At 39.8% G+C, this 288358-nt stretch overlaps 1 protein-coding gene and 2 long non-coding RNA genes across 8 annotated transcripts; 1 reads left to right on the top strand and 2 right to left on the bottom strand.

Moving 5' to 3' along the window:
• Nucleotides 1-16814: 16814 nt before the first annotated feature.
• Nucleotides 16815-39991, bottom strand: LOC138737173 (uncharacterized). Of its 5 annotated transcripts, none has more exons than XR_011340853.1 (3): nt 39820-39991; nt 34250-34487; nt 16815-17014 (listed from the first exon to the last, which is right to left on the bottom strand). It is a non-coding gene; the product is annotated as an uncharacterized lncRNA (long non-coding RNA). The 5 variants fall into 5 exon arrangements; XR_011340840.1 differs by lacking the exon at nt 39820-39991 and adding an exon at nt 39731-39776; XR_011340822.1 differs by lacking the exon at nt 39820-39991 and adding an exon at nt 39561-39720.
• Nucleotides 39992-99661: 59670 nt separating this feature from the next.
• auh (AU RNA binding protein/enoyl-CoA hydratase) lies at nt 99662-254942 on the bottom strand. 2 transcript variants are annotated; one of them, XM_069928342.1, is made up of 10 exons: nt 254698-254942; nt 249569-249636; nt 247373-247460; nt 212502-212588; nt 173063-173155; nt 165210-165266; nt 131945-132132; nt 124172-124222; nt 110556-110603; nt 99662-101602 (listed from the first exon to the last, which is right to left on the bottom strand). In XM_069928342.1, the coding sequence occupies exons 1-10, from the start codon at nt 254918-254920 to the stop codon at nt 101525-101527; spliced, it is 981 nt and encodes a 326-aa protein (XP_069784443.1). In that variant the 5' UTR covers nt 254921-254942; the 3' UTR covers nt 99662-101524. The 2 variants fall into 2 exon arrangements, with proteins under 2 accessions (XP_069784443.1, XP_069784450.1); XM_069928349.1 differs by lacking the exons at nt 165210-165266; nt 173063-173155.
• On the top strand, nt 155655-215034 carry LOC138758861 (uncharacterized). Its single transcript, XR_011354514.1, has 3 exons — nt 155655-155926; nt 204833-204956; nt 214256-215034. It is a non-coding gene; the product is annotated as an uncharacterized lncRNA (long non-coding RNA).
• Nucleotides 254943-288358: the final 33416 nt, after the last annotated feature.

Here is a 288358-nt window from a genome sequence, read left to right as displayed (position 1 = left end):
TACAGAAAATTCCAGAAAGACTGTAAAAATCAAAGGCTTTGTTTCTCACATGCAAAAAGCCTGCTTATTCTATAATGGATGCCATTAATTTACTGAGCTTTCCCTACCAAAGATGATGTGAAATTAATGCTGAAAGCCAAGTGGATTCTTACTGTTTTGAGCCATTAATTGCAACAAATTCTGAGGTGCAGTGCTGGAGAAGAGAAGACAAAGTACTGGGAATGCTTATTGTGAGTTTTAAAAAAAAAACACCACCTAGTTAAAGTCAAAATGGAAAGCAAGCCGGTGCTAGACCAAATACACTGGAAATATTGGTGGCTACAACATTGAAAATCCTCTGTCGTACATTGAAGCGGTCAAAAAGGAAAAATAAAACTCAGAATGATGCCATATGTAGATGCAGAGAAGTGATCCCTTTCATAGCAACCGATACTTCTCCAGTATTGGTAAACCATTGCATCCATGTAAGATTCTAAACATGGCAGCCTCTGAACATAAGAACATGAAAAATAGGAGCAGGAGTCGACCATCTAGCCCATCAATAGCCATGGCATTCAATGCTGCCCATGGAGCTGAGTCATCTGTTACTCCTCTGTTTCCCATAACCCTTGATTCCCTTATTGATCAAAATATTAATAATCTGTGTCTCAAATATATTGAATATAGGTAGCCACAACTGCTGCTTGGACTGAGAATGCCATAGATTAACTACTCTCTGGAAAAAAAGGTTCCTCCTTATCTCTGTCTTAAATCTACGACCCTGAATTTTGAGGCAAGGTAACCTAGTGAACTTATTTCCCTGCTTCTATCTTATCTATTCCTTTAATAATTTTATATGGCTCTAGAAGATTCACCCCCCCCCCACCCCTTCATTCCTTCTAAACTACAATACGTGTAGTCCCAGGCTACTCAATCTCTCCTTTCAGCTAATCACTTCATTTCTGGAAGAAATCTTCTCTGCATCACCTGCAAAAGCAATACATTTTTTTTCTCAAGTACGGAGACCAGAACTGCATGTGATTCTCCAAGTGTGGCTTCATCAATACCCTGCATAATTTTAGCAGATCCTACCTGCTCCTAAATTCAATGCCTTTCTCAATGAAGGCTAGCTTCCCTTTTTCTGCTTTGTTTACCTGCTGCATCTGAAAGCTAACTTTGTTATTTATACAGAAGCATTTCCAGGTGTCTCTGCACAACAGCATACCACAATTTTTACCATTTAAATAATGGTCCAATCTATTATTTTACTTTCCAAAGTGGATGACCATGCAATCAACAATGGTGTATTCCATCTGCAAGAACCTTGCAATTAACCTATTTTTATCTCTCTGCAGACTGTGTACTATTGCACAATTTGCTTACCCTCTCAATTTAATGTCATCATCAACTTATATACACTACACTTGGCTCCCTCTTCCGAATCATTTTATGTATATTGTGAACAGTTGCAAGTCCAGCACTGATCCCTGAAGCACCCTACTAAACATTGCCAATCAGGGAAATACCCATTCATCCCAGCTATCTGCCTTTCATTGGTTAACCAATCTTCTATCTATACCAATATATGATACTGCAACTTCATCCACCTGTAGTGGATCACCAGAAACTTAATCGAACTGGCACGGGAGGTTCTGAGTGTCATCATGACATCACAATCCGATTATGTCATTTGGAACGTGCGGGGTTTTAAAAAGCTGCGAGTGACTGATTAAATGACTTTTACTGAACTTCAACTTGACTACGTCTGATCATTTTCTCGTTCTTCATTTCGCACTGTGACACACTTGCTACATTGGTGATCCCAACGGGCCCAAACGGATTTTCAACCCAACATGGACCACACAGCAGTTTTGTTCAAATTGCCCGTCTTTTGGACCACTCAACCTGAAGTTTGGTTCTAGCAGGCTGAGGCGCAGTTCCACATTCACAAGATAGAAGTGGACACTACTAAGTACTGTCATGTGGTAAGCGCCCTCGACCAGGACACGGCTGGTCAAGTAATGGATTCTTTCAGGACCCACCAACTCTCAGCAAATATGAAGCCCTAAACCCCTCTTTCTCCAAATTTATGGTCTCTCACGAGGTGAGCGAGCTGCATGGCTCTTCTATATAGATGGCTTTGGGGACCGCAACCCTTTGGAGTTAATGAATGATATGTTGGCACTGGCAGATGGCCATAAGCCTTGCTTGCTCTTTGAGCAGTTGTTTTTAGAGCATATGCCAGAAGACATCCATCTCATTTTGGCTGACAAAGATTTTGATAACCCTTGAACAGTGGCCACCCGTCCAGACATTCTGTGGTACGTGAAACAGCAAGGCACAAGGCCCAGACTCCATGAATACTGGCAATGATGGCACACAATCCCCCAGACAAGCATGACTCCGTGACAATGTCTACAGTGGCTGGCCATCTTAACAGCCTACTCTACATCTAGGATGAACTCTCCCAGAGCAAATTTCTAGTCAATACAGATGCGGAGGTGAGTGACCTTCTTCCTTTGTGCTTTGACACCCATACCAAGAACATGGATCTGGCACTCATTGCGGTGAATAACAGTTCGGTTCATACGTACAGCACACGGTCTATACCCCTGAAATTTGGTGACAATAATTTCACATGGCAGCTGTGTCCCGGCTGTGGCTGGATGCTGACTTCCTCGGAGCCCATTCACTGATGGTGGACTTAAATGTTCCAGACTTTCTGCCTTGGAAAAGCCAAACTACCCACCCTGCACCTAGACATTATGGAGTACTCAAACAATGAATTAATCAAACTTCTTGTGGAATTTCTGGACATTGTCACTCCCCAGTTCTCCACTGCCACACTCAATTATGGTGTCGCACACCACATCCACACCCAAGGACCTACGCTACATGCCCGAGCTCGATGCTTGCTGCCTGACAAGTTGCAGCTTGCAAAACAAGGGTTCCACAAAATGGAGGAACTTGGAACCATACACAGGTCTGATAGCCCAGGGGCTTCCCCACTACATATGGTGCCCAAAGTCATGGGAGGGTGGAGACCTTGTGGGGATTGCAGGGATCTCAACAATGCTATCACTGCAGACTGTTACCCTGTGCCCCATATACAGGACTTTACAACTAATTTTCATGGGGCCAGGATATTTTCTAAAATTGACTTGGTGGTGGGTACGCCAAATACCTGTAAACCCAGAGGATATGCCCAAGACTGCCATCATAACACCATTCAGCCTCTTCAAATTTTTGAGAATGCCTTTTGGGCTCAAAAATGCACAAACATACCAGTGACTGATGGGCACAGTGTGGCATGGCATGGATTTCTTTTCCATATACTTGGATGACATACTCATTGCCAGCCACTCCCACAAAGAGCACCTGCAGTATCTGCATTTACTCTGCTGCCGCCTCCAGGAGTTCAGACTAACTGTGAACCCAGCCAAGTGCAAATTCAAACAGTTCTCTATCGAGTTCTTGGGACATCAGATGAGAAACCGGGGTGTTGTTCCATTGCCTAGCAGGGTGGAAGCTACCTTCAAATTTGTGAGGTCCAATACCATCAAAGGAGTCCAGGAATTTGCGGGGATGGTCAATTTCCATCATTGCTTTCTACCCTCTGCAACTCGTATTATGAAACCCCTCTTCAAACTCATGACCACCGATGCCAAAGAATTCGAATGGACAAAGGAGATGATGGTAGCATTCCAGCAGACCAAAGACATGCTGGTGAAGGCAACACTGCTGGTCCGTCCACAAAAGGATGCATCAACCGCCTTGATGATAGAAGTGTTTGAAACAGCAGTAGGCAGGGTCTTGGAACAGTACACCAATGGACAATGGAAGCCTCTAGCATTTTTTAGTAGGCACCTCTGCCCTCTGGAAATGAAATACAGCACATTTGATGGAGAACTGTTGGCGCTGTACCTAGTGTTCAGACACTTCTGCTATTTTTTGGAAGCAAGGGAATTCACGGTTTTTACTGACCACAAACCGTTAACATTCACCTTCATGAAGGCATCAGATCCCTAGTCAGCCAACCAGCAATGCCACCTATCTTACATATCCGAATTTTCAACCAGGATTAAATATATCTCCAGTAAGAGTAATGTAGTGGTTGATGCCCTGTCCCGCTCCTTCATTCAAGCAGTGCATCCCCTCTCTCTGGGTGTAGATTACATGGTGCTCACCAAAGCTCAGTGCCAGGATGACGAACTGCTATCACGAGCCTGCAACTCGAGGATGCAGTCTTTGGGCTGCAAGGTACCACTCTCCAGTGCGACATTTCCACAGGTGAGCCTTGCTCTATCACCCCTGCTGCATGGAGATGTTGCATTTTTGATGACATTCACAGACTGTCGCACCCATCAATTCGAGTGACGATCTGCATTATAGCTGACAGGTTTGCATGGCATGGACTCAAAAAGCAGATCATATCCTGGGAAAAGATGTGCACGGACTGCTAATCTGCAAAAGTGCATATGCACGTGAAGGTGCTCCTTCAGCCTTTTCAGCCATCATAGCGCAGATTCAACAATGTGCATGCCGACATTGTCGGCCCGCTTCCAGTGTCACAAGGGTCTAGGCACTTGTTAACAGTCATCGACAGATTCATAGGTAGCTGGAGGTGGTTCCTATGATGGACTCATTGATCAATTTTATTTTTGCCTGAGTATTTAATTTTGGCATACCCACACACATCACCTCCAATAGGGGTCCACAGTTTACCTCCGCACTCTGGGATGTTTTGTCGTGACTACTAGGAATGCAACTCCACCACACGACAGCCTACCACCCGCAGTCTAATGGCCTAGTGGAGCGGTTCCATAGGCACATGAAGGCTGCTCTGATGGCCTGCCTCCAGGGACCTGATTGGGTGAACGAGCTGCCCTGGATCCTCCTGGGAATAAGAATGGCACCCAAGGAGGATATCAACTCTTATTCGGCCGAGTTGGTTTATGGAGTCCCACTTATTGTACCAGGGGAGTACGTGCCTGCAGCACGCAGACAGGAGGTGCCACCAACTGAAGTCTGAGGCAGACTGCAAGAGCGGGTTGGAAAATTAGCCCCAGTTCCCACATTAAGTTATGGAACAATAACACCCTTCATCCCAAAAGAACTCCAGGTCTGTGAGTTTGTGTTTGGTGCCTGGTGCACATGGGTTACCCTTTCAGAAGCCATATGAGGGTCCCTTCAGAGTGCTACCAAACTATCGTACAACTTGTTCACTGGGTATTGGGGGAATCCAGAGACATTTATGATTGACCAACTAAAGCCCGCTCATCTCAACCTTTATTGGTCCTTGCCACGACCCCCCCCCCCCACCACCACAAGAGCGGTAGACAGTAATGGCACCAGAGGTTTAGCCTCCTATTGCTAGTTCTGGGGGGTGGGAAGGAAGGGCATGTAGCAGATCACCGTAGGCTTAATTGAACCGGCTTGGGAGGTTCCAAGTGATGTCATGATGTCACAATGTGATGATGTCATTTGGAACTTGCAGGGTTTTAAAAAGCTGCGCGTGACTGTTCGAGTAAATGACTTTTACTGAACTTTGACTCAACTACGTCTGATCATTTTCTCGTTCTCATTTCACACTGCGACACATTTGCTACACATCCTTATTTTATGGAGGTGCCTTTTGTGTGGCACCTTATTCAAACCTATCTGGAAGTCTAAGTACAGTTAAATCCCTGTTATCCAGAATTCAAGCAAGTGAGCAACCAGCAAAAAAAAGTCAGAAAATAGATAAGTAAAAAATGCAAACATTTAAAATTGGTGCACCTCACTGATAGTTCACCAATCCATGCAACACACAATCTCAAGCAACTGAAAAAATCACTTATATGACATCTACCAATCCCCATAGGTGTCAGATACCAGAGGTATCTACTCGTGTCTATCTACAGTACTCATTATATCATCAGAGAATTCCATTCAGTTAGTTAATAGTTACCTCCCCTTCCAGAATCCACGCTGCCTGATCCAGATCTTTTACTATTTCTTCCTTGTCAAAGGACCAGATATAAGATAAGATACCTCCTGGTAGGTGTTGTAACATGCTGTTCATCTCAGAAGCAGTCTCTGAACTCTTCCTCTAGGCTCACTTGAGTGCCATGATTTGTCCAACCAAAACATAGGTTAAAATCCTCCATGACAAATGCTGTTCCATTCTTACATGCGGCAGTTATTTCTTTATTTATTGCCTGTACCACCAAAATATTATTTGGTGGCCTGTGGCACTACTTCCACCAATGTCTTCTTCCCCTTCCTCTTCCTAATCTCTACCCAGACTGATTCAACATTTTGCTCCTTGAAGCTGATAAATATCTTTCGCTATTGCCTTGATTTCATCTTTAATTGAGCACTTTCCCACCTCCCTTATCTTCCTACCTATCACTTTAAATTACATGCTTTACCCACCTTTTTATTCAGGTGCCTGCCTGTTTTTAGCTCATACATTGACAAAGGGTTCAGGCCCAAAAGGTTGGTTACCCTTTACTTCCAATAGATGCTGTGTGCCCTGCTGATCTTCTCCAGCACTTTCGTGCATTGAATTACCTGATTTCCCTAGATATTTAATTTCTAGTCATCTCCAACCTGTAACAACTTACAAGTTTATCCTGCATGAAAAAAAATTGAAGCTGAGGGCAAACTCAATTATCCTAATTCCTGGCATTGCATACTGCTAATCTTCACCATATTTATAATCCTTGTCAGAAATAAAACTTCTCACACATGAGTCTCTTTAAAACTGATGACACGACAAGCTTTATTTACAAGTCTGCAGAGTTGGACTCAACTGGCTTCTCACCAGTTAAGCCCCGATACATATAGTGCATTGATTTTTATACCCTTATTGTTTGCCCTTCCCCTTCTTATTAATACTGTTTTAATTGGTTAGTATTACAAAAGCATTCTAAGTATAACTGCATTTTTAATTATCACGTTCGTTACGTACGCTGTGAACTCTACATACACTAAATTCTGTTTCTCACCCTTCTTATCAATCTTTTGTCTCCTGCATGTCTCTCACTATGACCATGAAAAGATAGGTTTAAAAAAACATATCCAGCTGAACCTTTTGTCCTTGGCTGCTAGTAAGTTCCCTGTCCGTTCTGGCTTCCCTTTTTATGATTAATCATCACATTTTAACTTAAGTCATTTTAACCTAAATTCTCTATATATAACAATCCACCCCTTTCTCTCTTTAAAATGTGTGTATTATATATATATGAATGGGGATTTTAACTCGGGGAAGAGAAACGTTTCATGATAAATTAATCTCGTGCTGAAGTAAAATTCTAACGGGGTCTCCCAGTCCCCCTGGATGCATAGCCTGTTGGACCATGGAAATCACCAGGCTGCGTAGACAGGGAATAATACAGGGCAAAACAAGTAGGAGGAATAAAATACCTCCGATGACCCACAATTGGTTACATTAAAAGTTCCTGCAATTCTAGTTGCAAGATCAACAAAAAGGTTATCTCCCCCAACTGCGTGACCGAAACTTTCATGGTTATTTGGATGGACTCGAACTAAGTCCGGCTGTCTTAAAGGGGCAGGCACTTTCGAGTGTGGAGTGGAATTTCTTATTGGAACAGTACGCTGGTGTATGCAAAACCAGAGTCCATCAGGGCATGGTGGGCCTGAGTCACCCTTCCAACCGTTAAGAAGGAAAGGAGTGGTATTAGGAATCTGTATATAATGACCCATATTATTTCCTTCTTTTTCCACACAAGGGGTATATGGATGTTGGGTGGTATTTTCTGCCCAGCATTTCTCAGGAACTGAGGTATGGGAAATGAAATTACCTTCCTTTCTTCCCCAAATGTGGTCCTGAAACAGGACCACTGTGTCTCTGCATTTCTTACATTTCACACCTGATAAAGACATAGGCAAACTAAGAAAAATCAAAGAACATAACAATAACATTGTGAATCAAGTCTTTCTGTGAAATCGTAAGGTAAGAGGTTTTTCTCCAGGAACACAAGTCCAATCTGAGTTCGTATCAGGGTCCTGAGGCGCCTCTACAGGTCCCTTAAATCTGGATGCGTGCGTCCACCCCTTCTCTCTTGTTCGTGCTGCAGCCTCTGTAGTTAAGAGAACTTGGTATGGACCTTCCCACTGGGGCTGGAGTTTTTCAGTTTTCCAGGTCTTGATGAGAATCCAGTCTCCTGGTTCCACTTTGTGTAAAGAAAAGTCTAAAGGCGGTGTTTGTGCCAATAGTCCTATCTTTCGTAAATCTGCAAGAGAGCGTGACAGTGCCTGTAAATAGTTCCTAACAAATATATCCCCTTCCCCCAAGGTGGGACACCCCTCAACTGTACTCCAGAAGGGAAGCCCAAACATCATTTCATAAGGGGACAACCCTACATCTTTTCGTGGGGCAGTACAAATTCTCAATAAAGCCAGGGGCAGACACTTTATCCAAGGCATTTTAGTTTCCACCATTAATTTTGTCAATTGTATTTTTAGGGTTCCATTCATACGTTCAACCCTCCCTGAGCTTTGTGGATACCAAGGGGTATGTAATTTCCAAGAAACCTGTAATGCATTACAAATCAATTGCTGGATTTTTGAAGAAAAATGTGGACCCCTGTCTGAGTCTATAGAATCCATTATACCATATCTGGGGATTATCTGCTCTAGGAGGAGGCGAGCTACTGTAGAGGCTGTAGTATTTACTGTTGGGAAGGCTTCCACCCATCTGGTAAAGTGATCTATTATCACCAACAGATATTTCCATCTTTGGACTTTAGGTAACTCTGTGAAGTCGATCTGGATACGTTGAAAAGGGCGTATGGCTAATGGTTGACCTCCCATGGTCCCTGTCCTCATTACCTTCTTATTAATTTTTGTGCATAGGTGACAATTCTGCACCTCCTGTTGGGCCAAGGTGTAGATTCCCTTACACACATATTCTCGAAGCACTGTGTCACATAAGGCTTGGGTGCCCCAGTGGCTCTGATGATGCAGGTGTTTTAAAATATTGCGAGTTATTTCTTTATTTAGAACCATTCTTCCATCTGGTGTCTTCCATGTTCCATCAGGCAGCTGGCTTGCGCCCAGCTGAGCCATGTCCTTTTCTTCCTTAGCAGTGAAAATGGGAGCCTTCTTTATGCCTTGCCTTATTGGGATTAAGGTCAGCAAACGGACTTCTTGTTGCATGGCTGCCCTTTTGGCTTCTTCATCAGCCAGTCTGTTTCCAATTGCTGTCGGGGTATCTCCCCTCTGATGGCTTGGTATGTAGACCACTGCTATTTCCTGGGGTAATGTCAAGGCTTCTAAAGTCAGAGTAATCATCTGTTCGTGTGCCAATTCCTTTCCTCTTGATGTAATTAGACCACGCTCCTTCCAGATCTTACCAAAGGTATGCACTACCCCGTATGCGTATTTGGAATCAGTGTAAATCGTTCCAATTTTCTTTGACAGTATTCTGAGGGCTCTTTGCAAGGCATATAGTTCACAGGATTGTGCTGACCAGCTTCCGGGTAGTCTCGTGGATTCTACTACTTTCCAAGTATTTCCTTCTATTATAGCATATCCACTTCTTCTCATTCCGTCAACACATCTGGCGGAGCCGTCAATGTAGAATTCATATCCTTCTCCCAGTGGAGTATCGCAAAGGTCTTCTCGGGTCTTGGTCTGAAGATCTGTCAACTCGACACAGTCGTGCTCTACCTCTCTCTCTGTTTCACTGCCGTATAAAAACTGAGCTGGGTTGCAGCTATTAATCTTTGCAAACTGTAGATCTTCTCCGACCATTAAAATGGTTTCATACTTTAATATGCGAGAATCAGTCAGCCATCGATGGGCAGTTTGTGTTAATAAAACACTCACAGAATGGGAGGTGTACACAGTCATCTTTCCTCCAAAAGTAAGTTTACGTGCTTCCTCTACCAACAGAGCAGCAGCCGCTACTCCCTGGATACACGTCAGCCATCCGCGAGACACTGGGTCCATCATTTTGGAAAGGAAAGCCACTGGGTGTCGCTGACCGCCTTTTTCCTGTGTTAAAACTCCCACAGCTGTTCCTTGGTTATGAGTGACAAATAGCTGGAAGGGCTGTTTTAAAGAGGGCAGAGTGAGTACTGGGGCTCGTGTCAGGCGATGCTTCAAGTCCTCAAACCATCCCTCCTCCTCCTGGGTCCATTTCAATGGATATTCATTTTCATTTGTCAGCTTTTCATACATAAACTTCACCAAAGCTGAGTAGTCCTCTATCCATAACCTACAGAGTCCCAGGAATTGTCTTATTTCCTTCTTATTACAGGGTAACGGCATTCTAGTGATTCCCGCAATCCGTTCAGGGGTAATCCGTTTCTGTCCTTTACTTATCTGGTGTCCCAGATATACCACAGTTCTCTCAACGAACTGTAACTTGTTCCTGGACACCCGTAGACCCTTTTTCCCCAGATAATTCAAGAGTCTAATTGTATCTCCACTCATTTCTTGTTCCTTGGGTCCTGATAATAGTAAATCATCCACATACTGCATTAGTTGGGAATCATCAGATTGTGGATAGTCCACCAGGATTTGTTCTAGCATTTGTCCAAACAGGTTCGGAGATTCAGTGAACCCTTGGGGCAATACAGTCCACCGAAGCTGTCTCCGTCTACCTGTCCATGGATTTTCCCATTCAAACGCAAACATATCTCTACTTTCCTCTTCTAATGGACACGTCCAGAAGGCATCCTTCAAGTCGATAACACTAAACCACTCATGGTCTGGGGGAATCCGACTCATAATAGTATAGGGATTAGGCACCACTGGGTGGCGGGTCTGAACAATAGCATTCAAACTTCTTAGATCCTGAACTAGGCGATAGGATCCATCTGACTTTTTCACTGGGAGTATAGGGGTGTTATAAGGTGACATACATTCTTCTAATAGTCCGTCTCATATTAGAGTCTCAATTACCGGCTGTAGCCCTTTTCTCCCTTCCAAAGAAATAGGATACTGACGTTTCCTTACCGGCTGATGACCTGGTATTAATGTGACATGTAAAGGTGGGATGTCCAGACCTCCTCGATTTCCCTCCTTATACCAGACTCTCTCGTCAATCTGCCGTTCATCCTCTTCCTTTAAAGCACAGAGGTGGACTCGCACTTCTCCGTCCACAGGGAGAGCACCCAAACCTAGGAGAGCCTGTAAGTCCCTTCCTAGGAGGTTAAATCCAGCCGACGGTAACAACAAGAGGTCTTGTACCCCTTCTCTTTCTTCCAGTTTCACTGTTACTTGGGGAATTATTGATACCATTCTGGGAGCCCCTTCTATCCCAGAAATTGTCAAATTACTTTTTACAGGTTCAGTTCCGATTGGCACAGTTATTACACTACTTCGTTCCGCTCCTCTGTCCACCATAAACACCACCTCTTCTCCCTTGGGACCAATTTTTAGTTTTACCAGGGGTTCCTTCTTATACTTGGTCCCTAACATTTGGAACCCCTGACGCCCCTAATCTTCTTCCATAAGTTCGAGGGCACGCAATTCCCTTTTGTATCGGGGGCATTCCCTTTTAAAGTGTCCTTCCTCATTGCAGTAATAGCACTTAACGAACCTCCAGGGTCTTCCCTCTCTTGGATATCTTGGATTGTTTAGAGGAAGGTTTTGTTTTCTTTCCCCTCTGGATTCAGCATTCATCTGTCGGATAGTCTGTACCATAACCTTTGTCGCCCTCTTTTGATCTTCTTCTTCTCTCTGCACATATACTTTTTGCGCCTTTTTTAACAGGTCACTTAGGGGTTTTTCACTCCAGTCCTCCTCCTTTTTCTAGTTTCTTTCTAATGTCCTGCCATGATTTGGAAACAAATTCAATTCGAATAAGCTGTTCACCCATTGGTGTACTAGGGTAGATGCCCGCATACTGTTGGACATTCTTTCTCACCCTCTCCAAAAAATCAGTAGGGGACTCGTCTTTCCCCTGGTGGTTCCCAAATGCCTTGGTGAAATTGTGACCCTTTGGCACAGCCTCCCGTATCCCTTTAATTGTCCACTCTCTATATTGTCTCATACTTGCCAATCCCTCGGGTGTTCATTTGTCCCACCTGGGTTCATTTAAGGGATATTTTTGTTCATGTGGTCTGGGGTCCCCAGGTTGTTCATATTCCCACATGAGGAGGGCAGCCCGTCGAATCATCTGCCTCTCCTGGGGTGAGAATAATGTTCCCATTATTGCCTGCATCTCTTCCCACGTATATGTGTTTGGTCCCAGGAATTGGTCGAGCTGTTCGGCCAGTCCTATAGGATCTTCCAATAACTTTTTCATTTCTTTCTTAAATCCCCGCACCTCTGTACTAGTTAGGGGAACATTCACATATCCCGTTCCCCCTCCCGGTCCTCCCATAGGAACTTCCCTCAGGGGATTTAGGCTTATTGAAAATTTTGATGGTCCTGGACCAGTCTGGGATCTTGTCCAGGGTCGGTTTACCGGTGGAAGTTTAGGGTCCGACTCCCTTAATTCATCCTTTTTTTCCCGGCCCCTTTCGGGGCAATCAGATTCATCACCTTTCCCCTCCGGTAATGAGCTTTCCTCGGGCGCAGTAGGCACCGGGGGAATATAAGGAGGGGGAAGGTTGTCCAGAGGTTCCCATTTCTTTTCTCCCGCTACCCTCAATTTAAAACACTTTGTTAAGGATCCTGGCCAGGGAACCCAACAAAATGCATTTGCTGACTCTTCTTGATTCACCTTTGGTCTCGAATTTACATATATGTTTAATGCTTGTCTAACCCAATCCTCATCAGATCCAAATTTCGGCCACCAGACCGAGGAACCTTTAATAGGTTGTTTCGACCAAAGAAGACAATATTGGACCATCTTTTTCTTGTTTTTGTCTCGATATCTTTTACTATCCCAATTTCCAAACATTCTCCCCAAAGGGCTGTCAAGGGGAACTCCCAGGAATTGTCCTGAATTTTCAGACGAGCCCTTAGATTTTGATCCTCCCATTTTCCCACCTAGATCTGTTTATCGTTGCTGAGGACCCTCTCGTTCTGGACCCTACTCCCTTCTTCTCAGACGCCTCGTCGGAGGTACTGTTCCTCCTTCGGTTACCGCTGAGGTTTCCCTGGGGTTGACCCCTCTCTTCTCGGCACTTCGTCGGAGGTGCTGTCCCTCCTTCGGTTACCGCCGAGGTTTCCCTGGGGTCTATCCTAGAGTCCCACGACAGGGTCCTCACGCCACGACAAAAGCTCTATACCTGATCTATTACGTTAGGTTTTTTATCCAAACAGGTGTATCCCGTTACACCTGTTACCCAATCCCCACACCACAATCGTAAGTCGTCACTTACCGGTGTCTTCCCGGGGATTGAACCGTCACCCTTCTCCTCTCCGTCTTGTCGTGTCACCTTGTCCGGATACCACTCGCTCAAGCCGCCCGAAGCGACGAGCAAGGGACTAGGAGCCGCTGAACTCAGCGGGGTGCACCGCCTCCGATGTCCCTCTTCTCGCCTCCCCTCACGGCCGGAGTGTAGATCCCGGACGAGCCCCCATTTGTCAGAAATAAAACTTCTCACACATGAGTCTCTTTAAAACTGATGACACGACAAGCTTTATTTACAAGTCTGCAGAGTTGGACTCAACTGGCTTCTCACCAGTTAAGCCCCGATACATACAGTGCATTGATTTTTATACCCTTATTGTTTGCCCTTCCCCTTCTTATTAATACTGTTTTAATTGGTTAGTATTACAAAAGCATTCTAAGTATAACTGCATTTTTAATTATCACGTTCGTTACGTACGCTGTGAACTCTACATACACTAAATTCTGTTTCTCACCCTTCTTATCAATCTTTTGTCTCCTGCATGTCTCTCACTATGACCATGAAAAGATAGGTTTAAAAAAACATATCCAGCTGAACCTTTTGTCCTTGGCTGCTAGTAAGTTCCCTGTCCGTTCTGGCTTCCCTTTTTATGATTAATCATCACATTTTAACTTAAGTCATTTTAACCTAAATTCTCTATATATAACAATCCTGACTTGAAATCTTTTCTCATATTTAATTCTCTGTTCTTTCAAAATATGTTATTTTTGTTTCTGCCTTTATTTGTCTGTTATGACTCTCTTTTGACTTTTACACAATCACTATTTTGTTCTCATTTTTTTTTAATTCCTCTCTTGTTACTGTTTTTAATGGTCTTCTAAATCTATGCAAAGGAAAATGTGAAAACATTGCTTTGGGAGATAAATGTTTCCTTAATAATATACCTCCTTTCCTAATCTAGATGAAGAAGTGGAATATACATTTTTTTTGAGGATCGGTTCCCATAATCACAAACCTAGCAGTGTTGCTTTGACTTGTGTGTGTGATCATGGCATCTGGTATATGTGGAATGGCTAAAAATAAATAAGCTGATAATAAAAATAAGATATCTTAACTTTTTGCACCACTGAGATTAGTTTGTTTGAGAGTCTCCTAGCATTTGCAGCAGGCAGCTCTAAATAGTAAATTCTTCTTCAAATTGATGGTCTCAACTTTAGAACTATTTAATTTCCACCCACCACAACAAGACAGTGTAGGCTAGCCCAGACATGGTATTCATTACACATCTTTCTCAAATCTATCTCTTTGCATACTGGGGAGTAATTCTCTTTATGATGTAGCCAAAATAAAATGATCTATTATCCTCCATTATGTATTTTCAAGTTTGTAACATCTAAGCTCTGACGAACCAGCTGAATAATACCTCTGCACAATGGCAGTTCATGAAAACGCTGCACTAAATTTAGATGGACAGGAATGTTCCCATAATTTCTTCAAGGCCTCAGACCAGGTGTGGATATTTCAAAGAAATTCAAACCGCTTTTCCTCCTCCATTCCATAGAATGTTAGATTGTGGTATCAAGAATTAAATTACCTAATCATTGTTAATCTTGGCCCTGATCCACTTGCATTTAGCATATGTAACTCCCAAAATCCTCTGCAAGGGGCTGAATTAATGTGTGCTGCAAGATTGTATGTATTATATCTTATTGATGTTACCAGACTTCAGAGCTTTGCCAAATTAATGAGCAGACAGGTCTAAAAACCTAAAGATGATTATTATTCTGTTTTTAATGGCTAAGTCTATCTTTAGAATTCAAGACATTATCAGTCAGTTGATTAGTCTGTGAGGGTGTTGAGATTTCCTTACACTTGATGAAAGACAGTTTAATAGCACAGTGAACAAGGCACCATATATTTGGTTATATTTTTAGTTTTGTTTGCGGCATAAAAATAGATTGTACAGGAGAGAAAAAAAATCTCCAGCTGTGTCCTAGCTGTTAGGACTCCTCTTAGGAATTTAAAGTTGGCAAATATTAAATATTTTCTTTAACTCATTTTCCCACAAGAAATTTTGAAATATTTAGATGGTCTGATTTTTCTTCCAGAAACGAGTTTGTAAAAACAGGGGGATGCAAATAGTCAAATCTTTTCTGTTTGTTTTGTTTATTTATTACATGTATATAACTCACTTTATAGAAAATTCTGTTGCACAATATGGTGGATCTTTTTTAAAACAGTTTTGACTCAGTTATATGAGTATTCCAAATGTTGTTATAATTTCTTCCCTTTCCAGATTTATTACTGCTGAAATTAATAAGTGTTCCAGAGTGTGCAGTTGGCAAATGAACACTTCTTCCGAGTACACTGCATTTTAAGCAATGTCTGTTCAGCATTCTGTCAACTCCCACCGAGTTCATCTGAAATCCCAGAATGTCAAATGGCCTCTTCAATCTGTATTCTATTCCAGAAAGAAATGTACGGCATTTCGTCATCACAGCTGAGCGTTCAATTGACATGGCACGTAGGCGCAGGATTCAAGTTCCATAAACTCCCAAGCAGAGCTTCCAAATGTAGCTGCATCAATGGGGAAGGATTCTTTTTTGACCCCCCTCCTTTTCCCACATTTACTGTTATTTTGTATGCTAGAAATAAAACAATAACTCTGGGAGTAGTTCCAATTTACCATGCTTCAAGGTCATAAAATCACAGATTAGTTAATATGCCTGTACAATTTCTCAGGCCTACCACTCTACAAATTATCTTTTTGGCAGTACGGTGGGTGTAATTATCACTATATTTTTTTGTCTACAAACACTGAAATAGTTGTTTGTTCAGTCAAGTCACTAATGTTTCTTTTGATTAATATTTCCATGAATTTATAAATAATCTATTTTTCTTTCTTTTTGACTCGCAGGAGTAAAATTAACGACTTGTACTTCCAGCAGAGAATCTGAATGAGTACTGCTCCAATGCTAGAGTGTAGTGACATAGCAGTGTGTTTTAATTAGCACCATTTGGTGCTGTTATATGATGAATGCTGTGTTTTCTCCACCATGTCTTGGTGAACATTCCTTGTTTTGAGTTAACATTACAAAGCAAAAGACCCAACCACTTGTACTTGCATTCTAAAAAATGGAGAGAAATTGATTGATTATCAATCATTAAAAGGGAACAGATTGGGGAAATATGGAAAATCACTTTAAGAGGAAAACAAAATATTATATTAAAAGCTTTGTTTTCCAAGAGATCAGGGTTTGATACACAGATTACAAAGAGTTGGTTGGAGCTGAGTTTTCAAACATTTTGATTGAGTTGCTGGCATGTGGCTCTTTTTAAAGATGCTACAAATGTTAGACTTCAATTGATCTCAATGAAACAGTGGATTCAGAGGGCTGAATCTGGCATTTTGCTGGGAAATCTCATCTGATGATTTTGAACATCTTCTTATGTGGTATGGAATCTTTGACCTCGCTATCACATTCCTGCACTTATCCCTTATTTGCATGTTCATGCTACAAGGATAAAACATACAAGGCTGTAGTGTGAATAAAAGATCTCATGGTGGGACAGAGAACAAGCACTTTTATTAGCTTATAACTAAAGTTTGGGTATTACAGTAGTCTTCAGAAGGATTCTGGGTTTAGGCGGGAAGCCAAAGTAATGTATGGGCAGATGGGGGTGGAGCAGGGACGCAGGGCCAGCCATCAGCACAACACTCTACCAGTAAATCCTAGTTCACCGCATTCACCCCTTCCTGTAGAATTTAGGGTCTGTGAATTAAGACAGAGAACATAGGTTCAGAAACAAATGGTTCAAAAAAAAGTTATTTACAAATTTAAGCCGTCTCGGGGGGTCTAGAGATCCTGGTGGAGCGCCTTAGCGCCAGGGGGCCTTGGACTCCTTGGATTCCCCGGTCCTCTTGTGAGGGAGGTTGGTCTCTGGCTCAACGGTGGTGGTGGATATACTTTCCTCCTGAACTGGATCCCCTGAGGGCCTGACTGGGAGTGGCATGAATGAGCTCCATAGCTCGCAGAGCACTTGAGGCAACAGACCCTCTGTTCCAGTGGGTGCCAGGTCCCTGTTGGAGATGGTGTCCTCCCTTCCATCTGGGTTCAGCATATGTGGGATTGGCATGCAGCAGTTTCACCCTTTCCAGCATGGGGTCAGTCTTGCTTCTCCTCATATGCTTGCTTTTTGTCAAACTTTATTTAAAGATAGAAAAAACATAACATACAATCCAATAATCATCAAAAATTAATTTTACAAATATATATAAAAAGCAAATTTTTTTAAAAACTCAAAAAAAACCCCTGAAAAAAAATAAAATTTTAAATAAATAAATAAACCCAAACCCACCCTCCCGCCCCTTTAGCCAGCTCCCTTAAGGGGAGCCAAAAATATAAATTATATACAAAAAAAATTATAAATTTTAAGAACAATTCAAAGTATATCTAAATGCATATATTCCAAATACGGAGACCATTTACTAACAAAAAAAGAATAATTATCATGTAAATTATAAGTAATTTTTTCCATAACAATACAAGCTTTCAATTCATTTTGCCAATGTAGTATATTAATCTCTGTATTATCTTTCCAAGTACTCGCAACACATTTACGCGCTATTGATAACACCAAATGTACAAACGCAATTTGAATTTTATCCAAACCTAATCCCCTCAACAAAATCAAATTACCCAGCAAGAAAATTTTGGTTCTAATGGTAATGTAAAGTTGTACAATTTTTCCAAAACTACTTTAATTCCTTACCAAAATGGTTGAACTTTAACTTTAACACAAGTCCAAACAGCATGTAAAAAGTTCCAATACATGAATTACATCTAAAACATAAGTCTGAATTACTAAATCGATATTTTTTAGTAACTCCAGAGTCAAATATAACTGATGTAAAAAAATTATAATTAACCATTCCATATATTACATTAGTCAATTTGATTACATTGTCCTGACACATATCCACCCAATCATCTTCAGGAAAAATAAACACTAAATCACCCTCCCATTTAAATTTAGATTTATCCCTGTCTGGTTTATCCATATTATCTTGTAACAAATTGTACATAACCAAAATATAACCCTTCTTTGGTACAGAGGAAATCAAAGACTCAAATCTCGACAAAGTAGGTAAATTCATCTCTCTACCATAATTATCCTTTACCAAGTTTCTAAGTTGGTAATACTCAAACAAAGAATTTACAGATATATCAAATCTCTCTCTCAATTTATTAAAAGAAAGAAATTGTCCCTCTTCAAAACAATCCTGTATTGTCTTTATACCCTTAAAATCCCAACTCTTTAAATAATTATTAAACATTGAAAAAGAAATAAGTTGGTTTTATACAATGGAGTTAAAATTGATAATTTATCTTTTAATCCCAAAACCCTATTTTTTTAAAATCCAGATCTTTAACAAATGTTTCAATACTGGCATATTATATTCCTGTAACAAATTCAAGTTCCAAAGAAATATAAATTCACGTACCTCGACCTCATTTCCACCTTAGCCCAGCTAGGAGGTTGATCTAGATCCATCAACCTGCTAATAAACTTCAACTGTGCCGCTTCATAATAATTTTGAAAATGTGGTAACTGAAGTTCACCTAACGCATATTTCCATGTAGGTTTATACAATGCCACTCAAGTTAGTTTACATTTCCATAAAAACTCCCGCACTACCTTATTTAAATCCTGAAAAAAATTTTTTGAAAGTAAACAAGGTATTCGAGGAAAAATATTCATTTTAGTACAATTGACCCTACCAATCAAAGTCAATGGAAGATCTTTCCACTTAATCAAATCTGCTTAAATCCATTTTAATATAGGCACATAATCTAACTGATACCATGACTGGTAATTAACATCTACAAGCACACCTAAATATTTAATTTTATTTGTCCTCCTTAATTTTGTAATAATTTTAAATACTGAATAATCTCCTATTCCAACTGGTAAATTTTCACTTTTATCCCAATTAACTTTATATCCTGACAGTTCTCCAAATTTTGACAAACACTCTTGTAACTGCTTCAATGACCATTCCGGTTCCGTCAAATATATCATTACATCATCTACAAATAAATTAATTTTATATTCTTCATTCATAGCCTTCATCCCTCTAATTTCATCATTTTGCCCAATAGTCTGAGCAAAAGGTTCAATAGCCAATGCAAGTAAGGCTGGTGACAATGGACAACCCTGCCAAGTTGAATGAGTCAACCTAAATGGTAAAGAGATCTGACCATTTGTGACCACCCTAGCAATCGGGTTTGTATATAAAGCTTTAATCCAACCAATAAAAAAAGTGCCAAATTTAAACTTTTCTAACACCTTAAATAAAAAATCCCACTCAACCCAATCACAAGCCTTTTCTGCATCTAGTGCTGCCACCATAGGATGGTTAAGCTGCTTTCAGTATGCATTGACCAAAGTAATTAATCAAAGAATATTATCTGATGCATTTCTGTTCTTAATAAAACCTGTTTCATTAGTATGTATCAACTTAGGTAAGTACGTAGCAAGTCTATTAGCTAATACCTTGACTATAATTTTATAATCTACATTTAATAAAGAAATAGGTCTATATGAAGACACTTTTAATGGATCTCTATCTTTTTTTGGAATAACAGCTATTAAAGCACTTGAACAAGATTCTGACAACTTTTGTTCTTCAGTAACTTGTTTTAGCACATCTCCAAATACATTAGATAAATCATCATAAAAAAATTATAAAATTCCACAGGAAATCCATCATCCCCTGGGGACTTACCATTTGGCATTTCCTGTACAGCTTCCTTAAATGGAGATTACAATTCCTGAATATCTTTCTCATCTAGTACCAGTAACCTTAATTTAGATTTAAAAAGATCCAATAGAACCATTATCCTGCTTCCCCTCAGAAATATATAATTTTTCATAGAATTAATAAAACTGATCATTAATTTCCTGAGGCTTATAAGAAATTATTGAATTCTTTTTAATGGCATTAATAATCTGACATGCCTTTTCAGCTTTCAATTGCCAAGAAAGTACCTTATGAGCTCTTTCCCCCAACTCATAATAACGTTGTTTAGTTCGATTAATTAAACACTCTAACTGATAAGTTTGTAAAGTATTATAGCGTAATTTCAATTTTGCTAATGCAGGTTTTTTGTCTTCGGTCACATCCTTCTGAAAATCTTTCTCTAACTCAGCAATCTGATTTTCCAACTTTAAACTTTCTGCCATATTTTGTTTCTTAACTTTAGTAGAATAACTAATAACCTGTCCGCTCAAATAAGCTTTTAATGTGTCCCATACTACAAAATGACTATCCACAGAATTAATATTCTCAGTCAAAAATAAAGAGATATGCTCTTTAACAAAAGTAATAAACCCTGTTTTTTTCAATAACATTGCATTAAACCTCAGTCTATACAATGAACGTACCACTTCTGAACTTTCACAGGAAAAAGTAATAATGAATGGTCTGATAGAACTCTTTTTATATTCAACTTGCAGTACTCTACCCTGTAGGTGTGCTGATACCAAAAAAAAATCAATCCTAGAAAATGAATCATATCGTGGTGAATAAAAAGAAAAATCTTTCTCTGTAGGATTAACCTTCCTCCAAACAGCTACCAAATTTAAATCTTTCATCGGCCCTTTGATTTGTATTGCCGCCTTTGATTTCCTTATACTCTTCAGATTTCTATCCAATAAAGTTTCCAAAATACAATTAAAATCTCCCCCAATTAAAATATTTTCATTAACTTGTGTTAACAATAAAAAAGCTTCTGAAATAAACCACTCATCTTCTATATTAACCATATAACCGTTTACAGCACGGAAACAGGCCATGTCGGCCCTTCAGGTCCGTACCGGTTCACTTGAACAACTCCACTAGCTCCTCCGCAAACTCCTGAGGAAGTAGAGGCTTTCTTCATGATGCCATTGGTCCAAGATATATTGCCAATATTTCAGGCCTGAACCAGTCTTCAAGGAAAATATCAGAAAAGGCAGAAGCAGGATATATCAGAAAGTCTCAGAATTCAAGCAATAATTTTTTTTTTAAGATTGCAATGTTAGGTGCATAAAGATTAAGCAAAGTCCAAGATTCAGCAAAAATTTTACAATTCATCCATAAAACTCTACCTATATTTCCCTCTGAAGATTCCAATTCAAATGATAATTTTTTATGAATCAAAATCGCCACCCCTCTTGCCTTAGAATTAAAAGAAAAAAACACATGTCCAACCCAATCTCTTTTCAATTTCAAATATTCCTTTTCAGTCGAATGTAAAAAGGCAATATCAATTTTCATTTTTTTAATATAAGCCAATACCTTCTTTCGCTAAATTGGATTATTTAATCCCTGAACATTAAAAGATGCAAAATTCAAAGTAGACATTTTTACTAACTACTAATATATTTACACTCTATAAAATAATGCTCCCCTTTATAATCCTTCAAAAACACAAAAAAACCACCTCTCAATAAAATTTTTTTTTAAAAACCCAAAAATTATAAAACCACCCAAAGGTAGTAACGCCCTAAAAATCTGGGTGTGATAATGGCAGATGACAGTCAAAGCTTTCAGTGTCATCCACCCCCCCCCCCCCCCACCCCAGCCAGATACATATTCATTATGTAATTAAAAACAATCAAATACAGTAAATATATTCAGCCCAATGATTCCAAGCCTAATGATTGTTCCGGATCTTCAATGTCAAGAGACTTCGTGTCAGCTCTTCTTTCTTTCCATTCTTTCCATTCTTACCATTTTTTCCATACCCTTTCCCATTCCCATTTCCATTTCTGTTTATCATCCTCTTAGGAGATGATGGTGAAGACCACCCATTTCTTCGCAATTCTGGCAATGAATTAGCAAAAACCAAGGCATCATGATCTCAAAAAATTGAGATTGAAAGTTTTTGTAAAAATCCCTCAAAATTGCAGGATAATGAAAAGCAAATTTATAGCCCTTTTGCCATAAGATATCTTTAGCCGAATTAAATTCCCGTCGTCTTCTAATAACCCCTTGACTCAAATCGGCATTAAAAAAACACTATTATTTTGAATCATCAATGGGGATTGACTCTGCCGTGCTTTCTGTACCACCATTCATAGAATCATTTCTCTATCTTGATATTTCAAATAACGAATCAAGAACGCTCTTGGTTTTTTCCTCAATGCTCTATGGGCCCGATCCAGTTCCAAACCTTTAGAAAAAAGCTCTGTACCTCTGGAATCCAATGCTTAAAAAAATTTATTGGATCAGAACCTTCAAAGTCCTCTGAAAGACCAACTATTTTCTCATTATTTCTCCAGATTTGATTTTCCAATGAATCAATTTTCATCAATAAATCCCTCCTTTGAATACCCCAATCTACAAAAGAATCTTCTACATTTTCCATTTTTCCTTTATTGCGTTCGACTTGATTTTGACATTCAGAAAAGGCTGTTTCAATTTTTTTTAAATTATCTTGTACAATATCAACAGATTTTATATATCTATTAATATCATTCTTAACTACAGTCATTTCTTGTTTCATAGTTGAGATTGCTTCACACAAAGTATTCATTTTTGTTTTCACCTCCATAAATCCTTTGGTCATTTGAGTTAACATTTGTTTTGACATATTATCCATTTGGGAAGCAATCCCTTCCAAAACAATGAATACTGAGTCCAATCCAGATTCCATAGCCACTTTTTTAGGTCTACCTTCTTTAACTGCAGGTTCCTCCTCCTGAGCAAATTCCAAGAAAGTAAGTTCCTCTTCTCCTTCAGTCACCATAGGTCCTTTGACTGTGCGGCTGCGGGATTGGACACCCGACGCTGGCACTTGGGCTCCCCCACAGCCCACACTTTTTCCAAAAGGTCACGGATCCAAGATGCTCCGCGCATGCCCAGCAGAACTGCCGGATGCGCAGGAGCGTCCTCTGATGCTACACTGCGCGTCCCCGGGCCACTCAGCAAAGTCACGGGTTCACAGGCCTATTTTCCGGTCGGGCCACCCGTGCACATGGCTTCATGTGCACGCGGGCTGGCTACGACCGAACTCACCAAAGTGCCGGTGCCATCTTGCGACTGCAGGAATGGCGCCGAAGTCAAGCTTGAATGGGCAGGGGTCTTCTGAGGCTTGGAGACTCCCAACAACGACTCCATGGATTCAGCTGTGCAGGTAGGCCTCAGATCATCTACATTTTTCTATGGTAATTTCTTCTGAAGTTGAGTTTTGGATTTCTTCACATTGGTAGCCATGATGAATCACTGTTATTCAAAAAACTGTAAATATTATTTTTAACCACTTTTATACTTTTTAAAATCGGGTATTTAATAATCCAGCTGGAGAAAGGTGGAACACACGTCTTTCTTCTATGCCATCTTGCCACGCCCCTCTCCTCCCGTGCTTCCTGAGAAGGACTAGATCAGGAGTGGTGAGCCAGACTGGGGTATGTAGTTCCCAATGCCAACCTTCTTTCAAAAAGTAATAGGAGCTCATGAGGAGTAGCATTGTTCACAGTACATAGTAGCGACCAGATGGAATGGAGCACCATGGGGAGGGCATCCTGCCAGCATGAGTCTGGAAGGCCTTTTGACTTCAGGGCCAGTTTGACACCCTTCCAAACCATGGTGTTTTCCTTTTTAACCTGCCCGTTCCCCGGGGGTTGTAGCTAGTAGTCCTGCTGGATGAGATGCCCTTCACCAGCAGGTAGAGATGCAGCTTGTCACTTATAAACAATGAGCCCCAGTTGCTATGAATATAGCTGGAATACCCAAACAGATTGAAAATGGAGTCTAGGGCCTTCATAACTGATGAGGTGGACGTGTCTGGGCATGGAATGGAAAACGGGAGGCTGGAATATTCGTCAATGACAGAGAGGGAAAAAGTGTTCCTGTTCGTGAAGGAGAGACGTCCTTTAAAATTGACACTGAGCCGTTTGAAGGTCCTTGATGACATGATCAGGTGCACCTTTGCAGGATGTTAGAAGTGTGGCTTGCACTGCACGCAGACCTGGCAAGACCTGGTCATTTCCCTGACGTCTTCCATGGAGTAGGGCTGATTGCGCACTTGATAAAATGAGCCATGCAGGTAGCCCCTGGATGGCAGAGCTCATTATACATAGACTGCAGTTGGCTGATGTGTGCAGAGGCACAGTTTCCTCTAGATAAGGCATCTGGAAGGTCATTAAGGGCTCATGGCCGATAGGCAATGTCATAATTGTAGGTGGAAGGTTCGATCCTCCACCTCGCAATTTTGTCATTTTTGATTTTGCCCCCTTTGACATTATTGAACATGAATGTGACCGAGCGCTGGTCAGTGAGGAGCATAAATTTCCTAGCAGCCACGTAATGCCTCCAGTGCCTTATGGCTTCTACAATGGCTTGAGCCTCCTTTACCACAGATGGGTTCTGGAGCTTGTGGCCTTGTAATGTCTGAGATAAAAGTGCAACTGGCCTGCCTGCCTGGTTGAGGGTAATGTCCAAAACATCACTTTCCACTTGAAAAGGTACATTCTCGCCAACCACGTGCATAGCGGCTTTTACAATGTGGTTCCAGAGGTAGTTAAAAGCTGTTTGGGATTCAGCCGAGAGGGGGAAATAAGTGGCTTTTAAGAGAGGGTGAACCTTATTAGCGTATTGAGGGATCCACTGGGTGTAATATGAGAAGAACCCCAGGCATCTCCTCAAAGACTTTATGGTCCTGAGGATGGGGAGATCTAACAAGGGGGGCATCCTATTGGGATCAGGGCCGGTGATGCCATCTTCCACCACTTAGCCAAGGATAGCCAGATGTTTAGTCCTGAATACGCACTTGTCAGATTTATAAATGAGGTTCAAGGATTTTGTGATAACAAAAGTGACCCTCTGGAATTGATAGAGACGACCGTTAGCCTCAAATGGTCGGCCCTCAGAACGGATTGGCAGCTGGTGATAGGCAGCTTTCAGGTCGATGTTAGAATAGACCCGATACTGCGTGATATCATTCACCATGTCCGAAATACGAGGGAGGTGGTATGTGTCCAGGAGCGTGTACCAATTAATAGTTTGGCTATAGTCAATTACTAGTCTGGACTTCTTTTCCCCCTTTTCTTTCCCACCAAATAACAATAGTTTAGTGGCACAGGAAATAAATAGAGAGATAAGTGAGGCATGTAATAATGATACGGCAATAGTCATGGGGGACTTTAACTTCCACATAGATTGGGAAAGTCAAGTTGGTTGTGGGAGTCTGGAAGAGGACTTCATAGAATTCATCTGCGATAGCTTGCTTGAGCAGCATGTTAAAGAACCAACAAGAGAAAATGCTCTCCTGGATCTAGTGTTGTGCAATGAGACAGGTCGAGTAAATGATGTAATAGACAGAGACCATCTGGGAAATAGCGATCATAGTATGATTGAATTTCTCATTCAAATGGAAGGGTAAATAGGTAGATCTAAAACTAATATATTATGCTTAAACAAGGGTGACTACCATAGGATGAGGGAGAAATTGGGAAGAGTGGACTGGGAGCACAGGCTAATTGATGAAACAGCTGAGGAACAGTGGAAGATTTTCAAAGAAATATTTTGTAATGCTCAACAAAAATATATTCCAGTCAGGAAAAAGGGCAGCAAGGGAGGGAAAAATCAATCGTGGTTAACAAAGAAAATAAAGGAGTGTATAAAATTGAAGGCGCAGGTGTACAAAGCTGCAAAGAGCAGTGGGAAACTGGAAGATTGGGATAACTTTAAGAGACAACAAGGGGTTACAAAGCGGGTAATAAGAAATGGAAAAAAGGATTATGAAAGTAAATTGGCACAAAATATAAAAACAGAAAGCAAAAAAAATTTTAAATATATAAAACGAAAGAGGGTGACCAGAGTTAACATAGGACCCTTGGAGGATGAGAAAGGAAAACTGGTAACAAAAAATGAGGAAATGGCCGAGGCATTGAACAAATATTTTGTGTCAGTCTTCACGGTGGAAGACACGTCCAGCATGCCCAAGTGCAGAGTTAAGGATGCGAATGTTGGGGAGGGCCTTGATAAAATAGTTGTTACAAAGGAAGTAGTGATGGAGCAACTAATGGGACTAAAGCCAGACAAATCACCTGGGTCCCGATGATATGCATCCAAGGGTTCTGAAGGAAATGGCAGAAGTTATAGTTGATGCATTGGTGGTCATATACCAAAATTCCTTGGATTCTGGGCAGGTCCCGGCAGACTGGAAGACAGCAAATGTCACATCACTTTTTAAGAAGGGATGTAGGCAGAAGAATGGAAATTATCGGCCAATTAGCTTGATGTCTGTAGTTGGAAAATTGCTTCAAGCCATCATTAAAGATGAAATAGTGAAACTTTTGGAACGTAAGGGTTCAATCAGGCAGACACAGCATGGTTTTAGAAAAGGAAGATCTTGTTTGACAAACTTGTTAGGATTCTTTGAAGATATAATGGGTGCGGTGGATAGTTGATGTTGTATATTTGGATTTCCAGAAAGCGTTTGATAAGGTGCTGCACAAGAGACTTATCAGTAAGTTACAGGAAAATGGAGTCCAGGGAAGTATATTGGCATGAATCGAAAATTGGTTGTCTGACAGGAGGCGGAGAGTTAGGATAAGTGGGAGCTTTTCAGGTTGGCAGAGAGTGGTAAGTGGGGTGCCGCAGGGGTGCCGCAGGGGTCGGTGCTAGGCCCACAACTGTTCATCATTTACATTGATGACTTGGAGGAGAGGACAAAATGTGGTGTAGCCAAATTTGCGGATGACACCAAATTGAGTGGAAGAGCAAATTGTAATGAGGATGTGGAGAGTCTGCAGAGGGATATAGTTAAGCTGGATGAATGGGCAAAGGTCTAGCAGATGGAGTACAATGTTAATAAGTGTGAGGTTATCCACTTTGGCAAGAAGAATAAAAGAGCTGAATATTATTTAAATGGTGAAAAACTACAACATGGTGTTGTGCAGAGGGACTTGGGAGTGCTTGAGCATGAATCCCACAAGGTTAGGTTGGAGGTGCGGCAGGTTATTAAGAAGGCAAATGGAATGTTGGCCTTCATCGCTAGAGGAATTGAATTCAGGAGTAGGGAGGTAATGTTGCAACTGTATAAGGTACTGGTAAGACCGCACCTGGAGTACTGTGTCCAGTTCTGGTCTCCATATTTGAGGAAGGATATACTGGCTTTGGAGACGGTCCAGAGGAGGTTTACTAGGTTGATCCCTGGGATGAAGAGGATGAGTTATGATCAAAGATTAAATTGTCTAGGATTGTATTCGCTCGAGTTCAGAAGAATGAGAGGAGATCTTATAGAAACATATAGGATTATGAAGGGTATGGATAGGATAGATGTAGGAAGTTTTTTGAGCTGGCCGGGCAAACTAAAACCAGAGGACACAGTCTCAAGATTCGGGAGAGTAGATTTAGGACAGAGATGAGGAAAAATAGTTTTTCCCAGAGAGTAGTGATGTTTGGAATTCTCTATCCAGGGAAGTGGTTGAGGCTGCTTCATTAAACATAATTAAAATTTGGTTAGATAAATTTTTACATGATAGAGGAATTAGGGGATATGGGGAGAAGGCAGGTAGGTGGAGTTAGGTCATAAATTAGATCAGCCATGATCTTATTGAATGGTGGAGCAGGCTCGATGGGCCATTTTTGGCCTACTTCTGTTCCTACTTCCTATGTTCCTATGTTCCTATGTTTACCACTACCACTTGCGCTTTCCACAGGCTGGTGCTAGGTTCAATGATCCTTCATCTAGCAGATGTTGAGTCTCTTACTTTATAAACTCTCAATCTTCTACACTGTACTGCAATGGGCTTGCAGACTGGGGACAGATTCGGGGAGAGAAGAGGAGGGCCGGTATTCAGTGTGGAGAGGCTGCATGTGGCTTCTGAATTTAGGAGCCCTCCATTCCAAACTATTACAGGGGGAAGGGGACCAGAATTCTCCAAGGTCACGCATTTAAGGTAACACAGGAAGTCCAGACCCAACAATACCGGTGCACAAGTTCATCAAGAATATACAAGTGAAATTTACAGAATTTACAAAATAAGTTTGCTGGACATTACTTTACAAGATTGAAGACAAGCAACTAAGCAATTTCCCAACAGTTATTTCATTTGTATCATTAAAATAAAGTTATGAATATAGCAGTTGGAAGAGATTGAGTTGAGGTTTATGCTAAAGGATGGGCGAAAGGATGCAAAGATTATGTTTCTGCATTAAGACAGCAGTATGACAAATCTGGAAGTGGTCCATCCTTATGTCAAAGAGAATACTGTATGGATCCAAAAGCTATTCCATTTCAGATAGGTATTCAGGGGACAAAGAAGTTGAAATCACAGGAAACAGAGCAGAAGAGGATGGCAAATTTGCTTCTGAATAACATATATAAACATGGATTTTTAAGACTATCCCACAACTTTATTTTCACTATTTTTGAAATGAGCTTATTCTAATATCCAAGATTTGAAAAATACTGTATATTAAAATTCTCTGTTTCAGTGCACTCCAGTGATTTCCACACATCCTGCAGAGTGCAAAATATGGGGTTGTGGGCAGATGAGTGATCATTATGTGCATGATACCTTTTCAATGAAGTTGCTGCAGAACATTATTTCCTTATCAAAATTTGCATGACTATATTGTGACCCCCTAACAGGTCAATTGGCCATTGCTTTCCTGAATACTACTTGACCAAGTAGTCACCATGACTGTCATCACGAGCTTATCTCACTTGGAACCTGTCATGATAATGAATATGTATGAGATGTACCGGAAGTCACGTGGTATGAGAGAGATAAGAGCACAAGCAAGAGAACAAAGGGAAACTGGAAAATAAAGACAACGGAGAAGTTTACCTGATAAAACTTGTGTTTAATGTTTTATTAACTTCACATTTCGGGCCACAAATGTGACATTGGTGACGAGGATGAAAGAAGCTTGAAGAAAATTAAAGACTAAACAAGATTACAGAGGATTACAGACAACTTCAAGGTGATAAGAATTTTCTCTTTGCTTTGTACTTTTGGGGCTGGAATATTTCCTCATGGCTGGGGCAGACGGTGACTTTCTAACACATAGTGGAATTGCTCATTTTGACCCGACTGGTGATGCAAGCACTGTAAGTGTGAAGTGGAAGGCATGGCTGGAAGAATTTGAATCCTACGCCGACAGTTGTGGCCTATTTCTAGCTACCGGTACGGTTGAACAAAAAGCGCAGAGAAGGGCGTTACTTCTTTTCACTGCGGGACCCTCAGTTCGGGCAACATTTAAGACACTTTTGAATACTGGAAGAAAGGATGAGTACCAGAAAGCGGTAGATGCATTAAATGCACACTATGTAGTGACACCGAATGCTACATTTCAACGCCATTTGTTTCGGAGAACGAGACAAGAAGATGGCCAGACAATTGCTCAATACGTGACGAGACTACGCCAGCTAGCTGTTGGATGCAATTACATGCCAGCTGATTTGGACAACCAATTATTGGATCAAGTCGTACAGCACTGCAGATCAGATAAACTCAGAAGACGTCTACTGGAAAGAGGGAGTGAGTTGGAACTCACCGATACTTTAACCATTGCTGCTGCATTAGAGGCTGTTGAAGGGCAACTTCATACCATGACCCTGAAAGACAACTCAAGCCAGCAAATTAAGAGGCTCTCACATCGCCATAATCAGCCAAGATATACGTTAACACGGGACGTGGAGTGTTGTCGATGTGGAAACCGAGGTCACTTTGGAAAAGACCCATATTGCCCAGCCAAAGGCAAAGTTTGCAGAAAGTGTGGAGGTAAGGACCACTTTGCAAAGAAGTGCAAAAGCAAGTCCAATGCAGACCAGAAGAGGAGTACAACTTCCAAAGGCAAAGCCTGGGGGAAAGGAAAGCATCCTCGAAAGAAAGATACCATTTGCCAGATAGACGGTGACGATGATGATACCCAGGAGGAACAGAGTTGTTACCAATTTACGTTGAGTGAAGTACATCATGAGAAGGTCCCAGTGATCATTGGTGGAGTGACAGTGCAGGTCATTGTAGACTCAGGCAGTGACAGTAATGTGATTGATCGACATTTATGGGAGGATTTGAAAAGGAAAAAGATCATCTGTACCTCAAAGAAGTGTTCCAAGAAACTGTATCCATACACAGCAACCAAGCCATTGCAGACCATTGGATGTTTTACTGCAACTGTTGAAGCTGGAGATAAGTACACCGAAGCAGAGTTTATGGTCATAGAAGAGAGGGGAGAACCATTGCTGAGTAGAAGCACAGCGCAAGACCTGGCAATACTTCATATTGGAGCTTGTGTCAATTCAATTCAGTCATACGAGGATATGAAGCAAGAATTCCCCGCACTCTTCCAAGGAGTAGGAAAGCTGAAAGGTCGACAATTGAAACGGTCAAACCCAAGGCACAACCAATGCGCCGAACTCCGTTTGGACTTTGTGGGAAAGTCGAAGCCAAAATTAAAGAATTGATCGAACAAGACATTATTGAACCAGTGGAACATTCGACACAATGGGTCAATCCCGTAGTGATTGTGCCCAAACCAAAGGGTGACATAAGACTATGTGTTGACATGAGAATGGCCAATGAAGCTATAATTAGAGAACGACACCCTATACCAACAGTGGAGGAAATACTTCAAGAACTAACTACCAGCAAGGTATTCTCAAAAATTGATCTGAAATGGGGCTATCATCAAGTAGAGCTGGATCCAGGTTCCCGAGATGTAACTACATTTGTGACTCACTGTGGATTGTATCGTTACAAGAGACTATCATTTGGAATTAATGCAGCTTCGGAGATCTACCAGTATGAAATCCATCGAGTGATTCAAGGCATTCCTGGAGTTGCCAACATTTCTGACGACATCATAGTCCATGCACCAACGAAGGAAGAGCATGACAAACGGTTGAGGCGTGTACTATCTAGACTACAGGAAGCAGGCCTTACCTTGAATGGAAACAAGTGCCAGTTCGATGTGTCAGAAATGGACTTCATGGGACACAGACTTACAAGGGAAGGACTAAACCCTGCAGAAGCCAAGGTGAAAGCTATTGCAGAGGCACATGCACCTCAGAACGCAACAGAGGTGAGGAGTTTCCTAGGATTGGTCAATTTTTGTGCAAAGTTCATTCCTAATTTCGCTACAGTGGCAGAACCACTAAGGAAACTAACCAGGAAAGGTGTACCATTTCATTTTGGATCTGAGCAGAAGAAAGCGTTCACAGTGCTGAAGCAAAGCCTGAAGATGCAAAAACTCTTGGATATTACGATCCGGCGGCATCAACCAAAGTCATAGCGGATGCCAGCCCGGTTGGTTTAGGAGCCGTGTTGGTCCAGATGCATGATAGAGGACCAAGAATCATTGCCTATGCCAGCAGATCGTTATCAGATGTGGAAAGAAGATATTCTCAGACAGAGAAAGAAGCACTCGGACTTGTATGGGCCTGTGAGAGGTTCCATGCATATTTATACGGCATTGAATTTCAACTCATCACAGATCATAAGCCATTAGAGGTGATCTATGCACCTAGATCCAAACCATGTGCCAGAATAGAAAGATGGGTACTCAGACTACAACCCTACAAATATAAAGTAATCCACATAGCAGGGAAAGCAAACATTGCTGATCCGCTGTCCAGATTGGTGAAGGATGGAGGTCCATAATCCAAGTCAGAATTGGGAACAGAAACAGAGAGTTTTGTACGCTTCGTAGCTATTCAGGCGACACCGAAAGCTGTGACTACAAAGGAAGTCGAGAGAAAATCTGAACGTGATCCAGAACTCATGGAAGTAAGAGAATGCATACAGAGTGGACAATGGGACAAGTGTACTCACAAGGCTTACATTCCCATTAGAGACGAAGTTTGTTGCATCGGACAGTGTGTATTAAGAGGTTGCAGATTGGTGATACCACAAAGATTGAGACCGAAGATCGTATCCTTAGCGCATGAAGGACACCTAGGCATTGTTGGTACAAAGCAAAACCTCAGGACCAAGGTATGGTGGCCAGGTTGTGATAAAGACGCCGAGAAATTTGTTAAAACTTGTCACGGATGTCAAATCACAAGTAGGAGTAATCCGCCAGAACCGATCCGGAGTATGCAACTTCCGACAGGACCATGGATCGATGTAGCTGTTGATTTTCTTGGACCTTTACCGACGGGTGAATCAATTATGGTAGTGATAGATTACTACATCAGATACTATGAGTACGTGGTGTTGAAGTCCACAACCACTGAAAAAACAATACAAGCATTAGCAGAGATATTCGCAAGATATGGATTACCTGTTACATTATACTCTGACAATGGTCCACAATTCATTTCAGAGACATTTACGGAATACATGAGGACCACAGGTATCCACCATCATAAAGTAACTCCGAAATGGCCGCAAGCCAATGGAGAAGTAGAAAGACAAAATTAATCCATTGAAAAACGATTGAGGATTGCACACGCAGAAGGACAAAATTGGCGAGAAGCATTGCTATCTTTTGTGGCTGTCTATCGAGCAACGCCTCATGCAACCACTGGAAAAAGTCCTGCAGAAGCATTTTTTGGGAGAAAAATCCGCACAAAAATGCCAGAAATAAAGGAAATCCGAGACAACCAGGAGATGAGGGACCACGATACTGAAAAGAAAGGTGCAGCAAAGCTGTACACAGATTCGAAACGTGGAGCCAAGTACTCAGACATCATGCCAGGAGATAATGTTCTAGTGAGGCATGAAACTGGTGGTAAGCTAGACACACCTTATTACCATCAACCCTATACTGTCGTATCCAGAAGTGGCAGTATGGTGACAGTCAAGTCTCCGACTGGAGTACTGTATAAGAGAAATGTATCAGGTGTAAAAAGGTACCAGTCCAGAGATACATCGAGTGAAGAGGTTGAAAGGCCAATACGAGATGCTGAAACTGAGAGACCTGATGATGTTCCAGAGGCAGTTACCAGCACTCCTGATGAAGTGACTAGAGCGCCAGAAACACCCGAAGCCGTGGCGAGCAGTATGTCCGACGCCAAGAGTGAACAACCGAGAAGCGACGACAATATCGCAGGCAGGCCGAAACGAAACCGGAAAGTGCCCAAACGATACGAAGACTTTTTGCCATAGTTTTGATAAGTACTTTGGGACAGTATTTTAATCTTATATCATAAAGTGCATGTATGAATGTTGTAGGAAGTAAATTTTATGTAGTTGAGTTATAGTATTACCATTAGTTACGATGTTTGTATGTTTCCGAGGGATATTGGTAAGTGAAGGTAAAGTTTATTTCTGATTAAAGGAGGGATGTCATGATAATGAATATGTATGAGATGTACCGGAAGTCACGTGGTATGAGAGAGATAAGAGCACAAGCAAGAGAACAAAGGGAAACTGGAAAATAAAGACAACAGAGAAGTTTACCTGATTAAACTTGTGTTTAATGTTTTATTAACTTCACATTTCGGGCCACAAATGTGACAGAACCCAGTGGAAGTAAGATTTCATGAGGATATACATTCCAGGAACTTGGCCTGATGGGCTTTTTTTGTGTATAAAAATGAGAAAGGCATGGGGAAGCCTGTAGTGAAGGGTGGGAGTAAATAAGGGAACTACTTCAAAGCTAATGGGATTTATAAGAGTTAGGGTGATGAACACTACTGTACAATTATTATCCATCTTTGAATTTACATTACCCACGATCATCACTACTCTTCCTTCCAAATGACAAAGAGGTATTAATGGGCCGATTTACATTTTAAAGGTTAAATTTTAGAATGGTAATAGGCATTTCCATCCCATAAGCCCTTGCCATCCATTTATACCCAATTGACTTACAACCCCCGTTTTTCAGGATGGGAGGAAATCGGAGCACCTGCAGGAAATCATACAGACACAGGGAAAACCTACAAACCCCTTACGGACAGTGCCAGATTCGAACCCCGGTCACTGCCGCTGTAACAGCATTGCAGCAACTGCGACACTAACTGTGCTGCCCTTGCAACATAGGGATATAATTATACCTCTTTGACTGAATACTTGAGGCCACAACATTTTTTTCTGGTATTGGAATCAGTTCCTTAGGCTATCATTTAAATCTCTGAACACCTCCTCTCATTGTTTCTCCCTTGGTCGTAGAACCTTCCAAGAGCTTCCTCTAAATGTCTTCCATTTTTTCCACAAGATCCTCAGTTTTTAAGATGGTTTCCCCAAACTGCACAGTTACTTTTAACAGTCGCTGAATTCTGATCTTGATCTCCTCTGAGTGGAGAAAAAAAATGAAATTAATTGATATAGGTTGTTCCTGTGCTAGGGCCTTCAGAATGACTACTAATCGGGAAGGGGAGAAGATTGAGTAGTAGCATCGATGTGTTTACATCCTTGAGTGAAATATATAGACTAGAGTAACAAAGTTGTATATCATTGTAACAGACTCTTTAGCTCAAGTTGTCTGAAGAGTGGCACAGTTAACATAGCATTTAATGTGGTGGTTCTCAACCATTATCTTTCCACTCATATGCCATCGATGCTCTGTGATTAGTAAGCGATTGCTTAAGGTGGTATGTGAGTGGGAAGGGAAGGTTGAGAATCACTGCTCTAGACTGAATTATTTTGCTTGAGATAAATGGACACTGGCCCATTTCCTTTGGAGTTATGAAACCATGCACATAACGAGTCAATTAGGTATGATGTGGTTTTCAGACTTTTTCTTTCCACCTGCAAACCAACTTAAGCCATCCCTTACTCATCACAGAGCACCAATAGCGTAGGGAATACTTAAAGGGGTATGTGAGTGGAAAGAAAAAGGTTGAGAGCCACTGATTTAGTGCAATGCTGATACAATGCAGAAACCTGGGTTTGAATTCAGCACCATTTGTAAGGAGATTGTACATTCTCCTTGTGGGTTTCTTCCGGGTGCTCCAATTTCTTCCCACCCTTCAAAGCGTATGGGGTTGTAGTTTAATTGGGTGTAATTGGACCAGAAGGGCCTGTTACCATGCTGTATGTCTACATTTTAAATTTACAATTTAAAATTTAAAATTTGTCCATGTCAACCAAAATGCCAACCTGAACAAGTCCCATTACCTGTGTTTGGTCCATATCCCTTTCAACCTTTCCTATCCATATACTTTAGCTGTCTAAATGGATGTTTTAATTTTCCTGCCTTCTCTATACCCCCCACTCTGAGTGTGAAATTTGACCCTCAGGTCCCCTACAAATATTCTCCCTTGCATAAAGCATACGTCTTTTAAATGTGGATTCCCCAACACTCGGAAAAAGATTGTGATCTTCCACTTTTACGCCACATGGATTTTATATGCCTCGCATGAGGTCACTTCACAGCCTCCTTCTCCATAGGGAAAATCGTCCAAGCTTTTTCAGTCTTGTGAACCTTTCTGATTCTTTTCCAGTTTAATCACAGCCTTCCCATACCACGGCAAACCAGAACTGCACAAACTCACTAATGTGACATCTCAACTCGTGGACTCCATCCCTCATCTGATAAAAGCAGGCATGGAGTCTTTGCATCCTGTGTTGCCACATTCAGAGAACCATGTACTTGTATTCTTGTCCCTGTTCAACGACACACCCCTGAACCCTACGCTCTGCTACATATATCCTACCTTCATTTAATTTCCCAAAATGTATCACATTGCACTTGTCAGAGTTAAAACTTTCTGTCATTCCTTTGCCCACTTTCCTAGTTAATTCCTGTTGCAATCTCAGGCAAACTTTACACTGCTCTTCTCATCTTCAGTTTTGGTGTCATCCTCAACCAAATCATTAATCGATATGAAAAACAATTGTGGACCTAACGCTGGGCAACGATGTGAAAATGACAAATATTTCCAGTTCCTGGTACTGCATATTAACGTAAGGTAGCTGTCCAAAAGAAATTATCTTCAACGTTTTGTTGCCCTCTGGGACACAATTGTTTCCTTTCCTTCTCTTAACGAGAAAGAAAAGTTAAGAAAAGTTCATTGATGCAAAGATAGCTATCTGCCAGATAGCTTTTTGACAACTTAATTTATAGAACAATACATGACAGGGTAAACATAATAACCTCATTGATATTAAGGAAGCCATTGTTTCCTTTCTTAAAAAGTTTGAAGTCTATTGGAGCAATATCTGATGTTGGGAATTTTTAAAATTTCCAAATTTGAACAAAAATACAGAGGGCATTGAAGGACATAACATTGCTCTTTATGTCAAACACCTAAAGCAAATACACCCAGATCTGCAGGAAAGATTCAAGGACCTTTTAAATCTCATTATCCCATATAGGATATTTGAGGAACAACCCAGTGATGTTGATGCCAAATTTCAAGAGGCTGATTGATCTTCAGAGATATAATTGCACGCTGTAAGTTCAATTAATTTTAAAAAGATATTTGGGTGAAGAGTGATCTGCCAAATAGATTTACAAAAACGATGGGAAAAGGCTGAAATGTTTTTAATTGCCTTTCCCTCAACATAGTTGAATGTGGATTGAGAAAGGTAGTTTATTTGGCAAAATCCAGGAACAAATTTGATATCACAAGAAGTGACCTTCATCTATCACAATCCAATTTGGAGCTTGACGTCAAAAGATTTGCACAGGAACATCATGCACAAGGATCTCAGTAAAATATTCATTTTGTAAGAATTATTTTTAAAGTTCTTTTTATAAAGTTTTCATATCCTCAATTTTATGCTTAAGGCTCCCTCATGACTCATTGTGTACAAAACATTGTGCTCTTAGAATATTTTAAAATTATTTAAAATTTAATTAATAATTTAAAATTATTTTTCTAATATTTTTTCTTCCTTCCTACGTTCAATAAGAGTGATTTCCTATTTGTCTATTTACACTCAGAGTAAAAGCCTTGTTTTCTTTTCACTTCATGTAACATAAATAATTTTTATGGTTCTTATTTAGTCAGTAGGAGAAAAGCACAGAAGAGACTCACTTACGTGACTGCTTTATAGGGAATGGGGCCCATAAACCTTGAGCAGAGCCCTAAGGGGGCCATTGCCAAAAAATTGTTGTGAATGGCTGGTCTACTCTTGCAATATCTCTCAAAATTTTAATAACCTATCAGATCTCCTCTCAACCTCTGTTCCAAAGAAAGCAACTGAAGCTTGTACAATCCCTCCTTATAGCTCATAACTTCTAATCCAGGCAACTTTTGTACCTGTTCCAAAGCCCTCATTGGGCTTCCTCCATTGGGGTGATGAGAATTGCACACAGTGCTTCAAGTGCCGCCAACTTAAGCTTTATAGAGCTGCAAGTTGACTTCCTGACTTTTATTGTTAATGCCCCTCCCAATGAAAGCAAACATACCATATGCATTCTTTACTACCCTCTCAACTTGCATGGAGCTACGGACCTGAACCGGCCCCCACACACCCCCCACCAAGAACCCTCTGCACATCAATGCTTTAGAGTCCTGCCTTTGGCTGTATATTTTACCCTACTGCAGATCAAGAGGGAAGAACACCCTCACCTCTTGAAGACAATTAGTGATGGATAAAATATTGGTTTTGCCTGTGATGCACACATCCATGAATGACTAAAACAAAAATTCCAACGCATCTCTATCATTGAAATAGTTCAAAAAAGACAAAATTTTCCAGATTCATGGAAGCTTGGCTATTTAAATTTCTCAAATGCTACTTCCAAAAGAAATGAGCATCTAGTGTATAACTTGACAGAAGATTAATTTAAAATATTTTTTAATATCTACAGAAGAAATACACATGAAGTATTGTAGCTGAATGTGTTGAATGTGTAGGTACATATACTTGATTCAACATATCTGGTGCATACATTGTAACCAACTATTGGAAAAAGTCAACAGCCTCACAGCATTATTGAACCAATATGGAATAGCAATGTACATGAAAAAATAAAAGGCTTAGACAGCAAACATAAAACATTCTCCTCAAATGAAAGTTAATCTTGGTTTCAGGTTCAAGTGAACAAGGAAACATTATGAAGAATTAAATCTTTGGGTATGATGTTGCATCTTACCAATTCAAAGAATGTTTCCCAAAGTGGCAGTGGGTAGATCAGCAAGGTTTCTAAATGAGGCATTGATAGAGAAATGACCTGCTAAGGGAATTTTGAAAATGGTCAATTCTACAAGGAATAGGGAAAGAACAAATAGCAGAAGTTCACAGACTGAAGCCAACTGACATGTGAAATAATATATATCTCAGGAACTCTGCATAAGGAACGTAAGCGAGCAAACTGAGGTCAAGAAGATCAAGGATAGGTTCACTACAAGACATAAGACACATAAAAACTAAAATCAGCCAAAATGCAATCTTGTTTATCTATGCCAGTTCCTTTGCAAATGTTCTGTTTGTTTATTCTGGAAGCAATCATGACCTCAGTGGCATCACCAGAACTCCTAAAATATCATCACACAAAACCAATAAAGAACAGCAATGTTCTCTTCATCTTTTCAGCAACAATATTGATATTTGAAGGACACTCGTGTTAAAAATATGTCCAGCCATTCCCCAAGCATTTTATTGATTGGGAATAATATCTTCAGCAGATTTATGGGAATTCACATTTTTACTAATATTTTCTTTCAAATAGCAGTAAACTGGGAAATTGCTAACCACATGATCAGCATTCAACTATTTAAATTATGGAGACGTTTTGAAATTTTGGCTTTAATCGTTCATGGGATTGGGCATCACTTGCAAAACCAGCATTATTACCATCTCTGATTGCCTTTGAGAAGGTGAGGGCTGCTGGTCTCTAATCTCCAGCACTCATGAGAATGACCTCTCATTCACTTCATAACACAGACTGCTGCTAGAGAGGTGTGACTGCACATTTGAAAAGCCAATGGTGTTTCCATGACCATAATATCAATCGCCTGGGTGGGAAGGCTCATAATTTGAGAAGTGCTGTTGAAAACCTCTTGGCAATGTGTATGACATGCACATTGCAAAGAAAGTGTACCAGCAAAGAGGAAGAGAAAAGAACATTTTTACCGTATTAGATAACGCACCATTGATACTTCTTTGAAACAGAGGGAGACGGAAAACAGAAGCCAACAGGCCAATTATCCAGAAAAAATGTCTGACCAATTTAGTGGAGTTCTTCGAAGAAGTAACATAGATAAAGAGGGGGCTGGTGATTCAGATCAGATCAGATAATCAGAAACTATTTATAGTCATGTAATAAAACAGACATGCAATATTACATGAAATTGCCTTTCATCTCCTTAAGGCAGACAAAGATTTACAATTAGCACTGTCTGGTGCTCCTTGCAATCAGAGAAGGAGAAGCAAAAGAGAGTTCCCTCTGAGGTACTGAGTGACTGGATTCACCTCCAGCACCTGCAGCCACACAAGACTCCAGTTCAGTTCATCAGCAACCTGAGCCCAGGTCCAAACCTCTGATACGATGAGGAAACCTTCAGTGCCCAGTGCCCTTCAGGAGCCCCTCTTGCACTCAGCATCCTCTCAAATCCCAGTTCCAACAGCTGGTTCTCACATACCAGTCTCTAGCAGCCTGCAGCTCAGTGCAAGTCCTTTGACCTCAAGTTGCCAGCTACCCACAGCCTTTGTGACATCAACAGCTCAGCACCTGTGTATGCCCTTCATTGGTCATCTTCCCTGTAGAGTGGTCTCCTCTGATTCTCCTTCTAAATGGGGAGATGTCCCCCTTATTTCTGGTGCCCTGTGCCAATGCGCTGCTCCTCCGGAGTCTGCAATCCCTCAAGGCCGCTACCACAGATAGGAACCACAATCCTTTGCCCATACCCTGCGGTTGCAGGATTTTAAATTAAAACAACTGGCTCCTTTAACAGGCCGTTTAAAGCCTCTACAGAGCAGCAGGCAGTAGGACTGGGCAACAAGACCTGCTACAGCAGCTCGGGCAGCGCCACCAATTTGGTGAATGAACTAAACTATGATTTTCATAAGGCAAATGGCACATTGCTGCATCAAAGGTTATTGCAGAAAATGAAAGTTCAGTATAGGAGATAAGATTTTGGAATAGATAGAATACTGGCAAGTTTACAGGAAACAAAAGAGGCAGGTGAGGAGATAGGTGAGTCCTTGACAGTGACAGGTGAGGTTTAGATTGGATGGACGGGGTTAACTAAGGACATTATAGGCTGGTGAGTTTCACATCAGTGGAAGGGAACCTACTGGAGAGGATAATTAAGGATAGGATTTACACATAGAAAGGAATGGACAGATGACGGGGGCAGTCAGCGTGGTGTTTTGCAAGGCAGGTCATGTCCTACAAATTTGCTAGAAGTTTTTGAGGAGGTGGCTTATAAGGGTAGGTCAATGGATGTTGTCTATGAATTGATTCAGTGGCCAAGACATGCAATTTCCCAAAAGCCTTATTTTATTTAACAACCTTTGTATATCTTTTTTTGTGATACCATATTGAATGATTTTTACAATATCCAAATAAACTACATTCAATGCCCCCTTATTTATCTGCTTGTTAAAAAGTCACAAATTCCATTAGATTTTTGCCTCATTGACTTAGCCACAATGATAGTACAATTTCCTAAATTTCTTTTTAGAATCACAGAATCATGTTATATGCTTAATTTTGGACTTCAGTCCTTTGCTGACTGTAAATTTCAGGGTAACTGTTTTAAGATTCTCTACATTTTTCTTCAATTTCCTTAAATAAGCATATCACTTTTTTTCACTTCTTAAACCAGAATTATTATATTTTGGAAGATCACCTCAAATGCATGTTTGCCCTGCAACAACCACTCCTGGGATGCTTGGGTATGGGCTATCGTTTCCAGGGGGTTTATCCAATCTTACTTCCCTTAATTGCTTCTGTAGTCTCTTTTTAATTTATTAATTACCCATATGTTCCTAAATAGTATAAGATGGTAGTTTCCCTTCACTTTTAATACATTAATGATCGTTTCTACAATAAAGATAATCAGAAGATAAAGCCTCATCTATTTCGGAAGCCGCTCTTATAATTTCTATAAACATAAAGAAGCCACCATTTTTGCTCCTCAAGCCTGCTCTGCCATTCAACAGAGATTCTTGCTCATCATTTATGTCATCTCCCTTTTCCTGTCCTATCCCAGAATATCTTTATTCCATTCCCAGTCATTGTATCAATGGATCCTTTTGTCATAATTGTGAACAATCTGAACATTAATGTTTTTTTAACCAATTAATTCCCATTATTTAACTCCCTCTAATGAATTTTCACTGGCGTGTGGCACGGGCAGCAACCCAAACATTACTACCCTTGAGGTCCTGCTTTTTAGATTCCTTCTTAACTCCCTATATTCACTCTCCAGTACCACATTCTTTTTCCAATCTCATTCCATTGTTACCAATGAGTACCACAACTTCTGGCTGCTCACCCTCCTTCTTAAGAATGTCATGGACTTGATCCAAGATGTCGCAAATCCTTGCACCTAAGAGGTCACATGCCATTCATAATAGAAAATAAATTAAATGAATTTTGGTCGACAGTCATCCACAAATTCCTAATTTCAATTCTGAACTAACATTGAACCTTGCATACTTTATTCCTTCCTTCTTTGATGTTTTACTTCTGCTCTGCAAGTAACCTCACACTTCCTAAGGAAAGTCATAGTTTTTCCTCATCTCTCAAAATAAGATGCAGAGATAGCCTATTAACTTTCTTCACTATGACCAGGATGGGACTTAACCGGTTGCAGGCTCCAATTCCATACTCTCCATGGAGAAAATCAGTAATCGATCTCTCTTGTGGGACACAGTAGTGGTGGGCCACTTTATTAGGGATGCTTACTCTATGTAAATGAAATTCTCTCATCTCAGTGGAATAATAATTCACAACCATAAAAAAACAAAAATAGCAGGCTAATAAGACATAACAACCATTCTTCAGTTGAAAAGCAGCACAGAATAATTCCCAATTGCTGCAGTAAGTATTGAGCTATCACTTCATCTCATGTAATTATCAAATCAGTTTGCAGACAATGAATTTGTTGTAAATGTGATCTGTCTATAACTTACAAGTTAAGTGATTACCATTTCTTTTTAAAAACAATGGCTGATTATTAATGAAACCTGATCTCTTTATGTTTATTTTTTCAAGATACAGTAATAATCTAACACATCTGCAACTCCATTACTATCTCCCTCCTCCCCTGAAACATAACCTTATTGAAAATGAAAGCAAGAGAGCACTAAATGGATAGTTTGTCAGTACAAAGGTAGTGAACTGAAGGCTTTCAATGGTAATGCAGCACTAACTAAAGAACACAATGATTTGAAGAAGCTATTATTTGCCTTTGAGTCACTGGCCCATCCAGCAAGATATTGGCTGATACTGAAATTCATGTACAATCCAGCTGAAACACCAATTCTACAATACGCTCAGGTAAGGAATTCCAAAGATTCTCATTCTTATGCATAAAGAAGCATCTCCTAATCTCACTGGTCATTCTCATTGTCATTGTCATTCTCTCATTCTGCAACTGGGGCCTTACGTTCTGGCCTCAGAAGTAACATCTCACTATCTAGCCCAATGATTCCAAACCAGTGGGACATGGCCCACTGGTGGGCCACAGCATATTTCCATGTGGTCCTCGGAGAATGACTGACACCGATGAGGAACCTCTTTCTTGTTAAAGTCAACAAAATCCCTGATGATCTGCAGAGCAGTGGTATGGCAGTGGGTTACTAATGCATCGCAGGAGATAGCAATGAGCACACAGTTCAGAAAAGCTGTTTGTATTGAAGAATGAGCTCAGGGGGAAAGGTCTGGCTGCTGGCATCTGGGAAGGAATAGCTCCAAAGGTATTTATTTCTCCTTGACTTTTAAAATTATAACTTACTTAAGTTCCTTGTGTTTTGACATTAAATACAAAATAAAAATGCATAATGCATGTGCAGTGCATTAGTATATTGGCATGCCGGTTGGAGCATACACAGTACATTAGCATATTGGTGTGCCAGTTGGAGCATGCCCAGTGTGTTAGTATATTGGAGTGCGGTTGGAGCATGCGCTGTGCATTAGTATATTGGAGTGCCAGTTGGAGCATGCACAGTGTGTTAGTATACTGGAGTGCCAGTTGGAGCATGCCCAGTGCATTAGTATATTGGAGTGCTGGTTGGAGCATACACAGTACATTAGCATATTGGCATGCCGGTAGGAGCATACACAGTACATTAGCATATTGGCGTGCCAGTTGGAGCATGCCCAGTGTGTTAGTATACTGGAGTGCGGTTGGAGCATGCGCTGTGCATTAGTATATTGGAGTGCCGGTTGGAGCATGCCCAGTGCATTAGTATATTGGAGTGCCAGTTGGAGCATGCCCAGTGCGTTAGTATATTGGAGTGCCGGTTGGAGCATGCCCAGTGTGTTAGTATATTGGAGTGCCAGATGGAGCATGCACAGTGCGTTAGTATATTGGAGTGCCAGGTGGAGCATGCACAGTGCGTTAGTATATTGGAGTGCGAGTTGGAGCATGCCCAATGCATTAGTATATTAGAGTGCCGGTTGGAGCATGCCCAGTGCGTTAGTATATTGGAGTTCCGGTTGAAGCATGCCCAGTGAGTTAGTATATTGGAGTGCCAGTTGGAGCATGCCCAGTGCGTTAGTATATTGGAGTTCCGGTTGAAACATGCCCAGTGCGTTAGTATATTGGAGTGCCAGTTGGAGCATGCCCAGTGCGTTGGTATATTGGAGTTCCGGTTGAAACATGCCCAGTGCGTTAGTATATTGGAGTGCCGGTTGGAGCATGCCCAGTGCGTTAGTATATTGGAGTGCCAGGTGGAGCATGCACAGTGCGTTAGTATATTGGAGTGCGAGTTGGAGCATGCCCAGTGCATTAGTATATTAGAGTGCCGGTTGGAGCATGCCCAGTGCGTTAGTATATTGGAGTTCCGGTTGAAGCATGCCCAGTGAGTTAGTATATTGGAGTGCCAGTTGGAGCATGCCCAGTGCGTTAGTATATTGGAGTTCCGGTTGAAACATGCCCAGTGCGTTAGTATATTGGAGTGCCAGATGGAGCATGCCCAGTGCGTTAGTATATTGGAGTTCCGGTTGAAGCATGCCCAGTGAGTTAGTATATTGGAGTGCCAGTTGGAGCATGCACAGTGCGTTAGTATATTGGCGTGCCAGTTGGAGCATGCCCAGTGCGTTAGAATATTGGCATGCCAGGTGGAGTATGCCCAGTGCGTTAGTATATTGGAGTGCTGGTTGGAGCATGCATGTGAGTGTCTGGCATGAATTAAGAGTTTCAGATAGTATATTATAAAAACATGCTGACATAGAGAAGGGTGAGTGAAACTCTCATAACTTTCGTTGTCTGACTTTATGAATGTTACCCTGTATTCACAGAGCTTTAATGCAGAAGTTATTGATAGACAATCCATCAAATGTTAAAGGAGATCATTGTCAGTTTACGTGTTAAATAACGGATTTAAATACATCTAGATTTGTATTCTAAATAATTGAAAGGCATCACAAATAAGTATCTCACCTAGCCTTCAAGTGACAATTTATTGGATCAAAGTCGGCTTGGAAGGAACTCCAGAACTCTTAAGAAGCTAAGAGAGAATTGAAGATGATCAGTGTAAGAGAAGAAATCTCTTCCTGGGAAAATAGCTCAACAAGATTTGTGAGTTTGGACAGTCTAAGGACTGAATCAGTGTATACAAACATTTCATTACTGCTTTAAGCAACAATTTAAAAGAACTTGATGCTTCATAATCACTTCTGAAGTACAATTTAACAGATCTTCAAGTTCAACAAGACTTTAAAATACTGGGGCCTTAAAACTCACTTTTCAGACTCAAGTTTAAACTGAAATAGTTTGGACTTTAATACACACACACATTTATACAATTACATTCGTGCATAGTGAGGTTTAAGCTTAGAGTTAAGTAAGTTTTGAGTTAACCGTTAATAGTTAATAGTTTAATAAAAACAATTATTTTGAAGTTACCAATCTCTGGTGAATCTTCCATTGCTGCTCCTGTGTTAGACTAATGGGGGTCGGTTAGTTCTTAACAATTTACAAGATCTGAGGCGCCTGCAGGCTCACACTAAGACACAAGAGCAACTTGTCCGTGAACTACTCTTTGCAGACGATGCCGCTTTAGTTGCCCATTCAGAGCCAGCTCTTCAGCGCTTGACGTCCTGTTTTGCGGAAACTGCCAAAATGTTTGGCCTGGAAGTCAGCCTGAAGAAAACTGAGGTCCTCCATCAGCCAGCTCCCCACCATGACTACCAGCCCCCCCCCCCCACATCTCCATCGGGCACACAAAACTCAAAATGGTCAACCAGTTTACCTATCTCGGCTGCACCATTTCATCAGATGCAAGGATCGACAACGAGATAGACAATAGACTCGCCAAGAAAATAGCGCCTTTGGAAGACTACATAAAAGAGTCTGGAAAAACAACCAACTGAAAAACCTCACAAAGATTAGCGTATACAGAGCTGTTGTCATACCCACATTCCTGTTCGGCTCCGAATCATGGGTCCTCTACCGGCATCACCTACGTCTCCTAGAACGCTTCCACCAGCGTTGCTCTGCTCCATCCTCAACATTCATTGGAGTGACTTCATCACCAACATCGAAGTACTCGAGATGGCAGAGGCCGACAGCATCGAATCCACGCTGCTGAAGATCCAACTGCGCTGGGCAGGTCACGTCTCCAGAATGGAGGACCATTGCCTTCCCAAGATCGTGTTATATGGCGAGCTCTCCACTGGCCACCGAGACAGAGGTGCACCAAAGAAGAGGTACAAGGACTGCCTAAAGAAATCTCTTGGTGCCTGCCACATTGACCACCGCCAGTGGGCTGATATTGCCTCAAACCTTGCATCTTGGTGCCTCACAGTTCGGCGGACAGCAACCTCCTTTGAAGAAGACCGCAGAGCCCACCTCACTGACAAAAGGCAAAGGAGGAAAAACCCAACACCCAACCCCAACCAACCAATTTTCCTTTGCAACCGCTGCAACCGTGTCTGCCTGTCCCGCATCGGACTTGTCAGCCACAAATGAGCGTGCAGCTGACGTGGACATTACCCCTCCATTAATCTTCGTCCGCGAAGCCAAGCCAAAGAAGAGAAGAAAAGGACAAGTCATTTCAGAACATGGTCTAGCAAAGCCATAGGTACCAATGGTAACATCTGCTGACAGTGCATTCGAGTCAAGCATCAGAAATACAAGTGAACCTACACATGTGAGGTTTTCAGAGACATTACCTGCTCCATGAGAACAAACAATGAAATCGCTGCATCATTGATCCACTTACAGTCCCTCTCTCTTCTTTGCCCAAGAAGGAGATTCAAGCTTTTGATGGCGACCCACTTCAGTACCAAACGTTCATGATATCTTTTAGACACAATATTGAAAACAAGTGCCAAGACCCTGGAGATTGTCTTTATTATTTGGAAATGTTCACAGAAGGACGGCCAAAGGAACTTGTGAAGAGGTGTCAACATATGTCCTCAGAAATAGGATTCAACAGAGCTAAATTTTTACTAAAGCAGCATTTTGACAACAAGCATCGAATTACTTTAGCCTATATGGATAAAGCTCTTAAATGATGTAAAGGCTCTACAAGCATAAACTCTCTTTTTAACAGAATCTTGTAGGGCCATGGAAGATATCGACAATATTTGTGAACTTGATATGCCCAGTAATATGCAAATCATCTTAAATAAATTACCCCACCAAATGTAGGATAGATGGAGACATTTGGCTTTTGGATTCCAGAAAAAAATTGATCAAAGAGCTACCTTAAAGGATTTGGTACATTGCAACAGATCTAATATATGGAAATACCAGAGACACTTCAATGGGGAACAAAGATGAAAGGAGGTCCAACTTAATGCCTAGTCTGAAATTGAAAAGGACTATTTTTGCTACTACTGTGTCAGTTATAAATAAAGAAAAATATAAACTAAGGAAATGAGAGTTTACCTACTGAGAAGAGTTGTTTGTTCTGTAAAGGTGGACATGCTTTGAAATGTGTTTATGGTTGGAAAAGAAGGAACACAAAATCATTTTTTTAAAGGAAAATGGAATATGTTTTGGCTGTCTATGTAACGGGCACATCATTAAAAATGGGAAGAAGTGACTTAGTTGTAATAAATACAGTCAGAAGCATCCTAAAATACTGCATATCCTTCAGAGGAAAAGGGAATTGGAAAAGGAGCAAACAGAAACAAAGGAAACGATAGAAAACAGTGTTATAACCTCAGTTCAGACAAGTGGTCTTACTGGGGCTGATGTGGATAACTGTAAACTTTCAATAGCACCTGTACAAGTTAAGAGCTAGAATGGGAATGTACTAATATGCACTTATGCATTTCTTGTCCCAGGCAGTGCTGCATATTTTTGCACAGTGGGACTGATCGACAAACTTAATCTTCAGGAATGATCATATTGAAAACAATGGGACAGGAAAAGGTTGTTGAAACCAGCATTTTTTAAGGCTTAGAGGTTGCTGGGTTGCATGACAAAGATTTTTGTGATCTTCCAATTTTATATGCTTAGAAGACTATGCCTGTGCATGAAGGAAACACCCCACATCAAAATGATATAAAATGATGGTTTTAGCTGAAAAATGTTTATCTACCTGAAATTGGCTCTGAAATAGAAATGCTGATTGGTTCAAATGTACCAAAGGAGTTGGAATCACTAGATGTAATAGAGTTCGGAAGATTGACCTTATGCTGTTAAAACTATGCTTTGTTGGACAATTAATGAGCCATTAGGTAGACAAGGTGATAATGCACAGAAACAGTTAATGACAAGTGTCAACAGGATTTCGGTTGTTGTCATTAATGAGCTGTGGGAACAGCAATTCAAGAGAGACTTTATTGAGTGTCTTAGTGATGACCAAGAACCTTCAAGAAAAGTTAAGCAGTTCTTGGACTTAGTCTGAGAATCTGTCAAACTAGTTAATGCACATTATTGCATTTGTTTACCTTTAAAGATAAGAGATGTATACATGCCTGACAATAGAAGTGTTGCTGAACAGTGTGCACTGAACTTAAGAAGAAGATTTAGAAGGAATTCTTCTTTTCATTCAGATTATACCAATATCATGTCTGACATGATATCCAAAGGTTATGTAGAGAAAATATCTGATGATGTCTTGGGACATAGTGATGGTAAAAAATAGGGTTTTACATGTTCAAAAGAAAAAACTTTGTGTGGTGTTTGACTCTGGGGTGACCTTTTGGGACATTTCACTAAATTCTCAGCTCTTACAGGGACCAGACCTGACTAGTACATTGATGGGAGTCTTCATTAGATTCCATAAAGATCCTGTTGCCATCACTCCAGTCGTTGAAGCAATGTTCCACCAGGTGAAAGTACCGAATGAAGTCCGTGAATTGATACGGTTCCTCTGGTGGCCTGATGGGGACTACAGTCAGAACATCGTATAGTACAGAATGTCAGTGCATTTATTTGGAGCAACTTCATCTCCAAGTTGCACAAATTTTGACCTTTGAAAAAAGTCCTGAGACCAATATGAAATAGTTTAGCCCTCAAGCTGAAAGCACCATCATGAACAATTTTTATGTGGATGACAGTCTCACTTCTGCAACTTCAGAAGAAGATGTAATATTATTATGAGCAATGAGAGAACTGTTTAAGGGGTGGTTTTCTACTTACCATATAGATAAGTAACTGTCGCCGTGTGTTGGCTGCTGTACCCGAAACAAAGAGGGCAAAGGAAATAAAGAATCTGAATTTGGACCGTGTTAGTCATCCTGTGGAGAGGGTGCTGGGTGTACAATGGTGTGTTCAGTCTGATGTTTTTAAATTTAAAATCATTTTGAAGGACAGACTTCTGACAAGAAGGGGGATTCTTTCAACAGTCAATTCAATTTATGATCCCTTAGGAATATTGGCACCAGTAGTACTGACTGCCAGGAAGATCCTGCAAGATTTATGTTGAGAAAGATTGGTTGGGATGATACAATACCAAACTACATTTACAGAAATGAATGTGTTGGAATCAGGGTCTTCATATGTTGGAATACTTCAAGGTTGATATATATTTCAAGCCCATCAATTTTGGAATGGTAACAATTGCTCAACTAAGATGGTTATGGAACTGTTAGTTATCTGTTACTGCATAGTAAACATGGTCAGGTACATGGTGGATTTGTGATGGGAAAGGCAAGAGCGGCTCCCTAAAGTCAGTTGCTTTCCCTCAAATGGCTGCTACCATGGTGAATAGAACAGACACAATGCTAAGAAAAGAGCTCCAGATGAATCTAGCAAACTCCGTATTTTGGACTGATAGCACTTCTGTGCTCAAATATCTCAACAATAAGATCACAAGGTGTCAAACTTTTGTGGCCAACAGAGTTGTCGAAATCAATAAAGTCTCATGTCCACTATAGTGGAGATATGTTAATGCAGTTAACAATCCTGCCGATTTGCCTTCCTGGAGTTTGAAAGTCAAGTCTTTTCTGAAAGATGAAATGTGGATGTCAGGGCTAAAGTTTCTTCTACGGCCTCAAAATGAGTGGCCTCAAAATCCTGATAAATTAAATGTTATTAGATGACCCTGAAATCAAGCCAGAAGACCCCTATAATCAAACTGGAATCGGGATTAAAAATGCAAATACTTTTCAGATAATAGCTGGACAAAAGGATTTATTGTTTAATCCATTACTTTTCATCTTGAAATAGTTTGAGAAGGGCAACAGTATAGTTATTCAGATTTAAAAGATGGTATTTGAATCATAACAAACAAATAAACAATGTTCCTGACACACAAGAAAGAGGACATCTAACAGTTGAAGAATTAATTACAGCTGAGATGAAGAGAATCGACTTTTGCCAAAAGAAAAGATTTGAAGATGAAATTTCAAGTTTAAGAAAGGGAATGAATGTTACAGGAACAAATCATCTTCGTAAACTCAACCCTATTCTGGAGAATTTATATTAAGAGTTGGTGAGTGACTTAGAAGAAAAGCAATGTCAGAAAGAAATGAAACATCCCATCATACTGGCCAAGGATTTTTATATTCTTTGGCATATTCACAAAAAAGTGGGTCTTGATGGTCGCAACCATATGTTAACCAGATTATGCCAAAAATATTGGATTCCTGGTGCCATTGTGATAATCAGAAATTTTTTTTCTAAATGTGTTGCTTGTTGGTGAATAAATCCTACTCCTGGGCAGCAGCAGATGACAGATTTGCCTCTGGACAGTCTCTCCCTGATAAACCTCCCTTCACATATGATCAAGTCGATTATTTTGGACCTTTTGAAGTGAAGTGTGGAAGGAGTGTTGTGAAATGCTATAGTGTTATTTTTACCTCCTTAGTTATAAGAACAATTCATGTTGAAGTGGCTTTATCTCTTGACATTCATATTGAAGTTGCTTTATATCTTTATCTCAATGCCCTTCAGTGTTTTATAGCCAGACGTAGTCAAGTGATGGAACTACAATATGGCAATGATACTAATTTTGTGGGAGCTCAACGCGAATTGAAAGAGGCAAACAAAAGCTGGAATCAGGATCAAATACACAATGCACTCCTCCAAGATTTTTCCTCTTCACTTATCCATTTAAGTCATTGACATTGAAACTTAGAAATGTGATTGTTTCATCCATTGTCCCAGAGCTTCTCCCTTAAGTTCTTTCCTCCTACCTTTCATCCAAGATGTTTGTCATTCACCCAGTCCTTATTACATGACTCTGACCCAACCAACTGTGTGCAAAATAAACTCTGGAAAATCAAAGACAAGAAATAATTTTTTTTAAAATAATAGAACACACTCTTCCCGCACAGGCAGCCCTCTCCTCCCCCATCCCCTGGCTTCAACTCATGAAGGCATGGTGCCATTTCCCTCAATGTCCTGGAGCATGCTCATTGCACCCATCTACATGCCTCGCAGCCTCCCTAACAACCCCAGAGCTCCAAACAAACTTCTATTTAACTTTAACATTAATAACAAGCAAAGTACAATAATAATCTTTGCTATATATAACCATATAACAATTACAACATAGAAACAGGCCAACTTGGTACTTCTAGTCATGCTGAACTCTTTCTCCCACCTAACCCCACTTTCCTACACTCTAACCCATAACCTTCCATTCCTTTCCTGTCCATATACTTATCCAACTTCTCCTTAAATGCTAATATCAAGCCTGCCTCCATCACTTCATCTAGAAGCTTGTTCCACACACCCACCACTCTCTGAGTAAAGAAGTCCCCCCCTCATGTTTCTTCTAAATGTTTGCCCCCTAACTCTCAGCTCATGATCTCTCATTTGTATCTCCCCTTTTCTTAAAGGAAAAAGCCTCCCCACATCAACTCTATCTATACCCCTAATAATTTTAAATACCTCAATCAAATCCCCTCTCAACTTTCTATGCTCCGAAGAATAAAGACCTAACTTATTTAACCTTTCCCTCTAACTTAGACCCTGTAGCCCCAGCAACATTCGAGTAAATCTTCTGTGCTCTCTCTCCAATTTGTTGATATCTTTCCTATACATTGGTGACCAAAACTGTACACAATACTCCAAATTTACAGCCAGATTACACTTTATCATTAACTTTCACCCCAGTGACATCATTTAGGGATCATCCTGGGCAACAATTAAGATGTTTATATACTTTATTGCCTCCTTGGCCTCTGGAAAAAACTTCTTCCTCCACCCCCTGGACAACATCACTTTCAGGGTCACTGGATAGAGCAGTGTAAAATTAATTCCTTTTTGCTTCAGAAGCTTCTTGACTAGGTCAAATTCTTTGCACCTTTTTAGTAGCATTCTATTGACATCTGGGTAAAAAAAGGACTTTACTCCCTTTAAACTCTGCTGGGCCTCCTTTCTCTCTCATGCCCACAGCCGCTGCGTGAAGAATCCGCTCCCTATCCTGTTACCTCAAGAGCCTGATCAGGACAGAGCGAGGTTTCTGAGGGAGAAGGGATCAGTGGCCCCTTTCTATATCGAGGTTCACCCCTCTCTTTCTTGCCCCAATACCCTCAGGATCCATTCACTGTAAAATACCACCAGGTCCTTCCCCTCTTCTGCCTCCTTCACCCCTACAATCTTTACATTATTTCTTGGCTAAAATTTTCCAGTATGTCCAATTTTTCCCACATTCTTTCTCTATCTTTTATCCAGGCATCCCTGTTATTTTCTATTCTCCACCTCAGCCATCCTCCCAGACAAATCCCCAACAACCTTCCTAATCTTTCCCATCCCCACTGACAATCCTTTTAAATATTCTTTTTATTCTATTCTCTAAGGCCTCTACCACAGCCTCCATCAAGTCTATTATGGAGGGCTCCAAGCCCTCCCTCTCCCCTCAACCTGCTCTCTTCCTCCTCCCTGCCCCAGACATCAGGCTGCTGCACTGATCGACCTCCACCTTGCTGTCTGTGCCTCTGACATGGGGTCGGGATCGCCGCCCGCAGGTCTCACCCCATGCTGCAGCAGCGTCACTCCCATGGCATCATCTGTGCCGCTCCCTGACACCTCCAACGCGGGACCCTAGATTGCTTGTACTGCCAACACACCATTCCTGATGCTCATGAAACTCACCCTGCACTGCAGGCAGAATAGCTCCTCCGATGCTGCCCGTGCTCTTTCCCCGGCCTATTTCTGCAGGGTTGGGATCACCCACACCTCCCTCTGGTCCTCTGATGCCCTCATTGTTGATGCCACTGCCAACGCGTTGCTCCCACCACTTACAGGATTTGCCTCACACTGCAGGTAGTGTCATTCCTGTGACACTGCCTGTGCTTTTCTTCAGGCCCGCCGACAAGTGGGTCCCGTTGCTGCCACCATCGCAGCCGTTCCTCACCAGCCCTGGTGAGTTGTCTGCCCATGGGGTAGGCTGAAACACCATCCCTCATGTTTTCTTTCCTTGGAAGCCTCTAACAGCCCCTGCCATCTTCTCCACCATGAGGCCACTGCTCCTGCTCGTCAGGGCTAATGATTCTTCTAGGGTGTTTTTTTTTCTTTCCTCCCCTTTTCTTTCTTACCTATTACCCTTTCTGTTACTTTTTTTTTCTGTTTTTGTTGCTTTCTTAGTTTTCCTGGCTGTATTTATTCATTTTTATTTTTGCTTTTCCTGGAGCTCTGATTCCTGTATCTACTCTCTCCCCTCTCCATCACTTTGATCTCAGTCGGTGCAAGATTCAATGGTCCGTGATCAAATTGTGTTGGGAATTAATGATAAGAAAGTGAGAGAGAGGTTGCTGCGAGAGACAGAGCTTACCTTAGCTGGAGCTGGGAAGATATGCCACACCAGAGAATTAGCTCAGCACCAGGTGAAAAAATTCAGTGAGAGTGTAAAAGCCTGTGAAAATGAAGGCATAGTTGTAGCCACATTTTCTGGACATGGACACACAAACATTAGATGAGAAACAACAAAAAGATGGAGAGGCATTCTATTGTAAACAATGTGGCACTAAACATCCACCCAAACAATATCCAGCTTATGAGAAACTCTGTAAAAGGTTCAATGTGCAGAGTTACTATGCAGAGCAATGTTTTTGCGAAGGGAAACAAGACAGAAGTAAAAGTGTGGACATTATAGAAGAAACTGCTCTCGTGGGCTTGGTAGTGCCCAAAGTGAACAGTGTCGAACAGGATAGGTGAACTGTGTCACTGCATACAAATGGAATATTCCTTTCAAGCTGGACACAGGGGCAAATGTCAATTTGATCTGTGAGCACAACATCAGGGCAATGAAGATAAAGCTATACATCCATGCAAATCTTGTACTTTTCAAGGCCTACAATGGACAGAGCATCGACATGAAAGGTAAAAAATAAAGTTAAAATTATTTCACTGCTTGGTGACAAAGCATGTGAAAACTTAAGCCTAGTCAAGAGGATACATCACATTAACAGTGACCATACACAGAACAGCATAGAGGAAATACTGGATCAATTTCCAGACATCTTTAAGACATTTGGTGTTCTACAATTCATCTATAAGATACAGTTAAAAGAGGACTCATAGTCAGTAGTGCATGCCCCAAGGTAGGTTCCAGAGCCACAGAAAGAAAAGCTCAAGCAAGAACTTCGACCAAATGATGTCATTAGGGGTCATAAAGAAAGTGGGTGAATTCAATGGTGTTTGTCAAAAATAAAAACAGTGACATTATCAGATTCTAACCAGGGATAAAATTATAAGTGAGATGGCCAGTGCAAACTTTTTTCACTAAATTGGATGCATTCCAGGGCTTCTGGCAATTAAAATTGCATGATGATGGCACAAAATACCATACAATTAATGCACTGTTTGGTCGATACTCCTGTCTGGGGATCCTTTTTGAAATTTCCTCAGCTCCAGAAGTGTTCCACAGGACAATGGAGCACATAATAGAAGGCATAAATTGGATACATATGTACATGGTAACATGATCCTATAGGAGCCATACAAAAACAACACAGCGAGAGGCTAATCAAAGTGCTACAATGCATCCAGAAGTATGGATTAAATTTAAACTGAGAAAAATGTCAGTTTGGTGTGAAGGAAATCACCTTTCTGGGAGATAAACAGTCAGAAGCAGGTTTGGAGCCAGACAAGAGTAAAGTGAAAGCAATTTTAGAGATGCCTAGACCCTTTGACAAAAAAGGCATATTGAGAGTGCTGAGAATTATAATTTTCAATGGTAAATTCATATCAAACCTGTCTTCCAAAACGATGTACCTAAGGAAGTTGTTACAGGATAAATGTGAATTCAAGTAGACAAAAAAATCATGAGGAAGAATGGGGATGACTAAAGACCATTATAACTATGCGGATGACTGAAGACCATTATAACTACAGAACCAGTGCTTTTGAAGTTCTTTGATACACCCAGAAAGACGAAAATGTGTACAGCTTCCTCAAAAGTTGGAATAGATGCTGTACTCCTTCAGGCTGTGGGAGAAGATCGGTAGCTTTCACATCAGGGATGATGGCAACATCTGAATGTCGATATGCACAGATCGAGAAAGAGTGTCTAGGTTTGGACTATGGATGCGAAATTCCACAGTTATGTGTTTGGTCTACCAATGCTGGTGGCAGAGACAGACCATAAGCTATTAATTGCAATAATCAAGAAAAATCTCAGTGAAATGTTGCCGTGAATCCAAAGACTGGTGATGAAGCAACAATGTTATGAGTTTGAATTGGTGTACACACGAGGGAAACTTATTGTGTTAGCTGATGCATTATCCAGGGCAACCACACAGAGCAAAGCACACAAAGAGAGTTCCACAAAGACAGATGTGAATCTCCATGTGAATCTGATCACTGAATCTCTTCCTATATCTGACATGAAATCCAAGCAGATCGCAGCTGAAACAGAAGAGGACACAGTTCTACAGGAGGTCAACAAGAATATGAATGAAGGTTGGCCTAGAGGTGAATGTCAGCCATACTACAACATCAGAGCTGAGCTAAGTGTTGTCAATGGACGTCTACTCAGACAGAACAGAATTGTTATTCCCTAATCACTGTGACAAGCAATGGTGAAAACGGTGCATGAGGGTCACCTTGGAATGGAAAAATGCAAGAAGAGGGCCAGAACTGCTATTTATTGGCCAGGGATAAACGCTGGCATTGGCAGGATGGTTTCAAGCTATGAGACCTGTTTGAAACATCACACAAAGCAGGCAAAGGGATCCGTGATATTAAATGACATACCAGCAGAACCATGGCAGAATGTTGGGACTGATCTGTTCCACTTGCTGGCTATTGATAAAACATCTCAAGGAAAGGGGATGTAATGATAGAGTGCTACCACCAGGAGGAGTCAAAGATGGAGTGTGTGGCATCGGAGGAATCTTGCAACTTGAGAATGCTGTTGCATCTTGGATAGATTCAAGATGGATATCTCCACATGATGTCTGTGTGTGCTCTGTTCTTAGTGCTGTTGTCTTAGTTAATAAATATAGTTGTTTAAAAAATAACCCAAGTTTCATTATTGTAATAAAAGAAGCATCACAGTTTTATCTCTTACATCCTTGTTATAGCTTGAATTTCTACCTTGCTTTGTAACATCATTGAATTTAGATTTGTATGCGAGGGAGCCTTTGGAGCATAAAAATCTCGTGATGATTGGGATATGGAGGACTTAAAATTGAAGGTTAGGTGAGGGGTCCATCATGTCTTTGACTGACTCTTTGACTCAGTCAGAAAGGCACACTTGATTGTGATTGGTTGTGGTGAATTCCATCCAGGGAGTAAATAAGCATCTATCCAATGAACACCTTAACCTGAGGAAAGTTTTCATATAGTGTGCATGGTGAGTAAAAAAATATTGTATTTTAATATTTTGCTCTGTTAATAATTTATGTATTTTCTTTTAAAATTGGTCATATTTAAAAGTTATTCTTGTGATAATTGTCACACACTTCTATCACCTTGTCTGTATACATTTGCAACATCATGAGGGAATGCAAAGATTAATTAATTTTTGAGGATATGTGGAAATACAATTTCAGAACAGTATTTCCAGCATTTGCTAGTTTAGTTGGCTCTTGTTTCAAATTGCTACTCATATTTGTACCTTGGAATTGTCTGGATATTGGGAGATATCACAAACAACTAAGGACTGGCCCTGTTCCTTACGGCTCAGTCCTAATACTAATTGCCAGTTTGAAAACGAGTCCCTGAATCCTTCTCTCAGATATCTACCTTTTGTCATTCATCGACTCGTAATATAGTCACAACTCTAGAGTTACTGGTTGTGTGCTTGAAACACTTCAAATATGTGTCTTCCACCAACACCACCCCCCCCCAAAAAAAAGGACATGAATTTATGTGTTTATATATTGTAATTAGATTTTATTAATATTTCTGGGCTTAACTTTGACTCTATGGAGGAACCCAACCAAATCTGAAAGATATTTCAAGCCTTGTTACTCTGAGAATAGCATTTCACCTGTCATATTGAACTCTGATGTGTATATATGTAATATCAAATCAACATGTTATGATTTCTTAGGCTGCAGAAACAAAAACTCTCAACATCATCTATTGGTTGCATCTGCATTTCAGTTAAACATTCATCCAATCATCCTCATATTTAACTTTCTATCAGAAAGTTAGTGGCCGAGTCAGCAAAGAGGTTAGTGCAACAGTATTTTCGCACCAGCGACCTAGGTTCGAATGCAATGTTGTCCTTAAGGAGTTGATATGTTTCCCCTGCGTCTGCGTGAGTTTCTTCCGAGTGCACCGGTTTCCTCCCACTCTTCAAAATGTACGGGGTTGTAGGGTAAACCGTGTTTTTAGGTGGCATGGGCTCAGGGGTGGGGCAGGCCTGTTGGTGTGCAGTATGTCTACATTTTTTTAATTTAAAATTTAAATTTAAAAATATAAAGATTGTCACATCGGGCACAAAGCACATTGTTTAGAAATTACATTTCCCAGTCAGTGGCATATTAACTACCACCTGGGCCCTAGGCTGAGCTTTAATAAGGCTCCCCCCACCCCTCAAATTTGCCCCCCCTACCACACAGTCCCACAGAAATGCAAGAGGAATTCAGCCGGTCTCATAGTGTCCACAAGCAATAAAGATACCTTGAAGAAGGGCTCAGGCCCGAAACATCAGTAATACATATTTACCTCATATGGACGCTGCGAGACCTGCTGAGTTCCTCCAGCATTGTGATCTTACAACTCAATTTACCAACGCATGTTCGGCTTCTTCCTTTCATTTTGCTGAGATTTCATTCAAAACAATTTATACATTACACGTTTTCTACAACTGTCGCACAAATAATAACAGACCAAATATCCCTGAAGTGAAGGAACAAATTAGGCTTTCATTTATTAATAAAATTTGATTATGCAAAATCACAGTACAAGGATGATTAAAAATGTAGACATATTAAAGTTCAGACAATCACTATCATCTTTGGTTGTATTATGAGGAGAAATCACTAATTTAGTTTAATATTATATAAATCCAACAATTAATTTAATGTGCAACATTTTTGCTGACACTGCCAATTTCAAAATGCTGGGCAGGGAAGGGTCGCGCCCCCGTCCCGCTGGGCAAGGACAGGTCACCGTCCCTCATCCCGCTGGGCAGGGTGAAGTCATGGTGCCGCTCAAGCCAGGTGGGCAACTGCAGAAACCTGCCGCGTCCTCGACGGCAGACACGGGGAGGAAGGGCTGCAAATGTCCCGCCGGGTTCCTGCGTTACTGTGGCTACAGCACACCATTCCTCCAGTGCTCGTGTGCAGTCTTCTCCAACATGCAACAATGTGGTTCATTTCTGCTACTTTATAAATAGCTTTGACACCTTGATGATTTCATTGGCACAAGAGAAAAGAAATGCCCACCTGACTCACTCGACCAAAACTTTTCCTCTGCTGGGAGGCTACCTGCAATTTTTAATGAAATCAAACAAACACAAAGAATGAAGGAGAAATAATGAACCTCATTGTTTTTAAGTCAGGTTAATCAGACCATAATGCATGGGGTCCCCTTACTTTCTGGCCCCCTAGGCTTCAGTCTACTCAGCCTAATGCTTAATCCACTTCTATTCCTAGTGTACTTTAGATGGCAGCAAATAAGTTGAGAGCCTTGCTGGTACCTGAAATGCTCTATCACCAAGGAATTCTTAGTTTCCCATGGTTGTTTATCTTGATATTGATAAACTTTAATCATCCACTGTTGATACAGTCAGCAGCAATTTCAATACAGAGCAACACCATGTTCCAAGCATGTTTCAGTTTTGATAAATTCCGCAGAAGTAAAAGGGCAACAGTTGCAAAGACGATAAGGATTTCTGTGTCATTTTTGTCTTTCACTCAAGTCTTGGATGATTCATTTTGATTATGGTCAATATCTGCTTTACAGCATACAGTGAAAAACACTGCACATAATAAAGGGCATCTGTGAGACTCATCTACCTTGATGAGTAGATTGGTCTTTTCTACCAATTGCACTGTATTGAAAATCAGTATGTAAATGTTCATTAAGTTTTGAGAATATAAATTTGAGGAAATTCCAGGATTTAAAAAAATAAATAGAATAATTAGCTAATCAGGATAATAGAGGTAAAAGTATTGATGTTATAATGTGCAATAGGTTGTCCTGACAAGATATTTAATCAGCTAGAGTGATGGGTTGCAGCAGATATTGATAGTAGTTTCTCTTTCTGGGTGTTTCTCTGTAAGACACCAGAAATTATAAAATGAAAATGAAGATATAAATTAAAAAAATATATATATTTCTCTCTTATGAAGAAAGGATTGCATAGAATTTGTACTTCTGGAATCTTGCTGGTTCAATTCATCTCCAAAGCATTGGAAGTAAAGATTTGACCTCACTTCTTGACCCACAAAGGTAATCACATGAAAATGGCAGAAAAATCAATCTAATATTATAATTAATATAATGAACTCAATGCCTTCTTCAACCATGTGAACAAGGAAGAACCACCCCTGTGCACTCCTTTGCCCCCTAATGATCCTCTCCTGTCTGTATCCAAAGATGACATGAGGGCTGCCTTTCAGGGGAGTGAATCTGAGGAAAGCATCCAGTCCGAATGGAGTACCTGGCTGAGTATTACTTGCAAATGTATTCATGGATATCTTCAACATCTCACTCCAGCAGGACATAGTATCCACCAGTTTCAAACAGGTGGCAATTGCACCAGTGGCCAAGAAGAGTGTGGTAACCTGCCTAAATGACTATAGACCAGTGGCACTCAGATCAACAGTGATGAAATGTTTTGAAAGGATGGTGCTGAAGCGTATCAGCTCCTGTCTGAGCAATGACACGGATCCATTCCAATTCACATATGGTAGAAACAGGTGTATGGCAGATGCCATCTCACTGACTCTACACAAAGCCCTAGAACACCTGGACAACAAAGGTGTATGCATCAAGATGCTCTTTATTGACTACAATTTGGCATTTAACACCATCATTCCTTCAGAATTGATCAGCATACTCAAGGCCTGGGACTAAACAGCCCACTGTGTAATTGGATCCTGGATTTCCTCGTTTCCAGACCACAATCAGTGAGATTTGAGAAGAACACCTCACAATCTCCATCAGTACTGGAGCACCACAGGGCTGTGTCCTTAGCCCCCTGATCTACTCGCAAAACACCTATGACTGTGTGGTTCAGTATGACAACTCCATCTACAAATTCGCTGATGATACCACAGTAGTGGGTTGCATAAAATGAGACACTGAGTCGCATTCAAGAGGGAGGTTGAAAATATGGCTGAATCACGACCTTGCCCTCAATGTCACCAAAACTAAGGAGCTGATTGTTGGGTTCAGGAAGAGAAAACCCGAGGCATACGTTCCAAAGATCACTGGGGAATCAGAGGTGGAGAGGGTGATAAAATTTAAGTTCTTGGAAGTCACTATCATAGAGGATCTTTCCTGGACCCAACATACTAATGACATTGTGAAGAAACCACGACAGTGCCTCTACTTCCTCAGGAGCTTGCCACTTTAAGTTTGGTATGACATCAAAATCCCTGGCAAATTTCTACAGATGCCTCAATGCCCTCCCCTCCACTGCATATGTCCTGTTTTGATTATTCCTCCCAAAATGAAGGACTTCACACTTATCGATATTAAACTCCATCTGCCACCTTTCAGCCTACTCTTCTAAGCCATCCAAATCCTTCTGCAGTCCCTTAAAACCATCTTTACTATTCACAACTCCCCGTATTTTAGTATCATCCGCATATTTACTAATCCACTTTACCACTCCATCATCCAAATCATTAATGTAAATGACAAACAGCAAGGGACCCAACACCAATCCCTGAGGCACACCGTTCATCACTGGCTTCCATCCTGACAGACAGTTATCCACCATGACTCTCTAGCATCTATCTTCTAGCCACCGTTGAACCCATCTGACTATCTCAACATTAATACCTAGCGCCGGAACCTTCCTTACCAACCTTCCATGTGGAACTTTATCGAAGGTCTTACTGAAATCCATATAGACTACATCTACTGCTCTACCCTCATCAACCTTCCTAGTCACCACATCGAAAAATTCAACAAGATTTGTCAAACATGACCTTTCCTGCACAAACCCATGTTGGGTGTTCTTGATCAGCCCCTGCTTCTCTAGATACTTATACATATTATCTCTAAGAATATTTTCCATTAGTTTACCATCTACCAACGTCAAACTTACTGGCTGATAATTGCTGGGCCTACACTTGGAGCCCTTTTTAAACAGAGGAACCACATTTGCAACACACCAATCCTGCAGCACCATGCCCCCCTCCAGCGACTGTGGAAAAGTCACTGTCAGAGTCTCCGCTATTTCCTCCCTGACTTCCCTCAATGTCCTGGGGAAAATCCCATTGGGATCCATAGACTTATCCGCCTTTATATAACTCAAAAGTTCTCAAACTTTTGGCCCTGCCTTTTATCCTAACAGGAACATAAAGATTCTGCACCCTCAAAATCTCACCTTTAAATGACTTCCAATTCTCCTCTTTACCTCCTTCCCATAAAACAGATCAGCCCAAACCACTCCTTGCAAATCCCTTCTCATTTTATCAAATCTGGGTTTCCCCTACTCATATCCCTTTGCTGATTGCATTAGCTGTAATTGGTAAACCATGGAGCTGGTCTTGATTAATTGCTGTTGTGTCGGCTGTTTATTTAATTATTTTGTTTCTCTGCTTCGTTTCTGGTAGCGGTAAGTGAGATAGAGCATTCGCATGGTTGTTTTGGGTTGCTGGTTTATGTTTCAACTTGCAGACATATCCAGCTAGCAGCATGGCCCATCTTTAAATTCTTGATGCAGCTAGCAGTGATATTCCATTTTTAGGGCCTAGAATCAAACTCAGTGGTTTGTTGTCTGTCACTAATGTAAACTTCATACCATGGTGGAATCGTTTGACACCAAATATTATGGGAAGCCCTTCTTTTTCCAGCTGAGCATAATTACATTCACATGTCATCAAGCATCGGGAGGCATAAGCCACCGGTTGTTCCATCTTTTCTATTACCTGTGATAACACCACACCTAATCCACTGGCAAAGCAGCCACCACAAGGGTTACTTCTTTACAAGGGTCGTAGTGGACAGGAACATTGTCACTGGATGTAGTAGTTCTTTCAAGTGGTCCACAGCATTGCTAGTCTCTTCATTTCAGCACTATTTCTGGTCTTTGTTATCGGTTCAGCGGATTTCAGATCATTGAAATATTGGCAATGTGCTTCCAATAATGGCTAAATAAACCCAAGAATGACTGTAGTTCAGCTCAGTTTGTTGGGTATGGTGCCCTGCAGACAGCTCCATTCAGACTCCTTCACTGTTAATTGTAAAACCCAGATATGTGACAGAAGGTACCATAAATACACACTTGTCCTGTCGTAGGTGGACGTTTGCTTGTTGCAGTCAAGTTAGGACCTTCTCAATGTTGGATAGGTGCTCAGTGTCATCCCAGCACGTAATGATGATGTCATCGAGGTAACATTCTACATTATGGCCATGTAATAATTTGTTCATGGTCGCTTGAAATATTGCTGGGTTTGCTGATATTCAATAGGGCATTCGGGTATTGGTGAATAACCCTAGGTGTGTATTGATTGCCACCTATTTCTTTGATTCGTTATCCAATTCTGTTTGTTGGTAAGCTTGTGATAAATTCAGCTTTTTAAATTTCTTTTCCACGTTCAGCGTCTGGAATAATTCTTCTGCTCTAGGCATAGGGTGTTCAGGTATCTGTGGAGCCTAGTTGATGATAACTTTGTAATTACCACAAATCCGGATTTCTCCATTGGCTTTTCGTACAGGTACAATGGGAGCTGCCCAACCACTGTATTGAATTCTTTCCAGTATTCCCTCGTTTTCCAATCTGCCGAGCTCTGATTCAATCTTTCCTTTTTTTTGCTTAAAGAACTTTGGGTCCACACCTGATTTCAGCTGCAATTTTGCCTGAACTCCCTGGATATTTCCTAAGCTTTTTTCAAAAACTGTTTGATATTTCTTGAGAACTTGTTCCAGATTTAGATGGGGCTCTTTTTCCTGGCTTAATGATCTGATTTCTACCCAATCTAATTGAAAGTGTGCAGGCCAGTTTCTTCCGAACAACGCTGGCCCCATGTTGTCAACGATGTAGAGGACTAGTTGTTTTGGCATTTATTCTTTATATTTCACGTTTACGCTGAATTTTCCGAATTCTTGGACTTTCTCCCGTGTGACTTTTTTTAACACCCTGTCGGCCTACTTAATGGTGAGGTGAGGCAGGAGTCATTGTTTCAAAGTTAATGGCATCAGCGAAACTGCTGGTCCTGTGTCTAGCTCTATTCAAAGAATTTCATTGTTGATTTTTACCTTCAAATAGAATTCTGATTTTTCTATTATTAAATCTATGAATATACATGATCTCCCCCATCTTATCTTCTACCAAGTTGTTTGCTTCCTTGCCAGTGCTGGGGCTTTCATTCTTTTCTTCAACAGTTTTCACTCTGGAGGGGCATTTTCCGTGTTTTGGTTTCTGCTTTTTATTGATTTTTTTCTCGGGCAAGTGGCCCTGATTTGTGATGCACTGTCATGACAGGAAGCAGACACAAGATTCAAAGAACTGAAACAATAGGCTTTATTTAGCTTAAAGTCTCTGCTGTGGCTAGCTGTACCTTATTCCTGAGTGAGTAACCTCGAGAGGGAATAGACATGGCTTATATACTGGGCGGCTGATTGGCAGCTGACCGGGTGGGGTTATTGTGATTTTGGGGTTTAGAATCACAGTCATACAGCACTGAACAGGCCTTGTCTCCAACTCATTCACCTACCCTCAAGAGAAAGAGCCTATTCACATCTATCCATCTCATAATTTTAAATACCTCTATCAAATCTGCCCTCAAACCTTCTTCGATCCAATGAATAAAGATCTAACCTACTCAATCTTTCTTTGTAATCTAGATTCTGAAATCCAGGAAACATTTTAGTAAATCTTCTCTGCACATTCTCAACATTATTGGTGACCAGAACTGTACACAATCTTATGGGATCTCCCAAAATTAATACCTAGCGGCTGAACCTTCCTTATCAACCTTCCATGTTGAATCTTATCGAAGGCCTTACTAAAATCCATATAGACAACATCTACTGCTCTACCCTCATCAACATTCCTAGTCACCTCCTCAAAAAAATCAACAATATTTGACCAACATGACCTTCCACACACAAACCAATGTTGAGTATTCCTGATCAGTTCCTACCTCTCTAGATACTTATATTATCTCAAATTCTTTCCAATAGTTTATCGACCACCGACGTCAAACTTACAGGCCTATAATTGTCAGGCTTACTCCTCAAACCCTTTTTAAACAAAGGAACCACATGTGTGATATGCCAATCTTCTGGTACTATGCCGCTCTTTAATTACTTTTGGAAAATCACTGTCAGAGTCTCCGCTATTTCTTCCCTGACTTCCCTTAAGGTCCTGGAGAAAATCCCATCGGGACCTGGAGACTACTTCAAAAGCTCCAGTAACCCTTTATTCTTGATACCTACATTTTCCATAATTCCCTTTTTTGCTTTCCTTGTCCTGCACAATTCATAACATAACATAACATAACAATTACAGCACGGAAACAGGCCATTAGGCCCTTCTAGTCCGCACCGAACCAAACACCCCTTTCTAGTCCCACCTCCCTGCACAATGCCCATAACCCTCCATCTTCTTCTCATCCATATACCTGTCCAACCTTTTCTTAAATAATACAATTGACTCCGCCGCCACTATTTCTCCCGGAAGATCATTCCACGCAGCTACCACTCTCTGAGTAAAGAAGTTCCCCCTCATGTTACCTCTAAACCTCTGCCCCTTAATTCTTAACTCATGTCCTCTTGTTTTAAACTTTCCTCCTCTTAACGGAAATAGTCTATCCACATCCATTCTGTCTATCCCTTTCATAATCTTAAATACTTCTATCAAATCCCCTCTCAACCTTCTACGCTCCAAAGAATAAAGACCCAATCTGTCCAATCTCTCCCCATACTCCAGATGCTTAAATCCAGGCAACATTCTGGTAAACCTTCTCTGCACTCTCTCCACTCTGTTTATATCCTTCCTATAATTAGGCGACCAGAACTGCACACAGAACTCCAAATTAGGCCGCACCAACGTCTTATACAATCTCAACATCACCTCCCAACTCCTATATTCCATGCAATGATTGATAAAGGCCAGCATACTAAAAGCCTTCTTCACCACCCTATTCACGTGAGTTTCTACCTTCAGGGAACGATGTACCGTTACTCCTAAATCTTTCTGCTCTTTTGTATTCCTCAATGCTCTCCCATTTACCACATATGTCCTATTCTGATTCTTCTTACCAAAATGAAGCACCTCACACTTATCAGCATTAAATTCCATCTGCCATTTTTCAGCCCACTTTTCTAAGCAGCCCAAATCCCTCTGCAATCCTTGAAAACCTTCTTCATTATCCACTATTTCACCTATCTTAGTATCGTCTGCATATTTACTAATCCAATTCACCACCCCATCATCTAGATCATTAATGTATATAACGAACAACAATGGGCCCAATACAGATCCTTGAGGCACACCACTGGTCACCGGCCTCCAACCTGACAGACAATTATCCACTACCACTCTCTGGCCTCTCCCTTTCAGCCAATGTTCAATCCATTTGACTATCTTAAAATTTATACCTAAAGACTGCACCTTCCTAACTAACCTTCCATGTGGTACCTTATCGAAGGCCTTACTGAAGTCCATATAGACAACATCCACTGTGCTACCCTCATCCACATTCCTAGTCACCTCTTCAAAAAATTCAATCAGATTGGTCAAACATGACCTTCCTCCCACAAATCCATGTTGAGTGCTCCTGATCAGACCCTGTCTATCCAGATGTTTATAAGTACTATCTCTAAGAATTTTCTCCATTAATTTACCTACCACAGACGTCAAACTTACAGGCCGATAGTTGCCAGGCTTCCTCCTTGAACCCTTTTTAAATAACGGAACCACATGCGCAATGCGCCAATCCTCCGGCACTATCCCCATATCTAATGACATTTGAAAAATTACCGCCAGAGCCTCTGCTATTTCCTCCTTCACTTCTCTCAATGTCCTGGGGAAGATCCCGTCTGGTCCCGGAGACTTATCCACCTTTATATTCTTCAAAAGCCTTAAAACTACATCTTTTGTAATCTCTATATTCCCTATATTTACCCAATTTGCTTTTTTTATCCCACATCTCCCAATATCCTTCTCCCTAGAGAAAACCAAAAAAAAAGAACTTGTTCAATATCTCCCCCATTTCATTTGGCTCTGCACATAGTTGTCCTCTCTGATTCTCTAAGGGCCCAATTTTATCCTTCACTCTCCTTTTCCTACTTACATATTTGTAAAAACCCTTCGGATTTATTTTCACCCTGTTTGCCATAGCCACCTCGTACTTTCATTTCACTTTCTTAATTTCTTTCTTAAGATTCTTTTTATAATCCATGTATTTTCCAATCATCTTGTATACACCTTGTTTCTTATATTTAATGTAGGCTTCCCTTTTTATTCAAACCAAATTTCTAATAGCCCTTGAAAACCATGGCTTTCTTGAACTTTTGGCTCTGCCTTTTATCCTAACAGGAACTTAAAGATTCTGTACCCTTTAGAAGACCTCCAATTCTCCTCCACATCCTTCCCATAAAGCAAATGATCCCAATCTACTCCTCGCAAATCCTTTCTCATCTCTTCAAATCCAACTTTTCCCCACTCAAAAACCTCAATCTTTGGACCAGACCTACCCCTTTCCATAATTATATTGAAACTAATGGTACCATGATCACTTGATCTGAAGTGCTCCCCAACACATACCTCTGTCACCTGCCCTATCTCATTCCCCAACAGTAGATCCAACACTGCCCCTTCTCTAGTGGGTACCTCAATGTATTGCTGCAAAAAAAACTATCCTGCACATATTTTACAAATTCTAATCCATCCAGCCCTTTCACAAAATGTGTTTCCCAATCAATATTAGGAAAATTAATATCCTCCACTAACACAACCCTGCGCTTGTTACAAATATTTGCTATTTCCTTACAAATTTTCTCCTCTATTTCTCACTCCCCATTAGGTGGTCTATAATACACCCCTATAAGTGTAACTTCTTCTTTCCCATTTCTCAATTCCACCTATACTGCCTCCCTTGATGAGCCCTCCAATCTATCTCACATCAGCACCGCTGTAATATTTTCCCTGACAAGCAATGCTACACCACCCCCTCTTACCCCTCCAATTCTATCACACCTAAAGCAGAGAAATCCAGGAATATTTAGCTGCCAGTCACAACCCTCCTGCAACCACAACTGACTAATCGCTACCACGTCATACTGCGAATTGCATATACACAACTTCAACTTGTCCACCTTTCTTACAATACTCATAGCATTAAAGTAAATGCATTTCAGAGATTTCACACATCTCTCTCTCTCTCTCTCTTTGCACCCTTAATTACAGTCAACTCTTTTATTTCTTTCCATCATCTCCCATCCATCACTGTACTGATCATTTTCCTTCTCAATTCCCTGTCTATCCACCCGAAACTTTGCCTACAAACCTTCTCTGTTTTCAGTCTAACCCTCTTCTTGCTGATCTCATTTATTTGGTTCCCTTCCCCCAACCATTCTAGTTTAAAGCCTTCTGAGTAACCTTAACAAATGCCCTGCCAGGATCCTGGTCCCTCTGGGATTCAGATGCAACCCATTTGTTCAGTACAGGTCACACCTCCTCCAAAAAAGGTCCCAGTGATCCAAAAACTCTAATCCCTGCCCCTTACTCCCCCCCCAACTTCAGCCACGCAGTCATCTTCAACCTTATACTAGTCCAGCCCTCATTGTTGCATGGTACAGGCAGTAATCCAGAGATTACTCCCTTCACGGGAGCCTCTTCATTTTAACTCCTTGCTTAACTCCCTATATTCATTTTTTTATGACCTCTACACTCTTCCTCCCTATGTCGTTGGTACCAAAATGCACCCCAACTTCTGGCTCATTTCCCTCCCACCTTAGGATCTCTTGGACATGGGAAGCCACACCACAGACCCTGGTGCCAGGGAGGCAAATCACCATCTGGTTCTCCTTAGTAAGTTCACAGAATCCCCTATCTGTCCTCCTATCTATTGAATCCCCTATAACTACTGCCCTCCTCTTCCTTTCCCTACCCTACTGAGCTATAGGTGCTGACCCTGTCCCAGAGGTATAGCTTTCCCCAGCATGACCTTCCCCCCCAACAGTACTTGAGGAGGAGTATCTATTGTTGAGGGTTACAGTCACAGGGGTCCTCTCTAGTACCTTACTCTTACCCTTCCCTTTCCTAACCATAACCCACTTATCCTCCCGTGGCCCTGGTGTGACCACCTGGCTGTAACTCCTGTCTATGACTGCCTCACTCTCTCTGATCAGGGCAAGGTCACCGACCTGCAGCTCCAGTACCCTAACACGGTCCCTCAGAAGCTGCAGCTCAGCACATTTAGTGCTGACGTGGATGTCTGGGAGGCTAAAAGACTCCAGGACCTCCTACATCTGACACTGAGAACAGCAAACCACTCTCTCACTCATTTCCTCTCACCCCCACACCTCAAAAAAAGAGAAAAAAAAAGAGAATAAAGAGACAAATATGTTAATCCAGACGAGCTCGACCTCAGCCTCTGCTCGCTGAAGCCTCTTGAGCCAAAGCCTCAATATCTCACCCCTTTGCTGAGTCACTCACTCACTGGGCCGCTTCTTTCTGGCCACTCCTTTACCTTATCCTCTTTTTATTGGCCCTTGACCAATTAATCCAGTTACTCACTCCTCACCCCTCCTCCTCTGAAACCTCGCCAAAACTCAGACTCCTCCAATGCCGACTCCTCGCTCGAACCAACTAGGACCGAGCCCCAGTATGTTTCTGAATTTAAGGGAGGGAATATGAATTTTGGGTGCAACCCACACTGAGTCAAACAAGTGATGGCCATTCATTTGTTTGGTAAAATCCAAATTGCAGAAATTTCAATCAAAAACCTCTTCCCAACAGATCTCTAGTTTCCAGCCAAAGCTTTTTAATTGCCAAATATTGGAAAAAGTCGATGAAAGAATCTATTTTATTTTTCCTGAAAGGAGTATCTTTAGGTCTTGACTTTTCATAATGTTTTCACCATTGTTATGTACATTTTAATGATGTAGTTCCAGTTCTGAGAATTGTCTGCTGGCTCAGGTGGATAGACATGGTACATCTAGTGTACAATTAATAGAGTGAGGTGAAACAGAGGAGAGAAATACCCTGCAAAGAGGAGAAATAAAAAAAAGAAACTGATGGCAAACAAACAGAGAATATTTTTAAAAAATCATTAACCTTTTCTTGTAGGTTTTAAAAAAAAGGGGAGAGGGGAGAGGTTCAAGTGAACATAGACTGGTGAAATGGTTATGGAGAACAAGGAATTGGCAGAGGAATTAAACAAACATTTTGTATTTGTCTTTATGGTTGAAGTTGTGGATATCCCATTAATATGGGAAGGAATTTATTTTAAAAATTGGTAGTGCTGCCAATGATCCTGTAATGGCAGGGCTGCCGCTAGATCAATCCTGGGGAGAGTGGGGAGCTAAAACACAGCGCCCTCCCATGGGGTCCTACTGTCCAGTCCTACTGTGGTGGCTCTATACAGGCTTTAAACAGCCTGATAAAGGAGTTGATAGTGTCTTATTTAAATAAAATGTGACCGTGGGCTCTGTGCCCAAGATGGTGGCGCCTGTGTTCTGCAGTGGCCACAAAGGGTTGAAGACTCCAGGGGAGAAGTGGACTGGTGCAGGGCACCAATAACAGGGAGGTGGAGAAGCAGAGGAGATGACCCTAAGGACAGTGACGGACCAGAGAGCTCAAAGGTCTCATGGCTTGTGAGATCCAGTATTGGAACCAGAATTCGAGAAGGTGCTGAGGGTGTGAAGGGTCCTGAAAAGCACTTGGCACTGAAGGCTTCATCATTGTGTCAGAGGTTTGGATCTGGGCTCATTTTGCTGATAGTTTGAACTGAACTGGAGTTGTGTGGCTGCAAGAGTCTGCGGGAGCGCTGGAGGCAAATCCACGGACACACATTAACTCGGGGAGGGGGGAGGGATTCACTTTTGCTTCTCTTTCTCTGTTTCTCTGACTTTAAGAGGTGATAGGCAATACTAATGGTGAATCGGTGCAATCCTTGTGGCAGACTAGAGGCAATTTTATATAAAAAGTACATTTCTGTTTTATTACACGACAATAAATAGTATTTGATCTAAAATACCGACATCACCACAAGAAAATCAGTATTAGACAATCTGATGTGGCTAAATTCCCTGTGATTCAAATAGGTTGTATCTGAGGATCCATCTTTACATTCTGGAAAAGTGCCAGAACTAGTAATAACTGGTAATGTACCACCCTCTTAAAAAAGGGAGAGGCAGAAAGCAGGTCATTGTTACCCAATTAACCTTTAAACTTTTCCTGGAAAAATGTTAGAATGAATAGCAGTTTACTACGCCCTCCTTAATGTTTGGGACAAAGGCACTTTTTTTTCTCCTTTATTTGGCCCTGAGCTCCACAGTTTTAAATTTGTAATTAAACAATTCACATGTAATTATAGTGCACATTCCAGATTTTATTCAAGGTTACTTGTATACATTTTGATTTGATTAGGTAGAAATTACAGCACTTTTTATACATAGTCCCTTCATTTCAGGGCACCATCATGTTTGGGACATTTGGCTTCATAGGTGTTTTCAGGTATGTTCATTTACTTTGTTAGTGCAGGTATAAGAAAAGCTCCTAAGTTTTTCATCACCTTTGGAGTCTGCAGTTGCCATTTTTTAACGAGGATCAGACACCAAAGTGACCATTATGAGGCTGAAAAGAATAAAACAGTAAGAGACATCACCCAACTCTTAGGATTGGTTGGAACATCATTAAGAAGAAAGAGCGTGCTGGTGAGCTCAGCAATCGCAAAGGGACTGGGAGGCCAAGGAAGACCTCCACTACTAATGACAGAAGAATTCTCATCAAAATGAAGAGAAAACAAATCCCCAAGTTCCTATCCGACAGATCAGAAAAGCTCTTGAGGAGACAGGTGTGGAAGTGTCAATGACTACTGTCCGCAGAAGACTTCATGAACAGAAATACACTGCAAAGTACAAATCAATAGTTCGCCACAGAAACAGGATGCCCAGATTACAGTTGGCCAAAAAGTATTTAAAAGAGCCTGCCAAATTCTGGAAAAAAGGTCTCATCGACAGATGAGCCCAGGATTAACCTGTATCAGAGTGATGACAAGCCGTGTGGAGGCGTAAAGGAACTGTCCAAGATCCAAAGGTTACAGTCTTTGCCATGGTTTGCATCTTGGAAAGTAGCCTCTGTATTTCTGTTCATGAAGTCTCTTGCCTTTTGAAGAGCATTTCTGATGTGTTGGACAGGCATTTGTGTATATTTGTCTTCATTCTGATGCGAATTCTTCTGTGATCAGCAGTGGAGGTCTTCCTTGGAATACCAGTCCCTTTGTGATTAATGAGCTCATCAGTGTGCTCTTTCTTCTTAATGTTGTTTCAACCTGTTGATTTTGGTAATCCTCAGGTTTGGGTGATGTCTCTTAGTGTTTTATTCTTCTTTTCCAGCATCATCATGGCTTTTTTTACTTCATGGGCACAACTCTGGTCTTCATGTTGAAAAATGGCAACTACAGGCTCTCAACGGCAATCCAAAGCTTAGCAGCAAGCCTTGCACCAATGAACCAATTAAACATACCTGAGTATTCACAAACACCTGTGAAGCCAAATCTCCTAACATTATGGTGCCATGAAATGACACCAAGTAACACTTCTTAACTACTGGTGCAACTGGGGGTACTTCATTACATTGGGAAAGTGTGCCTTACTGATGCTGCAAAGGTTTTTCAGAGTTGAAGATTCTACAGACCACAATGTTTTCCTGGCCACTGTACTCTAGTTCAGTGGTTCTCAACCTTTTTCTTTCCACTCACATATCACTTTAAGTAATCCCTATGCCATCAGTGCTCTGTGATTAAAAGTGGTATTTGAGTGAGAAGGGAAGGTTGAGAATCATTGCTCTAGACCCAATTGTTACTGAAATATTTGGCTTGTGAAATATCGTCATTGGCCCATTTCCTTTGGAGTTATGAAACCATGCACATAACGAGTCAATTGGGTACGATTAAAACCAAACTTTTTCTTTCCACCCACATACCTCCTTATGCAATCCCTTATGGCATAGGGATTAATTAAAGTGGTATGTGGATGGAAAGAAAAAGGTTGAGAACCACTGGTCTAGTTCAATTTTGTCGACGGTAGGGGGTATTTATGGTGAAATATTACTGATGATGGGCATTACCTGACAATGTTTGCCACATGGGCCCAAGTGGTGCCAAGATTTTTGGTACATATAGATAAGGATTGTTTTGTTTTATGACTAATTGCAAAAGGAGATGAAAATTACAATCATCCACATATTACTTTATAATGGAAGTACATTAGAGAGAGGGTATTTATAGATTTGAACATACGAAGTTATCCTCAAGAACACAGAAGTATTCTCAAACCAAGATGATAGTTCTGAACAATGAAGTTCCAGGCATGACTCCAGTCACCACTGAGTTTCCCACATAACCTCTGCTGCAACCCTTCTTTTCTTTGGCTTGGCTTCGCGGACGAAGATTTATGGAGGGGGTAAATGTCCACGTCAGCTGCAGGCTCGTTTGTGGCTGACAAGTCCGATGCGGGACAGGCAGACACGGTTGCAGCGGTTGCAGGGGAAAATTGGTTGGTTGGGGTTGGGTGTTGGGTTTTTCCTCCTTTGCCTTTTGTCAGTGAGGTGGGCTCTGCGGTCTTCTTCAAAGGAGGTTGCTGTCTGCCAAACTGTGAGGCGCCAAGATGCACGGTTTGAGGCGATATCAGCCCACTGACGGTGGTCAATGTGGCAGGCACCAAGAGATTTCTTTAGGCAGTCCTTGTACCTTTTCTTTGGTGCACCTCTGTCACGGTGGCCAGTGGAGAGCTCGCCATATAACACGATCTTGGGAAGGCGATGGTCCTCCATTCTGGAGACGTGACCCACCCAGCGCAGCTGGATCTTCAGCAGCGTGGACTCGATGCTGTCGACCTCTGCCATCTCGAGTACTTTGACGTTAGGGATGAAAGCGCTCCAATGAATGTTGAGGATGGAGCGGAGACAACGCTGGTGGAAGCATTCTAGGAGCCGTCGGTGATGCCGGTAGAGGACCCATGATTCGGAGCCGAACAGGAGTGTGGGTATGACAACCCTTAGTATATTACTAAACAGTAAAATATCAATAAGCCTATTCAGACAAGAAGCCCGTCTGAGAGGTCTCATATTGAAGCATTTTGCAAAACTTTCCTTCCAATGAGAATTGCAGCTACAGTCAAACATTCCTTCATGGATTTTCCATTCGCAACACTCCAGAGATTGATTAATTTAAGACCAGATTCTATATTTGCAGTCAGGTATTTTTAAAAAAATGTTTATCTATTTGAAGAAATGGCTTACCTGTATGCAATGGCTTTGCATACTTTTAATTAAAAAATATTGCCAAATTCGATTTTATAAACTGTTTATGCAACTGTACATTAATTGCGTCTGTGTAAATCACAGCAGTTTGTGCCATCACTATAACATTCTTCACTAAAATGTTGCTCTATGACGGATGAATCTCAATTCTCCATGTCATTGCTAACATCATTGCTAAGTCCACAAAGATTTCCAGGAAATTTCATGATACAAATTTCATGCTCAGTTTCAATGCAGATTTCCTTTCTAAAATACATCTAATGTTGGACACATTCCCAACTGTCAGGCAAATGTTGACTGTCTATGTTACTTGGCTTAATCTGAACTTAGTGTGTCAGCTTTCTACTGCTGCTGCAATGTGGCCAGGTGGGAAATATAACAGAATTCCACACAAATCACCAAAATATTTTCAGAAAAACCACCCAAATCTCTCTCAGGAAGTTCAACAGAAATCACCTCCAAATCACACAGTGGAGAAACAGAAATCCAATCTGTGACCAGCAATTAGGTTGCAACTCGTAAGATAGACACCACTCTTGGTCCCTTCCTGGTCATTCTCCCAGGTCCTCTCATACACCCCCTTCTTTCTAACCTTCCCTCAGCCTCCTATTACCCAGTTCCTTTCCCTTTGCCCACATGACCACATACCCATCCTGCCCCCCATTGTTCCCATCTGGCCACCACCACCACCACCATTCTATGGTTACATCTATCTCTTTTTAACAACTGTCTCTTCCTTCACCTTTCACTCTCCTTCAGCCTCTATCTGTCATTCCCCACCCCCCCCCCACAACCTTTTCTGCTTCTACTTGGAACAACAGAACCATAGAACAATTACAGCAGAGAAACAGGCCACCTCAACCCCTCTAGACTGTGCTAAACCACTTTTTTTCCTAATCCCATTAACATACAACCAGCCCATAGCCCTCCATACCTCTTCCATCTATGTACCTGTCCAAATTTTTCTCAAATGTTAAAATTGAGCCCACATTTATCACTTCAGCTGGAAGCTTATTCCACACACCCACCACTCTCTACCTGAAGAAGTTCTCCCTCATGTTCCCCTAAACTTTTTCTCCTTTCACCCTTAATCCATGTACTCTGGTTTGTATCTCACCTCCCCTCAGTGGAAAAAGCCTATCGACATTTATTCTGTCTATCCCCTTCATAATTTTAAAAACCACTATCAAATCTCCCCTCATTCTTCTGTGCTCCAGGGAATAAAGTCCTAACTTGTTTAACCTTGCCCTGTAAATCAATTCCTGAAATCTAGGCAACATCCTAGTAAATGTTCTCTGCATTCTTTCAATCTTATTGATATCTTTCCTGTAGTTAAGTGACCAAAATTACACACAATACTTCAAATTAGGCCTCAACAATGTCTTGTACAACTTTAACATATCTTTCCAACTCATATACTCAATATTTTGATTTATGAAGGCCAATATACCAAAAGCTCTCTTTATAACCCTATCCACCTGTGATGCCACTTTCATGGAATTGTGTATTTGTATTCCCAGATTGTTCTGTTCTACCACACTCCTCAGTGCCCTACTATTTACCGTGTATGTCCTTCCTTGGTTTGTCCTTCCAAAATGCAACACCTCACACTTATCTGCATTAAACTCCATCTGCCATTTTTCAGCCCATTTTAGCAGCTGGTCCAGATCCCTCTGCACACATTTGTGAAGGATTATATCATATTTTATATTGTATATAGATATGTTTTTGAAAGAAATAGTTTGTGGGGTTTTTTTAGTGTAGGTCACAAACAAACAAACACTTCACAAAACAGATCTAATTTAAAATGCAAGAGCTTTGCTGAAAGTGAGTCATGCAGGCACCGAGAGCTTGTGCAAAGACAATAAAACAAGGAGACTGCTTTGCTGAATAATTTAAAAAGCAGGTGTAAATAGATTATTGTTTTGAAAGCAACAGATGAACAGACTCAGAAGTTTGGGTCCAGTGCCACAATTTGTCTGGTTGCAGTTTGCTGTTCAAAGAAGGTCATGTGTTTTTTTTTCAAGCAGAGAGAATGAATTGATTTCTGCAGTCATGGCAAGCTGGGAGCTTGTTGAAACTCCATTTTGAAGACACGTTTTGAGTTCAGCCTATTGAAACCCTCCTTGTGGTCGATACAAGAGTAAATGGCTGTCTGGAGTGTTTCACCTGAAATAAGGGAATCAAAAGGAACTCTGTGGTGACCTGCAGAAGAAAAGGTTACCATTTGGAAAAACCTGATGGGGCAAGTTTCTTCGCCAAGACACTTAAGTGGTTGATCAGATGGAATCAGTTTCTGTCCAATGAGCAATGAACTTCTCTCTGAAACCAACAAGAACCTTCCTGAGTGGTAACCAATTACCTTTAAGCACCAGAGCTTGGTGAAAATTCATAAACGCTAAATTCTGTGCACAGCTTAAGAATTGCCTGATACCAGTGAACATGGAGGAATGAGAAGTGAGATTGGACTGTGAATCAAATAACTTTTCTGAACTTGTACACATTACATACATGTGCACTTAGAATTAGAAGGGGGTTAAGTTAAGTTAATAGTAATAAGTTAAAGTTTGATCCTGTTTTTATGTTTAAAGTAAATTAAAAACAACTTTTATTTCAGTAACCATTTGGCTTGGTGAATTTCTATTGCTGTTGGGTTTTGGGGTCCTCTGAGCCCGTAACATTTTGAAAACTTTATTCACTGACCACAATACCTCCAATCTTAGGGTCTTCTGCACACTTGCTGATCCAATTTACATTATCATCCAGATCATTGATATATAAGGTAAACAACAATAGTCCCAGTACCAACCCCTGACGCACACTACTAATCACAGGCCTCCAGTCTGAGAAGCAATCATCCACCACTACTCTCTGGCTTCTCCTATACAACCACAAATACCTAGTGTTTGAACCTTCCTGACTAACCTCCCATACGGGACCTTGTAGGCAACATCCACAACCACTCCTTCATCAACTTTTCTAGTAACCTCCTGCAAAAACTCCGTAAGATTGGTTAAACATGACCTACTATACACAAAGGGATCACTGTCCTGCTTCTGCCTCCCAATTCCAACCCTCCCACTGCTCCTCATGGCTCCATTTCCCTATATCTTGATCCTGAATAGGTGGAATCCCCAAGAAATATTGTTCATCTAATTATATGGATACTTCATTTAACCTCACTAAAAAAAATGGCCTAATTGTTAATAAAGGACCGCACTACTCTTTTTTTTTTGTTAATGTCCCAAGTTTTCCAAGTGACCAGAGGGTCATCTTGTATGCAAATAAATTGGATAGAGAAAGGTGAAAGTCCGTTGGAGCTACAACTGGCAGAAGGTTGGGGGAATGGTATCAGTTTTAATAAGAAACCAGAAACACTGGTCATGTTGACATTATTCCCCAGCATTTACTCAGTTAAAACACATTAAGCATTGAAATGTCATAAGATAGTCTCAAATAGCTATAGTTTTGTACAACACATTAGCTAAAATTGCTTGTGTTAGATACTGAGATGTTACTGTTGCATTTATTTCACTAAAAGTCATTCTTCTAGAGTTTAGCTTTATTAAATATTTTTCATAAAGGATATATGTTATTTTTGGGTACTTTACAGGCTTTTTTGTAATTGGTTGAAATTTGAGGCTTGCATAATTCAAGATATGAATTCAGATAATTTGTCAATTTTGCTTTTTTTTTAAAGATTGATATATTAAAAATGCACAAATAAATAAATCATGTCTGCTTTAAATTATTATGTTGATTTGTCAGTAATCAGGCATTTAGACATACATACAGCATAGAAACAGGCCTTTTCAGCCCATGAGTCCATGTCGCCCAATTTGCACCCAATTAACCTACATCCAAGTACGTTTCGAATGGTGGGAGGAAACTACGGCCCCCAGGGAAAACTCACGCAGACACAGGGAGAACGTACAAACTCCTTAGAGACAGCGTGGGATTTTAACTCAGGTTCTGATCGCTGGCATTGTAAAGGTATTGCAGTAACCGCTACACTGACAGTGAAAAGGTTGAAAATCCATTTTTAAAAGTCTCATCTCTTGTTCCAGTTACTGGAGTGCACCCGTTAATGAATTTTGATTATTAACAGCCAAATTATCATCTTTCTCAATCTGAAGCAAAATGGATGTTCACTGACTCTTATTAATTTTAAAAGTTGAATCCTGTCAAACCAAGCTATCAGAAGCTATCACCTAATATACTTCAGATAATATTAATGCCTCAAGTAATACTCATAAAGCAATTATCTTTTTTTTGTAGATGCTTGTTATATTCAAATTATCACTGCCCAAGTTTCTTGAGGCCTCATCTTCATTAGCTCTTAAACATCTGGAAGTCATTGACATTCCAGTATTCAGTTACAAAAAGCATTAAGCACTGGAAAGGCCATTGTTATGTACAAGGAAATCCCAGGAATGTGTGCTTTCATCTTACATCATTGGTAAAATTAGCACTTGACATTGTACGTTAATTTATCTTTAGCATGTTCATCCAGACATAAACCAATACATGTAGCTTGTCTGAGATTGTCCAGTTCTAGGAAAATGCTACATCTTTTAAAACCCCAGTTTTCTGGCTATTTGGGCAGTTTCAGATCTAAAACTCTGATATAAATGGGGTATTCTTTGGCTTGGCTTTGCGGACGAAGATTTATGGAGGGGTAATGTCCACGTCAGCTGCAGGCTCGTTTGTGGCTGACAAGTCCGATGCGGGACAGGCAGACACGGTTGCAGTGGTTGCAAGGGAAAATTGGTTGGTTGGGGTTGGGTGTTGGGTTTTTCCTCCTTTGTCTTTTAACAGTGAGGTGGGCTCCGCGGTCTTCTTCAAAGGAGGTTGCTGCCCGCCGAACTGTGAGGTGCCAAGATGCACGGTTTGAGGCGATATCAGCCCACTGGCGGTGGTCAATGTGGCAGGCACCAAGAGCTTTCTTTAGGCAGTCCTTGTACCTCTTCTTTGGTGCACCTCTGTCTTGGTGGCCAATGGAGAGCTCGCCATATAATACGATCTTGGGAAGGCGATGGTCCTCCATTCTGGAGACGTGACCTACCCAGCGCAGTTTGTGTAACTTCATTATCTGCTGGGGAATGTTTCTTCTCTAATAGCAGTCAAATCTGAAACAACTTTGACCTGAGCATTGTATTTTAATTCAGAGTGGCTAAAATTAAATTTCTGTGATTTGATAATTTGGTGTAAAACCATATATTAAATGCTTTTAGAATTTAGACATGCACCACGGTTACAGGCCATTTCAGCCCACGAGTCTGTGCTGCCCAAATATATGTTTAACATGTACATTTCTTCAATCACCTCTAATTTATTTCTGATATCTCTGTTAAGTTAATACATTAGATGTTCTTCTGTGTCTCAGCTATTAAAATGAATTAGAAAAATTGACGGTTGTAAATGAAATCTCCCTTTAATTCTGGTTTAAGTTCAGTCTTATTTGAACATTAACTTGATGTTTTTGAATATATTTACAGCTGCTGATTTAGAACATAGAACAATTGAGCACAATACAGGCTTTTTGGTTCTCGATGTTGTGCCAACCCATATAATCCCTTCCTTTAAAAAAATACTATTTTTCTTTAATCCAGGTGTCTGGCGGAGAGTATCTTGAATGCTTCCATCACCGTCCCTGCCAAGGCATTCCAGGCTCCCACAACTCTCTTTTCAAAAAAAAACTTACCTCTGATGTCTCCCCTAAACTTCCTTCCTTTAACTTTGTACAAACATCCTCTGGTGTTTGTTGATCCAGCCCTTGGAAACAGGCGCTGGCTGTTCACTCTATCTATGCCTCTCATAATCTTGTAGACCTCTATTAAGTCTCTTCTCATCCTTCTACACTCCAAATAGAAAAATCCCAGCTCTGCTAACCTTACCTCACAAAACTTATTTTCCAATCCAGGCAACATTCTGGTAAATCTCTGCACCCTCTCCATCACTTCCACATCCTTCCTGTAATGATTTGTAGAGTTGTAACATGACTCCAGAATTCAATCTCCCATTAATGAATCCCAGCATCCTTACAGGCTCTCTTAACTATCCTATCAACCTATGCAGTGGCCTTGAGGGATGTATGGATTTTCACCCCAAGGCTCCTCTGTTCATCCACACTTTTAACTAACCATCCATTAACCCTGTACTCAGCTTTCTGGTTAGTCCTTTCAAAATGCATCACCTTGCACTTATCTGGACTGAAATCCATCTGCCACTTCTCCGCCCAACTCTGCATCCTGTCTCCATCCTCTTGCAATCTTCGACAACCTTCAGCTCCGTCTACAACTCCTCTAACCTTTGTGTCATCCGCGAAATTACTGACCCATCCATCCACCTCTTCAACGAGGTAATTTATAAAAATCACAAAGAGCAGGGGCTCCAGAACAGATCCCTGCAGCACATGGGCACATGTTTACTACAGGTTACATTTGTAGTCTGACACAAAGACCTCACCACAGAATGATGTCACATTGTGACTCATTTAATGTTCACACTGGCGATTGTTACTTGCACATTGAAGTCATTTCAACTACAACTACCAGTTTAAATTAAATTATCTGTGCATTTGAAATGAGGACTTTCATTATGTAATAGGTTAATTTTTCACAGTATACACATAACGAGTCAGAGTGCAATACAGTGTTGTGTAACATTTTGTGTAATCAGAGAACAGGGCCACTTTTGTTACTTTGTCTTGTATTGATTCCTGTAACAGGAACAAATATACACATTATAAAAATAAATCCTTAAACCTCTGGTGAGGCAAGATCTAGGAGATGTTGCCATTCTTTGATAGTCTCTTGACAAGAACATAAAATAATTAGTGTGCTGACAGTCTTAAAGAGGTAGAGAAGATAAAATTTTGAGGCAGGAAGATTGGTTTGGAAGAGATGTAGATAACAAATGCCAAGATATGATTAATTTCTGGGGTAAGCATATTGCCCCAAGACAAGACAGTGGTTAGAATGGACTTATGCTTTGCCCACCTCACTGACAAAAGGCAAAGGAGGAAAAACCCAACACCCAACCCCAACCAACCAATTTTCCCCTGCAACCGCTGCAACCGTGTCTGCCTGTCCCGCATCGGACTTGTCAGCCACAAACGAGCCTGCAGCTGACGTGGACTTTTTACCCCCTCCATAAATCTTCGTCCGCGAAGCCAAGCCAAAGAAAGAATGCTTTCTAGAGTTCAGAAAAATAAAATTTTTGAATCCTCATTAATTAAAATGTTTTGGGAATGTCCTAAATTAGGAGGATATTGGCAGAATATTTTTCAGTTTTTATCAATGATTTTTAAGATTAAATTAGATCCATTCCCTTTACTGTTCTGTTTGGTTTTTCACATGAACTTCAAGAGAAAGTTTTGGCTTTTAGCATGTTGATAGCCAGATGAGCAGTTTTAATGAAATGGAAATATGAACTCTCACCGACTCATGCTTAGTGGCTACAGGATGTAATGACAGTAGTTATTGGGGACTCCATTGTCAGGGGTACAGACAGGAGGTTCTGTGAGCCAGATAAGTATACCCGCCTGGTATGCTGCCTCCCTGGTGCAAGGGTACGAGATATCACAAATCGGGTCCAAAATATGGTACATGTGGGTACAAATGACATTGACAAGAAAAGGGAGGAGGTAATGAAAAGGGATTATAGTGAGCTGGGACAAAAGCTGAAAGACAGGAACGCTAGGGTGGTGATCTCGGGATTACTACCTGTTCCAAATGCAAGTGATGAAAAGAATGTAAGGATAAGGAAAATGAATGTGTGGCTGAGGTGCTGGTGTACAAGGCAAGGATTTGACTTCTTGGATCATTGGGATCTCTTTTGGGGAAGGCATGATCTTTACAAGAGGGACGGGTTGCACCTAAATCCAAAAAGTGTCAACATTTTGGCAAGTATGCTTGGTACAGCAGTGGGGCAAGCTTTAAACTAATTTGGCAGGGGTATGGGAACCAGAGTGATAGGGAAAAGGGTAGGGAAGATAAAGTAATGGCCAGGAAAAGTAAAATGGAAAAGTAATGTTGGGAGGAGAAAGTAAAAAATCAGATGGTGCAGTGAGTTTTCGGGTCAAGAATCCTTAAGAAAATTACAAAGAAAAATAGTGGGCAGAAAAATCAAAAGAAAAGGTTACAGAAGTCACTAGATATTAAAAGGACAAAGAGCATAAGGGCACTTTATCTGAATGCCCGCAGTATTAGAAATAAGGTTAGTGAACTTGAGGCGCAAATCGGTATCCATGCCTATGATTTGGTAGCCATCACGGAAACATGGCTACAAGGTGACTCTAAATGGGAATTAAACTTTCAAGGGTATCAGGTGGTGCAAAGAGATAGACAGGGTGGTAAGGGAGGTGGAGTTGCACTCTTAATCAAAGATGAGCTCCAGGCAGTAGTGAGGAATGATACAAGATCTAAAGAGCATAATGTTGAGTCCATTTGGGTAGAGATAAAGAATAACAAAGGGAAAAAAATATTGGTGGGTGTTATCTATCGCCCACCAAATAACAATAGTTTAGTGGCACAGGAAATAAATAGAGAGATAAGTGAGGCATGTAATAATGATACGGCAGTCGTCATGGGGGACTTTAACTTCCACATAGATTGGGAAAATCAAGTTGGTCGTGGGAGTCTGGAAGAGGACTTCAGAGAATGCATTTGCGATAGCTTTCTTGAGCATGTTAAGGAACCCAAAGAGAAAATGCTCTCCTGGATCTAGTGTTGTGCAATGAGATAGGTAGAGTAAATGATGTAATAGTCAGAGACCATCTGGGAAATAGTGATCATAGTATGATTGAATTTCTCATTCAGATGGAAGGGGAAATAGTTTGATCTAAAACTAATATATTATGCTTAAACAGGGGTGACTACCATAGGATGAGGGAGAAATTGGGCAGAGTGGACTGGGAGCACAGGCTAATTGATGAAACAGTTGAGGAACAGTGGAAGATTTTTAAAGAAATACTTTGTAATGCTCAACAAAAATATATTCCGGTCAGGAAAAAGGGCAGCAAGGGAGGGAAAAATCAACCGTGGTTAACAAAGGAAATAAAGGAGAGTATAAAATTGAAGGCACAGGTGTACAAGGCTGCAAAGAGCAGTGGGAAACTGGAAGATTGGGAAAACTTTAAGAGACAACAAGGGGTTACAAAGCGGGTAATAAGAAATGGGAAAAAGGATTATGAAAGTAAATTGGCACAAAATATAAAGACAGAAAGCAAACAATTTTATAAATATATAAAATGGAAGAGGGTGGCCAAAGTTAACATAGGACCCTTGGAGGATGAGAAAGGAAAACTGGTAGGAATAAATGAGGAAATGGCCAAGGCATTAAACAAATATTTTGTGTCAGTCTTCACAGTGGAAGACACATCCAGCATGCCCAAGTGCGGAGTTAAAGATGCGAATGTTGGGGAGGGCCTTGATAAAATAGTTGTTACAAAGGAAGTAGTGATGGAGCAACTAATGGGACTAAAGCCAGACAAATCACCTGGTCCTGATGATATGCATCCAAGGGTTCTGAAGGAAATGGCAGAAGTTATAATTGATGCATTGGTGGTCATATACTAAAATTCCTTGGATTCTGGGCAGGTCTCGACAGACTGGAAGACAGTAAATGTCACGCCACTTTTTAAGAAGGGATGTAGGCAGAAGACTGGAAATTATCGGCCAATTAGCTTGATGTCTGTAGTTGGAAAAATGCTTGAAGCCGTCATTAAAGATGAAATAGTGAAACTTTTGGAATGTAAGGGTTCAATCAGGCAGATGCAGCATGGTTTTAGAAAGGGAAGTTCTTGTTTGACAAACTTGTTAGGATTCTTTGAGGATATAATGGGTGCGGTGGATAGAGGAAAACAGGTTGATGTTGTATATTTGGATTTCCAGAAAGCGTTTGATAAGGTGCTACACAAGAGACTTATCAGTAAGTTACAGGAAAGTGGAGTCCAGGGAATTATATTGGCCTGGATTGAAAATTGGTTGTCTGACAGGAGGCAGAGAGTCGGGATAAATGGGAGTTTTTCAGGTTGGCAGAGAGTGGTAAGTGGGGTGCTGCAGGGGTCAGTGTTAGGCCCACAACTGTTCATCATTTACATTGATGACTTGGAGGAGGGGACAAAATGTGGTGTAGCCAAGTTTGCGGATGACACCAAAATGAGTGGAAGAGTAAATTGTAATGAGGATGTGGAGAGTCTGCAGAGGGATATAGTTAAGCTGGATGAGTAGGCAAAGGTCTGGCTGATGGAGTACAATGTTAGTAACTGTGAGGTTATCCACTTTGGCAAGAAAAATAAAAGAGCTGAATATTATTTAAAGGGTGAAAAACTACAGCATGCAGAGGGACTTGGGAGTGCTTGTGCATGAATCGCAAAAAGTTAGGTTGCAGGTGCAGCAGGTTATTAAGAAGGCAAATGGAATGTTGGCCTTCATCGCTAGAGGAATTGAATTCAGGAGTAGGGAGCTAATGTTGCAACTGTATAAGGTACTGGTGAGACCGCACCTGGAGTACTGTGTCCAGTTCTGGTCTCCATATTTGAGGAAGGATATACTGGCTTTGGAGACGGTCCAGAGGAGGTTTACTAGGTTGATCCCTGGGATGAAGGGGTTGACTTATGATGAAAGATTAAATCGTCTAGGATTGTATTCGCTCAAGTTCAGAAGAATGAGAGGAGATCTTATAGAAACATATAAGATTATGAAGGGTATGGATAGGATAGATGTTGGAAGGTGTTTTGAGCTGGCCGGGGAAACTAAAACGAGAGAACACAGTCTCAAGATTCAGGGGAGTAGATTTAGGACAGAGATGAGGAAAAATAGTTTTTCCCAGAGAGTAGTGAATGTTTGGAATTCTCTAACCAGGGAAGTGGTTGAGGCTGCCTCATTAAACATATTGAAAATTCGGTTAGATAATTCTTTATATGATAGAGGAATTAGGGGATATGGGGAGAAGGCAGGTAGGTGGAGTTAGGTCATAAATTAGATCAGCCATGATCGTATTGAATGGCGGAGCAGGCTCGATGGGCCATTTTTGGCCTACTCCTGTTCCTACTTCTTATGTTCCTATGACATATTATGTTCAGTGAAATTAGGTATAGTATTAAAGATAAGAAGTTACAGTTTGAGAAGGTTTGGGCCCATTTATAGAATACTATTATAATTGGCAGTTGTAGATAATTTGGGTGCTCAAGTGTTGATCCATCTGTCTTCTGAAGGTCGTGATTTGATCCATCTTTGAATTTTTATTGTAACCGTGATTAGAGGGAGGGGTTAGATTAGTAATAGTTTTGGGGGGAGTTTCTTTTTCTTTTTGATAAATGGATTTATGGGGCTTAATTATGATTATCCTAGATTATATTTTTTTAGATACTACATTAAGGTATAATGAGATTTGTTATAATATTATTCATCTGTTTTTTATATATAATCATTTTAACAAACTATCACATTTAACAATTAGGGATGAAATTTAAAATTTGTTGTATTGCGCATTTACTTTAATTATATGCTCTGTATATGTTATCATAATGTTTTGCTATATTATTAACTTGTATATGGATTATCGTGTTAAAGAATAAAAATATATTTAAAAGAAAAGAAAAATAAAAGCTCATTTCAGTAAGATGCATAAAATTCATGTTGATTTTCAGATACTAAGGATGGCATTACATTGCAGAACCCAGATGGAGAAAAGTGAAAGAATGAATTTCAATCCATGCATCTTTCACAATCTTGCTGTTTCTCTTACAGCTAATATACAAAAATGCAGGTCATGTAGCACCTGTGAGAGGTAACGACACCTAACCAATGATTCTGGCCTGTGCCATTCATCAAGGCATGAGCAAAATGCAGACAGGCACCTGAAGAAAAGTAGGGGGAGAAGGGAAAAAAGGGGCAGGGGTGGAGCATAGGTGAACAGCCAAGATTCTGTCTAACAGCGCACCACAGGGGGACCTTGAGGGTAGAGGCTGCTTTCTTAAGACACCGCTTCTTGTAGATGTCCTTGATGGAGTGAAGACTAATGCCTGTGATGGCTCTAGCCAAGTTTGCAGATCTCTGTAGTTTTTTCCTGTCCTGTGCATTGGAACCTCCATACCAGACAGTGATGCAACTAGTCAGAATGCTCTCCATGGTACACCTGTAGAAATTTGCAAGGGTTTTGGGTAACATACAGAATCTCCTCAAACTCCTCATGAAGTATAGCTGCTGGCAAACCTTCTTTGAGATTGCATTTACATGGAGGCCTCAGAATGGATCCTCAGAGATGTTGAAACCCAAGAACTTGAAGCTCTTAACCCTTTCCACCGCTGATCACTTAATGATGACTGGTCTGTTATCTCCTGATTTTCACCTTCCTGAAGTCCACAGTCAGCTCCTTGGTTTTGTTAATGTTGAGTGCAAGGTTGTTGGTGGTGGACGGTGGTGTTATCAGCAAAGTTGTAGATGCTATTTGAATTGCGTCTATCCACTTGGTCATGGATGTATAGCGATTAGAGCAGTTCAATACTAAATGCAAGGTTTAGAGTAAAATGAACCTGAAATGCATTCCAGGAAGTCCTGTCCCCCAGTCCTCACAATAAAGATGTGATTATTCCAACAACAACTTCCAATAAACTTAAGGAACTTTCTGTGGTCCAGCGAGGTTATCTATTTATTTATTTAGACATTTATTTATATATTTATCTATCTGTTTGTCTGTTTGTTTATTTATTTATTAACAGGCAATTTTGGCCCAGGAGTCTGTCCCACCCAATTTATACCACACTAAGTTTCGAATGGTGGGAAGAAACCAGGGCCCCTGGGGAAAACCCACACAGACACATGGAGAATGTAGAAACACCTTACAGACAGCATGGGATTCTAACCCCGCTCCCAACTGCTTGCACTGAAAGGCATTGGGGTGACTGCTACTCCATGTTATGAATACAAAGATTCTTGTATCTCCTCTGAGCACAATTTGGTTTTTAATTTAACATAGTTTTTCATTATTTAGCAGCTTGCTGCACATAAAATGCAATTTATACTTTCATAGAAACTATTAACAGTGACATTGGGACTCCTTGAAAGATAACGTGAGGTTATCAAATTGACAATGTTCCTCCAACTCACTGCGTCTTCTGCTTCCCTCTCTTAAATGAAATTATTGCACATAAGAGCAGAAGATTGCTGTGGACTTCCTACATTCTAAGGAACGAAAGAAAATCTAAAGTAAAGCTGCTGGAAACAGGAGGTTAGGCAGTGTCTGTACAAACAAACAAATGAAAGCAAATGGTTCAGAGGTAAGTATATGATTCAGGAAGAACAAACGTTTTTCCTGGTCAGTGGTTTGGAAACAATGAGATTACATTTTTTTTGTAAGTGGTGAGTTTTTAACTTGGAAGAGGTATATTGTTTTTTTTTCCCAGTGCTGGACTCCATACCCGGGTCCAATTCTACTGTCTTTAAATTATGCTAAAAGCCAGCAATGAGAACAGCAAATGGCTGCCTCTGCATATGTGTGTGGAAATCAAGAAAGCAATTGTTTGTCATAAGTAAGAGGTATACGCTTATCTTTGTGAGGTTTTTCAGTTGGTTGTTTTTCCAGACTCTTTTGTGTAGTCTTCCAAAGGCGCTATTTGCCTTGGCGAGTCTGTTGTCTATCTCATTGTCGATCCTTGCATCTGATGAAATGGTGCAGCCGAGATAGGTAAACTGGTTGACCGTTTTGAGTTTTGTGTGCCCTCACAAAGATAAGCGTATACAGAGCCGTTGTCATACCCACACTCCTGTTCGGCTCCGAATCATGGGTCCTCTACCGGCATCACCTAAGGCTCCTAGAACGCTTCCACCAGCATTGTCTCCGCTCCATCCTCAACATCCATTGGAGCGCTTTCATCCCTAACGTCGAAGTACTCGAGATGGCAGAGGCCGACAGCATCGAGTCCACGCTGCTGAAGATCCAGCTGCGCTGGATGGGTCACGTCTCCAGAATGGAGGACCATCGCCTTCCCAAGATCGTATTATATGGCGAGCTCTCCACTGGCCACCGTGACAGAGGTGCACCAAAGAAAAGGTACAAGGACTGCCTAAAGAAATCTCTTGGTGCCTGCCCCATTGACCACCGCCAATGGGCTGATATCACCTCAAACCGTGCATCTTGGCGCCTCACAGTTCGGCGGGCAGCAACCTCCTTTGAAGAAGACCGCAGAGCCCACCTCACTGACAAAAGGCAAAGGTGGAAAAACCCAACACCCAACCCCAACCAACCAATTTTCCCCTGCAGCCGCTGCAACCGTGTCTGCCTGTCCCGCATCGGACTTGTCAACCACAAACGAGCCTGCAGCTGACGTGGACTTTTACCCCCTCCATAAATCTTCATCCGCGAAGCCAAGCCAAAGAAAGATAAGTAAGAGGTAATGAGAACATGGAAAGTTGTGGCCTTTGTGATGAGCACCGTGAGTCCCCAATTTATTTTTTGACAGATTATTTATCATGCAAGATCAGCTGTGTTGGCTGCACAATAAATCTGATGGACTGCTGACTCTTCAGTTGCTTTGATTAAGGATCCTTACTGAACCATGCAAAGACTGAAGCAGTCAGCTCCTGTTGGAATATTCATTCTATGCAGAACCAGGTGTACTAAATGAAAGGACAGAAAAATGTTAAAAATGTGAAAAGGACAATACAGTAGAGAAAAAAAAATGTTGTTTGGGCACTAGAAGTTGCTGAGGTAATTTATTTCTCAAAGTGAATGTCGACTGTTTTGATTGTATAATCAAGACACTTTATTTTTGCATTCTCATTTGATTCTTTTACTGACAAGGAGAGTTAGACCTAGTTCATTACTTGAAAGTAAAAACAGCTTAATCAGTTTTGCAGCTTGAATAGGGGACTGTTATGTGAACTGTCTTTGCCAACAAAGAACGGTATTACAGGTAGTCCTCAACTTCTGAGTTACATCCACCTGCACATTCGACCACATTTAAAAAAAATCTTTATTAAAACTATTGTACATATTTTATATTAAAAGTACTGCATACAGTGGTCCCCATTCCCTGAGGTCCCCATTCCCCATAGCAGCCTAAGGTCCCCATTCTCTGTCTTATGACCAACCCCAAATTACAATCAATCCTTCGGTCATAAGTCCAGGTCTACCTGTACAGAGAAAATGCAAAACTAATAGAAATCAGTGTGTAGACTATTCTTGTAGGTATAATAAAAATGGAATATGTTGGAAATACCCTCAGCAGGTCAGGGAGCATCCACTTAAATCGGTGCGGACTAGTGGGGCTGTAATGGCCTGTTTCCATTCTGTAATTGTTTTATATATAAATATATATATATATATATATATATATATATGTATAGTTCCTCGGATGCCCCCCAAAGTTCCTCAACATGCTTATCCAACTGCACGAAAACCAACAAGGTCAGGTCAGATACAGCAATGAGCTCTCAGAACCCTTCTCCATTAACAATGGCATGAAGCAAGGCTGCGTTCTCGCACCAACCCTCTTTTCAATCTTCTTCAGCATGATGCTGAAACAAGCCATGAAAGATCTCAACAATGAAGACGCTGTTTACATCCAGTACCGCACGGATGGCAGTCTCTTCAATCTGAGGTGCCTGCAAGCTCACACCAAGACACAAGAGCAACTCATCAGTGAACTACTCTTTGCAGATGGTGCCGCTTTAGTTGCCCATTCAGAGCCAGCTCTTCAGCGCTCTACGCCCTGTTTTGCGGAAACTGCCAAAATGTTTGGCCTGGAAGTCAGCCTGAAGAAAACTGAGGTCCTCCATCAGCCAGCTCCCCACCATGACTACCAGCCCTCCCCACATCTCCATCAGGCACACAAAACTCAAAACGGTCAACCAGTTTACCTATCTCGGCTGCATCATTTTAGCGGATGCAAGAATCGACAACGAGATAGACAACAGACTCGCCAAGGCAAATAGCGCCTTTGGAAGACTACACAAAAGAGTCTGGAAAAACAACCAAATGAAAAACTTCACAAAGATTAGCATATACAGAGCCGTTGTCATACCCACACTCCTGTTCGGCTCCGAATCATGGGTCTTCTACCGGCATCACCTACGGCTCCTAGAACGCTTCCACCAGCGTTGTCTCCGCTCCATCCTCAACATTAATTGGAGCGACTTCATCACCAACATCGAAGTACTCGAGATGGCAGAGGCCGACAGCATCGAATCCACACTACTAAAGATCCAACTGCGCTGGGTAGATCATGTCTCCAGAATGGAGGACCATCGCCTTCCCAAGATCGTGTTATATGGCGAGCTCTCCAATGGCCACTGAGACAGAGGTGCACCAAAGAAGAGGTACAAGGACTGCTTAAAGAAATCTCTTGGTGCCTGCCACATTGACCACCGCCAGTGGGCTGATATCGCCTCAAACCGTGTATCTTGGCGCCTCACAGTTCGGAGGGCATCAACATCTTTTGAAGAAGACCGCAGAGCCCACCTCACTGACAAAAGACAAAGGAGGAAAAACCCAACACCCAACCCCAACTTTCCCTTGCAACCGCTGCAACCATGTCTGCCTGTCCCGCATCGGACTTGTCAGCCACAAATGAGCCTGCAGCTGATGTGGACATTACCCCTCCATAAATCTTCGTCCGCGAAGCCAAGCCAAAGAAGATATATAGAAACATAGAAACATAGGAGATAGGAGCAGGAGTAGGTAATTCGACCCTTTGAGCCTGCTCCGCCATTCAACGAGATCATGGCTGATCTTAAAGTTCAGTACCCCGTCCCCGCCTTCTCTCCGTAACCTTTAATACACTTATACTGAAGAAATATATCTAATTCCCTCTTAAATATATTTAATGAATCTGCCTCTACTGCCCTCTGTGGCAATGAATTCCACAGATTCACCACCCTCTGGGTAAAGAAATTTCTCCTCATCTCGGTCCTAAATGGTTTGCCTATTATCCTCAAACCATGGCTCCGGGTTCTGGATTTTCCCATCATTGGAAACATCCCATCTGCATCCATTCTGTCCAGTCCTGCCAGAATTTTATATGTCTCTATGAGATCCCCTCTCAATCTTCTAAACTCCAGGGAGTACAATCCCAATTTGCGCAATCTTTCCTCATAAGTCATTCCTGCCATTCCAGGTATCAGCCTGGTGAATCGCCTCTGCACTCCCTCCATTGCAAGAACATCCTTCCTTAGATAAGGTGACCAAAACTGCACACAATACTCCAGGTATGGTCTCACCAAGGCCCTGTACAGCTGCAGTAAGGTATCCTTGTTCCTATACTCAAACCCTCTTGATATGAAGGCCAACATACCATTTGCCTTTTTAACCAACTTCTGTACCTGAATGCTCGCCTTCAGAGACTGGTGTACAAGTACCCCTAGGTCTCTCTGCACTTCCCCATCTCTTAATCTATTGCCATTCAAATAGTAATCTGCCCTTCGGTTTGTATTACCAAAGTGGATAACCTCACATTTATCCACATTGTAGTCCATTTGCCATGTATCTGCCCAGTCCCTCAATTTATCCAAATCACACTGGAGCTTCCTGACTCCCTCTTCCGTGCACACAACCCCTCCTAGCTTAGTGTCATCTGCAAATTTGGAGATATTACATCCAATCCCCTCATCCAGATCATAAATGTAAATTGTGAACAGCTGGGGTCCCAGTACAGATCCCTGTGGTACCCCACTGGTCACCGCCTGCCACTCAGAAAACGAGCCATTTATCCCAAGTCTCTGTCTTCTACCTGCTAGCCAGTTCTCAATCCACATCAATACTTTGCCCCCAATCCCATGAGCCTTGATTTTGTAAGCCAGTTATTTATGTGGGACCTTATCGAAGGCATTTCGGAAGTCCAGGTACACTACATCCACTGGCTCTCCCCCATCTATTTTACCTGTCACCATCTCAAAGAATTCCAATAGATTTGTCAAGCACGATTTACTTTTGTAAATCCACGTTGACTCTGTCCGATTCCTTCTCTGCTAGTCATATGCTCCGCTATTACATCCTTAATAATGGATTCCATCATTTTGCCCACTACTGATGTAAGGCTCACCGGCCTATAATTCCCCCCTTTTTAAATAGTGGGGTAACATTAGCTACCCTCCAATCCATGGGTACTGATCCTGAGTCTATCGAGTTCTGGAAAATAATTCTTAAAGCATCTGCTATCTGAATGGCCACTTCCTTAAGTACCCTAGGATGTAGATTATCAGGCCCTTGGGATTTATCGGCCTTCAATCCCTTCAATTTCCCCAAGACCATCTCCTTAGAGATACTGATTTCTTTCAGTTCCTCCCTTGCATTAGTCTCTATGTTTCCCAACATCCTTGGGAGGTTATTTGTATCCTCTCTTGTAAAAACAGAACTAAAGTAAGAATTTAATTGGTCTGCCATTTCCTTATTCCCCATTATATATTCCCCTGATTCTGACTGCAAAGGACCTACTCTGAATTTCAGCAATCATTTCCTCTTGACATATTTATAAAAGGTTTTGCAGTCGATTTTTATATTTGCCGCAAGCTTACTTTCGTAATTTTATATATATATATGTGTGTGCGTGTGGTGAGAACCAGCATATCAATGACCCTTCATCATTGGAGAAGGTAAGTGATGCAACATTTCATAATATGCAAGATAAAAAGAAATAAGGTTGAATACTGAAATGGCAAAATAAATGGAAGATGCAAAGCAAATTGAGTTGGTAGATTTATAAATCATTATCTGAATATTGTGCTCTGTTTTAAGTCAGGAAGTCTGTAATGTTCCATTTTGAAAGATGAGGTGATCAAGCTTGCATTGAACATAACTGGAATAATATAAAATTCCCAATAGCAGAGGTCATGGAAAGGGATGGTGAGTTGGTAATGTGATCAGAAGGTTGGGCTCACATTTGCAGATCTGAAGCTTTTGGAAATGAAATGGCAGATGTGGCACAGGAAGGTGAAGGGAACAGTGCCTTTGAAATAGAGCAAGGGAATGGAAGGGGGTCATCCATGCACAGTGGTGCAGATTTCCCTTTTGTAACCCATGGAATTGGTTCATTGTAAATGACAGGCCTGTTTAATTTCCCACAATTCCATTTTCACATTCTCTTTTTCATCTCATTACATCATTAGGATCTTCCTCTTCATCTCATAAACCTCCACATTAATTGATTATTTCTTGCTATCCCTACCACCTCAAGGAATCTGACATTATACCTGACATGGATTGGTGATGTATATCTTAATAATAAAATGAATTGGGAGCTTGGTGTTTTTCTGACTTGGGTAGTGTAGAGATTTTTGTTTTGCACTGAAATATCAAAGTCAGCAATTAATACAGGGATAAGTGTCACTTCTAGTTAAGCATTCCAAAAGCCTGACCTGTCACACAATAGTATTTGTGGAGTATACCCAGCAAGTCACATCTTGTCATTTCCATGAAGTTTTCTGAAAGGTAGATATTCAAGATAGATTATTGTTTGACTCTGGACCTGACTTGGAGATGGAGTGGCATGGGCAAGTTTTAACAGGATGACTGCTCAACAGGACTAACTAGACAGTTTTATAGAGAAGTAAATAGCTTTCAAATAATAATGGTAGCATTATAGCAGAATGCAATTAAAATTATATAGTTTGTGTTTAAAGTAGCAAAAATATCTACTAATACAGGGCAGAAGTTCATAAGCATAAGTGAACTGAGTATTAAAAGGATGTGGTTAAATGTTGGGCACAATGCCCAGAAAACTTCAATTGAATGCAGAGAATGGAATTGCTAATGGACCAAAATTCTGGAGATTTAAAACCATACCTGTTTAATCATGTTTTCGAGAACCATTATTGTCTGACAGAAATCCAACAGCATATGTGATAAATGCCAACTGGAATGAAGATCAAATTACCATGTTGATAAAGAGATAATTGACAAAGCTATTAAGTTAAAAATAATTGGAACCTTCCACACATTTTGTTCTTCACCTTTGGCAATTTTCTGTATGATAATACACTTCAAGGTTGCATGATTACATTTTGTTTTTGAGGAGGTTAGTCATAATCTTGACATGCATAGAATTAGGTTATTAAATTACTAAGAAGTCCATTCAGGCAAAATTTGATTGACCAAAATGAGATTGCCTACCGGGATGAGGTCCAGAACCTGACTACATGGTGTACCAACAACAACCTAGCCCTTAACTCCCAGAAGACCAGAGAGATCATTGTGGATTTCAGGAATACTGGGAGTCACACTTATGCCTCTATCTACATGAATGGAGCTGTAGTGGAATATGTATCAAGCTTCAAATTCTTTGGTGTCCATTTTCCAATGATCTCATCTAGCCCCTGAACTCCTCCATCCTAATCATAAAGGTGAAACCGTGCCTTTATTTCCTGTGGAGCATCAAGAAAGTTCACCTTTGTCCCAGGATATAGTTGGATTTTTACCGGGGTTCCATTGAGAGCATATTCACCTACAGCATCTCACTGTGGTATGGAAACTGTCCCGTATCAGATTGTTAAGCAGTCCAGTGGATGGGGAAAACTGCCCAGTGGATTATTGGCACCCAATTGCCCAGCATTGAGGACATCTATCAGAAGTGCTGCTTAGGCAGGGTGAGATGCATCTCACCCTTACTATGGACTTTTTACTCTCCTTCCATTAAGTAGGCACTGCAGGAGCCTCTGTTCCTGATCCAGCAGGCTCAGGAAGAGCTTCTTTCCTGAGGCTGTGACCCTACTGAACCTTGCACCACATTGCTGAGCAGTATTGCACCAATATTGTTTTGTCAGTACTTTTATACTTGTTTGTTTGCTGGAATGCTTGCTTTGATTTGCAGATACTTGTTTATAGCACCATTCTTTGTACTTCTGGTTGGCATTTTATTGGCTTCGTATCTGTACAATGACGATAACTATATAACCATTTATAGCACAGAAAGACACCAGTTTGGCCTTACTAGTCCATGCTGAACATCATCTCCCACCTAGTCCCACTGACCCATATTTGGCCCATAACCCTCCATACCTCTCCTGTCCATATATTTATCCAACCTATCCTTGAATATTAACATCAATCTCACTTCTATCACCACTACCATAAGTTCATTCCATACCCCACCACCCTCTGCATGAAGAAATTTCCCCTTGTTTCCCTTAAACTTTTCCGCTTTTACTCTCACTCCATCCCCTCTTGTTCGAATCTCCCCCACTCTGTGGAAAAAGCTTATCCACATCGACTCTATCTGTCTCCCTTATAATTTTGAATGCCTCTATCAAGTCACCCCTCAAAATCATCTCCCACTTGCATTTTATATCCTGTTTATATCCTTCCTGTAATTCGGTGACCAAAATTGCACACAATATTCCAAATTTGGCCTCACCAGTGGCTTATACAATTTCAACATAACATTCCAACTCCTGTTTTCAATACTCTTATTTATGAAAACCAACATACTAAATATCTTCTTCACCACCCTATCCATGTGATTCATGACTCCTAAATCCTTTTGTTTCACTGCACTCCTCAAATGTCGACCATTTAATGTGTATGCCCTATTTTGATTAGTCCTACCAAAATGTAGCACCTCACATTTATCAGTATTAAACTCCATCTGCCATCTTTCAGCCCACTCTTCTAACTGTCCTATATCACCCAGTAAGCTTTGATAACCTTCATCATTGTCCACATCGCCAACCTTTGTATCATCTGGAAATTTACTAATCCGATTTGCCACCCTATCATCTAGATTGTTAATATATATGACAAACAGCAGTGGACCCAGTACCAATCCCTGAGGCACTCCACTCGACACCGGCTTCCAATTCGACAACCAATTTTCCACCACTACTCTCTGGTATGTCCCATCCAACCATTGCTAAATCCATCTCACTACTTCATCATTAATACCTAATGCTTCCACCTTCCTTACTAACCTCTCATGGGAACCTTGTCAAAAGCTTTACTAAAGTCCAAATATACAATATCCACTTCCTTCCCCTCATCAGCCTTTTTAGTAACCTCCTCGAAAAACTCGTTGAATCTATTCTAATCTTAATTTCCAAACGGGACCAACCCAATTTTGTCTGTTCACATAGCTAATATATGCTAATTCTAATTCAGTCACCTCATTAAAAACCAGTAGCCTCCCAAATATCCAAAAAAAGGTAACCACAGGCCACTTAGCTCAATTGTCTGAATGTGGGAAAATGTGAGAAATAGCTAGACATCTGGATAGAAACTGTTCCATCAGCCAGACACAGCATGGATTCCGAAAGGGGGAGTTATGTTTAACAAACCTACTGGAATTCCTTGAGGATGTAATGAATACAGTGAATAGAATGGAACAGGTGGATGTGTTATACTTAGCTTTCCAGAAAGCTTTCGATAAGGTGCCACACAAAATACTTCTGCATAAGGATGCACGGAGTTGGAGGTAACGTATTGGCATTGATTGAAGATTGGTTAAGCAATAGAAGGCAGAATTGGGATAAATGGATGTTTTCCTGGTTAGCAATCAGTGATATATGGAGTGCCACAGGAACTGGTGCCTTGCCCACAACTGTTCACAATATACATAAATGACCTGGAAGGCACCAAGTGTATAAATCTAAGTTTGCTGATGGCATTACATTGAGTGGAAAAGCAAATTGTTTAGAGGATGCAGGGAAATATAGATTTAGTGAATGGGCAAGGGTCTGGCAGTTTGAGTGCAGCATCAGTAAATGTGAGGCCAACCACATTGGAAAGAAAAAAAAAGTAGATATATTATTTAAATAATGGAAGATTGGAGAATGTGGTTGTGCAGAAAGACCTGGAACCGATTGTACATGTACAACATAAAGTTGGTATGCAGGTGCAGCAGGTAATTAAGCATGCATATGGAATGCTTCACCACCCTATCCATGTGATTCATGACTCCTAAATCCTTTTGTTTCACTGCACTCCTTAAATGTCGACCATTTAATGTGTATGCCCTATTGCTAGAGGGATTGAATTTAGAAGTGGGGAGGTTCTGTTGCAATGGTACAAGGTTTTAGTGAAATTACACCTGGAGATCTGTCTGCAATTCTGGTGTCCTTATTTGAGTAAGAAGATATTGGGTTTGTAGGCATTGCAAAGAAGGCTCACAAAGTTGACGCCAGAAATGGCCTCACTGTCATCATTGGAGTTTAGAAGAATGAAGGATAGATCTTGTAGAGATATATATTTTTAAAAAAAGTGACAGGAATAGGCTGTTTCTACTGGGAGGTGATACTAAATTACATAGCTTCAAGATTCAAGAGAGAAGTAAAAGGAAGATCTGCTTCTCCCAGATACATTCTCCTCAGGAAGCAATGGAGGTAGACTCATTAACTGTATTTAGGAAACAAGAGACTGCAAATGCAAGAATCTTGAGCAAAGAAACAATCTGCTGGAGGAACTCAATGGGTTGAGCAGCATCAGTGGAAGAAAAATAAAAGTATACTAGTCATTTCCCCCTCCCACTCCTGCACTGTCTGTCTTGGTGAAGTGATCTGACTTGAAATGTCCACGTCTTTTTCTCCCATTGATATTGCTCCAGCCAATCTTTTTGCAGTATTACTGAACATTATTCCACTGCTTCTACTGAACTACCTTCGAACCACTGGAAATTACTCAGTAAAGTGGTGTTCTACTTGGCTCAATTATCAGGCATTTGTGGTTGACTTCCGGCTTCCATGTGAGGTTTTCAGAATCTCTGATCTACATTTCGCACAGAATCATCAACAAATGCAATATGGTATTTTACTCACTTGACAAGCACACATTTCACTCTAATAATTACCATTCACAGCAATGAAAATAATCATAAAATTCCTATTTTCCTAGTACATTGTGATTATGGTTAAGAACAGTGAAGATACTGAAATTTCAATACTTTTATTTTCCTCTCTCCATTTCAAATGTGAGGACACTTTTATCTGGCTTCTAATTTCCTCCTTAATAAGCATCTGGTTTGCTCACCTGCCAACAGCTTTAATACTTTGATCAGTACGGTAATTGACCATCTTTAAATATCAACACTTGTTGACAGAATTGCAACCTACCAGCCTACAGAGAACTCTGGAAAGTGGGAGTAACTGAAAAAAGGGTCAATGGGCAGACTGGCCTTCTTGTAATTGCCTTCTGTTGTGATGTAAACATCTACAATTCGTCCTCCTGACCTTCAATTGTGAGCAATTCCTCAATGTTTATATTGGCCATTACTGAATTTCCCCACTTTTCATCATCATAGAGCAACCAATCTCATCTGGGCCATACAGTGCTCCTGGTGGCTACAGCACATTTGGGCGGTGGGGGGGGGTTGCAGAATGGGTTGAAATAATTTTTGTTTATGTCATCGCTAGGAGAGAAGTACAGAAGTTAACTAAACATCTGCTTTACTAGGAAGGGGGCTAAAGCCAAAAGGAAAGTTGAGAATGGTTGTCATGGAGGATATATGATGTTGATTGTTGGATCTCCATTGTATCTTGGGTTTTATAAGGGATCATTGGTATTAGTTTACTTTCATTGCAAGTCATTTTGGAAAACATTGAGAACATACTCTGTGAAACTGGTGGAAATAGAGAGGAATTTCGACAGCAGGGGCTATTTTCAGGAAACATATTTACGAATGATGTCCTCCTCTTCCTTTCAAGTTTTCTGTCAGGAATTTCATAGTGGACTTTTTTGATGCACTGTTTAGATTCTCTGAAGCCTGACAGGTGGATTTGTGTGTATGAATAGAAATGACTAGTTCAGATTTTGACTATTACATCTTTAGTAAAATCCTTTTGTTTCTTGTGATGGTACATAACATTGAATTTTTTTTGTTGCTCCCTTTTCTGCCAATGCTTTGACTCCATCACCATTGAGCAGGTGCATCCGTCAGAAAATATAGGTTTTCTCTGCAATCCTGATGCAAGTTTTAAACTCACTCGCAGTCTATGAAAAGCAACATTTGAATTTTGCATGTTTTCAGTGGGGGAAAATATACATCTTTTCCAAATAATCCTTTGAGAATTGTCATGTTGGTTTTATTGGTAAAACCCCCCAAAATATCAACGCTACTAATATTACTGCCTTTGTTTACTCTAATTTTGAAGAATTTTCCAAATATTTATCTGGAAGGTAGTCTATAATTCATTGTCAATATTTAAAACATTCAATTAATATTTATTTAAATATTATTCAAAGTGTATAAATATGAAAAATAGTCTATGTTAACTTACAGCATAATGCTTCAAGCTGCACTCTCTGGCGGACAAAACGACTTCCCTTTACTTGCTTTGCATTTTATATTTTGCAACAAATTCAGTAATGTACATAAATTAAGATTTCAAAAAGAATCAAAGCTTTTCACACGATAATATGAGTTTCCATCTTTGCCCATGGTCATGTTCAGATAGTGGAGTGCCTGCACCTAGACTATTCTGAACCTTTCTCCAGTTTTAGGTTCCACTTTTTCCATGTGGATTGGTTTTGTGTGTGAGCTTTCTAATAAGGGGCAGAGAGTCAAGTCAACTTTATTGGTGACATTTTGTTCCATAATAAATAATCAAGAAATCAATAATTTAGCAGTACCTGTATTAACTCAGAATCAATTGCAGATTTCTGGTTCGGTATTCAAAATTTACCTGTGGAGATCAGCGGGCAATCAAAGAGTATGAGACTTTTGAAGTGACAGGAAAATTATTGTAGATGTTTAATAACAAGATGTGTGAACATCTAGGCGACCAAATTACTTGCTGCTGAAGTTTACATGTTCTGGATGCTGTCAAGTTCACCAATTTAGAGCTATGCGATAACATGATCTGGTGGTTTAGTTTTCAACTGATTGCAGCAGAAGATTATTGATTTAAGGTGTCAGCAGCTCAAACTACATTCTTAACATGCCTAAAATAACCATTTTTCACACACATTTTGTTATCCACACATTAATACAGATATCGTTTTCACAGCTTTTATTTCTTTTGGAAACAATAATGGCCCTGAAGTAGATAATTTTGTTTGCTGTCTAACAAAACAACCTTCTGATATTTCCATGGTGCAGCAAGATCAGTGTAGTAATTAACACAATGTTATTACAGTGTCATCAACCCTGGTTTGAATCTGGTGCTGTCTGTATGGAGTTTGTACATTCTCTCTGTGTCTGCATCAGGTTTCTCTGGGTGCTCTGGTTACCTCCCCGTTCCAAAGTCATAGGGTGTTAGTAGGTTAATTGATCACGTGAGTGTATTTGGGTGGCACAGGCTTGTGGGGCATAAGGGCCTGTTTCCAAATGAAAATTTTAAAAAAATTCAAATGTATTTATACTCTGGACTCTAGTTGAATAAACTGACCATCTATAATCATATTAAATATGAAATTGGATTAGCTTATTGTCATGTACAATGTAGAGATGCAGCACAATTCTTTCTTGCTGCAGCCATATTGTAATGTTCGTCAGTATAAATATAGTTTAAAAAAAAATCTATAGATTTTACAAACCACTGATTAAGGTATTGATAAGCAAGATAGAGTAGATATTGATAATTTGAAATTGAACAAATTATTGAAATATGCAAATATAACCAATTAAAAAAAACTGCTTCCAAAACAGTTTACCATATAGAGTGCCCTGAGAACAAAATCTATTTAAAAAAACCACGTGAAGCAAATTCAAGTTAATTGTTGGTTTATATTAGAATTTCAGAACAATAATTGGGGGTTGCGTATAATTTTTGATGCTTTTACCAACATATTATTACAGTTCCACTTTATTTGTATTCTCTGCTTTAAAAATTAGCAGTCAAGACCATCTAATGATCTTTGCATTTAATAAGAAAATTTTCACCGGCAGTGTGCTCGTTTTCTGAAGGGACTATTATATTTTCAGCAGTACTTTAATATAGTTCAACGGCCTTTTCACGAGAGGGGATGATGCACAACGTCAAGTTCTTTCTCATTACTTAAAAATGACAGCTATTCTTCCTTTCAATTTTGATGCTCTAGAACAGTGGTTTTCAAACTGCCCCCCTAAACTCTCATTTCCACCTTAAGCCACAAGTGCTCTGTGATGAGTAAGGGATTACTTCAGGTTGTATGTGAGTGGAAAGAAAAAGTTTGAAAACCATTGTTTTAATCGTACCTAATTGACTCGTTATGTGCACTGTTTCATAACTCCAAAGGAAATGGGCCAATGACAATTTTTCTCAGTAACAATTGGGCAGTGGTTCTCGACTTTCCCTTCCCACTCACATACCACTTTAAGCAATCCCTTACTCATCACAGAGCACTTGTGGCATAGGGATTGCTTAAGGTACAATATGAGTTTAGGGAACTGTTTGAAAACCACTGCTCTAGAAAGTTTGAAGAGCTTGAGATGAGATGGGTGAGCCAAGCTTAATGCATCCCATCAGGTATCATTTTGTGGTACAGCAGAAATTAACTGCCAATGTCTTGTACCTATTTCTTAACAACTTCAATTTAATTGACTGGACAGTTTATACTAATTCTTCAATAATTGCGAGAGAATAACAAATACTGTACTTTTTATAAAAGCCAGTCATTTGATAACTATGCAAAAATCACAAATATGAATCACAAGGAGAAAGATTTTGGCCACAATATTCATACTTCATAAAATAAGAATGTTCTAATAGGGAATCTGTTTTGTACAAAAAAACAGCAATTGTTGCATATTTTTCCTTGAGATTATACACTTATGGCTCTTGAACAGTTTCTTCAAGTAACATCTGATTACAGCAGACAGAAAACACCACGAGTAATATCCATTTTTTTATTCTACATGCTCCTTGCATTGTGTCTTTTCATTCCCCAGTATAGCGAGGTAGTCGCTTTTCTTTGAAAGCATTAAGCCCTTCAACCCTGTCCTTTGTTGGAATCACCTGTAATTTAAAAAAATATATAGCTTGAGATTCTGACTTCAGACTTGCTGTATTGCAAGATAAAATACAATATTTTTTAAATGAAGTAGATTCTAGAACTATTAAATAGTACTCCAGTTTTGCTTTTTGTTCTTGCTTATTATCAGATGTATCAGACACACCCACAAAACATTTCTTTGCCAAATGCAATAATTGTGAAAAAGATGGAACTCGTCTCTATAAACAGTTAGACTCCTGAGTCAGTGTTTGGCTTTTCAAACATCCCTTTGGTGTATCCATTCTCATTAAATAATGGCCAAGAACAATTCCATTATGATGTGATCATTCCTGATGCAATTTCCTCTTGTAGCTGACTTTCTAGGAAAGAATTCATCAAAAACACTCTTACTGAAATCTTCAAAAGCCATCTGAATATCTTCAAACTACTTCCTACTTACAAAAAAATTGGCTAACATGTGCTACTCATTTAAATTCTGACAGGCCAACTTGTTATCCTGTTTATTAGAATTTGCAATGACAAAGCAGAAAGCAATGAAAGAAAACAACCCCAGGAAAGCTTTATTTAATTAATTAAGTGGATAAACATATTACTAAAAATCTAGAGGGATCAGTGATACATTTTGAAAATTACTACTTGGAGCAATAATGATCCAGACAACTTGGATACAAGCATGATAAAATGGTCAAGAATTATAAATTTGTTCAAGATGTTAAGATAGTTATTGTTTATTTTTCACTTCTCAAAATTTTGTTGGAAGGGGTGAGCCTGATATAAAAAGTAGCAGTGCTTTCAAAAGAAGTAATTGTAACCAGACTGGACAATTTTCAAACAAGTTATGTTGACAGGCATACCATGACTGTTCTGTCTTGTTTATACTTTGGCAATTGATATACAGTAAAACCCATGGTATTCAGCACCTATGGGGAATGGTAGATGCCAGATAAGTGAATTTTTTGGTTGCTTGAGATTGTGTTGCGTGGATTGATTAACCAACAACAAAGTGTGCCAATTTTAAACTTCCATACTTTTTACTTATTTATTTTCCTTTTTTTGCCAGTTGTTTGAATTCTGGATAATGAGTTTTACTGTACCTAGTGTACTATGAATCTTTATGGAAGTTCATCATAGTCTGTAAACCAACTATGAAAACCTTTAGATTGTGACAACAGATAATGTTTTTGCATTGCATGATCACGTCATTTGGTTCTTCTCAATTCAGACGCCTGATTAAAATGACTTGAGCAAACACTAGGATAAAATTTAGTGTCAGCAAAGCTGGCGCAGTTAGAGGTTTGTAACTGTTAGATTTCCATGCAATGTGATTATGGAAAATCTTCATATATAATGCTCCAAAGATGAGATTTGGATAATTTTTATGGCTTTGACATACTGAAATTACTATTTCCTTGAGTAGTCCTGGTTACACTGGGAATTCTGTCTCACACACACCTTTTGGATCCCAGTCTGAGTCTCAAGGCAGCCAAAATATTAAATATAAATAAGTTGGAGAGGAGAAGCCAGGGATTACCCTCTCATTTAAGAATACTCTTTAAGTGGTTAGCATCTTTCCAAAGAAACTTAGTAACTAATTTATTCAAATTTTGAAAAAAAAAACATCTGTGGTATTGGTATTAGAAGAGTCTGAAAAAGGTACTGTGCAGGTAGGAATATATTCATTTTAACACAATTAACTCTTCCAATCAAAGTTTTCGGAAGAGTTATTCATTTATTTAAATCTTTTTCAACTTTCTTAAGCAAGGAGAGTTAGTTCATTTTATATAAATTTTTCAAGTCATTCATTATCTGTTCTGATCCCCAAATACTTAATCCCATTCTTTGGTCATCTAAATTGCACATTTCTTTGCCAATTTATATAATCCCCATCAATTAATGGCATAATCCCAATTTAGGGCTTATCCCAATCCCAGAGACCCTCATGTAGTCTTCCAGTTGTAAATGCAAATTTTGCAAAGAAGTTTCTGGTTCACTAATATAAGATCCTATCTGTGCATGTACAGCCAAATTCATCTATTTGACTTGCAGCACACAGTACGGGTGCCATTTTGAGCGCCGACAGAAGTTTTACAAAAGTTGGCAAATCGTGTTTAAGATGGTCGTATGGAGGTCGAGCATGAACCCCAGGGAGCCTCTCCCTCGAAGGAGGTGTGCAAAAAGTGATCCAGGGCAGCAGTGGGAGGTTCCCGGGCTCTGAGGTGGGGGAGGAGTGCAGCAAAAAGGCCTCGAGCTCACAGTTCCTACAGCACAATCAAAGTGGTGAAGAACCAGCGGGCCTGCCGGGGAGCAGTTAACCTGCTGAGAAGCAGCAATGTTGTCCTAACTCCATTGGGGGGTTGGGTCAGGGCAAGCCAATCTACCTCTGTTGGGGGAGGGATTAAGTGACAGCGGCCTATCTTTGTTGAGGGTGGGGCCCAAGTTTGGCTGCACTGATCTAGCTTCACTGAAGTTGGGGTCCAATGTGTCTGGCAGTGATACAGAAATGCTGTTGCAGAAGGTGAACTCAATTAGGGTATGTCTCCTCAGTTCTAGTGGCAGTGAAGAGGAGGTGCCTTCACTTAGTAAGACAAGGCTTGGCCGCTCTACGACCCACTTGTCGGGTGAGGATGACCAACAACTGCCTAAAAAGCCTGAGAAAAGGCACCCGCTCAATCAGGTCTGCCACAAAAGTCTGCTGGAGTGCAGAGCCCACAACCAATAACGAAATCTTGCAAGACTGGACAAGTTGGAAGGCATGATATCAGCAATCGTGAGTAAACCACAAGCACCTTCTGAGGAAGGGGAGAAATCTTATTTCCAATATGAATGGGACAAGGGAGAGCCCAAGGGGCCGGATGTGGAAATCAAGTCCCCTAACCCCCAATACCCTTCTCCCTTTGGTCAGGATGAGAGAAAAATTCCATCAATCCCCCAAATCACAGCAAAATTTGCAGTACCAAGGGGTATTGGGCAACCCTTCGATAAAGAAATGCCAATATCATATCTGGCATTTAATGTCTTCAAAGAGACAGTGCTAGAGGACTTGATTAAAAAATACCCCTGCCCAGCCAATTACCCTCTGCTGGATATATCAAAAATAAACCTCGCAATATGGGATAATTTGAAGTCCCCATGAGAGCCAAGGATATGAAGCTGCAAAGTTTTACAGGGCTCTCTGGTAAAGGGTATAACTGCATTTGCCCAGGCACTTTCGTCAGATATAACAGAGACATAACAAGATGCACTGGGGTTGCTCTCCCATGCCAATGACGAACTGAATGTCTTCCGGAAGGAACTGATAAAGCCTGATCTAAATGCTAATTTATGTAAACGCACTAATCCTGTCACTAAATTTCTCTTTGGTGATGATCTGAGTAAACAGGTGAAGGACCTGTATAAGTAGCAGAAGGCAGTGGCTGGAATGGTCAGAGGCTCGAGAGTACAGGCAAGAGCAACTGCTGTTTCATCCCTATTGCAGGTACACGGGGGGCTTTAACAGAGGATATCCCTCTTAGGCGGCACCACTACGCAGGCATTTTTTAGGGCAACGCCCTCTGTGGAGACAGAGGCAGCAGAATTTTCCCACCTCTTTGCAGAGGTCGAGCCAGATTGCACAGCAATGCCGGCCAAGTATGCCGAAAAAATGAGTACCACCTATAGACAGCTGGGTGTATTTTCTAATTATGATGATAAGTTTGTGGGTGGACGATTAACAATGTTCTTTAGTCAATGGTGTAATCTTACTACTGATGCTAATGTATGGCATACAGTGTCTGAGTATCAAATTGAGTTTGACAACAGAAATTCCCTCCAGTTAGGAGAAAGGGCTTATACAATTATATACGCAGCCCCCAGCTCATGGAAGTTGCACATAAAGTGATTATGGCTTTAGAACGCAAAAACGTAATAGAATGCGGCTGCCGGGAAGAGAATAAATTAGACTCAAACATACTGACGAGACCAAAGAGAAGTGGGGAACGAGAGTGATCTTAGATTTATCTGACCTAAATGAGTATGTCTTATATCAACATTTTAAAATGGACACGATTCACTCTGTTCTGCTATTATTACATCAGGTTTATTTTATGGCATCCATCGATTTACAAGATGCTTATCATTCAGTATCTATATACCCACTTTCTAGAAAGCACCTGAAGTTTATTTGTAAGGGCGAATTGTGGCAATATAAGGCACCACCTAATGGACTTAGGTCTGCACCCAGAATATTTACCAAATTGCTGAAACCTGTTTTATCCCTGCTCAGAAAGGAGGGACATATGATGACAGGTTACTTGGGTGACACCATCGTGATCAGTAGGTCCATGGGCAGTGAACGCCACTACGGCGCTGCTGCAGGACCTGGGATTTATTATACACCCAGAAAAATCAGTCCTCAGCCCAATCCGAGAAATTAAATTCCACGGGTTCCTTTTAAATACATAATCAGTACCAGAAGATAAAAAAGGTGGAAATTCAACAGACTTGTAGTGCTTTGATTGCAGAATCACGTCCCTCTATATGGAAAGTATCAAAAGTAATTGGGAAATTACTTTCCCAGCCATTCAGTACGGTCTGCTAAAATATAGATTCTTGGAAAGAGATAAAGTACAAGCCTTAAATACCGCCAGGGGTCATTTTGATAGACCTATGAGCTTATCGCAAGAGGCTAGAACAAATTTGCGTGGTGGACGGCAAATGTGTCAGAGGCTTAAGCCATGATAGAGAGTAGAAAGTTTGATATAGAAATCTGATCAGTTGCTAGTGGTGAAGGATGGGGTACAACAGACTTAACTACCTCTGCCAGTGGCAGATGGACTATTCAAGAGATTAGACTGGCATCAACATTTGGCATTAACTTCCTAGAAATGTTGACAGCTCCAGTTGGCACTGGTCTTTCTGTGCAGAGAAAAGGGTATACACGTGTTGATGAGGTTAGACAACATCTCAGCAGTAATGTACCTGAATAAAATGGGAGGTGAGAAGTCCCATCATGTAACTGGCTTGCAATACAGATGTGAAGTTGGTGTATCGAAAGGAATATCTGGATTACAGCCACATACTTGCCCGGGTGTCTGAACTATCAGGCGGATTAGATGTCTTGAAAGTTCAATGATAAAACCGAATGGATGTTGGTGGGGAAAGTGTTTTAATCTGATAGTACAGACATTTGGGTTGCAAGAGATTGATCTGTTTGCATCTCGTTTAAATGCCCAAGTACTGAGATATGTAACCTGGTCGCCAGACACCCAGGCAGAAGCTATACAAGCCTTTATGATTGATTGGGCAGATGATGTACACAAAAGCCCACTAAATTAAAAAAAGTTTGAGGGCCTAGATTCTCAGGTGATCTGGACTTTTTCTTTACTATATAAAGAGGTGAGGGGGAGGGTGTTGTGTGTGGAGGAAATGCAACTTCCCTGTCTGGAATGTGTGTATTGTGGGAGGTCACATGCCCTCCCTGTTTGGAATGTATTTGGAAGTCACATCATCTGTCAGTCAAGATCGGACTCAGGCCACTAATTCATGCACACCTTGCTATTGCCTAATTCAAAATTGTTGTGTCCAGACTCGCCTCTCTGTGAACTCACCGAACCTGATACTCTTTCTTAACATAACAAATGGCACTGTGAGCAGGGTTCAAAGAGTTATGACTGGAGATGTAGAGTTTTAACCATGTGGGAGGGGAGACTGGTTTAACTGTGTGGGAGATTGTATTGATAACTGTGTATGTGGGAGTCCTGGTGGGTGCATGGTTTCTTGTGTATCTGCTCACCATTGGGGGCAGGAGATGACCCACAAGTAGGAAAAGGACCCTAGGGTCAGCTTAAAATCCCTGGCGGATCGATATCCATCAGGGATTCAGCCGTTTGGCTGGCAAGCCATGTTGATTAATTGGGACAAGAGATTAGACTTCCATGGGCAGAAGATAGGGCATCTTGTCGTCTCCTATCTAGAGTTACTGGGGTTTCCCTGAGGCTGGGGGGAGTTGTGGGGCAGCCCTATGGTTACTGATATCCAAGCTAATAGCCAAAAAGTTAAGGAGATAGAATCCATGCGAAATGAGTGTTGGGAACTGCAAGAGGCAGTTCAGACTGCCCAAGGGCAAGTGACCTGGAAAGATCAGGAGATAGAATCCCTGCAGCATGAATGTTGAGAATTGCAAGGGGCACTTCAGGCTGCCCAAGAGACCAATTTAGACTTTAAAATCAGGGAGGCAGTTTCCATTCTGATCGAAACACAGCAGCTGTAAGCTCTCTAGTCTGGCTCGCAACTTGATTCAGGAAAAGTCTGAGCCATTGTCCAGCAGGGGGAGGGGATCGACACATGGTTAGGGGATGGATCTGTGTTGATGGATGGTGATAACCCTGAGGAAACTGAGTTCCCATGACACACTTCCTCTCCTCCAGTAACCATGCAGTCCCAGGTCTGCCAGGAGGGCACCCTTCCGATTCTTCAAAATGGGGAGGTAGCCGAAATTGGGAGGACGTCGGGTGGGCACGCAGGTAGTCATCGTGAGATAACGGAATCTCAGGACTACTTTCGTAAGGGGCTAACCGGGCGAGGGGACCGATACCACCAGCGGCCAGGCGAACATTAAGCCATGCTGCTGCTTCAGTTGGGAGACGAGGGGTCACCCAATTCCCTTTTCTCATTGGAAAGCAAGCGTCCTGGGCAGTACCTGACCAGCAGGCGATTGCCAACACCTTGCTGGTGCCACCAGAAGGGGTCAATAATGGCAGTACACCTTGGGAATAGGTGGTAACTGTGGTCCGAGCCAGGTTCCCTCCACTCCTAGAATGGGACTGACACAGCTGGCTGCAGTGGCACCCCACTGACATGGGGACATGGATTGTTAGGGAGTGATCATGGGTATCTATGGGGGATCCACAAGCACTACCTCCCAGTGAGCATGAAGGTGAGTGATGCTGCCACGCACCCTGACCTTAGAAGGGTGGTCTTGCCCCTCATGGACTGGCAACCGGGAAGGTGGTTCAGAATACACGGGAGCAGAGAGCTCCCACTCAAGGTTTCAGGGCTGAGGGGAGGTTCTGGGACGTCACTCTGCCAGTGACTTAAGGAGATGTATGCTCTCTGGAGAGAAAATTACGGGGGATGGGGGGGGGGGGGAAATGCCCTGTGGGGTGGAGCTTTCCATGCTCTACCCACTCTGACCTGGACTAGCCTCTCCTCTGGTCCTCCCCCACTGGAGGTAGCCCAAAATTAATATACCTTTTGAGCTCTTCCATCACCCCCTCTTCCCCAACAGGAGAAGATTACCCTTCAAGCTGTTCCATTTCTCAATGTGAGGGTCTACAAAATGTTCATCACAACAGATTGCTGCAATCAAATCAATGACAACTGTGGCCACCACACCAGCTTGTTTAAACCAAGAACCAGCTCTGTCACATATTATGCAAAGAACTCTCTAGCAAGACAGACACGGGACCTGTTGCCATGGCAATCCAAATCACAGCATTGGACATTCGATTGGACCAATTGTGATTCGTATTGCAAGCAACTAGGGACTTTGTAATGAACTTTTTGTGTTTTTTTTCCCCACATTTTACCCTGTGTTTTTTCCTTTTTTTTCAATCACCTTGAACTGTAGTAAGATTAGAAAGTTGGTTTGAAATAAAAGGGAGGCCTACATTAAATATAAGAAACAAGGTATAGACGAGATGGTTGGAAAATATATTGATTGTAAAAGGAAGCTTAAGAAAGAAATTAGGAAAGCGAAAAGAAGGTACGAGGTGGCTATAGTGAACAGGGTGAAAGTAAATCTGAAGGGTTTTTACAAATATGTAAACAGCAAAAGGAGAGTGAAGGATAAAATTGGTCCCTTGGAGAATCAGAGCGGACAACTGTGTACGGAGCCGAATGAGATGGGGGAGATAATATTGAATGAGTTCTTCGCTTTGGTATTCACTAGGTCAAAGTATACAGAATCATGTAGGATAAGAGAAGCAAAAGGGGCGATTATGGAAAGTGTAGGGATTAGGAAAGAGGGGGTGTTGGAATGTTTGAGGCATATAAAGGTGGATAAGTCTCCAGGTTCCGACGGGATTTTCCCCAGGACCATGAGTGAAGTCAGGGAGGAAATAGCGGAGGCTCTGACAGTGATTTTTCAACAGACACTAGAGGATGGCATGGTGCTGCAGAATTGGCATATTGCAAATGTGGTTCCTCTGTTTAAAAAGAGGTCCAGGGGTGTAGGCCCAGCAATTATAGGCCAGTAAATTTGACGTTGGTGGTCGGTGAACTAAGGGAAAGTACTTTTATAGATAATATGTATAAGTATCTAGAGAGGCAGGGACTGATCAAGGAAGGTCATGTTTGACAAATCTTGTTGAATTTTTTGAGGAGGAGAGTAGGAATGTTGATGAGGGTAGAACAGTAGATGTAGTCTATATGGATTTCGGTAAGGCCTTTGATAAGGCTCCACGTGGAAGGTTGGTAAGGAAGGTTCAGGCACTAGGTATTAATTTTGGGAGAGTCAAATGGATTCGACAGTGGCTTGAAGGTAGATGCCAGAGAGTCATGGTGGATAACTGTCTGTCAGGATGGAGCCAGTAACAATTGGTGTGCCTCGGGATCAGTGTTGGGTCCCTTGTTATTTGTCATTTACATTAATGATTTGGATGATGGAGTGGTAAAATGGGTTAGTAAATATGCGGACGATACAAAAATAGGGGGAGTTGTGGATAGTGAAGATGGTTTTCAGAGACTGCAGAGGGATTTGGACTGTTTAGAAGAGTGGGCCAAGTGTGTACGGAGGCTCTTGGTCAAAATAGCTAGTGTAACAATGTATAACTGATAAAAATGAAAGCTGCAAATTGCAAGCATGGGTTGATTATACTGTATCAATTCAGCATCTCAATTACATCACATGAGAAGGAAAATGTAATTTCACCAAGTAATACTTAAGAGCACACAGGTAAAACAACATGATGCATTTACCTGAGCATAACAAGCTTCTTCTATTTCTAATCCTGTTTTCAAATCAACCTGAAAAAGAAAGAAGTATTAATAAATAGGAAAGGAAACATCAGAGGAAAGGGAGGGAAATAGAGAAAAAGAGGATGACCTGGAATATAAACTGAAGCTTGTTTTGAAAATATCCTCCCAATGGGTTCTCTCCTGCACTTTTCCCAATTTTTTATTTGACATTGAAGTGACATCAGAGGTTAACTGCTAACTCAATTTTAGAGATCTTCAGTTAGCAATATTCAGACTTCAATGACCTTACTTAAATATTTTCATTCCTGTGTAACTTGCATTATTATGAATGTGTATCCTGTAAACGCACAAACATTTCTCCCCTCAATTTGTTCCTCTGCTCAGTCTTTTTTATGTTACCAACAGAGTTAGCAATAAAATTATCCACCTTACTCCAACGCCGTCCACTAGGCACCATATCCTGCATTCATGTGAATAGTAACTTTGATGTTTGTAAGATGCTTGAGATAATACATCAATTAACAATCCCATTAACTCCTTTCAGCTATTTTGATTATGCAATATGATTGAAAATAATTATTAACCTTTGAGATCCCATTTTAACAAAAATAAATTGTTTTCACAACACTTTTTTGATATAACATTGATAAACTTCCACTCCTTAGAATGAACCACTATATTTGATCCAGATATTCCCATCCTGAAAAAGATGGTAGAAAGCATTTTTTTTGTGTCTTTGCAGCAGTACAAACTGGTGAGAAGAGATCTATTTTGAAAGAAATGTAAAAGAATTCATTACTCTAGTTTACAGGTAGTAATAGCTTATGATAGAACATTGGAAAAGATTGCAGATTGCAGTTGAACTGTTCAACTCAGCATGCAGTACAGTTGGAATCTGGCAAACAATCCCCAGGCAACAATAGATTACAAGATTTCAAGAAAGGTGATTGCCAGTAGAACTGTAAATACTTCCAAAAAAGCTAAGTAATTCATCAGGATAAATATCGTAACTTTAAACATCTTTAAAAATGCTTAAACGTTAGATCACAGAATGTCTTAGCAGAACACTACATGTAGTCCTCTGCTCCCAACCGAGAATTCTGTTTACTAAACATAAAATTAAATGCTATTAGCATAGACTAATTTTTCTTTAAATAATTAATTTTCAAGAAATTGGATCCAACCAAAGCTGCAATGACGTGCAACTATATTTTGCAAAATCTCAAATCAGGGCTATAGTATTTATTTTTAAGTTTAACTCATAGACTCCTCCATTTTAGTTGGAGTTCAGTGCCTACAAGGCTGTTATGTTTGAATAGTCCTTGGAAGTGTATGTGAAGAGCCGTGACCTGCAAGTCAATGGATTTCATGCTGGAAGACAACATTATACATACTAACAATTTATCAACTGGCATGGATGTGATGGGCTGAATAGCCTTTTGGGTTGTAAATTTTCTCCAATTGCACCATAAATAAGAGAAGCACTAGTATTATCTCAAAAAGTACAGGAATTGGAAAAAAAGGAAGTTATGCTGCATATAATTGGTCCTGTGTAATAGACACAGTTTTGGTATTATGGAGAGGGTGCAGAATAGATTAACAAGAATAATAGAAGAAATACAAAGAAATAATCACTAAAAAAAAGTGAACATACATAGTCCATCTTTTTTCTCTTGTGAAAAGAATTTTGAGGGTGATCTTAAAAAAAAACTTTAAAATTTAGATATGCAGAAAGAACATATTCATTTGCGGAATGACCATTTGACAGCACTACTATAGGGGTCAGCAAGAAACCCAATAGGGAAATCAGAAGCAACTTTTTTAGCCCAAGTAGTGCAAATGTGGAACCTGTTGCCACGGGGATATGTTTAAGTGAATAGCATAAATAGCTGGAAAAGCAAAATGGAGTAGCAAGATATATTGACCAACTTGGATAAAGAATGATGGTGGGGGGGGGGGGGGGGGGGGGCGTGGCAAGATGGCATAAGGAACAGACGTGCCTTCCAGTCCTCTCCTGACTCTTTGTTATTGTTTTAAAGAAGTAAAAAAAAACGGCAACAGATCGTTAAGAAACTGCATTTCCCGAGGTTATCTGAGCCTACCTGTTTACAAGAAGCCAGGACTCAGCGTGGAATGGATCCAGGAAGAGAGGTACAAGATTCAGCAACGGAGCTCCGCTCTTTATTGGCAGGGCTCTTTAAAGATGGCGCCCGGCAGCCCTTGGAACAAAGGGCTGGCCAGACACGTGCGTGTGAATCAACGCCCGCTGTGAGCGCTCAGTGAATCTTTGACAGCTAGAACAGCTGGGACGCTGCCAGCTGAAGACCCGACTCTGAAAAGACGCTTACCGATTGATGTAGTGGTGGCGCTGCGAAATGCTCCTCCAGTAATGAAGACTTCAACAGACATCGATGTAATGAAGGCATTTGATATAATATGGGTTAAGGATAACCCTGGCCATCAGCCTCCAGATACTGCTGAGGAGGTTGTGGCAGGGGTTTCCACACGCAGTCATACTGTAAGAAAAGCAGTTAAACCAAAGGAAATAGAAGACCCTTTGGCTATACAGAAACAGCAAGATCCTACTGTGCTTGAATCTATTCCAGTAGATATGCTTATTAAGAATCTTGAATCTAAGTTATCCTCTACAATAAAAGAAATAGGTAAGGCTTTAGTTCAAGTTAATACTCAACAGATGGTTGATTATGGAGCTTTTAAGCTTGAAACGAGTGAAAGAGTTGATGGTTGTGACCAAGGTATAGTCGAGGTACGAGACCAAATACAAGATGTAAATAAAACAATTGAAATTTTACAAATTCAGAATAAAAATTTGGCGAAAAAGGTTGATTATTTGGAGAATCAATCTAGACGGAATAATATAAAAATTGTTGGTTTGCCAGAAGATATGGAAGGATCAGATCCAAGAAAATTCTTCACTGAATGGATTCCACAAGTGTTAGGACAAGATAAGTTTCCGGAAGGCTTAATATTGGAACGTGCCCATAGAGCTTTGAGATGAAAGCCTTTTCCAGGACAAAATCCAAGACCTGTTTTGGTTCGTTGTTTAAATTATTATGATAGAGAGACAATTCTGCGTGTGGCTATAAGAAATGCACAACCTTTGATGGTTCAGAACAATCGTGTTTTTTTAAAATCCGGATTTGAGTCAAGACGTTATGTCTCAAAGATGTGAACTTAATCCTGTGAAAGAAGTGTTGTGGAAAAAAGGATATAAAGCAACATTTAGATACCCTGCAGTATTGAAGATTTTTCAAGATGGCTATCAACCAAAATTTTTTGATAATCCTAAGGAAGCTATGGCCTTTGCTCAATTATTGCCAATTACGCAATTTCAGGAAAGACGTAGTACACCATGGTCTCCAAGGAGAGTGGAGACGCAAGATGAGAACCGAATTCCAAGAAGAAATGGAAACAATGGTGGTCAGAATGATAAAGTTGATTAAAAAAAAAAAAAATTTCTGAGAATATTTCAGATAATGATGATAGTTTAATGTAAAACGGGAGTTGGGAGAGGGAGCTGGGTGGGCATCATTTTCCAGAAGTCATCAGCTACGTGTGAGTTATCTCACACCCAATATTTTGTGGGAGTTACCGCATTGAGCGGTTGAGACAGGAGGAGGTGGTTGCAACCTCCTACCTGTTCTTTTTTTTTAATCAATTTTTGGATTAATGAGTGAAGTTTTTTTTTACTATTGTCTTTAAATTTTTTTTTGTAGTTTTAGGAGGGGATAAGGGAAGGGGGTGTTTTTCTTTGTTTTTCTCCTTCTCTTTTTCTTTGTGTTATTGTAAGTAATGTCTAAACTTAAGTTTGCCTCTCTTAATGTTCAGAGTTTAAATAATCCTATTAAGTGTAAGAAAGTACTTGCTTACTTAAAAAAATTAAAAGTTGATGTGGCTTTTTTGCAGGAAACTCATTTAACAGATAAGGAACATTTGAAACTTAAACGTGAATGGGTTGGACAAGTTTTCTATTCTTCATTTAATTCAAAGGCGAAAGGAGTGGCAATTCTGGTGCATAAGAATTTACCATTTCAATTGCAGAATGAAGAGAAAATGGAGGAAGATTATTAAAACTGAATTGTACAATTCTTAATGAGGCTTGGACTCTGCTTGATGTTTATGCTCCAAATGTTGAAGATACAGCTTTTATTGTAGATGTGTCTTTATTACTTGGACAAACAAATTCCAATGTGATGATTGGGGGAGATTTAAATGTGGTATTGGAGCCTTTATTGGACAAGTATCCAAGAGTAATTAAGAAATCTAAGAGGGCAGTACAAGTGACTAATATGATGAAAGATTTGAATTTAGTTGATATTTGGCGAAGACTTAATCCTACAGAGAAAGATTTTTCTTTTTATTCTTCACGTCATAATTCCTTTTCAAGAATTGATTATTTCTTCATTTCAACACATTTGCAGGATAAGGTTATATCTGTGGATTATAAGGCAAGGTTGGTCTCAGATCATTCATTATTATTATTATTAGAATATCAGAGTTCACAAGATGCTCCGAGAACCACAAGATGGAGATTTAACACTATGTTATCACAAAAACCAGAATTTATTAGTTATTTAAAAAAACAAATTGAGGATTTTATTAGTAATAATGTTAACTCTGTTTCTAGTCATTTTGTTTTATGGGACGCAATGAAAGCTTTTTTACGAGGTCAAATTATTAGCTATGCATCTAAAGTAAGAAAGAGAGAATTAGAGAGATTGAAGATTTAGAGAAAAAGATAACTGTTAGTGAAAAAGAATTTCAAAAAAATGCTACTGGAATCCAAAAGAACCAGTTAACTAATTTAAAATTAAAGTATAATGAATTACAAACATATTGATTTGAATGTTTAATGAATCGAACTAAATATAAATTTTATGAATGGGGTGAGAAAGCTCATAAAGTTTTATCATGGCAGTTAAAAAAAGAACAATTATCTAGGATTATACCAGCAATTAGAAAAAAATCGGGTATTACTTTTAGACAAAAAGAAATTAATGAGGAATTTTGTAATTTTTATAAAAAATTATATACGTCTGAGTGTAAAGATGTAAGTGAAGATGCAATAGATTCTTTTTTGAAAAATATTAATTTGCCACAGTTGAATCAAGAAGATAGACAAGAGTTGGATAAATCTTTTACAGAGAATGAAATTGAAATGGCTATAAGAGATATGCCAAATGGAAAGGCACCCGTTGAAGACGGGTTCTCTATAGAATTTTATAAAACTTTTTATGTTGATATATCTTCTATTTATAAGAATGTAATACAGCAAATTTATAAAACTTTTCAATTACCTGAATCTTGTTCTAATGCAATAATTACGGTTATACCAAAAAAAGATAAAGACCCTTTACAGGTTTCTTCCTATCGACCAATATCGTTGTTAAATGTAGATTATAAAATTGTAGCTAAAGTTATGGCTAATAGATTGGCTCAATATTTACCTAAAATAATACATAAAGATCAAACAGGATTTATAAAAAACAGATATGCATCTGATAATATTTTGCGACTAATTACTTTGATAAATAAATTTAAATCTCAAATGAATTATCCAATAGTGGTCTCATTAGATGCAGAAAAGGCTTTTGATAGAGTGGAATGGAAGTTTTTATTTACAGTACTTGAGAAATTTTGTTTTGGTTCTTCATTTATTGGATTGATAAAGGCTTTATATAATAGTCCGAAGGCTAGAGTTGCTACTAATGGGCAGATTTCAGAATCTTTTGATTTAACAAGGTCTACTAGACAAGGATATCCATTGTCACCTGCTTTATTTGCTATAGTTATTGAACCTTTGGCACAGTTAATACGTCAAAATGAAAATGTTAAGGGTATGAGAGTTTTGAATGAGGAATATAAGATTAATTTATTTGCAGATGATGTTTTATTATACCTGGTAGACCCTGATATTTCTTTACCAGCAATTCAAGAATCTTTAGAAAATTATGGTCAATTATCTGGCTATAAGGTAAATTGGGCTAAAAGTGAAATTTTGTCAATTTGTAAAGATGATTATTCGATTTATAAAAATATTATGAAATTGAAGTGGACAAAACAAATTAAATATTTGGGAATTAATGTCAATACAGAATATCAAGATCTATATTCAATTAATTACCTTCCTTTAATAAAAAAAGATTAAACTATATTTGATTAGGTGGAAGGACTTACCTTTAGGTTTATTGGGGAGGATTAATACTATAAAAATGAATATTTTTCCTCAGATGCAATATTTATTTCAATCAATTCCTTATTTTTTTTTAAAGTTTTTTTAAGGATTTATATAAAGCAGTTAGAGAATTTTTATGGAAGGGAAAATTTCCGAGGGTAGCAATGAAAAAATTGATGTGGGATTTTCAATTTGGAGGTTTGAGATTATCTAATTTTCAATATTATTATGAGGCAGCTCAATTTAAATTTCTTAGTGCATTAATGAATATGGAGGATCCACCCAGTTGGGCAAAGATAGAACTGGCAGTTATTTTAGAAAAATCTCCACATGAATTTTTGTTTCGATGGAATAAAAATTTGTTACGAACTTATGATGTACCAATATTGAAACATTTATTGAATCTATGGATGAGTAAACTTGATAAAATGGGGCTTAAAAATAAATGGTCTGGGCGATTGCCATTATATAATAATCAACTTGTTCCTTTTACGGTCTTCAATATCACTTTGAAACAATGGGAAAGGAAAGGAATAAAAAACTTATCTGATTGTTTTTTTGAAGGACATTTTTGTTCTTTTGAGGAATTACAAAAGAAATTTGGTATTAGTGGAAATTCTGTATTTGTGTACTAACAGTTAAGATCATTTGTAAAACAGATATGTGATCGGCAAATGACTTTATTGCCCGAAACTAGCTTTGAGAAATATGTACTTTCAATACCAGAAAAGGGGTATATATCTGATTTGTATTGTATTTTACAAGAAAATGAAAGTAAGAAAGATTGGGATAAAGATGAGTTGAAATGGGAAAAAGATTTAGGTTCTACAATAGCTGAAGAAGCTTGGATGGAAATTTGTCAAAACAGTATTCGGAAATTGATTAATGCTAGATTAGCGATGATTAATTATAATTTTATACATCAATTATATTTAACACCAGAAAAATTTAAAAAATTTGGTCTTAGTAAGTCAGACTGTTGTTTTCATTGTGACCAGACAGCTAGTACTTTTTTACATACTGTCTGGTCCTGTGACCGATTGCAACAGTTTTGGAAAGGTATTCAATCTATATTTAATAGATTATATAATATTTGTGTTGTATTAGATCCTGATATATTTTTATTAGGGAATATGCAATCATTAATTGATTTAGGATTAAATGATTATCAGATTTCTTTTATCTATTTAGCTTTAGCAGTGGCCAAGAAATGTATAGCATCTACTTGGAAAGATAGAAATATACTAACTTTGGATAGGTGGTATTTAGAGATGAAGTCTTGTTTAATTATGGAAAGGATATCTTTTTCAATTCAAGATAAGATGTATTTTTATAAGTTGAAGTGGACTCCATTTGTTAAGTATATGCAATTAAGTTTGATTTAAGTATGTTCCTAGATGTGATATTTTAGATCTAATAAATCTTTTTTTAAAATTATTTTTATTTGTCATATTTTTCTTTTTCTTTGTGTGTGTTTTTTTAATACATAATATTATTAATTTTACTAATTCTTCACTCTTTATTTTGGGGAGGGGAAGGGTGGTTTTTTTATATATAGAGTTTTTAGTTCTTGTATATGTGGGGGGGGTTAGGCTGAATTAAGTTAGGTTATTAATGTTGTATTGTAATTATATTATTTTATTTTATATCTTTTCTTTAAATGTAATTTTTCTTTTTATTCCTGTGATAAAATCTTTAAATAAAGTTTAAAAAAAAAGAATGATGGGAGGATGTTCATGCAGAGTATAAACTGTTTGGGATGAATTGTTTGTTTTATGGTCAAATATCCGATGTCATTTTCACCTGCAGATGGTCTGAAGAAATAAATGACATTTGCAAATACTATTAGAGTGTTCAGGACCTTCAGTTATTTTGTGACACAAACTTGAACTTTGTGAATGATAAGTTTGTAAATGGGATGCTTTGAAATCCTATTTAAGAGGGCAAATTATAAGTATTATTTCTAAAATTAAGGAGTATATGAAAAAGATGGATCAATTAGAACAAGAAATAATGGCTTTGGAAAAATATCTTCAAAAAGATAAACATAGACAAATTTCAATATAATACATTACAAACTTACAGAACAGAAAAAAACAATTACAAGAACTAAACAGAGGTATTATGAGTTAGGCTAATGATCAAATAAAGTACTTGCATGGCAATTAAAACCAGAACAGGTTTCAAGAACGATTAATGTAATTAAAAATGATTTGAATGTTGTTAGTTATAAACTTCAAGAAATAAATGAATCTTTTAAGAGTTTTTATTCTAAATTTCATAGGTCAGAGTCTTTAATAGATATTTATCTCAGATAAATTTACCTTGCCTGAGTATGGAAGAACAAACACAATTGAGTGCCCATTTTACACAGATAAAGGTGAAGGAGGCAATGGTTAATTACAAAGTAATAAATATCCAGGAGAAGATGTCTGAATTAAAAAAAAGATTTTAAAGATTTATTGATTCCTATTTTTAAGGAAATATTAGACTAAGCATCAATAACTCATACTCTCCCAGAATAATTTTTCAACAGCAATAATTACTGTGAAACCAAAAAAAGAGACCCTGTAAAACCTTCATCTTCTAAATTTATTTCATTATTAAATGCAGATTATAAGGTTCTTGCCAAAATATTAGCAAATAAAAAGACTAAATTATTACCAAAATTCTTTGGCTTGGCTTCGCGGACGAAGATTTATGGAGGGGGTAAAAAGTCCACGTCAGCTGCAGGCTCGTTTGTGGCTGACCAGTCCGATGCGGGACAGGCAGACACGATTGCAGCGGTTGCAAGGGAAAATTGGTTGGTTGGGGTTGGGTGTTGGGTTTTTCCTCCTTTGCCTTTTGTCAGTGAGGTGGGCTCTGCGGTCTTCTTCAAAGGAGGCTGCTGCCCGCCAAACTGTGAGGCGCCAAGATGCACGGTTTGAGGCGTTATCAGCCCACTGGCGGTGGTCAATGTGGCAGGCACCAAGAGATTTCTTTAGGCAGTCCTTGTACCTTTTCTTTGGTGCACCTCTGTCACGGTGGCCAGTGGAGAGCTCGCCATATAATACGATCTTGGGAAGGCGATGGTCCTCCATTCTGGAGACGTGACCCATCCAGCGCAGCTGGATCTTCAGCAGCGTGGACTCGATGCTGTCGACCTCTGCCATCTCGAGTACCTCGACGTTAGGGGTGTGAGCGCTCCAATGGATGTTGAGGATGGAGCGGAGACAACGCTGGTGGAAGCGTTCTAGGAGCCGTAGGTGGTGCCGGTAGAGGACCCATGATTCGGAGCCGAACAGGAGTGTGGGTATGACAACGGCTCTGTATACGCTTATCTTTGTGAGGTTTTTCAGTTGGTTGTTTTTCCAGACTCTTTTGTGTAGTCTTCCAAAGGCGCTATTTGCCTTGGCGAGTCTGTTGTCTATCTCATTGTCGATCCTTGCATCTGATGAAATGGTGCAGCCGAGATAGGTAAACTGGTTGACCGTTTTGAGTTTTGTGTGCCCGATGGAGATGTGGGGGGGCTGGTAGTCATGGTGGGGAGCTGGCTGATGGAGGACCTCAGTTTTCTTCAGGCTGACTTCCAGGCCAAACATTTTGGCAGTTTCCGCAAAGCAGTACGTCAAGCGCTGAAGAGCTGGCTCTGAATGGGCAACTAAAGCGGCATCATCTGCAAAGAGTAGTTCACGGACAAGTTTCTCTTGTGTCTTGGTGTGAGCTTGCAGGCGCCTCAGATTGAAGAGACTGCCATCCGTGCGGTACCGGATGTAAACAGCGTCTTCATTGTTGGGGTCTTTCATGGCTTGGTTCAGCATCATGCTGAAGAAGATTGAAAAGAGGGTTGGTGCGAGAACACAGCCTTGCTTCACGCCATTGTTAATGGAGAAGGGTTCAGAGAGCTCATTGCTGTATCTGACCCGACCTTGTTGGTTTTCGTGCAGTTGGATAATCATGTTGAGGAACTTTGGGGGACATCCGATGCGCTCTAGTATTTGCCAAAGCCCTTTCCTGCTCACGGTGTCGAAGGCTTTGGTGAGGTCAACAAAGGTGATGTAGAGTCCTTTGTTTTGTTCTCTGCACTTTTCTTGGAGCTGTCTGAGGGCAAAGACCATGTCAGTGGTTCCTCTGTTTGCGCGAAAGCCGCACTGTGATTCTGGGAGAATATTCTCAGCGACACTAGGTATTATTCTATTTAGTAGAATCCTAGCGAAGATTTTGCCTGCAATGGAGAGCAACGTGATTCCCCTGTAGTTTGAGCAGTCTGATTAATAAATATGGATAAGACAGGCTTTTTAAAAAAGAGACAATCAGCTGACAATGTGGCTAGATTAATTAGTATTATACATTTAGCATAAAAAAGAAAATATTTAAGTGTTGCAGTGGCTTTAGATGCAGAAAAAGCCTTTGATAGATTGGAGTGGGACTTTTTGTCTAAGGTGTTGGATAAATTTGGATTTGGTCAGACTTTTATAAATTGGATTAAGGCATTATATAATGATCCCAAAGCTAAAGTAGTGACTAATGGACAAATATCCACTCCATTCCAATTGACACAATCCAGTAGACAAGGATGTCCATCATCTCCAGCTTTGTTTATATTAGCTGCAGAAGCAATTAGGAGCGATTTGGAAATTAAGGGATTTAGAGTTGGTCAAGAAGAGCATAAAATTAGTTTATTTGCAGATTATGTTCTAAAATATATGATAGTACCTGAGATTTCCTTTTGAAAATTACATTTTAATTTGGTAAGATTTCTGGTTATAAAATAAATTGGGACATAAGTAAAGTTTTTCCCCTTACAGAAGAAGATTATAGTAATTGTCAAAGAAATACTTAATTTAAATGGCCAAAAGATGGGATTAAATATTTATGTATTTGTGTAGATAATAATTTTTTAAAATTTATATAAATTGAATTATTTGTCATTACTTAAAAGGGTTGAAATGGTTCAAGCAGTGTGGGGGATTATGAGTAAGGATGACAGCCATTGCTCCCACACTCATTCATACCAGCAGCAGCACATCGCTGCCCCCACTCTCCCCTGGTCGCAGCAGCGACCTCTCAACCCCCCATTCCCCGACCACCTCTGAGGTAGGTCAAGGATGCAGTTGGGTTCTGACCAGTTGACCAGGTTGGACCCTTTCAAATCACCATGTACCTGGATTACTAACCGAGCAAATTCCCTGGTTAACCCCATTTTATGTGGCAGTTTGAAAGGGTCTATTCACACTATTACCGGAGGAAGGGGGTGGGGCAGGGTGGTTGGTACAAAAATATTATGGCTTGCTCTGGGAAATAAAAAGCTTTCAATTCAGCTTCACCCAAATTGATGTCTAAAGAGCCTTGTTTTAATAATGATGAGAAGACAAAATGCAGCAACTGTAAACAAACTATGAAAATCAAACAGAAACTATAAATGTTAGAGATACTTGCATCAAGCTGCATCTGTGGAAAATTAAAAAGTTAATGTTTCAAGTCAAAGGGCTTACATCAGAACCAAATGATTTTGCATTATTAATAGCAAAGGACAAAGAAGATTTTTCTTCCTGAACACTTTAGGGTATATTTTATGGATTTTGGGTTGCTGATTGCAAAAATCACCTTAAAATATTCCTTTCACATACCTATTTTTTAAAGATATAACCTATTTTTGTGATTTCCTGTCATATTTTAAGTTTACTTCATGCATAAAAACAATGAAGGCAAAACATAATTTTCTGCATTTGCACTTGGACTTCTTCCCTGCTGATCTTGGTCCAGTCAATGACGAACATGGTGAAAGGTTTCATCAGTACATTGTGACCATGGAAAAGCAGTATCAGGGGCAGGGCAACTGGAATCCATCTATGCTGGTTGACTATAGTTGGACACCTACACAAGGGGCATCAGATGCTGAGCACAAACGATAATCAGCGACAAAACATTTTTAGGTCAGTTGAACGCAATTGGTCACCATGATTATGCGATTAAACATGCTAAATTCAATAATTTAATGTTTCTCCAACTTTCTATGTACGTGATACAGCAAATCTGAAATGATTTTTGTGTTCAGCTTGAAATTGTCTATCATAAACACTAGTTTTTTTTCAAGAAGCAAAGCTTTTGGAAAAAAAATTGTTGTCCAGTGTTTCATGTCCGTGAAATTTAAGCAACTCTTTATGTCCAACATTCTTTTTAAGCACTGAATAGCTATAAAATATTTTCTACAATGCTATTTAATCAGGAAGAGCACATTTACTACTCTTAATGCAGACTTAGACAAATAGTAAATTGTTCTAGGAACTGTTTAAAAGAACAGAATGAAACTGATAATGTGGCATAACATTGGATTAATACCTCAACTTTTTAAAAATGTTGGACAGTAAGTGGAAAGGGAATGCAGCAAACTACACTGAGCAAAGCAATTGTTGAATGATGGTATTCTATGAATAAATGGATTACACATTATAAAAATTTTACAGCATAAATTCTTAAAGCTTCCATGTTGTATGATCAAGGATGGTCCCATAAGGAAGGAAGATTTTTTAAAAATCAGTTGTATCCAGAAATGGAAGAGGAGCTGAGATTAAAACAAAAATTGAGATTCTCTTTGAGGAATCATTCTGGACATCTTTGGGTATAATAATAAAACTGAGGTATCTGCTGTCACCACCATTTCTTGTTCCCCCAAAATAAGCACAGTAAAACAATATGATAATCAGGGCTTAGGTGACAGAAGAACTTTAATAATGGAATAGAGAGGGGTATGCAAGAGTCAAGACAGGGAAAGCAAAGATTTTTTGGTATCCTGTGTACATAAAATATTGAATCTTGAATGTCAGATTCATAGAAAAGAGGTGAAAGAGATAAAAAGGATGATATTTTGAAATATTTGTGGTAAAATGTTATCAAAACATGCATCTTCATGTTTTCTCATATACAATCTAAATTGATCCACTACAGTTTGTGTCTCCTTTTCACATTTACAAAACTTCAAAAATAAAGTCCTGCTGGAATTTAAAGCCAAGAAATGAAAGAGGACAAGGACAAAAAAAAATTGAGATTTTCTTTGAGGAAACCATTCTGGAAATCTTTGGAATAATAATAAAACTGAGGTACCTGTTGTCATATACCATCATGCCAGAAAAAAAACACATTAAAAGGATAAGACAATGACATGTTGTGATGTTAGCTTTGCAACATCATCAATCAATTTGCATCAGAATTAATTTGCAAAGAAAACTCACACATCATTTTCACAATTCAAAGGTGAAACAAGCAGCAATATTGACACTTGCACCAATTCCTGAAAATTTAGTTCTGAAAAAGATGGAAACTACTTGTACAGTGACTAAGAATAACCAATTTTAAATAACATTTCCTATTAAAAACACATAACTGATCAGAAACTTAGCTGATCAGACAAGTAATAGACAAACAATCAGACAAAATTTACCTCTATCCCTTGGTTGATGGCTAGTTTTGCTAATCTCACTGCAATAGGCCCCTTAAAAATATAACAATAAGAAATTATTAGCATGGGTTTACCCAACTCTAGAATCTTATAACACAATCAAAAATATATTAATCAGTCATTTCAAATAATGTAAATGATGCAGCTCATAACAATTAAGAGACCAGCTATTGAAATTGGATTCTTTGTCTTCAAACACATTTGATCATCGAGAATTCACAGAGGACACAGACCCAAGGGATTTCAGTGGGCAGGGATGGAAAATGGTAATCAAATCTGCAAGGTCACTAATGTAGGATGCAAACTGGAAAGGTTTGATTGACATAAAAATTTGCACCACATGAACAGCCTGGTCAACAACCATGAGTTGCCACCACTTTAAAGATTCACAGCCAAGAACATTTGGAATCAGCCACTGGACAATGTATGATCAGAGGGTCTGCAAACACAAGGGAAAGAGGAAAGGCCAAGGCTTTCCTTGAAGGACCAAGATGGGTCATCATCAGCAATTATGATGGGATTGGCACAGCTAGTAGAACTGCTTTCCTCACAGAAGCAAAGGCCTCTCTCTCTGTCTGTGTGGAGTTGGCACTTTCTCCCTGTGACCCACAAGGGTTTCTTCAGATGGTTTGGTTTCCTCCCAGATCTCAAAGACAGGCATGTTGGTACGTTAATTGGCTTCTGTAAAGTGTGTCGGTGAGTGGTAGAATCTGAAGACAGTTGTGACAGATTATGTTATATTTTATATTATGTGTAGATATGCTTTTGGAAGATAGATTGTGAGGTTTTAGATAGGTCACAAAAAGATACAAATACTTCGAAACAAATCTCAGTTTAAAAAGCAAGAGTTATGCATAAGATGGTGCCGAGAAGGCTGCAAGGACAATAGGCTCCTGTGCTGGAGATTTTCACAATGACGTGCAAATGGAAGGGCCCATCTGTGGAAACTGAAAAGATCTCTCGTGAATTGATTTTCGGAGTCAGCAAGCTGCTTTGGTGGAGTCTGCTGTTTTAGGAAGGTCATGTGGTTTTGTAAGCAGAGAGAGTCAAACAGGATTTTTTCTAAGTGTAACAGAGAGAGAGAGAGAGAGAGAGAGTGGTGGTTTTCTGCAGTGGCTTTGGAAGCTTGTTTGAAACCCCATTTTGAAGATGGGTTGTGGGTTGTGAGTTCTGAGTTCAGCCTGTTCAAAGCCCTTGTGGTCCATACAAGAGGAGATGGCTGGCTGTATAATGTTTTGCCTCAAATAAGGGAAACAGAAAAAGGAACTCTGTGGTGACCTGAAAGAGGTTATCATCTGGAAAACCCTGATGGGGCAAGTTTCTTCAGCAAGACACTTAACTGGCTGATCAGAAGGAATCAGCTTGTGTGTGGCCAACAAGCAACAAATCTCTCTCTGAAAACTGGCAAGAACCTTCCTAAAACAGCACTCTCCACCAAAACAACTTGTTGACTCCTAAAATCAATTCATGAGAAATCTTATCAGTTTCCTGAGGTGAAACTGTCACACAGAGTGGACTAATTGAGCTGAAAGGACAATTTCTATGCTGCATGCCCCTGAGACAGTGATTGATGGTGCTGGCAGGTCTTGCCTATCTCTCTCTACTAAGAATTATGCAGTAATAAATGTGAAATCAGGCTTATGGCCTCTGAGTGTCTTACTTAATTAACAATAATTATTAAAAATAGGAGGCAGCAAAGAAGTGGGTAAAAGTAGACAAAATAATAATAAAATGGAAATCTGACTATATTAGTTAAATAAGACAATACACATTACAACTGGAAAGAGATGTTCTAAAATGTTTGGTGTTGGGGTTATAATTTCATATTCTTCAAATGGGGCATTAATTGGAAAATGAACTTCAATGTAGGCAACCATGAAGTAATGTACTTTAAGAAGTATAAAGAATCCACATGTCTCCATGGAAAATAAGTGTCTTGACAAATGAAATAGGAGCAGGAATAAGGTTATCTAGCCCATTGAGCCTGGGTGATCTGGCTGTGGACTCTTCTCCACTTGGCAACTTGTCCCCATCACCGTTAATTCCCCTATTATTCAAAAATATATCCATCTCTGTCTTCTAAACTTTCAAAATATCAGTCTCTAATGCTTCCTTGGGCAGAGAATTCAACATAGAATACAGCATAGTACAGGTCCTTCAGCCTTTGATGTTGCGCCCACCTATATATTCCTACAAAAAAAGTACTGAACCCTTCCTGTCTTTTAACCCTCTATTTTTCTTTCATTCATGTACCTGTCTAAAAGTCTCTAAATGCCCCTAATGTTTCAGCCTCACCACCACCCTGTCAAAGCATTCCAGGAACTTATAAATCTGTGCAAAGTTTTTTCTACCCCTGACGTCTCCCCTAAACTTTCCTCCCTTCACCTTGTACATATATCCTCTGGTATTTGCTTTTCCTCTCCTGGGTAAAAGGTGCTGGCTGTCCACCTTGTTGGTGCTTCTCAGAATCTTGTAGACTTCTCATGCTGCTGCACTCCAAAGAGAAAAGTTCCAGCTCTGCTAACCTTGCCTCATAAGGTTCATTTTCCAATCCAGGCAATATCCTAGTAAATCTTTGCACCCCTTCCATAGCTTCCACATCCTTCCTGTAATGACGTGAAACAATAATTTAAATATGGTCTCACCAGAGATTTGTAGAGTTGCAATATGACCTCTTGACTTTTGTATTCAATCCCCTATTAATGAAGCTCAATATCCCATAGGCCTTCTTAACTATCCCATTAACATGCATGACAACGCTGAGAGATGCATGGATTTGGACCCCAAGGGTTCCGCTGTTCGTCCATACTGTTAAGTTTCTGACTATTAACCCTGTACTCTGCCTTCTGGTTTGTCCATCCAAAATGCATCACCTAACACTTATCCAGACTGAACTCCATCTGCTACTTTTCTGCCCAACTCTGCATCCTATCTACATGCATATAACCATATAACCATATAACAATTACAGTACGGAAACAGGCCATATCGCCCCTTCTAGTCCGCACCAATTTAAGTGAACTCCACAAATCCCACAGAGTGTAGGAATAAGCTATTCCCCAGCCTGGCTCTCGTGATTTTGATGCTCCTACCTGATGGTAGCAGGTTGAAGATGATGTGTGATGGATGTTGGGGGTCTTCAATAATTCTTTAAACCTGATTTAAGATTGCCAGTGACCTCCCGTTGAAGAGTTCAGGCCCGAAATAATGATTGTATTTTACTTCACTTTGGCGGAGATTCTCCAGCACTTTAGCTGACTACTAGTTTTTCATCGTTTGCTCAAGATTCCAGCAAATGTAGTTTTCATGTTTCACTTACTACAAGTCTGAAGGCACCAAACCCTTCATATCATCTGCAAACTTACTGACCCATCCTTCCACTTCTTCATCCAAATCATTTATTTATAAAAAAAAAATCACAAAAAACAGATTCCACTAGTCACTGACCTCCAGACAGAATACTTTCCGTCCACTACTACCCTCTGCTTTCTACATGCAGGCCAATTCTTAATCCACACAGCCAAGACTCCGTGGATCCAATGCCTCATGACATTCTGAAGGAGTCTCTCATGTGGTGGGGGGGGGGGGGGGGAGGCCTTATCAAATGCCTTACTAAAATCTTTATAGATCACATTTATTGCCCTACATCAAGTTCTTTTGTTACCTCCTCAAAAAACTTAATTAGGCTTGTGAGACATGACTTTCCCTTCACAAATCCATGCTGACTATCCTTGAGTAGTCTGTACTTCTCCAAATGATCATAGAGCCTATCCTTAAGAATTTTCTCCATTAGTTTGCACACCACTGATGTAAGACTCACTGGTCTATAATTCCCAAGATTCTCCCCATTACCCTTTTAAACAAGGAGGCCGCATTTGCCATTTTCCAATTCTCCCCTGTACCCAAGGAGAATTCAAAGATCATAACCAATGCTTCAGCTATCTCTTCACTCCCACAGCAACTGGCCCCCGTGGAATTATCAATCTTAATGTTTTTAAGAAGATCCAACATTTCCTTTTCCTTAATCTCAACATCGTCTAGCACACAAGTCTGTTCTATTCCAACCTCAGCCTGATCAAGGTCCTTTTCTCTTTAAAATACTGAAGTATTAATTCTCCATCCTCCTTCGCCTCCCAACACACATTGCATCCTTTATCCTTAAGTCACCCCACCTTCATTCTGATCATCCTTCTGTTCCTCACATACACAAAGAATGCCTTGGTGTTCTCCTTAATCCTACCTGCCTCCTCATGCCACCTTCAAGCTCTGCAGCCTTTTCTGACTACCATATAATTCTCATGACCCCTTCCTGTTTCCTGCTTTCTAAATCTAATGTATGCTACCTTTTCCTCTTAACAAGTTGCCTCACCTATTTTGCAAACCATGTTCCCTTTTCCACCCTCTTTACCCTCTCCCAGTGGGACAAACCTATCCTGCACCCAGTGCAAGTGGTCCCCAGACATACTCCACATTAGTTCTGTGCTTTCAGACTTGAACATCTGTTTTCAATTTAATCTTGTTAGTTCCTACCCATCCCATCATAATTAGCCCTTCTCAAATTAAACACTTTCCCATTATGTCTGCTTTTATCCTGACAAATTCAGCCCCATCTATCCCTCTTGCATCATTAACTGCCAGTCAATATTAGGGAAGTTGAAATCTCCCATAACAACAATGCTGTAATTTCTGCACCATTCCAAAATCTGCTGTCTTATCTGTTCCTCAGAGTCCCAGGGGGTATCTGGGTGGGGGCTATAGACTATTCCCAGTACAGTGATTGTTTCCTTTCTATTTCTGATTTCAACCTACAACAACTCAGTCGACACTCCCTCTGCAGCTTCCTCCCTTTCTACAACTGTGATACTATCCCTGACCTGCAATGCTATCTCCTTCCCCCTAACCGCAGCCCCCCCCCACCCATCTCTTATCTCCAATCCTATTCCTTTAAAACAGCTAAACCTTGGCACCTACATCAGCCAATCCTGCCCTTCTGCCAGCCAAGTGTCTGTATTGGCCACAACAGTGTAGTTCCACATGCTCCTTGGGTTGACACATTTCAAATCCTCTGACTGACTACATTTATGTTTCTTCCTCTGCCTATTATTCTTTACTAACTTAGCACATTGCACCATGATTTTGACCTTCTGCTCTTTTTTGCACTCGCATTCTGGTTCACTACACTCAGACAAATTAATTTGTCTTTATCTTTTCCTTACACCTACTCTCCTGCATCTTGAGACTACTGTTTTTCTCCCAGTTCTCGTCTCACCTGCTAACAGTAACAAAGTCCTTGCTTTTGATCTATTTCTTTCATAATTTAATGGGTTTTTTTTAAGATTCCCCCCCCCCCCCTCCATATCTTTCTAAATTTAGTCCAAGTCTACTTAATCACTCCTAAGACAACCTCTTCATTTCCATAATCAACTTGATTAACTTCCTCTGCACAACCTCTGAAGTCAGTATATCGTTTTTTAAGTAAGGAGACCAGGACTACATGCAGTACTCTGAACAGCTACAGTGGAGCCTCCCCGCCCTTAAATTCAATCCTTCTAGCATTGAAGACCAACGTGCCATTGGCCATCTTGATTACCTGCTGTACCTAATTTTTGTGATTCATAGGCACGCATTCCCAGATCTCTCTGCAAAACAACATGCTTCAATCTTTCACAATTTCATTAATCGTCCAAACTACTATTTTTTTTCTAAAGTGAATGACCCCTCATTTACTGACATTTATCTGCCATATCCTTGCCTACACATTTAATCTAACTACATCTCTGCAGATTCTGTGTCTTCTGCAAAATTTGTTTTTTTACACTTAATTGTCACTAGCAGACTTAATTGCACAAAACTTGGTCCTCTCCTCTAAATCATTGATGTATATTGTGAACAGTTGGGGGTCCAACACCAATCTCCATGACATGCCATTAATTAATTATTGCCAACCCATTTATTCCAACTCAGCCTTCTGATAGCTAACTAATCCTCTATCCCTGCCAATATAATACCCCAACTCTTATGCAGATGCAGTTTATGTGGTGGATATCGAATACTCTGGAAATATAAGTATACCATATCCACTTGCTTCCCTCTGTCCAATACCCTTGCTATATCCTCAAAGAACTCCAGTAAGTTAGTTAAACATGACCAGCTGTTCCTAAATCCATCTTATGTCTGCCTGATGGAAAAAAATCTATTTGGATACCTTGCTATTCCTTCAGAATAATGGCTTCAAGCATTTTTCAAGCTATGACCATTAAGCTTTAACTGGCCTATCGTTACCTGCTTTTTATCTTTATCCTTTTTTTAAAAACAGTGAAGTTACATTTGCTATATTCTACTCTGCCAGGTCATGCCCAGTGTCAAGAATTTTGGTAAATTACCACAAAAGCATCTCTATAACTTCCACTTTTTTTTTCAGAACCATGGGTTGCATACCATCAGGACCAAGAGATTTACCTACTTTTAGCCCACTAGTTTGCCCAGCACTAGTATTTGTCTCAAGATCCTCGTCTCTCATCACCTCCTTCACATCCTCACTTCGGTTATTTCTGCATTTCTCATTATTAATTCCCCTTCTCATCTTCTAAGGGGACTATGTTTACAGAAGCCACACTTTTTTGCTTTATATATTTATAAACATTTGACTGTCTATTTTTATATTGTGCTAATTTACTTTCATAATCTATAGTGGTCTTAATGGAGTTGACCAGATAATAATCTTAGAAACAAGATTGTAAATTAATGTGGTCATATCAAAAATAAGTACTGAGCCAATTTTTAGAGAGACAGATTTGAAAAGTTAACATGCACATCATGTACAGACCATAATGGAACTCACTTGAAGAACTGTGAAGAGTTTTAGTCTCCATATTGCTAAACAAGTACATAATCACAAAAAGGTGCAAACAAGGTTTATTGAATTGAATCAGGAATTGAGCAATTATGTCTATCAGCCAAGAGTGAACTGTTGAGTTTATTTTCTATAACTAGACCTTGAAATGTTTCTATTAACAGCCATGACCAGAAACAGAGATCAAAATAAAAATTACTAATAAATATGAGAGGCAATTCATTTGAGACTTGTTCACCCAGAGAGAAGTTGTAAAATAAGCTATGCCACTGCAACAAATATTTTAGGTGACAAGCAAAAATGCACATAAAAGGAAGATGGATAAAATCGAGTGAGAAATAAATGGAAAAACATATTGATAAAGCTCAATGGAGGAGGATGCAAAAATGTATGGGCTCAAATGGTCTGCTTCAGGTCAATGAATAGAGTGGATTACCATGCAAGTGCTTCAACATCACCCAGAAAAGTTCGATAACCTGTTAATTACTGTTGGAAAAAAGGTCAAGTACATATATATGCCTCAAGGGCATGTTCTATCTTTTAAAATATTTACCTCTCTGTTGACCATTGTTAAAATTTTACATTCGTTAATGGTAATGCCCACATTTATTGGTATTGGAACCAAGAAGTTCAGAAAATTGAGCATAAAAATTTAGGCTTTCTGATCTGCAGAGTACTGCAGAAGGCTGGTATTGGGTGTGTTCAAATTGTGAAGCACAGATCAAATTCTTCACAGAAGTATTCTGCTATAAGCTGATCACCTAGGAGGCAGCCCACGTCCTTGCAATCCTGTTGCCGGTTTCACAGTTTTGTTGGTATTATAAAATCTTTAAAATGTAATTATAAATTTAAAAACAGAACTGAAAATTCTTACAAAGAAAAATATTAGAGGATTTGCATACCTGAGGTAAAAATTCTTTTGCAAGTGACAGTGCTTGGTGATAGGCTGCATCTCCTGCTTCATTCTGTTCCACAACATGACTAACCAGACCAATGGCTTTTGCTTCAATGCCGTCAACCACTCTTCCAGAAAAGATAAGTTCCTTTGCCAGGGCTACTCCCACAGTACGAGGTAGACGCTGTGTGCCACCTGTTTTATTTAAAAGAAATTACAAAACTGCTTTTGCTAACTGTTGTCATAATGCAATGATGTTAAAAATACTGCCAGTCCCACCTCTCAGCCATAAAATACAACCCATGTTACAACTAGCAACAAAAATGTGCCTAAATATGGCAAGAAAAGCTGCAAAATTTTGTGCTAACACATGCTATATATTTCAATGCCATCGTGAAGTCATGAAGTATTTTGCTTGTATGGGAACTAAGGAGTTAATTATTATGGAAAAGTACAAAGAATGTCAGAGTAGAACAAAATGGATAAACCACATTGGTAGGAATGATGAGTCATAAGGGTACACGGGAGGTGTTGATTAGAACAGAAGATTATGGCCAAGACGAGAACAAAGAAATAATTGGAAATATCTGGGTATGGATTGACTTCTGATTAAAACAACAGGATGTTCTGGCCTTGGGGATTAAGATAGGAGGTCTACACCATAGATAATTGCAGAGCAGGAAATTGCTTGAGATAAATCTTATGCAAGGAGTCTATCAAAGAAAGCCAACTCTTGGTCAATAGTTCACCGAGAAGGTACCTATGAACTAACGACTGAACCAGAGCTCTGTTAAGCTTTATTCTTGTGCTATGTAATAAACTGATTGTGAAACCGAATACCTTCTCCTATCACTTCATTCAACGAGCACACTGGACTCAGCCGACACATAGACCAAGTTGAGGGTAGGGTAAAGCTAGAGTCCAACATTTGCTATTATCAAAAATTAAAGGTTAGGACATCTTGAAGAAAATAATGGTTAAAATGGAATATGCCAACCAAAATATCACTATTAAAACTAAATTCATAGAATTTGAATCCGTGATTGCCAAAGTTTCAGCAATGATTATTCAGGTGTGACCAGTATTTTCACTTCTCAGTCAAGTGCAAATTACTGATAGAGTGAATAGGACATAGGGAAGGTTATTGTCTTTACTTCATTAAACGTTGATTGATTGAAGTAGAGGAACAAAATTGGCTAGTCATACTTAACTACAAACTTGCTTCACATAACATGATATCAAGACCTTTATTATTCAAAAGAAAACTTCTGGTAAGACAACATCAGTGCAAGCAAACATTCCAAACTTGGACAGCATTATAATTGTTCACTAAATTGCCGACCTGAAGTCAGTTGACAGACTCAGTAAGTTAAGTACACAAAATGTTATGATTTGAGAAACAGCACCAAGGTAAATAATAAACATAAGCCAGCTTTAACATGGTTGTCAAGGACATAAATAGAACATGCTTTGAAGTGTTATTTTTAAGCAATATAAATGAAAGGAAGCAAATGCTCAGACAGTCACATTGATGAATGTATTGCCAGGTGGTTCTTGAAGCTGTCCTAATTAAAATCTCACCACATGTATTTAAAGGCCAAAATGCTGTGAACAAGGTCTGAAATGGGAAAAGCAGTGGGTTCTTCCAAATATAGATAATGACAGCACATGAGCAGCCTACCTAGTGACTTACAAAAGGGAATCTTATAGAAGATTGCACAACATTTTAAAATATGATATCAACATGTCCCCATAGATTGGCTGCCTTGTTTAGTGAAAACACACTATCTAAATGGATCTATTATGCTCAGATACTAATTAGATCCCATATTTTCCCTTTAGGGATATAGAAAAGACAACAAGGCTTTTCAAATATTCTAACAATGCTTTGTTCCCCAGAGTTGAATCAATCATTGTTTCAGACAAGAATTCTGTGATTTTCATTTTTTGATAAGGAGATAAGTAATAGATGGTAACTGAGAGATGGTTAATGAAAGAATAGCAGGCAATTTAAGCATTACATTCCCATTAATTTTGTTTTTGATAGTCACTTTCAAGGTTTCTTTTCTGATAAAACAACTGCAACCCCTTCATCTTGCTGAATACACAGTAGAAACTATGCCCAAGGCAATGGTTGCAAGGCTGGAGACACATGGAGATATGATGCTTTTTATAAGTCCAGATGAAATGGACGTGTTGTTCTTTGAGATTGGAGGGCCTCATAACACTGAAGGAAATAAAGAAGGATGATTTATTGAATGTGGTGACTGGTGGAATGGAAGGTGAGGATAAAGGAAATGCTCTATTTGCTCTGTACAGGAGCAAGGAAAAGCATTACCTATCCTTACAACTCTTTCCTTCGACTATCAGGGAGCTGATATGCTTCAACACCAGCCTTTCAAAACACTTCATCACTGTTGATGTAAGTGTTACTCATCAATAGTCATTAAGGCTACACTCTTCTTGGGCACTAGTACGATCAACACCTGTTTGAAACAGGTGAGCGCCAGACCCTGCTGGAGTGAGATTTTTAAGGTATCTGTGAGTGCATTGGTATTTGGTCAACACAGATGTTTAATACTCGGTCAGGTACTCCGTCCGGGCCGGATGTTTTTCTCATATTGACTCTCCTAAAGGAAGCACACACAACATCCTCAGATACAGACAAGATGGGATCAAAAGAGGTTGTGGGGACACAGAGGCGTGATTCTTCGTTGTTACTGTCATCAAATTGGGCGTAGAAGGCATCGAGTTCCTCTGGGAGTGAAGCTTTGTCACCTGCTTCTTCACCAGATTTGGTTCTGTAGCATTTAGGCCCTGCCACAGCTGTTGGGTGTCCCTTGTTGTTTCCACTTTCATTTGGAATATCCATTTCACCTGGGAGTTAGCTTTTTGCAGGTCTTTCCCGCTCCTTCTATATTGAAGCAGATTCCGGATTTAATTGTTGCTGTTTTGATAAACCTTTCTTCCTTGCTCAATCCTGCTTTCTCTGCTACCAATCTTATGTTCTCTTTCTTAGTTCTGATGAAGGAGCTTCAACGTGAAATGTTAATGAATTCTCTTTCCACCAATTTCATTGAACAATGAAACATAACAGATGAGTCTATCTTTTCTTTGGCTTGGCTTCGCGGACGAAGATTTATGGAGGGGGTAAAAAGTCCACGTCAGCTGCAGGCTCGTTTGTGGCTGACAAGTCCGATGCGGGACAGGCAGACACGATTGCAGCGGTTGCAGGGGAAAATTGGTTGGTTGGGGTTGGGTGTTGGGTTTTTCCTCCTTTGCCTTTTGTCAGTGAGGTGGGCTCTGCGGTCTTCTTCAAAGGAGGTTGCTGCCCGCCAAACTGTGAGGCGCCAAGATGCACGGTTTGAGGCGTTATCAGCCCACTGGCGGTGGTCAATGTGGCAGGCACCAAGAGATTTCTTTAGGCAGTCCTTGTACCTTTTCTTTGGTGCACCTCTGTCACGGTGGCCAGTGGAGAGCTCGCCATATAACACGATCTTGGGAAGGCGATGGTCCTCCATTCTGGAGACGTGACCCATCCAGCGCAGCTGGATCTTCAGCAGCGTGGACTCGATGCTGTCGACCTCTGCCATCTCGAGTACTTCGACGTTAGGGATGTATAGATGAGTCTATACAGTTTCTTTAAATAGAGTAAAGTACCAAGAAATAAGCCACAGTGTCATATTTCATTGCTGCCTGATCTGCTGAGATCTCTCCCAGCATTTTCTGTTTTTATTTGTGACAATTATTATTGCAACTGCAGAAACATATCTTAGTTACAGCAGAAGGAATATCTCCCACATGGTCAGAATGCTGGTTCTAATCCTTTATGATTTAAAACAAAAGGCAGTCAAGGCAAGCTTAAAGAAAACTTCCAGGGAATAACAAAGGCACTAGAAATTCAAATTTTAGGGTGGCACAGTTAGCACAATGCTATTAAACTGCCAGCGACCCAAGGTTCGAATCAGGCACTGTCTCCCTGTGCTCCTGTTTCCTCCCACTGTTCAAAACGTACAGGAGTTGTAGGATAATTGGTGTTTTTGGGTGGCAAATGTTTACATTTAAAAAAAAATTGTCATCTGTAATTTTTCTGCCTTTACATAGCTTTGCATCAGTTATCACAGCAGTTGCATCACAAGGCAATAGAGCAGAGAGGACTCCTGATAACTGCACAAAGAGCAGGGTTATGGCACAGATGTAATCACGCTTGTCATAGGATTGTCAGCTGCCTGCATGATCAACCATGACTACCATTACATTAATCTCACATACATCATCTGGAAAACAACTGCACATGTTCATAAATTTCATTGTACATTTCAGATGAGTCCAAACAAAGAATTTATTTAAATAGAATAAAAGCATCAAGAACTCAGATACAGTATCACAAGTTTTATGATCCCATATAAAAGTTGGTTAATGCAGTCTCAAATGCCATTCCCACAAAAGGAACAGTTCATCAGAAAATCACTGAAAATTGTTGCAAAGTTTCACAACTTTGCACAATGCCAGTTGTTTAATTAAGACAGCAACAATACCCAAATATACCTGAGACACTAATAAACTTTTTGTTGTGAGTCATCAAAAGAGCTCAGGCAGTGTATGCTTCGACAGCAGGATGTTATTCTGTTGGTAAAAATGGAATCAAATCTTTGGAAAGAGACATTGGCTCGGAAGATATTGAATCCTTATGTGTCAAATTAAGAAGTTGCAAGGGTAAAAAGACTCTGACGGGAGTTGAAAACAGGCCAGGATGTAAAACACAAAGTCTGCAGTCACTGTGATTGAAGTAAAAACACAATGCTGGAGAAACTTGGCAGATCAGACAGCGTACTTTATAAAGATACATAACCAACTTTCGGGCTAGAGCCCTTCATCGATGTATGAACAAAAGTGGGTAGGTGTCTTGAGCAAAATGGTGGGGGTGGGGGGAGGAACATAGTCCCACGGGCAGGAAGTAATAGGGAGATAAAGTAGAGCATACCAGCAAACAAGGGGAGGGGGGATGGCTCTGTGAAAGGAGAGGAAAGAGAACTTGAGGAAAGAAGGTGGAGGGATGGGGAAGAAAGGGAGAACAGGGAGTAGGCTAGCAGAAACTGGAGAAGTCAATGTTAATGCCATCAGGTTGGAGAGAACCCAGATGAAAAATTAAGTATTTTTCCTCCAATTAACAGTGCTCTAGATTTGATAGTACATGAGTCCATGGACAGACACGTCAGTGTGGGAGTAGAGTGCCGAATTAAAATGGTTGGCCACTGGGAGACCCCAGTCACTGTGGACACGGTGGTATGTCTGATGTAGAGGAGGCCACAACAGGAGTACCAGATGCAGTAGATGACTCCCACGGATAGACCTGAAGTGTGGCTTCTCTTGGAAAGACTGTTTGGGGCCCCAAATAGTGGTGAGGGAGGTGTGGATGCAAATGTGGCACTTCCTGGGGCTGCAGTGGGGGCAATTAATGGGAAGGGATGAGTGGACGAGGGAGTCATGAGGGAGTGGTTCCTATGGAAGGTGGAGAGTGGAAAATGTTGTGGGATCATGCCGTAAGTGATAGAAATTACAGATGCAGAGACTGATGGGTGGTAGGTGATAACAAGGGGAATCCTGTTTTTGATACATCTGGGGTAGAGAGGACCAGATCAGGTGAGTGAAAAATGGAGGAGATGTGGGTAGGGGCTGAGTTGATGGTGGTGGAGGATATTTGGACTGGAAGACTGCATCTTAGGAACAGGTATGATGGAAATGGAGAAATTGAGAAAAAGGACTGAATGAGGTGTAGTTGAGGTAGTTATGGGAGTTAGTAGGCTTGTTGTACAAAATGTCTGTAGAAAGCTTGTCTCCCAAGATGAAGACAGAGAGATCAACAAAGGGGAGAGTGTTGCCAGAGTTGGACAAGGTGAATTTGAGGTCAGGGTGAAGTGAGAAGCAAACTGAATAAAGTCGAGAGCTCATCATGGGTTCATGAGGCAGTACTGATGTAGTCATCATGTAGCAGAGGAAGAATTGAGGGGCCTTGCATGGATTGCTCTGCAAAAGCCTACAAACAGGCACGCATAGCTGGGACCCCTTTGATATGGAGAACGTGGGATCATTGAAACAAGGTTATTAAGGGTAAGAACAAGTTCTGCCAGGTGGGGGAGGGTGGTGGTGGTGGAGGGGGATTCTTGTCAAGAAAGTATTGAAGGGCTTTCATGTGGCCTGCAAATTACAGTGGGAGATTGAAAAGGCATGCAGAGGTATGTGGGAGGATTTGGCCAAAGTTGATTGGAAGCAGACACTAATAGGGATGATGGTAGAGAAGCAGTGTCTTGAGCTTCTGAGATTAATTCAGAAAGCACAGGACAAATTTATCTGAAGGATGAAGAAGTGTTCTGAAGAGAGGATGAGGCAACCGTGGCTGTCAAGGGAGGTCAAAGACAGCATAAAAGCAAAAGAACATACAATATAGCAAAATTTGGTGGGAAGCAAGTGGATTGGAAAGCTTTTAAAAGAAAACTGAATGAGAGAAAAAGATTAAATATGAAGGTAAGCTAGCCAGCAATATAAAAGAGGGTGTGAAAATTTTAAGTGAGGGTAGACACTAGACCACTGAAAAATTACACTTGGGAGATAGTACTGGGGGACAAAGAAATGGCGAACAAACTTTCAGTATTTTGTGCCTGTCAAGCAATGTGCCAGAAGTTCAACAGTGTCAAGGGGCACAAGTTTGTGTGGTTAGTAGTAGCAAGGATTAGCTGGAGAAGTTGAAAGGTCTGAAGGTGGATTAATCATCTTGACCAGATGAACTACACCCAAGTTTTGAAAGAAGTAGCTGAAAATATTGTGGAAGCATTGAAAGTGATCTTTCAGGAATTGCCAGATTTTGGAATGGATTCCAAAGAATTGAAAAAAAATAGAAAATATCACCATTCTGAGAGCGAAACAAAAGACAGGAAATTGTAGTCTGGTTAGTCTGATTTCAGTGGTTATTAAGATGTTAGAATCGGGGACGTCACGTGATGACTTAGGGCCAGGATGAGGAATCTGGCTCCTTTGGGGAAAAGTTTAAAAAAAGAGAGAACAGTTTGAAATTCGTCAGGCATAACATTAAATAAGCAAAGAACAGAATATAATGCCATTGAAGGATAGAGAAGCAGAAGAGCCTAGAGAAAAGATAGAGCAAGAAAGAGAAATGGAGGGAAAAAGAAGGCCTACCTCTGAAGATCAGCCAGGACTTCCATTAAATCCTCCACCTAGGGCAAAGCGGACCTCCTGGCTCGCCTTCCAGTGGGCCACAGCATCCCTGCATCAACAGGGACTCCTGGACAAGTCGGAGAGGGGAGCATCTCAATCACACATGCTCAGTCATCAGCAACTGGACACCCTCTCTGAATGGCTTTTGAAGCCTTCCAGACGAGCTCCTGGGCAGCCCCAGAGGTTGACTGGAGAAGCAATGATATTGAAAATGGGAGAAAGGGAGGAGGGAGAAGAACAATATAGAGAGAGGAAGAGGCTGAAACAGAAGAAGAAGAAGCAGCAGAAGAAGAACTAGACTCAGAAGAAATATTTGAAGTAGCAGGGGTAAGGAAAAAAATCTATCCCTAAAGTCTAAGAAACATTAGTTATGATTATGGAAGAATTAAAATTGCTTTTACGCAATGTTAAAAGATCAGAGGTTAAAGTAAATGAAGTAAGGGAAATGTTTAAAGAAATGCAGAAAAAACCAAGAAATAGAAGAGAAAATTAAAAGTATTAATTTAGAAAATCTATTTTTTCAAGATAAAATGCACAAGATGGATGAGAGTTTAGAACAAGTGTTGGAAAGGAATAAGCAATTGTTTGAGAAAGTAGATTCACTGGAGAACTTTAGTTGAAGGAATAATATTAAGATTAATGGTTTAAAAGAAAGAGAGGAAGGAAGCTATATTATTCAATTCCTACAACTCTGGATTCCACAGACCTTTGGACAAGAATACTTTAAAGGGGATAATGAGATTGAACGAGCTCAGAGTTCTTAGATCTAAACCTCAACTGGATCAAAAGCCAAAACCTATTTTGGTTAAATTTCTTCAGTATAAAATATATTGGAGTTGGCAGCAAAACAAGCAAAAGAAAGAAAAGCACCTCTGGAAGTGAGAGGAAATAAAATTTTCTTTTCTCCAGGCATAAGTTTCGAACTGCTGAAAAGAAGGAAAAAATTTAACCCTGTCAAAAATATATTGTGGAAGAAGGGATATACTTTTATTTTGCATTACCCTGCAACTCTGAAAGTTTTTATGGAAGGAGGACCAAGTAGATTCTTTATGGATCCAGATCATGCTCAGGAATATGCAGAAAAATTACCTGATCTATGTCAGGAGTTGGCTCAATGAATGGACACGTGAAGTAGACATGATACTTATATGGTGCAAAATTTGAAAGTAATTGCATATATTGTGAAGACTAATCATTACTCGAAGGAGCTGGAGGTACACTGACTGGTTCCTGCAGCTCTGTGGATGTGTTCTGCAGTGTATTTGCAGCCCATAAAATGGAGGGTGATAGCGTTGTCTGCGATCTTTATGACAGTGCTTGGTGGGGCGGGGTGGGGAGGGGGGAAACGACGACTTTTCCTTTTCTTTCTTCCTTTCTTTTTTATTTTTATTAATATACAGTCAAGAATATTTGTGTTTACTGGATTTAATATATGTGTGGTATTTCAAGGATTGGTAATGTGCCGGGGATTGACAGAGGAGAATTATGACATGCAGGAATTTGTAAGGATTTTAGTCCTTTTCTTATGAGTAAAGGGTTAAAATTTATGTTTTAATGTGAACGGGCTTCAAAACACTATATAAAAAAAAGAGGGTATAGACATATATTAAAAAATTGAAGGTAGATATTGCCTTTTTACTGGAAGCATTTAATTGAAAAGCAACATCAAAAGTTAAAAAGGGATTGGGTTGGAATAGTAGTGGTGTTGTATTTTAATATAAAAGCTAGAGGAGTAACAATTTTGATAAATAGTAAGCTCCCAATTAAAATAACTAATACAGTTTTTGATCCATTTGGTTGATTTGTTTTAATATAACCATATAACCACTTATAGCACAGAAACAGGCCACTTCCGCCCTTCGAGTCTGTGCCACACCTTTTTTTCCCTAATCCACTGACCTCCACCCAGTCCATAGCCCTCCATACCTCTCCCATCCAAATTCTTCTTAAATATTAAAATTGAGCCCACATTCACCACTTCAGCTGGCAGCTCATTCTACACTCCCACCACTCTCTGTGTGAAGAAGTTCCCCCTCATGTTTCCCTTAAACATTTCCCCTTTCACTCTTAACCCATGTCCCCTGGTTTGTATCTCACTCACCCTCAGTGGAAAAAGCTGACCCACATTTACTCTGCCTATTCCCCTCATAATTTTAAATACCTTGATCAAATCTCCCCTCATTCTTCTACATTCCAGGGAATAAAGTCCTAACCTGTTTAACCTTTCCCTGTAACTCAGGTCCTGAAGTCCGGCCAACATCCTAGTGAATCTTCTCTGCACTCTTTCTATCTTATTGATATCTTTTCTGTAGTTCGGAGACCAGAACTGCACACAATTCTCCAAATTAAATATGGAGGAAGCAAATTAAAATATTTTAATTGGGAGATTTCAATTTTTGTTTAGACCCTTTCTTAGATAGATCCACAAAAGGTGTGTCAAAATCTAAAGTGGCAAAAATAACTTCATCTCTCATGAATAATATGAATTTGATTGATATTTGGAGAAGGATACATCCTAGAGAAAGGGATTAGTCATTTTATTCTAATAGACACAATTCATATTCTAGAATATCAGCTAGATTGCAGGGTAGAGTACAACGTTCAAAATAAAGTAAGGCTTATATCAGATCATTCGCCTTTATTTCTAAAATTAGACTTGCAAGATGCATTAGATACAAGTTTCAGGTGGAGATTTAACAATATGCTGTTAAAAAAAAAGAATTTTGTCAATTTATTAAGAAACAGATAAAGCAATTTTTGGATTTTAATGATGACTCTATGGACAATAAATTTGTACTCTCAGATGCAGATATCTTTGTTCCCTAGTTAGTAGATGATACAAAGATCAGGAAGTGTTGAGGAAGCACTGTCTGCTAATGGACTGAGACAAGTTTGGCGATTAGGCAAGTAAATGGCAGATGGAGTACACAGTAAAGTATATGATCATGTATGTTGGTGGAAGGAATAAAACTTTAGACTATTTTCTAAGTGGGCAACTTCAGAAATCAGAGGTACAGAAGGACTTGAGAGTACTCATGCAAGACTCTCTAAAGGTTAACTTGCACGGAGAGTCAATGGTAAGGCAGGCAAATGGAATGCTAGCATTCATTTTGAGAAGAATAGAATATAAAAGCAGGAATGTGATGTTGAAACTCTATAAGGCATTGGTCAGACAACACTTGGAATATTGTGAGCAATTTTGGGTTCCATATCTAAGGAAAAATATGTTGGCATTGGAGAGGATCCATAGGAGGTTTACAAGGGTTTCTGCATGAGGACCGCTAGAAAGGCTCTGGGATTGTACTCCCTATAGTTGATAAGAATGGGGGTGGGGGGGGGAAGAAATGTAATTGAAACCTATCAAATACTGAAAGACTTGGAGTGAGTGAATGTTTCCTCTGGTGTGAGAGTCTGGGACACAACCTCAGAATACAAAAATGTCCCTTTAGAACAGAGAGGAGGTGGAATTTCTTTACCAAGAGGGTGGTGAATTTGTGGAATTCATTGCTGCAGATGGCTGTGGAGGCCAAGTAATTGGGCATATTTCAGATGAAGGTAGATACATTCTCAATCAGAAAGGGAATCAAGGGGAGAAAGCAAGAGAACGGGCTAAAAAGGATAGTAAATATGACAGAATGGTGGAGTGGAATTGATGGGCAAAATGGCCTAATTCTGCTCCAATGTCTTATGGTCTTATCTTTTATAAGAGAGTGCTCATCTGAATGAGTTAATTTCTATGCAGGAAATAGAGCTGATACAGAGGGTCTCAGAGTCTGAAACCATAAAGAAATCAATAGTTCCCCCCCACCCCTCCTGCCTTTAAATTCCACCTCATTGCGCAGCTTTTCACTTGCAAGCATGTCCTATTCTTATAGTTTCAATTCTACTCAGTTGGTAACATTCTTGCCTGTGACAAGGAAGAGAAATAGGCACAAAAAGTCTAAGCTAACATTTCAAGAGAACAGATCAGATAATGTCTCACCCAAATGATCATTTAAATTTAAATGTAGACATATAGCACGGTAACAGGCGACTTTGGCCAATTTACACCCCATTAACCTACGCCCCTGGTATGTTTTGAATGGTGGGAGAACATCTAAGCACTGAAGAAATCCATCCTGACACAGGGAGAATGTACAAACTCCATACAGACAGAGTGGGATTCGAACCCAAGTCTGGTCCCAATCGCTGGTGCTATAAAGGTGTTTTTTTTTAATATTTTATTTAAAATGTTCTCCATACATGCAGTAATCTGCATTAATACATAATACAGACTGCAAAAGTAACAAATCAAAAGTTACATACATGATGGGATTCACCTCCCTCCCAATCCCCCTCCCTTCCAAACCCCTCTCGCTCAAAATAGTCAATATAAAAGATATAATATAGCTATATAAATATAGAAAAAAAAGAAAGAAAATTTTTTTCAGGATTTGTGGCGACACACATGATTTTAGCGGTGAACCAGCCCTGCTTGTCACATGTGGTCAGTGGCAAAGGTGGCATTGCGGGGCCTTTTCTTCTAAGTTCTGGAACGCAAGGGCCAGGTTGAGGCTTAAGGACTGCAGCGCGAACTTCAAAGTAAATCAGTTGTGCTAAACGAGGTCACAGTCTACTGTCCCAGACCTTTTGCTGCGCACGTGCACAACATGCTACACTGGTGACCCTGACGAGTCTCCATGCTCTGAAGACTCGGCATAATGAACCCTGCAGTTGTAGCTGCCACTGCGTTAAAGCTGCCAACCTTCTGGACCAACAGGCCCTGTATTTGATTCGGCCAAGCAGAGGCCCAGTTCCAGATCAAAAAGGTAACCTCCGATTCGACGAGAAACTTCTACTTTGTCAGCTCGCTCAAGCAGGAAGTCGCTTCATGGATCAATGACCTCATCCAGGCGCCGCCAGAGGAAGGTAAATACATGGCTCTTAAAAACCTTCTCATTAGCACTTACGGCCTTTCAAGGTGCAAGCCAGGCTCCTTCACTTGGATGGCCTAGGGGGACAAGACTCTACCTGCCCTCATGGATGAAATGCTCATCCTGGCAGAAGGCCACAAAGCCCCGCCTCATGGTCGAGTAGGCATTCCTCGAGCAAATGACAGAAGACATTAGATCCTATTGGCCGATGCGGATTTTAGCGACCCGCGGAGTCTCAGCACAAGCAGATGTTCTCTTCTGCTCCAAGTGCAAGCCCATAGATACAGTCAATCATGTTACATGGCTGCTGCGCAGGGCAACGCCCAAGGCCAGTTCAACACGTGAGCAGAACCCCTCCCTCTGCCCAAGAACTGAAAGGTCAGGACCAAAATGTTGCTTCTATCATTAGCGGTGGGGTACAGGAGCACACAGGTGCCGCCAGCTGTGCTCATTTCTGGGAAAAGAAGGGGCCAGCTACCATTAATGGCCACGGCGGCTGGTCGATCGAACAGCCTAGTTCAGTAAGCTACTGTGAAACCGACAGAGTTCCTCCAGCATTTCTGTATGTTTTCACTGTTTCTGAAGCAGAGGTGACTTTTCAGTGGGTGAATGAATACGAGGGAAGTGAATGGCCCAGATAGAGTCCTGACGCATGACCTAACAGCCTGCACAGATGATCAACTGGTCTATGCATTTACAGACATTAAATTTAGAATTATTTATTAAAATTTAGACATACAGTATGGTAACAGGCCATTTCAGCCCATGAGCCTGTGCCACCCAATTAATTTACACACCTTATACTTTTTGAATGGTGGGAGGAAACCAGAGCCCTCAGGGAAAACCCACACGGACACGAGAAGAATATACAAACTCCTTACAGACAGCGTGGGATACTAACCTTGGTTCCAATTGCTGGCGCTGTAAAGGCGTTATGCTAAACGCTAAGCCAACTGTGTCATCCAACAAATGGAGTTGAGTCACTGCAAGCAGGGTTTGAACCTATGCAGGGAAACCCCATGGATTTCAAGTCCAAATATTTTGAGACATCTTTAAGCTCTGCCTACAACAAATAGGCCAAGGTCCCCACTTGCTACAAGAAGGCCACCATACCAGTACCCAAGGAAAGCATAATAATGTTGCTGAATGGACAGTCATTATGGGGGATTTTAACTTGCACATAGATTGAGCAAATCAAGTTGGTTGAGTCAGTTTTGAGGAGGACTTCATACAATGCATCTGTGATAGTTTTCTTGAATAGCATGTTGCTCAACCTGCAAGGGAACATGCTATCTTTGATCTGGTCCTGTACAATGATACAGGTGAAAATAATGATCTTGTAGTTAGGGATTTTCTCAGAGGAAATATCATACGAGTGAACTTCTCATACAAATGGAGGCTGCAATAGTTAATCTAAAACCAGGATATTATGCCTAAACAAGGAACAATGGGATGAGGGAGAAGTTGGTTAGTATAGACTGGGAACACATGTATGGCAACACACAAAATGCCAGAGGAAATTAGCGGGTCAGGCAGTATTCATGGAAGTCAACATTTTGGAACAAAACCTTTTTATCAAGGCTAATAAAGATAAGGGGCAGAAGCCACAAAGTAAGCACTAAAGAAGATAGATGATGAAAATAAACAGGCACAAAATATAAAAACAGAGAGGGTTTTTTTTTCTAATTATATAAAGTAGAAAAGGGTGGCTAAAGTGGAAGTTGATCCCTGGGAATTTGAGAAGGAGGAATTAATATTGGGTAATGCTAAATGGCCGAGTTCTTGAACAACTATTTTATGTTGGTCTTCAATTTGGAAGGCACGCCTGATATGTCAATTATGGGAGCAAAGACCTCTATACAATCATTATCGCTGAACTGGTTGGGCTGAGCAAACTCAGGAGTCTGAATGTAGGTAAGTCTCATGGCCCTAATGGAATTCATTCTGGGGTATTGAAAGTTATGGCAGATGTGTTTGTAGTAATTTACCAAAATTCACTAGATAGGTTCCAGAGGATTTGGAGAAAGAAAATGTAATTCCAGTTTAAAAATGGAGATAGACAAAGGTCAGTTAGTTTAATATTCATAGTTTGGAAAATGCTTAAAGCTATAATTGAGGAAAAATTAATGACACATCTGGATAGAAAGCACATATACTGTTAAAAAATATATATTTCCAGAGTTCTTAGAGGATATAATGGGTATAATGGTTGAGGGGAACAAACAGGTGAATGTTGTGTACTTGGATTTCCAGAGACATTTGATAAGGTGTTGCATAAAAAAAAATCCATAAGATAAAAATGCATGGAATTGGAAAGTAATATATTAGCATGGATAGAGGATTGGTGAACCAATAAAAGGCAGACAGTTGGGATAGTTGGGTGTTTCTTTACTAAATGAAGTGCTGCAGGGGTTGGTGCTAGGCCCTCAACTGTTCATGATATACACAAATAATTTGGAAAAGGGGTCCAAGTGTAGCATGTCTATGTTTGCTAATGACATAAGAGTGAAAGAGCAGTTTTTATTTACCTGAGAAAAAGATACAAGACCATATGGTTTTGCAGTCTTGATAAAAGATGTACTGGCTTTGGAGGCAGTGCAGAGGAGGTTCACCAGGTTGATTCCAGAGATGAGTCACCTGGAATTATATTAGTTGGAATTCAGAAAAATCAAGAGACCTTACAGAAACATCCAGTATTATGAAATATAGAGACACGAGAGTTGTTTCCACTGGTAAGTGATACTAGAATTAGGGATATAGCCTCAAGATTCGGGGAAGTCGATTGAGGATAAAGATAAGGAGGAATTGCTTTTCCAGGGAGTAATGCAATTCTTTGCCCAATGAAGCAATAAAGGTTACCTCATTAAATACATTTAGGATACAATTCGATATATTTTTGCACATTAGGGGAATTAATGGTTACAGGGAAAAGGCAGGTAGGTGGATTCCATAGCCACATCAGCAAAGATTTTAATGAATTGCAGAGCAGGCTGAAGAACCAGATTTTTTGTTTTTTATATTCTTATTTAAATAACTTCTACCAGTGGCTTTAATATCCACCATTATGTCATGCTTTGAGAGGCTGGTAATGGTTCAGATCAACTCTAGCCTCCCAGACAGCCTTGACCCTTTTTAATTTGCCTATCAACCAAACAGATCCAGAACACACACAATCTCCCCCACTCTTCACTCAGCCCTGGAACACCTGGATGCCAAGGACATCCATGTTAGACTACAGTTCATAAACTATAGCTCCACCATCAATACCATAGATCTCATTTCTAAACTTAATGATCTAGGCCTCAGCACCCTCCTGTGTATTGGGGTGAAAGGTTAAAGCAGTGCTGTGTTTGTGCTGTTCTCATACTAGTGGCACCTGGTACAGCCTTGAGTTGCCTGGGAATTGAACAAAAACAGGTGGTATAAGAATGTGAGCAAGATGGGGGAGGAAATGATGTTTTCACTGAATATGAGAATTATAAACTGCCCTTTGTTCTAAAAGCATTTTTTTTTAACCTTGGTCCAATTCAGTAAGGAGATGGAGGGCATGTGAGGTGTCACAGATGTAGGTTGAGAGGGATTGGACCAAGGAAAAGATAGTCAAATTAAGATGAAATTAGTTTAGTGGGGCAGGAGCAAGCAGAAATAATGGTACTGCCCGGATGGTTGAGCTTGTTTATCTTGAGTAGAAGGTAGAAACGGGCAACACGGGGCTGGGAGAGAATGAGATTGGTGGCTATGGAGGGGAGGTGACCAGAGGTGATGAGTTTGAAGATGGTGTTGGAGACAGTAGCTTGATGTGTAATGGTGGAGTCCTATGGGAGGGGTCGATAGGAGGAGGTATCTGAAAGCTGTCGATTGGCCTCAGCAAGGTAGAGGTCAGTGCCCCAGACCACAACTGCACCACCCTTGTCTGTGGGTTTGATGGAGAGGTTGGAATTGTTGGGGAGCGAGTGGAGGGCAGAGCTGTTACAAACGAACAAATCTTATTAGTCCTGGCAAAGGAACAGCAATGGAAATTCACCAATGATAAATTCAAAATAATTGTTTTTATTAAACTACCAATAAAATTTCTTAACTCTAAACTTAACTTTAAATTTAACCCCACTGTGCACAAATGTAAATGTGTGTGTATTAAAGGCCAAAAGGCATTACAGTTTAAACTTGATTCTGAAAAAGTAAATTTTAAAGTCTAGTTTCAAATATCTTGTTGAATTTGAAGGTCTTTTAAAATTGTAGTTCAGAAGTGATTATGAAGCACTTTTAAACATTATATTTGCAAATCTCTTTAAACTCATGAGTCAATTGATGAACTTTCAGAGAGATATTCTTCAAACAGGAGTGACCATCTTCTGGGCACAAATGAGACAGTTTCTTTTCTTGAAAGAACAATCCTGTTTTTCCAAGATGTCAATATAAATAAATTTCCGTCTTCAGTTTTCTTCCACAAGGGGGCTGCACTCTTTATTTTCAAAAGAGCAGTCAGAAAGTGGCCTCCCTTTTTCTGTATCCCCCTTTTATGAGGAGTAACACATAATAGCACCTATTCCAGTGAATGTAATTCAACCTTGTCTTTCATAAGGGTCCAACTCCTGTGTGTGCCCAACAGGGTCTTGACTTCTCAACTGATTCAAAATGTCTGAATTTGCCAATATAGTTCTCAAAATCACATTACATCATCAATGAGATAGACTCAATTCTTGGAAACTATGTGATCCTGTAGTGGAATCTGTAACAGCTCCATTTTCTTGGAATCCATGTAACCTTCCTAACTCTGTGGATGATATTGACTCCAAAAGATGACCTTACTTCTGAATGTATTGTATGGGTGTTGTTAGGTAAAACATCATGAGATGGGAATGTGTAAGGAGTTACCCTGTGCAGGGCTGTAACAAGATGTGAATGCATCCTTGTACTTACAAGATAAGAGAGACATTGATGGATTGAGAGGCAGGAAGCTAGCAGGGAAAGGATAGCAACAGTTTTAGTCATTGGACAAGTAATGATATGATGATGTTCTAAGCACGTATCTAACATTGTTAGTCGCAAGTGTTACAATCCGGTAATAAAGAACAAAGAACCCTGATTTCGACTCAGTCTGGTGTTTGTCTCACTCATTCATGAACAAAGCAGACCTAACAGTGTCACAATTCCCTCACTAGAAATACATTTAACTCTATAACTTACATTACTAAGACATTTTTATATGAACAATAGCTTAACATTAATCTAAATATTAACACAGATCCATTACAGAGCATTCTGAGGAGGTGAGGTTGGAATACAAGAGGGGGGTGGTAAAGTTGAGAAGGTTGATGTCTCAGTGGAAACAAAAAGGTCCAGAGTGGTCAACTTGAAGGCTTGAAGCAGGAGAAAGGATCTTGGGGTAAAGGTGGAGAGTCAAGGTCATGGAAGTGTGCCCAGAGGCAGAAGCAACAGAAGAACAGTTCATTATTGTGGTGTGTGCGAAACTCATTGAGGTGTGGGTGAAGGCGGATGAAGGTGAGGCCTCTACTGAGGACTGAGTGCTCCGTCTCAGACAGAAGGTCAGAGGGGATAGTAACAACTGAACAGGGGTCAGTGGGAATCAGTGTTGTGGATGGTGTTGGGGGAGGTGGAGGAGGAGAGTTAGGGAGGCCCGAGGTTGGAGGGAGGAGGGGGAGGGGGTTTGGCAGAGAGAGGGGGTTGGGGAGAAAAGAGAGGAGAGGTGAGGCATGGAGGAGGTTGGGGAGGAGGGGGGGATGAGGGAGATGGGGCTGGAGTAGGGAGAGGTGTAGGAGGATAAGGAAGGAGTAGTGAGGGGGATAAGTAAATGGGATCCAGCAGCAAGGCCAGGACTCCAGTGGCAGTCTGTTGGAAGCCACGTGGTGCAAGTCAGTGTGGGAGGCTCCAGCGTCTTCTCCTGCAGGTAGCAAGAGAATTTAGAATGCTGATGCACGATTTACACATTGATTTAATATTAAGCTAATTTCAACTGATTATGGCAGATCATTATGGTCTATCCTAGATCTTACATTATATTTAAGTTGAGGATGTGTCACTGATTGTAGTTGCTAGATTTTCAAACAAAATAAATGTGAAATAGTTGTGTTTATACTATTTTCATATTGGAGAAGGTGCCAACCACACAATCAGTTACTGATATCTGGGAGAACCCTGTGATATTGAAGTAGAAGATACTGATGATGTTGTGCAGCATACATGTTCTGGGTAGTGGTGGTGGCAGAGTTGCATTTTCACAATCATCCACCAGAATAATCAAGTAACAGAACTTCCTCAGTAGCTTCCTTTCAGATCCATGTGAACTAGATATCAAGGTCCAGACAGTTGTGTTTCTTATCTAAGATTATCTGAGTTACTGCACTCCATAAGTAATGTGCTTTTGTGGCCTTTTCATGTTTCTGAACCTCTTCCTTCTGAATTCTGTACCTATACCATGGAGATAAGATCTATTATGCAGCGCTGGCTACTCTCTTTGCTGTGGGGTGCCTTGGAGATATTTCTCCTTCATTCCCAAAACTAACTTATAAGTCTTACTATTATTTTAAGAACCCTACTTTTGTTGTCATCCCATAAAGAGGACATTTTATTGTTTTCAACATCCCTGAATGATGATTTAACTTGGACTAAGCATTTTCTTTCCACAGGAAAAAAAGAGCAACTTTTTCCAGATGGAAAAAACAATTAAAAAAATGACAGTTCTCTCCTATTAAACACATATTTACTTTAGTTTTGAATTTGACAGAGATCTTAAAAGATAATTCAAGTATCAGTTTCTCCATCTAAATATCTAAGATCTATTATCACCATTAACTGTATCTAAGGCAGGAACATGATATATACAAGCAGCTACTACTGGTATGGCAAAATTATAGTTTCTCATCACAGGTATGCACCAAACTAAGTTGAACAAATACAATTAATCTTTCACTCTCATGGGCAGAATTAAAGTCAGCTGATCTCATTAGAATCTGACAAGCCTTCACATTGGCACCAAGAAAAGGAAAAGCTGCATTATCATTTCTATTTTCATTTTAAGGTTTTTAAAAACAGTAATAAAAATCATTGCTTTGGGGAACATAGAATGATCCACTCATCTGTGGATTGTAACACTTTGCAAGAAATGCCATTGAAATCAATACCAATTAGATTCTCAGCATTGCTACAATTTACATTTTGAAATTAGCAAGCCAAGGTATATGAATGTGCAAATTAAATCAGCTGCTTATTTTGCAATGACTCACGAGGCAAGATTATTAAGCAATTTCTGAGAAGCAGCATATTTTTCATTTCAGAAAATTTTAAAACTTTTTCTACACCTTGTGATTCAGATAAAGATTGCATGTAATTTACTAAAACTAATTTCTTCTTTGACCCCAAAACGCACACAAAGAATCACACTCGAGCATTGGCCAAGCTACATGAATTAAATAACAAAGCTCACACATGGAACCTTACAATCTGCTTTGCTTAACAGTTCACACCATCGTTAATTTAGCCATTGACACATCAGCAGTGTTTTACAAATTTGTTCTTTGATACTTTTTTTCATAAATAGTTGAACCATTGGGCAGAATGAGTAGCGTGGTGGTTTGTGTAATGCTATAACAGAGCCAGCGACCTAGGTTTGACCTAGGTCAGTTCTATATCTGCCCAAGTCAAAGGGCTATCAAAATCAAACATTCTATTTATAATTTTTAATTGAGCAGCTTTATAATAATTTTAAACATTTGTAAGTTACAAATCACCTAACTCTTATTTCCATGTTAGTTTATGCATATAAACTCTCGCTAATTTTCCCTTCCATAAATTGTATTCAAATCCTTTAAAAACTTTCTAGGAATATTACAAGGTATATTTTGGAAAAAAAAACAGAAACCAAGGAAATATATTCATGTTTATACAGTTTACTCTACCCACCAAAGTTAAAGGTAAATCCTGCCATTTATTTAAATAATCTTTTATTACAGAAATTAATGATAAATAATTTATCAAATAATTGATCTATATATTTATTCACTTTAATACCTAAATTTGATTTGACCATTTAAAGCCTACCACTCCTTTACAACCAGAGTAATCAGCCTCAGACAATAGCATAAGTTCACTTTTATTCCAATTCACTTTATAACCAGATAATTCCCCATGCTGTATTAACTTTTCCTGTAACACCTTCAATGACTCTAATGGTTCAGTTAAATAAATTAATACATCATCTGCAAATAAACTAATCTTATATTCATCCAATCTTGATTTATATTCCTTTCCTGTCTTATTAACTGAGCTAAAGGCTCGATCACCAATGTAAATAATGCTGGTGATAAAGGGCAACCCTGTCTAGTAGATCAGTAGATCTCACTAAATTAAAAGACTCTGACAAAACCCCATTTTTCATAACTCTAGCTCTGGGTTGTTTATATATTGATTTAATCCAACTTAAAAACATTGATTCAAACTGAAATTTCTCCAACACATTAAATAAAAAAAACACATTCCACCCTATCCAAAGCCTTTTCAGCATCCAATAATAGGACCATTGGTAAGATGGATTCCTCCTGAGAAATATTTATTCAACTAATTAATTCAAATACATTATCTACGCTTAATAAAACCCGTTTGATCAATATGAATCAAGTTTGGCAAATACTGCGCAAATCTATTAGCCAAGATCTTAGTCAAGATTTTTAAATCAACATTCAATACGAAATTGGTATACAAGAACCAGGATTCAAAGGATCTTTATCTTTTTTAAGAATCACGATAAAAATAGCTTGTGAAAATAATTCCAGTACAGATTGTGTATCCAAAACCTGGTGTAGAACTTCACCAAACACTGGAAGCATTAAATTTTGAAATTTCTTATAAAATTCCACAGTAAACCCATCTTCTTTCTCCTGGGGATTTACCATTCAGCATTGAATTCAAAACCAATTTAATCTCTTTTATATCAATTCGTTTCTCCAACTTTTCCCTAGTCCAGTCATTCAATACAGGTAACTGCAATCTATTTTTAAAAACCCTCTATTTTATCATCATCTTGTCTCATTTTAGAAATATATAGTTTTTATAAAATTCTTTGAACTGTTCATTAATATCTTGAAGTCTCTAAGAAACTTCAGAATTTTTCTTAAATGCCTTTATCATTCTAGATTTGTTTAGATTTCAATTGCCATGCCAAAACTTTACACACTTTTTCCCGTAACTCATATTTCTGCTTAGATCAATCCTATAAGTTTGTAACGTATTATATTTCAATTTCATAGAATCCAAATGTTTTTCTCCTTATTCTATGTACCCTTCTCTAGCTCTTTTTCCAAAAAAACTAATATCTTTTTCCAACTTATCTAATTCCACTAAGTATTGTCTTTTCAACTGTAAAATAATTTGACTGCTTAAAAAGGCCTTTAAAGCATCCCACAATACAAACTTACTACTCACTGAATCCCTATTTATAATCAAAAAACTGTTGAATTTGTTCATTAATAAATTTATTCATTTTTCAACAACAGAATTATATCTCCAGCAATAGGAAGAAACCATCTTATCTGCTCCCTCATATGTTAGTAAAACCAATGAATGATTCAACAAGATCCTTTATTTATATTCAGTCGAAACTACATTCACAAAAAAATCAATTCTAGAATAAATATCATACTAAGCTGAATACTATGAATAATTTCTCTTTTCAATTCAACTTCCTCCATACATCAACTAAATTAAATTCCTTCATCTAAAACAACAATTTCTGAGCCATCTTCTTCCTAAGTATCACTTTACCTGACTTATCAACCAAAGGATCTAAACAATAATTAACGTCACCCCCATCATAATTTGATCATTAGAATACGACAAATTAAGTAAAACATCCTGAAAAAGAAATCTCATCGACAACATTTGGTGCATATTCACCAAAGTCCAAGATTCTGAAAATATTTTACAATTAACTATCAATACCCTTCCAACTGACTCATACGCTGACTCTAAAGTAAAAGGTAAGTTTTTATGAGTTAAAATCGCTACCCCTCTAGCTTTAGAATTAAAAGAAGAATACATAACCTGTCCTACCCAGTTCTTTTCAACTTTTGATGTTCAATTTCCGTTAATTGAGCTTCTTGCAAAAATGCATTATCAACTTTAAATTTCTTAATATAAGTTAATACCCTCTTGTGTTTAATCGGATTATTGAGCCCATTCACATTAAATGTGGCAAATTTTAAATTAGCCACCTACTATATAATCACCATAATCCATGCAGCTGGGTCTCCATCTCAACAAAATAACACCTCCTCAAAGAATAAGAAATAAAGAATACAAATACATATTTAAAAAAAACCCAAACCTCCTTTCCCCCTCCCTTTAAGTACCAAGTTCTACACCCCTTAAAAGACAGGTAGTGGCCAAAGCCACTAAGTGAATGACAGTGTCGGCTGAGCTACAATGAGATATTACATCTCCCCCAGACATATTAACCACATTATATATGTCCACATCTTCAAGTATGATAACCTTCTTCCAGTTCTTTATTCACTTGGTCATCATCCATCGAAACTTCTTAAGAATCACTTGAATCTTTCTGCTGCATCTCTTATAACTGATCTTTCTTCTTTTTTCCCTTCTAAACCCCATTTCCATTACCATTCTTTTTCAACATTTAAGGTGACGAAGACCGACCTTTCTTAAGATCCGGCAAAGAATCTGCAAAAACCAGGGCATCTCCATCATCATCAAAAAATTGAGATTCATATTCCCCATAAAAAAACTTTTAAACTGCAGGGAATCTGAAAGCAAATTTATAACCTTTCTGCCAAAGAACAGCTTTCAGTGAATTAAATTATTTACTCTTCTGTTTTGAACCATCAAAGGACCTCCATGTTGCCTTGCATTCTGAACTGCCAATCTTAAAATTAACTCTCTAGCCTAATATCTCAGCCATCTGATCAAAAACAGATCAAAGTGGTTGACCAGGCATTGTTTTTTTTTCTCAAAGCTCTATGTGGTCTGTCCAATTCCAAACCATCCAGAAAAATTCCAGCTCCCAACCCATCCAGTATCCATTTTTGAAAAAAATTAACTGGTTCTGAATCTTCAAAATCTTCAGGTAATCCCACAATCTTCACATTACTTCTATGGCTCTGATTCTCCAATGAATCAATTTTATTCAATAAATGTTCTCAATCCTCCATCCCGTAAAAGAATCATCATACATGTCGAATTTGTTTTGACATTGTCCAATATTAGAAACACAATCTTGCAACTTCTTAACTTTTTCTTGAACTTTATCCTCCATTTTTGCATAATTCACTACATCATCTTTAAAAGTTGAAATATCTTCTGTAATATTTGCTAATTTACTATTAACAGATGTAAAGTCCAATGAAATCTGTTGTGACATTGCTTGAAACTGAATTTCAAAATAATCTTTATATTTAGAGAAGTGCCCTCTCTGGCCAGCAACAGACTTGTCATACATTTCTTCTTCTTGATCACTAACCAGATAATCTTCTGAGCTGGTCTCTTGCTGCTTTTCCTCTCTCACTTTATCAGCTCCTTTAACTCCTCCGACTACTTTAATTTTTTTCTCCCTCTCCCCTCGGGTCTGGGGCCTGCTCTCTGCCAATCCAGACTCATTGGATCGACGAGCACCCTCCACCCCCCGCTCAGGGTGGAAGATACTCGGAATAGTGCGCAGGCGCACTGACTCTTCAACCTTAGTAGGAGGTCGTCGGGTGCCATCTTGTACAGGACTCCACTATCCGGGCACCAGCGTCAACGTCGGGGTCACTGGCTGTCGACGCTGGATACGAGGAGAGGGAATACTCGAGGTACCTGGTTTCATCTCCAAGGTTGGCTGAACTTCTTCCAAACTTACCGATTGTTTTAAAATCGTTTTGTCTCTTCTTTTTTTCATTCTTGTATTTAGATGCTTATAATAACAAAACTTAAGAACTTTATATATTTAAAGGGCACTAAAAGCTCTATGTGTCTGTCCAATTCCAAACCATCCAGAAAAATTCCAGCTCCCAACCCATCCAGTATCCATTTTTGAAAAAAATTAACTGGTTCTGACTCTTCAAAATCTTCAGGTAATCCCACAATCTTCACATTACTTCTATGGCTCTGATTCTCCAATGAATCAATTTTATTCAATAAATGTTCTCAATCTCCATCCCGGAAAAGAATCATCATACATGTCGAATTTGTTTTGACATTGTCCAATATCAGAAACACAATCTTTTTATTAAAATCTGCTGGGAGAGATGATCAAACACATCTCTCTCCTACGCCATAACACCACGGCCCCGCAAGCACCCAATTCTCATATGTGATTTGACATGGTCATTTAAGTATTATAATGAAGTTGTTATCTTCATTTTTGCAGGTATGAGACATTAAACCTGGATGAACCAGATTAACTAGATCATAATCCTCCCACTGTTTTCCAATGGTTTACCCAAACTATACTATGTTTAAATTTAGAGAAAATTAGAAACTCTGTCTATGAATCCCCTTCTAAGTTTGAGTTAACCTGGCGACCATTTATTCAATATTTTCATTTGTGGTGAGTTGATCTGGCTCTGTTTTCTTTCTATGATTATGTATGATAATTGGGCTGTAGGATGAGATCGGAGTGATCGGCGTGGTTTAGCTATATCTGTAGGTTTTTTTTTTAAGTTTTCTTTTAATTCAAATTTGTTTTTTCTTCTTTTTTGGGTTTTTTTTTTCTCTTTTTTCATATATTGTTATTAATTATATCTTTTTTTTAGAGATAGTTCACACCCTAAACTGATCTAAAATTTTTTTATGATATATTTTTATTCTGTAATATTATTGTTTAATATCTCTGTATTAATTCATTACTTACTATGTATTTTTTATATCTCTTTGAACTGTATGTGTTTATAAATTATAATAATAATAAAAAGATTGAAAAAGAAAAAGATGAACTAGATCTAAGAAAATCTGGAATGTGAAAAGAGGCAAGAACTAATCATGAAGGATGTGCCTTTATAACACTTAAATAGGTTGAATATTTTCTCCTGGCCCAATAAAATTCAAATTAAATCATAACACCTCCCACCCCTTGTCTGCCATTAGACACTCTTGACCACCACATTTGTGCACAACCATCACATCCACAATCTCTATTTACTCCTTCAGCTATTCCCAAACCCTCCTTGCTCTCTTAGACCACTCTTTCTAAAACCACCATCACATTTGCATTCACATTGATCACTATTACATCTTCCAGAACAGCCAGCACAAGCATGATCCAAGCATTCATCCATTCACCTATCCGTATTTGATAAAATCTAGTAGAATCCCCTTACATTTAACCAGTCTTGATCATAGTTGTGTTACTTTTCCTATTTAACAGTCTCTACCAGTTGGCCTGACTTGCAAAACTCACTCTGAGTCTTCACAAGCTGAAAATTAAAAGAAAAATGGCAGGAAACACTCAGCAGCATTAAAAAAAACAATTCAGGTCAAAGTCCCTTCATCAGAACTAAGAAAGTACGAAAATGGTAGCTTATGTTGCAGGATGGATGGAGAACACAAAAGGAAGATAAACCTTTGGAGACTAGAATCAAGACTGAAACTACAAAGAAGCCATCAGAAATCACATCAGAGCAAAGAGAGGAGGGGACTGAGTTGTGAATTCCAGTTCATGCCTCTCTTGCCACAGAAGTTATCTTCCAAACAACTATCCCCCCCTCAGTTGACTTCTCACTTTCTGGCCCAACTCACCTCTTGCCTCTACTGAGTCCTGATGCAGGGTCTTAGCCTGAAACTTGACATTTTATTCCCCTTCATACCAACCACCACCCACCCCCTCCCCCCCACCCCAACACAGACAGATGCTTCCCAATCTCAAATTCTTCCAGCAATTTGTTTTTTTGCTCCAAATTCCAACACCTGCAGTCTCTAGGGTTTCCATTAAGTTTGAGAGCCATGGGTGAAGAAGCATTGGTGAGTTGCTGCACTATATAAACTCTACATTTGTTGCAGTGTGGTGGAACAAGTAAACATTTAAGGCAGCGATGGAATCTGTTTTGTTCCGAATATCATGTGTTAAAAATCTGAGTGTTGTTGGAGCTGCATTCATCCAAGGAAATGCAAAATAGTCCATTAGAGGTCTGTCGAGTGCCTTACAGATTGCAAAAAACTTTTATTGAATCAGAGACTGAGCCTCTCACTACAGCTAGTATAGCTGTTTGCTTTCAGCTCCAATGACTTGTGTTCTACTCTGACTTTCAATATTTTGTTTGTGGAGTTTGCATGTTCTCCATGACTGCATGGGTTCCCTCTGAATACTCCAGTTTTTGTTCCACATCCATAGGTCTGCCATCTGGTAAATGGCCATTTTACCCAGTAAATGGATGGATGATAGAACCTGGGACACATTGATGGGAATGTGGGGAGAATAAAATGGGATTAATGTAAATGACAAACTTGATCACCAAAAGGAATGTACCTATGCTCAAAAACATAAGAAAATCCAGTTTCTGACCTGATCGTGCAGTCACAGTATTTTTAAGACTGATTCCCCAGTCAATGACAATCAGAGGATAGGAGAAATTCAATAATGGTAACACCACTAGATGTTAAAGGAAGGTAGTCAGACTCTCCTATTATACACAGCACCACTTGGCATTTGTGTGGCACAATTATTACCACATCTCAGGCCAAGACTGAATTCTGACCAAGTCTTGTTACCGACACATTTATTTGACAAGTTGCAAAATGAAACATTGTGCAATCAATGGCAAACCTCTCTATTTTTAACTTTACAGCAGTGAAAGAGCTGACTTAGTTTGCCCTAAGCCACTGTACCAAAATACTGCAGCAAACTCTTTTGTCAAAGGCCTCAAATAAGCACCATCAACTTCCCTCTTACTGGTATGAATCCAGCCAGTGGAAAGTTCACCTGCACCCACTTCAATTCCCAATGGCTTCAGTTTTACGGGGACACTTTATTACACTTGCTCAGATGCTGCTTTGATATCTCATCTCACTTTATTTTCTCTGGATCCAAGGTACAATGAAGCCTGGAGTTGAATGATTCTGTTTTAAAAATGAAACTAAAAGGGTGAAACTAAAAGGGTTTTTTAGAAGCACCAAAAATGACAGCTTCTGTCACTTGCCACTGATTGAGAATAGTCTTTAGACACCACAGTTTGATGGGGATTATTATGTCTGTCCTAATTCATGCCAACAGTCAATTTTTTGTCTGTGGCTTGGAAGGGAGTCAGTTGTAAATATATACAGACAAGGTGGCATAAGAAATTATAAACTGTGTCAAGATTGTATGAAATTCAATCCATCATCTGCAATAAATCTCTCATCCAAGAAAGATATTATTTTTACATTACACTTGGCTAGGAAATTATCAATTTTCTTTGTGGCTAATATTTAAATAGTCTTTACACCATACTAGGAAGCTACTACCCACAAAGAAAATTAGCCTGGAATAGCTCAGACAAGCTTCCCAAAAGCATGAGCCTCCTATTCATCACCAAATGGGCAACATTACTCACAAACATAGACAATGATTTTTGAGGTTTACATAAAAATGCTGGAGAAACTCAGCAAGTTATGCAGCCTTTCTTTATGTATCGAAGATAAAGGTGCATAACCAACATTTTGGGCCCAAGATCTTCATTATGGTAATAGTTTCGGGAAGGCACAAAAGCATGCAAATTTTCATAGCCAAATAATTAACTAACTCCAAAGGAATAAGGCACCTACTGATTATGAAGAAAAATACTATTTACAATTTTGCCACCTCACACTGACTCCTTCATTTTAGAATTTTTTTCATTTGCTATTTTATTTTTTTCCTTTCAAACTTTGAAAATAGTCAAAGAAATTTCAAGAGTCTTGTGGATTCTCACATTTAAGGACAGATTGTGTCAAGAAAAGGCACAAGTGAAATTAAGGAAAATATTGACAGAAGACATAATAACTTTAAAGTACAAGAACCAAACAAGTAGATTAAAAAAATAAATATTAACACATATTTTAAAGGAAAATTTTAAGCAACAATCAAAAATAAAAAATAAAAATAAAATTTAAAAAAAAATAATTGTGAATAAATATTTAATCCCAAAGCAAAGATGCAAGTAACAAAGTGGTAAAAAAGGAAGAAAACAGAAATATGACCTGCATTTTGGCCTCAAACTGACACAAATGTCACAAGTTATGCATTACCAGGATTCTAGTTCTTTCTCTGTCATATCTCATGATAATCCTAATTTGCCACTTTCAATGCATTAATTTTAATTTGTATCTATGCCTTGAGGGTTGCTGGGTTTACTTGAACCACATGAATAAGTGGATCCTACATCTTTGAATTAATGGGCATTATTTTCACACATCTTTATGACAGAGTATTAAATGTTGTGTCAGACCAATTATGTAGAACTGCACTCAAAATAGACTGCAAAGTGGAAGCCTTTTTAGCTAGGCTCCTCTATGCCAATATTTATGATTTATAGCAGCCATTTTCAACAGGGGCCCTAACTCCTGAAGCCACAGCATATTTAAGTAAAAACCTTGTTTTCTTTTCACCTCATGGAACATAATTTTTTAAAATGTAGTCAGTAGGAGAGAAGTAAGAGAGAAACTGCTTCACAATAAACTTTCAGCAGAGTCTTATATTTCCGATTTGAATTTATGGAACTTTTGTGGAGTAAGGTATAGCTGGAGCAAGAAGCTATGTTGCACCAGCAAATACCGTACATTAATCGTGTTAATTATACTGTCCTGACATAAGTTAGACGAGCACAATGGATCCATTTCTATACCCAAATCTGATTCCCACCTTTGTTTTGATTTATCAAGCCCTCATTTAGGGGTTCCTACCTGAAGCAAGGAATACATATCTGAAAATTTTTTTTTTGAACCAGAGTCTCTATTTCACTACCCTGTGGAAGGTTAGTGCTTGTCCTAATTTGTCCTTTAAATAAGATCTTAACTGAAGATAGCAGAAAAAAAGATGTATTTAAAACTCTGTGGTGGTGTGAGCAGTGGAAGAAACACATCCACCACGATGAGGGTCGTTAATAACTGTTTTTATCCAAGCTGGAGTCAGAGAGAAACCTCTGACAAAGCCATTTCCCCATGGCTGCCCTACCACGTGGTGATAAAAGCAGGGCCGGTTCACCATGAGGATGTGTGCCACCACAACTCCATATTTATTTCTAATTTGTTCAAATGTTATAAACTGTCTCTACTCATAATGATCTAAAAACACTTTACTCCTCTCTGGGACCAAGTGTCCAGGAATTTTTTTCAATCATATTTTGAGCCAGGGATGTTTTAAGTGAAAGACCACCCCCCCCCCCACCCCCCAACTTGACCATTAATTTTATTCCATATTGTAATTATATGCTTTAATAGGGATATTAATCCATGCTCTTTGAATTGCATCTGCAATTGTATTTATTATGTAATTTTGTTCATGATGTAATTTGCTAAGCTTTTGTGCCCTTACCAGCTTTGCCATTTTCATTGCACATTACTATTTATTACACTTTATTTAAAGGAGAGAAGTACATTCATGAAAATTACAATATTTATAGTCAAGCAGCTTTGGCAAATGCAAACTCAAATTCATAAATTTGGCAAGATTTTATGAAAGAGCACTGTGAAACCCATGAATAAGCATGATACTGTTCCTTTAATTCTGCTTTAATGCACTGTGAATTCTGCTTCACTGCAAGACAAAGATGACAAATAACTGTAAAGTCAGTACCATAATTTGATTTTGTACATAATGAATGCAAAAATATCTACAACCTGATGTGTAACATGCATCTCCCAAATTTCTGGACACTTATATTGGTCAGGTCATTGTGTAGCTCATGCCAATGTTATGATTTTAAAACTTCAAATCTGGCCTACCCCATCCATTCAACACTCTCCAGATCAACATTATTTAAAGCAATTAATTACTTACAATAAATTCCAGTAGCTTTTGTGGGGATTCTGAATTTGAAGTAACTAAGTAACTAAGTCTAGGAGTGGGTACGTAAAGGATGAAGATTGAGACAGCTAACAGAAGAATGTACATGACATACATACTGAAATCCACAGATCTTTATCAGACCTAACAGAATGTTTAATTTAGGTTTTGAGGAGTGATGAAGAAGACTGGGATTATACTCATTGGGATTTAGAAGGATTTGCGGGGGGGGGGGGGGGGAAGAGAAAGAAAATCTTAGAGAAACACAAAATTGTGAAAGGAAGACACAAAGATTGGAGGTGTAGTGGTCAACAAGGAAGGCTTTTAAAGCTTGCAGTGGGATCTGGATGAACTGGAAAAATGAGCTGCAAGATGGCAGGTGGAATTTAATGTGAACAAGTGTGAGGTGGTGCACGTTTGGGAAGACTAAACAAGTTAGGACATATACAGTAGGGCAATGAGGAGTGCAGTAAAACAGATAGATCTGGAAATACTTATACCTACAGTGCATTCCATAATGTTTAGAACAATGACACTTTTTTTGTTCCCCCTTTATTTGCCCCAGAGCTCCACTGTTGTAAATTTGTAATCAAACAATTCGCATGTGATTAAAGTAATGAATGAAAGACAAGATGATTAGGGGAAACTTCTTTATTCAGAGAGTGGTCAATGTATCGAGGCAGAATCGTTTGGCACAAACTAGATGAGATAAAAGGTCTGTTTTTGTGCTGTAGTTTTCTATGGAAGAGGTAAGATAGAAGTATGGACTGTGTTTTCACTGGCAGGTGAGGCTAGGACTCAGGATACAGCCACAAGATCCAAGGGAATAGATTTAACATATACAAGAGAAACTGATCTCCCAGCAGGAAGTGTATCTACAGAATTCACTACCCAATGAAGCAGTAGAGGCTGCCTCATTAAATACATTTTAGATACAGTGAGAAAATTTTGTGAATAGCAGAATTAAGGGTAATATGAAACAGGGAGGTAGGAAGAGCAGAGTAAACAGCCAGACCACTCATGATCTCCTGGAACAGCAAAGCCTACTCCTGTTCCTACTTTCTTATGTTAATATAGTAAGGACTATTATAATTATTTCCCTTACAGCATGCATGGCTATGGAAATACACAGAAAATACATGGAGTTGGATAAATTGCTAGAAATGAATGGAAGTTTTCATCAAAAAATGCACATTTACCAGCAGTTTTGAGGGAGAAATAAAACTCAGGGACTACAACATTCGAATCACTATCCCAAATACTTACTCACCAAACAACTCACAGGCAGCATACCCCACTAAAATAACTCACAGATTCTACCCTCGACTCTTCCCTATGGTCTGTTAAATCTTTTATCATCATTCAAATTCAAATTCCCTGTTGAACACCACGACTTCATAAACCTACAAAGCTCCTGCAGCTCCAGTTCATTAATTTTATTTGCCCAACTCTGCACGTTCATGTACATGTATAGTAAAATAAATTTAGTTATACAAGTTCCATTTTAACTAACTCCAATAAAATGCATCACAGAGAAAATTTGCAAACATCACCAGAAGATTGAAACTGAATCAACGAAACTGTGAACCAGTAGCTCAACCAGCTGCACAACTTTTGCTGTCTTATGCTTATGTTATCTAATGTGAGCTGCTTTTCAGATTTTTTTAAGCATTTAAAGCCTAGATGTAATAATCCCTTTTTGCTGCACGTGGCCCATAGCTGACAAATGCCATGCATTTCACAGCAAATTTCAATCACCCTTCAAATGAAAAAGAAATCTTCCTCACATCTGTTCTAAATGTCTTTAAACCTGTGCCTCTCTAAAAAAGACACCTCTGCTGTGGGGTGAAGCTAAGCATTTACTGTCATATTTTTATATAATTCCAACAGATTTCACCCCCCCCCCACCCCCGCCTTCATTGCTCATGCAAAAAGAACTCAATCTCTTCTCAAGGCTGAAACTCATTGTCTTAGGCAACATCTTGCCAAATCTCTCATGCATGCACTGTGTAATAATCACTTCCTTCCAATAGTTTAGCTGTGGCCTAAGATTTTATATTGTTGTATCATAAACCCTCTATGGTCACTAAAAGAAACAGATATTCTGTATGTCTTCTTAACTTCCTGCTTGTCTTCACAACTACCTTATCTATTATCTCCTGCTTACAGGGACACTTGGACATCTGCACCATGGTCCCCCTGTCCCGCAGTACTTCCAAGGGTACTTACATTTACTGCTTCTTCTCATACTTTTTAGGATTAAATTTCATATGCCATTGTTCTTCCATCTCAGCCAAATCTGCCTAAAATTCTTCTGTCAGAAAGACTACCTTAACATCAGCAACTCCACCAACTTTTATGTAATTTCTGAACTTACTAATTATATCTCTGACATCCACCTCCTCTTTGTTAATACATAGAATAAGAGCCAAGGATCCAAACAACTAAATTTCCAGTACACAACTAGTCAAGACAACCAATAACAAAAAAAAAATCACCTTCTGCTTCCTATCACAAGCCCTTACCAGCTTTGCCATTTTCATTGCACATTACTATTTATTACACTTTATTTAAAGGAGAGAAGTACATTCATGAAAATTACAATTTGCCAAATTGCACTGAATCCCATGAGCTCTATTTTTTTTCCACCACATAATACCTTGCCAAAATCCTTTCTGAAGTCCACAAAGATTCATCAACTGCACTTTCCTCATCTACACACTTAATTATTGTTTTGATCAATTTCTTCAATTGAATCAGAAGGATCCCCCCGAACAAAGCCATGCTGATTCTCTTTGATTGATTCCTGCTCTCCAAGTGCAAATTAATCCTAATTTCTCAGCACTTTTTTCCAATAATTCCCCTATTACTGATATCAGATTAATCAACTTGATTATCTCACTTATCCCTGGTGTCCATTAAGGGTGCCATATTTGCTGTCATTCAGTTATCTAGAACCTCTTCTCTAGCTATTCCAAAGCCTTAAAAAATGAAAGTGGAAATTAAGCAAAAATGGAAAAGTACAAAGGGGTTAGGTATAGAATTTTTGAAAAAAGGTTGATGACATCATAGTTGAAAGTTGAGGGTGAATGATGGAACTTGATACCTTAAGAAATGAAAGCCTTGACATTAAGTGTAAAGAACACAATTTGAGACCATACCTGCACCAGGAATAATTGCCAATTTGGTTTCAACAAGTCCCATTTTTGCAGAGGAAGCTGGGATGATAAAAGAGCAGAAATAGATTATTAGACAAGGTTTATTAACCTTGGCAAACATTTTATCTTCATCATTTATTAAAAAAAAACAACAGTGTAAGGCCTTCTACTTACTGCATCCTCTGTCAACTGCAATGGGACAGCCTAAATTAATGAAGTCTAAAAGATTAACAAGAAATATGGTCATGATTTATGAGTGGTTAATTTTACTTTGGTCTACATTACAGAAACACTCTGCTTGACATGAAGCCAAATTCCAACTAATCACCAAAGTTAAACTCTTATCTTAGTGTCAGAGAGAATGAAAAAAAGTCATCTGAAAAATCTACATAAAAAATAAAATATAGACTTTGTAAACTCCAATATAAGAGGAATTCATTACAAAGTGCAATGAACAAGAGAATATTTAATATATATTTTAAATAGATATAATATTTCAATGCAGTGACCAACAAAAGTTATTTAAAATGTTCACAGATATCAAGGAATAAGATTAGGATGTTTGTTTTTGGATGATTATTGGGATATGGAACAGTGAATGCAACTGTTATTGCAATGTTTAATGGAAATAGAATAACTGTTTGAAATAGTAGAACTTTAGGCTTTGGAGAGAAACCTGTGCAATTGAACTGGTCCAGATTGCAAAGGCAAATAATAAATGTGTGCTGTTAATTTTATAATTATACAATTGAAGCCAATAAAAGAAAGAGAAAATAATCTAATTCTGACAAATGTTATATCTAAACATTGAAATTATAATTGAGTTTTGAGCAAACAATCATAATCCTGACTTGAAGCCAAGGAACCAACATGCTCAAGTTCATTGTCCAGTATTCCATTCAGAGTTCATTAGGAACCCTCCCTAAAGCTGTAGACACTATACATTTCCATAAGTTTGAAGTTTCTCATACATTCAACTGGGCTAATGCCTCAGGCTTCATATGCAACAGAATAAATAGGATTAATCTGTTGATTCAGTGGAGGGTTATAAATAGGATTAATCTGTTGATTCAGTGGAGGGTTGAAGACACTCTCATTTTCAAGACTCCTACACCTATAAACTCCTGTACACTGTGTTGAAAACAGAATCCACTAAAGGTCAGATACAGTCACTGCAGACCTCTCATGTCGCCCTTGCACCCAGCATTCAATCTAGCAGTTTTCAATTTCTTCCTGAATCAAGGGAACAGATAGAGGTATACATTCAGCATGGCCTTATTTATTTGAATGTGGCCACCAATGTAGATTTTTTTAAAAACCTCTCCCACTAAACTTTGTCAACAGCAAATAAATTGTAAAGAATCGAGTATTGGTTCTCAGATAGAAAACCCCCAGAGCACCCCTAAGTAATTAAATTATGATAATAGTCCATAAATGGGCCCTATATCTTGTCAAATTCAACCTTCATCTCTTTAACATTATATCTAATTTTCTCCAAACTCAAGCAAGAGATAACATCCTGTAACCATTGCATATAAATTAGTGCTATGCTGTCTTTCTATTTTATCAAAATTGCTTGTTCAACCATCAATGAAATAAAAGCAACTATTATTTTTTGAGTTGAAGAAATCCTCTCTTCTGGGGCATAACCAAACAAAGCAATAAAAGGCCATGGTTTTACTTTAATCCTAACAATCTGTGATAGAGTTTTAAAGAATTGTTCCCAATATTCTTGTAGTTCCAGACACTCCCAAAATATATGAATCAGAGATGCCTCAAAAATTTTACATTTGTCACATCAACATCAGGATAAAAATGAGATAATCTAACTTTGGACATATGTATTCTATGTACATCTTTAAACTGTATTAAACAATATTGTGCACAGAATGAAGTTTTATTAATCAGATCAAGTGAGTTATCCCAACTTTCATCTGAAATAGATGTATTGAAATCTCGTTCCCATTCATTCTTGATTCCCATCCCTGAAAGTATTCTTTGGTCCTTCAAATTACTATACATAATTGCTATCTATTCACTATGGGGAAACTTTAAATCAAAAAATAAATCAACAAGATTGATATCAGGAATTTGAGGAAAAATAGAGAATTTAGACTGAACAAAATGCCTAATTTTCTTAAGTCTAACCTACATTCTAAAGGAAAGTGTTGTGTGGGAAGGAAAGTTTGGTGGGATCAAAGAGCGACGAGTCTGGACACAGGCTGAACTTGGGAAGGATCTTTATTAAAACACACGCAAGAGGATTGCAACAGGAGATAACACACAGTAATGCTCTCACCACAAAACACTATAACCAGTCACATTGGACTTAACACTACAGATACTAGCAAGTGAGTACAAACTTATATCAACTAAGGATTACATTGTCTAACGTAGGCAAGGCTCCAATGCCATCTAATAGCCCCGATCCCTGTGTAGTGCACACCTTACTGTGACAGAGAACATAGATATGATTTTGGGAGATAAATTGGGAAAGGTTTGTTAGAGTAGGTCACATACAAACACCTTAAAACAGATCTTATTTGAAATATTGGAGCTCTGCCCTATGCGAGATGTATTGGCCCCATAACCTTTGAAAGAGCTTTGGAGAGTGCCCAAGAGTCTTCACTAATGGATTGTTGTTTACAAAAAGGCAACAGATGAAAGAGCTTGTCAGAGCCACCTTCTGTCTGGAAGGGGAACTTGCTGTTCTAAGAGGGTCATATGATTTTACAAGCAGAGAGAGTCAAACAGGCTTTCTCTGTGTGATAGAGAGAGACACAGAGATCACTTCTACAGTGTTACAGCCAGCAACAGCAGCTGGGACTGGAACAGGACAAGCTGGAAAGCTTGTGGAAAACCACATTTGGAAGACGGGTTGTGAGTTCTTGGTTCAGCCTGGTTAAACCCCTTGTGGTTCATGCAAGAGGAGAGAACTGGCTGTCAAATATTTCACTTGGAATGAGTGAAACAAAAAGGAACTCGGTGGTAACCTGAAAGAAAGAGGTTATCATCTGGAGAACCCTGAAGGGGAAGGTTTTGTCAGGAAGACACTGAAGTAGCTGATGGAAGTAAATCAGTTGTGGATGTCCTGGAATAACAAATCTCTCTCTGAAAACGGACAAGAACTTTCCTGAGCGGCACCATTTACCTTTCAAGCCCGAAAGCCTGGTGAACTTTATAAATGTTAAATTCTGTACACAGTATAAGAATTAACTACAACCAGTGAACTTGGAGGAATGAGAAGTGAGATTGGACTGTGAATCAAAGAACTTTTCTGAACTTACACACATATTACATACATGTGCACTTTCAATTAGAAGTGGGTTAAGTTAGCTTAAGTAAGTCAATAGTATTAAGTTAAAGTATGATTCCGTTTTCATGTTTAAAGATAATTAAATGCAACTTTTGTTTAAGTAACCATTTGCCTTGGTGAATATCTATTGCTGCTGGGTTTATGGGTCCTCTGGGCTTGTAACATTACCACCGACTCCTCTCGCATTGTCCACAGTTCGTGACCTGGAGTGGAGCAGGGTTCATCTCAGGACCAAAGAGTAAAAGAGGAAGAGCTACTGCACATGGTGGATTTGATAATACAGTAAGCTGGAGGGTCCTGCCCAGGTAATCACTAGGTGATTAAAGGGGCCAATGATCAGGCGTGTACTAATAGGTGGGCAGAGTTCAACCTTGATTGGCAGGTGATGCCACTTCTGACTAGGTTCCAGACAAAGATGTCACATGACCTTTCACAATCCACACTCCCACCAGGTACCAGATAGAGAGGTCACGTCCCTCCGCAATTTACACTAAATTCCATCCCTCAGAAGTCACACCTCTTGTCAATCACTAAAAAAAAGCAAAAATATGACAAAAAAAAATACATTGTAACAAAATGTAAATACATTGTTACAATGTTTGGTGAATAAATGGACAGGCACAACAGAAGGGTGAAGGTATTGTTTCAGAAAATGTTAACGGCCTACCAACACCTCCAGACCAAGAGGGTTATGTTCTCCCCATGGAGTGTCGTGCTGCGAGAAATGGCTCCTATCTGTTTGTTTTTTTTTTGTCAGTCACTGCGTGTCTCACTGACAACACCAGTACCACCTTCTCCGAGCAGGTAATGCAAGGTCATCTAGCTTTCCCTTAATCTGAAGTACGTAGCCTTTTCTTTGCCCAGTGTTTCAACCATGGTGGCTATCAATTCGATGCTCCCCCATTGTTTGGAGGCATGCATCTCAGATGGCTTCCCGTCCCGTGGGAAACTAGGGGTCGGCGGCAGGCGCAAAACCAGGATATATCAGTGATTTTCAAAGAAGCATCCCATTGCTGGGGTGTGGATTGTTGCCCGTCTTGTGCCAAGATTCCATCCCTGCTCTCATTCCTAGATTGCTGGACCAGTGCTGACTGAACTAAGTGCACAACTGTTTATGTGCCAAATTATTTGGAGGGGAAAATGAAACCAGTTCTTGAAGCACCCACCCCAGCAAGGATTATTGGAAGTGAGATGGTAAAGAGGAGAGGGGAGTGGAAGAACGTCGTTATTACTGTAATATTTTGGATAAAGACTCCATGCAAACAGCTGCTGTGGCTGTCGTTGTGTGTGGTTGGCGCAGGTGAAAGACCTTGGCTGTGTGTCCTGAAGCAGTGATACAGGTGCCACAATCTAGTGTGGTGGTGCTGCATGTGTACACATAGACTCCCACAGTGCCGATCAGCACCTTGAAGGGTAGCCTTCACTTGTTAGTTGGGGGGGGGGGGGGGTGGAAAGGTTGGGAGAACTCACTTATATCAGGTGAGCTGGTTGGTGTGGAAACATGACAGATTAGTCAGGGGCCACCTCAGGTGGGAGAGAAGTAGAGGGGAGGCAGGTTTTGGTCAGAGTGAGCAGTGCAATAGAAGCTCCACTCTTACTGGGCTTCCCCCGCAATGCCTTTTCCAGAAAGCATACGTGGCGGCACTGAACTTTGTTTCACCCCTGAAAACTTGAGAGATGCTCACCGCTCCATGTACTCTAATCCCTCCAAGAGGGTAATAGCTTCCCAGACAGTTTTTCCGGTTACTGGACAATGAGCAGCAAGACCATCTTTCTAAGGTCGGAACATGCAGTAGCCCGCCAATGCACCAGTCATCCTCAAGTTCTTGGGGAAGTAGCACCCATTGGCACCTCTATAGATGCCCGTGATTAGTGCCCACTCTCTGATAACCCGTTCCCCTTGGTGTGCCACTGTAGCCGGCCATGTAGGTGCCATTCTGGAAGAGAACCTGGCCCACACCGCAGTCACTACCTGTTCCCATAGGGTGGTGCCATCATCACTCCCTTTAGGCAGTTCAGAAGTTTGGTATTGATGGTGAAGTAATAAACTTGACTGGAGAAGCCTGAGAGTACTTCTCAGATTAGAGGCCTGACACTAGTGGTGTACCTCGGGATTGGTGTTGGGACCATCGTTGTTTGTCATTTATATCAATGATTGATGATAATGTGGTAAACTGGGTCAACAAGTTTGCTGATAACTCTAAGATTGGAGATGTTGTGGATAATGAGGAAGCCTTTCAAAGCTTGCAGAGGGATCTGGGCCAGCTGGAAAAATGGGCTGAAAAATGGCAGATGGAATTTAATGCAGACAAGTGTTGCATTTTGGAAGGACAAACAAAAAAAAAGGACATTAACAGTAAATGGCAGGACACTGAAGAATGCAGTAGACAGGGATATGCGTTAAGTTACTATTTACAACTCATCTTTAAAGGCCATTTCCAAGTAACACGCCTTTACCAACATCCCTGAGCTTGAGTCACTTTTGTCTCTTGGTTTTCACCTCATCCTTTTCTCTGCCAAGTATAGTAAAACATTTTCTCTCAGCTACATTGAAAGTTATCAGCCTGACATTTTAGATCTATTTCCTTCTTGATGGATGTTGCCTGACCTACTATTTTTAGCATTTTCTATTTTCTCCACCTTAATCCATTTCTATATTTAGATCTAGATGCATATATTTTATTACAGGTTTTAAATACTGTATTTAATATTTTGGTAGTAACAGCTTTGAAAAGGTATAAGAACACAAGTAATAAATTAAATAGATTTTATCCTGATTTTGAATGAAGATCTGTCAAGATATGAAATGCTCATTGAGATCAAAGTTGATTTATGTCTTCAATTAATATTATTAATTCTTCTTGACCGAAAGACCACATTTGTCCAACGTTGCAACAAAATCTCATCCCATCACTGAGCAGTGGCACACCTCAGAATTGTGTGCTCAGCCCACTACTATTCATGCTGCTGACTCATGACTATACAGCAGATTCACTTCAAATAGAATCATTGTTTGCAGATGATGCAACAGGAGTTGGCCTCATCTGCAACAATGATGAGTCAGCTCGCAGTGAGGAAGTTGGGAAACTTGTAAAATGGTGCGAGATCAACAATTTGAGTTTTAACATGGACAAAGGACATGATTGTTGACTTTGTGCGAACAAAGGTTGGCCATTCTCCATTACACATTAATGGTTCCATTATGGAGAGAGTGAAGAGCACAAAGTTCCTCGGTGTGTATGTCTGGACCTACAGCAACACCTCATTTGTCAGGAAAGCGCAGCAGCACTTACTCTTCCTCAGGATGTTGAGGAGAGGAGGGCAAGGCTACTGGCCCTATCTTGACAACAATTTACAGGAATGCAATTGAGTATAGGAGGATCAAAATAAGGACTGCCAGGCTGAAAATAGCTTCTTCAAGCAGTCTGTGAGAAGGATGAACAGTATCCTGTAACCGAGTAAATCATTCCAAAATATTTATTTAAATTATATCTTTACGTGATTATTATATATTGTGTGTATACATATGTGCACTGTCGTCCAGGGAAACAGTTTCATCAGGTTGTATATGTACAGTCAGATAATAAACAAAATTAATTGATCCATCCATCTGATCTTATCTGGGCATATTTGGGTGGTGCAATCTCATTGGCTGGAAGGGCCAGTTACTGTGCTGTATTTCTAAATTTAAAAAAGCTACATTAAAAATGTCCACATTGCAGGTTGAGTCAATAGTATGAAATGTAAATGTAATGTTAGCATTCACTTCAAGTGAACTAGAATATAATAGCAATTGTATATTACTGAGGCTTTACAAAGAGTCGGTCAGATCACATTTGTAGTATTGTGTGCAGTATAGTGGGCTCCGTATCTAAGAAAGGGTGTGCTGGCGATAGAGAGGATCCAGATGTTGTTTACGAGAATGATCCCAGGAATGAGAGGATTAATGTATAAGGAGCATTTGATGGCTTTGATGGCTCTGAACCTGTACTCGTTGGAGTTTGGATGAAGGAATACATCATCAAAACATACTAAATATTGAAAGGCCTAGATAGAGTGGACATGAAGACAATGTTTCCAGAAGTGGGAGAGTCTAGAACCAAAGGGCATAGCCTCAAAATAAAAGAACAGAGATGAGGAGAAATTTTATAAATTCATTGTCACAGACTACTATGGAGACCAAGACATAGAACATAGAAATTGGGTATATTTAAAGCAGAGAATTACAGATTCTTGATTAGCAAGGACATCAAAGTTTAATGGGAGAAGGAAAATGGTTTTGAAAGGAAAAAACATATCAGCCAGACAAAGCAGACTTGATGCATTGAATGGCCTAATTCTCCTTGTGGTCTTACATTGAATTTTGTTGTAACAACCTGGTGCACAAAGGATAGATTGTATAATGAAATGAAACTTGTTTGTTTTCATATACAAAGTTTAAAAACAATTTTCTTGAAGATGGCATCCTTTAAAACTACTTTTCTTTTACATTTACAAAAGCTATTGATTTCACCATTCCCATGATAGAATAGTTTCTTACCAGCCACACGAATGTCACAGGCTAGTGCCATTTCTAGACCTCCTCCCAAGGCAGCTCCATCAAGGACAGCAATTGTAGGCATTGGAAGATTACCTGTTGATCACACAAAATAAATTCTCTAACATTATAGAATAAATAAGAAATAAGTTCTGAGGAGAGTGTTAAGGTTTATTTCAATTCTACATCAATGTGAAGTGAAGAACACTGGCAGCAGTATTAATGAATTCCCACATGAATGCGCTTTTATTACAAGTCACTTCACATCAAACAAAATGATAATTTTTCTTGACAGTTTTAACTATTTCCAAAATGATCGATGAATGAAAGCATTTGCATGCAAGGATTTATCAATCTCAATTTATTTTTTTGCCAAAGAGCAGTTGTTTTATTGACCAAAATATTATTATTTCAGGGACAGACAGATCTCAAGATTATTTTTGATTTTTTCCAATGAAAGAATTTGAATTGTAGGTTACAAGACTCATTATTATTTTAGAAAAAAGTGATTAAAATACCAATACTGGACTTTAAAATGTTTTCTTTACAGATTTCAAATATTTTGGCTTGAATCAGTGCCTCATTAACTTGGTTATATTATTTCACAAAGAATCCAATTTTAGATCCCAACAAGCTTCCCCTCTGCTTACAAATGCAGAGAGGAAAGGTTAATATCCAAAGGGACAGGAATTCAAGAAAGTTTTCAAATCTAAGGAAAGACCTTGATGCATTCAAAAAATTAAGCATGCAGCAGAATACAGTTGATAGAAACTCCTGCAAGTCCACATTGGAGAACCTCTTGAGCAAGTTCTTAATACTGAGTTTATTGCTATATACATTGTACAATGTACATACACACTTCCTGCAGCTGAACAAACTCTGTTAAAAAAAAGACACATTAAATACTTGTATGATTTAAAAAGACAATGGCACAAAAATCTGATAATGCAGAAGGTTCCAGGCAGTACTTTTAAAATTCCAGGCAGTACTTTTAAAATTCCAGGCAGTACTTTTAAAATTCAAATTGAAGGAGGAATAAAGCTGGACTGCTCTTGTGGATGGAACACTTGCGGCTTCTACTGCATCTGCTGTGCTGCTTGATGCTTCTCTCACTTTCTTTAAATACTTGTGTATATTACCTATCATAGTTTACATCTTGGTCATTTCTTTGTGATAAGATAGAATAATCTGTGCAGCATATGCACAGGCAACACAAATTCAATAACCATGCCCATGGACCTTTCTGCTGTAGTTTTTTAAAAATATTTTAAATTGTAGACTTTCCGATGTGTTATGTTACCAGGTTCGAGTCTCTTCATTACTTCAAATTTGTTATTCAGTTTCAACCTGTTCTTCTTTCTCTTCACACTGTGACATTTATCTACTTTAGTCCCCATTCTTTGGGTTTGTAACTACGTTGCCACTGTGCACCTGTGGCATCATGCATACACACATACAAAAATCCACTAAATATAAAAAGGTTGAGAGTTTTCACAGAGTCTGGATTTTCAGGCGGTCTGAATTTCTGGACTTCCACTGTAAATATTCAGTTATCTCATGCAAAAAAAAGTGATTTGGCAATAATGCAGACAGTCCTCTTATGGTGTCGGAGCAGTCCAAATTTACTGTAATAAAGAGAGGTTCAAGAGCCTGCTCTTGAACCTGGAGGTGCTGCATGAAGGTAGCAGAGGTCTTGATCAGGGAGATGGTTGTTCTTGATCAGACTCGCAAGAGAACAAACCTAATCAGGGGGCATTAAGATAACCACCAGGGGGTGGGGGGGGACGACACAAACTGCCATTCGTGTGGCAGTTTCATGTGCCGTTAATGTTTGGGTGGGGGCACAATAACTCATTTGGGGGGAGTATGGCCTGTGGTGGCCCCCCCCACCCCCCATGATGCCAATCCTGTCCTTGGTCTTGTTGGCAGCATTCTTGAGGAGGCACCTCACATTGATGCAGTGCCCTCTATAATGCTTTGGACAGACACTTTTTTCCTTTATTAGCCCATGCTCCACAGTTTTAAATTTGTAATCAAACAATTCATATGTGATTAAAGTGCACATTCAAGATTTTATTCAAGGTGATTTGTATATTTTGGTTTGAACATGCAGAAATTACATACAGCACTTTTTATACATAATCCTGTGGTGGCCCGCAATTACGGAGATCAGGCTGGCACATCGCACGGCGGCAGCAGACGCAGACAGAGATCGCTACGCTAAAGGGACTCCCAAGACAATGAACCGGCGGGGGTAAAACCTGGAGCAATACAAGACCAGCAGCCCTAAAATGGCACTGGCTAAGCTGCCCAGCTAACAGATAATAACAGGCTGGGGAAGAAGGGCATTCACATGCAAGATGTTCTTGCCCACTATTGTTTTCATGCAGCTGATGTCAGCTAATCAAACAAATGGCAGGAACTCCAGCTGTATAAAATGAGCCTTTCCAGCCTCAATAAATCTCAAAGCTTAACCTTCCATACTCTGAGTGTGTGTGTGTGTTTCTTTGTAGCATTCGGCTACAATCCCCTCATTTCAGGGCTCCATAATGTTTAGGACATTTGGCTTCACAGGTGTTTGCAAATACTCAGGTATGTTTAATCGCTTAATTGGTGCAGGTATAAGAGAGCTATGTTTGCTTCAGGCTTTTGAATGCCTTTGGAGTTTATAGTTGACATTTTTCAAATTGAGGACCAGAGTTGTGCCAATGAGCACCAAAGAAGTCATCATGAGGCCAAAAAGTAAGAATAAATCAGTAAGGGACATTGCCCAAACCTTAGGATTACCAACATTAACAGTTTGGAACATCATTAAAAAGAAACAGCACACTGGTGAGCTCAGTAATTGCAAAAGGACTGGTATTCCAAGGAAGTCCTCCACTGCTGATCACAGAAGAATTCTCATTATAATGAAGAAAAATCCCCAAACACATGTCTGACAGATCGGAAACACTCTTCAGGAAAGCAAGTGTGGATACACCAATGACTCTTGAACAGTGGCTTCACTGCAAGATGCAGGAAAATGGGTCAGAAATCAATCCACAGGACCATAAGAGTGGAGAGAGGATCACTGGAGTCAACCCCCCCACCCCCCCCCCCACACACAATCGACGTGATATACCGGTATCATTCTCCGAAGAGGGTGCGGAAAATCACTGAGGACCCCTTCCACCCCACACACTTCTTTCAACTTCACCCATTGGGGAAGAGATACAGGAATATCAGATCCAGTATTACCGGTCTGAGGAACATCATCTTCCCACATGCAGTGAGAATGCTGAACGACCAAAGGAACTGCTCATAGTAACCATCTGTGACTCTCATATGTACAAAACAATATTTATAGATGAAATAAATCCTGCATATGTATTGTTTGTCTGTTTGTTATGATTGGTTGTGTGTCTGCATGTTTTTCACTGAGGACTGAGAGAACGCTATTTCGTCATGTTGTACTTGAACAATCAGATGACAATAAATTTGAACTTGACTTGAATTCTTCTGTGATCAGCAGTGGAGGTCTTCCTTGGAATAGCAGTCCCTTTATGATTACTGAGCTCACCAGTGTGCTCTTCTTAATGATGTTCCAAACCATTTATTTTGGTAATCCTAAGGTTTGGGCGATGTCTCTTACTGATTTATTCTTATTTTTCAGCCTCATCATAGCTTATTTGACTTTCATTGGATCAACTCTGGTCTTCATGTCGAAAAATGGCTACTGACTCCAAAGACAATCAAAAGCTTAGAAGCAAGCCTATCTCTCTTATACCTGCATTAATGAAGCAATTAAACATACCTGAGTACTCAGAAACACCTGTGAAGACAAATGTCCAAACATGGTGCCATGAAATGAGGGGACTATGTATAAAAAGTGCTGTAATTTTACATGTTCAAACCAAAATGTGAACAAATCTAGAATGAATGTACTTTAATCACAAGTGATTTGTTTGTTTACAAAGTTAAAACTGTGGAACACAGAGGCAAATAAATGAAAAATCTGTCTTTGTCCCTAACATTATGGAGGGCATTGTACATTCAGACCATGTTATGGATCTGGCTATTTGTTACCTTCTGGAGCCTTCTGTATTCCTGGGCAGTCGAATTCCCAAGCCAAGCTGTGATGAAACCCATCAGAATTTTTTCTGCAGTACACCTGTCGAAATTTGATGGAGTATTCGACCAAATGTAAAATCGCCTCAGACTCCTGAGAAAGTAGAGTCATTAGTGTGTCTTGTCATGGTTGCTTGGATGTACTGGCTCCAGGAGAGTCTTCTGAAATAAGAATTCAGGAAGTGAAAGGTTCTAATCCTTTCCACTTCCTTCCCATCAACATGAGTAAGTGCCTTGCCCCTCAGCCTCTCCTTCCTAAAATCAACAATTGGTTCCATGGTCTGTGTTGTTGAGAGCAAGATTGTTGTTCTGGCACAACCCAAACAGATCTTGGATCTCCATTCAGTATTCTGTTCCACAATTTCCAGTAATTTGACTATCGATGGTGGTGTCAGCAAATTGAAGTTGAAGCCAAACTTAGGCTATATAGTCATAAGTGTACAGGAGTAGATTAAGGACTAACCACACAGCCTTGGTGTGCCCCGTGTTGATGGTGAGAATGGAGGAGGTGATGATGGCAATTCACACCGATTGGGGTCTACTGATGATGAAGTCCAGGATCCAGTTGCAGAGGGGTCATCAGAGTTTCAGATCCTTTTGGTCATGTTTTGCTGGTATAATGGTGTTGAATGCAGCACCGCAGTCAATGAACACAGCCTGGCGCAAGTATTCCTGTGGCCTAGTTGAGTTAACACAGCGGTGGGCCTGTGAGATGGAATCTGCCATTGCTCTGTTGTGCCAATAAGCTACTCTTCCTGAGAGAAGTTGATGTGCTCTATAACTAACCTCTCAAAGGAATTCATGATAAACATTAGTGCCCCCAGCCAATAGTCTCTTGCTCTCTGGGGCACCTTTTGAAATACTTTTGAATCAGGTGGGGTCCTCTATCCATGGAAGCAAGAGGTTGAAGGTATCCACAAGAACTCCAGGTTGATGGTTAACACAGGTTTTAAGGACAGAGCCAGGTATGCCATTTGGGCTGAATGGTTTGAGGATTCACACTCCTGAAGGTTCTGTTCTCATCAGCCTCAGAAACTGGAAACATAGTTGCTAGGGGCTTATGAGGGTTATTCATTGCTTTCCCTTTCAAAGCAAGCATAGAAGAGATGTATCACAGTTAATACTACTGCCCTGTTTCATCTTATTCTATGTAATAGCATGCAAGCCCTGCCACAGCTGTCAATCGTCTGACTGAAACTCCAGCCTGGTCTGTAATTGTGTCTTTGTGATGGCCATCTGGAGGATTCTGAACATCTCTGAATCTCCTGACTTATAACTGGCACAGATTTGGTCTTTACAATTTACAGATCTTTTGGTTCATCAATAGCTTCTGTTTAGGATGCACCTCAATAATTTGAGTGGGAGTATGTTCATTCAAACATTTTCTGATAATGTTGGCGACCTCTGTGGTATATTCATTCAGATTGGTTGCTGAGTCCTTGAATGTAGTCCAGTTCATAAATTCCAGACAGTCACAAAGCCACTCTTCTGTCTCTCAGACCATCTCTGTACAACCTTCGCTGCTGGTTCCATGTTCTCCAGTTTCTGCTCTGTACGCATCATTACAACTATGTTGAAGGCATACCAACATCTCTATTTTCTAAGAAGTCTGAGGAGAATTGGCAAGTCATCAAATAATCAAACTTCTAGAGGTGTACTGTGAGAATATACTGACTAGTTACATTGTGGCCTGTCTTGGCATTTTGAGTGCCCGGAAATGCAGAAGGCTGCATAAAGTAGCAAATATAGCCAAGTCAATCCAAACTCCCATCCAATGAAAAGATTTATGTGAGGTGCTGACACAGGAAGGTGTTTAAGATCATAAAGGACTCCCATCACCCTGGTCACAATCACTTTTTGAAGTCCAGCACTTCTCAGTTCAAGAACAGTTTTTATCTATCAGATTCTTGAACTTCCCCTTACTACCCTAATCATAAACTACTCCAGGACCATCAATAAATACTTATTTGCCTGATTGAAATGCCACTTTCTTTCTTGAATCATAACTATGAATATTTGTCTATCTAACCTTTATAAGTATCAACCCTTTCTGTATTAAGGTAACAATGTACACTGTTACAATTGATGTATCATACATACCTGTTCAGCAGCAGCAAGTGAGAATTTTGGTGCATTTGTACATTGAATGAATATGTCTAACACTAAACTCCATCACTCAAGCAAGAAAATTAATTGAAGGTGGAAGGCGTAACTTTCACATTACTTTCAGTTAAAATGGGTGAAACATTTTTATTGGATTTATTCTCAGGTAATTGGTGTTACAAACAAGAGGAAGGTTTATTGCCAGTCCATATTTGACCATGAGAAAATGATGGGGTATCTTCCTGGACTATTGTAATTATGCGATGAAAGCTGCATAATAGCAAACAACAAGATTTGGGCCAATCAATGGCAGAAAGTGAAAGAAGGCAGGTGGTATGGAAGGTGGTTCAATTAACAACCCAGTGTTTGCAACATCAAATCTCACTGACTCACTTAATAGCTCTGGTTGCCCTTGATTATATTAGAAAGGTCAGTCTGATGCAATTATGTCAAAATCACCGGGCTTTTCCTAATCTGTACCGTCCATACCTTCTGTGGTACTTGTACAAAAGAAATGGCAACATCAGCTGATTAAGAGGCTTTTATCTGTATAGACATTTAAGTTTCAAAGTGAAGGAAATCAATTGTAGCGGCAGCTGTGTAACACAGACTGCATGTTATGTCATATCTGGTCAGCAGATAACAGATACTCCTGTTGTAAACTGCTGATCTTGGAAACCAAGGACAGTAGCACTCTGAAGAGGATTTTTTTTTACTTATACCATGCAATTTGCACAGATACCTGAATACATTCGTGATTTTTAGAATATGAATACCATGTAGTAATAGAGTCAATGGGCAGGAGTCAAACATGAATTACATAATTTCACCTTATACACAAGGATATTCATGGAATTTGCAATGATCCCATTGGCATATGTTTGAGGCATATCAAATTTGCACATTAAGCTTCAGCAATTCATGACCCCCTACAACAACTTAGGATTTTTCACCTTTTTTAAAATATGTCCCATGCACTGACATGGTGCAGTTCAAACAGTGTTCCTTAATGGCAAGATCAGTTAAAATCCAATTGTCAGATCAGAGATGATGTTGTGGCTGATAGGTGCTTTATTGATCCTTCATCATGCCATTGGGTGAACAGTTTTGGAAAAGGCTGTGATTAGGGGATATCTTGAATGAACCAAGCTATTGTTTAGTGGAAATCTCCCAGAGCATATACAGAATTCAACTACCACAGAGTTTGCTGGTTAGTCAGTTTCAGCATTGATACAGTGGAGATAAGGAGGAACAAAGTTATCAATGGAAGCCTTGGGAATTGAATGGTGCACAATATGCTTGATGTTGCTGAACCAAGCCATGAAAGACCTCAACAATGAAGACGCTGTTTACATCCGGTACCGCACGGATGGCAGTCTCTTCAATCTGAGGCACCTGCAAGCTCACACCAAGACACAAGAGCAACTTGTCCGTGAACTACTCTTTGCAGACGAGGCCGCTTTAGTTGCCCATTCAGAGCCAGCTCTTCAGCGCTTGACATCCTGTTTTGCGGAAACTGCCAAAATATTTGGCCTGGAAGTCAGCCAGAAGAAAACTGAGGTCCTCCATCAGCCAGTTCCCCACCATGACTACCAGCCCCCCCACATCTCCATCGGGCACACAAAACTCAAAACGGTCAACAGGTTTACCTATCTCGGCTGCACCATTTCATCAGATGCAAGGATCGACAACGAGATAGACAACAGACTCGCCAAGGCAAATAGCGCCTTTGGAAGACTACACAAAAGAGTCTGGAAAAAACAACCAACTGAAAAGCCTCACAAAGATAAGCGTATACAGAGCCGTTGTCATACCCACACCCCTGTTTGGCTCCAAATCATGGGTCCTCTACCGGCATCACCTACGGCTCCTAGAACGCTTCCACCAGCGTTGTCTCCGCTCCATCCTCAACATTCATTGGAGCACTTTCATCCCTAACGTCGAAGTACTCGAGATGGCAGAGGTCGACAGCATCGAGTCCACGCTGCTGAAGATCCAGCTGCGCTAGGTGGGTCACGTCTCCAGAATGGAGGACCATCGCCTTCCCAAGATCGTGTTATATGGCGAGCTCTCCACTGGCCACCGTGACAGAGGTGCACCAAAGAAAAGGTACAAGGACTGCCTAAAGAAATCTCTTGGTGCCTGCCATATTGACCACCGCCAGTGGGCTGATATCGCCTCAAACCGTGCATCTTGGCGCCTCAGTTTGGCGGGCAGCAACCTCCTTTGAAGACCGCAGAGCCCACCTCACTGACAAAAGGCAAAGGAGGAAAAACCCAACACCCAACCCCAACCAACCAATTTTCCCCTGCAACCGCTGCAACCGTGTCTGCCTGTCCCGCATCGGACTTGTCAGCCACAAACGAGCCTGCAGCTGACGAGGACATTTACCCCCTCCATAAATCTTCGTCCGCGAAGCCAAGCCAAAGAAAATACTGTTAACAGGCCTTTAGACGGTTACATTTTCTGTGTCTGATGAACATAATAGTGAGGCACTGCTATCTCAAGTAGAGCCTGCACATAGGCAAGGAATTTATTCCTTGCTTTATTTTGTAAGGTTGTTTATATACTTATCATGAGAAAAATTAAATATGATTATAGTTGATTACTATGCTTTATTTGAAAGAGTGAATGTTTAATGTGACAGAGGTAATGATTAATTGGAAATTTTTAAACTACAGAAGCTAGAAATCTGAATTAAAAAGAGTGGAAATTGCAACTCAGGCAACACATTTTTGGAGCAAGGAACAGTTAGTGCTACTGGTCAATTACTTTTTGGAACTGAAAAGTGAGGAAACAAGTGAAGGAAAGTGTGTTTTAAACTGCAGAGAGGTGAAGGGGTGAACTGAACAGAAAGACCAACTGTGATAGTGTGCAGATGAAAGCTTTCCTGTTTAAAATGACCCTTTGGAGCAATCAAATTTTCGATGAATTAGGGCAATTCGAGAATTAAAAAAAAAAGAACATACTGGAATTTTAACAGGCCAAACTCAGCAGTAACTGGAAATATGAAACAATAGAATTTACATCAAGCAACATATCTCAGAGAGAAAATCAACAAAAGTCAAAGTTAAAGGTGATTGACCTTGTATCAGAACTGTTCAACTTTGGCACAGACTGAAAGAGTAGATTATCTGATCATTTAGAAATCAAAGTAATGTTTCAAGTGCTACAATGTTTAAAGATGGAAGACGAGGAGCTTTTTAATCCAATCTACATGGGGTTTTCATGGAGCAAGGTGGGACAGATTTTAGTGGAGTGGAATGAATAATTAAAATGATAAGCAACTGGATCTTTTGAAGTAATGATCAACCTTGACATTCCCACCCAATATGAGCTTTACGTAATAGGTTAAAGTGATGATTCAGGTTTCACAAACCCAATTATTAACTTGAAATTTTTGGAGGTATTTGTTGGCAGGTCATTGATATTTTGGCTTAAGGGGAGAAACACCACTATGTATCCTTGAGTTAAACCATTAGTTTGATAACTCAAGGAGCATAACTTCACTTGAAAGCCACACAAACTGACCAAATAAATTGCTCAAGATACTTAAATGCCACAATAAGAAGCGAGAGGAACCAAAGTAATAAATATTAGACATCTCCTAACAATCAAGTCTCCATGCAGCATAATTCTGGAAATAGAATGGAATATACAATGAGTCATTCAAGCTGCTTGGAAGTTTGACAGTGCTTAGAAAAATGTCTCTGCTTAGAACGTTTCAGAGGATATGCAGTTTAGGGTTAAAATGGACATTTACTTGTCGAGGGGAGCATTTTGAGACACATGTGACTCATGTTATTGCTAAAGAACATCATTGCCTTGGAAAAACTTTCTCAGGACTCTTGGTATACGGCACCTATTGGGATTATTAGATGCCAGATAAGTGTATTTTCCAGTTGCTTGAGACTTATTTTTACAATCCTAAACTAATGCAACTACATTAAAAATAAACCATTTAAAAGACAAAATTACTATATTGTACTTACATTGAACAAAGTTTACTTGCATAAATATATAAACCTTAAAGCATTTTACTTTATTTTCAGTCAAATTCTTTGAAAACATTTAACCGTCGCTGCATCTACAGGTTCCTCCCCCTCCATGCAGCTGCCCGAAAGACAAACAATAACATTACAGATTATAAACTCCCCACCCCCAAGTTTACAGATAAAGCCTCTGACTGAGGCGACTCTTACTAATCAAGGATAAGGAGACACTTTTAAGGAGACAGTCACCCCAATGGCAAGTGGCATCAACCAGGTCTTCATTCACACAACTTTATTCAAACAAAGCATGATCAAAGCACTCCACTGGCTGAATATTTGCTCCTACCTTCACCAAAGCTTTGTGTTGCTTCAGATAATATATATTTTTACAATTTTAAACTTGCATATTTTTTATCTATTATTTCATTCTTATTTTTTTCTTAATTTATTTTCCTTGATTTTATTTTGCTGGTTGCTTGAATTCCAGATACCAAGGGTTTTACTGTACATTGTTGCTTGAAGAGCGGTAGGTAATTTCAGCCCACGAGTACATACCAGGGGTGGAGGTCAATTGAATGTCATGGACTCGTGGACTTAAGTGGCCTGTTACCATGCTGTATGTCTAAATTAAAAAGTTGGCCACATCTGTGACCTAATCTATCCAAGTCTCCATGCAGCCTTTTTGCATCTTCAGCAGAAACTACCCTACCACCTATTTTGGTATCATCTGCAAATTTAGACACAAAGATCTATGTCCCCCGATGAACAGGCCCCCCTGCACAGCTGCATCCAAGGTGAGGAAAACCCAATCCAAGGTGAACCCACACGAGGTGGTGGAACCAGACAACATACGTGGTCAGGTTCTGAAGGACTGAACAGACCAATTGTTGGAGGTCTTCAGGATATCTTCAACACCTCACTGTAGCAGTCCATCGTTCCCACAGGGTTCAAGACAGTCACCATCATCCAGATGGAAGAGGGCAACAACTGAAGAGGGCATCAGTGACCTTCACTATTATGAAATACTTTGAGCATCTAGTGATGGAACGCATCAAAAGTCACCTCCCAGAGATGCTGGACCAATTTCAATTCACCCATAGAAAAAATTATTCCACAGACAATGCTATAGCCTTGTTGCATCACTCCATCATGGCCGACCTGGAGAACAACACCCCATACGCTAGGCCACTGTTCGTCAACTTTGGCTCAATAATACAATCATTCCCCAGAGGCTGGTGGAGAAGCTGTCCTCACTGGGACTCGAAACCCCTCTCAGAATTAGAATTTATTGTCATGAACAAGTCATGAAATTCAGAGCTTTGCGGCAGCGTCACAGTGTAAACATTCATGTTATAACCATCTTAGAACAATAAATATATTTTTTAAAATAGTCTGCGAAAAGTAAAGCAGTGTCTATTCAAGAATCTGGTGGCAGCAAGGAATAGTCAACATTACCTCAGGAAGACACAACAGCAACTGCACTTTCTGAGAAGACTAAAGTGGGCAAGGCTACCAGCCGCCATTATGTCAATCTTTTATTAGAGCTCTATCGAGAGCATCCTGGCCGGCTGGATCACAGTGTGGTATGCTTGCTGCAGAGAAATAGGTTGGAGGTCAATCTTCAGGACCATAAGAATGGCAGAGAGGATCACTTGAGTGTCCCTCTTCTCCCCGCCCCCCACCCCCACCACCCAATTGATCTAATCTAACAGGATCGTTGACTGAAGAAGGCACGCAAAATCAATGAAGGTCCCTTCCACTCTGGACACAGCATATTTCAGCTGCTCCCACGGTGGGGGGGCGGGGGGGGGGGGGGGAAGAAGAGATACAGGAGTGTCAAGACTCAAAACTACCAGGCTGAGGAACAGCTTTTTCCTTTGGGCAGTGAGAATGTTGGACAATCAAAGGAACTGCTCACACTAACCATATGAGACTCTCATATATGCAAAGCAACAATTATTTATTTATTTGTATAGCTAAAACATTTGTCCTACATATGCATTGTTTGTCTGTATGTATGTTATGTCCAGTTTTGTGTCTGTCTGCTTTGCACCGAGGACCAGAGAACGCCTTTTTGTTAGGTTTACTTGTACAATCAGATGACAATAAACTTGACTTGACAAAGCTATCTATTCCATCATCCAAATCATTTATATACAACACTAAAATAACCAGCCCCAACACCGACCCCTGCAAATCATCACTAGTAACAGGTAAGCAACCAGAATAGGATCCCTTTATTCCCACATTTTATTTCCTTCATATCAGTCAATTTTCTACCCATGCTAGTATCCTTCCTGCAATTCCATGGGCTCTCATCTTGTTAAGCAGTCTCTTGTCAAAGGCCAAATACACCTTGTCAAAGACTAAATACACACACCATATTTTAGTGAGCTACAATGAACTGGAGGACAGAACAGAGAGAGATGGATAAGGGAGGGGATATCTGAAGAGAAAGATTTGTATAAACAAGGCAAAGCAGATTATGGATCCAATTCAGAAACAAAAAGATGATGATAGGTGAAGGAGATAGCGAAAAATAAGTTTTTGAAAGTTATTGCCAAAGGAAAGGTAACCAAAATTCTAGCTTTGAGCTAATAAACATAACTTCTAATGAGAGATTAATCAAGCTGCTTCAGTGCCCAATATGGTTCAAGTGCACAAAAAATAAGTGGTCTTTCTCTTCCAATAATAAATTCTGGTTATTTAAATTTATATAAAATTGATTCATAATTTTCTTTCATTATTTTCTCTCAGGATATTTGAAATTAGACCAGTATGTGGTGTTCCTCATTTTCACGAGGGAAAGTGATGAAAGTACTCGTTATGTTAACTGATAAATCAGTTGAGGAGCTGATGTCTTGTTCCTTTTTGAGAAATTAACATCCAGGCATCACAATTACTGCAGCGGTTAGGGCGACGCTTTTACAGTCCCAGGACCTTGGTTCAAATCTGGCCTGTGACCTGCATGGGTTTCCTCCAGGTTTTCCTGTTTTATCCCACCCTCCAAAACGTATGGGGTTTCGGTTAATTGTGTAATTGGGCAGCACAGGAATCCATGGCCAAAATCAGCTTCTACCATGTAGTAAATAATTTTTTTTAAAAGGAGATTCGGGAAAATTCCATCATATATTACCTGGACTTAAGTATTTGGATGTTCTACTTGAAAGGATGCTACACATATTTAATGAAGTGGATAGCTTGGTTCAATTGGAGGTAAATGAGGAAATGACCAAGTAAAAATCTGTACTTAAGTAAATCATCGCATGGATGAAAACAAAATAAAGGGTTATGGGATAGGGAGAGTTTAGTACCTTTTTTTAGGAAGGAATATATGGGTTGGCACAACATCAAGGGCCGAAGGACCTGTACTGTGCTGTATTATTCTATGTTCTATCTTAACCATTTTTATTTGCCCATTGATGTTTTAAAGTTTGAGGAAAGGCTGCAGGAAAAAATGTTCCAAGGAAAAGCCCAAAAATGAAAAAAAAATTTAACTCACATATCATAAAAAAAAGGACTGTAAAATACTTTTAAGTGCACACAAGTCTTTTACAAGTTTTATACTCTGGAAGAAAACAAAGGTCTCATTTTGTGAAATATGCTTAACTAAGAAGGAAGCTAACAGAGACTGCACAATAGTCATATCTGTTCACAAATAGATCAACTAGTCATTATTACATAGTGGATTTTAAGAGGATACAAAACACAGAAAATAGAATTATTTTTCCTATCCTTTCACAATGGTAATTAACAAAATAAACACATTCCAAACTAGATTAGTAAATTAATACAGTAAAACCCCAAGGTCTCGATGAAAACTGTATTTAGTTCTGGTCATTAATGTAAACAGAACTCTCATCTGTGGAAGCTGTATGGAGGAAGGCCAAAGTCAAAACCATTGGGGCAAGGAGTATGTTTTGAAGAAAGATTACAGTAATGTGAACTCAAACTTTAAAACATCAATGGGCAAATAAAAATGGTTAAGATAGAACATAGAATAATACAGCACAGTACAGGTCCTTCGGCCCTTGATGTTGTGCCAACCCATATATTCCTTCCTAAAAAAAGGTACTAAACTCTCCCTATCCCATAACCCTTTTTTTTTTCATCCATGTGCCGGTCTAGGAATCTCTTAAATGCCCCAGTGTTTCAGCCTCCACTACCATCCCTGGCAAGGCATTCCAGGCATCCTCAACTCTCTGTATAAAAAAAAAATGCCCTGAAGTCTCCTCTTATACCTATGTCCTCTGATCCTTGCAGATCCTGCCCTGGGAAACAGGTGCTTGCTGTCCACCCTATCTATGCCTCTCATAATCTTGTAGACCTCTATCAAGTCTCCTATGCTCCAAAGAGAAAATTCCCAGCTTTGCTAACCTTGTCTCATAAAGACTCGGTTTTCAATCCAGATAACATCCTGGTAAATCTCCTCTGCTCCCTCTCCAGAGCTTCCACATCCTTCCTAAAAATGAGGTGACCTGAACTGAGGTCTCATCAGAGATTCATAGAGTTGCAACATGACTATCTACTCCTGAATTCAATCCCTTTCTTATTGAAGCTCAGCATCCCATAGACTTTCTTAACTACCCTATCAACCTGTGCAGCGACCTTGAGAGATTTATGGATTTGAACCCCACGATCTCTCTGTTCATCCACATTTTGAGAAAAAGAAAAAAATTAATCCTGAGCAACTATTTCAAGTTGAACTCCAGAAAAAATATGGCTGCACACTGGCAAAATCCAATCTCAATGAAATTGCAATAAAGCCTTCGTGACTTCACAAAAACTTTGATACACCTAACTCTCCTTCTATTACAATAGGAATGGATGGAAAAATCTTAAAATTTTCAAGATGGTAATCATTGTGAGAGAAACCACTGTTAACAACTTAAGGGTAAGCAAAGCAATTCAAATAGCATACTGCATGCAAACTAATCATTAAATTCATGTACGAATAGAGCAAGTTGGAATTTTAGAATCAGCATGCAATACCATTTTCTAGGAATGCAAACATTCCATCCCAAGAACGAGATGTCACCTGCTGCCCACTATTTGTAGCTGAATAACAAAGTTTAAAAGTGTAATACAATCCAGATGCATAAATTGAAAATCTTAAGAAGCAGTTTCTGATCCCTTCTGTCACTCCTATCCATTTCTGCTTGTTTATATGGTTTGTCTGGGTGCACATTGCCACAGTGTATGATTGAGGTAGCGGTAGTATTTTGTGGATGATGAGAGGGTATATATAGTTATTTTACTATTGACTGTAGCATTCCAAATAGCATTCACCAACAAGTTTTTCCATCCAGGAAAATGAAGGTTTAAATGTTAAGCTTCTCCTAAATCTCCATTGACTTTTTGAATCGTAAAATAAAACACAGAAATTTATAAAAAGGATAACCTCAAACTAGCTGCAAGCTTTCTGCTTCTCTATCTGCTTAGTCCTCTATAACTTTTCCTAAAGATAACTTTACATTATCTGCATACATGTGGTGACATACATGTGATCTTCAATATCTATGTTAAATACAAGTTCTACCAAACCAAAACAGGCAAAGCTCAAAGCAAGAAAATATTCCTTGACTAGGATTGAAATCAATAAAATGCAGCCCACAAAGCTATGTGATCACATTCGAAATTTCGAATGCTTTACTTTAGCTTAATGCACAGCGCTGAGAAAACTCGTGCTGGATTTTTCAACTTGAGCTAATCTGGAAATTCTGTCAAGCTTTATTAATACTGAAGCGAAGTGAGTGGAATGGTGAGTGGCATTACCTCTTTGGGCAGCTTTCTTTGAGATTTCAGCACTTCTGAGTAAGCAACTTAGATCATAAAATATAGGAGCAGAAGTAGGACATTCGCCCCATTGAATCTGCTCTGCCATTCCATCATGAGCTGATCCATTCTTCCACTTAGCCAATTCCCCTGCCTTCTCCCGATAATCTTTGAATCCCTGACTTTTCAGATACCTATCAATCTCTGCCTTAACCCAACAACTTGGCTTCCACTACCTCCCGTGATAGCAAATTCCAAAGGTTCACTATTTTCTGGCTAAAGAAATTCCTCCACATTTCTATTTTAAACGTGCACCCTTCAATCTTGAAGTTATGCCTTCTTGTCCTTGACGGCCCTATCATGGGAAACAATTTGCCACATCTACTCTGTCCAGGTTTTTCAGCATTCTAAATGCTTCTGAGGTCCAGCTCATTCTTCTGATCTTCAAAGAGTACAGTCAAAGAGACATCAAACATTCCTTGTAAGCTAATCCCTTTATTTCAGATATCACGCTTGTGAATCTTCCCTGAACCCTCTTCATCCCAGCCTATTATTTCTTAAATAAAGAGCCCAAAACTGAACCTTGAATCTAAGTGACGTCACATCAGTGTCTTCTAAAGCCTCAACATCACTCCCTGCTCTTATATCCTATTCCTCTAGATATGAATGCCAACATTGCATTCACCTCTTAATCACTTTCTCAACCTAGAGTTTATCCATTAGGCCATCCTGCATGAGGACTCCCAAGTGCTGACGATACCATGGTAGTGGGTTGCATAAAGGAAGGGGATGAGTCAGCATACATGATATAGAGATTGAAAACTTAGCTGAATGGTGCTCTCAATGTCACCAACACTAAGGAGCTGATAGTTGACTTTAGGAAAGGAAAGCAATACAATCCAGTGATCATTGGGGGATCAAAGTTGGAGAGAGGGAGCATATTTAAGTTCTTGGGAATCACCATCTCAGAGCATCTATCCTGGACCCAACACACAATGGCATCGTGAAGAAAGTACATCAGTGCTTCTACTTCCTCAGGAGGTTGCAGAGGCTTGGAATGACAGCAGAAACCCTGGCAAATTTCTAGAGGTGTGGTGGAAAGTATGCTGACTGGCTGCATCATAGTCTGGTATAGGGACACCAATATTCATGAGTGTTAAGCCCTACAAAAGGTAGTGGACATAGCTCAAGACATCAAAGGCAAAACCCTCCCCACTAATGGGAACATCTACAGGGAATGCTGCCAATGGAGAGCTCTATTCTCACTGCTACTATCAGGAAAGAGGTATAGGTGCAACAAGACTCTCACCACCAGGTTCTGGAACAACTGCTGCTCCTCCACCATCAGACTCCTCAATGACAAACTCATTTAAGGACGTTACATGTGTAATTTATTGATTTTTTTTATCTCTCTGTATTGCACACTTTGTTTACATTCATTATCAGTTTACAGTTTTGTTTGTTTACACTGTGTACATTTTTTTGCAATACTAATTAGTGGTAATACAGCCATGTTTGCAGGAAAAATGAATCTCAGGGTTGTATGTAATGTCATGTATGTCCTCTGACAATAAATAGGAAAATATGAATTTTCACCTCATCCAAATATTCCTTCTACCAAAGTGCACAACAGTACACTTTCCAACATTGTATTTAATTTGCCACCTGTTCATCCATTTTCCCTCATTTCTTTCTGAATTGTTTCCTCCTCACTAATTGCCCCTCCGCCCAAGTTTGTATCACCTGCAAACAGCCAAAGAGCCATTTGTTCTGCAATCCAAATCATTAACATGCAATGTAAAAAGAAGTGTCCCTAACACCAACCCTTGCAGAATATCTTGTTAAGAAGCCTCATGGGTGACACCTTGACAAAGCATCACTAAATGTCCTTTCTCAAGCCTAGTTGTGGTTTCCTCAAAAAAATTCCAGTTGGCTTGTCAGGCAAGATTTTTCTTTAAGCAAACCATGCTGACTTTGGTCTATCTTCAAATGCAACTCCAAGTATTCCGTAACCACAACCTTAATGATTGACTCCCAACAACTTTGCAACCACCAATGAAGGCTACCAGGTCTATAATTACCTATCAGCTGTCTCCCCACACCCCCAACCCTGCACCCTTTCTCAATAATGGAGTGATTTTTATAATTTTCCAATCCTCTGGAACCGTGCCAGAATTGATTGATTATTGGAAGATCATTACTCATGCTTCCACAATCTCTATGGCGACTTCTTTCAGTACTTGAGCGTGCATTCCATCAGGTCCAGGAGACTTATCTACCCTTACTCCTTTCAACTTCCCAAGCACCTTCTCTCTGATGATTGTGACTGCACTCACCTCTCTTCGGTGACACTCTTGAAAGTCCAAAATAATGCTAATGATGTCCACAGTGAAGTCTAATGCAAAATACTCATTCAGTTCTTCTACCAACTCCTTATCTCCCGTTGCAGTTTCTCCACCATCATTTTCTATCTGTCTTGACATCTACTTTTCTTTTAGTTTTGCTTTTCTTTAAAAAAGTTTTTAATATCATTTTGATATTATTTCCTAGTTTCCTTTCAAAGTTCATCTTTTCTCTCATAATGACCTTCTTAGTTGCCTTCTAAAGTAAACATGAAAGTCTGTACACACCATGGTTTAAGAAAAAAAATGATGGAGAAACTCAGCAGGTCGAACAGTGTAGTTTATCTACCAAAGGTAGATACAGAATCAAAGTTGCAGCCTTGAGCCCGTCAAGGTATGAGCAAAATGCTTTTAAAAGCTTCTTGGTCCTCTTTTCTTCCCACTGATGTTTACTTCCTTTCTTTTGCTTTTACTTTGGCACAGTGAGTCTTTTTTCCATTCAAATATTTAGGCTTTTTGGAATACTGTATACCTGTCCTGCACTTCCCTATTTATCACAGAAACTCCAGCCACTGTTGCTCTGCCACCCCCTATGCAGGTGTGCCTTTCTAATTACGGTAACTTTTACCAGTTTATCTTTTTTTTTAAACTTTATTTAAAATTTTATAACATGAATAACATATAGGATTACATTAAAAAAAAATTAAGAATAAAATAATAAAAATTACAATACAGTATCCGTAATCTAAATAAACTATACCCTCCCCAATAATTATTACACTTTAATAACCCAACTCAAATTAGTCCAACCCCCCCTTTCTGCCCCCCAAAATAAAGAGTGAAGAATTAATAAAGTTAATATATGTGAGAAAAAAAAACCCACTTACAAAAAAAACAACAAAAACATAACCGATTAAAATACTAACAAAAAGAAAAGTAATAAATACTAAAATATCAGACTTTAAAAAAAACATATTTAATTCAAACTTAAATGCATATATTTCACAAACGGGGTTAATTAATATAAAATTTAGTAAAGTTAGTAACATTATCCATCAAAAATTCTTAAACAATAATCAATTCTTAAAAAAAAATTGTAGCATGAAAAAAAAACTTTTTCTATAAACATTCACCAAATATCAACTAACTTCACATCTATCATCATATTAGTCAAATAAACCACCATCTTAAAACAAAATTCAAACCTCATTATGCATTGTATAATTCAATTTTAGTACTCTTCCACCATTTTTCCCTTTTACTCTTGAATAGTTATCCAATAAAAGCTCCAATACCACATTTAAATATCCCCAATCATTACGTTAAAATTCAGATATCCAAATAATAAAAACACATCTACAACAAAATCTATATCTTCAACAAATGGAGCATAAACCACAAACAAAATTCAAGCCTTATTAAGAATTGTACAATTCAATTTATAACTTTCACCATTATTCCCTTCGTTCTATAACTAAAATAGCAAAATAATATACACCAGAATTACCACTCCTTTCACCTTAAAGTTAAAGAAAAAATATAAAAAAATTTATCCATCCCATTCACATTTAAATTTCAAATATTCCTTATCTACTGAATAAACTTTACAAAAAAAACCACATCAATTTTTAGTTTTTTAAACAATCAAATACTTTCTTATGCTTTTTTAAAATTTAAACAAAACCAAACCCCTTCACTCTTTAATCTAATAATACAAAAAAAAGGAAAAAAGAAAACGGGTAGGAGGTTAAAAATAGTGCGGTAACTCCCAAAAAAAAATGGGTGTGAGATAACTCACACGTAGCAGATGACTTTCAGGAAATAGTGCCTATCCAGTTCTCTCCCCCAACTCTCACTTTATCTTAAACTAACATCATCATTATTTAATATTCCTTTTTTAAAAAAAAACATTAGAAAAAAAAGGACAACTCTTTTTTTAATCAATTCCAACTACCGAGTCACCATTACAACCATTCCTTCTTGGAGCACGGCTCTTTTCTTCCATCTCTTGTCTCCTTAGAGATCGCGGCGGACTATGTCTCTGTTGAAACTGAGTAATTGGCAGCTCTTGAGCAAATGCTATAGCTTCCTTTGAAGAATCAAAGAACTTTGGTTGGCAACCATCTTGGAAAACCTTCAAAACAGCTGGATATCTAAAGGTTGCCTTGTAACCTTTCTTCCACAACAACTCTTTAGCAGGATTGAATTCCCGTCGTTGGAACATAACTTCTTGACTCAAATCCGCATAGAAGAAAACTCAATTATTTTGAATCATCAAGGGTGATTTTCTCTGTTGTGCATTTCTAATAGCCACTCGTAAAATTATTTCTCTGTCGTAATAATTCAAGCAACGAACCAAAACAGGTCTTGGACTTTGACCTGAAATAGGTCTTCTACGCAAGGCTCTATGAGCACATTCCAGTATTATACCTTCCGGGCCAGTTTATCTTTCATACTTGTTGTTCCCTTCATTCCATTTGCCACCTTTATTCCCATAATGATCTCCATGGACTCAAAAGAAAAAATCTGCCATTGTTCCACATCTTTATCTTAGTGTCAATTGCTAAATCCAGAAAAGCAAGAAGTCCGATAGCTTATTTTGTAACCAAGATATATCAGAGTCCATTCTGCTCACAGTTCCATATTACCTCCCAGCAGAGTAATCCCATTCACCCCTCTACATATTTCCTTATAGCCAGGCAACTGACATGGAAACAGTCCCTTCTCCCCATCAAGTCCAAGGTTTTCTTTTTACAATAATTATACCCTAATTTTATTCTCCCCTCCTTCAACTCCCTCCAGTTACCATCACTCACCTAGACTAGAGAGAATTTCAAGAGGCCAATTAACCTATCAGTCCAAACATATCCTTAGAATATGGGACACAAACAGAACATCTATTTTTCATTTTAATTCAGAGGTACAGCCCATGAGACTGTGCTTCCCAAATACACCTATGCAACCTATTAAACTTCTAATCCCGTATATTTTTGGAATGTAGAAGGAAACCGAAGCACCCAGAGGAATACCCACATGGACATGGGAGAAAGTACAAACTCCAAATAGTAGAGAAACACATGCAAAAATCATTCTTAAGCACCAAGGAACAATGCTCTTTATTTACAACTGTTCACTTACAAGATGTTGACTGATAGTTACTACATTATTAAGCTGTTCAAATGGTACCTGTGTCATTACAAGATTTAAAAATCTATGCCATGTTTAATGGACAATTAAAACACAATGATCGAGAGATGAGAGATGTGAAATGTGAAATGAAAGCAAAACAGGCTATTGTGCCTCTCTTACTTGTATCAATATTCAGTAAGATCATTGCTAATCTTTTATCTAAGTACTTATTTCCTAAAGTTATTCCATTTCTCTTGATTTCCCCTGTATCCAAAAAGCAAATCTTTGTTATATTTGTATGAAGCCAGCAGAAGGGTGCTCCAATTTATCTGGAAACTTTAGCAATGCCCTATTCTGGAGAGCCTCCTCCTTGGTTCACATATTTACAACATTTATTTTCCCAAGCAGAAAATGGACAACAGCAAAAAGGCTGCTATAAGACAAGTAAGATATTTGCCAATGTACTCTCTCAACATCTATATAATGTCAAAAAGCCACAGTGAAAGCCAAAAATAATTTTCAGCCAGAAGTTCCCGACAAATATTTTTAATATATCAGGGTATCAAATTCACGAGAAATGCCATTTTGCATGCCATCATTAATCTGGGAATTGCCGCTGTTTATTCTATAATAGTTTATGACAACATTGAATAAGGAACTCATAAATGGTGTTACAATTGGTGAGTTGGGCTTTGTCTAAATATGGATAATTGACAGCATGCTCATGAAATAATGTATCAATAAATGCGATGTGATACTCAATCCACTGTCCATCTCTATCCCCTTTCATTATACTTACATCATTGGTTTTTCCTATTACTTAATTCCTCTTTCTGTGCTCCCAAGTTATCTCCTTGATGAAACCATTGTATAATGCCAACCTTGTACTTAAGTTGGATGATGCAGAAATATGGATCTTTCTTTTAAATCTATTTTGTCACAAAATACAGTACAGTGAGAAGTGTTCTTCTGGAAACAGACTAACAAGATATCTCTTACATTCATAAAGAGCATAATTATCAAGTATACGGTTGCAATGAAAAGGAAGATCTATCATAACCAAGCAAGGACAGCATGTTACGAAGTACATTCAGGATCCTGATGGCTGTGGGAAGAAACCATATTTAGGTGGTCAATCTGCATTTTTGTTTTACACTCTTAGGCATTCCTTCAGCATGGAGAATGCTTTATTTCTCCATGCTTCTCCGGGTTTTGAGAAGGCTGCTAAAGCTAATGTGAGATCCACAGATTTTGAACTAGGTGGAGCTTCAGGTTTGGAGGTGATGTACTCCTTTCTGTCAAATGACCACTTCTACATATTTCTGAATACTATTTCTTCACTTTCAGCAATCATTGGTCAGGGATTCTAATTCATGAGCTCTTATTCCAAATTGATCTAAAATTGCGGCAGTATTTTTGGGGTAGTGGTAGCAGGATGCATTTACAGCATCAGCACTCGGGACCGGGGTTCAAATCCTGCGCTGTAAGGAGTTTGTACATTGTCCCCGTGTCTGCATGGGTTTTCTCCAGGAGCTCTGGTTTCCTTCGACTGTTCTAAATGTACCTGGGCTGTAGGTTAATTGGGTGTAAATTGGGCAGACTGGACTCGTGAGCCAAAATGGCCCGTTACCATGTTGTAGGTCTAAATTTAAATTTAAAATAAATTTAGCTTGACCATATTCACCACTAAACCTCAACATAGCCATCTCAATTTATTCATCACCTTATTCTTGAGGGCCATTCTATATACACCCTCCCACTCTTTTCCATACATACTCTTCCTCATTTGCTTGGGTTGAGTAACATATTGGTCCATTAATTAAAATAGAATTCACTTCAATTTCCTTTCCTACCCAATTAACTTGGTATGTTTCTTTCATTCAGCTCAAGTTGATGCACAAGGGAAAGACATTTAAAAGTAAACAAAGAGAAGCTGGAGGGACTCACTGGATCAAGAAGATTTATGGGTAGAAATGGTCAGTCAGCGTTTCCTGTCGGGACTCTATATACGGAAACTCAAATTTAAATGTCTGCTTCTATGAAAGCAATGCCTGGATTACTCAGAGCATCAAGGGTACAATTTGTTTGATAGGGTGTACTAATCTGCAGCTGGAAACATGAGCATCTGCGATGGTTCCATAAGATCTGAGGCACGAGAGACGAGTGCATCTGTGCAGAAATCATTGTCCTTCCAAAGAGATTCATTGGTGTTCTTGGGATTAAGTAGATAAGAACCAGCATGCAGAAGTAAAAACAAAATAAGGTGCACAAATGCGCAAGAGTGTGGGATAGAACGAGAGTAGGAAACACAATTTGGTGGGAGAAGATACAAGAGGTAACACAAGATAGATTAGAGTACATGATACATAAAATTGGTGAGCTGCAAGCCCTACATTCATGTGTGAACACAATGCAATGACAATAATTGCTCTTAACATTCCCAAACCATTTTTACCATGAACATACAAATATTTCAGAGATAGCTATTCAGGCTGCATTATACTGGGCATTACTTTTCTCTATATTTTATTTTCCTGTAACTAAAAGCATAGGTCAGTCTATTGCATTCCTTCTGTGGTTACAGTGGTTGCAGAAGAATGAAAAGCATCCATGCTGCATTCTTGGGTTACTGAAGTAACTTAATTGAACAGACATTTATAATGACTGAAAAAAATGTTAAAGAGTATTTTTTCTATGACTAAGTTAACCATGCTACACAAAAGCTTTTCTTCGTGGATTATGCTTTTTTATCAAATTGGGTCATGCACTGCAGCATATGAAATAAATCCATTGTTCAGTAATTTTCTCACTTCATTTTTGGTCAATTAAAAGAATTTGAATTCAACAAAAATTGATACATTCCCCACTTCATAATTCATGAATGCATCCAATAAAAGTAACAAAATATTACCTTTGATTTGGTGTGAATATTCTTTTTAGGTAGGACTCAGGATAATTGTACTATTTATCTCTCATGGGTTTGTTAAATTCTAAAAGTTTCTCTTCCAAATATACAACATTAAATATTTCAATTCTTTCCATTCCTTCTAATGGTAATGTTTGACTTGTTTGTACTAAGTCCATGGAGAAAGTAGTACCTCGGGAAATATGATCTGCAGTACACAACTGCAAATCCTTATGTGCTAGCTGTTTTATGTTGCTGCAAAATTCTTATTTGCAAATAAAGCCAGTGATCAATAGGGAATTTGGAAACTTGTGAGTTCACAAAAAGCACTTCACTTTTCTGCCTATCCTTCATGTATAATCCATTCAGGAAAATATGCCTGCTGAAAAGGAAAGCCATTACACCTAAAACAGTAATGGAATTCAAGATACTCGTGGAAGACACTCAGGGATAGGAAATAAAAGCTCTTCTTACAGGAGATGTCCACATCCCATGTTAAACAAAAGACGCCTTCAAAATCAGTACATTATTACATGGAAGGAAGAAACAACCCAGAAGTGGGAGAGAATGGTGGTCTTATTCTAGCCCCACCATTGGACTTATCAATAAAATCCATCATTGATAGGTTGGTTTTATTTTTGATAATCATATTTTATTTTTTTATTGTTTTATGATCTTAAGACGGTTTTAACAGATTTTCAAAATTTTAGTCGAAGTGAACCTATAAGAGTTACCTTGCTTCTGGATCATGCCGAGTAACCTGCAGCTATTATCTTTGAAATTTAGAAGAGGGAGGGTGTGGCATCTTACAGAAATGTAAAATTATAAAGGAATAGATAAGATAGAAGCAGGGAAGTTTCTTTCACTGGCAGATGAGACTAGGTCTAGGAAGCATAGCCTCAAGATTTGGGAGAGTAGATTTAAGATAAAAAATAAGGAGAAACTGCTTCTGCCAGAAAGTAGTAAATCTGTGGAATTCTCTGTCCAATGAAGCAGATGAGGGTGCCTTTTTAAATGTAATTAAGACAAGAAACATACATTACTGAATAATAATAATAACAGGGAAATTAAGGATATGGGACCAAGTGGGTGAATGAAGCAGAGTCCGTAAGCAGATCAGCCATGATCTTATTGAATAGCACCTTTTCTACTGGCACATTGTCCCAGGAATTAACTGGGTGGGATAGGGTCCAGTGGAAAAAGAAAACAGTCAGCACGCCAGTGTCAAATGATGTCATTTCATGCCAGGGATTGACAGCCTCTTCCCCTACTCATATCCCCAGCAGCAGCTGATGCCGGTGTGCCAATTAAATCAATGGAAAAAGGACAGCAGAAAGTCATCCCTTTCCAGTTGAAGGTAGACTCTCAAATCGCCAGGGATGAGTTGTGTTCAGTGGAAAAGCAGTCAGTGTCCCAGTGGAAACAGCACAAATGGCTTCCTATTCTGGGTCACGGCACAGCCAATTAACTGGGATGCCAATGGTAAAAGGGTTAATGGCGGAGAAGGCTCAACAGGCCAGATGGCATTTTCATGTTTCTATTTCTCATGTTCTTTTGTTCTAAACCTAACTACACTACAAAAAATAACTCTCCCCATATTTGTACTTGGCAATCTTCCATAAATAAATAAATGATTATTCATAACTTGTACTTCTCAGGCAAGAACATAAAAATAGGACCATACTGCCAGATTAAATAGTTTATTCCAGACATATTCCTAATTAACATTCTATGCCATCTCCAAAACAACATCTCCAATAGCCAAATATCTTCCTCAAGTTACCATTGCTCCTTATGGGTTAAAGGATCAGATGAGAAAACTATACTCATGAAACAATAAATCAACAATGAGCTGTCTACAGTTGATGGGAAGTACAAGATGCAAGGAACATTTTGTGTAAGGTTACCACCAAAACTTTTGATCCTTTACTGTCTGACATCACTAATCCCTTTTACACTGGCATCTAAGTTAATTAGCAGTGTAGTGTCCTGGGATAGGAACCCGTTTGTGCTATTTCCACTGGGCCACCTTTAACTGGGACACTGACTGCTTTTCTACTGAACAAAACTCATCCTCAGGGATCTGAGTGTTCTACCTTCAATCGGAAATGTCCCGTGTGACGTCACACGCAACAGCAGGAAGTGAAATTGTGATGGATTATAATCACATTTTATATTGTATAGATATGTTTTTGAAGGAGATAGATTGTGGGAGTAGTGTAGGTCACAAATAAATACAAACACTTCACAAAACAGATCTCATTTAAAATGCCAGAGCTCTGCTCAAGCCAGACAGTCCAAACTCAGAAGATTGGGTCTGAGGCTGCAATCTGTCTGAATACAGCTCGCTGTTCTAAGAAGGTCATGTAGAGAGAGGGGGAAGAGGAGAGGGGAGGGGGGGAGGAGAGAGGAATTTGTTTCTGCAGCATGGCAAGCTGGCAGATTGTTTAAAACCCCATTTTAAAGCTGGGTTGCGAGTTCTGAGTTTAGCCTGTTCAAACAACCCATGTGGTCCATACAAGAGGAAATGGCTGGCTAGAGTGTTTCACCTAAAATAAGGGGAACAAAAAGAAAATCTGTGGTGGCCTGCAGAAGAAGAGGCATCATTTGGAAAACCTTAATGGGGCAAGTTTCTTCGGCAAGACACTTAAGTGGCTGAAAGAGGGAATCAGTGTGTGTGGGTGTCCAATGAGCAACAAATCTCTCTCTGAAACCAATGAGAACCTTCCTGAGGGGGTAACCAATTACTTTTAGGCACCAGAGCTTGGTGAAAATTCATGAATGTTGAATTCTGTGCACAGTATAAGAATTACCTGATACCAATGAACTCAGAGAAGTGAGATTGGACTGTAAATCAAAGAACTTTTTTGAACTTAGACACATTACATACATGTGCACTTAGAATTAGAAGGGGGTTAAGTTAGATTAAGCTAACAGTAATAAGTTTGATCCTGTTTTTATGTTTAAAGAAAATTAAAAATGACTTTTGTTTAAGTAATCATTTGTCTTGGTGAATTTCTTCAGAAGAATGACAGACATCAGACAGAACACTGTGGATGTCCTGAAATTGTGTGGATCGGTCTCCAGTCAGGTCTTGGTCTCTTTATCTGCCAGTTAATGCAAGCAATGGGGAACCCTAATTGAGCCCATGCACCTGCTCTTAGGAGGAATAATTTTATTGATATAATGCGGATAACCTGGGTGGGATTTAAGGAAGAGAGGTGTGTTGTCAAGCCGCTGGAGAAAATGCCCAATTATCATGTGGTGGTTTGAAAAGGTGCACAGTAGCAGATGAATGTGGAAGAGGGAGAGACCTCAGGGAACTTTGTTATAGAACAAAGTCGTGGAAAAATATGATGATGAGCAGTGGTGTGAGAATCTTAGAATGTGTCGTGGAACCTTTGATTTCACTGTGGGGATCTTCAAGCCACTGCTGAAGCGCAAGACCCACTACTGGAGGTCTCTGGAGTCGCGTATCAGACTTGCCACCTATTGTTAATATCGATCCATCAGTGCTCTGTTCAGTGTAGGTATAGCCACTGTATTCAAGGTGGGGAGGCAAGTGACAATCATTGTGAAGAAGCTCCTCATGAATCGTTTCATTGAGCTGCTGAGTGGAAAGCATCTTCAGGAGACAATCACTGCATTTGAAAGAAAAAGTGGATATCCAATATGTGCTGGTGCTATCGATGGCACATATACCCGCCCATCATTGTCCCATAGAAAGATCCATCGTCCTACCACAATCGCAAAGGGTGGCATTCAATTATTCTGCACACTGTTGTTGACCACAACTGCCAGTAAGGATGAAGTTTCCTAATAACTGAAGAAATCAGGCCTTGTATCACTCCATCCATTGTCGTTTTGTGTTTCCAGCTTCACAGATGTGTATGTTAGTTCACCTAGTCAGACCCACGATGCTCAAGTTCATATCAACTCTCCCCTTTACAGAATGGCTGAGGATGCAAGCGGTTATCTATTCCCTTGTGATGTAAGTGAATATCACAGTGTAAGATTAAGCTTTTGATATGAGCAGTTAATCATCTAGAGCAGGGGTGGCCAAACCAAGGCTCGCGAGTTACATGCGGCCCTTTGACCTTTAATATGCGGCTCGTTGAAAATTCAAATATTCTATAAATTTCGACCCCCCCGCCGCCTACCCGACTCGCACAGCTGGTCTCTCGCCCGCCAAACTCACGTCTTTAATAGCCTGATATTTGTAGCATTGTATTTTAGTCATAAAAATATAATTATAATAAGACTAATTTTGTAAGATGGAAATCTGATTAAAATATCTCTAATTTTTTGGTTTACTTTTCTTTACATATTTGAGTCTTTATGATTATTGAAACTAATACAAATTAACAGTTTAAAAACTGCTTGTATGAATAAATATTACCGCATTTAAAATGCATTTCTTAAAATTTATATAAAAGTTTTGTAACAAAATGTGTATGTAACAATAAAAACAGAGGTGAATTTTGTTCATGTCCTGCAGCTCTCAAGCATCTGAGCTTTATTGTTTGTGGCTCTTATATTAAGCAAATTTGGCCACCCTGATCTAGTGTGTCAGGTAGAGGCCTCAAGTTCTGTCTTATGCTCCTTGTACTGTGAGTGTCCCATGACTTCTCACACCTCTGCTCACAAGTTTCCAAAGATATTGACTGAGTGGAAGTCCCTGAACATTTGATTGGGGACCCATCATACCCAATAAAAAGATGGTTAATGAAGGGGTTCATGAAGTATCATGCCATCATGTGATGGAATATTTGGGAATGTGTTTGGGAGATAAATTGATAAAATTAGAGTAGGTTACATACATATACATACTTTAAAACAGATCTTATTTGAAATATTGGAGAATTCATATCCACAGTACTTTGAAGAGGAACTGTGAGGAATGCTATGCACATTTCACAAGTAGGTACTAATTGAAATGAAGTCATGAATGAATAGAGTGTTGCCTTTAAAGCAACAAGCAGGAGACACACTGTCTATTGATAGCTCTTTGCAAGGGTTTTGACAGAGTGCACAGAAAGGTCACTCCTGGGTTCTGGTTTACCAAAAACAACAGATGGGAGCAGAAGACAAACTCCTATTGTTTGCTGGAGAAGGTCAGGGTTTTGCAAGTGAGAGAGAGAAGGACAGTTTTGAATATCAGATATAGAGAGAGAGAGACAGAAGGAAGTCTTTGACTATGTGTGACACAGAAGGTTGTAACAATCCAGGAGAATCTTGTTGGAAATGAAACAAGCTCCAGAGTGGTGGATGGCTGGAAGTGTTATCTGTCTGATGTTTCTCTTAAAATAAGTGGAACATAAAGAAACTCTGCGATAGCCTGAAAGAAAGAGGTTATCATCTGGAGAACCCTCATGGGGCAAGTTTCATCAGCAAGATATTGAGGTAACTAATGGTGGTACCTCAGTTGTGGAAACAGTAAATATTGAACATATAAAATACAATAAAACAATATCTTTATACAAAAGGAATACAAACAAAAAAGACGTATCATCTACTTATTCATATTAAATCTGATCGTGATAATCTTTGTTAGAAACAGAAGTACCTTCACAGAAATTTCTCAAGACAAAAATTGAGAACAAAGAACATTTATTGCACAACAATGCAAAGTTGGGTGCTTCCCCTTACCCTGGGAATACACACATACACCGGGGCTCACCCAACTTTTATACAGTTTATTTCAGTATAGAAGTACCCTCCCCCTTACATTCTTCTGCCTCCTGGATGAGTTTGGCATTAGGCAATCTTGTCTGCCTACTTGCTGTTTCTGTGAACTTGGAGGACCAGGGGGTATCCTGTCGGTGTCCCATCATGTCATTGTCCTTATTCACACCTTCCTGACTCTCAGGGCTGACTAACTTCTTACATGCAGAACTTGCTAATTCTGTCTAAGGCTAGAAGACCCTTATCTTATTCAGACTAACTTTACTTCCTACATTCTAATATCTATTCTTATCCTATTCATACTGGCTTTATTCATTACATATATATCTATACTAGTTTCCTCATCTTCATATTTTTATATCAGTTTTACTCATCTCTCACAATCCTCACTTTTCGTTTAGATCAGTGTTACTCATCTCTCACATCTTCTTATCATTTTAGGTGGTGGTGGTCCTAGGCCTGCTCTTTCAGTTATGTTCCATATATGGTTCCCAGGTTTTTTCAAACATTGTAACTTTGTCTTTTAAATTATATGTGATTTTTTTTTCCAATGGGATACACTTAAACTTGGTTATATATTCCATTAATGTTTATAGTCTTATAATCCAACGTGGCCATCTTATATCTTTATTTTCACTTCTTTTCTGCCTCTTCACCACCTCCATCCCTTTTTTCCATTATTGTTTAAGTTTTCCTTTTTAATCTCAATATATGACAACACACTTAAGACATGAAATACCCCAACAATCCCCACAAGCAATAATCCTTTAACTCCAAATAAAATTTTATTGGCCGCTCCTCAGCTGAGTCCCCCTCCCACCAATGTTAACCTTTTCTTTTACTTGCACACTGCACACCTCTTCTTGGCTCTGAGAGCCATTTTTGAAGTCCACCAGTCGGGAGGACACCCCTCCTCTGGGGACTCACCAACACCGGAGAACAGCCGCTCCTTTCCCCGGTGGCTCTGCTCCGACGTGCAGGTAAGGCCTTCTTTCTTCTCCAGTGATTTTCCTTCTTCTCTTTTCTCTGTTATTCTTACTTTTTTTCTTTTGGGTGCCATCTTTCATCTCTTCTCTGTAACTTTCTCTTCCTGTATTTTATGTTTATTGAGCTGTTTATTCACACTTTTTTTTTTCTTTTCTCTGGAGAGGGCTGGTTCCACCCGACCAGCCACTATTCCATCACATGACTCCCTCCTCTCCAAGCGTTCTTTACAAGGGTCCAACAGGCTAAACTCACCAGGCTATATATGAGGCTATTATGGCTGGTCTGTGTGTCACCTGCCTATCAATAAAATTTTATTGCACATCTTAGAATGTAATGCAGCAACAATTTATTAAAGTGTTAAAATAAAAGTTATGAATGATCGCAGGAAAGTCATGCATGACATTTGAAAACATCGACATAAAATGCCACCAAAAGCAGTGCATTTCTGAAATCAAAGATTAACGCAAGAGTCATGTAAAGAGAGTTTGCATCTTTCAATTCCCTGAGGCCTACATTAAACATTAATGTTTCAAACATTAACAAAGTCAAGCAATTTTAAAACTGAAAAGTTTGTATCACACATCTATAACTCGACAATAGATAAATGAAATGTACTGCACTGCACATCAACAATTACAACTATGAATGATTGTAAACTTAAAGAATTTTAAAATAAACATCCAATTTTCTGGCAGATAATATGCAATTGTTTTTTTTGGCATTCTCATCATTCTTCCTTTTCCTCCAGAAACTGGATGCAAGAGAAGTGGAAAGGGGAAATGAGGGAGTCATCTGCGGAACCAGTGTCACCACCATGTGACGGATGTGCTCTTCTTGTGGTCATGGCAGTGGCATGGAGGTGGAGTTCACAGGTACTGAGAGGTGAAAGGAGGAAGGAATTTGTGGGGGGGGAAACAAACAGGTTCTGAAAGGTAATAGGTTGATTGTATGAGGATGGATGCTTGTGGTGAGATGATGGAGGGCTTCTGAATGGGGCATGTGGCTGCAGGGTGGAGGAAGCTGGCTCATGGTAGATGGAGACCTGATGGTAGGCGGCCAAGGCTAGACATGGACAATCACATCAATCGAAGCCACCAAGTTCCTCATCACACGTATCTGGGCCTGCATCTCCTACCAAATCTCAGTGATCAGGCGCGATAAACCTACATTGTTTGCCTGGCACACCTGCCTGTCGACATCATGTTCCCAACTCTCCACCAGCATCTATCCCTCTGCCAGCTCCAACTGCCTCTTCCTATGCTTTCATTCTGATTCCTGGTCCATCACGTTGGAACCCTCGGAGTTAGTTTGTAGCTTCCTGCCTTTTTGTGGGGCTTCCTGCGCTTCTTCCTCCCTTTGGTTCTTGGATAACAAGTGCAACATGTGAGATTTAAATGCCACAACATGTCCATGAACTTGTAAACAAATGAGGAATGATGAACAGATGAGGTATGATTCTAACCAGCCTCTGGTGCAACAGCAGATGAAGTCCTTTTTTGGGTATTTGCAGTCTGCTGGCTGGCTGAAGTACTGGCAGTGGATGAGGTGGAGGGAGAGGGTGAAGTACAGGGGAGGGAGGATGCAACCGGGGCAGAAGAGGTAACAAGAGACATCCTGTCCCTCCTCTTCCTCCAGTCGCAAACTGTGTTCAGGATATTGTGCAGCAGCCCCCTGACTACCAGAGAGGGGATCAGCTGGCTTGCTGGTACCACAGATACTATAAGCCTGGTTGAAATAAGGCCAATCCAATCTGCCTTTCCCAATCCTTCCATTGTGCTCCATAACCTGATGGAACCACTTGCTAATAAGTATCTTCATCTTATTTATAACCTGAGACTTGTCCCTATTAAACCCCATTTCCCTAAGCTTGGAAGCTATCCTCTCATAAAGCCTGCCATCTTTAATGGTCCCCTTGCCCTATAGCCTCCTCCAACCTCAGTGCAAGTAGTTCTATCACCTCAGTTTGCAGACAATTTATTTTATTATTTCTGAATCTAATCTTTAAAAACTGCACACCAGATTTTATTTCACTTGCTTTTTAATAAATACGATATTTAGACAGCAATCATTTGGATTGCACTTCTAATTGAAGAGAGGAAGAGACACTCTGACAGTCAACCTTGCCGCCTGAATCCAGCACACTGTCTCAACACGTGGTGGAACGTACTCACACGTAAAATCACGTCATTTCTTTCCCAGGATGGAACTTCTTTTTCCACTGGTTTAATCAGCATGCTGGCATCAGCCTATGCAGGGACACGAGTAGTGGTCAAGGCCGTCAATCCCCAGCATTAAGAGACATCATTTGATGCCAGTGTTCTGAAAGTTTTCTTTTTCCATTGGACCTGTTAATTCCTGGGACAAGGTGCCAGTGGAAAAGTAGCTACTGTAACAGCAACACAATTATCTTTATGTACCTTCCAACTTTAATGCTGATTAACAAAGTGACAGTGAACTAAATATCAATATTGCGGACAGCCTCTGCCCTGCTGGGGGTGGGATGGACCTGCACTGTTCCCAGTCTCCATGTGCTGGGGAAATGGTCTCTGAATTGTTCCTGGACTCCTTAAGCTGGGGGGTGGTCCCTGGGTGTTGTGCATCCTACAGTTGGGCTTACTTGTAAATCATTGTCCATCTTTTAGTCCTCTGTTTTGGCACTTCATCTCCCTTCGTTCAGCACTTTGCTGGCTTTATCCTCTGACAACTACAGGTTATTGTCTTCTGTTTGCATCTTGATCCTTTTCTTCTCACTGCTTGCAGAGATAGTGCCTTTTTAAAAAAACATAGGCAGTCTGGGTTTTCTTACTCTTTACTTTCTGCCACTTCTCTTCTGCAGCGCCATGCTCCATTAACTTTGCCTCCTCAGGTGATACATCCAGCCTCGTGGGTGAGGTTTGCTACATTATTTTTAAACCAAAAATAGACTTTATTCACATTATTTACAAAAGAAAAAAACATTCAAAGTCTCTTCCCATCCTCAGTTTCACATCTATACATTTCCGTCACTGTCCATTGTTGGATTCATTTCTATTTACTCCACTATCACTACTGTGGCATCTTTTCATTACTCCCCCATTGAGTACCCTTACGTTGTCTGCACCAAGCATCAGTTCATAACCTCAGCATGTACTCCTGCAGTCTGGAATGCGCCAGTCAGCAGCATTCCCTCACTGACATCTGTGTGCTGAAAGACCAGTTGGTTTGGGGCAGCCCAAAGTGGTCTTCCAGCAGTTCTGAATTTTGAGCTCATTTTGATTGAATTTAGAAAATTGTATAAGAAATGCAATTTTACTTACTTACAAAAAATGTTCGAGTATTTTCAATTATTACTGTACAGTTTTCCAGCAATTATCACCAGTTGCATAAAAGTCTACCCACAGCAAACACAGCAAGATAAAAAAAAGTCTTCAATAATTTTGAAATAACTTTGGATAGATCTTGATAATATTGCTCAAATAGAGTAAATATTGATTCTAAGTTTCCAACAGTTTGTAAGTTAAGCCAGGGAGGGAAAAAATCAATTGTACTGAAAAGGTATCACATAAGTATAAGCAAGCTATTAAGGTGCCTTAACCTCTAAATGGTAAGTGGAATATCAAAGTCAGGCAATTACATACGAGATCAGTATTGCCTGTCATCATTGCCTACAAGAAGTAAATAATACTCAACTGAGCCCTAGAAGATTCCAACAGAGATATTTTTTAAACTGGAAAAGGGAGACAGATTCATAAAGAAATAAATACGATCCCATAAAATAAAATGCAGCATGGAACATTTCTTCTTTGGCATTCTAAGCAAAGAGTTGGAGGAAACATGGTGACCTGACAGGAAATGGCTGTCAGGGTAAATGCAGTATCCAAGATGTGGAGGACATAGGCAGATGAGGAGGGTGATTAATTGCTCTGAAAGACTGCCAAGATAAAGCTAGCCAACATTGCAATATGTTGAGTAAAGAATGCAGGAAACTAAAGATTTCCTCTCACTTTTACACCCTGGCTGATGTTTCATCCAGAAGCTCAACAAAAATGTTTCATCCGAGCTACCTGATATCTATGCTGAAGCAGATCACACCTTAATAAACTAAGTAAATTAAGCTTAGAAAACAAGTTTACCAGCAACATGGCCAATTATTTATTTTCATAGTTGCTCTGCAGGCTGACAACTTGCCTGAGACCTCGTGTAACATCAAGTGGACAAAATAAAGCAAAATACTTGCTTGCAAGACGATACATCGCAGGAGAAAAACAAAGCAAAATCTCAGATCTTCTATCATTTTAAATGTTTCAATTAATTTGATCAGACTATGAGACCATATAGTGCCACATAAATGTAATGATTGAGAAAGCTGTACTTAAGCTGGAAGATTCTGAAAAAAAAATCAGGCCTTGAATTAAGTTCTCTACCCCATACTTATCCACAAAATTATAGATGTTTATGCCATGAGATAGCCATTCAGAGCACAGCGTATGTGACAGCTCCTAGGCAAACTGATCTAAAACTAACCACACACCAAATTAAACAAGTATGCAGATGCTGTGATTGTAGTAAACACATAAAAGTGCTGGAGAAATGCAGGTCTCGCAGCATCCATAGGAAGCAAAGATACTGCAAATATTTATTGTCTTCCGAGATGGAGACAGAGAGATCAAGAAAAGTAGGCAAAGTGAATTGGAGGTCAGGATGGATATTGGTAGCAAAATGGATAAAGATGACAAGCTCATCGTTGGTGAATGAAGCAGCACTTAGGTAATCCTCAATTTAGCAGAGGAAGCATTGAGGAGCCTTGCCTGTATATACTTGTAGCATGGATTGCTCCTCGTAGCCAAAAAAAAAGCACAACTGGAGCCCATGGGGTACCCTTTGACCTGGAAGAAGTGAGATGAGTCAAAGGAGAAGTTATAGAGGGTGGTGGTGGAGGGGGCTGATTGGGTCTATTGTTGAGAAAGAAACTAAGGGCTTTGAGTATGGGGATGGAGGTGAATAGTGATTGAATGTCCCTGATAAAGATGAAGTGATCGAGTTCAGGGAATTGGAAGTTGTTGAAGTGATGGAGAGCATGGGAGGTATCGTGGATGTAGGAAGGGCAAGGGGGAAGGAGAGAAGAACTGGACCAGTATATACTCATCTCTTCTAATAACTTTATCTTTCTCAGCTTACAAGTTACTATAGATGAGTGCTGTATACTCAGCCCACTCCTGTTCATGCTACTGACCCACAACTGCATTGTCAGATCCATCTCCAAGTGTCATCATCAAGTTTGCAGATGACAAAACAACAGTTTGCCCCATGAGCAAAAATGATGAGTCACACTACAGAGAAGAGGTGGAAAATTTCATGAAATGGTGAAAGAGTAACAACCGGAGGCACAACTTGGACAAGGCATAGGAGAGGATCGTCGAGAAGGCATAGGAGAGGATCGTGGAGAAGTCATAGGAGAGGATCGTGGAGAAGTCATAGGAGAGGATCGTGGAGAAGGCAAAGGAGAGGACCGTGGAGAAGGCAAAGGAGAGGATCGTGGAGAGACAAAGGAGAGGACCGTGGAGAAGACAAAGGAGAGGACCGTGGAGAAGGCAAAGGAGAGGACCGTGGAGAAGGCAAAGGAGAGGACCATGGAGAAGACAAAGGAGAGGATCGTGGACTTCAGGAGGATCAGGAATGACTACCTTCTGCTACACATCAACAACTCTGCAGTTGAGAGAGTGGAGAGTATCAAGTTCCTTGGCATTCACTTAACTAATGACCCATCGTGGACACTCAACATCTCCTTGTCAGGAAAACTCAACAGTGACTGCACTTCCTGAGAAGACTGAAGTGGGCAAGGCTACCAGCCCCCATATCAACCTTTTATTGGAGCTCTATCGAGAGTGTCCTGGCTGGTGTCATCACAATGTGGTATGGTTGCTGCAGAGAAATGGATTGGAGATCAATCCACAGGACCATAAGAGTGGTAGAGAGGATAACTGGAGTCTCCTTCCCCCGCCCCGCCCAATCAAAGTGATCTACTGGGATCATTGCCTGAAGAGGGAGTGCAAAATCATTGAGGACCCCTTCCACTCTGCACTCAGCATCTTTCAGCTACTCCTATTGGGGAAGAGATGCAGGAGTATCAGAGCCAACATCACCGGCTGAGGAACAGCATCTTCCCATGGGCAGTGAGAATACTGAAAGGAACTGCTCACACCAAGCATCTATGACTCTCATTTGTACAAAACAATATTTATTTATCTATATAGATGAAATACGCCATGCATATGTATTGTTCATCAGAATGTATGTATGTGTGTTATGTCTGGTTGTGTATTTGAATGCTTTGCACCAAAGGCCGGAGAACACTGTTTCGTCAGGTTGTATTCGTACAATCAGATGACAATAAACTTGAGATGATTATTTCAATAGGGTGAGCCATTTGCGTGCTATACAATTATAAGAATTTTTTTTCAATTATATCTCAAAACCTTTCAAGTCTGCCTCAGTTGCTTGATTTTGGCAGTGTTCATGTTCTATCCATTATGGTATAATGACATTGGCCACAAAACCCACATTACATTGCTCAATATTGTGTGTGTTATAGAAAACAATTTTAACAATAATAGTCTTATACACTACTGGCCACTCAATCATGTCCTTTGTGTGTATTCTGCATAGAAGTCACCTGGCACAGTCACAACAAATGCAAAAGAATGCTCAGCTAACATCACTTTGGCTTGAACAAGGAAGGCCCGTGCTTCATCCAAAGTTTTACTTCGCAGGGTTTATGCATCTTATGCAAAAGAATAGGCCTTGCACAAAAAGCTCTTTCTCTTTAATCTTAATTGAAGGGTTGAATTTGAGCTTTAGCAGTGCTAGCCTGCAGTGAATGGACAAATGCCAAGAAAAAGAAGACTTGGAAGCAAAGAATCATAATCTCTCAAGAATGATTTTTCCATACAATGGCATCTTTGAAATATGTTCACAAAAAGGAATTACCTTTGGAATAAACAAGTATTGTGAACTTTCTACATTCCTAGTATTAAATATCTAAAGGTTTCTGTTGCGAACTACCATGACTTGAACATTGGATCAACGTGGTATCCCCATGATACATACAGAAACCACAAGTACACTTTTGCTGCGTGAACAGCAGAATCAACTAACCTGCTGATAGAAATTGTTCTGCTTCCCTTTCTACAAATGGTGCCTAACCTGCTACATATTTCCATTTTGCTGGAATCTACTCAACCTCATGTTCTCTGTGAAAGAAATATGGAGGAAGCCTCCCTTCTGTAAATGCAGAGCATAAAAATCCAACTTAATTTTCATGGTGGACATCAAACTACCGAATATAGCAGAATTCAGCATCTACCAACTCAAATAATCTGGAGACAAGGATAGAGGACAATTCTTTAACAGCAGAACCAGTCGAGCCACAAATGTAAGACTCAAGGTCTGTCAACGAAGAGGTTGCGCACCTCCATCACAAGAGATTTAGAGAAACTTGGCCTCTACAACCATTGCTCCTCAAACATCATGAAAAGAGCACAACTCAGTGGGATAGGAACAGAGATAAGCCCTTTAAGATTCCTCTCTCTGATGATCAACCAGGCACAAAGTTGTAGCATTACCAAGTTGGTACCTTAATTTTAATAACACTGGACAACAAATATTTTGCTTCCTGAGCACTTTTGAGTGTATTTTATGAATTTTGGGCTGTTGATCACAAAAATGTCCTTAATATTTTCCTATCACATCAGTTTTTTTTAGATATAACCTATGTTTGTAATTTCCTGTCATATTTAAAGTCTACTTCAAACATACAAAACACTGAAGTGCAACATGTCATTGAAAATTCATTTTTAGCATTTGGGCTTCTTCCCTGATGATCTTGGCACAATCAGTGACAAACAAGATGAAAGGTTTCACCAGGACATTGTGACCTGAATAAGAACATAAGAAATAGGAGCAGGAGTAGGCCATCTTCCCCGTCAAGCCTACTCCGCCATTCAATGTGATCATGGCTGATCTGATGATAAGCTCATCTCCACCTACCTGCCTTTTCCCCACATCCTCCAATTCCCCTACTATCTACAAATCTATCCAACTTCGTCTTAAATATATTTACTGAGGTTACCTCCACTGCTTCAATGAGCATCGAATTCCAGATTCACCATTCTCTGGGAAAAGCAGTTCCTCCTCATCAACTGTTTCAAAACACTTATAGTTAAACAAAATGCTGTAGTTCCATGGAATCAGCATCTTGATACAGTTTATCAAAATAAGCAAAACATGAGATACACATATTGTAAATGCATTTACAAAACATCATTGCTTCTAGCCAATCACCTTAATTTATGTCAGTTTAGCCATAGGAAAGGCATACCCCCAAATAATATACCTGTATTCACAAATATGACATTTTTTCCACATTGATCACAACTTACCAAGTTCATTAATTAAACTTCTGGCTTTGGAAACAAATGGGCCAACTTCGCTAGGGTCCATTTTTGCTCTCTCCTTCAAATCCGCACCTTGAAAATAAATTAATCTAATTAATACAAGTTCTTTACTTGAAAACAAGAGTCCTGAATTTCTCAAAAGGGTTATAAACAAGTAGAACCCCATTTCAAAGTCTCGAGAAACTACACAAAGAAAACAAAGCGCACATCACAAAAATATTTTCTTCTCGAGTTCCCAATAATGTCAGTGGATTTTTCTTTTAAACTGAACAGTGGAAAATGGTGGAGCTGGAGCAAAAGTAAACTTCAATTAAAAACAAAATACTTCACAGGCCCTTAATGAGTAAAATAAATAGACACCAAAAATGTGACAAAAGCAGAAAAACGTTTTCAGCAAGTTGGCAATATATGTCACCTGTTCAATTCCACATCTAAATATGTAAAGAATATGTAATATTTACATTGGAGACAATGATGAGAAGGTTCACCTAATTAATTGTAAGGATTAAGTTGATGTATGAGGAGAAGCTATAGTCATTGGAGTTTAGAAGAATGGGAGATCATTTTATTGATACAAAATATTTTGAGGAGAACCAACGGGATAAATGCTGAAACGGTGTTTCCCCTGTTGAGAATCAAGATTGTCTGCCAAAAAACAATTCTAGAAATAGCTATTTAACACAAAGATGGACATCCATTTTGAACAAGAGAGCATAAGGGCATGGGAAGAGAGCAGAATGTCATGAAAAGACCATGGAATTTTGAGCCTAAGATTGAATCAACAATGAGTTGCTGAATATCAAAGGCTTGAAGCAGCTCATTTGGGCAAATTGGCTATTTCTTATTTCCAGTAGAACAAGAAGAAAAGTTTAACAATTTTTCTTTGGAGAGTATGGATTCATATACTAGTGGTTATACTGTAAAACCCTTGCTATCCAGGATGTATGGGGGATTGGTAGATGCCAGAAAAGTGAATTTTCTGGTTGCTTGAGTTTATATGATGGATAACTGGCGAACCAACAGCATCAATTTTAAACCCATATTTTTTACCTATTCATTTTCTGCAATTTTTTTTTTTGCTAGTTGCTTGAATTACAGATAACAGGGGTTTTACTGTACTCCACTTTAACCATATGTTGATAGACTGCCCAGAGACCATGATCTCTTGCATTATTGGATTATGCTAAAAGCTGCTTAGTCCACTTCTTTAGCTGCATAGCTCTTACCAGCCCAACCAAGTCATTACTGAGAAGCATCAGATTCAAGCATCCATGTTCCTGGTACAACACAGGAGTGCAGGGTTTACACTCGATCCTCAGCACAGCACTGCTGAGTAACACAGCTCTCTATATATTAGGGCAGAAGTAGCCAAACTTGTTCGTAAGAGCCACGTACAACAAACTTCAGATGTTTGAGATCCACAAAACAAGAAATTACATACACGCTTTTATTTTTGCATGCATATTGTCACAAAAACTATAAATATTAAGAAATCTATGTATGCAATTATATTTGTGTATGTAGCTTTTAATCAACCAATTTGTATTACCTTCATTAATCAAAAAGTACACATACATACCAAAATAATTTTAAAATCCTGACTGATTATTATGAATCTCTATCTTGGCTGTGAGTCATTTAAAATCTGGCTGATATGTTGTCAAACCTGTACCAACTAGCTCTGTCAAGTGTTGATTTGTAAGGATTGCATGATGCTTTGACTTTAAACTTCATTACAGGGTACAGTGTGAGGGTGCCGATGCATCAGGAGCTCCAGTGGGCGGGCGGCCTGGATCACAATAGCATTTTCAAGATCATGGAAGACATTGTTAAAGCAATGAAAAATTCACACCATCCAAAATTAAAGATAATCCAACCTAGGTGTAAGAATGTTCACAGAATAACTAAGATCAACTGAAAATATTTGACTTTGTATTGAAACACCTCAAAAATCAAAATAAAACCAACTGCCTGATACAGTGAGGATATTACAGATTGATCCAAAAATGTCAAACGTGACTGAATATTTATATTTTTTTAAGTTTCCATGAAGTATACATGAATAATTTGAAATTGTGGAGCCATGTTTTAGAAACCTTAAAAGCTCCAATCGATCAATAATCTCTCCTCCTTGGATCCAACGGGACAAAAAACTTAAACACACAGCATTGACTGAGTAACTCTAGAAATGAACAATGGCATAGCCAGAATACTGCAAATAACACCAGCATTTTGCAACAGGAATGGATCCATGTGCCAACAGATGAATTTTACACAGGCAAGCTAATGCACAACATCCGCAAACTTGTACTGATTCATTGTTTTCACAAATATATTTACTTCAAAAAAATTGAAGCTGAACAATGGAGTGTATTCAAAATGTTGTCTGTTATCCCTAATGTTATGTCAATCTTTACAATCAAGTCAAGATTACTGGAACAATTCATCTTTCCCAAAAACGACAACTGCTCAAGTACCACGATTATGTAATTCCACTCCACTATTACATAATGCTTTATCCAACACTAGATCAATAAATTCAATTGCTTATTGTCATGTGTTCCAATATATTGGGAGAAATGGTCTTTTTTTCCATGCTATCCCAGCAATTCAACTCATATAAGTAATACAATAATAAATGAATAAAGATCAAGGTTGGAGTGTAACAATAGGTCAAACAGTGCAGGGTAAACAAAAAGTTTGCAGATGATGTAAAACTGGAGCTCTTCTCGGGGATGCAGCCTGACCTGCAGAGCTCCTCCAGTATTTTCTTTGTGCAAGTTAATGTGTTACAAAACAAAGTGCACATATCGATAAAGTACAGCAAAAACAGTGCAAGTGAAAGATCCATTTAAAAGTAATGGCTGGAAAGAAACTATCATTGAATCTGGAGATTTAAGGGGAAGAAGAGAGTAGGACTGGGTTAGGAATAGTCCTTCAACATGTTGGCAGATTTCTCGATATAGCAGGAGATACAAATAGAATGGAAGTTGCTATGGATGTGTTTCCCCCCCCCCCCCCCCATCTACAGCGCATCTCTTGAATTTGATTACCATATATTTTGGCGTACAAGTTGAGTTGTGAAACCCAAAAAATCTAAAAAATTGAGTTGATTTATACGCCGGATATACTTTTAAAACCTTAAATTCAGCACAAAATCCAATCTGAGCTGATCTGGTGTACAAGTCGACCCTTGAAAAACCGATTTGCCATATAAGCCAACCCTTGAAAAACAAAACTGCGACAGATTTTCATTGAGATTTTAATTAAAAACAACAATTATCACCCTTCAAAATCACTATCATTGTCTAAAAACAACACATTTAGAACCCTTCAAAGTCACTCTCATTATCATCGTCTGAGGCAAAGATGGCAGCAAACATATCCATACTCTCACTGTTTAATCAGTCATCATATGGGTCCCAGTCTGTATCTGATGAGGTGATTTCAGCCTCGTCATCAGCATCCCACAAAAAATCATCTTCTGTGTCATGAATTACACAAGTGATACCACACTTTTTAAATTATTTTATGACAGTCTCTACTTTAACTTTGTCCCATGCCTTGGGCACAAAGTTACACAGAATATCACGCATTGCCCAGTCTTTTGTAAATGACTTTTCTGCACTCGACATCCATGTATTGCATTCCTTGCACACATGATCTTTGAATGGCTTCTTCAAGTAGACATCAAAAGGTTGCAATAGGCATCAAACAACCCAGGATAGCCAACTCTGTTCTTTGCATAAACTGCCTGTTCCACACATTGTCTATCCATAGTTTTACACCATTTTCATCCAACAATCCTTTGTCATGAAAATGTACAAAAGCACCTGCAGGGAATTTCATTTTTGGTTTAATTTTGCATCTGAAGATTACCATAGGTCTGAACTTTGTCCCTTTAGCCAAGCACAATATCACTACAGTAAACCTGGTCCTTTCTTGTCCTGTACTTCTGGTTTGCACAGTTTTAACAACTTTCCATTCCACTCTTCTATTGCCTATCATGTCGAAATTTATGGGGAATTTGTCTATATTTCCAGTATTTGCTAATGCAAACTGATGTCTCTGCCGGTTCCATATAATAAACTGATGAAAACTTACAACTTTATGATCAGATCTTTTGGCTGTTTCTGTACAATTTTTGTTTTTTAACATAATACCAGATTTTTCTGTTCATGAATCGATTGCACCAAGCGTACTGTAGCCTCAAAATCATCATTGAGGTCAAAGTGCAACTTTGCCCACTGCAGTGCAAATGATTTTTTTAAATTTCGGGTGACTATGTAGTAATCTTGCCTCTGTTCATGTACCCGTTCTGCAACATGATTTTCCAACTCTGGCCAATGTGCGATTCCTTTTCTCAAAGAACATTTACCTTTTTGGTATGTTTCTTAATGTCTTCCTCCAATCTCCAACCAACTTCTCATGAACATCTAATTTTCTTGCAGTTAGTTTTCTTGGCCATTTCTATCACTTTCAACTTAAAGCTCACTTCATATTTTCGTCGCATGCTGCGTTGTGTCAATGGACCCTCCATGATAGCAATAACCTCCAGCCAATGCCCAAATTCAATCTGCGTAATCTATGGGGATTGACGTATACGCTGGTCAGCGGCCCATCTCAGGCATCATGAGCTTTGGGGATTGACTTATACGTTGGATAAACAAAACCCTTAAAATGAGGCTGAGAAAAAGGGGGGGGGGGTCGACGTCGACCTGTACACCGGTTGACTTGTACGCTGAAATATACAGTAGTTACCAAATCAAAAAAATATTGTAGTTCTTCACCATTTGTCACACTGGAATAAGTCATATGCCCCCAAATCACCAAATTAGGGAGATCTTCAACTTCACATCTTTGGCCTTCAAATGGGAGATTTTCTAGAAAAATAACATTTACTGATATGAATATAAACACAAAAATTCTGGAGGAACTCAACAGGTCTCATAGCATCCTTAGGAGTTAAATATATCAAACCAACATTTCAGGCCTGAGCATTTCTTCAAGGTATAACCAAAAAGCAGCAGGCACTCAAATGAAAAGGTTGGGGGAGAAGGGAAGAAAGGGCAGGTGAGGAGCATAGTCAAGACAAAAGGTGAAGTTGGATATAAATAGGAGGACAAAGAAAGGAAAGGTCTGAATTGATCAGGGGATGTGCGGCTCTGTGAATGGAGTGAGAGAGAGAGAGGGAAAATAATAGGAGAAGGGGAGAGACAGGGTGGAGGGATAACAAAAACTGGTGAAGTCTGTGTTAATGCCACCAGGTTGGAAGTTTCCCATTCTGTGAGGTGTTGTTCCTCCAATTTGTGGTTAGTGCCAATCAGTCAGTCCACGAGATCATGGATAAACATGCTGGAATTGGGCAGGGAATTGAAATGAGTTGCTACTGGACTATCCCTGCTATTGTGACGGATAGAAATAAGGTGCTGACTGAAGTGATCTGCCAGTCTGTGCCTAGTCTCTCTGATGTAGATGAGAGACAACCCCTGCAGATTCACAAGTGAAGTGTTGCTCCAGTTACAAGGTCTGTTTAGGGCCCTGAACGATGGTGAGGGAGAAGATGATGTCTCTTTCTATGGTCACAGGGTAGGTGTCAAGGGGTGACTGATAGAAGAAAGGTGTGAATGAAGGAGTCACTGATGGAAGGCAAAGATCTGAGTCTCCTGCCACATACTATGTAATCCTACCTCCAGACGCATCTTACTCTTCAATTTTTTTTGCAGCCTCATGTCCAACATATTCTCCACAATTTTAATCACCTACAACACAATCCCACCTCAAACACATCTTCCCCCTTCTCCCCTCTCCACCTTCCGCAAGGACCACTCCCTCCGTGACTCTCTCATCCACTCATCCCTTCCCACTAATCAGCTCCTTGGTACCCACTCCTGTGATACAGGAAGTGCTACATTTATGCCCACACCTCCTCCCTCACTACCATTCAGGACACCAATCTAAGTGAAGCAAGACTTGTGATTCTTCCGGGGTCATCTACATTCTTCCGGGGTCATCTACAGCCTTCCCTACATTGGGGAGATTGGATGCAGACTGGGAGATCCTTTTCCTGAGCATCTTCATTCTGCCTGCAGTAATGGGAGAGATCTTCCAGTGATTCACCATTTTAATTCTGCACCCCACTTCTGTGCAGAAGTGTCTATCCATGGCTTCATGCACTACCAAACTGGAGGAGCAATACCTAATATTCCTTCTGGGCACTCTCTAACTGGATGGTATTAACATCAACCTTGGGTTTCTATTAGGCCATTCCACTGTCTCCCTCTCTTTTCCATCCTTATCTCCTTATCTCTAGCTCTCCACACCCTTTCCTCTCCAGAGAGCTATCCCCTCCCCCATCAACTCAGCTTTTTTCTCCTGTGCTCTCCCACACATATATAGGCTTGTGCTCCTCTCCATGCCCTCCCACCCTCCCCCCCCCCCACCAATTTATATAGGCACCTGCCTGATTTTTGCACATACCTCAATGAAGTTCTCAGGCCCGAAACACTATTTGTCTTTATCTTTGCTATACTGTATAAAGAACACTGCGCGACTCGCTGTGTTTCTCCAGCATTTTTGTGTAAACCACATACAGCTGAAGACTGGATCAGTTCCAATAGTCGATTTGCACTCTCTCTCCACATACAAAAGTGAAGATGAGATGCTGGAAGGCCACAACTGCTACTATAATTACTACCAATAGAAATTATGTGGGTAAATCAGAGAGAAAATTATATTATTACTTCTTGCAAAATTTTAACTCATCTCAAAATAGTACAAAATTTATTCCAAAAATAGCACTACCTATCTCTATTTCTTTTAAAATTAACACCAAAAGGCCTTGCACTCAAAAGTGCCTTGAATTATTTTTTGTCTATAAATGGTTGGACTGCAGTAAGGAAAAAAGTTATTGTTGATTTGTTATGAAAGGAAGCAAACAGCAACAGCCATTTTTCAACTAGCTTGCTGGCTTCCTATTTAGAGCTCATTAGGTCTAGGCATTAAAAGACTCTTTTAACCCAAAATGAGTTCTGCTTGGTTTTCAGAAAAGTAAATTAGCTCATTCCTTTGGAGGGCAGCCATAATTGGGAATGAGACAATAGATAACTTTTAAAGTTTACTCTTATTACTTTCAAACCTAAATTTTAAAAATTTGTCACCTTCCACAAAAATTACAGAAGTGAAGCAGCTTATCTAGTGAAGCAGCTAATGGCACATCTATTATTATCACAAACAACGAGATGGCTATCTAGATGGAAATTATTCAGAAGCTTGATAATCTAGATAGAAGAGAAACAAAAAGATAATTAAATAAAAACTTGTGAATTTGAGACAATGGAAATGTTTCCAGAGGACAATCAGTTTCCTAAAAAGGGTGGGGGGGGGGGGGTTAAAAAGTCTCCAACCTAAGTGTAGGTGGAAAATTTGAAATATTGCATTGGTCATTTGCTTGTTACATGTCCAGCCTGATTCACCTTTCCATTGGCTAATACCGTACAAGCAATTTATATCAGTTCTATACTCCACTCAAGTTGAAAGAATTCCATTTTTAAATGTAGCTTCACAAAACAAATTCATAATAATTTGGTCAAATCTGTTAATGATGTAATGTTTCAATCACAATTATTGCTTAATTGCTCTCATTTTTCCAAGTCTAATGTTCAAAATATTGTGGTAAAACCAAAAGGTATGAAGATATTGGTTTTTAAATGCATTTATATTTTACTGTACAAACAAGATTATGCTATATTTATTTGCATTATTTTCTCTTCCTTTTTCTTATTTAAGCATTTCCTTTTTTTATTGTCCTGTTTCCTGTAGATTAATAATTTTCCGAGGAGTGATTTGAATATGATAATGCGTCTAGATAATTTGAACAAAGTTGAGCAGTTACAGACTTCTGTTTCTTGGTATTTGTGTAACATTAATTTTGAAAATATAGTGATTCTTTTTAGAATGGTTTGATGCCAACTTATTTATACTGCTCATTTTATGAAGGATGTGGGCATGCTTTACTTTTTAGTCGATACACCCCAAACCTGGAAGCAACAGATGAAATGAGAGAGTCATTTTGCTCTGACTTTGAGAAATCATTGATCACAGAACCAAGGGAAGATTTACAAATCCTCATTGCTGACTTTCATGCAAGGGTTGGAAAGAATTAGCAAAGAAAGTGCAGAAAAATTTCTCCTCCTGAAATAAAATCTTTGGAACAAAATTTATGATAAGGAAAGCACAAATACAAGGCTGAACAACAATATCCTCAATCCAAGTGTTTGCATTCTGCAGGGTTACATCATCATCCAAGCAAGAGAACAGAAGTTACGTTCACTATAATGACTGCTGCCTCATCTTGTCTCTCACCTCCATCAATATGACATCTAAATAATGATGGCAACAGAAAGATTGCAACAGGAAAATTCATGCTCAATAATGAAAGCTTTTTCTCAATGTCTCACAAGCAACTTGGGGTGACTCCAAACTAAGGTAAACTGAAGTGTCTGTAATACCTTGCCTGCTCCAAAATTCACCATGAGAAACTTTTAGACCCGGTATTAAAATGCATAGAAAGTGTTGTGACAATAGCAAACCAGTACTTACAAATTGAGCATTTTTTGGACTTATTATGACACAGGAACTGAAATCATTGATGTCTGAAATGTAAATTTAAGCAGTGCTGTGAAAAAGCTTGATGACTTGCTACAGACCATTTTGTAGATGGTACAATGGAACATTGTGCACCAGTGGTGGAGGGACTGAATAAGTGTCCTTCATGGTTGGCAATGAGCTTTGTATGTGCACTTACAACTACATACATCAAGGAAAACACCAAAATCTTTCCTAAAAAAAGTCAACAAGAAAATACTGTACTATTCATGAATGTAATTCAATGCTGTTGAAGTAACATGTGCATTGTTCATGGAGGCTCACATTGATTGCATCCTTGGGGAAAATAAACATTTAGCCCTCCTTTTTAAAAAAATGTCTTTCTTCTTCTTCTTCTTCTTTGGCTTGGCTTCGCGGACGAAGATTTATGGAGGGGTATGTCCACGTCTGCTGCAGGCTCGTTGGTGACTGACAAGTCCGATGTGGGACAGGCAGGCACAGTTGCAACGAAAAATTGGTTGGTTGGGGTTGGGTGTTGGGTTTTTCCTCCTTTGTCTTTTGTCAGTGAGGTGGGCTCTGCGGTCTTCTTCAAAGGAAGTTGCTGCTCGCCAAACTGTGAGGCGCCAAGATGCACGGTTGGAGGCGATATCAGCCCACTGGCGGTGGTCAATGTGGCCGACACCAAGAGATTTCTTTAAGCAGTCCTTGTACCTCTTCTTTGGTGCACCTCTGTCTCAGTGGCCAGTGGAGAGCTCGCCATAGAACACGATCTTGGGAAGGCGATGGTCCTCCATTCTGGAGACGTGACCCACCCAGCGCAGTTGGGTCTTCATCAGCATGGATTCGATGCTTGCGGACTCTGCCAGCTCGAGTACTTCGATGTTGGTGATGAAGTCATTCCAATGAATGTTGAGGATGGAGCGGAGACAGCGCTGATGGAAGCGTTCTAGGAGCCGTAGGTGATGCCGGTAGAGGACCCAAGATTTGGAGCCGAACAGGAGCGTGGGTATGACAACGGCTCTGTACATGCTGATCTTTGTGCGTTTCTTCAGGTGGTTGTTTTTTCAGACTCTTTTGTGTAGTCTTCCAAAGGTGCTATTTGCCTTGGCGAGTCTGTTGTCTATCTCTTTGTCGATCCTTGCATCAGATGAAATGGTGCAGCCGAGGTAGGTAAACTGGTTGACCGTTTTGAGTTCTGTGTGCCCAATGGAGATGTGGGGAGGGCTGGTGGTCATGGTGGGGAGCTGGCTGATGGAGGACCTCAGTTTTCTTCAGGCTGACTTCCAGGCCAAACATTTTGGCAGTTTCCGCAAAACAGGACGTCATGCGCTGGAGAGCTGGCTTTGAATGGGTAACTAAAGTGGCATTGTCTGCAAAGAGTAGTTCACGGACAAGTTGCTCTTGTGTCTTGGTGTGAGCTTGCAGGCGCCTCAGATTGAAGAGACTGCCATCCGTGTGGTACCGGATGTAAACACCGTCTTCATTGGAGGTCCTGTTGCTGCCGCCGCCGGAGGCCCGAGGTCCTACTGCTGGTGCCGCCGGAGGTCCGAGGACCCGCTGCCGCCCGGGGGGGTCCGAGATCCTGCCTTTTAAAAAATAATGGTAGAGCAAAACCCCTGGTATCCTCTACCTCTGGGGATTGGCAGGTGCCAGATAAGTGAATTTTCCAACGCTGAAGATTGTGTGTTGTGGATTGGTGAACTTATGGCATGGCACGCTAATTTTAAACTTCAGTATTTGTTTTACATTTATTTTCTGCAATTGTTTTTGTCAGTTGTTGAATTCCAGAAACAGGAGATTTACTGCATATGAAATTTCAAATAAAGTAAAATGACAAAATAAAGCTGAGTTGCAAATTATAATGATTATAGGTTCTGAAATAACATTTCTAGAATTTCAGTTGTTGCCTCATTCATTGCTATATTATAATGAACTAGATCAAATAATAATTCAACCTGCTGCTTGTGCAAAACTCTTTTCCTGCTGCCTTTGCTGCTCCGTGGAACTATTTCATGTCCAAATGGTTAACATCAAATTAACATTCTCTGCTAGAAGAACTCAGCAGGTCAAGCAGCATCAGTGGGAGAAAGTGAACAGTCAAGGTTTCAAGAACAACCCATTGATCAAGACTGTTGAAATGTAGGAGAAGCCAGTGTAAAATAGTCTAGGTGGCAAGGTGAGACAGGGGCCCCATGTAGGATTGGTAAGCCAGGTGCAAGTGAAACAAGGCCAATAGAGCCAGAAAATTGGCAGAGGGGGCCAAGAAAAATAAGAGGGTCAGGGAAAGGAAGAGGAGTCACACAGGGTGAAGTGGGTGTATAGAGGACAAAGTCTGAAAGTGCTGGAATCTGACAAAAGAAATGGTGAGAAAGCTGGTATAAAGAGAGGCCAGATGTAGCCAAGAGGTTTGGAGTGGGGGAAGAGAACAGAAGAATGGGGGTAGGTGGGAAAGGGGACAAAAAAAAGGAAGGAAAGAGCAGAAGAGGTAGAGAATAAGAGAAGGGACTCATTACCTGTAACGTTGGAATTCTATGTCACAACATGGGGCTGTTCCTCTCGTCTATGGGGCTGTTCCTCTCGTCTATGGGGCTGTTCCTCTCGTCTATGGGGCTGTTCCTCTCGTCTATGGGGCTGTTCCTCTCGTCTATGGGGCTGTTCCTCTCGTCTATGGGGCTGTTCCTCTCGTCTATGGGGCTGTTCCTCTCGTCTATGGGGCTGTTCCTCTCGTCTATGGGGCTGTTCCTCTCGTCTATGGGGCTGTTCCTCTCGTCTATGGGGCTGTTCCTCTCGTCTATGGGGCTGTTCCTCTCGTCTATGGGGCTGTTCCTCTCGTCTATGGGGCTGTTCCTCTCGTCTATGGGGCTGTTCCTCTCGTCTATGGGGCTGTTCCTCTCGTCTATGGGGCTGTTCCTCTCGTCTATGGGGCTGTTCCTCTCGTCTATGGGGCTGTTCCTCTCGTCTATGGGGCTGTTCCTCTCGTCTATGGGGCTGTTCCTCTCGTCTATGGGGCTGTTCCTCTCGTCTATGGGGCTGTTCCTCTCGTCTATGGGGCTGTTCCTCTCGTCTATGGGGCTGTTCCTCTCGTCTATGGGGCTGTTCCTCTCGTCTATGGGGCTGTTCCTCTCGTCTATGGGGCTGTTCCTCTCGTCTATGGGGCTGTTCCTCTCGTCTATGGGGCTGTTCCTCTCGTCTATGGGGCTGTTCCTCTCGTCTATGGGGCTGTTCCTCTCGTCTATGGGGCTGTTCCTCTCGTCTATGGGGCTGTTCCTCTCGTCTATGGGGCTGTTCCTCTCGTCTATGGGGCTGTTCCTCTCGTCTATGGGGCTGTTCCTCTCGTCTATGGGGCTGTTCCTCTCGTCTATGGGGCTGTTCCTCTCGTCTATGGGGCTGTTCCTCTCGTCTATGGGGCTGTTCCTCTCGTCTATGGGGCTGTTCCTCTCGTCTATGGGGCTGTTCCTCTCGTCTATGGGGCTGTTCCTCTCGTCTATGGGGCTGTTCCTCTCGTCTATGGGGCTGTTCCTCTCGTCTATGGGGCTGTTCCTCTCGTCTATGGGGCTGTTCCTCTCGTCTATGGGGCTGTTCCTCTCGTCTATGGGGCTGTTCCTCTCGTCTATGGGGCTGTTCCTCTCGTCTATGGGGCTGTTCCTCTCGTCTATGGGGCTGTTCCTCTCGTCTATGGGGAACCTCTCGTCTATGGGGAACCTCTCGTTTATGGGGAACCTCTCGTTTATGGGGAACCTCTCGTTTATGGGGAACCTCTCGTTTATGGGGAACCTCTCGTTTATGGGGAACCTCTCGTTTATGGGGAACCTCTCGTTTATGGGGAACCTCACTCTGGCAATGGACAATCCAGTGGTTTGGAATAGGGGAATTGAAATGGTATGCAACAGGGAGATCAGAATGACCGCCACATAGAGAGTGTAGATGCTCTGAGAAAAAGTCCCCAAGTCTGCATTCGGACTCTTAAGACGTAGAAAGGTATCAGAGAATGCAACAGGATATAGGTCAGTTATAGATATGGGCACAGAAATGGAGATGTTGTTTAATGAGGATGTGTGTAAGGTGTTGCACGTTGGGAAGTCAAATGAAATAGCAAAGTATACAGTTAACGACAGCACCCTTGAAAACGTTGATGTGCAGAAGGATCTAGGGATCCTGGTCAATGGTTTCTTGAAAGTGGCCACTCAAGCAGATAGGGTTGTTGTCTTCATTAGTTGGGGGATTGAAAAGAGGAACAAGGAAATCACATTGCAGCTGTATAGAAGTTGGCTTGGACTGCATTTGGGGTATGTATGTAGTTCTAGTAGCTCCATTACTGGAAGGATGTGGAGATTTTGGAAGAAGTGCATAGGAGATTCATCCTAACAGATTCTGTTATTCTAGGAGATTTTGCCTAGATTGGGGGCTATGGGCTGCAATAAGAGATTGGACAGCCTTAGTTGTTTTCTCTGGAGCATCAGAGGCTGAAGGGAAACTTTGATATAGGTTTGTGGGATTATAAGGCATGGATATTAGGGTATTTTTCCCATGGTAAAACTGTGACACACGAACATGTGTTTAAAGTGAGGGGTCAGAGAAGCTAAAGGAGCTATTCAAGTTATTTTTTTTATAAAAGAGAGCAGAGCTGCCTGAATCTGGCTGAAAGGGTTAGTGTTGGAATCAGGGCCAAAGGGCCTGTTCCAATAGAAAAAACATGCATGAATTAATTAAGTAACACAAAAAGTCAAGGACTGCCAAAAGTGAAAACTTGTACTGTGCGTCCAAATAGAATTTCTATCATTATCTCAAAAATGTAATCAGAAATAAAAATCCCAAAGAAACTCAGAGGCAGTGGGATGTTGCTCAAGTACCCTTGTAAGCAACTGAGTATGTCCCGCATCGGACTTGTCAGCCACAAACGAGCCTGCAGCTGACGTGGACATCACCCCTCCATAAATCTTTGTCCGTGAAGCCAAGCCAAAGGAAAGGAAGGATGTTGCTGAATTTTTTTTGGATCTACAGATGGAAGACTTTTTCTAAGTCAGTTCCTGCATGAAGCGATGAGCACACTTAAAAATATTTTGTTAAAAAATTAGAAGACAATTGTGCAATCAGAACATTAGATATTGAGGAATACAATTACTCTTCAATTAAATAAATTACAGTATTAAATTGGAACTCTGACCACTTCCTTGGCTCACTATAAATGAGAAACTCATGGAAATCTGCAGTATCTAAACAAGTAAAAGATGATTGTAAATAAAAAGTTAGAACATGTTTACTCAGAAATTAATCAAGTGAAGCAATGTTCAAATAAATTAAATGAATAAATTTCAATTACAAAAACACTCACACTGTGTAATTCTTGAAAATGCATACCCTTGTAAATTCTTACTATCACTACCTGTTTGTATCCCAACACATTCATTTTGAAGTTGTCACCTTTATCAAGTTATTTCTGACTTTTCCCCTCCTCTTCTTATAATTTCCCACTGAATCATTAATTCATCTATGCATGCACACCCCATCAAACAAGAACCAGTTATCAAGTTATTGGTAGTCCTTTAATTCAAAGAAGACATGTTGTTGTTCAGTTCATCTGTGGACACGAAGGTGACTTTGTAGTCCCAGTCTGCAAATGGGGGCACTGGAAATCCATTTTTGTAATGATTGTGTCTACTGCTTTGTGACACCATTCAGTTTTCCATCAGTTTTTGGCAGCACTTGTCTACAAATCTGGTGTAGGCTTCATAACACCGGGGTTGCCAGTGGATTCTGTCAACAACTGCAGCTACTAGTTCTCTTGACTGGATGTCACAGTAGTGTAGAGTTTCCTTAATAGTGTCTTTATACCACTTGCGTGGACAACCTTGAGGTCCCATTTAGGTCTTTAGTTCACCACAGAGCAGCTGGAAAGGCATATGGTGGATGTCCATTCTGATGTGTCCCACCCACCACCACTGCCAAGTGACCTTTATTTATCGTTCATACCATGCTTGCACAGTAAAAATGAGATAGTGTTTCTCCAAGACCACAGAGCATATTTACAAATATAGAAGTCAGGCACATTGAAATATTAAAATATTAAGATGTATACAGCAAAGGTCCATGATACACTATCCACATGTGTTCTGGCTTGGGGGGAAAAACTGTTGCCCAATCTGGACGCAAGAACCTGAGTGCTACAGTATCTCCTACCAGATGGCAGAAGGGAGAACAGTTTACATGAGGGGTATGTGAGTCCTTCACAATGTTTATTGCCTTTTACCTGCATTGAGTGTTGTAGATGTTCTTCAAGGTAGGAGGAGAGCACCCAATGATCTTTTCCGCTAATTGCACTATCCTCTGCAGGGTCTTGCAGTCCGAGGTGGTACAGCGTTCAACCCAGGCGGTGATGCACTTGCACAAGAGGCTCTCAATACGTTCTCTGTAGAATGTAGTAAGGATGGAAGGTGGGAGATGAATTTTCCTCAGTCTTTGCAGGAAGTAGAGCCACTGCTGGGCTTTCTTGCTATGGAGCTGATGTTAAGGGAACAGGTGAGATTTTCCACCAAATGCACACCGAAGAACTTGATAATCTTGACGACCTCAACAGTGGAGCCATCAATGTTCAGCGGAGGGTGGTCCCCTCGGGCCCTCCTGAAGTCAACAACCATCGCTTCTTTTTAATTAATGTTCAGATACAGGTTGTTGGCTCTGCACCTTCTCTTTGTATGCTGACTCCTCATTTTTACTAATGAGGTCCACCAAGGTTGTGTCATCAGCGATCTCGATAATGTGGTTTGTGCTGTTTTTAAATGCACCATCCTGGGTCAGCAGAATGAACAGCAATGGATTAAGCCCACCTACGCTCAGTGTGGTGGTCTTGGAAGTGCTGTTACTGATCTGAACCACTTGAGGTCTCCCTGACAGGAAGTCAAGAATCCAATTGCAGAGGGTGGTGTTTAGACCCAGCAGGCTTAACTTCCTTATCAGGCCAGTGTTTAATATCAAAATAAAGTCAATAAACAGCATTCAAACATACGAGACCTTATTTTCCAGGTGGGTGAGGGCTAGATGGAGGGCAATGACATCGCCGGTAGAGCAGTTGGATCCACATGAGAACTGCGGGCAATCATGTGATGGGGCAGCAGGAGCTTGATTTGCCCCAAGACAAACATCTCGAAGCATTTATGACAATGGATGTCAGTGAGACAGGGCTGTAGTCACTGAGACAGGCCACAGATGACTTATTTGACACAGGGACAACGTTGGTGGCTTTGGAACACGTTGAGACCACGGCGCTGGTGTTCTTTATAATTTCCCACTGACTCACTAATTCATCTATGCACACACACCTGAACAACCAAGAACCAGTTATCATTAAGTATTGCCACATAAAACAATGTATTTCAGACATCTATTCCATAGCCCTATTTCCCAGATCCCTGCAAATTTTATTTATCTTTATCCAATTCCAATTTTTGAGTTTACTGTTGAATCTATATGCAACACTCCATCAGGCAGTGCATTCCAAATACCTAATTCTAGTTCCATGTGCATTCATGTTCCACTGCAGCATACCTTGATATCTACATCATTGACATTGCCTTCACCCCTTAATTTCTATACCACTTTGAAAACCTTCTATTTGATTAAACGCTTCATGCCAAGTAGAATCTTTTTAACAAAATACATTGGACTATTCAATTAAAGTTCTTGAGGATATTTTTCAACATTAAATGGCACAACATAGACTATTGGCATTGCTCAATAAAATGTCTATCAACATTAAATCACAAATCTACATCTACAAGTCCAGAATGGCCTAAATGCAAATTAACAAAGTTAAAATTGAATTGAAGCTGACATTCTCAACTTAAATTATTTAAATATTTTTACAGCACCAGCATTTGGATAAAACTTTGAAATTTCAATCTTACATACAACTACGTAGTGTCTTTGAAAATAAAGTTTTTTCCCCCCAGTTAACAGTATTAGTAAGAAATGGTTCACGGTTGTTTTTTTTTCAACCATGGCCCTTTTTGTGTTGTTTTTGTTAGATAACATCTAATATCTGATACAAGCACACCAGAATCAGAAAGGCACAGCACATTTAGGTTTTGTGGTAAATGATAGAGATAGAACATTAACAAAAACATTTCAAACTCTGGTGTAAAATTGGGAAATTGAATTAAAGACGTTCCATTATAAAATATCTAATGGGCCTCGAGGCAGTTCTGTATTCTCCAGCTATAAAGATATGGACACATCTGCTGCATTCAAAACATTGAAGTCCAGTACTTTTAAACGATGCTATAAAAAACTGTAGATTCTGTTGATTTTTCTTCTTAAGTCTCATTGACCCTGCTGCAATATATCTGATGCTTTTCCTTCAGAAGAGAGATGCAAATTGTCCATTTTGATTTACTTCTATAGAATTGAAACCTGGACATATTCCTATATATCAAAACACAGTAGGTGCTAGAAATATGAAATAAAAAGAGAAAATGGTGGAAACACAAGTCAAGCAGCATCTGTGAAAAGAAAAACATGATCACATTTTACCTGAAGACATTTCCTACAACTCTGCATTAGGCACTGCCAATATGCTTTGGCATTTCTTTCTAAATTCCCCATAAACTCATCAATAGGATAACCTTGTCAACACTAGCCTCATCCTATTGAGACATTCTTTTTTCCTATCCCTCCCTTCCCTCTCTGCAACTTGAACTGACTTTTTTTCCTTCCCCTTCCCCCCTCCCCACCCCCCAATTCTGCTAAAGGGTCTTCAACCTGAAATTTTTACTTTTCTCATTCCACACATCTACCGAGTGTTTCCAGCATCTTCCAGCATATCCATTTCTTCTTCACCCACCATCAACTAATAGAAGCATGATAAAGTAATTTTGTTCCGGGGAAAGCAGCCCACAAGACAGATGAAAGGCAAATAAGATTGAAGGCAGGAACCTTGAATAGTTAAATGCAATAAATTTATTTTGAGATGTGGAGAAATTTCTTCAGAGGGTGGTACAGACCGTTGTGGAGGTCAAGTCATTGGGTATATATGTAAGACAGAGATTGATAGGTTCTTGATTAGCCAGCGCAACAAAGGTGATAGGGAGAAAGCTATACAATAGGGCTCAGTGGGAAAATGGATCTGCTCATGATTAAATAGTGGGGCAGACTCGATGGGCTGAATCTGTATTTCTTGTCCCATACCTTATGTCAACAACCATATACATAATAGATTTCATCTGCATCCATATCTGCAATTCAAATACTGAAAGAAAAAATATTGGGAATTCAAGAACCAGAAGAAAAAGCAGCCTTTTTGAATTCATGCCCAAAAGTCTAAAGTGCTATGTTGCATCTTGGTGCTAAAAAGGACATTAAGAAATAAGATAATTAACTTCCAGTTAGGCTGATTACAGCTACTTGGCTTCTCATCAAGATAATCACTCTCCATTGTGGACAAGAAATCTGAGCTGGTTACTAACTAGCAAGTCCAAGATGATATTACATCTGCTCTCTTAACATTCACTTATTTATTTGTCAGAGTAAAGGAACAGCAAAATTAAATGCAGCAGATGCAGAACCACGATATAAATAGAAAAATGTGGAATATACAGCAATGAGCAGTTAACGTTAAAAAGAGAAACTTAAGTAAACAGGGCCACAAGTTGTCCTTTTGCTTTTTTGAGTTTGCTTCACAATTCAATACGATTATGGCCAATCCTGTGTTTCAATATTCCCACTATCTTCATTAGCTTTTGATGCATTTTGTGTCCAGAAATCTTTTATCTCTTAAATATATTCAGCAAAAACATTTCTAGATTTCTGTGGTAGCAAATTTCACCAATGCACCAGCCTTCAAGTAAGGAACTTTCTGCTCATTCTAGTCAAACAAGAAACAGACCCTTCAACCTACCACATTTACTTCAACCATCAACTTTATGTTAATCCAATATTAATTCCATTTCTTTTTATTCCTCCCACATTCTCATCAGCTCTCCCCAAAATGTATCACTCTCCTGCACACTTGGGCAATTTACAGTTGGTAATCGGCCTTTGAACTTGCTCTTTTCTGGAATGTAGGAGAAAACGAGCAATTTGAGGAATCCCACACAGTCACATGGAAAGCACAAGGCCTTTTTCTAGTGGGGGAAAAAAGCAAATGTAAAGGCAGATATTCTCAGCCTTTACATCAGTTCACCTACCTAAAAAAACCAGATACTGGATGCAGACTCTGATCCGTTCAGGAGGGTAGACTCAAAGGTGGATCGAGTCACTCCATAAAGGCAATGCCGCTGAAGGTGGCTGTTTAGGGGCGGGCAGATGACGCTGTCAGCCCATGACCCAGAAGAAACCACCAGAGCTCCTACAGTGATTGGTGCTGGGGTTAGGGCTCCCTCCTGGCACCCAGAAATGTCCTCTTCCCGTTTCCCCCGTCACCCCTTGCTCGTTCTCCAAGGCCGCCAAAACAGAGGAGCAGGAGGGCAGCGAGAAGACAGAGAGAGCAGGAATTGACGTGCAGGGTTAGGGGGCATGGAGGTAGTCTAGCCTGAAGAGCGTGGAGCCCCAGCGGGGGCAAGGAGAGTCGGAGCCCGCTGAGCAACCAGGGCCAGAGTGCAAAAAGGACCCAGATGCTGAGCTCCATGGCCTGGGTAATAGGAGTAAAAAGGCTGAGGAGTGGAAACTATGGAAAATATTAATGTAGCATACCCTATGAATTAAGTAATATTAATATAATTACGTAAAAACTACAGCATGCATAGAATTTGCTGTGCAAAATAGTATACCCTATAAAGTAAGCAATATTAATGTTGGCTTGGCTTCGCGGACGAAGATTTATGGAGGGGGTAAAAAGTCCACGTCAGCTGCAGGCTCGTTTGTGGCTGACCAGTCCGATGCGGGACAGGCAGACACGATTGCAGCGGTTGCAAGGGAAAATTGGTTGGTTGGGGTTGGGTGTTGGGTTTTTCCTCCTTTGCCTTTTGTCAGTGAGGTGGGCTCTGCGGTCTTCTTCAAAGGAGGCTGCTGCCCGCCAAACTGTGAGGCGCCAAGATGCACGGTTTGAGGCGTTATCAGCCCACTGGCGGTGGTCAATGTGGCAGGCACCAAGAGATTTCTTTAGGCAGTCCTTGTACCTTTTCTTTGGTGCACCTCTGTCACGGTGGCCAGTGGAGAGCTCGCCATATAATACGATCTTGGGAAGGCGATGGTCCTCCATTCTGGAGACGTGACCCATCCAGCGCAGCTGGATCTTCAGCAGCGTGGACTCGATGCTGTCGACCTCTGCCATCTCGAGTACCTCGACGTTAGGGGTGTGAGCGCTCCAATGGATGTTGAGGATGGAGCGGAGACAACGCTGGTGGAAGCGTTCTAGGAGCCGTAGGTGGTGCCGGTAGAGGACCCATGATTCGGAGCCGAACAGGAGTGTGGGTATGACAACGGCTCTGTATACGCTTATCTTTGTGAGGTTTTTCAGTTGGTTGTTTTTCCAGACTCTTTTGTGTAGTCTTCCAAAGGCGCTATTTGCCTTGGCGAGTCTGTTGTCTATCTCATTGTCGATCCTTGCATCTGATGAAATGGTGCAGCCGAGATAGGTAAACTGGTTGACCGTTTTGAGTTTTGTGTGCCCGATGGAGATGTGGGGGGGCTGGTAGTCATGGTGGGGAGCTGGCTGATGGAGGACCTCAGTTTTCTTCAGGCTGACTTCCAGGCCAAACATTTTGGCAGTTTCCGCAAAGCAGGACGTCAAGCGCTGAAGAGCTGGCTCTGAATGGGCAACTAAAGCGGCATCATCTGCAAAGAGTAGTTCACGGACAAGTTTCTCTTGTGTCTTGGTGTGAGCTTGCAGGCGCCTCAGATATAGAAGAATCGGCTAACTATAGCATGTACAGAATTTGCTGACTCCAAAAACTGCTAACTTCAAAACACAAGTCCAGAGAAAAAAATTTTAAACATTTTAAATCTAAGAAACAATAGTGATTACAAAGACCAGAAAAATAAGATATCAGAAAGGAGAGGTCAGACAGGACAAGGTCAGGGGAGCAATAGTGGTGAGTGATTCATTATGAAACAGGCCTGTTACTATAAGTGTGGCACAAGGAGGAGTGATAAGAGTGCCATGACCCAAAAACAAACCCACGATGAGATAATCGATATAAAACATTAATCAAAGTTGGACATAGATAACTAACTAAAATTCTGTATAAAAAAAGAGCAGACCCTCATAGTAGCAAGCTTTCCAAAGCTCAGTCTTTGAAATGTCTCAGTCTTTGTTTGCAAATAAAGACTTACTTCTTGAAGAATTGTCTGCATCTCCAAGTGTCATTTGAATCTCAACCTCAAGACAGAGAAGCAGAGTCACAGAGTCTATGGACCAAATAGGGGTGCTAAGAATGCCGGAGAGGCAGCACCGGGCAGAAGAGCTGGAAGAAGGAGCCTCAAGTTTTATGAGAACCTCTTTTTAATGTGGGATCAATGGCTGTCTTCATTTCCCAGAGCAGTTCCAGCTGCATGGGGGATTATGGGTAATAAAGACAGCCAATACTTGACGTGTATATTTGGCCTCACGGCATAGGAGGCATTACTTCACCACACCCCACCTCCCTGAGCTCCAAAGGACGGCTTCCAACACCACTCTCCATAAAAGCAACACTGAAGGAGCCTTATAGGCCTTCTCCATAAAAGGTAAGCCCACCATTTATTTTTTCTTTGTTGAGCCAACTTCAATGCAAATTGAAAGGCTGAGACAATTGAAAGTTAGTAAGAATTGAAGCGGTAGAGCAGGAAAACAGTAATTTAATCTATTTAATAAACCATGGTCCAAAATTACATTTTTCTAAGATCATAAATAAATACCCCATCCATTTGATCAAACCCTTTCTCAGCATTTAGAGAAAGAACCCATTCAGGAACTGTACTAGAAGGTAAATATAAAATATCCATTAAATGAAAAATATTAAAATAAGAGTAACTTTTTTTATATATAAAACTAATCTGAACTTCCAAAACAAATGAAGGCAAACTGTTCTCCAATCTATGGGCCATAACGTTATCAACCACATTTAATAAAGAAATTAGCCTGTAGGAGGATCACTACACTGGATCTTTACTTTTCTTTTGTATAAACAAAATACACACCTCATTAAATGATACCAGTACTTTATCTTGTTTAATTAAGTCAGATAATACAGAATCTAAATGAGGTACAAGCAATTGAGATAATGATTTTTTAAAAACTCCACAGGGAACCTATCAGGTCCTGGAGATTTTCCTGCTTGTAATAAAGAGATAGCAGCAACTATTTCCTCCTGGAAAATAGGCATCCAAACTCATTCGATTGTCCAAGGATAATGCAGAAATATTTGAACAATCCAGAAAATCTTCCATCGTATTATCATTAGTAAATTCAGAAGTATAAAGTCCCAAGTAGAATTTCTTAAAAGTATCATTTTTCTCAGAATAGTTATGCTGTCATTTTCTATTTGAATCTTTGTAATTTGACACTTTGCTTTATATCCCCTAAACTGATGAGCTAAATGTTTACCTTATTATTCTCCATGAATATAAAATGGAGATATATTCTTCAAAAGTTGATGTTCAATTGTATGTGTTGACAGGAGATCAAACTTAGTTTGGATTTCAATGTTTTTATGTATATAATTCAGAGTTTTTAAAAACATGAGCATATTGTTGATCTGTTTAATTTGAGTAATTATTTCTAATTTTTCTTTATTAGCCTTCCTTTTTTATTTACGATACAAGAAATAATTTGCTCCCAAAGATAAGCTTTCAGGGTGTCCCTTACAATCAAACTAGAAGTTTCTAATGTAGTATTAGTTTCAAAGAAAAGGTTATCAGTTTCTCCATAAATAACAAAAAAAATCATTGTCTGAGAGCAATGTCGAGTTAAAACGCCACTGCTATTAACTTGAGGGAAGTCAGGAAAGAACAAAGATGCAATGGATCTGTGTTAATAATATTTAGGTTAAGGTTAAGTTAAATATGTCTTAAGTAATGTAGTGAGTTTGGAACAGGGTTACACATAGGTCACAGCATGTTAGCAAAGACATCACTGTCACTGTCTAGTGAATCTTCCATTGCTGGTGAATCTTCCATTGCTGTTCCTGTGTTGGTACTAATGGGGGTCAGTTAGTTCATAACAAAGATAATATAACAGGGGCATGGTCTGATATTACAATACTTTGATACTAACAACAACGGGTCTATGAATAGTTAATCCTTGAAAAAGTATGGTGAACATGTAGGGGGAAAAAAACTCTCTCCTGTTAGGATGAAAAAAAAATGCCGGACATCAGAAACACCATAATTTGATTTTTTTTAAAATGAACTGCTAAAGTGGATTTGCTCATTATAGCAGGATTAAAAGAGGAACGATCCAAAACAGGATCTAACTAGCAATTAAAATCCCCACCAGGTACCTGAGAATAAAAGCTCAGGTCTGGTAGGGATGAAAAAAAAGTTCAAAAATCCCCGTGTCATCTACATTAGTCGCATCGATGTTAGCTAATACTACCATCTTATTATATAATTTCCCAAAGAATAACATAATGACCATTTGTATCTGATACAACACTATGCTGAACAAAGATAATATTTTGATTAATTAGTATTGAACCCCTCCCCCCACACTTTTAGCTTGAAAAGTAGATTGAAAGTGTTGTCCCCTCCACCGGGATGCAAGAGTTATCACATCTTCGAATGTGTGTTTCTTGTTTAAAAAAAAGTGACAATAGTTTTAAGCTGCTTGACATGTGAAAATACTTTCTTTTTCTTGATCGGATGGTTCAATACATTCATGTTCCGACTAATAATATTGAATCAATTAACCATTATTAAAAACTAATAGTGTGGATTGAATAAGACACATGTTATTGAAGTCCCAGATGCCAGCCTTACAACAGGAACATGAAACCAAAACATCATTGAAGATAAGCTGAAGAAAGCCAGTTTACAAAAGTTCCCATGCATGGCAATGTTAGCAAAACATTCTCCTTACCTCCCACACCCTAGTTTTTAATTTCCCACAACCAGAAAGCTGCTGGAAAAATCAACAAGCTCCCCATACTTAAAATGTTGTAGTGTGTGCTACAGCAGGGCGCAGAAGTAAGACAAACACATGTGGTAGGTAGTTGGTACAGCTTTATTGAATTGTTTGCCTTGACTTATATATGACATCAGAATGATGGCAGAAATGACATAATGGGCTTGCCAGCTACTGATTGGTCAGCATTCCCGGCAGGGTTCATCGTTTAGCCCCACACGGCTTGGGGAGAAAGGACCTTTAGTAGGCGTGGATCACCACATTCAACCGCCATCTTATGTTCCAGGATGCCCATTGGGTAGCAGGACACCACAATATACCAAAATATCTTCCTGCTAAGAATTTTATCTTGCACTCCAAGCTTCAAATGTAAATATTCTCTGCACTTCTAACAAAAGTATGTTTAGTTTTCAACCAAGCATTAAAAAAGATTTACAAAGTTTCTCATGCAATTAAAAAAAAAATGTGTAGTGAGTACCATCAGTTTTCCATCTTTAATAATTATTATTAAATAAAATATATAATAATGAAAATATACTTTTCAGTATTCTGGTCATAAAAAATTAAATAATGAATTAAATTAAATAAAAAATTAAATGATGAGAAACCCTCATATAACAATCCAAATTGATTAATAACTCCATATATTATTAAAGCAAATTAGAAACAACAAAACAATCTTCATTCAATGGACCTTGTATAGTAAGTGTGACAGATTATAGATATGTTTTTGGGAGATAAATTGCGGTATGTTTTTTTTTAGTGTAGGTCACATATAAACACTTTAAAACAGATCTTATTTAAAATACTGGAGCTCTGCTCATGCTAGACAGTCTGGCACCAAAAGCCTTTGCAAAAGCTTTAGAGACTGCCCAAGAGACTTCACTAATCGATTGTTGTTTACAAAAAAGCAACAAATGAAAGAACCCGTTGGATCCGCTGGCTGTCTGCAATGGAACTTGTTGTTCTAAGAGGGTCAAGTGGTTTTGCAAGCAGATAGAGTAAAACAGGCTTTTTTTCTCAGAGAGAGAGAGAGAGAAAATTCAGTTCTGCAGTTTTACAGTCAGCAACAGCAGCTGGGATTGGAATAGGACAAGCTGGTAAGCTTGTGAAAAACTCCATTTTGGAAGATGGGTTGTGACTGCTTAGTTCAGCCTGGTCAAAGCCCTAGTGGTTAATACAAGAGGACTGGATGTCTAATTTTTCACTTAAAATAGGAGAAACAAAAGGGAACTCTGTGGTGATCTAAAAGAGGTTATCATCTGAAGAACCTTGAAGGGGCAAGTTTCTTCGGCAAGACACTGAAGTGGCTGATTAAAAGGAGTCAGTTGTGGGTGTCCAGCAAACAACAAATCTCTCTCTGAAAACTAACAAGAACCTTTCTGAGCAGTAACCATTTACCTTTCAAGCACCAAAGCCTGATGAACTTCATAAATTTTAAATTCTGTGCACAGTATAAGAATTGCCTGCAACCAGTAAACTTGGAGGAATGAGTAGTGAGATTGGACTGTGAACCAAAGAACTTTTCTGAACTTACATACACATGCACTTAGAATTAGAAGGGGGCTAAGTTAGGTTAGTTAAGTTAATAGTTTAAAGATAATTAAAAGCAACTTTTGTTTAATAGGTCTTGGTGAATATCTATTGCTGCTGGGTTTTGGCATCCTCTGGGCTCATAATATAAGTGATAGCAACCTTAAAAGTTGCAGTAATTCAATAGCCTCAGTCATGAAATAAGAGTTCACACAGAGCACGACACAGAAGGAAGTTCATTCATATATTTCTGAGCCTCATCCACTAAATTCAGCCACTTCTTACAACCATTAGAAAATTGTAATGCAGAGTTGAGCAGGGTATATCAATGAAGGCTTAAAATCCCGATGATACGGTTCCAACATAACTTCTCTGTACTTGACACATTGATTCATTACTATAATTTTCAACAATCCTGATCTGTTGGCCACGATATTCAAGCTTCCCTCTTTGTCAGACTTCATGGATCAAAAAATCCTCAGTTTGGTAGCGATGTAATCTGAGAATGATAGAGTGTGGTTGTAAACCCATGGTTGGGTTGGGTACTAAGGAATGGAGAGCTCTATCAATCTCATGCGGTGAAGCGAGCAGATCTCTCCCAACATCTCACAGAACAGCTCTGAAAAAAATTCATAAGATCCCCTCTTTCAGTAGACTCAGACAAGTCCAGAATACATATATTTTGCCTTCTGCTCCTGTTTTCCAGATCAATGACCCTCATCATTAACTTCAAATTGGTGTTTGTAAGACTGGAGCATACATCTTCTAATTCTTGAACATGGTCACTCAATTTATTTAAAATAAGTTCAATAGATGACAACTGCTCACTGTGTTCTTGATCTGCTAAACAAATCTGTTCAAGTTTAACTTCAATATGGCCCAAGCCATTTTTAAATTCTTCCATCAGTCAATTGCTTACACTGCTCATTATCTCTGTGATGGTCCCCGTGGTTAAGCTTGTCGGCATTATTTCTTTTTTTCCCTTATTTTAGCACTTCTTGTAGACATTGTAAAGCAATTCTTGGTGAGAAAGGGTAATTAGGGGCTTCTTCAGGTGCATTCTCCTCCAAGAATGCACCTGCAGAAGCGGATTCAGACCTGTGGAACGGTCGTTCAGGTGGCAGCGCTGAAAGCACAGCACTGGCCATCTGAAAAGGACAGCTTCATGAGAGGCGCCTCAGAGCGCACTCCAGGTCGTCACTTAGGGCTGTCAGGGTAGGAATGGCTGTCTGTCAGAGCTGGGACAGCCGGCGCAGGCTGTCATCTCCCCACAGCCCTATATCAGTCCTCACACTGTGTGGGCAACCTGCGCCGACCGCCCCAGTGTTAGGACTGATATAGGGTTGTGGGGAGAGAGTGGGGCAGTGGGATCAGTGTGGGGACAGCCTGCGCCAGCCGCCCACAGTGTTGGGACAGCCTGCGCCGGCCGCCCTAGTGTTGGGACAGCCTGCGCCGGCCGCCCTAGTGTTGGGACAGCCTGCGCCGGCCGCCCTAGTGTTGGGACAGCCTGCGCCAGCCGCCCCACAGTGTTGGTACAGCCTGCGCCGGCCGCCCCACAGTGTTGGTACAGCCTGCGCTGGACGCCCCACAGTGTTGGGATTGATACAGGGCTGTGGGGAGAAAGCAGGGAAGTGGGATCAGTATGGCGACAGCTTGCGCCAGCTGCCCCTGCCCTTACGTCCCACGCTGGAGGGGGGCTGTCAGGAGCTCGCCAGCTGATTGTCATCCCCTTAGCAGCCTCTTTCAGGCGGCTGCATTGATATGCCAGGGGGAACCTCAGGGTTACAAAGTTCACCCTGCATGCATCTCCTGCACTTTCAAGTAGCCTCCCAACAGCCGGATATGGGCAACACATGCAGCTGTACATCGGGGGATTTTGGCCACCTGAAAGTGCCTAATGAAACATAGGGAATATTTTGATTGTATAAGTTAAAAGTGGAGGAAAATAAAAAGAAAGCTAGAACAAGTAACACATACTTATTTCATCCCAACCAACTGCAAATCCTCCACTTTGACTTCTGTGCTTCTAATATGTGCCAAAAAAAAAGAGGAGCTGATCCTTGTGCAGATATTATTTTCTGGCTTACACTTCCTGGACATAACAGAGATCCAACCATTTAAATTAATTCTCATTAACACCTAATGAAGATCCATTTTATTCTATTTTGGCCCCATTACCACCCCTTTTATCTTGTATCATCAGCTCTTACTCGATTTATTTTCTCTTTTTTCCCTCTTGTCATGGACCTTCCCTGTTTTCTTTCCCCCTTCTCTACAACTTAACTTGCATGTTACAACATAGGAACCCACTCAGCCCATCAAGTCTTTGCCTGTTTTCAGCTGAGAGATACACAAATCCTGTTCATTTTACTTCACTGTAACCAATTCTCTCTCAGATGATCATCAACACCACACCACCCCCACCCACTTGATTCTTGTACCTATCAGCAGATCTAAAAATTTAAAAAAGAAAAATGAAGCAGGCAAGGGAGAAAGTTTTGCAGTCACAAGAAGAATATGCAGATTGCACAATGATAGCATTCCAGGTCAAAATGACATCTGGATCACAGGAGCTTAAGATGTGCATTTATCATGATTCAACTGTTTCTTTTTTTCCCATACATTTCACTGTTAATGCTGAGCAAATACGGTTTCAGTATTTTATCAACTAAACAAAGTAGAGATGAAACCTGGTATTCTCCTGACACACATAGCTCAGTACCATGCAATACCTTTACTTGCTAGCACGTTAAAATTAGTTTCTTTAAAAAGTCTTGCAAATCAGAAGAACACGGTTTTCCAATCGGAAGTCGATTAAATGCAGTTTTTAAAAAAAAAGTTCATCATGATTGCTGCAATGCTGTTTTCAGGAAATTGCTACTTAACTGGTGTTGTCACATTGTTACAAGTATCAATTCATTAATCAGGAAACAGCTTGGCTGTCACCTCATAGCAGATTTCCTAGGAAAGTTCTGATTACAATGAGTACACTATAAAAACAATTAACTAACATAAACAGCAGGATCATACAGAAAGAAACATTATTAAATTATCCAAAAAGCTGTGTGCATCAATGGACTATTTTGAATGTGAGCTTCCTTTGCTATTTTCAAAGAATCTCTATTTTCAGTTGTATAAATATTTGCAGAAAAAATTCGTTTACACTCTCTTTAGAAATCTTAAACCTCCCCCAAAAATGTCAAAACTCATCTTAAATTGAAATTGTAAGTGATTATAAATTTTAATGTTGCTTATAAATGTTGACACAAAACTTAACCCATTATAAAGTTTTGTAAATTCTCTAGTATCCACTTAAAGATAAAGATGACTCATTCTACTGAGAATTATTCTTGGATCTTGTTCCTAAGTTCATGACAACAAACAAATGAGGTTACTACAGGAAAACACAGGGTGTTGGTGCTGGTGCACTGCTAGATTTTTCCATACTGTTGGATATTATTTCAAATGATACTCCAAAGCTCTTCCATAGAAAGTCACAGTTGTATAGCATAGAAGTTGATCCTTTAACCCACTGAATCCATGCCGACCTTTTTGACAATCTACACTAATTCCTTTTGCCTGCATTCCATATTCTTCTATGTCTTGCCTGTTTAAATGCTGCTTAAACACAATGATAATATCTGATTCCACCATGGCCTTTGGTAACAAGTTTGAGATATCAACCATTCTCTGTAAAACATTTTCCCTTCAAATTCGCCGTAAACTTCAACTTAAATCTGTGCCCTTTTGCTTTGATACTTCTAATTTACTTGAGATTTTACAGTGAATACCATATTTGACGGCATATAACCGCACCCCCCACCCCCCCAATTTTATCAGGAGATTTCAGGAATTTTTTTTTAGTGTATTTAAGGGTATGTCGGCGAACGGATTCCTCCTGCAAGGTTCCTTTTACATAATGCGTGTGAATCTTCCCTCACCTTGATGGAATCCCTCCAGCCTTAAATGGCCGAGACGCCGATGCCTCCTCACACACAAGCCACAGCAACAACATGTCCTCCTGTCCATCATATGCCGAGGCTCAGGCCACTTTCCGCCCCCCCCACAACCATGCAAATGGAAATTGATAGACGGACACACCCAGAGCCACAGATGCTCGAAGACGAGAAGCCAGTCACCAGCGCAACAAGCATGGGACACCGTCCTGAGGAGCAAACTATCAATTGCTTGCTTTGAAGGGAATGCTGGGCCTCGGTGATCAGGCTCCATGCTGAGCCTTTGTTGGACAAGGCTCAAAAGGCCACTCGCTCACTGCCACCTGCCCCCGCACCCCATTCAATTTGCTCAGGGGGCTGTGCTCATGCAACAATGGCTCAGCATGAAGCTTGATGATCGAGCCCGAGCATTACCCTCAAAACAAGTGATCAAACCATCAGCGTGTACTACAAACACAGCCGTCGCGCTGCTGACGTGGGCCGCCGTGGTCGGCCTTCTCACCAAGGGAAGTGAGCGGCGGCTTCAGAAAACACAGGGCACTCAAGGGAAAGTGGTCCGCAAAGCTGCGGGCCCGCTTCCTGGCCAGCTGGAGTACCTCTGCAGGTTTCTTGAATAGCTTGAGTGCTTTCCTCCTGTGAGAAATAATAGAATATAGGAAGTAAAGCTAGTATGAATGAAATGAGGAATACTAGACTAGATTAGAGGAAGTTAAGTAAGTGCTGAGTAGGAATGAATTCCGATAAGGATGAATTCGATAAGAGTGTGAGGAAGGGTTACGCAAATATAATATAGAATAAGTCTCTTCACTCTGAGGTGCCTGCAAGCTCACACCAAGACACAAGAGCAACTTGTCCGTGAACTACTCTTTGCAGACGATGCCGCTTTAGTTGCCCATTCAGAGCCAGCTCTTCAGCGCTTGACGTCCTGTTTCGCGGAAACTGCCAAAATGTTTGGCCTGGAAGTCAGCCTGAAGAAAACTGAGGTCCTCCATCAGCCAGCTCCCCACCATGACTACCAGCCCCTCCCCCCCCACCCCACATCTCCATCGGGCACACAAAACTCAAAACGGTCAACCAGTTTACCTATCTCGGCTGCACCATTTCATCAGATGCAAGGATCGACAACGAGATAGACAACAGACTCGCCAAGGCAAATAGCGCCTTTGGAAGACTACACAAAAGAGTCTGGAAAAACAACCAACTGAAAAACCTCACAAAGATAAGCGTATACAGAGCCGTTGTCATACCCACACTCCTGTTCGGCTCCGAATCATGGGTCCTCTACCGGCACCACCTACGGCTCCTAGAACGCTTCCACCAGCGTTGTCTCCGCTCCATCCTCAACATCCATTGGAGCGCTCACACCCCTAACGTCGAGGTACTCGAGATGGCAGAGGTCGACAGCATCGAGTCCACGCTGCTGAAGATCCAGCTGCGCTGGATGGGTCACGTCTCCAGAATGGAGGACCATCGCCTTCCCAAGATCGTATTATATGGCGAGCTCTCCACTGGCCACCGTGACAGAGGTGCACCAAAGAAAAGGTACAAGGACTGCCTAAAGAAATCTCTTGGTGCCTGCCACATTGACCACCGCCAGTGGGCTGATAACGCCTCAAACCGTGCATCTTGGCGCCTCACAGTTTGGCGGGCAGCAGCCTCCTTTGAAGAAGACCGCAGAGCCCACCTCACTGACAAAAGGCAAAGGAGGAAAAACCCAACACCCAACCCCAACCAACCAATTTTCCCTTGCAACCGCTGCAATCGTGTCTGCCTGTCCCGCATCGGACTGGTCAGCCACAAACGAGCCTGCAGCTGACGTGGACTTTTTACCCCCTCCATAAATCTTCGTCCGCGAAGCCAAGCCAAAGAAAAAAAAACTGATATAAGTAGTGAGACGTTGAAGGAATATGTGAGAGATAATGGATTATAGGAAGTAAAGTTAGTATGAATAAAATAAAGAATAATAGACTAGACTAGAGGAAGTTAAGTAAGTGCTGAATAGGATAAGAGTGTGAGGAAGGGTTACGCAAGTACAATCGAATAAGGGTCTTATAGTGATAGAAAGAATTAGCAAGTTCTGCATATAGAATTAAGTATTGGGGGTTGAGATGTGTGAATAAGGACAAGGCAGATTCATGAATAAGGACAATGACATGATGGGACTCAGACAGGATACCCCATGGTCTTTCAAGTTTACAGAAACTGCACATAGGCAGACAGAATTACCAAATGCCAAACCAATCCAGGAGGCAGAAGAATGTTAAGGGGGCGGGGGGGGGGAGGGTACCTCTACACTGAAATGAATTGTATAAAAGTTGGGTGAGCCCCAGTATGTGTGTGTATTCCCATGGTAAGGGGAAGCACCCAACTTTGCTCTGTTGTACAATAAATGTTCTTTGTTCTCAATTTTTGTCTCGAGCAAAATCTGTGAAGGTACTTCTGTTTCTCACACTCCTGTCCCCAAATTGCAGATAAAAATTTTCATTATGTTTGTATTTCAGTGTGCAATGCAAGATGGCAGCACCAAACTATCACCTTAGCATACAAAACAAGGGGTGGGGAGGTAGGTTGGAGCAATTTTTTTTGGTAAAAATGGGGGCCTTGTATGGTAATACAATTTCCTGTGAACCTGTTAAGTTTCAACAGAGCTTGGGAAAGAGAATCCAGCAAGTTTCATTTCAGATACGGAAGAGGCTACAATGAGTATTAAGGAAATGCAGAAACACCAGCCCCCTTAAATGCAGGGAGCAGGGGATCTGCAGACCTCACCATATGGGGTTCACAGAAATTTATGAGCCAGATGCCAAACTATCAGGAATTCTTAACATTCAGAAAACAGATTATTGGAGATTTACTATAAACAAACGGAGGCCCTATTATATCTGAAGTAAATTTATATACAAGGACAAATATTGTATTTGCTCAAAGAAGAAAGTCTGTAAAAGAAAACTGGGTAGTCAATAGCACTGAACAGTGTACATTGAAGAATATACAATTTTACAATAAACGTCAACATCAAATGACACAATAAAATTGCAATGTAAAAAAATACTCAAAGTTTAACGCAAGACTAAGCAACTACTCATGGTATAATCACAAAAGTTTAGTGATTAGTTGCTCTAGAACTACAGCAGTTACATACTATGGAACACAAAGTATGGGGAAATAATATATGTATAATGGCATATCTATCAGGTTGCTCATCTGTACCATGTAACCCATACTACCCATCATATGGTTGGTGACCAAACAAGCTTCCCCCCACCCCCAACCAGGCTTGCCTGGTGAGGAGGGGAAGGGTGGTTAGTGACCCTGCAGGAAGGAAAACAAGACCTATAAAATGGCAGACGAACCCTCTTGTAGGGTCAATGGCCATCTAACAAATATGTGCCATGAAGCACAAAAAGGGCATCCTTTGCATCAAAGCTTGGTTTGGCCATTCACTGCAAAGAACTTCCCCCCCACAGCCGTCTTGGACCTCACCACGCCACTGGCTCCAGGAGGGGAGGTCAAGAGGGTGGGTCTGGAACTGTGCAACTCCAACTCACCTAAATCCATTCACACACACATTGTTCCTTTCTGAAGAGTGGGGTATCCTCATAGGAAACCCCACAATCTGACTGAAAGGAACCACCATCATCATCATCCTATGGGATAGATAGCCAGAAGAAAAAAAATGGCAAATATCAACAAAAAAGAACGAAAGCCATCTCCTATTTTACTCTAATGCTTCTGTGGACTCAGAGATTTCTGATTTAGTTCAATAGTCAATTGCATTAGTCAATAGCACTACAGTTTTTAAACTAATGCAACCAGTTATTGGGTCATTTTGTATTTTTTTTGCCATAGATTCTCATTGCAAATATTGACATTAAGAACTCGAGCAAGTCACAGGAGATCAGGAGTTACTGGTAGATTCAGAAATTCAAACAGTATTTGACATTTTGTGTTGCCACTAGACTCGCATCTTGCAGAGTTTACTGATGTTTACTCGGCACACCACTTAGATACCCACTATTAAGACTAACAAAGGGTAAAATCCACCCACTATTAAGACTAACAAAGGGTAAAATCCAAAATGTAATATTGACCAATAGGGATTGCAGGACCATCAGTAGGCAATTAAAGAAGATGGGGAATTACATTTAAATTATTTTATATTAGTTTAATGCTTTTAATTAGTTATAAAGGCTCTTGGTTTGCTTTGAGCACAAGAGGAGCAGTTGAAGGGAAAAAACAGAAGATACAAAGCTGAAAGTTAAGAGAGAACAGAATGAGGTGGGAAACAAAATTTACAAGTACATGAGGTGGGACAGTTAAGGAAGCGGGAAATATCATTGGTTATCTGTCCAGTACTGTTTCTGGGAAAACAATTAATTTTTTCTAAAATTCTTCTGCATTAACAAAAATCTCCTTATTTCACCTTTATGCTTGCAGTCTTTAAATTGTCTATCATGAACACAAATTTTGAAGAGAAGTTGATGAAGTCAGTATCAGACTAAAGTTTTAAGTTAGTGAACCACAAACTATATCAAAAGACAACACCTCTTTCTTCAACTTGCTTGATTTGACAAATTGACAAAACTAAATTTATGTTGCACATTCATATTTTAGACTATTAAATATAGTGCAAACATGTTTCATATTAAAAGAAAATTATTACAAACCATTACAAAAGTAGGAAAAAAAATCTGAGGGGCAAAAAAAACCAATAAACTGGAAAAAAATGGAAAGTGCCTTCGTTTCATTTATGGGAGGAGCTGTTTGCCATTTAAAAGCAATTGCATCAAATAAATCAGTGTACTTACAGTTCTCTTGGCAGTTATTCCTTCCCTTTGATTTCAAGGAGTCTGCTTTATTTGCACCGTCTAATCTGCTGTAGTCACAGACAACAGATTTCACAGCCTGAGAGCAGAGAAATCTGAGAAAGTGTTCATTGCTCAAGGGATTCCACGATTTGTCCACTGGTACAATGCAGGGGTTCCAGGGCTACTGGTTCACTGGAGCTAGAAACTGCACTTCAGCCTGAACTTGAATCACAAGTTTGAACAAACCTGAACTGTGATTCATTTTGAAATGTCTGTGGTGATCATCCCCAATAAAAGTATGAAACATTCCAATCAAAAATGACAATTCTTTTATTCAAATGCTTCTGTAATATTGACCCTCTCTATCTCTGTAACTTCAAGTCTTAACTTGCTTCAATGCATAGTCGGCAGCTAAATAGGTTGTGGAATTCTCTCCACAAATTCTGTGTCTCTCTGATCTTTCAATCAACCTTAAAATTTCTAATTGACCAGGTTTGGGTCACCAGTCCCAATGTTTCTTTTTGTCGTCCAGTGTTAAATTTGTGTGACGATCTTCCTGTAATTCTTCAAGCACCTTGGCTAACAAGGCAGCATTGTCTGTCTGATCCGCGTTAATAAATACTTTTTGTACTTTGGATGGTGACCAGAAGAATTCTGAATTGTACATTGTAAGATAAAGATGACATCTGAAGAGGCTTTTAATAGCATCTATATTTTTAACATCATATTTCAAAATGAAACATTACCAAGTAAAATGTAATGCATACATAGCATTACATGTATAACATGTATAACTTTGCTAAATTAAGCCATTGTAAATATTTGACGTTGTCTTTTAGAAATGAAAAAACTGGTCACGTTGGTTCAATTTGGGAAATATATTGTTTAAACGTACAAAAAACAATGCTGATGACAAACCTGCACAAAATATTCCTGGCACCTCACTGCGCAATATAACTGTTCGAACATTATTATCACTTTTCACTTCTTCCATTGCTGCTGCCATCTATGTAAGAGAAATACATCAACATTTAAAACAAAGATTCAGAGGAATAATGTTAAAACAAAGCATTTTTGTGCCCATTTTTAAATCCCACACAAAAATATACCCTCACCTCACGTTTTTAATCATTAATTTCTTTCTAATATTAAAATCAAATTTTTATTCATCATCAATTCCTCAATTACTCCACATGTGTTAAGCATTTATGTGCCAACCATTTTGCCTTTATTTTATAGTCTCTGGATTTATTAAACCAATATAGCAACATTATCAACTAATCACGTAAAACCTGAAATACTACTTTAATGATTTATGAACATGTGCCCTTTGATCTTTTTCCCCACTTTGATCCTTCCTGTCCTCTACCCAAATTGTACATTCTTCTTATTGCAGCATTAGATGTTTAACTGCATAAAAATATCCATGTATGGGGCCAAATTTGAAACATTTCCTTTTTCAGTATTTTTAATGAAATTTAAATTCCATGTCAAAAAAAATTAATAATACATATTTAAAAAATAGAAAGGAATGAAAAAACAGACAATGCTTGAAAATGGTATACAAATTTAGCTAAGATATTCATTTTAAAAGAGTAGATTTGACCAATAAACGATAAAGAAAGGGTGATCATTTTGATAACACCTCTCTTGCATGTTTTATTAAATTGAGAAAGTTTTCTTTAAGTATTTAGAAATCTTAAGAATTGTTACACCCAAGTAAATTAATTTCTTACAATTTTAAAAGGAAATTTAGTATTTATTGGTGCCAAATTATTCAAAGGAAAGAGTTCACTTTTATGAGAGAGAGAGAGAGAGAGAGAGAGAGAGAGAGAGAGAAGAGAGAGAGAGAGAGAGATGAGTTCAGCTTGTTCAATACCCTTGTAGTCCTTACAAGAGGAAATGGCTGGCTAGAGTATTTCTCCTGAAATAAGGGAAACAAGAGAAACTCTGTGATGACCTAAAAGAGGTTATCATTTGGAAAATCCATGATGGAACAAGTTTCTTTGGCAAGACACTGAAGTGACTGATTGGAAGAAATCAGTTTGTGTGTGTCCAATGAGCAACAGATTTCTCTGGTGAAGATTCATAAATGTTAAATTCTGTCCACAGTAGAAGAATTGCCCAATACTGGGGAACTTGGAGAAGTGAGAAGTGAATGATTGGACTGTGAAACAAAGAACTTTCCTGAATATATACATATTGCATACACGTCCACTGATAAGGGGGTTAAGTTAATAGTAACAAGTTTAAAGAAACATAAAAGCAATTTTGGTTTAAGTAACCATTGTCTTGGTGAATTTCTATTGCTGCTGGGTTTTGGAGACCTCTGGGCTCATAACACTAGCATTTTACATTCATTCACTTGGTATGTATCCTGACTGAGCATATAAAGGCTCTTATCATGAATAATCAAATTATCAAAGCCACTTGACAATCAAAATAAACTATATCTACCACACTTCCTTAATTCCTCAAAGAATTGAATAAGGTTGGTGCTGCTTGTCTGAAACCAAATTGTTGATTCTTTATATTTCAGGTTTGGGGATTTCCTTTTTATTAGTATAACATAAAATAACAATTACAGCACAGAAACAGGCCATTAGGCCCTTCTAGTCCGCACCGAACCAAACACCCCTTTCTAGTCCCACCTCCCTGCACAATGCCCATAACCCTCCATCTTCTTCTCATCCATATACCTGTCCAACCTTTTCTTAAATAATACAATTGACTCCACCGCCACTATTTCTCCCGGAAGCTCATTCCACACGGCTACCACTCTCTGAGTAAAGAAGTTCCCCCTCATGTTACCTCTAAACCTCTGCCCCTTAATTCTTAACTCATGTCCTCTTGTTTTAATCTTTCCTCCTCTTAACGGAAATAGTCTATCCACATCCGCTCTGTCTATCCCTTTAATCTTTCCTCCAAAAATTACTCTGCAGCTATCAAGACTTGTAACATCTCTTTGTTAAATTGTGCATCTCCACTCTCATTTCTTTAGTCCTTGGGCATAATGCCATTTTCCAATTATGTTTTTACAAAATGCACAATAGTCTTTCTTTGGTTGTATCGTCGTGCCCACCCAATAAATGACAAATATACGTTTGTGCTTACCATTTCCACAAGGTTTCTGCTGATTGCATTTTTGGACTGTGGTCTATTTATTCCAAACACTACAATTCCTGTTAAAATACAGAGAAATAGAAATAATCTACCAAAAATCTTCTATAACTTTTGTAGAATTCATAAATTAAAATAAAACATCAAACTAAATCACATCACGCAGCAGAGAGGCACCTTCAGCAAAGTTCAGGTTTATTGTCAGATACATGCATGACACATCACATACAACCCTGAGATTCTTTTTTCTGCAGACCAGGCAGAATTTCTACTTACTGGTAACCTTAAATGTGAGAATAAAGATATGCAAACTCAAGAAAAAAGATATGTAAACAAAGGGAGAAATATAAAAAGAAATGTAAACTAACTGTGCAAGTATGGAAAAAGTATTCAGTAATAAATAATGTGAAAAATAAGAGACCTTAAATGAGTCTGTTGTTTAAGAGTCTGATGGTTGAGGGTAGCAACTGTTCCTGAACTTGGTAGTACAAGTACTGTGGCACCAATACCTCTTTGCTGATTGCAGAGCATGTCCTGGGTGGTGTGGATCCTTGATGATTGCTGCTGCTCTCCAACACCAGCATTCCATGTAGATGTTCTCAATGGTGGGTAGAGTTTTGCCTGCGATGTACTGAGATGCATCATCAAACTTTTGCAGGGTTTTCCATTCAGATGTATTTGTGGGCCCATACCAGGTCATGCAGCAGCCAATCAGCACACTTTCCACCAAACATCTGGACGTTTGCCAAGGTTTCCAATTACATATCAAACCTCCACAAACTCCCAAGGAAGTAGAGGCGCTGAAGTGCTTTCTTCACTAATTGCATCTGTATGTCATGTCCAGGAAAAGTCCCAGAAATTTAAATGTGCTCACTTTCTTCACCTCTGATCCCCCAATGATCACTGGATCATATACCTCTGGTTTCCCTTTCCTAAAGTCTACAATCATCTCCTTGGTTTTGGTGACATTGAGTGCAAAGTTGTTGTTGGAGCACCATTCAGCCAAGTTTTCAATCTCCCTCCTGTATACTGACTCATCAGTATATTTATTTGGCAACTTTGTGTAATATTACATTTTCTGTACTATTACATTTAAAAAAAAAAGAATCTTATATCTTTATACAGCCCACTACAATGGTATCGTCAGATTTGTTGCACCAATCCACCCATCATAGGTGTAAATCAAGTAGAGTACACAATTTTTGCATTCTGGGGCTGATGGAGATTGCGGAGATGTTCTTGCCAATCCTCACTTATTGAGGTTTGAAGGTGAGGAAATCAAGGATCCAAATGCACAGTGGGGTATTGAAACCCCACCCCCCCCCCTGCCCCCAATGAGTTCTTGGAGTTTGCTGATTAATTTTATGGGGAAGATGGCGTCAAATGCCAAACCGTAGTCAATCCTGATGTATGCATCTTTGCTGTCCAGGTGTTCCAGGGTTTTGTGTAGAGCCAGTGATATGGCATCTGCCATAGACTTATTGCTGCAATATGTAAATTGAAATGGATCATGACAGGCAGAAGTTGATATGCTTCAACACCAGCCTCACAAAACACCATCACTGTGGATACGAGTGCCACTGGCTGGTTGCCATTTAGGAAGGTTACCACACTCTTCTTGTGCACAGGTACAATTGAGGCCTGTTTGAAACAGGTGGGTACCACACTCTGTTGGAGTGAGATGTTGAAATTACCAGTGAATTCATTGGTCAGTTGGTCAGCACAGGCTTTCAGTACTCAGCCAGTTCAGTACTTTATCCGGAGAAGATACTTTCCTCAGATTCACTCACCTGAAGCCAGCTCGTCTCCTACTGCACTATATTTGGCTTTGTGCAGGTTACATCATTCACTCCCAAATGAAAATGCCTTCTATGGCCGATTTAACCACCAGAAAAGCGAAGAAGCACTGTGCACCCCCATGTCCCCTGACGATTCTCTACTGTCAGTATCTGAAGATGATGTGCGAGCTGGCTTCAGGTGAGTGAATCTGAGGAAAGCATCTAGTCCAGATAAAGTACTGAACTGGCTGAGTACTGAAAGCCTGTGCTGACCAACTGACCAATGTATTCACTGGTAATTTCAACATCTCACTCCAACAGAGTGTGGTACCCTCCTGTTTCAAACAGGCCTCAATTGTACCTGTGCCCAAGAAGAGTGTGGTAACCTTCATAAATGGCAACCAGCCAGTGGCACTAGTATCCACAGTGATGGTGTTTTGTGAGGCTGGTGTTGAAGCATATCATCCAGATTCTCAACTTTGCCAGGGAGATGGCTTTCCATTGGTCATACCTGCTTCTTGTGTCAAGTTCTGGATCTCCAGATTTAAATGCCTGAAATCTGGCTCTCAGCAAGTTCCAGATTTCATTGTTCATTCAAGACTTCTTATTGGGGAAAACCTTGAATGATTTGGTGGGGACACACTTATCCACAGCTATGTGAACAGCCATAGTGTAGTCATTCTGATCCTTTGCTTCAAATGATTCTTCACCATCCTGCACCCTCCTTCTGGCTGTCCTGATCTCTGGAGCCTGTCTCGTTAGGTTGTCTGCATGCAGGTAGGATGAGCACCGCCAGGTGATTAGACTTTCCAAAATGTGGTCTTGGGAACGAATGAGACTTCATATATAAAATGCCAAACATGTCTGTCGTAGTGATAGTTAATAGTTTGGTTATCGACTGTAATGCCTTGCATGATAATATAGATTGATTATTGATTGTAATGGCTGGTATCTTGCACACGACCATGAGAGAGTAAAAAAACAGTAATGGTGGAATAAAGACTGAGCATATTTGAACTCAACCTAAGAGTGCTGACTTTGTTTGACCTCAGAATTCGACAATGTCCCCTAAACCCCCCCCCCCCCCCCCCCACCTCATCACCCAATGGGACCTCTAATGCTCTTCCTTTATCACACAATCCTACCTAGGATCCCAGAAACATATTTCACGAGAAACTCAAGTGGACCAATTGTGTAAATCTCAAAAAATAGAAGCTGATCAGAAGATGTGTGTTCTGCAGCAAAAGATTAAATTCATCATCTTCTTCTGGTTATCCATCCCATAGGATGATGATGGCTCCTTTCAATCAGTTGTGAGGCTTGATACAAGGATACCCCACTCTTCAGAAAGGAACTGTGTGTAAATGGATTTAGGTGAGATGGGGTTGCACAAGTCTGGACTCACCCTCTCAACATCCCTTCCCAGATCCATCAGTGTGTTGTGGTCCAAAGCAACTGGGAGAAGTTCTGTTGCAGTGAATGGCCAGACCAAGCTTTGATGCAAGGGGTGCCCTTTCCACACTTCACACCATTTGTTTGTTAAATGGCTGTTGACCCTACCAGGCAGGTTCATCTGTCCTTTAACAGGTCTTGTTTTTAATTCTCCCTGGTGGGGGAGCCGGTTTAGTTGCCGACACCTGACCATATGACAGGTAGTACTGGGTTACATGGTACCAGTGGCACTCAGACGAGTGAGCTGACCTGACAATTCATCATAGAAGGTCAAGAATTTCTGGGTGTCATCATCTCTGAGCATCTGTCTTGGAGCCTCCATGTCGATGCAATCGTGAAGAAGGCTTGCCAGCGGCTATACTTTGTGAGATGTTTGAAGAAATTCGTATGTCACCGAAGACTCTCGAACTCTTCTACTTGTGTACTGTGGAGAGCATTCAGGTTGCTTGCATCACTGTCTGGTATGGAAGTGCCAATGCTCAGGATAAGAAAAAACTCCAAAGGGTTGTTAATTCGGCCTGCAACATCACTGGCATCAGACTTCACTCCATCAAGGACACCCACAAGAGGAAGAGACATAAGAAAGCAGATTCTATCCTCAAGGACCACCACCACCCAGGCCATGCCCTCTTCAATCTGCTACCATTGTGAAAAAGGTACAGGAGCCTGAAGATGAGCACTCAACGGCACAAGGACAGCTTCTTCCCCAGTGCCATCAGATTCCTGAATAATCATTGAACTATAGACACTGCCTTACTTTTTGTGCACAATTATTGTTATTTTCTTGCAGTAATGTTGTACGATGTTTATAATGTGAACTTCTGCACTATGAGCGTGCCACAAAACACCAAATTTCATGACTTATTCATGACAATAAGTTCTGATTCCAAGAACTTTTGAAAGAAAATAAGAAGTTTTCCATATTTTGTTTCACACCTTTCCAATATTACTGGAGTTAATATTGAAACTAACTTTACTGCTCTTGTATATAAATGATCTTTTTGGCTAGACTGAAATTCTCACTATTGTGTCTGGAAATAAATACCAAGAAATAACATTTCATCTAAAATGTGCATTTGACATAACTCTTTTGGAATTATAATCTAAAATAATTTGCATACTGTCCATACCAATTTTAGCCTGAGTGTATAGACACTCTTGAGAACAATGTTGGATTACACAAATAGGCAACGAAGAATAGAAATTAACTTCATTTATATGTCAATAATTAATGTTTATTTGGCAATCTGTAACATTATATATGCTTTCACTCAAATCATTGAACTGCACATGACCTAGATAACATGCCCATGATTTCCTCCAGTAAAAGGATTGTCTGATTGTTTTGCTCTTCAATGAAATTACATTCTAAGCATGAAATTTAAAAAAAAAGCAGAAGTTCCAACTTTCATACTTTGCATTTCCAAAGACTTGCTGAAAAAGACACAAAGTGTGACCCAAGAGAGCACAGATTTGCAAACCTTCGGCAAAAAAAAAGTGCCTTATTTTAAATCGCCCTTTCACATGCAAAAGATATTTTCAAACTACTGGCGCTAAGATTTATATTTGTGCAATTTAAAAAATGGTCACGTGAGTTGCATCTTGTTGCAGCATCATTATTTTGGAAAGACTGCGCATGGAAAAAAAAAGTCATTAAACTCGGGACGAAAGTTTTGCTCCATGAAATAGTCGGATTGAAGAAACGAAAACGGAGAAATGGAAGGGATTGCCGCAGTACCTTTTTTTTCCTTTGAAACTCGCACACAAGGGCAACCTTGAATTCTAATACATATTCGGGCCAAACAGAGTCGCTACCTTCCAATTGCTTTCTTCCCTCCCTTCCCCTCCCTCCCTCCATCGATCGTTCCCCGGGCAGGGAGGCCACAAGGTTACCTGTCGACTCCGCCTCCAAGTAAGACACTAGCAGCTCCGGACCCGCCGCGCTTCTACTGCAACTTCTCGCCCTCAACCGTCCCACACTCTCGGTCTTCCCAGTTCTGCTGTGAAATCCAACGAACCTTCCCACGTTGCACCGCCGAAAGCCAGCAGCAAAGAGAGCTCCAATACCCCCCCGCCGCCAGGCCAGCGGCTTGCAAACAATCATCATCGCCGCCATAGTAACAACTCGTCAACTTTGACCCCCGTGCATGCGACGTAACCCGACCGACCTTGCCACACTTCCCAGAAGCCCCAGCGCAGCTGCTGGAGTGCGGCTGCAGGAGGACGATTCGAGTTCGGTTTCCGTGAGAGACGTGGCGTGCAGTGAGGGCTTTGCATTCTTTCATTAATTTGCTTTGTAAGTCATATTGTGATTGAAATAATTCTGTCATCGTTTGTACTTGTGGGAGCAATAATCGTCACTGAAAATAAGTGATGCAATTCAATGCAAAATTCGTTGCTGAAAGCCATGATAGAATAATGCAAACTCTTTAAAATATTTTATACAAAAAATAATTCAATACACAAACTTAATAAACATTCAATATAACATACATAAATTGTAAATCATATCCATAATTCATATTCCAAAAGTTTTTTTCAAATAAAAAATAGAAAAAGGGAAAATAGTAAAGGAAAAAAGCTCAATCCCCTGCCTAACAGTGTTGCCAGATGCTATATAGGATAAATATTAAAAGAAAAGTTATGAAAGTAAAAAATCAGAAAGAGCAAGGAGGGTGAAAAAAGCAAATCTGAAGGTTTTATATCTTAATGCTAGAAGCATTCGGAACAAGGTAGATGAATTAGCTGTGGAAATTGATATGATTTGATTGGGATTACAGAAACATGGTTGCAGGGTGGGCAAGCCTGGGAACTTAACATCTCCGGGGTATACGATATTTAGGAGGGATCGGCAAGAAAGCAAAGGGGGTGGGGTAGTTTTGATGGTGAGGGAAGGGACCGACACGATTGACAGAAAGGATATCAACTCGGAAGATGCGGAATCTATATGGGTAGAACTGAGGAATAGCAAGGGGCGGAAAACGTTAGTGGGGGTGGTATATAGGCCTCCAAATAGTAGTGTAGAGGTGAGGGAAGGCATTAAAAGAGAAATTAGAAAAGCGTGCAATAAGGGAACAGCTGTCATCATGGGAGACTTTAATTTGCATATAGATTGGACTAGCCAAATTAGTAAAAATACAGAGGAGGAGGAATTCCTTGAATGTTTACGGGACGGTTATCTAGACGAATATGTCGAGGAACCAACTCGGTAGCAGGCCATTTTAGATTGGGTATTATGCAGTGATAAGGGGCTAATCAGCAATCTTGTTGTACGAGGCCCTTTGGGTAGGAGCAATCACAATATGATCGAATTCTCACTCGACATGGAGAGTGATGAAATTAAAACCGAGACTAAGGTCCTGAATTTAAATAAAGGGAATTATGATGGTATGAGACGGGAGTTGAGTAAGATTGATTGGGTGGTGTTTATGGGGGAGTTGACTGTGGATAGACAATAGAAAGAATTCACAGATCTAATGGAGAAATTGCAAAAATCGTTTATACCAGTTTGGCATAAAAATAAACCAAAAAAGGTGACTCAACCGTGGATAACAAGGGAAATTAGAGACAGCATTAGGTCGAAAGAGAGAGCATATCAATTGGCCAAAAAAAGTACCACAACCGAAGACTGGGAGCAGTTCAAGATGCACCAAAGGAGGACAAAGGGATTAATCAAGAGAGCAAAAATAAATTACGAAAGTAAGCTTGCGGCAAATATAAAAACCGACTCCAAAAGCTTTTATAAATATGTCAAGAGGAAAAGATTGGTGAAATCCAGAGTAGGTCCCTTGCAGTCGGAATCAGGGGAATATATAATGGGGAATAAGGAAATGGCAGACCAATTAAATTCTTACTTTAGTTCTGTTTTTACAAGAGAGGATACAAATAACCTCCCAAGGATGTTGGGAAACATAGAGACTAATGCAAGGGAGGAACTGAAAGAAATCAGTATCTCTAAGGACATGGTCTTGGGGAAATTGATGGGATTGAAGGCAGATAAATCCCAAGGGCCTGATAATCTACATCCTAGGGTACTTAAGGAAGTGGCCATTCAGATAGCAGATGCTTTAAGAATTATTTTCCAGAACTCGATAGACTCAGGATCAGTCCCCATGGATTGGAGGGTAGCTAATGTTACCCCACTATTTAAAAAGGGGGGGTAGAGAAAAAGCGGGGAATTATAGGCTGGTGAGCCTTACATCAGTAGTGGGCAAAATGATGGAATCCATTATTAAGGATGTAATAGCGGAGCATATGACTAGCAGAGAAGGGATCGGACGGAGTCAACATGGATTTACAAAAGGTAAATCGTGCTTGACAAATCTATTGGAATTCTTTGAGATGGTGACAGGTAAAATAGATGGGGAGAGCCAGTGGATGTGGTGTACCTGGACTTCCAAAAGGCCTTCGATAAAGTCCCGCATAAACGACTGGCTTCCAAAATCAAGGCTCATGGGATTGGGGGCAAAGTATTGATGTGGATTGAGAACTGGCTGGCAGGTAGAAGACAGAGAATTGGGATAAATGGCTCATTTTCTGAGTGGGAGGCGGTGACCAGTGGGGTGCCACAGTGATCTGTACTGGGACCCCAGCTGTTCACAATTTGCATTAATGATCTGGATGAGGGGATTGGATGTAATATCTCCAAATTTGCAGATGACACTAAGCTCGGAGGGGTTGTGTGCACGGAAGAGGGGGCCAGGAAGCTCCAGTGTGATTTGGATAAATTGTGGGACTGGGCAGATACATGGCAAATGCACTACAATGTGGATAAATGTGAGGTTATCCACTTTGGTAATACAAACCAGAGGGCAGATTACTATTTGAATGGCAATAGATTAAGAGATGGGGAAGTGCAGAGAGACCTAGGGGTACTTGTACACTAGTCTCTGAAGGCGAGCATGCAGGTACAGCAGGCGGTTAAAAAGGCAAATGGTATGTTGGCCTTCATATCAAGAGGGTTTGAGTATAGTAACAAGGATACCTTACTGCAGCTGTACAGGGCCTTGGTGAGACCACACCTGGAGTATTGTGTGCAGTTTTGGTCAGGAAGGATGTTCTTGCAATGGAGGGAGTGCAGAGGCGATTTACCAGGCTGATACCTGGAATGGCAGGAATGACTTATGAGGAAAGATTGCGCAAATTTGGATTGTACTCGCTGGAGTTTAGAAGATTGAGAGGGGATCTCATAGAGACATATAAAATTCTGGCAGGACTGGACAGAATGGATGCAGATGGGATGTTTCCAATGATGGGAAAATCCAGAACCCGGGGACGTGGTTTGAGGATAATAGGCAAACCATTTAGGACCGAGATGAGGAGAAATTTCTTTACCCAGAGGGTGGTGAATCTGTGGAATTCATTGCCACAGAGGGCAGTAGAGGCAGATTCATTAAATATATTTAAGAGGGAATTAGATCTATTTCTTCAGTATAAGGGTATTAAAGGTTACGGAGAGAAGGCGGGGACGGGGTACTGAACTTTAAGATCAACCATGATCTCGTTGAATGGCGGAGCAGGCTCGAAGGGTCGAGTGACCTACTCCTGCTCCTATTTTCTATGTTTCTAAAAACAAAGGTTTAAAAAAAATAAAAAGAACGTGGTAAAGAAATGAGTCAGACTTTAATTACATTGAAGTGAAATTGTAAAGTAAGATAGTGAGTCATAAATGACCTCTGAAATCTTATATCTGAATTATTAACTGAATAACAAATCTTTTCCTTGTTCAAACAGGACAATGTCATGCAACCACTGATCATGAGCAAGCAGGGCAACATCCTTCCATTGAAGTTAAAAAAATCACAGGCCTCGGCAAAAGAGATAGGATGACTCCGAACCAAAGACAAAGAATCATTCCCTTTCTTTCTACCAAAGAGGGCCACCAAAGGGTACAGTAATAAATCTGTATTTTTTAAAAAATTGACAAAGTATGGAAAACCTCCAGTATTTTTCTAGACTAGGATAAGTCCAGAAGATACAAATTAATGACACTTCTCTGCCCTTACACCTGTCAGAACAAAGGCTCATATTAGAATAAAAGCAAGACATTTTAGCCTTAGACATATGTGCTCTGTGTACGACTTTAAATTGTAATAAGCCATGATGAGCATAAAACAGAGCTGTTAACCAATTATGTCCCAATCCACATCCTATATAGTCAAATTTAAATCCTGTCACCAAGCATTTTTAATTTTAGTTAACGAAGTCTGATGTAAACATAACAATTTCTTGTAAATAACAAATATTAGTCCTTTACGAGAAGACTAAAATTCTCATCTGCAAAATTTGATTCAGACTCTCTTGGGAAATCAGATAATTGTGATTCAAGAAAATGCCGGACTTGCTAATATTTTTTAAAAATTGAGATTTGGACAGGCTCAATTGAGCAGAAAGCTGCTCAATTGATGCAAAATATCCATCAATGAACAGATCCTTAAAACTGAATGCCCTCTCTATACAATGTCTGAAAAATAGCATTGTGTAAAGAAGGTTGAAAAAAATGATTGGATATGATAGGGGATGAGAGAAATTATGTAATCCAGAATGTTTTCTAAACTGTGCCCAAATTATCATAGTATATTTAACAATTGGATTACCTATTAACTTAATGGCCAGTCAGAATGATTATAAAAACAGAACAAAAAAATAAGACTTTGTATGTTGACTGCCTAATGGTAAAATGTAAAGTTAAGCAGAGCCATTCCACCATCTTTTTCAGTTCTCTGTAACAGGATGTTAGGGTGAGGATTTTTACCCTTCCATATGTAAGACAATATAGCCAAGTCAAGTAAGCAAAAAAAAAACCCCAAATAATGACGATGAAGCATTTATGAAGGATATCTTCTTAAAAGTAGCAGAGGGAAGACAAAATATATTGGTTGGAGGAGATTTTCATTTCTGCTTGGATCCAATACTAGATAAATCAGCAAGAACAATAACGAGGGTGAAAGCAGCAAAACAACAATTTCATAGATGAAAGATTTAAATCTATCGATATATGGAGGCAATGAAATCCCACAGAGAGAGACTACTTTTTTTTACTCAAGGGTACACAACTCACATACAAGGATTGACTTTAATTTTCAATGTCTTCCCAATTAAAAAATAGAGTGATAAAAACAGAATATCTAGTGAGGCTTCTATCAGACCACTCTCCAATAATGTTAACTATAGCAATAAGGGAAAAGCAAGAGAATGTATACAGATGTCATCTCAACAAGAACCTTCCTGAGCAGTAACCATTTACCTTTCAAGTACTAAAGTCTGGTGAACTTTATAAATGTTAAATTTTGTGCACAGTATAAGAATTGCTTGCAACCAGCAAACTTGGTGGAAGGAGAAGTGAGATTGGACCATGAATCAAAGAACTCTTCTGAACTTACACATTACATACACGTGTGCTTAGAATTGGAAGAGGGTTAAGTTAGGTTAGTTGAGTCAATAGTGATAAGTTAAAGTGTGATTCTGTTTTCATGTTTAAAGATAATTAAAAGCAACTTTTGTTTAAGTAACCATTTGTCTTGGTGAATATCTGTTGCTGCTGGGTTTTGGGGTCCTCTGCGCTCGTAACATTATATATAAAATATATGTAAGCTCTGACAGTGAATGGAGCTGAATGTATGGGGGGGGATGGAGGGAGGGACTGTTTTGTTGTTTTGTGTTGGTGAGAAGAAGTTTAATATATTAAAAACAAAAATAAAATATTCAAATAAAAAGTATCAAAAAACGATTTAGGAACAGAAATTGGGACAGATAGAAAAAGGTATAAACATTTAGGTAAAATATTCATTTTAATAAATTTATACAGCCAGCTAAAGTTGTAGACAAAGGTAACCATTGGTTCAAAGAATGCTTCACTTGTTTAAGCATAGCAAGGTAATTTAAAAAATGTTTATGATTCTTTGGGACCAAGATAGGTAAACTAACTTTTAACAAACTTAAAAGGAGAACCATCATACAATGCTGCAGAAGAATTTAATGGAAGTTCACTTTTATGCACATTCAATTTATATCCTGAAAATTGACTGAATTGTGAAAGTAGTGACATCATATGGGGGAAAGGAGGCAACTGGATCCAAGATAAAAAGCAGAAGATCATATGCATAAAGACATGTTCAATCCCTTTCCTCCATATCCCCAAGATGCCCTTACATTCATGAAATGCAATTGCTAATGATTCAATTGCCAGATCAAATAATAAAGGACTTAACAGGAATCTTTGATGAGAGCCATGTGGCAGATTGAAAGGCTGAGATTTTTGTAAATTAGTAGGAATTGTGCTGGATGGCCATAAGTACAATAATTTAACCCATGTAATAAATCAGAACCAAAATTAAATTTTTCAAGGGTTGTAAATAGATATGCCCATTCTATTCAATCAAAAGCTTTTTTTTCTGTATCCATTGAAAGAGTACACTCAGGAGTTTTCCCAGAGGGCAAATACATACTATTCATTAAGTGATGTATATTAAAACAGGAATATCGGTTTTTAATAAAGGTAAAGGTTCCATTATTTTCACATAATACTAGATTTAGAATGTAACTTAACTTTAACTGATAATACACAAATATAGAATAACCACTTATATCAAATCTCTTTTGCAATTCTACAAAAGAACAAAAATGACCTTCTAAAAAACAGTCAGATAAATTATGTATTCCTTTCTCCTCCCATTGTTTCAAAATAGTATTAGATACCGTGAAAGGAACAAGTTGATTATTATATAATGGTAATCTTCCCGACCACTTATTTTTCAATCCCATTTTATGTAATTTACTTGTCCATAAATTCATTAAATGTTTCAATATTGGTACATCATAAGTTCGTAACAAATTTTTATTCCATCGAAATAAACATTCATTCGAAAATTTTTCAGAAATAACTGCCAATTCTATCTGTGCCCAACTAGGCGTATCTTGTGTAGCCATTAATGCGCTAAGAAATCTAAATTGAGCTGCTTCATAATAAAATTGAAAGTTAGGTAGCCGTAACCCTCCAAATTGAAAATCCCACATCAATTTTTTCAACTCCACCCTAGGAAATTTTCCTTTCCACAAAAAATCCCTAATTACTTTATATAAATCCTTAAAAAATCTTTTGTTGTAAACAACAAGGAATTGATTGAAATAAATATTGTATACGAGGAAAAATATTCATTTTTATAGTATTAATGCTTCCTAATAAACCCAAAGGTAAATTTTTCCATTTAACTAAATCTGCCTTAATCTTCTTCATTAAAGGAAGATAATTAAGTGAATATAAATTTTGGTAGTCAGTATTAACATTAATTCCCAAATATTTAATTTGTAACATTATATATAAAATATACGTCTCCAGAATGGAGGACCATCGCCTTCCCAAGATCGTGTTATATGGCGAGCTCTCCACTGGCCACCGTGACAGAGGTGCACCAAAGAAAAGGTACAAGGACTGCCTAAAGAAATCTCTTGGTGCCTGCCACATTGACCACCGCCAGTGGGCTGATATCGCTTCAAACCGTGCATCTTGGCGCCTCACAGTTTGGCGGGCAGCAACCTCCTTTGAAGAAGACCGCAGAGCCCACCTCACTGACAAAAGGCAAAGGAGGAAAAACCCAACACCCAACCCCAACCAACCAATTTTCCTCTGCAACCGCTGCAACCGTGTCTGCCTGTCCCACATCGGACTTGTCAGCCACAAACGAGCCTGCAGCTGACGTGGACATTTACCCCCTCCATAAATCTTCGTCCGCGAAGCCAAGCCAAAGAAAAGAATCGTAGAATATTATCCGAAGCATACCTATTTTTTATAAAACCTGTTTGATCACGATGTATTATCTTTGGTAAATACTGAGCCAATCTATTAGCCATAACTTTAGCCACTATTTTATAGTCTACATTTAACAAAGATGTAGGACGGTAAGAAGCTACCTGTAAGGGATCTTTATCTTTTTTTGGTATAACTGTAATTATAGCATTAGAACAGGACTCAGGTAATTGAAAAGTATCATAAAGTTGTTGTATTACATTCTTAAATAAGGAAGGTATATCAACATAAAAAGTCTTGTAAAACTCAATAGAAAAACCATCTCCACCAGGCGCTGTTCCATTTGGCATATCTTTTATAGCCATTTCAATTTCACTATCCGTAAAAGGTTTATCTAACTCTTGTCTGTCTTCTTGAGATAACTGTGGTAAATTAATATTTTTCAAAAAAGAGTCTATTGCATCTTCTTTTATCTCTTTACATTCAGTCAAATAAAGTTTTTTGTAAAAATTACAAAATTCATCGATAATTTCTTTTTGACTAAAAGTAATACCCGATTTATTTCTAATAGCTGGTATAATCCTAGATAACTGTTCTTTTTTTAATTGCCAAGCTAATACTTTATGAGCTTTGTCACCCCATTCATAAAATTTATTTTTTGAACGATTCAACAAACATTCAAATCGATATGACTGTAACTTATTATACTTCAACTTTAAATTAGTTAATTGGATCTTTTGGAATTCAGTAGCTTTCTTTTGAAATTCTTTTTCACAAATTGTTATTTTCTTCTCCAAATCCTCAGTTTCTCTAACTCTCTCTTTCTTCAGTTTGGATGCATAACTGATAATTTGACCTCGTAAAAAAGCTTTCATTGCGTCCCACAAAACAAACTGATCAGAAACAGAATGAACATTATTAGCAATGAAATCCTCAATTTGTTTTCTCAAATAAACAATAAATTCTGGCTTTTGTAGTAACATAGTATTAAATCTCCATCGTAAAGCATGTTGTGTAACTTGAGAACTTTGATATTCCAGTAATAACAATGAATGGTCCGAGACTAACCTTGCCTTATAATCCACAGATATAACCTTATCCTGTAAATGTGCCGAAATTAAAAAATAATCAAATCTTGAAAAAGAATTATGTCGAGAAAAATAAAAAGAAAAGTCTTTCTGTGTAGGATTAAATCTACGCCAAATATCAACTAAATTCAAATCTTTCATCATATTAGGCATATTTATCGCCATCTTAGATTTCTTAATTACCTTTGGAAACTTATCCAATAACGGTTCTAATACAATATTTAAATCCCCCCCCAATCATCACATTGGAATTAGCTTGTACCAATAATAAAGATATTTCTGTAATAAAAGCAGTGTCTTCAACATTTGGAACATAAACATCAATCAAAGTCCAGGCTTCATTAGAGATCATACAATTCAACTTAAGTAGTCTTCCTCCATTTTTCTCCTCGTCTTGCAATTGAATCGGTAAATTCTTATGTACCAAAACCGCAACTCCTTTTGCCTTTGAATTAAATGAAGAATAGAAGACTTGTCCAACCCAGTCCCGCTTAAGTTTCAAATGTTCTTTATCTGTCAAATGAGTTTCCTGTAAAAAGGCCACATCTACTTTAAATTTTTTTAAATAAGCAAGTACTTTCTTACGCTTTATAGGATTATTCAAACCCTGAACATTAAGAGAAGCAAATTTAAATTTCGACATGTCTTACAACAGTTAGAAAAAAACCCCCAACTCTTACCCCCTTACCCTCTCTTAATACGATCAAATAAAAAGAAAGAAGAGAAAAAAAGGAAAAAAAAATTTTTTATTATTTAAACAAAAAAAAACCCCTTCACTCTTTAATCTAATAATACAAAAAAAACGGGTAGGAGGTTAAAAATACCCCCTCCCGTCTAAACCGCGCAATGCGGTAACTCCCAAAAAAAATGGGTGTGAGATAAATCACACGTAGCAGATGACTTTCAGAAAATAGTGCCTATCCAGTTCTCTCCCCCAACTCTCACTTCATCTTAAACTAACATCATCATTATTTAATATCCCTTTTTTTTGAAAAAAAGCAAATGTAACTTAACTTTGTCGACCGTAAGGAAGACAGAGAGTTGCTACTTTGTCCAGCATCCCTCACAGAAATGAGGCCCCAGCAAGGAACAAACTCAGGAACCCTGGTTTACAAGACCAGTGTTCTAACCACTGAGCTATCAGAGCCCCATCTGATCATCAAAAATAACAGATGGTAAAAATGTTTTCCATCCTATTGACTAAAATTTTAGTATCAACATTCAGTAAGGAAATTGATCTATTGAAGGAACGTTTAGTTCTGTCTTTACCTTTCTTCACAATTAAAGATAAGATATGCAAGCCTCATTAAATTAATCTGGAAGTTTGCCCTATTTAAATAAATCTGAAAACATTTTCAAGTGAGGTAAAACACAGGATGCTGTTGACATTGTGGTTAAGTGAAAAACACACAAATGCTGGAGAGACTCAGCAGGTCAAACTGTGCCTTTAAGTAGCAGAGGTGAAGATACATCACTAATGTTTCGGGCTTGAACCCCTCATTAAGGTGTGGGAAAACATGAGAGATGTCTGAACAAGAGGGGGAAGGGGGGTGGTGAGGATGGGAGATGATAGGTAGAGTGGGGGGAGGAACACCACGGGTGGGGGGGGGGGGTAGTTTAGGCTAGGTGGAGAGAGAAAAGAAGAAGGAACTGGAATAACAAGTTAAAGGGGGTGGGGATGGAGGGAGGTAAAAGGCAAGCTGATTAGTGGAATGCAGTGAACTCAATGTTCATGCCCTGGGGTTGGAGAGTGCCCAGGCAAAAGAATGAGGTGCTGTTCCTTAAATCTGTGGGTGGTCAGGGTGGGGTCATGTGAAAGACCATGGACAGAGATGTGAGCTTGAGAGTGTGACTCTGAATTGAAATGGTTGGCTACGGGGAATTCGCTTTTGTTGTGGACGGAGAGGAGGTGCTGGGTGAAGCAATCTCCTAATCTGCGACCGGTCTCTCCGATGTAGAGAAAGCCACAGAGAGTGCACCAGATGTTGTAAATGAGTTATTTGGAGGTACAAGTGAAGTGTTGCTTCACCTATTTGGGACCTCAGATCATGGTGATGGAGGAGGTGTGGATGCAGGTATTACACCTCCTATGACCACAGTGGAAGGTGCCGGGGGGGGACAATGGGTGAGGAGGGAAGAGTGCACAAAAGAGTCATGGAGGGAGCGGTCCCTATGGAAGTCTGAGAAGGGAGTAGAAAGAAAAATGTGTCTGGTGGTGGGGTCCTGAAGTAAGTGCCAGAAATTCCAGCAGATAATGTGTTGGATGTGGAGGCTGGTGGGGTGGTAGATGAAGTCAAGGGGGATTCTGTGTTTATTGTTTCTGGGGGCAGGGGGTCTAGGGCAGATAAGCAGGGAATGGAGGAGATGTGGGTGAGGGTCGAGTTAATAGTGGTGGAGGGGAAGCCAAGTTTGTGGAAGAAGGCAGACATTTCAGAGGCTCTGGACTGGAAGACCTCATCTTGGTAGCAGATACGGAGAAATTGAGAGAAGGGGGTGGAGTCCTTGCAGGGGACAGGGTGTGAAGATGAGTAGTCCAGGCAGTTGTGGGAGTTAGAGGATTTGTAATAAATGTCAGTGGAGAGTCTCTCTCGTGAGATAGAGACAGAGAGATCCAGAAAAGGGAGAGTATCATCGGAGATGGACCAGGTGAGTTTGAGGTCCAGGTGGTGAGCTCATCACGGGTGCATGAGGCCGCCCCAATGTAATCGTCGATGTACCGGAGAAAGAATTGGGGGGGGGAGGTCCTTGCCTCTGTAGGCTTGGAGCACTCAAGTGAGGTGTGAGCAAATGAGAAAATCATTTTTAATATTCCACAGGAAACCCATCAGGTCCACGGCCTTTCCAGATTGTAATGAGGAAATGGCAACTGTTATTTCCTCTTGTGAGATAAATAAATTCATCCAGTCTGATTTGACAATCTGAAGAAATCTGGGGATATATAATCAAACTAAATTTTCATAAAATTACCATCATTCGTACATTCAGAGATTATAGTTTAGGTAGAATCTTTTAAACGTATCGTTTATCTCCAAATGATCTGAAGTTATAATACCATTATCTTTACAAACCTTTGTAATAAACACTTAGCACTAAATCTTCGCAATTGATAGCCAAAAACTTACAAGATATATCATCATGAAGGTAACATTGACTTTTAGATTTAGTTTTAAGTTCAATCCATTTTTTGTATACATTTGAGTTTTTCATTTGAGTGTACTGTTGATCTGTTTAATTTGTTTAATTAACTCAGATCTTTCTTTATCAGTCTTCCTGTTTTTTAGTAACAGTGTAAAAACTTATTTGCCCCTAAGAAAGGCCTTCAAAATATTCCATATAACTAAGATAGAGGTCTCCAGGGAGAGATTAGTTTCAAAAAATAAAGCTATCCGTTCTTCCATAAATTTTATAGTCTTTGTCTGATGATAATACTGAATTAAAGTGCCAGTGACTTTTTATCTTGAGGAAATTTAGGAAGAGGTAATGACATTGTGATAGGAGTATGATCAGTTATTATAATACTATGGTATTCACAAGAATGGGTTAATTTTAAATTCAAAAAATAATACGTGAGTAAGTATGATGAACTTGGGGAAAAAAATGAATACTCTCTATTAGTAGGATTTTTAAAAATGCCAAACATCTGAAATGCCGTAATCTGATAGAAAAGAATCTATTAATGAGGCAGATTTGTTTAATGTAGCCAGATTAGAAGATGAATGATCCCGGATAGAGTCCAACCTGCAGTTGAAATACCTGCCTAGAATGTGAATATAAACTTAAATGCGGCAAGGAAGTAAATAATAAAAAATCAAAATAACCCAGATTATCAACATTGGGAGCATAAACATTTGTGAAAATCACTATTTTATTGTTTTAATTTCCCTGAAACAATAAGAAAGCAACCATTAGAACCCAAAACATCATTATTATATGAAAAGGAATATTCTGATTAATAAGGAATGATATAATTCCAGATTTATCTTGAAAAGAAGTTTATAGTCCAGCAATGAGATCAGATATTATCCTACCTGCAGTACTGAACAGTTATATTCCAGAACTCACCTGCTGCCCTTTCCACTACAACATCAGGTATGGAAAATCACTATCACATATAAGTGTCTATTGTAAAAATATAATCGCAGCTTTAAGTTGTTTTATATATGAACCACATCTTTGTTTTACTGGATGATTTAGGCCTTTCACATTCCAATTCAGGAACTTAATAGGATTAGCCATGGTCACTAACAGTAAAACTAATTTCAGAAATTCCAATATACACATGCAAAGCTGAGTTCGTGCAGCTTGCACAATGACCTGCAGATGGCCATATTAAAGTAGAAAGTACATCTCCATAAGCTGGAACCAAAAAACACTATAACAATAAAGCACCATGGCAACGGAAAACATTCCATGATTCCACCCCATTCTTCTCCAGTCCCACCCCACCTAATGCTGACAGAAAGACCAACACCACACTAATTAATTCTAGAAATCCACTATCTATCAGTTGAAATAAGATGTTCCTGTTCTAAAGCAAAATAATAAGCATTACTCCCACAGCTGTTCATAACAAACCAAAAGAAGCCATGATTAGTCTAAATACAGTACCCATCAAAAAAAAATAAAGGCTTCTCGTGTTTTTTTTTAATTGTGTTACAGGATATATATTTAAAAATCCCATTTTGATAGAACAATCTTATCTGCAAATATAATCAAAATGTGTTAAATTCTTTTCCTTCAAATCAACTCACAATAACGTTTTCCCTGTGAAAGCCTTAAAAACAAATGAATGAACCATTAACATATTAAAATTCAATCATCGGTTCAAAGCAGCCATTAAACAGGAAAAAAAAGAGAGAATGTCATTCAGAAGTTTGAGCAGGAATGTTATGAGTGTACTCCCAACGGTCCTCTACTGAACCAAACCATTTCTTGCTCCCCTTAGGAAGAATAATGTGAAAGCATTCTGGGAACAGCAGTGAAGGCTTACACCCATGCTAGTATAATTCTGACATAACTTAACTGTAAATGGACCACTGCTTCATAACTTTGGAAGAGTAATCTTACAAGATTCTAAATTCTTTGCCTTGGTATTGCAGGGTACCTTTACGACAGGATTCATGGATCAACAGTTCCTTTGTTTGATAGCAATATGGGCATATAACCATCGAACGTGGTTTATGCCCTGATTTAGGTTTAGACAATAATGAACGATGTGCTCTCTCAAGCTCCTGTGGTGTTGGAAACATCTTGTCCCCAAACACCATTACCAACAAATCAAGTGCTGCAGTACCTCCTACCAGATGGCAGAAGGGAGAACAGTTTACTTGAGGGGTGTGTGGAATCCTTCATAATGTTTATTGCCTTTCATCTGCATCGAGCATTGATCTCCCAATGATCTGTTCCACTGATTTCACTATCCTCTGCAAGGACTTGCAGTCTGAGGAGCAACAGCTTCCAAACCAGGCAGGGATGCAGTTGCACATGATGCTGTCAATACATCCTCTGTTGAATGTAGTGAGGATGCAAGGTAGGAAATTAACTTTCCTCAGCCTTCACAGGAAGTAGCAGCATTGCTGGGCTTTCTTGGTTATGTCCTATGGCTATCACAGTGCATGTGGGCCAGTTTGGTTGATAGGCAAACTGGAATGGGTTCATTGTCACTGGCAGGTATTCTTTGATGCACTCCATTACCAGTCACTCAATGCACTTCATGATCATGGAGGTCAGTGCCATTGGATGGCAGTCATTTAGTCCAGCTACTGTCAATTGCTTGGGCACTTGCTGGAATGAGATATTAAAGATATCCATTAGGGCCTCAGTCACCTGGTCCACACAGTCCCTTAGCATCCGACCAGGTATTTTACTGAATCCTGCCGCTTTGTGGGTGTTGACCCACAACAATTCCACTAGTTACAAGTTAGGAGTGTGATGAGCAACATTCTAGCAACATTAAAGAAATGTAATATCATGTTGATCGGTTCCCAGCCATCATCCTGATCATTCATTTCCTTTACTACGAGTGTTGTACTGCAATGTTAACCCATTTATAAAATACACTGCAGTTATATGCCATGTTTCTTTGACAGTACCTCATAAATCTGCAGCTTCTACCACTAAGAAGGGCAAGGACAGTAGGTGCATGGGACAACACCCCTCAAAGTTACTCCACAAGAGAACTTGGAAATGTATAAACATTTCTTCATCAATGCTGCATCTAAATCCAGGAATTCCCTGGGCACTTTTGCCTGAAGGTTTGCACCACAACCCATTCTTAATGTCAATTAGGTATGAGCAATAAATGCTGGTATGTATCCAAAATTGAATAAATTGTAAAAAATTTTGCTCAACCATATAATTTTGTTTCAAATGGAACAGTCCACATATTAATTAAACTCTCAAAAACAATTGTGCCTGTGATATGGATAATACAACATGAAACCACTCATTTCATTTCTTGCTGAAATGTAAAACAGCTCTCCACCGTATCACAAAATACACGTTAACCGACCAATTAATGAATGAAGCTGCAAGCACACGTGAACATCTTCCAAGCAAATTTGGTTTCTGAAAGAAATGGAGTTAAAATTGTCACCATGTCACTGCTGTAAAATCAGTGCTTTCATTTTGTCGGCAATCAAGCAAGTTGAGCTCATGTAGGAGTAGGTAAAAGCCATTGTAGAAGTTTGAAAATCAAGAGATATTTGTCTGAAGCGGGTAACAAAATCAAAATTATCTCTGCTAGAGATGAGAGTCTCAATCATAAAGCTGCGTCTGAGATGGATCCAGTGCAGACTCCTTGAAATGGTATCAAATGTGAGCAGTTCCAACAAAGGAGAAAACTACCCTTGAGCCAAACAGGCCAAAAGTCAATGCAAATTAGATAAGGTCATCTTGCGCCTCTTATTCTCTCTTTTTCATTCTCTCCTGCTGCCTGACCTTCTAAGACATATACTCTTTAAATTCTAAAGTTTCTCTTAAGGATCTAGTATGTTTGCAATTAAACTATTCCTTTTACAATGAATAGACATTGTTATCAATAATAGCATTTATTGCCAATGCCTAATCAAGGATTTGTGCATTTTTGTGATTTGTGATCAATGATTTTTGGCAGATTTCATGTGACTTAACGTTAACGTAATGGTTATGGTAATATTTCAGTGCTGACAATCCTAGAGAGGGACAACATGATGCCAAAATTCCACATTAACACTAAATCTTAAGGTTATGGTAGCAGTCCATAAACAGGCTCCATATTATTTGTAAATTAATATTTGACTTATTGATGCATATATTATTTTTTCCAAATTTAAGCAAGACAATGTCCCGTAGCCATTGTGCATGTGTAGGTGGAGTATTATCTTTCCACTTAATCAAAATTGCATATCTGGTCATCAATGAAGTAAAGAGATAAAATGCAGCATTGAATTGGAGTTAGTAACACATCATCTTCTTGGAATGTTCCAAAAAGAGCAATGAATGGATTTGGTTCCAATTTAAAATTGAGAATTGTCGATAATGTTTGAAACATTTATTTCCAAATTTTTTCTATGCTAGGGCAAGTCCAGAATATATGAATTAAAGAAGCATCACCAGTTTTACATTTATCGCATTGGGGATATATGTCAAAATATAGACAATTTCAACAGACAATGCCAATCACAAAAGGATGTAGTGTTAATCAGTTGAATCCAGTTTGGAGTCCAAAACCTCACTGGATAATGAAAGGTTCAAATCCTGCTCCCAGGCATTCTTGATTTTAATTAACAAGGCTTGTCTTAGATTGGCCAATTTGTCATAAATAAGATATATTAAACCTTTATAAAGATTATGACAGATTATATATTTTAAAGATATGTTTTTGAACGAGATAGATTGTGGGAGTAGTGTAGGTCACAAACAAACACAAACACTTCACAAAACAGATCTCATTTAAAATGCCAGAGCTCTGCTCAAGACAGACAGTCCAGGCTCAGAGTGCCTTTGCAAAAACTTTGAAGAATGCCTATAGAGATGTCACAAGTAGGTGTTAATTGGACATGCTGTGGGGTAATGGATTATTGTTTTGAAAGCAACAGATGAACAGGCTCAGGAGATTGGGTCCGGTGCTGCAATCTTTCTGAATGTAGTTTGCTGTTCTAAGAAGGTCATGTGGTTTTGCAAGGAGAGAGAGAGATGAGACCAAACAGGCTTTCTCTAAGAGAGAGAGAGAGAGAGAGAGAGAGAGTTTCTGCATCATGGCAAGCTGACAGCTTGTTTAAAAACCCCATGTTGAAGAGAGGTCATGAGTTATGAGTTCAGCCTGTTCAAAATCCATGTGGTCCATACAAGAGAAAATGGTTGGCTTGAGTGTTTCACCCGAGATAAGGGAAACAAAAAAGAACATTGTGGTGACCTACAGAAGAAGAGGTTATCATTTGGAAAACCCTAATGGGGCAAGTTTCATTGGCAAGACACTGAAGTGGCTGATCAGAGGGAGTCAGTTTGTGTGTTTCCAATGAGCAACAACCCTCTCTCTGAAACCAACTAGAACCTTCCTGAATGGTAACCAATTACTTTTAAACACTGAGCTTGGTGAAAGTTCATAAATGTTAAATTCTGTCCACAGTATAAGAATTGCCTGATACCAGTGAACTTGAAGGAGTGAGCAGTGAGATTGGACTGTGAATCAAAGAACTTTTCTGAACTTATACACATTACAAACATGTGCGCTTAGAATTAGAAAGGGGTTAAGTTAATAGTAATAAGTTAAAGTTTGATCCTTTTTTAATGTTTAAAGAAAATTAACTACTTTTAAGTAACCATTTGTCTTGGTGAATTTCTATTCCTGCTGGATTTTGGGGTCCTCTGAGCCTGTAACAGGAGATTGTAGACCAAAAAAATGTATCAAGGATATTTTCCTGTCTAATTTGTAAATATCTAAAAAAAGAGCTTCAGGTGTTTAGAAAAAGATGTAAAAAAAATCCATAGTATGCCCATCAGGTCCTGGAGATTCACCTAACTGTAATGAAGAAATAGAAAAAAAGTATTGCCTCTTGTGAATAGGCTTCTCCAAACTCCTACGATTATTAAGAGAAAGTATGGGAAAATATTTAAGCAGTGCAAAAATTCCATCATTAAACTATTATCATTATTAGATTCAGAAGTACACAGTCTAGAATGTATCATTTATTTTAGAATAGTCTGTGGTGACATTACCATCATCCATCCAAATCTCTGTAATTTTTCTCTTAGCAGCATTTCCTTTCAAAAGCTCAGCAGGTTTTTCACCATGAATGTAAAATTGACTTTTACTCCTCAAAAGTTGCTGTTCAATTGGATAAGTAGAAAAAAAATTAAATTTAGTTTTAAATTCAACTCTCTTTTTATATAAATCAGGATCTTTAACTTGTGCAATTTGTTTAATCTTTCTTAATTAGTCTTCTTTACACTAGCAGTATAAGAAATCATTTGCCCTCTAAGATACGCTTTCAGTGTCCCAAACAATCAAACTAGAAATTGTTGAAGAATTTGTATTAACAAAGAAATTAATCTGCTCCATAAATTTCAAAAAAATCATTACCTGAAAGTAAAATAGAATTAAAGTGCCAAAGCCTCTTTGTAAATGGGAAATCAGGAAAATTCAAAAACAGAATGATAGGAGCATGACCAGATATTACAAAATCCTGATATTCACAATTCAGTCAGTGAAATCAATTGATTATCCATTAAAAAAATCAATCTGCAAATAAGTGCAATAAACATTCGGAAAAAAAGAGTACTCTCTCCTATTGGGGTAAAAAAAATCTGAAGTACCAAAATTTGTTTTAAAAAATTTATTACAGAAGCAGATTTACTCAAAGTAGCAGATTTAGGGGATGAGCGAACTAGGAGAAGATCTAACCAACAATTAAAGTCTCCACCCAACATCAGTGAGTAAAGACTTAAATCCAGTAGGGATGAGAAAATAACTTTAAAAGAATCCTGCATAATCAATATTAGGGGCATATACATTAGTAAAGCTATCATTTTATTAAGTAATTTACCTGTAATAATAATGCATCAACTGCTTTTGTCTGATATAATACTGTGATGGACAAAAGGTATGTTCTGATTAACTAAACTAGAGACTCCCCTATTTCAGCATTGAAAGAATAATGAAAGCATTGCCCTTTCCACTTTGACATAAGATGGGGATTATCACAGTTTTGGATATGAGTTTCTTGTAAAAAGACAATCTCAGCTTTCAAATGTTTGACATTCACAAACACTCTCCTATAGGACTGTTTAGACTGTTACGAGCCCAGAGGACCCCAACACCCAACGACGATAGATATTCACCAAGACAAATGGTTACTTAACAAAAATTGCTTTTAATTATCTTTAAACATGGAAACAGAATCACATTTTAACTTACCACTATTGACTCAATTAACCTAACTTAACCCCCTTCTAATTCTAATGGCAGGTGTATGTAATGTGTGTGTAAGTTCAGAAAAGTTATTTGATTCACAGTCCAATCTCACTTCTCATTCCTCCAAGTTCACTGTTTGCAGGCAATTCTTATACTGTGCACATAATTTAGCATTTATAAAATACACCAGGCTTTGGTGCTTGGTACCACTCAGGAAGGTTCTTGTCGGTTTTCAGAGAGAGATTTGTGTTCCTGGACATCCACAACTGATTCCTTTTTAATCAGCCACTGTAGTGTCTTGCTGACAAAACTTTCCCCCCTCAGAGTTCTCCAATGATAACCATTTTCTTTCATGTCACCACAGAGTTCCTTTTTTTTCTCTTATTCCAAGTGAAACATTAGACAACCAGTCCTCTCCTCTTGCATGAACCACAAGGGCTTTGACCAGGCTGAACTAAGAACTCACAACCCATCTTCCAAATGGGTTTTCACAATCTTGCCAGCTTGTCCTGTTCCAGTCACAACTGCTGCTGCTGACTGTAAAACTGTAGAACTGAATTCTCTCTCTCTCTCTCTCTCTCTCTCTCTCTCTCTCTCTCTCTCTCTCTCTCTCTCTCTCTCTATCTCTCTCTTCTCTTTGAGAGGTAGCCTCTTTTACTCTCTCTGCTTGCAAAACCATATGATCCTCTTAGAATAGCAAGTTCCACTCCAGACAGCCTCCGGCTCCAACGAGTTCTTTCATCTGTTGCCTTTTTGTGAACAGCAATCCATCAGTGAAGTCTCTTGGGCACTCTCTAAAGCTTTTGCAAAGGTTCTGAGGTCCCAACATGTCTAGCATTAGCAGAGCTCCAGTATTTTAAATAAGATCTGTTTGAAAGTGTTTGTATGTGACCTACACTAACAAACTTTGCCCCAATTTATCTCCCAAAAAAAATCTATATTCTGTCGCAAGATCTTTCATGTTCATGTACAGGTAAATTTGATAAGACGAACCATAATTTTTAATTAATGTTATGAGACGAATCAGGTGCAGTCCGTCACCAAGCTCCAAATGGCTATCCTGAATACATAAAATAACACAATTACACAAAACATGAAGCCATAGCAACCTTGTAAATCCAACACTTTAAACATCCACCCTCCCTCCCAAATACCCCAACTTCGAAAGTTGCCATATAGGACAGCAACAAGCTCAAGAAAATACATTTTAACCCCAAATGCTTCTGCTGAAGATTCTAAATATAGCTACTTATTTTAAAAGAATAATAATTATTAATTTTTCCAGATAATGAAAAATTGTACAAAAGAATACAACCAAAGTGAAAGAAAGAATTTACAATAAAGGCACACAATGCATGCACATGCATGTTAAATTATTCTTTTCCCAAGGTCAGTAATAAAGGAAAAAAATACATGCTAGTGGGTTAAATTGATAAACAATTGTTAACAACAAGCATTCAAATAATTTTTAAAAATTAAGCCATTAATAGTAAAAAAGATCTCAGAAAATATAGAGACCAATACACATTCCCATTTAACGTTGCAGGATTGGTAGAGCAAGTATCGAAAACCCATACATGATTAAAATTCCCCGCACTTAATATAGACTATGCACATGTACAATGTTATTAATGTTAACCTTATTTTCCCATCGTCATGTAATAAACTAAGCACAAAACCCAAACAACACTGCATGCACTATTGATAAATGAGTAACAAAAGTACCATTTGTACCGCCGCGATGGCGGAGCAGCTGTAGAAGATGGCACCATCAGGGCTTGCTCATTGCCTCATGGCTTAGGCCACAGCTCGCACCCTTTGCCACATGATGATGTCACCGCTGTGTGGGGCGGAACTCCCATTGGCCTTAAAGGGGTGCGCGCAAAATTCAAATAAACAGTTCAACTGAAACCCCCACCGAGTCCAGTGGTATTTTCTGTGTGTAGCAGCCACTACATTGGTGACCCTGCAGAGCCCACACAATATCTGGTCTCAAAACATGGATTCATCGGTGATCAGCGCTGTCTCAGTAAAGCTCCCCGACTTCTGGACCCACCAGCCCTACACGTGGTACGGGCAGGCGGAGGCGCAGTTTCAACTCCAGCTGATTAACTCGGACTCCACCATGTTCTACCACGTGGTGAGTGTCCTCGATGAAGAAACGGCGGCCAGAGTGGATGACCTGATCCACAATCCTCCTGAGGAGGGCAAATACACCCTCAAAACCCTCCTCCTCAGCACCTTCAGTCTCTCCCATTGGCAGCGCGCAGCCAGGCTGATGCACCTCGATGGCCTAGGGGACAGAGCCCCGTCCGCCTTGATGGATGAGATGCTCGCACTGGCAGAAGGTCACAAACCCTGCCTGATGTTTGAGCAAGCCTTCCTCGAACAAATGCCGGAAGACTTCTCAGACCCCAGGAAGGACATAGCCCGTACTGACATATTGTAATGGATGAACCAAGAGAATGAGGCCACCATGAACCAGGTTACCCACCCTGTGCCCAACTGACCACAGCCCACCCCCAGACAGAAGATGGAGGAGCACCAGTCAACCTGGTGCTTCTATCACCAAAGCTGAGGAGCACAAGTCTGCAAATGCAGTTAACCCTGCTCATACCAGGGAAATGACCGGGCCAGCCGCCGCTGATGGCTACGACAGCTGGCCACACGAACAGCCTCTTACACGTGGTGGATAAGACCAATGGTAGGGGTTTCCTTGTGGACACCGGAGCAGAGTTGAGCAGCTGCCCCCGACCTCCCTTGAGACCCACACGAGAGCACAAGGTCCGACCCTGTGGGCAGCAAACGGCACCGATATAAAGACCTTCAGCACACAAACTATTCAGGTACACCTCAGGCAGGATAAATACCATTGTAAGTTCCTACTGGCCATCATGCGAACTTCACTGTTAGGAGCCAAGTTCCTTCATGCGCACAGCCTGTTGGTCGACTTGAAGGGCAGGAGGCTTGTGCACACCTGTACTTTCCAGACCCTCCGTCTCGAGCCGTCCAATGCGCAGAGGCCGGGGATAGCAACTGTTTGCATGCCCAGGGACGAGTACTCCCGCATCCCTGACGAGTTCCCTGCCATCTTATGGGCCACAGTTCACTGCCACCATGCCTCAGCACGGCATCCGCCACCACATCACCACACAGGGCCCTCCACTCCACACCAAGGCCAGACGATTGCCGCCGGGGAAGCTGCAGTTAGCGTAAGAGGAGTTCTCCCACCTCCAGGAGCTCGGCATAGTCCGCAGGTCAGACAGCCCATGGGCATCTCCCCTGCACCTGGTCCCCAAGGCCTTCAGGGGTTGGCACCCGTGTGAGAACTACTGCCAGCTCAGTGACGTGACTACGCCAATCCAAACCCCATTCCCCACATCCAGGACTTCACAGCCAACTTTAACAGCGCCAAGGTTTTCTCCAAGGGCGAATTAGTCAGGGGCTACCACAGGAGCCCTCTACACCCCAAGTACATTGGTGAGACCACCATCATCACCCCGTTCGGCCTTTTCTAATTCCTTCAGATGCCTTTTGGCCTGAAGAATGTGGCCCAAACCTTCCAGCGGCTCATGGACGCAGTGGACAGAGATTTGAACTTTGTGTTCATCTATCTCGATGACATCCTCATCGCCAGTTGAGATCACAATGAGCACAAGACCCAATTCCACACACTGTTGGCCCGCCTGGCTGAATTTGGCCTCACCGTCAATGTGGCCAAATGTCAGTTCGGAAAGGAGTCACTACAGTTTTTGGGTCATACCATCACCACAGATGGGCCAGCACCATCACAGGACAAAATCAGGCCCATACAACAATTCCCCAGGCCGGACACCCTCAAAGGCCTGCAGGAGTTTACCAGGATGGTCAACTTCTACCACTGTTTCATCCCGTGGGCTGCACGCATAATACACCCACTGTTAACCCTGATCTCCTCTAAACAAAAGACACTTGAATGTTCGAAAGAGGCCGAGACACCCTTTGCCCAGACCAAGGCCGCCCTCGCGAGTGCCACCCTACTGGCCCACCCCGACCCAACACCCACACAGCACACTCTATGGATACGTCCGCCACGGAGCAAGAGGTCAATGGGCAGTGGCGCCCCCTGGCATTCTTCAGCCAGCACCTTCGACCACCCTAATTGAAGTACAGCGTGTTCGACCGAGAACTCCTGGCCTCGTACCTCACGATCAGGCATTTCTGCTACTTTCTGGAGGGCAGACCGTTCACCGCCTTCACGGACCACAAGCTTCTCACTCAGACCCTCGCCATGGCTAAGGATCCCTGGTCGGCGTGCCAGCAGCGACATCTTTCGTACATCTCGGAGTTCACCACCGACATCCAACATCGGGCAAGTAAGGACAATGTCGTTGCCGATGTGCTTTCCAGACCAACCATCCACAACTTGTCCCCTGGCCTGAACTACGCCCAATTAACTCAGGAGCAGAGGGACAACGAGGAGATGCAGGCCCTCTGAACTGCCATCACCGGCCTGCGCCTAGAGGACCTGAAGCTGCCGGGCAGCCACAACACGGTCCTGTGCATTGTCTCGACCAGCTCGCCACGACCGGTAGTCCCCCCACAGTGGAGGCAGGAAGCTTTCCAGGCGATCCATGACCTAGCTCACCCCTCAGTCAAGTCAATGCTGTGCATGGTGACAGAACGTTCATCTGGCACAGGGGTTAAAGAAACAAGTGGCCCAGGTGGTGAGGAACTGCACACATTGCCAAGCATCCAAAGTTCAGCGCCATGTCAGAGCCCTGATACAACACTTCGACCCACCAGTCAGGAGGTTTGACCATATCCAGATCAACATAGTGGGCCCCCTTCCCGTGTCCAGGGATGCCCGCTACCTCCTGATTGTGGTCGACTGGACAACGAGATGACACTTCCGCCGAGTCCTGCGCCAGAGCCCTGCTCGTGAACTGGGTCGCATGTTTTGTGTCCCAGCCCACATGACCAGGGACAGGGGCACCCAGTTCACCTCCGCCCTTTGGGCACATCTGTTGAAAAACTTGGGGATCAAGCTCCATCAGACAACAGCCTATCTTCCCCAAGCGGATGGACTTGTAGAATGTTTCCACCAACACCTCAAGGCGGCTCTTATGGTGCAGCTGAGAGGACCCAACTGGACAGACGAGCTGCCATGGGTCCTGCTTGACATTTGAAAGGGTTCGAAAGAAGACCTCCAAGTTTCAACCGCTGAACTTGTCTACGGTGCACCGCTGTCACTACCAGGGGAGTTTCTCGGAGCAGATGCCGAGCCTGGAGGTGAGACCCCGACACAACTCGCAGATCTCCGCAACAATTTTGCTTCATTAACACCACCACTGCCCATCACCCATGACAAGCACCCGGCTAGCGTCCCCAAAGAGCTGGGCTCAGCGGAGTTCATGTTCTTCTGGCGTGGCTCACACTCAGCGCCCCTGCAGCGCCTGCATGAGGGCCCATACAAAGTCTTCTGGCGATCAGGAAAAGCTTTTACTCTGGACTTCAGAAACAGGGAGGAACTTTTCAAAATCGATCAGCTAAAGCTGACACACGTTGACTTAAATCAGCCCATGCAGACGGCACAACCTAAATGAAGGGGCCGGCCGCCCAACGAGTGGGACACATAAGCCGGATCGGGGGGGGTGGGGGGTTTTGTGGTGGCGCATATCTCTGTGAGCGAATCGGCCCCGTTTGTACTGCCACGCTGACAGGGCAGCTGCAGAAGATGGTGCAGTCAGGGCTTGCTCATTGCCTCATGGCTTAGGCCACAGCTCATGTCCCGGGCCACGTGATGACACCACTGTGCAAGGCGGAACTCCCATTGCCCTTAAAGGAGCGCGTGCGAAATTCAAATAAGCAGTTCTACTGGAAACCCCCACTGAGTCCAGTGGTGTTTTCCATGTGTAGCTGGCGCTATAAAGGTAAAATTAATATACCGTAAATATTTGTGTATAATGCGTTTTGTGTAAAATGTGACCCCCATTTTTGAGGGGGAAAATTTTACCCCCATGTATAATATGGCCCCCCCTCCCCTCACCCGCCCGAGTCGCGCTGGTGTCTTCCCCCCCTTGCCTGCCCAATTCACACTGGTGTCTCTCCCAGCCCAGGTCGCGCTGGTGTCTCTCCGCCCACCCACCCAAGTTGTGCTAGCATCTCTCCTCCTTCGCCCGCCCAATTCAAGCTAGTGTCTCTCCACCCACCCGAGTCGCGTTGCCATCTCTCTGCCTGCTTGCCCGAATCGCGCTGCCATCTCTCCGCCCGTCTGAGTAGTGCTGGCATCTTTCCCCCCTCACCTCCCTGATTCATGCTGGTGTCTCTCTCCCCACCCGAGTCGCACTGGCATCTCTCCCCCCCTTGCCCGCTTGATTCATGCTTGTATCTCTCTCCCCACCCGAGTCACGCTGGTGTCTCTCCCCCCTCGCCCACCTGAAGGCAGCCGAGTCGTGCTGCCATCTCTCTGCCCACCCGAGTCGCACAGCTGTCTGCCCACCTGCCCAAGTTTCACTTCCATCTCTCTCCCTCGCCCGCTGTGTCGCACTTCCATCTCTCTGCCCGCCTGAGTCATGCTGCCGTTTCTCCGCCCGCCCGTCCCCCCCACCCAAGTTGCACTGCCGTCTCACTGCCCCACCCCCCCCAGTCAGCCTGCCGTCAATGTAATCAGCTGCTGATAATCTTACTTATCGTTAAAACTGGCAGAATTTTAAAAAATTTTTACTCCCGTGTATAATGCGACCCCCCCTACTTTGAGCTCGAATTTCGGTACAAAATTTTTCACATTATACTCAAATATTTACGGTATTCAACTTAAATCTTTCATACAAAAAACCAACTAAAATTTTAAAAAACACAAGCTTACAAAACTATAAAGCAAACAAGAACATTACCCCATCCATTAACAAAAGAGAGAAAACAGCCAAACTCCACTCAATCAAAGCAAAATGAAAACCTTCAGTCACCAAATAATAGTTAATGTGTGACTTGATGTTGAAAGAGAATCATTCCAAACTCTTCGTGCCTCTTCCACTGAGTTCAAAAACTTGTTATGACCATCAGTGAACGTAATCCATAGAGGAGCTGGATATAACAAAGCAGGCTTGAATCCTTTCTGATACACCTCAGACATGCGCAGGTATGACTTGCAGAAGGCTATCACCAGGGCTAAAGGGAGATTCCGGATGAAAGTGGAAACAACAAGACACCCGACAACCGTGGCAAGGACTGAATGCCATAACCTGTTACAAACCCAAATCCGGTAAAGTAGCTGATGGCAAAACTTCTCTCCCAGTGGAACTTAATGCCTTCTAAACCCAATTTGACCACAGTAACATTGAAGAACCACCCCTCCACTCACAAATGTCCCCTGACAAACCCACCCTGTCCTTATCAGAGGATGATGTGAGTGCTGCCTTCAGGAGAGTGAATGCAAGGAAAACATCTGGCCCAGATGGAATTCATGACCGACTACTAAAGATCAGCGTTGATCAATTTAGAGCTATTCATGGATATCTTCAATATTTCACTCTGGCAGGGCATGGTACCCACCTGTTTTAAACAGGCATCAATTATACCAGTGCCCAGGAAGAGTACGGTAACCTGCCTTAACGACTATCAACCAGTAGCACTTACATCAACAATGATGAAGTGTTTTGAAAGGCAGGGGATGAAGCAGATCTGCTCCTGTCTGAGCGATGACATAGATCCATTCCAGTTCGCCTATCACAACAACAGGCTGATGCCTGCTCACTGGACCTACACAAAACGCTGAAACATTTGCACAGCAAAGATGCAGACATCACACTCTTTATCGACTACTGTTTGCCATTTAAAACCATCATTCCCACAGAACTGATCAGCAAACTCCAAGACTTGAGAGTTAATACCATACTGCATAATTGGGTCATGGATTTCCTCACCTCCAGACCACAATCAGTGAAGATTGGTAAGAACTTCTCTTCCACAGTCTCCATCATTACTGGAGCACCTTAGGGCTGTGTTCTTAGCCCCTACTTTACGCACTTTACACATATGACGGTGTCGCTCGGTACAACAATAGCACCACCTATAAATTTGCAGACAATACCAAGGTAGTGGGTTGCATAAAGGGGATGATTCTGCATAAATGGAGACTGAAAACTTGGCTGAATGGTGCACCAATAACCTTGCACTCAATGTCACAAAAACGAAGAAGCTGATTGTTGACTTCAAGAAAGGAAAGCCAGAGGTATACAATCCAGTGATCATTGGGGATAAGAGGTGGAGAGGGTGAGCACATTTAGGTTCTTAGGAGTCACTATCTTGGAGGATCTTTCCTGGACTAAACACTCCAATTGCATCATGAAAAAGGCACATCAGTGCCTCTACTTCCTCAGGAGTTGGCAAAGGTTTGGTATGACACCAGAAACCCTGGCAAATTTCTACAGAGGTTTGGTGGAAACTGTGCTGATTGGCATCATCATGGAGAACACACCTCTGAGCATAAAGCCCTCCAAAAGGTAATGCACAGAGCCCAGGACATCACAGGCAAAACCGTCCCAACTATTGAGTACATCTACAGGAAATGCTGCCAGAAAGCAGCAGCAATCATCAAAGACCAACACCACCCAGCACACACTCTGTTCTCGCTGCTGCCATCAGGAAGGAGGTATAGATGCCACAAGACTCACACCACCAGGTTCAGGAACAGTTGGTACCCCTTTACTATCAGGCTCCTCAACAACAAACTCAATCAGGGACTAATTTAAAGATTCTTACTTGTGCATTTCATTGATTTTCATTGCTCTCCTTGTATTGCATTGTTTGTTTGCATTTGTTATCTTTTTACAGTTCTTTTGATTGTTTAATGTTCATGCTTTGTACAGTTAATTTTTGCACTACAGTGGTGATTCTGCCATGCCTGCAGGGAAAAGGAATCTCAGAGTTGTATGTGTTGTCATGACTGACAATAAATCTGAAATCTGACACCTTTATATTCTGCACAGATTCATAACTTCTAGGCAAAAATCTTCCACGAGTCTAATCTGTTCCCCGGCAATGAAGATTTCTCCTCTGACAAGCCTCACAAATTACACGATCCTTTTCTTGATAATGTGACAGATTTTAGATAAGTTTTTGGGAGATAAATTGGGGCAGGTTTTTTAGTGTAGGTGATATACAAACTCTTTAAAACAGATCTTATTTAAAATTCTGGAGCTCTGCTTATGCTGGACAGGCCAGTGCCAAGAGCCATTGCAAAAGCTTTGGAGTGCCCAAGAGACTTCCACTAATGGATTGTCATTCACAAAAAGGCAACAGAAGAAAGAACTTGTTGGAGCAGCAGGCTGTTTGGAGTGGAACTTGCTGCTCTAAGAGGATCATGTGGTTTTGCAAGCATAGAGAGAAAACAGGCTTTCTCTCTGAGAGACAGAGAGAGAATTCAGTTCTGCAGTTTTACAGTGAGCAGCAGCAGCTGGGATTGGAACAGGACATGCTGGCAAGATTTGTGAAAAATCCCATTTTGGAAGACGGGTTGTGACTGTCTAGTTCAGCCTGATCAAAGCCTTTGTGCTTCATGCAGGAGGAGAGGACTGGCTGTCTAATGTTTCATTTGGAATCAGAGAAAAAAAAACTCTGTTGTGACCTGAAAGAAAGAGGTTATCATCTGGAGAAACCTGATGGGGAAAGTTTCTTTGGCAAGATACTAAAGTTGTGGTTACAAGGAATCAGTTATGGGTATCCAGCGAACAAATCTCTCTCTGAAAACTGACTAGAACCTTCCTGAGGTAACCATTTACCTTTCAAGCACCAAAACTTGGTGAACTTCACACAGTATAAGAATTGCCTGCAACCAGTAAACTTGGATGAATGAGAAGTGAGATTTGACTGTGAATCAAGGAACTTTTCTGAACTTACATACACGTGCGCTTAGAAATTAGAAGAGGGTTAAGTTAGTTTAGTTAATAGTGATAAGTTAAAGTGTGATTCTGTTTTCATATTTAAAGATAATAAAAAAATAACTTATGTTTAAGTAACCATTTATCTTGAATATCTATTGCTGCTGGGTTTTGGGGTCATCTGGGGTCGTAACAATGTTAATGAAACCGGAGAATAACCGAACATCGGGGGTATTCTGAAACTGGCTTTGGAATCAAGGAATGATGTGCCCTGTCAAGATCCTTTCCAAAAACTTCCAAAAGTAGTTCTGAAAGAAGGTAGCCAGTTGGTCAGTTTTGGTCTTAACCTAAGCCACTCATATATTTTTACATCTGCTTCTGCTCTCCAAATCAACAACCTTTGAAACTAATTTGAAATTGTTGGCAGAGGTAGTTCAGAACGAAGAACCTCTAATTTGTCCACATGATCATTAACTGTGTTCAAGCCTTCCTCCATATCCAAGCGCTCATCAAAAACTTATATCAACTGTAAAACTTTTTCAAGTGTTAATTTAACTTCCCGTTGACGTTCTTTTACCGTTTTGGTTATTTCCCATCTGTGCCCATTCAGAATGTCAGAAATAGAGTCCATAGTCAGAGTGGCTCTCTCTTCCTCATTTTTATCCCCTGCATTAGCACTCCTCATAATCATTTTGAAATAATCAACAATGTTAATTAGTAAAGGAGCAAAGTATAAAGCACTTTGGTTGAAAAGTTAAAAGCTGAATGAATGGAAAAATTTAAAAAAACAGGAGCACTTAACTATTGCTGCTTACTGATAGAGTAGCCAGCCGGAAGTTCCATATTTCTAACTTTAATCAGTTTTTTTCCCCCCACACATTATCTATAACACGTCATGTGCAATCACAAACAAATCGCAATGTATGTAAAATGTTATAGTGGTTATTTTATGGCAGTGATTTTTCTTAAATAATTTATTGATAAATTAATGCATTTAAAAAGCAAAGTGAATAGAATTATAACCTATGCATCTTCAATCTTGCACAATTAATGAAAGATAAATATTTATTGTAAAATAATCAAAGGTCCAAATGGGACAAAATGGAAAATCACCAATGAGATCGTTGGCATGGAGTCATAAAATACAATATTCTGGAAAAACTCAGCAGGTTTATGTGGGTAGAAAAACAGAATTAACAAGATTCTTTGTCAGAATTGGGAAAGAGAGGATTTATTAGTTTTGAAGTGCAGAGAGGTGGGGGCATGAAGAGGGAGCGTGAGGTCAGGGTTACTATGAGAAAAAAATCTATGTATTAAGCAATCTGGTTATAAAATTATTGTATATGAAACATATTAGTATTTCTCCAATATTAACTGTGGCAAATGCAGTATCTAGTGATAGGTTTGACTCTTAATTCAGACGTGCTTATTTACTCATAATGATGGTAACATGCACTAAATGTAAGATTCTTTTTTTTTGTCCTCTAATATCTATTACAAATAAACTGCTGAGTGTATAAAACAACTAATTTTTTAACTAAACCAGAAGACATTCTTTTTTCAATTTTTTTAAGGTGCCTTTGTTCAGCATATTTGAAGATACATGTACCTATTTAAATATCTAATCATTTCATTGCAATCTAAATAAGAACAACAGCAAAATCTATAGAATGGAATTATTGTAAACTCACCTACTGTATGATATTGTATGAGATTCTGCAAGGTTTCTTTATCTTTGTATAAGACGTTGGTGCGGCCTAATTTGGAGTTCTGTGTGCAGTTCTGGTCGCCTAATTATAGGAAGGATATAAACAGAGTGGAGAGAGTGCAGAGAAGGTTTACCAGAATGTTGCCTGGGTTTAAGCATCTGGAGTATGGGGAGAGATTGGACAGATTGGGTCTTTATTCTTTGGAACGTAGAAGGTTGAGAGAGGATTTGATAGAAGTATTTAAGATTATGAAAGGGATAGACAGAATGGATGTGGATAGACTATTTCCGTTAAGAGGAGGAAAGATTAAAACAAGAGGACATGAGTTAAGAATTAAGGGGCAGAGGTTTAGAGGTAACATGAGGGGGAACTTCTTTACTCAGAGAGTGGTAGCCGTGTGGAATGATCTTCCGGGAGAAATAGTGGCGGCGGAGTCAATTGTATTATTTAAGAAAAGGTTGGACAGGTCTATGGATGAGAAGAAGATGGAGGGTTATGGGCATTGTGCAGGGAGGTGGGACTAGAAAGGGGTGTTTGGTTCGGTGCGGACTAGAAGGGCCTAATGGCCTGTTTCTGTGCTGTAATTGTTATGTTATGTTATATCAGTTTCCTACCAAAAGATCTTCATGGCAAATAAAAGTATCTTACAAGGTACTACCTTAATAAAGAATTATGCATTGAAAAACAATTCATAACCGAATGTTATGTTAAACACTGTTAAAACATTTTATAACCATTAAATGTTCTGCTAAAGTGATTAAAAGCTACTGCTGTCGCTTATTCATCCTTGGCCTTTGGCACCTGTTCTTATTCTGTTTACTAAGTGCAGTCTGAAATAGTCATTTTCAAATTAATATTCAAGCAGGTTTTGTTTATATGTGTCTGCCAAACACCAAAAGCAATTGATTACTTATTTTTGTTAAGAACAGACCCTTGCTATCTAACATGGAAAACTAAATTGTGTTTACTCAATAGAGGTTTTCTTTAAAAGATCATCTGCATTATGAATAACTGTCATGTTAGAAGATTGTCGATTTAATATCATAAAATCTCCATTAAAATGCCATTATGTTTTGTCTTTTTACATCATGAAAGAGGATGCTGGTTAGATTTGTGTTCAGCACTTTCATCAATAACTTCCCTCAATTCCTTATGCCACAAATGAACTTGATGATCAATGGATTAAAAATTACCAATTAATTTCTGCAGTTAATGATAGAGACATTACGTGTTTTATTTTGAAACTTGTTTTACTTGCCAATCAAAAATACAGCATTTTCTTTCTAACTCAGCCCATCAAACCAAAATACAAACTCTTCTTAAAAAAAAGTATTGTGGAACTTCTTGTTGATGTCTCTTCATGAGCAAATGAATGGCATTTGTGGCATGAGTGGAACTATTCTGCAACAAAATAACTACATAAATTTCAAGAGGTTCATGGATTTTATTTTGATCTGCATACAATCCAGCATTTGTGCAGTGTTCCAGTCCCGATCACATTGCTTCTTTTGTTCAATTCAGAATAACTTATCATTTTAACTGACTGTAATTTTCTAATAATTAATAACTGCTGATAAAATTTAACTACAATAAAGCATTTGATTTTTCCTCAATAGATATTAAAATAGTTGCTAATTTTATTAAAGTATAAACCAATTAAATTAAATTGTGATTCTCTTTTAATGAGGCTGCATAAATATATCAAACTTTGAAATGAAGAAATATGAATATTGTGAAAGATGACAAATTTTAACATCAACGTGCAGCATTGTAAATTCATAAATGGACATTGTGGCTTTAAAATAATTACTTCAAATTATGGCAATTTATATGTGTAATAGTGAAATATCTAAGCAAATGCTAGTTGTAAAAAATGTTTTGGTTTTGATTTGACAGTTATGTAAATATTTGAAATCAGAATGTCACATTTTTAAGCTCTAATTTTAAGATACTGGTTGTGCACTTGTTTAATGCCAAATGGAATTTTATATTCATTTTTACAACGATCAAAGTATGTATTTCTGCAGTGTTACGTATTTTGTATTTAGAAAATACATGCAGAAATAAAATTTATGCATATGCAATTGAAAATCTAGAGGGGACGGCAAAGCAATGATCTTAGGACTTCATGATCATACGTGATACGGTAAACTAATTACATGTATATATCTTGAAGTACTGTACTTTGGTGAGCATTGTTGCATGATCAAACAATCGTTGAAAGGCATTGACTTTAGTATTAAATTAGTTCCAGATCAATTTCAAAAAAATCTAAATGAGTGACCAAGAGAATATGAAGGGAAAGTAAAATTGGATTGGGAAAACTTAGACTGACAGAAAGTAATTAAAAAAATACTGCATTGTAAACTTTGCATTTAGAATAACAAGATTTCATATTTGAAAAAAAATATATAATGCCTGAAAGGCTGATTGGAAGTTATTAATATTATTACTTCATTGAAAGGATATTCAATTGCAAATGATTTGACCTAACAATCTCTTGAAAGCTCAATTCCTACCTAATATTTTTCAATGGTGCAATTGATAAGGAGATATCATTTGGTGAAGCAGTACTATTTAATCAAGGACTTCTGTAAACTTAAATCAGCTGCTTCTTTCTTTAACTTACAAATTATATTTTTATGAACAAGTGCCATAAAACATGGGGTACGGTGGAACCTGCTACACCATTCAAATTTAAAACAGCTAAATGAATACAGAAAAAGTGACTGAACGCAAATGTTTCCTTGCTCTCCATC

The sequence above is a fragment of the Narcine bancroftii genome, chromosome 1 (genome assembly GCF_036971445.1).
Source record: "Narcine bancroftii isolate sNarBan1 chromosome 1, sNarBan1.hap1, whole genome shotgun sequence".
In the NCBI taxonomy this organism is placed as follows: domain Eukaryota; kingdom Metazoa; phylum Chordata; class Chondrichthyes; order Torpediniformes; family Narcinidae; genus Narcine; species Narcine bancroftii.
This window is presented reverse-complemented; position numbering and strand designations above follow the sequence as displayed.

Coding starts and splice junctions, on each gene's coding strand:
- auh (XM_069928342.1), bottom strand. CDS start 254,920: ATGGCGGCGATGATGATTGTTTGCAAGCCGCTGGCCTGGCGGCGGGGG. Junction 249,637..254,697: donor CTTGGAGGCGGAGTCGACAG/GTAACCTTGTGG, acceptor GTATTTTAACAG/GAATTGTAGTGTTTGGAATA. Junction 124,223..131,944: donor CAAAAGAATTTTTACCTCAG/GTATGCAAATCC, acceptor TATATTTTTAAG/GGGCCTATTGCAGTGAGATT.